The sequence below is a fragment of the Chamaea fasciata genome, unplaced genomic scaffold (assembly GCF_029207755.1).
Source record: "Chamaea fasciata isolate MVZ Bird 193981 ecotype frontalis unplaced genomic scaffold, bChaFas1.0.hap1 SCAF_11, whole genome shotgun sequence".
NCBI lineage: Eukaryota > Metazoa > Chordata > Aves > Passeriformes > Sylviidae > Chamaea > Chamaea fasciata.
This window is the reverse complement of record NW_027094096.1, coordinates 9,880,959-10,169,316: the sequence shown is the minus strand read 5'-3', so window position 1 is coordinate 10,169,316 and position 288,358 is coordinate 9,880,959. Positions and strand designations below refer to the sequence as shown.

Below are 288,358 nucleotides of genomic sequence, written 5' to 3'. Positions count from 1 at the left end.
GAAGACCTCTGCAGGAGGCTCCTTTGTCCAGGGCACGACAAGTCCTTTTAACCTCAGTGACAGGTTGAGGATTTGCAAGGCCTGAAGACTTCAGGCAGCACAGAGACAAAGAGCTTTCAAGAGGAAGAGAACACTAATTTAAGATGCTAACAGACCACTTAGTGGCTGAGAAAGACAGTCTGCCTGTCCCTGAAGTAAGGGAAGCTTGAGGACAAATGGATTAGAGTCAGTTCCAGTGACTAAGTCTCTGCTTGGCTGGTGAATGGAGGAGGAAGGATCTCCAAGAAAAGAAAATCCCATGTTTCCAGGCTTGAACCTGGTAACATGTGAGTTGATACAGAGACTGTTATGTAATTATTTACATTTACGAGGGTAAAAAAGGACAGGTTTCTTTTCTTTGAATACACCACTCCCAGGTTACCTGCAGCTTCTCCAGAGAAGGCAGTTCCATGACAGTTTTTTATATCTGACCAACAGACCACATATGAAGAGGGTTTTTAGAACCAAAAGTTCTAAAAAAAAATCTGAAATAAAAAACAGAAACTGAGGACTTAAACCTAGAAATTCCTGACACCTAACCTAGGGGACCATGACAGGAATATTCATCCCTGTACCCAAACCCTACATGCCACTAAATGGGAAGAAAGAGGCTATTGAACAAGACCTGTCCATGCAGCAATCAAATGAGATAGGGCTCCTATCAGGTTTTGCCAAGACTAGATGGTGAGCAAGGCTGAATCCTCACAGCAGAAGCTAAGCATTGCCAGCTTACCCACACTTACAAATACAATGTCATCAAGGTGCTGGCTTTGGCTATTTAACAAATTCTTTGGCTAAGCTAACTTGGTTTTATTCTTTCTTCTTTACAATGCCTCCTTAGCTTCAATTGCTTTTCCGTCTCCTGTGCACTTGGTCCTGACCCTTAGGTTTTATTGCTGCCAGTCTGTAGTTGCTCTAACCACTTCATGACCCTTCAAGTATGGATTCCTTGCCTGATCCTGGGCCACATTTCTTAACCCAGACCTTGCTGCTATCCTTGACTTTTCCAGCAGTGACCTTTAGCTTTTCTTGCTTCCAACACCCAGCATCAGGTTCTAATCAGTCCCAAGTATTGAGTGTCTTCATTTCCCAATAAAACCAGTTTCCTTACAGCTACTATCTTGCCCATGTGTGAGGCAAGTGAAATTTTCAATGAAAGTCTTCCCTATGCTTCATTCTAAGTCTCAGTTTAGCAATGACTGTGATGGGCCATTAGCACCAATTGAAAAAAAGCGGCTTAGATTTTTATTTGGATTTAAACCTGAGTTAATAAATAGTTTTTTAATAGAAGTGGGTTAATTTGAGGAAAATGCATAGAAAACAAACTACATCCAAACCCAAGCACAGTGCTTACCATAACTTTGAGCTTAAACAGCCATCTCTTTTGTTTCTTCATGCTCTTAGTACCCACCTAACATCATGCTAAGCAAAGGGAAAACTAAAAGTTCTATTTGCAATTAATGTTCAACCTGACATGCTGAAATACCAAATTGAGCCTTCAAGGCTGCTTTTCCCAAATTATTTCATTCAATACCCCAGATAAGCTTTAACATTCATGCTTTTCGCCCTCAAGCATTCTTATAAACTCTTGAAGTTCTGTAGTTGCTCCCTCTTCCATCCTTTTGCCCCTCTCTCACTCTTCACACACACTCTGCTGCCAAGACAAGTAAAACTACTCACATGATGAGAGTAAAGGAAGATCTCAGTGCTCCATTTTGGCATTTGTTTCAGCTATTTCACATCCCTCTGTAGCATTCTTTCACTTCCCTGGAGCACACTGGCTCTATCCCTCCCAGCAACACACCATCCACCACTGTCACGCACATTTCTCTCTTCGGAGTTCTGAGGAGGATTCTTCTAAAGGTAAAACAGTAGAGGGGTCCCTACTCATGTAAAAAGCCAATTAAAGTTAAATGCTTAACTGCCATCTGAGCCTTTAAGAAAAATCTCTTAATTTTCCCCAGTGATCAGTTTTTTTTCTCTTGGGACCAATTTCACTGTTATTGCTTAAGCAAAATTCCTATTGAAGTCCACAGGGAACTTTGCCTGAATACAAAATATGGAGCAAAACCTTGTGCTTATTTGCATAGACCACAAATCACAAAAATCACATCCTGATGCAAGTGATTTATCCTACATGACAGCTAGTGAAACTAGGCTATTTTTAACCATGATTTTTTGTAAAATATTTCATTATATTTACCATTCAAAAAAGAGTCAATTGATACCTTTTTTCTTAAACTGGATTAGATGGAAAGATTCTGGCTGCTTTCCAAACTCATTAATTACTAAATGGTACATTTTCCACAGAAATGTTAAGCTATAAGTAGTTCTTCTGGAGCCAGTTAGCTCCTAGCTAAAATCAATTAAAGCTGGTAAAGATATATTCCATGGTCAGGTCCCAAATACCGAGATCTGTATTTATAGCACAGTGGATGCTGGTAAAATCCCTCAACAGAGATACAACTGCACTGGCAAAGCTGTGCTTTCACTGTTCAGCTCATACAGGGGGCAGTAGGTGGGTTTATTGCTCCAGGATAATCCCAGCTGTGTCAGTAGAGCTGCATTCACACAATGCTCTATTCCTGCTCTGGTAGCCTCAGTTTTCTAGCCCCAAAGAAGCATTCTTTTTCCTATGGAGTACAAAGGCCAGGCAGTTTAAGCTGGTTTGTCACCTCCCCACCCTGCTGCTCATTCCCTCTTGTGAGGGCTTGCAGGGAACTGGGTCATGGAAATGATCCAGAGCAGAAATAATTTTGGGTAAGAATGAGGGAGAATCCAAAAAAACAAAGAGGATGGTGTTCCTTTCAACCAAATCACTTCCTTGCACCACACAATGCAGAGGGCACTTCACAGCGTGAGAATGGTACCCCTGCCAAGGTGGTCCGTGACTTTGGCTGGAGTGAAAATTCCCCATGCCACAAGCACTACTTCACTGGGAATGAGTCCAGTGCCCAGGCAGCTCACATGCCAGAGCTGGTGCACTGGGACTCAGCCCGCTGAAGATTCCATGAACAAAGAAAATCGTGGAGGCAGTCAGGGAGCTGACAGGCAGTGCTCCTTGTTCCAGAAACTCCAAAACTCTGGCAAGTACATGCAACCACCCAGCTGCCTTAAGGTGGAAAAGGGTTTGTACACAGCACACAACTGTGACCATGCATGGAAGTTTCAAAGTGCTTTAGCAGGCACTTGACAATCTCCAGGGATTCCAAATTTGTGTAAGCCAGCACTGCAGCTTAGAAAACAGAACCAAGAATGCAGCTCTGCTTCCCTCCCACCCTTGGCTCTTCCTTTGGCCTTATTCTGGCACAAATGTCATTTGGCCGTGTGGCGAAGCAGATTGGGAAGCTGATCAAGCTGAGAACTAGCCTAGGATTTTGGCACCACGTGGATATTGTTAGTTGTGAGAGGACCACCCTGCCTATGCAACCAGTGGGCAGCAGAGATCCAGTGCAGGCCAGCAGATGGAAGGCAGGCCAGTTGGGTCTCATTCAGGAACATCCAAATTCTTGCTTTCATCCACACTGGTGAGAGACGCAGCTGTGAACAAGGAGCTGTAGTGAGCCCCACAGCATCTCTGAACTCTGAAACAAGCATGCCTGCAATCCCTCAGAGCAAAAATCTGTAAAAGCAGCTGATGGTGAAGTCTAGAATAAGAGGTCTTGGAATGAGAGATAAGAAATTCTCCAGAAACTTGAAGTCTCCTACCTGCACTTATTGATATAATCTGCAATTTTTCCCCAGTACTACAGAAAAAGCAGTCCCATAAATCCATTAGGAAATGGGCAAAGATGGGGAAAGTGACCTTTATTCACTTTCACACAAAAAAATCTGGACCACTAAATAGAAGCACAGTAAGGGAGACTGGGGACTGGAGAGACTCAGAGAAGAAATTGCAGTTTGTACTGTAGGACTGACAAATTGGCAAAATCCTCAACTAAAACATAGCTGTGCTATGTACATTAAGATGGTATTTATGAGTAAATTGCTGCTGTTTGTTAAATTCTTTAAGGCATTAACTTTGCAAAGAAACTAAAAGATGCCATTTGTTCAATGAAATATACTTAACACCTATAAGTCATACAACTACATCATGTATTTTTTAAATGTGTTTTCTTTCAGTATTCAGTAAAAATCCACATGAAAGGTTTCTTGCTACATACTTCAGAACAAGAGAGGAGGGCAAGTGAAATAGGAATGAAGAAGCTGTTAGACCTCTAGAGAAAATGTGCACAGCTCAGTGAATGCTGGGGGAAAACAGAATTGAGGACAAATAATAAAAATTTAAAAAAAAAAAAAAAAAAAAAAAAAAAAAAAAAAAGAGAGAGAGAGAAATTAGAGAACACTGCGAAGATGACTTCAAGCCAAAGAAGAGATGGCCACAGCAGAAGAGACAGAGGGCATGCGTATGTGCTTGTTTCTTTGTTTGTTTTTCCTAATGAGACAAAGATGGTCTTATTAACTCCTGAGATGAAGAAAATGACCTCAAAGAGGTTCTCAGGCAGGAAGGCTTCATACAGGGGCTGTAAGTGGTGAGGAAGGCTGAGTACCTCACCCTGCTCACATTACCTAAACCAGCAAGTCCCACTTGGACAGGCAGCAACACTGTAAGGGCCTGGGTAGGCTGAGAGCTCCCTGATGGTGTGTGGGCAGCCGGGGTGGGGAGATGCTCAGCCCCTGGAGCCCAACCCAAGCATGGAGAGCTGCAGGCAGGTGATGGAGGCTGGCTGTTGTGCAGGCAGAAGGCACTGCTGGCAGTTTGCCCTGGTGGCTGGTGGCCAGGCACGCCCAGCCCTCCTTAGCTGCTCCCGAGCTAAACCCTGCACAATGATCCAAGCTTAACCAGCACCAGGGGAAGGTCTTGTTGTCAGAACAGGCTGGTGACAAGGTGACAGTCAACAGGGCTGCCTGTTGTCATCAGCTGACCAGTGCCTCTGGTCATGGACCAGCCAAGATCCTATGAGGGCAACAGGGAGCAAAAGCCCAATTTGTTACCATCAGCTTAGGGAGATAAAGGCTCATTTTAGGTGTCAGAGTGACTTGACATGGGCTATGTTAACAGTAGCTAGTCTCTTACATTCAGAAAATCTTACCTCCACAGAGAAAAGGGTTGAGGTTTGCAAAAGTCACAGTAAACACTTTGACCAATGTGAGCTATATTTTCATTCTCAGATACAAAACAAAATTTAAAAAATCAAATTCTTCTAATTACTAAGGAAACAGTAATTTCCTGCAGGTACTCCCTTAATAAATTCTTAGGAAAGTCAGTTTTCTCCTCAGCTATAGCTGGATAATCATCATATGTCAGTTAATATATTTCTGGTTTCCCTCCTGCATATTTTCTTAGAGAAAATATTATGATCCTTCATATTCTCTTAGTATAAAAACCATTCCTATCACTGGATGAGCTCAAATTGCTACCACTCAGGAGGAAAGCAATGCAAATGAGGAATACCAATTAACCCCTTTACAATTAAAAATCTCTCTCTCTATTATATCACCCATTAGTGATACTCTACTTAATGGTCTGTCGACATTTCCATTAGACCTTTTCCCCCTGCTCCCACACAGAACTAAATCCTGGCTAATCACCTTGAATATACCTCGATGGATTTACACAATACATAGACACAGCTCCAATGAGGCAAAATAAAGATTTCTCTGTTATCTTGAGCCATTAGATTCTCTAAAGTACCTGTTTTCTAATGTATCATGCTAAATACTCTTTGCTCCAAATACACTGAATAATTTTGAGAGATTTTTTTTTCCAATGTTCCAAATACTCCGTGTACAAAAACCTCAAAGTGATTGCACAGACCTGTCCTAAATATACACCATGAAAATTGTGGACAGAAGCTCAGTTCACAGCGGACTACTTTTGCCCAATATACTTCACATTATACCATGCTTTTTTTACACTAGATGTGAGACAGTGTGTTACATTTGGTGCCACACACTGTAATACCTAGAAATGACAGGGTGAATTAAGGACAAATCTCCAGCCTTAATAGCTTAAGATCCCCTGGCATCCTTATGGTCAAACCACGTTCTCCACACTTCTGTAATGTATTTGTGTGTGTGTGTGTCAAATTAATTACAAATGTATCACATTCATATATATTGCATTTGTTAGTCCTTTCAACTCTCAAAATACACTGAAGCATTTTATAGTGTGCTTGTGATCAACCATATTCAGTTCAAGAGCTGGCATAGTGGAGACAATAAGAACTCTGTGCCTGATAGGCAGATGGAAGGAGGGAGAGGTATACAGCATGAATCCAAAGCTAGAGTTTAACCCTTGTTTACACATGAGATTTCTCAATAAATTTATGATGGTATTGTTTGGTGTCTATATGCATCTTGGCACTATTTTTAGTCATGAGCTTGCACACAGCAATTCAGCTCTGCCAGATTTTCCTGGCTTGTTTTTAATCCCCAAATAGAGGATCCATAGCTCTGATGAAAACTAATTAAATACCTCTTGTACACAGACTACCCTTCAGAAACAAAACCTGCACTCTTGCTCACCACAGTTAAGTGTTTAATACAGTGTGACTGGTTTTGTTTGGAATTACTGTTTGCAAACTCCAATTAGACTAAATGAAAATGACTCATATTTTATATATTACAGCTGATAAAAAATACTGGTTGGAAAAACTGTGTATGTAAGCATGCAAACCAATGCCACCACACACAAATGCCAGAAATACTGCTCCCTGGCAGCCAGGGAAAGATGTCCTTCATTTTAGAGACTATTTGAATTTACAATACCCTGGATTCATGAGGCTACTTAAGATCAGACCATTTGTACATATGTAATACCAATTTTGTTCAGTCTATATTTAAAAATCCATTACTTGCAACAAATATTGAACATTAAATTGTTTATCATCTAAACTGGACCAAGTATTTGCTAAACTAATCTCATCCAGAAAACAATAAGCAAACGTGCAATGGAAGTTGCAGTTCACATCTTCCAATGTAAAACAATGCCCTCAGATTCCTGGAAAATGGACCTGCCACTGTTAAAGGCCAAGTACAGAATTACATCTTTCTGTGAAAAAGTTACCTGTCTATAGAACAGCCCTGAAACCAACTTTTTGGCCTGGTCATATTGATAAGGAAAAGAAATACTTTTTTCATGATTACTCAGCATTACACATAATATCAAGAATGGTGCATTCTGCATTGACACTCAGAAAATGAAACAAATAAGCAGGAATACTCTTGATAGCCTTAAGTTTATATGTTTAAGGGCCAGTTACTCTGTCATTTCTGTAAATATTTAGAAGTAAAAACCTACCAAACAACTAAAACACAGGCTGGGGAAGATGGAGGGACGGGCAGAAAAAATAAAAAAGAAATATATTTATCTTGGCGCCATCATGAACAGAGCTACCAATAAATTCTGAAGGCAACTGAGACTTTTTCCCCTGCTATCAGTGTCATTTTATTTTCTGTGAGAGTGGATGAATAAACCACAGGTGGTATTAGGAATAAAAGTTTGATGTACATGCTGTTACACACCCTGGGTACAAAAAAACTGCAACTCCACCTTACTGGTGAGAACAAGTCCAAGGGTAAATGAATGTTAAGGGGGCACCACCCAGAACCAATGAGAAATTCCATGTGAGAAAATTCTTCAGTGGAAAATGGCCTCACTCTTTCTTTGCAAACTAAATAAAGACCAAAACCAAAAAACCCCAAACAAACAAAAAAAGTTATCAAAAGACTATGATAGCAGGCAGAAAATGAAATTCAGGCTTAACTCATTTTCCTCACCTTTCTTGTTATTAAATTTATAAAAGGAAAGAGGAAATGAAGCTTCTGCCCTGAAGCGGAGAGGAGAGGGATGAGAAAACACAGTTGAGAGTATTTGTTGACTGGGAAAGAACAGATTCCATAGCAAAAGAGATCCTGTCACCTAAAGACAGTAGTGAGACATTTTAAAGAATACATATTAACTTTAAATAATTAATCCTTTCTGGATTAATCCCTGGGAAAGAGGATCAAAAGGAAACATTTAGAGTCAACTTGTGGCTTGCCTGAACTAATTTCAAGTTCCTAAGATCTAAAATAGAATCTTTTTTGAAAGCCAGACAGTCTCCACAATGAAAGAAATTAAAAATCAGCTCATTTCCCCAAAATGTTTTGGCTTCCACGAATCAACATTTTCTGATTGAAAAAGCATTTAATTAAAATCACAACCAGATCAAACTTAAATGAGGCATAGGAAGTCAGGAATATCTCTTGAGCATGAGATGTCTTGGTCTTGTCTGAGGGACATCTTTCACTACTAATAAAGCCAATTACTGTGGAGCAGTGGGCAGAAGTTAAAGGCATTTCTGAGCTTTTTATTCTTGGGAGCTATTAACCATTACAACTCAAAAATTAGACAGATATTTAGCATACAGAAATGAAATTAAACATTCCAAATAGCCTCAAATCAGATGGCATTGCATGTCTCTACCTGCAGATCAATTCTGATTCAACCTTCAGACAACTCTTTTCTGAAAGGAAATTTCCTCCTAACTTACACATTTTTCAGGAATGTAATGATAATGCATATTCCTTCATTATCAGAATTCTATATTACTACTATTTCATGGCTTTCTAGTGGCAAAAGCTTGAACAAAAGCTTTTTCTGCTAGAAGGAAGGAAGGAAGGAAGGAAGGAAGGAAGGAAGGAAGGAAGGAAGGAAGGAAGGAAGGAAGGAAGGAAGGAAGGAAGGAAGGAAGGAAGGAAGGAAGGAAGGAAGGAAGGAAGGAAGGAAGGAAGGAAGGAAGGAAGGAAGGAAGGAAGGAAGGAAGGAAGGAAGGAAGGAAGGAAGGAAGGAAGGAAGGAAGGAAGGAAGGAAGGAAGGAAGGAAGGAAGGAAGGAAGAAAGAAAGAAAGAAAGAAAGAAAGAAAGAAAGAAAGAAAGAAAGAAAGAAAGAAAGAAAGAAAGAAAGAAAGAAAGAAAGAAAGAAAGAAAGAAAGAAAGAAAGAAAGAAAGAAAGAAAGAAAGAAAGAAAGAAAGAAAGAAAGAAAGAAAGAAAGAAAGAAAGAAAGAAAGAAAGAAAGAAAGAAAGAAAGAAAGAAAGAAGATAGGAAATACAAAATTTGCTTCTACTCTAGGCCAGGAATGGCAGCAATGACATATCTCCTAAAAACATTCCATTACATAGGTGTCCTTCATTCCAGTTACTCAAACTGTAAAATGCAGGCACAATCAGCTATTGAGAAAAAGTGGCAGCAGGGACTAAATTTGCCTTTGTCTGAGTATCTTTGCCCTACCCAAGCTGACCTTAGTGTTGAGCAGACCTAATGCCTCCCTATTTCTCTCACTGCATCCCTGTCCATTGTGGCCTGCACAAACTTGCCCCTTCAGCACACCACACAGAAATATTCAATAGAACTTCTATTCCTGCCCTCCAGATTGTTAAAAGCAACGCTAAGTAAATAGCACAAAACTAAACATGTTTCATCTTCACATTGGCAATTCAGAATTGGCATATTAAGTATTGACAATATTTAGAAAATTTCAGCAACAAAAAGAAGAGTGACCCATATAAAAGAAGAGAAAGAGGTCCTCTGAGTTCCACAGCTCCAACATGATTTTTGCATGTGGAAAAATACACAAAGTAAGAAAGCTTCAAGGAAAGCCTTCACAACTCTGCAATCTCATGCTCATTGTTCACTGAGCTTTGCTTTTTGTATTTGTCACAATCATGCATTATCCATGAACACAGAATTGTCCCAGGCTAATATCTGGGAAGAAATAAAAAGAAGGCAGCTTATGATGTGTCAGCTCTGCTCACATACTGCTCAAAATGGGCACATCCAAGAAAAAAATCATGAGCATGAGTCTCCTCTTTCCTTTATCCACACACTGCTCTAAGCTGAAGTGCATTAGCAATATCAGTAGCTAATTCTTAATCTTTAGCAAAAGAGGCCTTGAAGTTTTTGATTTCCATAATTTAAACAAATCTGAGGACTCTTCTCTTGTATGATTTTTTTCCCCCTTAATCATTCCTATGACTTATAATTAGGTTACAAAAGTGTACAAGGTGATGTGAACTCTTTGCCAGAATAGGCACTCCAGAATGAAGTGGCATTACTGCTCCTTATCTTGTGTTTCTCATTATTCATCTGTTTCATGCTTCTTCACTGCCAAGATAGTCTAACATTTCTGGTGCTTCACATTTCACTGAGGTTTAATTGCAAATAGCTTTGAGGAGGAAGAAAGACAATAAAGACAGACATGGGCTAAGGGATTTTGGCTTAAAGAGTAAATGTTGTCACTGTTCAATTTAAGACAAATTAACTGGGAGGGTGACACAAAGGATTGAAAACAGACTTGACTGTAGGGATGCATGGAACAGACTGACTTTCACATTAAATAGGATAGAGTCACTGAATAAATTTCCATCTGCTAAGGTGGAAGGGTTTTACAAATATAAATGAGAATGTAAGAGGGCTCCTCAACAATGGTCTCAACAAATGAAGGAAGGAATGGAGTAAAAAGCTCTGCATCTAGACTAAACTTGAGCAGCGGGCATTATCTGGAAGTTCCATTATGGGTTCATACAGAAATTCTAACAGCCAACTCAGGAAAGTCCCTTCTTTGCTACCACTGGTCAATATGATGTACTCAAATACTACTCTTGGCCTCTTAAAAAGCAGTGCATGGGATGAGATACAGACAGTGGTGTTTCAGGTGAAGTTCCTGCCATGCTCTGCTCCATAAGCAGAGGAAGCAGTCTGCAATCTAACAGGACTGGCCCAAATCAGCTCATATGGGTCATGATAGCACTGGCTCACTGAAGAGCACAGAAATTCCTTCCCTGATATGGATTTCCCACTAAGCTTGCACCTCTCTGAACAATAGTGTCAAATTTGGACATCCATTAGAACCTATTAAACTCCCTTATAGGCATACAGGCTTATGAAAATCATCCCGCAAGCATCCTGATAGAGATGTGACATATCGCTGTTTTTTCACTCCAGCACACAGCAAAGAGTTTTCTATTATGTGTAAAATCGTGGCAGCCATATCTCAAGTGATTTTTGTTTCTGATCAGCCTGACCACCTTGCTCGGCTCTCAGGAAGACCCAATCACTGCCTTAACTGCATATTCCATGAGGAGAAGCACTGTGTATACTGGAATACAACTCTTTGTGTGACCCTCCACTGCTGATCTTCCAGGAAACCTCTTGAGTTTCTCATTTATATGCACAATAAACCAAAATCTAAGGAACAGTGGGACATCCCTAGCAATGACCAATTTCCTGGAGATTTCTCAACCTTGCTGTGGAACTGATTACAGAGTCTTAGAAGAAAAAAGAAAGCGAGGAGGGGACTGTTGTCTGCTGGACCCAGGTTTTAGTCAGGTTTCTTGTGAAGGGCTGTGTAGGAAGAACACAATCAAGGAAATTCTGGCATCAAAAAAGATGACGCTGCTGAACAAGGTGCTGCACCTTGTGCAGAATACAAACATTCACGGTGAAGGGTAGAATGATCCCTGCTAACATTAGGACTACAACAATTCCTGTGGGAGTTGATCTACTCTGAGTTTGTCTCACCAGGCAAATGCTTTTAGTGGATTCAAGAAAGGCCCTTCAGGACTGCAACTTACCATTGCAGAAACAAGACCTTAGCTGTGGGGCAAAATTACCCCAAATCACTGTCTTCACCCAAAGGGTTTTAGATTCCTTAGACAAACAGGATTTCATTATTTTGAGTAGGGTTTCTCAGAGGGCATCTGGTCTAATTATCTGTGAAACTTCAAGTATATGCAGCACAGTTTCCCTAACCTGTGATAACATCTGCAATGACAGCTTTTGTTTAAGTCATCTTCTGTTGTCTCAGCAGCAGAACCCAGTATTTTCCATTTCATTTTTATACATTCAAGAATTGTACATGGCTTCTGCAGCTGCAGTTTTCGAGTAACCAGAATAGAACAAGATGTTTGGTGGCTGAATTAATTTACAAATATTAAACACTACCAATATTTGAACAGTCAAAATATTTTGTGTCTATTCATCTATAATTCTGCTATTCATTAATATTTCAAACATTACTTAGGTTTTCTGTAGGTCAGATATCTGACTTTGTACTAAGTGTTTCTGTCAGTCAGGTGCCAGATACAAACTTAGACTGAACTTTTTATTCATTTATTGGGCAAGTAGCATCTGTGACTACAGAACAGGGTTGGAAATCTCTGCTGGCTATTGCTGCTGTGTGAGACAACTGATTAAGTTAAGAACTAAGAGCAAGTGAAAACTCGGCTTATTTAAAAGTTATTCCAAACTATTTTAAATAACCCTTTATCTACTTGAAGCATAAATCTAAAGCTGTTAGATGGGCCTATTTCTTTCCTAATATTTTCTCAGAGTGGTGAATCATCCCTGTACTGAAGAACAGGAATCAGATCTCGCATGTCTTCACACAGATTTAGAAATTTTACAATAAACCTTAATCCATTTTTCACTCTCCAAATCTTCCTTCAGAGCATCTGGCATTACTTTAATATATAACTGCTCTAAAAATACAGTGCTGTAGGCAGCAACTTTGACAGTGAAGACCTGATGGAACGCCACCAGTGCAGCCCCCACCACGTCTCATTTCTGCTCATGCCTTCTTTGCTCCCTACAGCAATGAGAGTAAGGTAGATGGAGCTGCACCCACCCACAGCCTTCCCTAGATACACAGGGACTTGCCAAAATGGTATTTACAGTCTCATATGCCACAAAAGTTCATAGCACTCCTGGGCAAATGGGCCAAGACATGAAGGTTGTAAAAAAGCCTGAAAGGGACTTCACAGGGAGACACACAACAGTAATCCATGGCAATTTTAATTTACACCATGGAGTTTTCTTGCCACATTTTGAATCTCAAACACCAGCAGTCTGGTTCTTCAAATTCAGTCATTAGTCTCAAGACAGGAAGGAGTGACAAGTTTCTGACGGTAGTGAAGTAGCCCTGAAAGCAAGTCCAGGCTAGGAACACACAAAAAAAAAAACCAGTTCAGCTTCATCTCCAAACAGAGACAGAGTTAGGAAAAAAGGAAACAGGCCCAACTGGAGTAAACTTTAACCTCTTCAGCTTTCTCACATAACTGAGAGAAACCAAACATGCCCATTTCCATCAAGGGTCTTTTGAACCAAGATGGTAGAAAGAAAACAGCAGGTTCCATTTAGGCACTATCCACATCACTGGATACCTGATGGACACATTCTCCAAAGTTGCATTGTCAGTGGCACTAATTGATACTACCCTAGTCTTCAACCACTGTCTTCAAATATGTGTCCTGACTATTAAAACTAGAAAGTACAGCAAATATTAAAAGGAAATTTTTCCACCAGAGCAGGAGGGTGTCAATGCAGCAACAATACAATGGTTCCTCTTTTATGTATCAGATGAAAAATGCTGAATACCTGCAGGGAAATTCTTAGATTGCTCCAGGAGTTGGCTGGGCTTCTGTAGAAGAACTGGATTTTCATATATCTCCACCATACTTTTCAGTTATTGGTGATATCTGCTTATCTACACACAAGCTTTCCTGAACTATTGCTCATTTTTCACAACAGGGATCCAGGCAACAAGGACATCATCACTACAGACAAAGTTTAAACACTTTCAGTATCAGCGAAATTTCATACGACAGCAGTGTTATCAGGAAAAGCTGAGACATGTTCAAAAGGTTGCTAATAATATCCCTGTCCATGGGCAGAGCTTCAAAAAACCCAAACAACCCTGCCAGACTTCAGGTTAGGACATCTGGAAAAAACCTGACCTTGTATCTTTGATTTCGGTCTAGAACCAATAAGCACTAAAATTTCCTTAACCACATTTTTGCTCAACTTTGATCTACTAAAAAATATGCAAAGCAAGTTCAAATTTACCAGTGCAAAAGCAATAGAGATGAGAGTCTGGCTAACAAACAAAGGACTACAGCTAAGTGTATTTAAGACACATATGTATAGCTGAATATCTTATTTTTATTTCAAATGCCAATATTCAGCCATCTGGCTTTCCTCGAGGCTTTTCATTTGTGCCTTTTTTTTAATAGCCAATTTTCAGTAGTGAGGCATTAAAAATAGAAAAGAAAACCAAGTTCTTTAGTGTGAACCACTGCAGGCTACCAATCACCACTCCATTGTTAAATCTACATGAAACATAATATCAAGAAAGTGTCTATTTTCTAAAACAGTCCTTTATTATCTAAGATATTCATTCTCTCTATATCCTACTACGTGTTAGTTTTAATGGCCATATGGCTGGTCATTTATAATTAACAGCTTTTATCTAAATAAGTACAGTGCTTTGAATATTTAAAAGATTTGTTCATTAAGAACCCTCAACAAAAGGTGAAAAAGGCTCTTTCCACAAAGAATGGAAGGATATGAACTCCATGAGGTGCCTGCAGGCAGGAAACAGCACATCAAGTGTGGTACTGACCATGTGCACTGAACAAGCACCACATGCCTGCACAGAAACTTCAGTGTAAAGCAGATAAAACACCAGCTGAATTAAAAGGATTTCCAGGGGACAAAAAAAATCACAAATACACAGCCTGTATATGCAGAGCAGAGGGTCTGATGGCTTGAATTAGCCTTGGAGACACCTGCACCAGAACTTTCCTCTACAGCACAGCACTCAGAGACCTCAGTTTTTATCTGACTTTACAACCTAACCATGTGCTTTCTGGTTTTGCTGTAAAAAGTGAAAAAAGGCAAAGAAATGTATTCATCTTATCCTGGCGCAGCACTGTGGCTGTTTCCAGTGGGACAGTGCGTGCTAGCTCTGCCTCATCATGGCAGGGGCTCTCAGTTTTTTCTATCCATACTGCCACAATGTTTTGTGCTGTACTAACAACCAAATTCTTGTTAGACTTCCACATCCACTCATTATTTCCTTTCCTTGTTTATATAAATTACCATGGCTTGTTATTTGTCAGGATTCATATCTGTGAATTTAATGGAACTGCATTTCTCAAAATCACCCACACTGTCAACAGTTCTAATTTGTTTATGTCAAATCAGTTTCCACCCCCCCCTCCCCATTCACCTTTCTGTTTCATACCATTTATATTAGCTTGTCAGCTGGGATTTTATTTATTTATTTGCTTTGGAAGGTTTGCTTTTGTGAAACCCTGATGGCAGAAGAACCACTCAACTCAAGGGACAAGTAATGAGATATAAATGCTTTCCAAACCAAGATGTTACTTCCAATTCAAGTTCTGGTCAACTGCAAAAGAAGTTCAAGACAGTTTTTTTGCATTTTCTAAAAAAAAAAGGATATGAAATAGTTTGGGGTTTTTTTCAGTTTCTGTCCTTTTTTAAACTTATTGTTGTTATTATAATTTTGATATTTTAGCTCTGCAGATTGCCCTTTCTGACTCTTTCACTAGCCAACACCTCATAAAATTACCAAGAAATTACTATTAAGTGAAAATGTAGACACTTAAAGATTTAATGAACTCTTTCAAACACCAGCATTGTAATAACAGAGAAGTCTTAGAAGGCACCTGATCTCTCACAGCAATTTAAGCACTAGGACTGCACCTTTTCTACAAAGAAAACAGAAAGATTCTTTCAGTGGATACTTTCATGTAGAACTTTACAATGATGTTACGACTACAATATTAAATCATGTATAAATTTTAATATGTACTGAGAAGAAATTAAAAATACTAGTGTGGTATAATATACAGTGCCTGCATGGTGCTTGGTGCTGCAGAAACCCAAAGTCACAGTTGACCTTGATTGTTTAAAAAGGACCAAAGTCATCTGCAACATAGCAGGAAAAAACTCACTGCATGAAAAACTAGATGAGTACTCAAAAAGGATTTATTTTTGTTTAGATTTAACATGAGTTTCTGGAAATATCCAAGGCTTTGACGTTTTAGAAGAGATCGGGATGCAAGGAAAGAACTCCAGTATTTTGCTCAGCTGGATCCTTGATCCTTAAAAACAAAGTCATTGACCCAGAAGGTGTTCTGCTGGTTGTGCAGTGTTCAGTATCTCCAAGGGGAAAATCCATCCAAGTCAAGCCATGCTTTAGAAGGGGCTTGATTCATCACACCTCCTCCTACTCCATGGAGCAGCACAAGCTGCAACACTCCTGTGGCCTCGCCCCATCTCCTGCCTGTACAAAAATGTGCTGGCAGCACTCTGTGACAAAGGCACGGAGCATCTGGGCTCTGCAGGCAGCCACAAAAACCTGCTCTCTCCTCTCCACCCATTTTTGTGCTGCACCAGTTTAATCAAGCAGTAAGCTACTTCTGTCAGGGCTCTTAGCAGCAGCCTGGCAGACCACCTCATTTGCTGGCCAATCTGCTTTTTAGACCTTTAACAATAGCTCAGCATTGTGAATGCTCAGCACATCATATATAGCTACTGTGGTGTTTCTGATTTCCGTTTTATTTTGGGTACTAACTGTTTCCAGTTGTGGCATGATTAACATGCTGGCAAACCCTGAAAAAATTATTAATAGGAAGTATTTCTGAATATTATGGCAGAGTTGTGTTTAAAATGGGAACAAAAGTTCTGTATTTCAGTTATTATGCTGACAACAACCAACTCCTTTTATTTCTATTTAAACATTTATTGGAATCTGTATTTTTGCTTTCTGTAAATTTTATCCTAAAAAAACCCCTTAGACTTCACAGCAACAATATTAGTGCAACTACTGTGTCAGATACCAAAAGAAGTTTCTATTTTAGGAGCTCATAGATCTATTTTCAGCTTGAAAAAAATAAAAAAATGCCTTGGGCTAAATTTAGCTCTCAATATTTCAGCATTTGTGAAGGGAAAGGGACTTTGAAATTCTGGAACATCTGAAGTCAGCATCCTGACTTTCCAGATTACAGCAGGACAGGGTTCATGCTCACATTTGCTAAGTTGAAAAAACCTGCCATAATGATAACAACAAATATGTAGGATCAACAACATGCTTTCAACTGCACATAAGGCCAACATGCACTAATTTTACAAACAATTTGAAACTCATTTAAGCTCTGAATTAGAAATATTCTGAGTACCTCAACAAGAGTTGCAATCATCATTACTCTCCTTGCAGAACACAGAGATGGGACTGATTCCATCTGCTCAGTCAATGAAGCCAGAAATCAAAGTTGAAATAATGCAAAACCTGAACTGGCTTTTTTCTGCTTGTGTCAAGGATCCAAACTTTGGGACAAAACCCTGAATGGTTCTTGATCTTAAAATCTTCTTTAATAAAGTTATAGCTAAGATTTGAAAACCTGCATGAACAATTCAGCTAGACATTGATATCATCACTTTAAAAGATTCCATTTGCTACATGATTCACTGAAAATTAACTTAGAAAAGCTGTCATCCACTGCCCTGCTCCAAGTGAAGAGAGATACATAATCCAACCCACACAGGTGGTGTTAACCTATCAATAAAAGCTTCCAGTGATGGAAAACAGATCATCTTCTTGTGAAACCCTTTCCAGCCTGAAAATGCAGCTAACAACCCCTTACTCTGCTCTCAGTGGGAGACAGAGAATATCAGTTCACCTTTCTGCTCACAAACTTTAACACACTCTAAATTATTCATCTCGAAGTCTCCTCGTAGCTTGTGTTATCTAAGAGAACAAGGATAAAGCAGAGAGCTACAGGTTTTGTCTATATCTTTCTTGAAACATGGCTCCTAAAAGAGAACCTCCAGGACTGTAATAATGTCTTACATAAGATGAGTCTATTCATTCACCCAAGAGCAATTTTGTTGCCTTTTTCAAGCAGCAGCGTGGTACTGAAGCTTTATGTTCAGTTTGTCTTCTAGCAAGTATTTTCAGTGGTACTGCTGCCTACCCACTTTTTCCTCATTTTATATTTGATGATTAATCTGCCTTTTCCTTCTTACACACAGCATCACCTGGGTGAACTTGGAGGAATCTGGAGGATGTGTCATCATTACTCACTAGTTCCCTTTAAGTGTAGTGTGGGAAATTGCCATTCTTGTAAATAGGTCTTTTACACAAATTGTCTACCTTATGTCAGAAGCCAATGCTCCAGACAAGTAAACAGCAATAATAGCTGTTGCCACAGTATCTTTACTACTAATTCGCTTTAGCCTAAGTAATGACTTTTCCTTTGTTATCACTGTTCAATTAATATTAAGCACCAATTAAGCCTCAGTTCTTCACCAACAGAACCCTGAGCAGATGGTGAGGACACATTACAGTGGTAAGGCCAGAGCTGGCAGTTCTAAGACTACAAACCATCTCCTGGGATAATCACTAAAAGGAAATACTGCATTCATTTTCTATCACTTCTGCTCATCAGAGGGAAGTAACCCTGGGTAGACATTGTTCCAGCTGAGACAGAAGCCCTCTGGAGTCAATCAGTTATATTTGTGCATATACACAAGCTAGTTAAATCAACAAACTGGCATCCATGCAGAAGCCTCAAACATAGCAAGGACTTTTATTTTCCCACTGGGCAAGACCCAGAAGCATTATACAAGATTTACTAAAAAAAAAAACTTGCCTCATTCACACTGCCTTGATACTAGCTTGATACTGCTGCAGTGGAGTCCTGAAGACCATGAACTGCAAGGGAGTGAAAGTAACAGGCCAGAGATGAGAGCTCAAACCTTGCACTGAAAACATTCCTGTTCAACCCATGAAATGACTTTCAGGACAGAAATTCAGAAGTGACTGGAAATGATGCTTCACACACTTCTGCCAATTACAGACCCTGGCTGACTTTAACCAAGAAAAGACATGGGCACAACATCAGCCACTTCTGGCCAAAGCCCTAAAGCAGTGTAGCTTCCGCCTCTTCCCCTCCCTCATCAAATACAGAAGAATAAACCAGTACTCTGGAGTTGCATTTTAATCTCAAGAAAATTGATGGTGACACAGGTTGTTGAAATTTGACAGCTTCATAGTGCCTTCTTAAAAAGAAGACACGGGGAGGCATCTCCAGCATATTCAAATCAGGAAATGAGATTTAGAGCTCTCTGAACAGAATAGGCAAGAATGCCTTTCACACTTGACTGTAGCTAGTTTTACATCCTTGCAGCATCATAACAGATTTGGAAAGACCCCGTATATTGCATTTCCCATTATGTTGTCAGCTTACCTAGAGTCAAAATAGGACCATAAAACAGGATGATCTGGCTCTTCATAGCAGAGAAAAGACAGTAGAGGTAGAAACATTTTTGTTGCCTGTAATATTGCACTTCAATTCACAGTGACCAACTGAAGGTATGTAGCACAACTGGCAGACAACATTTCTGTCCAACAGCCCATTCTTGCTATATATCCCTGCACCTGCAGTTAAGACTGCTTCTAAATTGTGTATCTAATTGTTTGTTTTACAAGAACACGTTCACCCAAAATACTCAAGTTCATTTCTATTTTCACAAACTCCACCAGGACAGCGACAGACAGTAGTCTGGTTTTTGGTTATCTTGCTGCTCTGTGAACTTTTATAACTAGATTTACAATCATGGTTTAGATTCCAACACCCTCCACAGATGTCCCAGGAACTTTACGGGTTTGTGGTGTAGGATCATTGAGAAGGGGGGCTTTTCAAATACTCTAACAATAAAAGAAATCAGGGGCAGAACAGTACTTTTGTGTATTTATCTTTAAAAGTAAAAAGAATTTGTAAATGGTAACAAGTTGTATAATTTGAAAAACTATTTCTTCTTCATTTAGCGGACAAAGCACTTGCCTGAAACATCTAAGAGTTACATCTTGGTTCCAGCCAAGATCATTGCTTTCACTCACTAAAAGCCTGCAATGTACTCCATTAGGCAATTGCTTGCCCGTCAGCGTACAGTCTAACTGTACTATATTTGATAACCATCATAAGGATTGATTAAACTGCCTCAGATAAGAGTATCTGCTTCCATCAGGTTAGTTAGTTATGCTAACACCATGTGGCAGTACTTACTAAGCAGATGAATTTGTGGAAAGTTCTACAGATATTTTGAGGCTATAATAGGTATTTCATTTTGACTTGAGATTAGCACACTTCTCCCCCAACTGCTAAAAAGCATAGATGTATAAATACATTAAAGGCAACAATTTCTAGCTCCCTTTTCTATTTAAAACTTGCTTAATTAAGGCATTTATATTTCCACAAATTACTGCAAAGTGACTGACCTAGAGGTTGCTCTGAACCTCACAGATGAAAGACTTTACTGGAAATTCTTCTCAGCATCTGTTTTCCAACTTCATTTCATTTGAAAATCTTTTAAAAACACTTTAAAAAAAAAATCATTATTGCTAAGTGGAACTTCTTTAGTTGGCCAGAATGAGAAAACATTTTACTATCTCACAGTCAGTCAGTTCCTGAAACCTGATTAGCTTCTACTTCATAATGGCTCTAAAGCATTCAGTTATCAGCAGTGACTCCCAAATAATCATGCTGGACACTTACGATGAAGCAAAATTTACTTTAAAGCAAACAATTGCAAATGCAGCATGCTTTGGATCTCCTAATGTCAGTTTAAGTATTATTGCCTATTAGGAACAACAACAGCACAGCTGAAGCGGTTAATAGAAATGAGCACAAGTCACAGTTTTAATTGCAGCCTTAGAGCCATATTCATTAGAGATGAACACATTCCCTCCACGTTGCAAGCAGAATGCCTGCATACATGATTTCAAAAGCACTGCACATCTGCTCAGAATGTGACTCCTGTCTTCCCACACCTACCTGATGACTCTGATGAGGACAAGAATGCTTCTCCCCTAAACTTACCAGCTATATAATATAGAACAGTGAGCACCATAAAAAGTTACACTTTGATATGTCCTTAAACAAGGCTTTAGAACAAGATGTCATTTTAAGTAATGTACACAGATACATGGAAATGTACTGACTTGATATTCTTGCTATATCTCTCCTATTTTAAGAAATTGTATTTCCAGTGTTAGATTTAAGAAAATTACACCTGTCAAGCAAAAACAGTCTCAATCTCTAAATACTATCCCTTGGAAATACAAGAAGACACTACATGATGTTATTTCCTGCACTGGTAGAGGTCAGCCATTGCACAGGAGTCATTTACATCTCTGGAGGAAACACAGTGCTTGTAGAGCTCCTAACACCACGCTGTTGATGCCAGTTCACACAGCCTTCAAGAATACAACATCTTGTAGTTTTCCTAAGAAGTCCCAAAGCAGAGTTTGGGAGCTGCAGCTGGGAACTGAGAGGTTAACTGGGCAGCGAAACCCCACGGAAGGCTATAAAAGCTTGAAAAGGATCCAGAAAAGGATCCAGAAAAGGATCCAAAAAAAGGAATCAGAGTGAATGAAGGGGGGAATGATGATTTGGCTGTTTTGAAACTAAATGTATCAGTACATGACACCTATCTAACAAGGAAAAGGTTAAAAATGCAGATCTAGAATGCTACACTCCTTACTGTGACCTGCTATGTGTCCACAAATTCCAACCTTCCAGTCACTAAAATTTAGGGAGGATCACAAACAATGGATGCAGGGAAAATAACATTCTCTTCAAATGAGAAGAGATCAAACTCTGAGAATGCCAATCTACAGAAAAAAGGCAGAGAAAAAGATTGAAAGTAGCACAGGGCAGAGAGATTCATTCCAATCCTCCAGATTTAAAAAAAACAGGATGAAACTCAGTGTCCAAGAGATTCTTGAGTTTCATTTCACCATTTTTCACCACTCGACAGGAACCAAGTGTTTCAAACAATGAGGGAGCTATGAGAGAGTCCAACATAAAACAAGTATGTTGTTTGAAAGCAAGTATTATACAAAGAAAAAACAATTAAGCATTGCAAGGCTTTTTAAATGAATATATATAATCATGGAATCATTAAAGTTGGGAAAGACTCATAGAATCATCGCATATGACCATTAACCTGACACTGCCAAGCCCACAAATAAACCATGTCCCCACGTGCCACATCTACATGTGTTTTAAATATTTCCAGGATGGTGTTTCCCATCCTTGACAACACTTTCTATGAATTTTTTTTCTAGTATCAGTTCTAAACCATGCCTGGTGCAACTATATAACCATACAGCATATTCTACACTTGAACTCTGAAAAAGAGTTCCTCTTGATGATTTATTTTTAATTTTCTGCCAAAAGAAATGGGTAGATATCTTGTTAGGGTCAGTACAGTCTGATGAATCCATATATTAACAATTACAGTACATTGCATTAGCATGTCAACCAGATAAAGTATACTTTAAGGTTAATAGAGTATGGTTTTTCATTTATTAATTAGATGACATGTTGAATATTTTTATTCCTTCAGAATGAACTCTACTTTTCTCGTTTGAAACTCAAAACAAACACGAAAGGAAAATAAAACTGCAGAAGAATTATGCAACATATGCTGAAATTAAATTTGGCTGCGCTACCAAAACATTTCAGTGACATGCAATTTACTGGAGACAACAACTGCCAATTTTACCTAGTGAAAATAATTCTCTTCCTGTTCCTGCATCAGCTGACAGCTGTATTGGCTTCTCAGCTCCTGCCTATGTCTTGCCTTTGGCTCCAGCCTCATCACCCTTTAAATGACGGTCTCTGAGGAAACAAAGATGTTTTCAATTCTGAGCTCCAGCTCTTCATCTACATTCATTCATAATGCATATCAACCTGAACTGCTGAACAAGGAAATTATGCCAACAGTAATGTCACCATGCACAAAATGGCAGAAATAGCCTTCAGCCCAACAGCCAAACCTTGCTCCCTTTGCCTGTTTGGGTTCCAATAGCAAACACACAGTCACACACACGCAAAAAAAGAGAAAGCTGAACTTTGGCTATCAAGACCCTACTTGAAGCTTAGATTTGAATTTTAGGCTCATTCTTTCTCAGCTGGGAAAACAAAACCAAAACCAAAACCAAAACCAAAACAAAACAAAAAAGAAACAAAAAAAAAAGTTTAAAAACCCACCTTAAACTAATATGGTGATTTTTCTTTCCATGTCACATGCCATACCTCAAGAGCACTAATCTATAGATCCTCTGTTATACATGTAATATTCTGGAAAGCCAGGGAACAATCCTGCCAACCCCTCTCTTTTTCTCCTGATGTTTTTCCAATAATTAACAGTGTCCAGTTTATCCATAATTTATGTTTTTGGAGTTTTTTAGGCATAATTAAAATTGATTCAAGAGCAACATCAACTGAGAAGGTTCCTGGTGCTCAGCTCCAGAAAGTACGTCACAGATATCAAGCTTACACAGCCACTGCATGGGAACAGCCTCCTCTGGGAAGTCAGGATTCCTTTTTCTCCACTGCAAAACTTCAGTCTCACTCCCACACAAAGCCTGCCCACCTCCTGCTAAGATATAAAGAAACCTAAGGATGTGGTCATGATCACAAAGGTGACACAACTGAACCAACCACAGGAGAAACCTCTCATGTTCTCACCCTTTGCAGCTTTTCACCTTCTCTTCACACTCATTTTTGATGTAGCCTCCCAACCCTGAGACTTTGGCCTCGACATGAAGGATCTGACATTAAGTCTCTGACACAGCATGAAAAGCAGCAACAGAAATTTCCAAATAGTGAAGTCAGAGAAAAGGCAAGAAAAAGGAATTCACACAGTGAGAATCTGCTCTCCAAGATGCTCCTGCGTCAGCTTCCAGAGGGAGCTCTGCATCTAGAGAGATGGGGTGGCTGGGCCCCCTGCTGCTCCCCAAATAGCTCATTTAGGCATTTCCCTCCTGCTCCCATTGAAATGTGATGCACAAATGCATGCTCGCCAGCATGGCACTCTCCAGATGGCACATGTCTGCTCTAACTTTTTGTATTGGAAAGACAATTTCCTCATTAAACCTGCATGACCCACAGCGTGGTGTCTTACTGTAGTCTGGATTTCTGCTCCCTTTCCATCAAGGTTTACCTGGTATTTCAGCCAAAAACCTCTACTGTGTTTTGGGGTTTTTCTCCAATAAAATGTAGTAACACATAGAAGCACAGTCTTTGAGAAATACAGGAAAGAAGGGTAGGGCATCAGAAGGAGAAAAAACTATCATTAAAAATGGTGTTTACAGTGGGTAATTCATAGACCTGAGGCAAGGGAGACACAGCATGGTGTTCACAACTACTGAAAAAGAAGCAATCTTTTCACTATGCATCTCCATGATGGCCTCAGGTCAGTATGATAAATACAGGATTAGAAGCAGTTTGTTTAAGTGCTTAGCTGAATTAGAGCATAGGAACAGCTATCTTGGATCCTTCCCAGGCCAGTCGCCATCAGGGATGTTGTTGCAGTGCAAGATTTTGTGCTTGTAAGAGGCTGGGGATACATGTTCCCTTACAGAGACCTTTGCGTAAGGAAATCAATTCCAAATCAGGAGATGTATGTATTGTGTTCTTCTACTATGTTATTTCTAAGAATGTCAAACTCCTAATTCTAGTCGAAACTCACATTAAAGCTTGATTATTTGGCTTCATTCACATGATGAAAGAAATTCTCTTTGAAGTCAATAGTCTGCCCATCAGAATCACAGATAAAGAGAAAAAAAAACCCAACAAAACAAAACAAAAAAATCCACAAAAACAAAACAAACAAAAAAGAACAAAGACAAACAAAGAAACAAAACCCACCCCACCCCCCCACCCCCCCGGCATAACCTACTCCCTCTCACAAGTTTTGGAGGGTTTTTTTAATTTTTAATTTTTTAAAACTTGCTGGTTTCATGTCCTTGCAGACAAAAACAGAGATGGACACTTGAAGAAAAAATTGAAAGGGCAGTAATATCACAGACTTCCCACTCTTTCTCAGGACAATGGGAGAAGAGCAGTATGCCATGAGATTGCCCAAAATGCCCAGGTCCTCTGGGGTCTTCCAAGGAAAACCAACAAATTGCAAACCCCACAGTTAAAACCAGCAGAGATGCTCATTCTCAACAGCTTCTGATACCTTATGCCAGGGTCCCCTGCTGTAAGCCACTGCTGTCCCTCAGATGCAAGACTCTGGGCAGCCCACATATCTTGGTTTCCATCACACACCTCAGCCTCCACCTCCTGCCCACTCCAGGACTGCTGCTTGCTCCTCACAAGACATACTGAACAGCAGAGGGAATAGCAAGATGCTCTGGGCAAAAGGTAGCAGGAAGAGCAGCACATGAAAAAAAAGACAATAATATGATAGTGTTGACAGTAGAAAGGTTGTACTTGCACAAAATGCTTTCTTGTGAAAGAGGGTGGAATCTTTTCCAATTAAAAAAAAAAATATATGATGTCTAAACTGACTCTTAGATCTTAAACACTACCAAAAACCACAGTCCAAAATGGGTTAGAATCTGGACCAGCAAAAGCATATCCTTGTAAGGCAGCAACTGTTCTTACATGTTTCAGCAGCCCTCTTGCTAGAGGGTAGAAGTGAGCTGAGACACAGACTTCTTGTTTATCACATCACGAAAAGGGTCCTGATTTATTCCTCTTTACAGCTCAGCCATCCTGACTCCAACTATTCACTGACTCTGGCTGCAGCAAGCTCCTACCATAGGTTTGCCTTGTGTTGAGCTCTGTCTCAGCCTGGATGGGCCTGTTTGAGCCTGGGTTGGGGAGGTTTTGGCTGCTGCAGTGTGGGGCATAGACTATGGGGTGGCTGCTGTCCTTTGTGGCCCTGTAACAGTTGTCTGTTCACAACCAGGGCCACATCCAGCATGAGCTCTCGCTGAGAAGTAGAAAGCACATGGAGGAATTGGGGAGACAAGGTTTGTGGAGCTGTTGTGACCCGTATTAAACTAAGCAGCCTGAAAGAAATGTGGAATCTTTGGGGTATGTAGACCATTCCTCCCAGTTCAATGTCCCTGCCTCTATGGCATGAGTGTGGAACAGGAAACACAGGAGCTGGAAGTACAGGCGCTTAGCAATGAAGAGCAGGCCCTGGGAAACATGGAAAGGCCACACCTTGAGTATTGTGTCCAGTTCTGGCCCCTCAGTTTAGGAAGGACATTGAGACACTTGAGCCCGTGCAGAGGAGGCAACGAGGCTGGTCAGGGGCTTGGAACACAAACCCTGTGAGGAATGGCTGAGGGAGGTGGGGCTGTTGAGCCTGGACAAAAGGAGACTCAGAGGTGACCTTATCACTCTCTACAGCTCCCTGAAAGGTGGCTGTGATCAGATGGGGGTTGGTCTCTTTCTCCAGGTAGCAACTGACAGAACAAGAGAACACAGTCTCAAGACGCACCAAGGGAAATATAGGTTGGGTATTAGAAAAAAAATTTTTATGGAAACAGTGATAAAGTACTGGAATGGTCTGCCTGGGAGGTGGTGGAGCCACCATCCCTGGATGTGTTTAAAAGAAGACTGGATGTGGCACTTGGTGCCATGATCTAGTTGAGATGTTAGGGCATGGGTTGGACTCGATGATCTTGAAGGTCTCTTCCAACCTAGAAATTCTGTGATTCTGTGACTCAGTGAAAGCAATCGATACCTGAAAATCTGAAAGCGATTCAGACGATACCTGAAAAACTGGGATTGCTGCAGCCGATTTGTGAGGTGTTCATTTGTGTGGGGCCTGGTCAGGCTGCACAAAGGTGCCAGGGAGGCGCTGGCTGGCCATGGCCTGCTCTGTGGGGGTGGCTGGGGCTGTTGTGGGGTACCCAGCCCCGAGGCCTGGGGTTGTATTTCTCTTCCACAGTGTCAGAGTCACCAGGGACTCCCTGGCCAGGCCTGCCCATACTGCGACCCAGCCCGGCCCCACACCCCCTGTTCATGGCTTCACAGCTGGAGCTGCTGGGCTGCAGGCTGTGACATGGGCTGGCTGCTGCTCTTTGAGTGGCTCCAAGCCTTCCTCTGGCTCCAAGGAGGGGGGAATGAACAGGTGGCGAATGTCCCAAGAGGGAATGCAAAGAACAATTCGCTTGTGACAGCCCCTCTTCACTCGCTGCTGAAAATTGAGTTGCTTAATGAGGGTTATTCCGCTAAGGGTTTTTTTCTGCTTCATTTCTTGGGACCATTTGAGGATAATCATTGACAAAAGAATGTGGATTAGGGTTGTGCAATTGTTTTCATGGTTTCCTCTGCCTGGTATTACAATAACTGCTCTTTTATGTATTTTTATACATTTTTGGTGGCATAATGGATGATTCTGACCTCCTTTTTTTGAGAACCCTACTTGCCTCTGGCTTCACCACAGAGGTTAAAATGGAGAAGATTAGCCTTGTTTTCTGCTTCAGAGGTAACGCTATTTTCCTCTAAGCAGCTGTGGGCTGGACTGGAGAGTCAGTATTTCAATGTGTTTAAAAATGCAGAACCTTCAATAAATGCAGCTTAAAGGTTTGGTAGCCATGAATGAAAAGGAACAAGGTTTTTTACTGAGTCGCGCTTCCTCAGGGAAACTGAAAATGTGGAGCACAAGTGTAAGTACCAAATGTAGGGGGGGTTATGGCTCAGGAGCATGTATTAATAAGAAATTGTAGCAGAAATTATTAAGTGTAAATAACAAATGTAGCATAACAGGAAGCCTAAGAACAGTGTTTTCAATGTGATGACGAAAATAAAGCCAACAACACCACCGCCCCCGCCCCCCCCTATTATTGTGGACAACAGGAATTACTGCTGATCCAAAAGGGGTTTGGGCAGCCTAAGATGCAATGGTCAAGACTCTCTCCTAGGGTTAAAGACAAGTTTGGAAAGTTGACTTCCTTTCTCTTGACAAAGTGTGAGTTTCTTTGACTGGAGTTACCAAGAGTATAAATTTACTATTCCTCTAATGACCGCAGCAATAGACTTGTCAAAGCATTTGCTACATAGTAAGTTACCTGAAGAGTTTGGATACTCATGTAGTCAGTAACTTTCTTTTACAATTACATAAATGCATAGCACTTACGTGGAATGTCTTAAGCTGTTATTTATATAGGAAGGCCTCTTAGAGAAAACATGGTGAAAAAGAGCACCCTCATGCTCCATACAGACAGGATAAATTATTTTGTTAGACTTGCAATTCATTCTCTTGAACTGTAACTTTACCTTTGTTAAAGGACAAAATTATCATGGCCATCTCAGTCTGTAAAATCCCTTCCTCAGCATCCTATTCAATGATCTTGCTGTAAGGCAGGTTCTTGGAAAAAGACTTTTTTGTGAAGGGGTCTTGGGGTGGAGTAATTAATCTCAGAAAAGTGTGAAACTGCAGTAGAACACTTTAATGAGACATTTTGGCTCATGTCTGTCCATGATGCTTAAAAATTGGCTGATTGGGTTTTATGACATCTGGGGACATATTGCTGCCTGTCTTGTGGGAACATTCTTTGTATTTCTTTTTCTTTTTAAAGTGAATTTACTACTTAAAATGTGACAAGTTTATAGCTACAAACAGTGGTATTTTCAAGTCACTGAGGGAAATATGACACCGAGAAATGCATGAAGCAGGTCTGATTTTATTCTTATAAAGGACTGAGAGTAAAAATTGTGTTTTCTTTAGAGTACTTCAGATTGTTTTTCAATATCCATTTCTTTTTCCATGAAACAAATTCAGAGACTGATAAACACTGTTTTCAATATTGTTGTTTTAAAAAGTCTGTTTAGCCAAGACCTCTTTTGACTTTTAGAGGCATAGAAGATTGAGCTCTGTGTGATTCATGATGAGTCAGGCTGTCAAGGGTCTTAAAGATCTAGAACAAGTCTCCAAAAGGCTGGCATATGTGAAAATTTTTCTCTTTCCTGACAGCATTCTGAACAGCATGGCTTGAAAAGAGCAGTGTGTTCTGACCTGCTCTAGTCTGTAACAGCTTAATCATACTTTCCCTCTCTGTGTATTTTCTTACAATTGACATTCCTTTCCTGTCTTTGGCCTTTTTGCTGTGGCTTGGAGCAGGAGGACTGCTTGTGCATAGTGCATCTTTGTTTTACTACAGGCCTGGTCAAAGCCTTTCAGGAAATCATTTGATGCCTTTAGCTCTGTTTCCTGTTCTGCAAAAGGGTGAAAGTGCTATTGTAAAAACTTATACAGTCTACTCGTGAGAAGCCACTAAATGCCTTTTGATTTCTAAAAAATCATCATTGTGATACCACCAATCTGGTTTGTGTAATGCAGGTCACTAATTACTTGTATAGGTAAACATGGTGTTGATTTGAGCTCCTGAGGGTTTATGTAATATTGTATTTTTTCTCAATATACATAATTGTAATTTATATTGTATGTATCTTTAAAGAGATTGAGACACTTTAATCTTTTGTCACATAGGGAGTATTATAGCTGCAGCTGATGCTGTTATGACCGGACAATGCATTAAAAATGCTCTTTTCATGATTGGGAGCATAAGAAACTATTAAATTTTTTTCCTCATAACAGGAATTGAAATCCATTTTAAAAGTGATTCTTTTTCTTTGTGCTTCATGCACAAGTTCTGGACTTTTAGGTTGGGGTCTTTTGTAATTTTGTTTCATGAATGCAAAGTGCAGCAGGCTTGGGGTGGTATAGGAAGGGAAGCTCTCCTGAATGCCTTGTAAGAGCATTACTTTGCTAGTGTGTGATACTGAGAGCTCTTCTCAGCCTAGTTCAGTAAAACTGAAATGACTGTATTTTAGCTGCTTCCCTAGAAACCATATTTTTAGTGGCTCCTAAATTTTACCTGCTATTTCAAATGTGTTTGTTCTCATTCCATTAGTGCTATTTATGTTCAATTGTTTTTTTTTTTTTCCATGGTGGAGTTTATTTTAAATAATCCATTAAGGCAGTCTTGTTCCTCTTTAGCCTTCACTTGATCAAGCTGTATATGTTTATTGTATTTATTGCATTTTATCTTTCTTCATTGGAGTGAGGTGTGATTTTTTACACAGGGGAATATCCACGCCTTTCAGTTGCCTGTCAGAGTTCCCCTAGCACAGCATAAGTTTTCTGAGTTCTTTGAGAGGCTGAGGCTCTTAAGTTCCACAGAGCTGAGCTGCATTATGCCTGTAGACATCATCTCCTAGCTGCTTAGTAAATTTATTTTATTTGGCAAGTTTTAGTTCCTGTTGTGTGTCATATCCACACAAAGGGAAATTAACCCTTCATTCGTTTCTCTTGTAAATTCTAGGAAAGCTTTCTCTGACTGTTGTGTTGGGGAAGCGGTGGCTGTGATGATGTGACATTGTCAGTCTTGTCAGATCTGGGTCATGTGGAGCAGGGTTTCTGTGCTTGCCTGGTGGTAGTTACTGGGTTTTGCCTGTGCAGCCCAAAATCATGCCTGCCTTTGCTGGTATGAAATATTCCTGCATGTTCTTGATTAATTCACAGCCTGTGTCTGCACTCAGCCCTTGTTCAGTCTTATTATCAGTAAATACTTCAAATCTGTGTCCCACTTTTACACCACAGGCAGGTTTTCAAGTGGAATAGTAGTTTTTTGTCCCAGGGATTCCCAGCATGATATTTTTCTGCACAAACGTAACATTTCCTTTTCACATCCCTTTTCTCCCCTACTCCCTTTACTGCTGAATGATTTTCAGGTCTTGTGTGCTCTCCAAGTACAACTTCCAGAATTCTTTTTTGAAAGTTTCTCAGAGGCTGAAAAAAGAACAATGAGTTATTTTCATATCTGTATTTTCCCCTGTAGATATTCTCTAAGCAGTGGATTCAAGACAAAGCAGTAACTGTGGGAATGGACAATTCAGGCAGGCACTGACATGAAAGGCAGAAATAAATGGGGGAGGAGGAAGTGCCCTACCACCCACTTTTTGCTATAATATTCCTGTTCACATGTCCTGTGTTTGTCAAAGATTGCATCTCTTCCATAGTGAATACCAACAGTTTTTTCAAAAGTCATATCTTCTATATATTTTTTTGACTTTTGTGTTTGGTGTCTATTTTGGTTTTGTGCAATAGGATTTTTTTTTAAAGCAGGCATTAACAATTTACCTCTCAAGCAAAGAGTTACGCTTGCAAAAAGACATGGGCACAATAGGTCTGCTGCATTGTCCTCTCTGAGTATCATCTTCTATTCTTCTAAGGATATTTAGAATCTTTTGAACCCAGTGATTTTGGAAAAGCTGCCCAGGTTACAGAGCTAAAGGAACTGTATATTTCATAGAAATTTTTAGTTCATTTATTTTCACTGCTCTGATCTTTTCAGTAACTGGAGCATAAAGAATCATACTCTACCTTAATGCATCAGAGGGAATACTTTTAATTTATCTTCAGTTTGTCGAAAGGCAGCGATGAAAAATTGAAAGCCATTACTTTTTCTGGGGAATAAATCCTCACAAAATATTGTGCAGAAATCATTTGGGGTTCAGCTAGTCAAAATATTATTAAATGAAGGCAGAACACCCTTCACCAGAAACTTTTTTCTGGTTAAGGATCATGTATCCCCTTTTTTTCCTTGTATTTTTTAAGATTCTTAATCAGCTTGAACTTAGAAGTCCTAACAATCACAAAGTTTTTTTGGAGACAGCTGTGAATGAAATATCACATCTACTCATGCTGTAGTAACAGCACAATGTGATCAGTAATCTTTTTCCTCCAGCTAGTTTTGAGTAATCCATCATTGTAAGTAATTTTTAAGTTTCACTTTCTTCCTTTCAGACAGCGAAGAAAAAAAAAAGCAGCAATTGTTGAATCATTAAGTGATTTTTAGAGATATTTAAATTTCAGGACAGAGATATGTTTTAATTAAAAGATCCTGGGACTTTCAAACTATTTAAATCTTTGTCCCATGACTGCAGTGTCCATATATGTGTCATGATTACTGCTGGAGACATGCTTGTCTCCAACCAGTATGAGTTTTTTAGAAGCCTTGGCAAGAAAAAAAAGACTAGAAAGCCTTCCCCAGTTTTAGTATAATCTCAGCAATCCCCAGCACAGTAAATATTCATGCTGCATGGATTTGGGATGTACTTTTCCTTTAATTTCACTGTATGCTGTTGTATTTAGGCTTTAGAGTATTTTCAGGCATGTTCATGGTGAATGGAGGCTCCTGTCCAGCTGAAAACGATCCACTGGAAGGTTCCAAATTTTGCACAACCAGTTACAATGTAAAACTGCCCCTAGAGACAAGTTTGCATAATTTTGTACATTTGAACATCCCTGGAATTATGGATTTCACCACCAAACCCACAGTTCGGAAAATGGCACTGGTTTGATGGCTCACTCATCTCCAGGAAGCAGGAGTTAGTTGCCTATAACCCTTTACAGACTGTTCGGGCAGCAGCAAACTGCCTGCATCCCTCTCAATTTTCTGCCTGGGGAATTAAGATGAGTTAAGATGTGTTTCCAGCAAGTTTTTCCTTTGAAATCCCATTATGGCCATTAAGCAGGTTGGGATTTAATCATTAAACAGAGTATTGTCATTATGGTGTTTCTGAAGCACAGCAGTGTGTGCTTGTCAAGCATTCGTGATCCATCCTCATGAAGAAGAATTTCGGGCACAATGATTAATGATGTGTTAGGATGAAACTGGACAGAAAGATTAAGTGTTTAGAAAATAACTAAACAGTGACAAGGGAAACTCTCTGACTGTTGATTAAAGGTATTTACAAGTTCAGGGGAGGATAAAAGAGAATTAGTGGTTTAAAATATCAAGATGTTTCACTGTGTGTTAGGAAGATGACTGTGGAAATGGAATCAGCCCTCTATGAACCTTTATGCAGAAACAAATACTTTCCTCTTGGTGTATATCCTTAGTGTTTCAGCAGAAATGCTGTTGTTCTTTAGGGAAACTTTTATCTTTCCTCATTTTTTCATCTAAAATAAGCCATTTTGGAGTTTGATCATTTTGCATCCAGGATATAACACTTTGTCTTTCTGCCTTTTGAGGTGGAAAGACCGACAGAGTAGATTTAGCAGCAATGTATTATGATGATGTTTACCACACTACCATAATTTTTCCCTTCCATAGGTGAGAGGAAGGGTAACATATCATGGGCTTTGGTATATTCTAAAAAACAGAATCAGTGCAGAGACAGCCATGCACAGGGAAATGGAGCAATTCTGCTGTGAGTTCTGTGATATCTGAGTCAAAGTCAAGCAGTGATTGAGTGAGTGATAGTTCAGCAAAATCTTGAAATTTTACAGGTAGAGCACACCAAAATTAATCACTCTGGAACAATTGTTTGTAATTTAAACATTTGGGGTTTTGAATTTTTCATCTCATTCGAGGCAAAACATTTATGATTGACGAAAATGGAAATATCCCTTCATTGTCTTCATTACTACTGTCCCTGTGGAAGGTTTATGTCTTTTGGGCCTCTCTGCAAATTGGTGTTTGAGCAGTTAAAACTCAAAGCGGTAACCGGCAGAATCTGATTCGTCTGCTCTAGTTTTTTCCTGTTTACAATTTTGCAAGGCAGCCAGAGAGTTTCATGCAGCACTGCATATAACTGCAGAGCTCCCTCCCTGATTGCTTGTTACATTCTCCCGAGGGTGATGGAAATCAGCAAAGGGAGGGATAGGGCTCTCTGCTTGTTCCAAGAGGTGGAATCAGTGTCCTTGATGAAAAGCAGGGATGGGAACACCATGAGCTCTCCTCTGTCAAACTGGAACTCAAGAAAAACAAAGACCAGCTTTAAGAGAGGGTAGAGGCGGTTTCTTTTATTTGTTAGTGTGGAGGTGTCCAGTTCAAAACATATGTTTCCTGACTTCCCCACCATCTGTTCTAACCTTTGTGAGTACTTCTTGTGTCTGTAGGGAATAGAAGTGCTAACTTCCAATCTAGGTACCTAGCAGCTCTGCATATGGTGTCAAACCGACACCTTTCCACTTGAAACCTGGTAAGAGGAAATGAGGAGCCTTGGTGACAAATGTTCCACCCTATTATAAGGGAAATGCTTTTGTTTTCATGGTTGGGAAGTTTTCCAGGCCTTCACCATGAGCTTTTGGCAGGGTCGATAATGAGTAATTACTTACTGATTTTCTTCAGTAAACTGCTGAGCTCACAAAAAAAAAAAAAAAAAAAAAAAAAAAAAAAGGTTTTGGGGATTTGAAGAAGGTGCACCTCAGTGTAAAGGTTGGGACATCAGAGTCTAAGGTGCAACAGTGATCCTGAAAGATCTGAAACCATGAACTAAATTTCCTGGATTAGCAAAACTGACATACATGTGAAAGTTCTTTCAGGCCAGAACACGACATTTTGCATCATCTTCAAGTTATGTTTAGATTCAGTGACTACTCATAAGGTCTGAAGAGCTGATGCTTTGGAAACTAAAGAATTGCAGGGGGAAATAGGTGAATTACGAGGTACTAAAACCTAACTGAGAGGTTAGAGTATTTACATGATTTTAAATGGTCCAAAGTATGATCTAGTTCTGTTATTTCAAAGGCAGAACACAAATTTTTCCGCAAATTTTTTTTGTGCATTGAAACTTACAGCAGAAGTTGGAGATGTGTTTGGCTCCTTTGGAAGACTGGAAGTTTCTTTATCATGAAGGATTGATTGCTTTGCATGGAACACCAGTCATAACAGGTAGCAAGCCCAACCTGAATTTGCCTCCACCCCCTTCAATGATCAGATCATTTGATTCCTTAAAATATATGAGAAAGCCTGGGCACAGTTTATCAATAGTTCTTACGAAACGAAATTCTCTTTTTCATTACTCAGAGCAATTATGACATTTACCTTTATTGTCATAGCTGTATTGCTTGAATACTATACATATACACTCAAAATCATTTTTATGTACTTTATAGAAATAAATCGTTTGTAAATGAAATGTTGACTATATCTATCTTCCATGACAGCTGAGTCATTTGCAGCTGTTCAAAATGAGAATTGATACTAAAAGCCAAGGATGATTTAAGGGAAATGACAAACACTCCTGCAACAGTAAAGTACTGTGTATTTTAAGATGTGGGTAACCCAGACAAGTGCTTAGTTGCACAATTTTGATTTAACATAAGGAACTTAAAGGCATCTTTACAAAGTCTGTACCTGAAAGAAGTTATTTTGTATCTTGAATTCCACCAAGCCTCACTTTTTTACTACTTATAAATAGTCATGCTTTGTATGAGTATGAAATATCCATAATCCATATAAAAATTTATGAACTCAAGAGAAGAACAGATGAGTCTGAAAATGGAGCTTGAGCCCAGGAGTGCCAGTCTGGTGCCTACAATTGGGGTCACAATGGTGGGATGGGAGGAGTCAGTCGTGGAGGATTCAGAATGGGTAATCTCCAAGTTCTCAGTTGGTGGATTCTTCTCCTCAGTGTGTTTGGCTTCCAGAAAACACCTTTCTGGTAATGCTGCATAATGGGGAATAAAACACATCCCTTTGTTCTAAAGGCAAGCAGCGAGTTTGGGTTGCTTTCCTCCTTACTTTTGTGGATGTTTATTTTTGCAGCTGGTCATCTGCTTATTAGGTGAATTCAGGTGTTTCTTTGGGTTCCTCATACTTAAGTTCTCTCATTGGGTGTCGAACCTTGTGTTCTTTTAGGGGACTGGCTACATCACGTCCTCTGAGGTGTGCTCAGGATTCAAGTGGGAGTCCAGTGCCTCTGATAGGGAAGGACAGGAGGAAAGAAAATCTGCCTTTGCAGTCTTTGTGTACTAAAAGCAGCACAGCTGTTGTTGTTGGGTTGCTTGGATACTATACATAGAAAATGCTGTTGTACCTGAGCAGCTCATCTATCTTTGCTGGTTGGAACTTGGCAGTGCCTAAAGGATTCACTTCTTTTTTGTACCAGTGTAAATACAGGGTAACTCCTCTGAGGACAGGGGTGTTACCTGCTAGGAGAATCAAGACAACGATGCCCTGCTGCATTCCCAGGTCCTCTCTCTCCTTTTGGAGCTCCTCCATCCACTGTAACCTATTTCTGTCTGTAATCTCAGTGCCCGACTTTATCTCAGAACAAGGTTCTCTGCAGTTGTGAACTCAGTCCTGGTTTTTTATTTGTTCTCAAGTTCATGACTTGTTTGTGCACTGCTTACAGAGAAAGATCTGACCTTGAGAAACAAGAGGGAGGAGGGGCAGCAGGACAAGGAATCAAGGAATCAAGGAATCAAAGAGCTTGATTTTCAAATCAAGGAACCAGAGCAAACTCTTCAACTTAATCATTACAGCAAGAGTTTTGAGGATGGGTTACCAAGGAAAGCTGAAGAAAGGTTTGGTTTCTCAGGAGGCTGCTTTGTAGCTCACTGTAAAAATTACCCTCCGCCTGCGTCAGGGGGCTTGAGCTAACTCAGTTATAAGGAGGCTTTGGAGGGAATTTTACCAAGGACGAGATAAAGATATCAGAAGAAGCCCTTTCCCCTGGACCTTTGTCCCAGGCGTTTATTCTTTGAAATTCCAGGGTGGAAAGAGAGAGAACAAGGAAGGGCGAGGCATTATGTAGCCCCCTGCTCAGGGAAAAGATAGTTGGACCATAGCCAGTGGGGGCAGAGAAGGAAGGAAGGGTCATTCTATGTGGTAAGGAAACTCCAGGGGGTCAGAAGGGAGAAACCATTCCCCTAGAGAATTACAACAGCTCACAAGGTATTAAAGTTACGGTTAAAAACCAGTCTTTGAGTCTGAAAACAGGACAGTCAAGCAAATGTTCGCTTTGTATTTCCCTGCAGTTTAGAGTGAGAATGACTAACCTACAGCCTGTGGGCCAAAGTTGGCCACCAGCCCAAATAATCTTGTGGAACATTTGCCACCCTTTTCCCACAGGTTTATAGATGTGAACATGAAATTGCTCCAGGATGTGATTCCTGCTGCCTTCTTTTTTGAGTCTTTCTGGACCCTTCCTTATTGCTTGACTCCAAGAACTCCTGGGATGATGTGACCCCTGATCTACAGTTCCTGGAGACTTTTCCAGGCTTGGCCCCTGGAAAGAGCATTTCTGAAGTATAACTTTACTTTTTCTTGCTTTATTTTTGATGTAGGTGATAGCATTTTGACAAGCATTATTGAAATTGTTGCTTGTTAGGTAAAGATTTTGCCCATGCATTTGTTTGAATTCCATTTTGTTTCTGGTTCCAATGTTTATGCCAGCCTAATTAAATGCTGTTTTCCTGCTGGAATGTTGCATCATTAGAGCCAAATAATTAGATTGGCTGATGACCTGTGACATACAGTCTGCTTGGTTTTGCATTTGTAGCTTGCGTTTGGGATGCAAAACTTCATTCCAGGTCTGTCAACAGATGAAAACTTAAGTGCAGTCAGTGACAACTCCTGCATGGATGTGGGAGATGGTGGGAATGAGTCCTGAGGGTCTAGAGCCCTTTGTGGCTAGGGCTTTGAAAAACATTGAGCTGCTATTGTCTCTTTGATTTTATCTTTGCAAAAACAGCCGGTGTTTCTTTCTTCCCACATTTCTATTCTTTTCCCTTCAAAATTAAACACTAATATTTTATTAAAGGAAATCTAATTACTCTGGCTGAATGCATACCCTTTATTTTATTGAAAAGAAGAAAAACTATGTAAGAAAAGTAATTATGTGGGTAATGTAATTATGTGCCTTGTGAATGGTGCTGCTTCTTTCAAAGCCTCAGTGCTCTTCCTATTGTATTTTTCTTTCCTCTAATTCTTCTTTCTGTCTGAGCTGGACTTGAGTCAAGACTGAAGGTAAAGGGAAAGGTCTGAGCAGATTCTGGGGCTGGGTTCTCAAGGTGCACAATAACCAGTGCAACTCAAATCTTCCTGCAGTCCCAAGGAGGAAGCCTAAAGGGCTCACGTGCACCGCAGTGAAGCCGTAGTGCAAAGCAGATGCTCTGGCCCATCTGCTGTGTTTTTCTGGTGGCACAACACATTTGGCAGGGGCTACCTTGCACCATGTGAAAGGCTCTCTCCTGTCCAGCCTGCAGTGAGGCAGCTGCAGTGCAGGGAGGGGATCATCGATCATGTGCCATGTGCTGCTGCCTGTGTTCACCATGTGAGGGGAGGTGGGTCAGCCCCTGTGCTAACAGGAGATTTGCTAAGGGCCAAACATTGATTCTCCTTTCTACCTTCTGCTTTCTCCATTAGCTGACACCTGGCTCTTGCTATCCCAGGCCTAGGCTTTTTGTAGCAGGTGCACACTCCAGAAGTGCCAGGTGGGTTCTGTGCATGGGCTCCTGTCTTGTTGGATTTGTAAAAAGAAGGCCTGAAGGAAAGCAGGTTTCTCCTATCCTAATCTGTGCTTACATCCATTCTGAAGAGTGCTTGTTGACAATTTTGACAGCATTTATTGCTTTTTATTCCATCTTAATGTGCAGTATTATCAAATCCTGCTTTTCACTGCTCAAATTCCTTTTCAGACTGGGAGAAAGGGGACCAGTGGTTTCAGTCAGGCATTTTGCAGCAGAAACACATGGGTAGTGGGGTATCTTACCTGGTAGGACCTTCAGTCTGAGAGAAATCTGGACATCAGTTTCAGTATACAAGTTTATAATATACTTTTATTTTTAAGTAAGACTTTCTTGCATAAAAATGAATGTGTCATACACAGGCTTCCCTGCTGTTTTTTCAGTAGCATTAAGATGATACAAGTTGATAACTCGGCTTATGTAGGAATACTGTTCAGCAAGGGATTATTCATATTTGTTACTGGCACCAATGTCTCAGAATATGTACCAGTGTCAGGATTTTCACCTGTCTTAAAAAGTGTTCTCATTCTAGCAGGGATGTGATACTCCACTGGAAGGCTCTGCCTTAATCATTGGCATTGGTGAATCATTTCACTGGTTTTTAAGAGGATTCAGATGAGATCCTATCTTTACCTGTTTCAGATGCAATACCTTAACTCAAGGGATGGAGAAATCACTTTCCAGTCCATCATTTTGTGCCTTAGAATTGAGAATGGATCAAAAAAATGTCTAAGCTTACAGTGCATGATGACCAGTCCTATATTATGTAGTCTTTAGTATAATGTACTGTGACTAGGGAACTCAAGTATAGACAAGAGAATTTTTTTTTTTAATTTCTTGTTTGTCTTCATTACAAATAAACAATATGCAGTTACATTCTTTTAACTATTATGGACTTTTAAAAGGAAACATAGCACTGCTGATTTTAATTTTATTTTACCTAACATTCTTTTTAGAAACTAAATAATCTTTAATCAAACTTTTACTCGAGTAGGTAAGTGGTCACTTCAGATAAAGCAAAGAAATCAGCTAGTAAAAGGAACAGAAGTGGATTACTTTGGAGGTTTTTTTCCTTAAAGTACCATTTACAAAAATTACATATTCAAAAGCTTTCTAAGAATCATTAAATATTTAAACTTAGTTCATTAGGGGTAAAAAAATTAAGAATTTAAGTCTTTGAATCCTTTGATCTCCTCTCATGTGAAGTTGAGTGTTTAATCATAGAAACTCTTAGATGCTTGTTGCTGATGCACCTGTCAGCTTTCTTTACCAGTGTAGAAAGCACAGTAAATAAGGCTAATCTTTCTTTTTAGGTTCTAGGGGGAAAAGCTAAAACAGAAGAGAGGACTAGAGGAAAGGAGGGGAGGGCCAGCTCCACAAGGAATGTAAAGTCTTGTAAAATAGAGGGTTTGAAGGCATCAGGAAGTCATAACCCACCAGCACGGATTGTGCTCGGGGTGGGCAAACGGGGGTCAAACACTGGCTGGTATTTTGACGTGAAAGACCCAAATGGTGCAAGGCTCTGTTGTAGGAAAGCTGTAACTCTCAGAGGCCTGCTGATGTGTAATCCTTACCAATGCACGGCTCCCACCGGCCTCAGCAAGCCCCACACACCGGGCAGTCCCAAGCTGGGTGGCTGCAGTGGTGCAGAAATCCCCTCACCACGTCTGGGTGGGCCCTCCACGCCTTTGCTGGCACCGTGTTTGAGCCCTGCAGCTCTCAGCAGGACCTGCTTTGTGCCGTGCTGAGCCAGCCTGGTGATTAACTCGCTTACTCCACAGTGTCACAGTGGATAGTTTTCCAATTAAGAACTGACTGTTAAACAGTAAGTTAAATTGCTGCTCTGACCTTGCTGTGAAAAGCCACAGGGGTAGCCCTGACACAGCTTGGTGTGTCAGGATTTGTCTCTTCACAGTGAAAGGTATCAACACCAGTCTGTCGGAAGGGTAGTAACCAGGACCCGGCTACACAGAATCCCTTTGCCTTTTCTCCTGAAAGAATCCTAGTTTCTCCCCAGCATGCTGGGGAGAGTAAAAAGCAAATTTAAAAGACAACTGAAACAATTCCTTCCCCAGACACCGGTTTTCTCCTTGTCTCCTCCCTAGCAGAGACAGTTGAACAGAGCATGTTATCTGCTTTCAAGCCTTCCCAGAAGTACAGCAATGTGTTTTATTTAGCCTCTCTGTTTCCCCACGTGAGGGTGGGGAGTTTTTTTGTCTTGTTTTTATTTCCCATGCTAATTTTTTTAAAATCAGAAATACCTCTTCTATTTTTGGATGTTTTTTAAATATATAGGTATATGATATGTAAAATATAGTTAAATCATAGTGACAGCTAAGAAAAAAATTATCCTAGAGGGTTTTGCTAGGTACTGAGGATAAAATCACAGTGAAGTGAGCATTCGGGTGAAAGCTGACATAAAAGGGAGCCACAATCAAGAACGGCAGTAAGAAAACAGTATGCAATTCAGAAAATTTTTATTTGGAAATTTTTCAAATTTCAAATGTTTTAATTCGGGAAGATTTCTGTCTGTGTATGTTCCTGCAGCAGTGCCATAGGGCAGTGACTAGAAAGATATGTACTGTTTGAAGAGAAATTTATTTAATCATTCTTCCAGTCAGACAACCTGGCTTCTGTAGAGATTTCCAGGAATCCTGAGTACAATTGCCTTTCATTTTCAGTGGATAACACATTCAAGCAGTTCCTTGGAGCAGTCATTTCACAATGAGTCCTGTCAAGCCTAACACACACCTTATTTTCCTGAAGCAGAAGTATACAGTCACATGTGTCTAAACTTTGCTGCTCAGAACACCTTGATATGTGCAATACAGGCTGGGGGAAGGGCAATGAACAACAGCAAGAAAAGGGAAAAAAAAAAAAAAAAAACAGGCCTAAAACTGCTTTGACTACACAAACTGCAGGAGAAAAGCTGGCATATGAAAAGATTTCCCCATTGCTGCTTGCTGAAGTAAACAGAGCACTGGTGACAGAAACTGTATAGATTTGTGTTCTTTCCTCATTATCTGCTCTTATGTCTGACGAAAACATCTTCAAACTGCATCGTAGGCAAAACCCCTGTTGTGTGCCAGGCACTTGGAGCTGCTAATGAATGCTGATATAGGAGAAGTGCTCCAGTAATTTTTTTCATGTAAATGGGATCGACAGTAGGTCAGAGACAAACATGAAAAGGAAGGCAGACATTTAAAGAGAATAATTTAGTGAGATAATTTGTATATTTCATTCCTTTCATACACTAAAAGAAAAGCCTATGAAAAATATAAATGAGAGAAGAGACTGCAACAGTCTGTCTGGGAAAGCTACAAGGCTCTGTATAAGAAGGTGACATTTGCATCTATTAGATAACAATCACATGAGATAGTCAGGCTTTCAGCTCAGTTTCTGTGGACAAGAGCACTGCTTTGTCTGCCCCTTTCCTTCCCCTGCCCTTCAATACAGCATGTGAAAGGGAGGAAAATAAGGTTTGGGGCATGTCACTTTCACTCAAGCTTGCCACAGGAAGGTGATATGAATTGTGTACTGTGAGCCCTGTCTTAAGTCAATAACTACTCAGATTCTCGTCTGGTACAGATTACTTAACCCCAGGGAGGTCATTGTACCATCAGTGAGTGTGGGCAGCTTTGACCGGTCCAATGTTCACTGATGGGTAGAACAGGTTTTTAACCTCTGGTTTGTTATTCACTAGGTGATTTCTGAGATCACCTTTTGCACTGTAGCTTTGTTCCCCAGTGTGCAGCATCTGTAGGTGCTTGCTCTGAACCAACCCAAAGGGTCGGTCCCAGTACCAAAGGAAGGATGTAGTTGGATAAATCAGTTTTAAAGACAAGTTTTTCTTTCTCTCTTGTATTATTTATGTTGAAAAAATGGGGGGTTTTTTCTAAGAATATGCAACATTTTGTGTTGCTATGTGTTAGTGCACCTTTTTTTTCTAAACAAAACCTGTGTGCTTTAAGCATTGCACGAAGTAGCTAATGGTTAGTATTTAGTGCTTCAAAATATATGTCTCCTTGAAAATGGGAAGGTGACTAGTTCTCTGATTGTGTCTCTACAAAAATTCAAAGTTATTCTGATTAGATTTTTTTAATGATCAGAATAATTGCCTTTAGCTGTCTTATACTTAATGTCTATGTTCTGCATCAATATGCAGGTGAACTGAGTGCATAACTCCCTGATGCTTTGAAATGATTGCAGCCCTTAATGTTTAAGAGCCTGTTTCTGAGAGATACTGAGTGCCTTTGCTTTTGTTGAAGTGCATGTTCAAAGAGCTTGGGGATTCTCAAGGAACTGCCTTGGAATCTCACTGAACCAGAACCTGAAAACATTCAGAATAAGCCACAGAAGAAAGCAGTCAGGACATGACCTGTGCAAGTCCTGCAGGGGCCAGTTTGTTATGGGTTCTGTGAAGTAAGTGCCTGGACAGAAAACTGAAATCAAATCAAACTGTGAACATTTCTAATTCTAGAGCCCCTGAGGAACGTGGCATTACCCCCAGGAGAATGTTCTTTCTTCCCTTCTTCACAAACTTCCTCTCTCACTAAATGTTCCCTGACACCAGTTCCCTTTTTATCCTCATCCTGCCTCAGTTTCTATGGAGACAGCCTTGAGGGGCAGGTCAGTCCCTTGGGATCACAGAGACATCAAACCCTTGTTTGACCTGGTTACACTGATGCTTTAGCCCTGGGTTGCCAAAGTCCAAGATGCAGGGCTGAGATCCCAAGGCTTTTTCAGCTAGCCAGTGGATATCATATTGACTTTCCTGGTGGGTAAAAATGAGCCTTCACTGAGTATGGAGCTAAAGCTCAGTGTCCCATCTTGAGCTGCATCTGGAGATGTTCTGTCTCTGGGTTGATATTTATTTGTGTAAAGTAGTAGTGTCCTGCCGGAAGAGAGAGTAAGCCATGCAAGAGTAGTTAACATTGAGTGGATAATTAGTGGGATATGCAAAACAGGTCTAGTTTTCCAGTCAGACTCAGCCAGAGCAATGTGGGTTAATTAAAAACTCCATGATGCTCTAGTGGTTAGATGTATTGGTGGTCCTGGATTTAAAACCCTATCAGGGCTAAGGAGCTATTTCCCCTAAAAATTTTCAGTAAAATCAATACCTTCGTGAAATGCTTTCATTTCAGCTCATCAGCTTTTTCTCATGGGAAAAAATGCTCTGTCAGACCACTGACCATTAGTTCTGCTCATCAAGCTGAATTTCTAAGGCTTGTTCTGGGTTTGGAGCTTAATGAAGGTGATGGCTGGGTTGCTTAGGTTTTCACACAACCAGCAGATTTTTTTTTCTATACTTGATGGTTCTGATGCTGAAACAGTCAGGGTACTATAATAAACCAATGGTTTCTTTTCATTTTGTGCAACTCATGATTCCTTTCTCCTTATCCAAATGAAAAACTCTAGGTGTTTTTATGGGTTCACTCATGACCAGTTAAAGTGATATTCACAGTGGGGTATGAATGCCATTCTCTTCTCCTATCTGTATCAGAAAACCCCTTCCTTATGCTGCTATAAATGTGTGCAGGCTGAATAGCTGCCTTGACCACACAGTTAAAGGCTGTGCCTGAGCTGAGTGTCTGCTGCATCTCTAAATGAATTGAAAGCTGGGAGAACATTTCAGGTAAAAATTCCATATATATATCTGCTATTTGTGTTGTGTTCACTTTTGGCTACTTCTGAAGCCTGGACCTTGACCTAGATGAACTGAGGCAGTTTTACATTCTGATATTTTGGGGGTGACCATGTCAGCCAGTTCTCAAGAACAAGGTCCAGAAAGTCAGTTGTGGGATGAACATGGACTGAGAAACTGAAGACAGAAACTCCCAATGCTTATGGAGACCTAAATACTGCAGACTCTATTTTGCAGCATGAGCAGAATCACCAAACCATGTATTTTTCACAATTCCTCAGTGCACATGCTGGAGAAGACCTAAAATCAGCTGTCTTTATTACGGTGTCGCCTACTGAGCGTCTCAAATGATCCTGTAAAACCAAAATGCCCCAAGTTGTGAAAGGGCACAGCTTTAGTGATATCAAGAGATTTCTAGTGATTTATGAGGGCTGCAATCTGGTACTCCCTTAAAAAAAAAAAAAAAGTGGGAAAAAATCCTCTATGGCAGATAGCAGCTTGTTCTGTCCTCTAATAAATTACACAGTGTACAAGACAGATGATTTGCCAACACTTAGTTATTGTTGAAATTTCAATTCTTATAACTGAGACAGGCATGGTGCTAACAGAGGCCCAATTTCATAGAGTCTTTTTCTAATGTTGGAGTATAGATTAATGCAAAAGAAAACCAAAACAGACCACAAACCTATGAACATCTTTATGTATTTGCAATTATGAAAAGTAGCATTTTCAGAGCATTAAAAGTCTTGAACAGAAATCTAAAATTGTTGTTCCTGAATTAGGGGGGTTTGGGTTGGTGGGTTTTTTCACAAAAAAGCTGAAGAAGGTTGTGCAGAAGTGAATAAGAAACTTCTCATAAATAACTGAGTTCTATCTGTTAATAATGAATGACAGCTGAAACTAGGTTGTATCTGTGTTATGGAGATGGGATGCTTTAGCCATTTTTATTAAAAGTCAAAACATGTGAATTACAAATATATGCAGAGACAATCTCACAGAGGATATTAAAAATCCTTGTGAATGTTTCTGGTGTAAGAAAACTTTTTAAAAATCCTGTTTTCTCCCTGAGTTATAATGACAGTTGAACTTTAGAGTAATGGATATCTGAGTGAATGATCTGGTATTGCATTCAGAGAAAGTGAATAGGAGAATAAGAGGTGAATAGGAGAGGGTGATAATTTACTATTTCTCACAAAATTGAAGACAAAGTAATGAACAATGATCCGACTCAGTATCAGATTTAACTGCTCAAGGAAAGTGCTTCTTGTGCACACCAGGTAATTAAATCTTGGAGCTTGTCGCCATAGTAGAGACAAGACATAATGAGTTTAAAAGAAAAAAAAAATTATCAGTTGGTAGCCTTCAGTCATAATGTGCAGAGCAGAAGACTCCTTTCCACTGGATGGCAAAACCTCCCAAAAGAGGAAAAGACCACACTTAGATTGTTCTGGGTTCTTATGCTCTATTTGTAGTCTACACCGGGCAGCTCCAGGAGGTAGGATGTTGAATTTGAAGAACCTTCAGTCTTATACTCCATAAGCACTTGTTTAAAGTATCCTGGGGACACATGAGTGAATTTTTTTCAGTCTGTGTTTAAGAATGATCCTGTATTTGTCTGTACAATGTGTGTGGAGATAGAAGGTTCCCATGAACAGGTGCTGAGCCAACAGAAAGATAAAAAGGTCTTTCAGTGCTTGCACCTCATGCAGTCCCTGAGGGCACCTGGGCTGTGTCTCAGCTTTTTGATGGGAGCAGAACAAGTGATGGTTTTTCTGTGCACCTGTATTTTCTACTGCAGAGAAATAGGCAGAATTGGTGGTGGTGCCCTCTTAGTTTCCAAATATTCAGAGGACAAGAATGCCCTCTCTGCAGTATGAAACAGCCTGGCCACATGTCCAGGAGCCAGGACTGTTAAACTACTGTGAAGTGCTTCTGCTCAATGTTGTTTTAATCTCACTGTACAGCAGTGGAAGCTTGGCACAGAGAAGACAAAGACTGACTCTGTTTGTGACTGCTGCTCCCTTGCTGAATGAATTTGAGTAACTCAGCTTGGCACTTCCAATTTTTTCCCTTGCTTTTCCTGCTTTGGCTGTTCAGGGTAAGCAAGATTTGTCAATTCCCTGTCTAGAAGACACAAGCTTGAATTAAGAAGGCTCTTTTCTTTTTAACTTTCAACACAGTTCACTAACTTGGGCTTGGTACAATGGCCAGTGTGCTGGGGGACCTGTGTTCAATAACTTCCATCTGAAAAACACCACCTGGGTGTCCACTTATACGGGAGACTCTTTAGGACAGAGTCACTTTTTCCTCTACATTTCTGTGTGGAAGCTCATGGCTGCATCCTGCATGCACTACTATTTATGTGTAATACGTAACAAAAATTAAGAATAATTGATATTGTTAAAGGGAAATCAGTGTCTCGTCTTACTATCCAGTTTTTTTTTATTCCCAGCCCAGTCAGCAGCTGTACTACAATACATTAAATTCATCATCTTCTTTCTGCTGGGCTTTGTGAAAGCTTTACTAAATTTCCATTCCCAGAATTAGACTAATTGCAAATGCAGAGCTCTCTGTGGAACTGTAATATATTTATCCTTAACAGATAATGCAAAAGATAGCAATGCTATAGATGCTATTTTTAGACACATAGCCTGAAGTTCTATAAATTTTTAGAGATGTTATCGAACAGAAGTGGAATTTTACAAGTGACACTAGTGGGTTTGTTCATTTCCCAGCATATTTGTGGGACTCAGTCTGACAACTGCTCAAAGCATTTGGCTTCAGAAGCCATTTAATTTTTCTCCTGTATCACCCTGGCTTTTCCTGATTTTGAGGATGTCTTCAGGGATTTCAGTTTCTCTGTATTATCATTTCTACTTCACTAACAGTGGGAAACTTATCATTTTGCCTACTTTAATAATGGAAAATAAAACTTCAGACTGTAATTCATGAGTCATGTTCACATCCTATTAGTTCCCTGAATATAACTGATTTACAGATTTAAAGTTTCTCCCATTTTCCATTTAATTACATGAGAGGCCAGAAAGTTTAGTTGTGGAAAAGCCAATAACTTTATGCTACATTAAGTGAAAAATATACTCTACCCTGTTGCATAATCCCATAGATTTGAATTAATCCCAGCTATGGGAAATGAAATGGGGGGGGAGGGGGGTCTACCTTGATAATTTTGAATACTAACAATTAGAAAATTTTGTAGAAATTCTTTTGAGGTGATAAGGATTTGGTTGAAGCCACTTTGTTAAGAATGAACATATAAAACGATTACAGGATATCTCCTAAGACATCCTAATGCTCCCTTTTTCCTTGTGGAAGACCATAATATCCTGCTCCTGTGTCAGCATAACAAAACTTCTGTATTCTGAGATATCCTCTAAAGTGATTATGGTATAATAGAAGTTCTTGGCCCATGTCCCACTTCACTGACATTTCACCTGTCCTATTAGAGGTCAGGATTTTCAGGTGGCTCACAAAATCAAAACAAAGCAAACCCGGAAGAATTTTCAAAAATGTTTGTGTAGCTTGTTTGCTGCAGGTTTGAGAGGGGGAATGAGCAGCTGGAAGCACAGAAATGCCCGAGGTGGCTTTTCAACTGGATAATGACAAATTGGGACCACGCCCTCATGGCACTGTGATGGTCAGCGAGTGAGATGAAGCTGTTAACATTCATGGTACCTTCAAAGCAATGGCAAACTCCTTTGATGTGTTTTGTTTGAGAGTCTGATTGGACAAACTTTGGAGCCTTTGCCTCTAGATCTGTTTACATATTCAAAATGCAGCTGCTATCCACTACTGATGTCAGTGAATTTAACCTCAGTTATTTTATTTACTGGATGGTAATAAAAATTCCTTCCATGTAGGGTAACTGTAACATTATTTAAGCTAAATTTGTCATGAACATATGATGACAACTGAAAGAAAAAAAGCCAAAGGAGCATTGTGTAAATGCAACACATGGAACATGAAAATGCTGGTATTTTGAGAGTCGTAATTGGGTTAAAGTGAAAGGAAATGCGCTTCATCCTTTTGGGTGTCACTATGTTTGAACATAGAGGGATTCATATTTTATGTTGCTAGATTATGCACAGTCTTCTATAAGCATTTTTGCACCACTCGATCATTTTGATGATGAACATGCGTGCCTGTGACTTCATTCTGTGCTGTATTGTTTGCTGGTAGAAAATGTCACATTGATTAATGGTGCTTTTTAACAAAAAGGAATATTACAGCAAGTCTGACTATCTTCTTTAAATGACTGCATAACATATTTTGCCCCTTTATCCAGCTTATTGTAATTATTATTTTTGTGGGCACAGAATGCCTTTTAGAAATACTTAAAGATCTCAAGAGATGGGAAGCAACAGTGCATCCTTGGATAAGTGATCCATAAATTTAGCCTACCTCACTGTCCTGCTTTGAAATGGCTTTTCATTTTATTTGCCTTATCTTTGTTAGATCAAATGATAAACAGCAGAGTTTTGCTGGGTTTTTTCAGTTTTAAAACATTTTCAGTAAAAACAATTTGAATTTCAAAAATATCCAAATGGAAAGAAAAAAATGAAAGTTGTAAACTCTTCTTCAATGGATGTTTGTTTAACCCAATGGAGAATTACTACAATTCCCAAATTTTCCATTATTTGTTTTCATTTCCTGCTTCACTTATATGGCAATATTCATGGAAGCTGTTAGATACCTAGTAACTCAGTGATAATGAGATTTTCATGTTTCTCTGGTGACAACTGATTTGTGCTTGGGACCATAAAAATATCTCTTATGAGGGCATAGATGGATCAGACATATGGCACTGGTAAAAAAATCATAGCCAGGGTTGCCAGAGATTTTTTTTTTTTCTTTTTTCCTATGTTCCACAGAAAAAGTTGCTTTCCTCAAACAATGGATGTGGAACTGTATGAAATGAGGAAATACACAAATCTCTGTATTTTGTGTTTCTGTTTTGCAGCACTGGTTCTGCCTAGAGTCATTCCTAAGCAATCTTAGCTTGCTTCCGTCTGCTGATTTGCTACGTTTGTGCATTGTGTCAAATATCCTGATCTCACTGAAGACTTTTCCATTTATTTAATGAAATTTTCATGGGTAGACCAAAAGAAGTTTATTGTAATTATTAGTGCAAAGTACATACATGGTCAGAATCAGGGAATCCAAGTCACAGTAACTGACCAGGAGCAAGCAATCATTCCCTTCTGGTCAATACAATTCCTGCAGGGGTCAACCATTTGCTCAAGCTCTGAACTGGGAAACTTGTGTCTTTGAATATAACTGTGGTTAAGTTCCTTGATGGGAAAAGCGATCACCTCTAAAAGCTAGGATCGCTTCTGCCAGTCTGTATTATCAAACAAGTATTTGGGGAAGGAAAAAAAGCTTTGGCTGCTTTGAAAAGTCACAAAGCAAAAAATGTCAAAACAGCGTGGCTGAAGTGCACTTTAATGAATGTGAATAATACAAAACCTATTTCTGTAGACAGGCTTTTCAACTGAATAGTCTCTTCAGTCTACTGTGTTTCATTTTGTTAGCTTATCACTGACATTTTAACCAATCCTTCCCAGGGTCCATCTGGTGGTCCATCTGTCTTCAGCATCTACAGTTCACTGTGTGACAAATGACGTATACACTATTAAAGAATAACAATTAGCTACAACATTAAACATAAAGGTTACACAAATTGCATACTTCTGTTAACAAACAGTGTCACGCTAAGGCATGAAGAATTTGGCAAGTCAGACAGTAAAAGTATACTTTATATCACAGAGCAAAACATATTTAGGTCAAATGATTTGCTGTGATTTTTTTTTTCTACCCCTCGGGTCTTCTGAATAACAGATGTTGGCTGTACAGTGTTTTGATTATGCAGAACCTTTTTAATGCAGTAATGTTCACTATAAAGGTCAGATTTACATGCAAAGCAAAATAGTCAAATTATTCATCAACCAAATATTTGTCATTCACCATGCATTACTTCAGGATAATCACCTTGAAGCACAGAAATTATAGGACCCTTCTCATTTAAAAAAGCATAGCAAATTTCCAGTACAGCTGCAGTGCGAGCTTAATGCTGGTTCTACCTGCTCTGGTTCAAAATAATCTCTCCCCTGTAACGGGGGGGTTGTGTATGGAGTGTGTCAAATTACCTGAGACCAAAAGAGGAAAGAGTTAACAAATGAAATGCATTCATTTGACTCCTGAACCTTTCTGCAGAGTATGACTATACACTTATGCACAGAGAGGAAGTCTGCAGTATTCCATGTATCAGCCAAGTGTTGGAAAAATTGCCCAGGCTTCCAGCAAAAGGTAGTGCTGAAAGAATGGTGACATAAGGTTAAAAAGGAAAACTGGTGAAAGTGGCAGGGCAACCTTTTAACACAGTAGTGTCCTTGCATCTGCATGGTTCAGTAATTCAGCAAGTCTCTTTCAGTCATTTCATGCCAAAAAGTGGCAAACATCCAAATTTTTTGCATGCTAATGTTGCATTCTGGTAGGTGCTGCTTTCCCACCTGTTGGCTCCCTTTAAAGAACCTTGAATGCTTAATGAGTACTTCTGACCTCGTAACATGTGACTGGACTTTGCAAGTATAGCCACACAGTGAAAGATCTTGGGATGCAGGTGGAGAGAACAAATCAAAACCATACTCTTGCAGAGTTTGGGAATTTTTTTTATATATATTTTTTAAGCCTTTTTTTTAAATTAATTAATTCAGGACCCCACAATGAATTGGAAAAGAGAAGTGGTCTTAAAATATGAGATTTTCTTTTCTCTCCTGAGTCATAAATTCTGGCCCCTTTCTCTTCTGGAGACACAAAGGCTCAGCTACTGCCCCCTTTGTTACTTTTTTCCCCTCTCCTGTAGCTCAACTCATCACCATCTTCTTTGTTCAACTTCATCTGGGTGCATATGCTGATGACAGGTAGAAAGAGTGCATGGTGCTCCTTATATTTATGTACTCACTTCTCTGTTCCTAAAATTATTTTCTGATGGGAAAGAAGGCTGCATCCCACCCTAAATCCTAGGCAGAAAAAAGTATTAATCTGAGCTTTCAGAGATTGAATTGTTGATGTTGTTACTCAGAAGAAATATATTTAAAGTCCCTATTCTTTTCTGATTTATCCTATGCTCTGTAAGAGGGACTGTTTGTGCCCTGCTAAATGCATGAAGAGTTTGTCAGTGGAACTGTGTATTACCAGTGTATCACACAGGGTTTTTGCCCTTTCAGGGCATGGCAAACTACCTTGGAATATGTGGCTATTGCTTTCCCCAGCTGTTGTAGGGAATTAATATTCTCTAGGGGACGCACAGATATGACCCTACAGAGATATGGAGAATATCCAAGATTTCTGGGGTGTGGTGAGAAGCGCAAAGTCATAAATATTAGGGGAAGGACTGTGGAGGACAGAATTTAGGAAGAATGTGGAGGAGGATTACAATTAATACATTTAGTCCACGTCAGAGTGGTACCAGCCCCTTCTGGGCTGGACCCTCAACTTGGTGACTGTTCACCTGCAGACCAAAGCTCTGGGTTGGAGTCAAGGAATGAAGGATGTCCTTGGCTCTGACAAGGGATGGATGGTCAATTTGAAGGGCAGAAGCTAGCTATGGGGTGAGCTATGATTTTGTGTGTGGAGTGACAAGGTTTTATTGATAATGAGGGAAAGTAGATGAGCAGAAGGGTGAAAAAATTTCCTAGTGATGCAAAGTTAGGTTAATCAAATGTAGGGATTGAGGGAACCTTAAAGAAAGTTAATGGCTCTGCCAGGGTGATAGTGATTGAAAATCAGCACCGATAGACACAAAACTACACAAATTATCGACAAATTTCACACTGTCTTCATGGTAGAAGCTTACCAAAACATCTTTATGCTGCAAAATGTCCAACAATGGCAATACCTGTTGTTCATGGGGTAAAAATGTCAAGGAGCATCTGCTCCATAGTAAATGCTGTTAAGACATTTGCCAGATGACAGCTATGCCAGTAGTGAACTTCATTATGTGCAAATTTTTCCATTCTCTTTCCTGTCCTACAGTACTGGAGGAAAGTGAAATTGACACTCTCCTTCAGAGATGGCCTCACCTGGTGCGTGAAATGATCTTAGATGCTTTCTGCATCTTAAAATGTGTAAGTACTTTTGAATTCTTCAGAAAGAAAGACCTTCTCCAAAGGCAAGGTAAAGGAGTAATATAGTCCTCCAGACTGTGGCAAAACATCATATTTATGTTTAATAATTCTTTAAGGTAATAATAGTTATAATACAGTTATTTTAAAAACCAAGTTGAAATACTAAAAGAACAGGTGTAGCTTTTAGGATTTACCAAGGCCAAATATTTTTATCCAAAAAATGTCAAGCTGATTTCTAGTTCCAAGAAAATTATTAAAAGCTGCATACTTTTTAGCATGTAGTGAATTACATGGCTGTACATGTTCTGGAAAAATTCTTATTTATTTCGTTTTTACAGTCAATAGTTGACATAGCATTTGTTTTCCCTTTGTTGATTTTTTTTTAACAACGTAATGCAGAGTGCCTAAATGTTGCACTTAATTTATTTTTCTGCTTGAATGGCGAATGCCAATTTGTCTGGAGGCAACAATTTCACTTACTATCAGCTAGTATTCCTCTCTCAGCAACAAAGGCAGAATATTTTTGAAAGAAAATATGTAGTAGCATTAAGAAAAATTACCATCCTTAGGAAAGAAATTTTAGAATAAAACTTGAAAGCATCAAAATTGCTGTAATAACTTCTGTATCTATTTGAGAAAATGATTATCTGACCTAAAATTTATGAATGAGGTTTTTTGTTCTTTCAGAACAGAGAGGGCATCCTCTAGCATTGTTTTCAGTCTTCAATACTAAAAGGAAAACAAACTAATACTTCGTAAGGGTGCTGTTGGTGAGGAATATAGCTCAGGTGCAGAATGGCCACACTGGCTGTGCTGGTCAGCCCAATGAGCTTTTTGTGGTTCAGCCAGCACAAGAAACAAGTGTCACTGTGACTGCACATCAGCCCTCTCCATTGCCACACAAAATCCAAACCAAGTCTGCTTGCCCGTGTCTGGGCTGGAAATTCGGGTGCTGTGGGGTCCTGAAACTGCACTGCATGGTCTGAGGGCAGGGCTGGAGCAGGGCAGCTTCAGCTCCTCCTCCCCAGCCCCACTGCTTCAGGTAGTGCTGGACTGTAAAAAGATGTTCAGAATTTGCATCAAATTCCCATAAGTCTAAGTTACCCAAGCCTGCTTCAAACCTAACCAGTGCAGAGCTGTCAGGCTTTTGTTTCACTTTACGAATGCCCTTGATAAGAAGGTAGGGCTGTGTGATTGGGTTTTGTTTTTCCTTTGTTGCCTGTAGAGGTGCCCAACTGATAATCTTGGAGAAAAAAATCCTCTTCTCAGTCACAAAGCGGATAACTGCCTGTGAAGTGACAGTGCAGGTCTCAGTTCTGACCTGTGAGGAGATGAAGGAATATGAAAGACTGTAACATTTTCAGTTCATACTTATTCAGACCTGACTGGCATCCAAGATATTAAGTGCATCTGGCAACAGTGTCACGTTACAGACAACCTGCCCTTCCTGAGATAGACTGAAATTTCCGTGTATGTTTTTGCAGCTGACAGAACATCTCTGGAATATCCTGAAAGTTTTAAATTTGCACTTGTTTTTCATTTGATCATAGGCTTTTTTTTCCCCATGGAAAGAATATGATTTATTTAATAAAAAGTATGATTTTAGAGCAATATAATAATTTTTAATAGCTTGAAATGCATCTCTATATGGTTGAATGCTTCAAATTAATAATGTCAGAATATAAAGGTATGGAACTTCCAACAAGACTGTATTTTCTAAGGAGGAAAATGGAAGCACTTTTGGTTTGTGGGCTATTTTTGCTACAAATATTTACTTTAAAAACTCTTCAGTATTTAGGGATGTTCACAGGATCAGTGTTCTGGTGCTGAGTAGAGAGGCAACTCCAGACTGGTGTTAAAGAAGTAACTGTTCCTGGCAATTGCTGCTCTGAGATAGCTGCAAACTGACGAAATAAAGATAAAATGCAATGAGTTGTGGTGTTGCATGGTATTGTCCACTGAATTGCAAGCTGGGCAACAGAGTACTAATATTCCTTCCAATTCCTAGTCATTCCTATTTCAATGTTCTGCTCCATCCAGATGATACCTGTTCCTCCTATTTAGGAAGATGCTAATTTCTCTTAAGGGTTTAAAACAGGTTCTGTACTGTTGTAGACAGAGTGTGGCCAATATTTTCCCATATTTTATGTGATCTTATGGTTCAGGTTTTCTTACTAAACTCAGATGTTTGATGCAGATTCAACACTTCATTTTCACAGACCTTGTTGCCACAGAAGAGTTTCTTTGAGGCAGGTGTTATATGCTGTAGTGAAATAGAAATATTGACTGTCTCTGTGGTTGCAGCAAAGGCCTTGGGTAACAAGCAGCCATGGAACATGAAATATATTTAATAATCTTATTTAAACCAAAAAAAAAGATCTCTCACTGAAGGGCTCTGTATCCTAGGGGTATTTTTACCAGTCTAGATACAAGTATTACTGTTTAAAACAGTCCTGAACAGAGTTCATTTATTCTATTCCTAAATACTTCCAGTCATTTGAAAGCTTTTTACTTGCTGTAAGTTGATCTTGTCACTTAGCCAATTTCAGGAGTGCTCAAGACAGTCTTCTCCTGGATCAGCTTTGACAACATGTCCAAGGAATTTTTCAAAGTAACAATACTGAATAAATAGTGTGGGGATCAGTCATTCTTTCGTGCTCAGCTCTACCTGCATCTCATTTCTAATCACATCAAAATGTTGTCTAGGTGTCTTGCATTGTAGAATTGCCAACAGTAAGCTTGGGACTCCAGAAGTGAATATGAAGCTCCCACTAGGATGTGCATGGCATTGCATTTGGCAGAGCTGACTGCCTGCAGTGCACAGTGACTCGTGAACAAAGCCGCCAGGTCACATTATTTGTTTCCTGCAAGTATTCAGCACAAGCCTGATACTTGAGGAGGTGCTCAGAAATCCCTTTCAGTCCATAAGCAGGAAAGCCATCTCACTTCTTTTTCCTTGCATGCATTCTGTCTTTGACCTTACCACAGCTCTCATTTGCTCCTTTTCTTAGTAAAAACAGCTAGAGGATCTGACCTCAATTTCCCAGGATTCTGTGTCTGTCAGCAGGGAGTGACCATCAATATAAGAGGGAAAAGCTGTGTTTATCTGTTTGCTTCAAGCTCAGTAGCCAGGCTCCATTGCAACAAGGGCACTGGTCTTTGCTATGTGTTTGTGTATGGGGTAACAGTGGGGTCCCCATCAAGGGCTGCAGCTCTTAGATGCTATTGTAACACAAATAATGTGAGAAATAATAGCTGTGCTGGCAGGGAGGAAAATTGGAGCTTGGCAGGGAATTTTCCCTCAGCCCAGGTCCCTTTCTGAATGTGCAGGTGAGCTAGCTGTGCAAATTAGCTTGTCTAGCTTCTTGTACCCAGGGAACAAGACAGAGTTAGCCTGGTTTTGCTGGTGAATGTTTCTGTGTGGTGGGATGTTTCCTGTGGCCTTCACAAACACTGACCAAGGTGCTGTGTGTGTGGGAGAGCCACATTTGGGAGTGAATTCAGAACAAAGTTGAGCTGTAATGGCTTTACAAATCTGTCCTGATGATGTCAACAGTGCTGAGGTATTGAGAATGTCATCCTAGCTGAATTGTATGTAGAACAGAGAATGCTGCACATTTGAGAAAAAAGCTTAAATGCAAAAATATTCCCTTGAAAGACTATATTCCAGCAGCAGTCTATGTCCAAAGGCAGAGCAAATAGACACCCCAGACCTCATAGATGCTTTGATATTTTCTGTCCTGGCAGAAGGGACGGGTGTTTGAAGACCACAGTTTCTACTTAGAGACTTCTCAAACAAATGGTTTCCTATTGCCTTGTTGTTGCAGAGTAGATAGATAGCCAGATGATCACCTTTTCATGATTTTACATGCTTTCTCATATGATGAAAGATCTTGGAGTGTTGAGATTTCCATGTACAAAGAGAAAACCAAAAATATTTCTGCATCAAAGTGAAACTTAATTTCCTTCAAACAGACATTGTCATCTAGGGGGTGCAGAATAGAAGTGTCTAAAATCAATTGTGCAGCTTCAATTTGCACCTCAGAGCTTTGGCTGTTTGTCTGATGGGCTAAGAAGAAGCTCGGAGTTCGACAGATTTGGATGAAACTGATTCAGCCACAGCTTCTAAGGCTTGGGAACTTCTCAGCCTGTGAGAAGCTGAACTAGCAAGAAATCGAGGTTTGAAGAGTCAACAAAATTACACTGCTCCTCAAAACTTTTCAGTTTTGACAAACCTCTTTTCAAAAGAAGGATGTTCCATCAGAAAACTCACAAGTATGCTTTGGGGAAGGGGAGGAGGGATAAGAAGTTTGCTCTTTTCCTTCTGCCTTCAAAAGCAACAGGCCAGAAAGATGTTCTCATTGTGTGAGCAGGGACTGAGTCATGTGGAATTGGATCAAGAAAATTAGTTTAAAAGGAAGTGGTGGAGGTTGTCAGTGGGGTGAACTCTACAGATGGGATTTGTCTCTTCCATGTGACTGCCTGTTTTTGGGTTGAGATGGAAAAGTCTCTGGAGCACAGGGTTCTTTTCTTCTGTGAATGTCCAGCCCTCAGGAGTACAGAGTCCTGCGTTGACAGGAGGCTCAGGGAAGGCTCTGCCAGCACCCAGCTGAGCCCCTCCAAGAGCCTGGAGGAATCCTAGTGGAAGTGGGCTCAGGATGAAAACTACCAGTTACAGTCCTGGCTGTGGTAGTAGATTTATTTGCTGCTTGGAAATTTGTGCATTAGGCTTGGATATAGGGATTTTTTAAAACTGCGTGGAAGTGGTTTTCTTTAAGCAATTGAGTGATTTAGAGCCCCAGTGGTTTTTGAGTTACAATTATAACCCATGCGATGTAATGCGAAGGGCTGTAACTAAATTCAGCATGCTAGTGTTGCTGTTGACAAGTTGATACAAATAGGAGAGACATATGGCCATCATCTGGTCCAGCTGCTTGGTGAGAGCAGGCCAGTGTCACCCAAGTCACAAAGAACCAGCAACTTCACGAGGCAACTCTCTAAACGAGGTACATGTTCAGAATTCTTGACACGAGCCGAAGCTGAAATTGAATGTGAAATGTTATCATACTTTCATTTCTGAGTGATTTAACTTTCTATAATAATAACCACAGTATTTGTACAATAAGTGCAAAATTATCAATGGAATTGAAGCTAGCAACAGGATGATTCATAGCAAAATACTGTCACTACTAAATGCTTACTTGAAGTTTTGGCAGGGTTTTGTTATAAAGGACAAATGCACTGTCTCTTGCACGATTTTGCAAATCTCACAGTTAGCTTTATTTTTCCATTTAGCTTAAATTTTCAGGAACTTTAGATTATTATAGCTGCACTGTAACAAAGCAGATTATAAACTAGGCACAGAACTAAACTTAAGCTGCAAAAGCATATGGTTAATATGGGGTTCAGGCATAGTGGGTGTGAAAGAGAAATGAATTTCAGCCAGCATGTGTTTATCAAGCATTGTCATTGCCAGCTATTTGAAATTCATTTTTTGCCATTTGGAAATGTTAACATTGTAATTCTTATGTTTTTCCAGACACAAAGAGCAAACAGACACTTTCTATGCGAATTAGGTTTCTTTGATTAAGAGAACAACAAACCAAACAAAAAAGTCCCCTTGAAACAATGCCCTGGTGTGGTTTTCCTCTGACAGCCTGCACTGCAGTTTGCTCTGCTCCACAAATAAAGGTCATCCAGAAACAAAAAGGAGAAGTGCACAAGAAAATTATTTTTCCTACTGTGTTTCTGCCTGTCACTGTGCCCTGAAGAGCAGGCAAAATGCAATGGGTGAACATCAGTGGTTGTTTTTCCCACTAGTTCCGAGGATTAAGCCCAGGGTATGCTGCCTGCAGTCTGTTTACCATGAGGGAATTCTTAAAGGACAGCCCTGAGAATGGATTAGCAGGCAGGGAGAGCCACAGAGGGTGCCAGGCAGTGATTTTGGGGCAGTGAGGTGGCTGATTGGAGGGACTTGTAAATTCAGTAGTGCTCAGGGGTGGCTCCAAGAGGGACAGGGGCTCACCTGGCAGTAGTGGAGGTGCCAGGCAAGCATGAGGTTCTCCCAAGGGCAACTGCATCTTATCTGGGAAAAAATAAGGTGAATTCTGCAGCATGTTGTCTTTGTAACACAGACACAGGATTATTTAATAATAAAAATATAATATATTTGAACATTCTCTTTATATCTTATTTGTTAATATTATTTGCTGCAGAAACCTCACAAGAGTAGTCTAGCAGAAGTGGAATTCTGCATCATATTTGCATAACAAACCCCAATCATTTTCATATTTCAACTGAAAACATGATACACCTAATTCTTCTTATCACATATCAAATTAATACTTTGTTTATCTAAATATTGTTTATATTGAAGCTTTTTCTGTAAAGAGCATCATATAATTTTAATCATTATGCAAATTATTAACAGAAACTGCTGGGCTTTGTGCTTTATTTTTAAATCGCAGTTCCTTAAACTTTGAATTGCAGCCACTAGGGTCCCTTTTGGTTCGTGAAGATGAGCAACAGGGTGCAATTTCCAGTGCTGGTAGTATTTTTTGGGATATGGGTCAAACCCAAGGGAGAGGTGAGTCAGCTGGGAGAGGACAGAGGTGGGTGGGTGGGCAGGAGCAATGGGGATGCGAGGCCCTAACAGGAGGGTTAAACAAATCTCTGCTTTGGTTAGGAAGGCAGACTGGAAGAAGGTGCTTCCCAGACTGACAGGTGTTGGTGCTGCAGCTGTTGGTGGCTTCCCAGCGCAGCCTTGTGTTCCGTACAGGCCGGAGGTGTACGCAGCCTGATTCCAATTCTCCTGGAGCGGCTTGGTGATGCCGACGGAGCGGTGGTCGCCATGTCCCTCTCTGCGCTCACAAATGTGTTCCAGCAGAAAGCCACCGTGATAGGCAGGACCACTGCCCTGAAGCTAGCCGACCTCCTCCTGTCGCTCTTCGGAAACGTAAGGCTCTGTGTGCCACGGGCATTAGCTGCTGCCCAGAAACTTTGTGCCCTGGGGATTTTTAGGCTTTTGCCCGGTTGGGCTGGAGAAATTGGTGCTGAGGCCTCTTCCGCTTCCTTTCCTTCAGGACAACAGCCACGTGCAGCTGCTCTCCATTCAGCTTTTCCAAAAGGTGATGGGCTCGGTAGTGGATGCGGGCAAAGAGTCACTGAAGACAATTGTGAGCCAGAGCCTGCTCCCATTCTTGCACTGCCACGAGGTGAACGAGCGCGTGGCCAAGGTGAGGTGTTGTGTGATGCTGGTGCATCCCTGACAGGGGGCTCGGCTGCCTCCTGCCTGGGCACCTCTCCCGGCTTGCGCAGAACACAGAGAGATTTCAGGGACGCGGGGCGATTCGTGTTTAGCACCTTGCGGCAAATCCCGTTGGCCCCTCTCTCCTCTCTTGTGGTGGCCATGGCAAGAGCTGGCTTGGATAGCCCTTGGCAGGAGGGTCTCCTTGGATTCCTGCACATCCGGGCTCTGACTGTGGCTCTTCCAGCTGTGCCTGTCTCTTCCAGCTCTTCAGGCCCTGAGAGACGACGGTCAAAGAATTGAGGGGCACCAATGCAAAGCAGCCCCTCCCAGTGGCATGAACACACAGCCTCCTGAAGAGGCTGACTGGCACATTTTTGCCTTGTGCTCTGTGGGTTTTTTGCTCTGTTTCGTGGGCTGAGTGGTTTGCAGCAGAGGAATTGGACGTGGCCACGTGTCATTTCAGGTGTTCGAGGTGCTTGTTTGATTTACGTGTATTTTTGTGTAATGCTGGCGTTTCCCGAGGAGCTTTTTCATTTCACTTGTTGCCTTGAAAATTCATGTGAATTAGGCAATTAAATAAGTTACTATTTTGACCAGAGGGAGAAAGAAACCTGATAGGACAGAGCAGTACAGAAAACCAGGGGTTAAAAGTGTTCTCAGGCATATGAATGTCTTAACCCTTCAAATGCTCTCATAACTCTTCCTGAAGTGACAGAGGCATCCGCAGCTTCAATATAAAATACACGGGAGAAAGAAATTCAAGTGCTTCAAATCCTCCTTGCTCCCACTTGCCAGTCATGGCTCATTTTCAGGATTATTGAGAGAAAAAAAGAAATTCTTCTCTCCCGTATTTTTTTTTCCCCTCACAAAGCTGCTGCATTGTGGGGCTTGTAGGAGAGCTCACTCGACAGTGCAGCAGGCAGAGCCAAAATCTGACTTTATTAAGATGAAATCATTGTCCGTAGGCAAAGCAAAGCCATGTGATATCTCCATCAGCGAGGCTTTCATATGCAGCTACTCAAAACCCTGGAATAAATGGAGCTGCATTGTAGCATTCATCTGCGTCTGAAAAATTAAGATTCACTTACCTTCTTTTCTAATAAAAAATGAAATTTTTGAGTATCTGAATGACAACTTAGCCAAAAGCAGAAATGCAAGGTGTACTGGAGTGTCTGACTGATGTATGTCCTTTAGAATATTCCTCCTCCCATTTATCAAATTCCCATTTCCTTACACATGAGTTTCTGTTTCTTCCCCCCACCACCCCCCCCCAAAAAAAAAAAAAAACCAACAACAAAAGACCCTCCCCAAAATAGAAAAAGCAGTGAAAGCAAAACAAAGAGGTCTGTGGAAAAAGTTCAATGGTTTATGTCTGCCTGGTTTTATTTTTAGATCCGTAAAGCATTTCTCAACTTTCTGCCTTGTGTCAATGTCAGCAAGCTTCTCTGATGTGCCCCAGCTTTAGCTCCTGTTATTAGAATTGAGATAGGAGAATTAGAAAGAATTTGGGTAGCAATGCTGTGTCTGTGGTACTGTATTTCAGAAGTCTGAGGGAGTCAGAGATCTTACAAATACATCTCCTATTAGTCTTACAAAACTATCCTCGTGTGCCAGGCAGATTAATGCTAATACTTTTGCAGTGAGAAGAGTAAATCTCTGAGACCACACATTCAGCTTCTGTCTGCCAGTTCTTATTATGTCTTGCCTTATTATGTCAACTGCAAGGCTTTCACCAGGTCTGCAAAGAAGTAATAAGAAAACTGGAGAGGATCCTGGAGGTGAGGAAGTTTCTCTCCCAGTCACCACAGGCTCCTGTCGCTGCTTCCTAGGAGCTCAGCAAGGGAGGGGGTCTGCTGTGCCTGTAGGGAGGTTGTTACTCACAAAAAGTCATTCCTTTGGTTAAAAACCTTCTGTTGACATCCAGTTTTCAGTTTATTTAGGGAAAGCTCACGCTGCTTTATTCTTGTGCCAGCATCCTCTATTTTCACACAAAGAGATCTTTCCTCTTCCTGGCATTTATCCCTGTGATGTATTTATAGACACTAATGGGCTTCTATCCATTCTCTGCTTTCATTTTTTAGTAGAAGTAAGTCAGGCTTCACCAGTCCCTTCCATTTCCAGCCAATACTGTAGTCAAAGCTGTTTAATATTGTGTATTCTTCCCTCAAGCATTGCCTGCTTTTAATGAAGTGCATGATGTCTCCGTTACTTTCACAGGTGTCACTGTGGCAGCTTGTTGTCATCTTACATTCAGATTGCATGTCCATATTTTTCTCAGTCACTTCTACACTAAAGAACTCCTATTTTATATCATGAGTTGTGGGTTTGTTGTTTGGTTGTTTTTGTTTTGGTTTTTAATTAGGCCATTAAGACCTGACGTTTTATGAAACCAAATTCATTCTGTTTCTAATACTCTTTTTCTGTCTAGCCTTGCAATCTTCTTCTGTTGCTGATATAGCCTACATTATCATCTATTAACCCATTTCCCCTGCTCTCTTACATTTAGTTTTTCAGTCCTCACCTTCTTCATCTCAGCTCATGGACTCTTACATGCTGCTCTCCTAGACTCCAGCTAGTCTAGATCCTTTTGGGTTAGAAAACCAATGTTTGTAAGATGCGTAAGTTTAAAAACAAAACCAACCAAACAAAAAAAATCACCAAAATCTTATTCCTGATGAAATTGTCCTTTCTTAGCACATACTTTATTCTAGGCATGGTACCAACAGATTTTGCTGTCATGGAAGGCCCCATCCAGGACCCCCAGCTCAGGGACTGACAGGGTCTGCTCAGCAGTGTGTGCACAGCTCCTGTGGCATCTGTGATGAGCAGCACTTGAGCTGTTTACAAACCAAGCACAGCACAGGGCCAGCTGCTTGTCTCCTCTCTTTTGTCCTTGGGTTAGAGCAGTATTAGAGCAAAGGAGGCATTGTTTTTGTCTGTAACTCTAGAGATAATTACAAATCTAAACTATAAATGTTAATGCTTCCCATATTCAAGGAATTATTTATGAATATGGATTAGCCCAGCCAGTGAATATTAACAATGATAAATATCTTATGTTCTTCAGCATTGTTTATCAACAGGTATTCCAAAATTCATTGCAGTTTTAACCTTGATTTATACAAACTCTGCAATATGCACAGAAGTCACTCTGCAACAAATCACAGGCAAAACAAAGAAGTAAATTAAGTTTAGCAATTAATGTAATCAAGCATAGTAACAAGGTCATCTGAAAGTAATGGGCTTTAGCAAGAAGAGCTGCCCAGGTCAGAATTCAGCATCTCTGGACTACCAACTTTTTGTAGCAAGTAAACAATGATAAGCATATTCTGATGTTTTAATGGCTACAAATTGTCCAGCAATGTTGGTTTCCAATCCCATGGAAGGACAACTACCTCACTACAGCAACACGCAGAACTCAGGTGTGAGCTTGGCCTGCCCCTCAGTCAGATTTTGTGCGGCTGGCGGTCTTTTGAGGACATGCTCTGTCTGCTGACCTGCATGACCCAATCGAACCTACACAACACAAAGGAGCCCAGTGCAGCCCCTGGGAAGAGTCACCCCTTGCTTTAGCAGTGTAACTTTTACTTGTACTGCTCTTAGAGCCCTGCCACTCAACTACAGGCCCACTTCTCTTATAAGTTCTGACAAGATAACAGCTGGAGACAGTATGGCTGTAGGCATTATGCATTTTCATGCACTTTGAGTACTCCTTCAGGATGAAAGCAGTTAGAAATTTTGACATATTGAGGGAAAAATGAGGAAGTCACATGGACCGCAACTTTAAAATACAAAATAAAAAATAGGAAGTCATGTGGACTACAATTTAAAAATACAAAATATTAAAAAACAGTAATAGTGAGTGTAGAACATTTTGCACACCTTAAGCCTTTGAAACAACTATATTAAGTAAAGTAATAGGGCTTCTGTTTGAAGTGACACAATTATTGTATATTTTTGCCAAAATTCTTCAATTTCAGAACTATCAAAAGTGTCTTCTCAGATTCATTTATATAATGCAAAATAGATATTTAAAGGTGAGGAGATAGACTGTGTTTGTTATAATAATGATTAACTCTATCATTAGTATTTTATTTTAATAACTTCCAAGTATAAACACATGCTTAAATCAAAATAAAGGGCATGTCAGGATAAAGAGACAAGTAAAAAGGTATGATGCACAACAACAACAACAGAACAAGTGAATGGAGCTGCAGAATACATTACATTTTCCAGAGTGACAGCTGATTTGTATGGTTATGTTGGTAAGAGAGACAACGTGCTCATATTGATCTCAAAAACAGAAATGAAAGGAAACATAAGGCAAAGATTTGTAAAGGGACAAGTCAGCTTGTGTTTGCATGCCATTTATAATGTTTCCATAGCCCTAGTGAGGCATTCTGAGACATTCTGGACACAAGTAAATTAATCCATTTAGCACTAAACTGCGTAGATATAGGACTCAGGTCTCAGGACTTGCTCTGGATTTCCTAAAGTACATCCTATTTCTTTAGTGTACACATGCCTTAAAATGATTTCTTGGCTAGGTCTTCCATTAGCTGTGAGCAGCAAGGGGTTGGGGAAAGGAGGTTTAGTAGCGTTACATCACACAGAAGTGCTTACTGTGGTATTATATAAAATACGGAAGTTTGGGAGGGTGAGGGTTACAGCTAGAGGAGACAAAGTAGGTTATTTTGCTTTAAAATCAGAGGAAAAAGAAATTTCTTACCATGTTGATAGTTCAAGGTTGAGGTGGGAATTGTGGTTACTGCACATTAAGTGTAATGTTATGTGTAGGGTTGGGACTAGGAGACTCTCTAAATTGGTATATTACAAATTTCTGTGTAAGAACAAATGAGGTCATAAATTAGAAGCAACTGGCAAAATCCAGCTAATTAGAAGTTATGATGGTAGAAAAGGTCCTTTGTGCTACTAACAAGTATCAGACTACCTTGTGATAGGTACAGGCAGTATATTTAATTGAGGTCCAGCATCTTGGTCCAATCGTTTCTCCTTGGTGCAGGGTTACAAGTCGGTGTTATTTCATGTTTCTCTGTATTCCTGTAACGGCAGTTGATTTGTTCTTTTACTGTGTCATGTCCTGCTCAGTACATTGATAGTTCAGTAATACTGTTAAAGGGATAGGTGAGCTTGCAAGCATTTGTTCTCCAGTTCTGAGCAGAACCTGTGATAAGAACAGACAGTCCACGCTTCTCTTTCTGATAAATTTTCACATGGAGATGTTATAAATAGGGAGATTTCCTAAGAGATATTCCAAATGTCTTGACCTCTCTTTTTCTTGCTAGAAGATACTGAAGGTAAAACTCATTCGTTCAGAGCAGTGCTTTAAAAGATCCAACTCTACAGGAAATGAAAGTTTGAGCCAAGTTCTGAATGCTCGGGTACTCCTGCTCCAGTCTATTCTCTGGTGCCAGCCCAGTGACTCAGTGTTCTGAGAAATTCTTGCCTGTTTCTTACATTCCTTTCATTCAGATCATTTATGTTTGGGGTCCCTGGTTTTACAGGGACATACAGGTTTCTTTTCTGCGCTGGGAGGATTGCTGACCGGTATGCAAGGAGTACAGCAATGGGGTTGGGGATTTTTTTTTTTCAGAAGTCTCTTTACTACTGTCACTACTGTCTCAACATTCCCTCTGCTCTGAGGCTGATAGAAAGAACCAGTGATGAAAGTGTTTGCAGGTCCAAGTCATTCCTAATGTTTCCTCCACTTAGGTTTCTGATCCATTTGTGTGGGATATGTTGTTGTCATGCATGTTGAGGACATGCATCCACTGGCAGTCCCTGCTTGGGCAGTAACTGACTTGAGTCAGAACTGACAGAAAAACAGCTTTGGTTTAACTTTGTCAACCTTTATTGAATCTCCTCCAGATCCTTTTTTAAAATGGTCTTCAATAATTTCATTAGTGGAGGCAAACTTGATTAAAAAATTTTCCCAAACTAATTGCCCTGTAAATGACTTCTAGAAATTTTGGTAAGGTGTTTTATCTGAAACTGCTCTCATTAACATATACAAGGTATTGTCCATCTGTCAAAGGTCACAAAACCCTCAGACTCCACAGGTTGAAGCCTCAGATCCTTCTGGAAAAATTTCCAGTGTTAATCTTACTGGATTTGGGCACTGAAGTGGTAGAGGCATGAATTTTGATACAGAAGTCATAACACTTCATATCTGCCTCTCATCCAGCAAGGTTGGCACAAGCAGAGGAGGTTCTGGATTGTTCTTAAAAGTCCATGTGTATTATTTGGGAAAGGTTTTGGTACCAAGACTATTCTGAGTGGAAGTTGACTGAATTCTTGTAAATGACTGAAGAAATGGTGGTGAATTTTTCAATTTTAACATTAATTTTCTTAATTTTACCTGTTTTTTCTAATTTTAAAAGGATTGGTGATATACACTGGCACCTGAAGGGAAAGGAAAATTTGAGAAAAGGAAAACTAAGATATGAATGAATTTATGTCTGACCAGATTAAAACACATCACGAATTTCAAAATTTCCATGGTATTTTTCTTACCTTGAAGTTATTTTTCATTATTGAGCTAAACAATTTAGTATCACCATTACTGTCTTCCTTGAACTAAAGCACTGCAGTCTTTTGCTTTGGTGCTGGAGGCTAATCCTCCTGCAGCCAGGGACAATAAAGAAACAAAAATAGTGAAATGTGGTTTTCAAGTCCACTGGCTGCTTTCCAGCTGTATTAAGCTGAAGTGAAGACTGTATAGAACACCACTGAGTCTCTCAACAAGAGAATTCTAATGGAGTCTGAGATTGTGAGATTTCTGTTCAGGCAGAGCAGAGCAACTTTTCAAAGGTTGTCAAGGATGAAACTTAATTGAGTGCTGCAAGAGACCAGGAAATAATCAGTCAAACTGCCTGACAACTAAATCCTAGAAATATAAAGGCATTAAAAGCCAGATGTCATGCGTATAGTCATAAAACATTGAGAAAATTTGTATGGGGTCTAGACCAAGAAGAAAATCTGGATGTTGTAACATTTTCTGCCTGCATGGTTCTAGTGATCTTGGAGGTGAATGACTCTGGAGTAAGAGCCAGAAAAGGGAAACCAAAACACTTAAATCCCCAAATATCAAAAGACAGCTAAAGGACCATGCTTAGACATACAAAAAAACCCAATGAGAACTTCAGTGAGTTTCCAGAGAGACTTTTATACCACGGCAGTAAGTATCAGGTAGACAAATTAATTATGCTGGTACTGCAAGATTTAATGCACAGAAATACAGGACACTGATACCATTTTTACAGAAGCAGATAAAGTTTATCTCTTGTCATTACAAACATCTGCTAGATTTTTCTTACAAAGAAAAATAAATTGAATGAAAAAAGCAAGAACACAGACTTGTTTCCCAATATCAGATGGGATTTTCTCATCTGTGAAAAATTCAAGAACCAAATCTTTTTTTCCTCACTTACTGCTCCAGCTGATTTCCTCCCACATGTCATCAAATCTATTTATGGATTTCATTAGCCAGTGTCTCTTTCTTTAACAATGTCAGACTCTTTTCTGAGCTAAATAAAAACAAATGAATATTAATGCTTTCTTCTTTTGTTTGGCTCTTCTAACAGGGCAATAGCAGACGCAAATTTGTTCACTGTGATGGTATTCCCTTGGATGGCAAAGGGCATTTTTTTTTCATAGACTTTAATAATCATAATTTCAAAACACAGATTAGGTAAGGTGTGTTTCTTGGTGTACATGTGTAGCAGTTCTATGTCTGCAAATATAAGATGATCCTAAACAAAAGCTCTCAATGTAATATACAGATAAATGTGATTCTTCTATACACCAGATGTTAAATCTGCAAGGAATCCTGTTGATAGATAACTGGATGGCATGCTAGTTCTTTTCCTATACAAGAAACAAAAAGAAAATCCTCAGATAACACTATGTCATGCAATTTCCTTAAGGCTTTCTTTTTTTCAAAGCAATATGCAAAATATTGCAATGCATCACAGACATAATTTTGCCTTAACTAAGGCAGAAAAAAAATCCATCAAACAAGTCAATCACTCCAAGCAGGAAAAGCATCCTACAGTTGTATTCTGTGTTGTTCAGTAATTTTTAATTTATTTTATTTACAAATGAAAGGACCCCCTTGTTAATTTATGTAGCATTTTTGGTATGATGTGGTTGCAAATATGAAGATGGGTTTTATCATTTGTCCTTTTGTAAAAAGAGAAATGGAAAAAGGTTACTGTGCTCTGAGACATTATTTTACACAGCCTTCCCAGTCGATCTAGACATGAGCTAGTAGGCCATTTAAAGCACTGGGGAGAAGTGAAAGACAAAGGAGAAAGGAGCATATTGTAACTCAGTCGTGGAAAAAAGGGATCTGTTAAACTTTGTGGTTCATTCTTTTTCATATTTTGATCAAAAGAGAAAAACAAGAGAGACTGAATTGCCTTCCACCTTTCTCCTCAGCCCCATCCTTGAGGACAGGCTTGTGTGTTCTATTTTCATCTGATTTACACCATATCCCTTTGGAGTCCTCTGCTCCTGCCATCCCCTTTTCCATTCTGCCACAGCAATTGCTGCCTGGTGTGACCAGGTATTTCATTCCCATACCTCCAGCTTAGTGTGACTGTTCACAGCCTGATTTATTCTTTAATGGTCTACCCCAAAGTAATGTTTCTTTAGGAAATTAACTTGGTGGTGGGAAAATTCTGCCCACAGGTGTAGAAAGCTTATCTTAGGATCAGTTGTCAGTTATTAACAGTGTTGCAACTTTGAAAAGGTTATACTGAAGACTTTTCTGTCTGTTGTTTTAAGTATCAGGTGACATTTGTCATAAATTTATGCTTCAAGTCTGTATACACTTCACTTAAATTTGGATTTCACTTTGGTTGGGCTTACATTAATTAGGGAGAGCATTAGGCTAGAAATATCCATTAACTTGGTTAATTAACAATTAGAGCATTTCAACTGGGTTTGGTTTTTTGTTGTTGTTGTGGTTTTTTTGGGTTTTTTTTGTCTAATGCTCAACATATAGTCCACAGTTCTACCAGCAGATCAGAACATGGGAGCATTAATTAATTCATTCCAGCATGAAGGGCAGAGGCTTAATTCAAGGTCTGCACAGATCTACTGCAGGTTTTGGTTTTTGCTGTAGGTTTTTTTGTCTCACATTACATAATTGCTGAATTTAGATTGAATGACAATTTATTCTGTCATCACTAAGTATATGAAGATAGGTAGAATAGGAATTTGATTTGTTTCTAATAATTGTTCTTGAATTCAGCCTGGAGTTTATACTACTGACTCAAAATAAGAGGGTTTTTTTTTTTAATAACCACATTTATGGCCTCCACAAAGTGCTTATTGAGTGACATATTTGGCAGGTTTTACATTAGTTTTGTTCAGGAAAGCTGAACATTATTTTATACTATTAGATTACTTTAAAAGCATCCTTCCAAGAAAATATGTGGCAAGTTCATTCAGTTAGTCTGATTAAAAACATTCGCAGATGTCATTTAAAACTTGTACATAAAAGCCATTTCTTTTTTTACCATTTCTGTAGCTGGAACTTTCTTCTCTCTTCTCTTCTCTTCTCTTCTCTTCTCTTCTCTTCTCTTCTCTTCTCTTCTCTTCTCTTCTCTTCTCTTCTCTTCTCTTCTCTTCTCTTCTCTTCTCTTCTCTTCTCTTCTCTGCTCTGCTCTGCTCTGCTCTGCTCTGCCCGTCTCTGTACATGTGCACATCCATGGACAACTGAAGGTCTGCAGCCAGACTGGGATTTCCCGGTTGGGCTGGAGTGAGAGCTGACACCTCACTGCAGGTCAGCAGCCGGTGAGGTGTGTGGGGTCAGAGCAGCAGCCTGGGGCTGTCTCAGGGTGCCCCAGAGATCTCAGTTTCCCAGCTCACAGCCTTGCCTGTGGTTGTTGCTGCCTGATCTCTCCTGCCATCTCTGGCTCCCGATGGAGCCTGGGGGTCCTCTCCCGTGCTGGCTGTGACCATGAGCATTAAGGTGTTGTGTCCTGTAGCTTCAGCTGAAGCCAGAGCTGATTTCAAAAAATCTGTGTGTAAAAATGATAGTAGGATATCATCTGCTATAGCAACTTCACCAAGAAAACTACAATCGAACAAGCAATAACCATTTAATTAATTTAAAATAAAATAATTCTTTCCACCACATGAGAAACTAGTACAATTCTTCATCCTTACTGACATGCATATTAACAATGGGATCCCAGTGAAAATGGGAAACTGGCCCTTACTACAGAATATGCTTTACTAAAACAAAACCTGCCTTTAATCTGGGATACAGCAATCTGCACCCAAATTTATAATCCCTACCTCTCTCTTTAGAGAGAGTTAAACCTAGCCTTACATACAGATCACACATAAATTTTATTTTTTATTGACTTAGAACAACAAATGGTTCCAGGACTCTGTCTCTCATATTTTTTAATCCTTTCTGTTTGTGCCTCCTCATTTGGGAGTGGCAAGTTCCACCAAAGATACGTCACTGTATTCCAGGGATGAATTAACTTTCCTCTCACTTAATTTAAGATACAGTAAATCGTTCAATTTACTCAGAGAATTTATGCTTCTTTCCTTTAGATTTGATTAAAGACTCAGATCTGAGAAGAAATTTTAAGAACCTTTATGTAAATACTAAATAAGAATCCTGGTTAATCAGCTATTAGGGTCTTGCCAGAGGTCTAGTTTGCAGCAGACAGGAACCTCAGTCTTAGAGTTCTTCTTCTAAAGATTTGAAAATGGTCGAGGTTTCTCTAGCACACCTGATTTCAGGAAGGGTACAGCACTTTTTGCATTTGTGAGTCTAAAATTAGAACAGTAGATTTCAGGGAGATATGTAAATTATTGGTCCTGGGAGCTTTCCACCTTTTCAGATTACCTGAGTGTTCAAATACAGAATGAATAATCAACTTAGTCACCATTTTTGAAAATGTAAATTGTGCTTTAGGTAGTTGTAATAATAATTTTTAATTTTTTGTACTTTTACTCTTAGGAGTTGTTAATTGTACTGTCAGATTTCAAAAATAAAGAAATCAGCTTAGCATAAAATTGTCATCATTCTCCCTGAGATGTCTCTGAGTGCACTGCTATCCTGCATTCTAATTCTAAAAGGAATTTGTTAAAAAGGGAAAAGAACACTGGGTAGACGCATTTCATTAAATGTCCAATTATATTCATAGCTGGAGCTGTAGTGGTTCTTCCCTGATCTTTTAATAGAGACACTGGTCTCCCAATAATTATAATTGCTTGTTAAACCAACCTGATAGTGCAGTGCTAGCCTGTAAAGAGTTGTTTAAACTTGAGATTCAGGTAGCTCTTTCTAATTCTAGGCACCTATTTTGTTAAAGCTAATTGAATTATAGAGGTTATTCCACTGTCCTCTAAGAGGGAGAATTCATCATTCACACAAATCTTACAAAACAGTAATGCAGCAACATCTTTAGCTGAGCTGTCATTTTAGCAATTTGCAACAAATGTCCTAAAGTTTAAGAACTGAAATCATGGGATAAACAAAAAAACCCTTAAAATATGAGTCTTAATATTGGTTTGGAATATTCCCTATTATCTCTGTGAAAGCTTTTCAGACTATGCTGCCATTCAGTTGTTCATTTTATTTCCTAAATGTTTTTAAGTACTCCTTCTCCCCATTGATTTCAAAACAGTCTAACAAGTTCAATTTTCCAATCACTCTGGCTGACCTGAATCTGTATCATTCAGTAAATTCATCGTTTTCTCAAAGAACTTCTTCAACCCACAATTCAAGGTGAAGCACTGACTCTCCTGTGTAGGCTGAATGAAGACCTATAGCCATACTTGTACCGAACTACAGTTAAAAGTAAGTTCACAAATGATCTGTTCAAAAAAGACAAAGAGGCTGCACCAAGTCAAATGAGGAGTAAACTTTTCAACAGCTCAAAGTCATTTATCTGGAAAGCTCTACAAAGGCCTCCCTTTGTGTATGAGCACCCCCCATACCTGAAAAAATAAGGGAAAACAGAGATTTGTTCAGAAGGTGGTGCCTCAGGGAATGGTGAAATGAGCATCCTGCTTGAGGGAGGATGTGGTTTGCAGGTGGCAAAGAGAAGCTGGAGATTTGCCAGTGTGAGTACCAGTATGGCATTCTAGTTAACTCCATCAACCTCCCAGCCAACTCAAAGTAACACATGCTGCATGCTAATAAACATCATATGGCTTTTCAGTCTGTGGTGGAAGGGCCAAACCTGCAATTTTTAAAAGTAGTTTTTGGGATTGAGATGATTTAATTAAAAAGATTCAGTATAAAGGCACTGCATGGATAAAAGAAAAAAATTCAGAATCCCAGCAGTGTCAGATGTTAAAGTTTGGGTCGGATGGGGGTGAAGGGGCTCATCAACTTTTGTCAAGAGGAGATTCAGGATAATGGAAATGTCAGCAGAGGGCCCTGGAATGTTTAGATGCCTCTTCTGCCATGTCTTCTGACAGCTGGCAACAGAGTAGTAGTGAAATGCAGGAAAAGGTTAAAATAGCTTGTCAGTAAGATGCTGTCTGTATGACGGTGTCTTGGTTTGTGTTGTTTCTTATAATTTTTTACTTCAAGGCACAGCAGCCAGCAGATTACATAAAATTCCTAAAATAAGATTAAAAATTATGTAATTTTAGTGTGCTATTATATCTGTCAGCTTCACTTGATGATGTCAGTAGAGGAGACATAGAAGAAGATTTATGTCTAGAGAGGTTTGATTGTGTTTGTCAGTGAGTCTTTTCCCTTTTTGGATTTTAATTGTCTGATTACAATGTGTTGCCTAGTATAAATATTAACTAAGTACTTGGAAAGGTTTAAATATTTGCCAGGAGTGCTATCAATGGGGTCTAGTGTCACAAATGAGTGGTTTAGGTCGCTTAAAGCATCATCATCAAAGCTATTAGCAAAAGCGGGTTTAGTAGAAATTTGTGAAAATGTAACTTAATGAAGTTTGACAGCACAGTTCACTCTATTACTTACTGCATAGATGAAGCATGCAAAGGAAATTCAGATTAGAATGTGTTTAGAATGATTTACAGAGACAGGGAACACAACAGGGTAAGGATGCAGAGGGGTAGGGACACAAAGCTTGAAGATGCAATCAGGTGAGGGAGACCCTTCCATTGGGTCATGAGGTTCAGAATAGTCCCCCTTGCTTTCTTTGCTCCTGATGGAGCCTAAGCGAGGCTGACTTCCCCAAATTTAGCCTCCAACTTGGTCAACAGTGTACATCAAAAGCACTTAACAGCTTTTAATTGATGACTGAAGCAATAGGATTTCTTATAAGCACAGCAGTAACTCAAGATCTGAGATGTCAATGTTCATGCTATGTGTGCTATGGAGCATTGCAGTCAATTCACACCTGCACACACACCAACACAGGGATGTACACGTGCATGTGTGCAGATGTACAGAGGTACCTGCTAAAATTCCCCTCACATTCAGTGGGACACTTTGGATGCCTTTGCATTTCCCAGCAGCCAAGGGGTGAGCCTTAATCATGGGGGTCACAGCTCAGGCCCTTGGGCAGATTTCGGGGTGGCCCTCGAGTATTGCAAAGGTGACAGCTGGTGAGCTGAGCTGTCCCACTCAGGGAGATGCTGCCACAGCCCCCTGTGACCCCAGGGAGCTCCAAGGGCCACACTTAGCACCACTGCTTATGAGGTTGCAGGATGATTGGCATTAGTCATCAGTCAATGTCCATCCCAGCCATAATCCAATACAGTAATTATTGGAATTTTTCAAAACCCTAGTCAATAATATTGTTTCACAAGTCCAGAACAATAGTATTGTTCTTCTTGGGCTATAATTCAGTCAAGTAATGTTCCAAGGCTGCCCAGGGATGAGTGATTATGTCTTGTCCCCTTCCTTGCTTAGGCAACAGAAGTTCCTGCTGCAGTGTTTCTGATAAGCCAAAGGGGTGTTTAAGTGCCATGGGACCATTAGTCAAGGCCAAGCCTAGGGAGAAATCCTGAGGTCACAGAGCAGCCTGAGGGAGGAGGATGGGGGAATGCACCACCACACCCAGTTAGACAAGAAAGGGCACAAAACAAGTATTCAAGATGAAATCACAAATCTCCTTTACTAATCTCTCTAATTATACATTTTCTAGCTTTCATAGCTGCAATGTATGATCCAGGTGTACCAGGCAATGTACAGGAAATTAAAGTAGAATCTTATTGTTGGAAGAAATATGTCAATGTAGATTGTAAATGGCAGATACAAAAAGCAAGGGAATGATAGTAGGAACATATCAGTCCTTCTGCAGGACCTCATCTGATGACTGTTAATCAGAGAAGGAAACCTTGGTCTGGATTCTTAGGCAGCCTAAACTGAATTGTCTAGACTGGGGTGAAAAGAAGGGATTTATATTGGCTGAGATCTTGCCCCAGAAGTTTGAAAACTCAGATTCAATTTTATAACATGTCAGAAAGCCCTAATTTTTTTCTGAAAGAATATTCTACTGGTTGTATCTGCAGAAAATTAAGCTTGTCCAAGGTCATCAGCAGCTTGTTAAAAATGTAAAGACCTTACAGTGACTGCACTTTTAGAGGTACACATTTAAGATGAACTGTGACTATTTAGCACCTAGCTCTGTAGCTATGAAAAAATATTTTTGTAGAAAATTTTAGCAAATATCAAGAAACAGAAGCATCTTTGCTTTAGTTACCTGGGGGGAATGTGAATCTTCCAGGTTGGAAACCTTAACGTGTACAGCACAAGAAGAGCACTCAAAATTCAGGCAAACAGGTTACGACAGGGGAATAGAAACCACAGGGTGATGTGATCATAAAGCTCAGGACACAGCCAGGTCGTGGCTACAGCAGTCCAGACTTAAATATCTTTGCACAAGGTACTCAGAAATTACCCATTATATGTAATTGAATAAAACTTTTTTACTTTTTTTTTTCTTTTTTTTTTTTCTTTTTTTTGCAACTAATAGCAATTCTAGGCAGCTCTCTAGACCTTTCTCTTCAGGAATTATCCTGGAGGAAGGAAACTATACAGAAGCTAAAGCTTAGTCAGCTAAGGAATGGTTTAGTATGAAATTCTTACAAACTTTATTTTCCACAGACCCTTCCAATGGCAGTAGAAGGAATCCAGCAGCTGCAGCAGAACCAGACTGTTCCAGGACACATGCCCTATGTTTTTCTAGTAACTTTAATACACTGAGGCATGTCAGTCCAGGTAGAAAACTCGGCTTTCTGAAATTAGCCTATTTAGGTCAATGTGTCGAAGAAATTAAATTATTTTCAGCTGCATTTATTTTTGTTGAAGACCTGTTACATACAAAAAAAAATTGAATTGTTGAAATTGAGGTATGTGTTTATTTGAATCTGAGATTCTACTGGAATGGATTTTTTTTAACTTATTAAAAAACAAAAAATATGAATACGGAAAACTATTTTCATTCCACTGTTTGACTGAGGACAAACACAGCTGTATGGAAATTTAGTGTGGTGGTTCCCACAGCAACTGTAGTCCCACAAAAAACACACAACAATATTCTTAATTTTCTTCTAAAACTGAAAATCTACCATTGTCTGAAAAAAATAAATCTGAGTAATTTCACATGCATAGTGAGAGATATATTTTTGAAGAAATGGCACTATTGAATGTTGAGCTTCAGTAGCCTTTCATTTCTCATCTGTAATTTCCCATTAGGACAGGATTTTGTACCAGTGTATTTCTATAGAACATGACAACAATTCCTTTTACAGGCACTTATTTTTGTAGTATTTCAAATGTGGAGATCAAAGTGATTAATGGATTCCATTTCACCATAAAAGTACTAAGAGAATACTTCCTTCGATGACTTCTGTAATCAGGTTTAATTAAAATAATTTTTTGCACTTCAGAAAATGAGATTCAGATATTTATTTGAATGTAACTATAGTCATTTAATTAAATCATTAGCAATCATAGAGATGACATTATTAGTTGAAGCTCAGTGTGTACTTTAGCTTGAGGCAAAGCCATGGGCTGAAATCAAGACAGGCAAGTAATTTTTTTTTTCCATTTGATTAACATAAAACCTTGTGAACGTAGTGTATTATTATTGTAGTCTGAGTTAGAGCAAGCTCTATCAAATTGCACCAAGACAGGAATCCAGTGTGCTGGGCCTTAGAGCTTCCTGCAGGAGAGAGCTCCTGACAGGCCCAGCTTGTAGTTTAAGTAGAAAATAGAAATAAAGTCTATAAAGGAGAACAGGCAGCTGCAGCTCCCAAACCTGGTCACAGCATAGCTTCAGAAGATCAGGTATTATGCAGGAGCTGGTGTTCTATCCCCCAATTCCACAGGAGCTGGGAACCCTCCGTCTTAATTGCAAATCAACAGTTTTACAGCCATTCGTTGTTCCCTGTATTTTGTTAAACTCAAAGGTTTGGCGTTATTACTAATGTGTAAAACTTGAGAGTGAACATCTGTCAGTATAAAATTGTTCCTTTGTCGTCTTCCCTTTACTCTGTCCTTATGCCACTGAAAAACTCACTGCATTCTTGCACTATTTCCCTTGGTTTTGGTGCAACGAGACATAAAAAACCTGGAGGTGAATTGGATGCAAATGTTACTTCTAATGAGGAGAAGAAACCTTTTTTCCATTAAATGAGCATAAGAGAAAAGAAGATCTTTTAGTGAAAGACACTGTAGAGAGACAAAATTGTCTCCAGTAGGGCTTTTCAGGACCATTGTACAGACACTGTTGCCTCACAGTATCTCAGTTCAGAGCCCCAGCCCCAACCAAGGCCACGTGTTCCTGCTGGGCAGTCAAAATCTACCAAACAAATGGTTATTAGGGCATAGAAGAGCTCCTAGAGGAGATGCAATTTTTTGTATTGCTACAGTCCAGTCCTAATTAGTGTTACGAAATGTGCTGTCTTTGAGGTGGGCAAGCAGACAAAGACATCTGAGAGTCAGCAATGGGAGCCAGAAGCCAAATTGCAAAGTATTAGTGGGCTAGTGTGGGAATTATACTAAGAGGGTTTTCCTAAAAGCTGGAAAGACCCATGGGGAGAAGTGGAATTCTTGGCTGTGGAGGTCTTGGACATGAGTGTAATATACTGACAGTTTCAGTTCTCTCATTTGCAATTTAAGAATAGATGAAAAGAGCAACTAAAAACAAAATAAAAGTGCAATTGCCTTTTTCAGTCTTCATTAGCATTCTTTTCTTGAACAGATGGGCCCTCACTAGATATTCTTATGTTAAGTTTTGTTCTGTTCTGAGCAATATTATGTTATTTGAATTATTTAATATACTTAAAGTTATAGAGTCAGTATATGAATTGTCATGAACAAAAGGCTTAGAGCTTGGAGAAAAACATCTTTTTCCTGTCAGCTTAACAATCACCTGAAATTTATGTTGTTTCTGAAACCAAGGACAAATCTGGAAAAATCTTCGCTGTGATTTGCAGACCACATCTGTTTTGAGATCATCACCCCTATTTCCTTATCAGTTTAAAATTCAGGTCATGTTTTCAAGGTGGTTGCTGAGATTTATAGACATAGAACATGTCTGCAAACTCTACACCATCTTTACTGTCTTCAGGTGCATTACTGCTGCTTTTTATATTTTGCTGTTTGATTGATCTGTAAGAAGGAAGAAAACTCAAGGATTGAGATAAATGAGCAGTAAATTTAAACTCTTTCTTTTATCCTGCTTTCTTTTGCTTGTCTGATTATAGATATTCACATTTACGTGATATGATGAAAAATTGTTTATTTTGTCATACCAGGTCTAACTTTTAACTAAATAGTTAGAAATCTGAAAAATTCTGGGAAATCAAAACTAAATTTGTTAAATTTGGCAAATATTTTCTTTAAGAAAAGGAAATGGGAATGCTAAAATGTTAGCCTTAATGTTTCATTCTGGAGCTGACAAAAGATTTGATTTTAACATTTGAAATGTCATTTGAATGTGTGATTTAAGTAATATCAGCAGGTAAATGAGACTTCAAACTTATAAGTAAAACATCTTATTTTGAGTCAAATTAACTGTTTTAACTTCCTTTATTGGAATCCAAAATAATGTTGTCATCTAAAGTGTTTAACATTGAATCAAGTTTCTTTCAGAGGTTTTTTTCTTTCAGCTGTCAAGGCAAAAAACAATTTTCTGTCAGAGAGCAGGGAGATGTAAGAACCATAGACTTCCTGCTGTTGGGAAGACAGGATGGGAAATAAAAAATGCGCCAGTACCTGGGTAAGAAGCTATCTGTTGTTGTTCTGATTTATTTCAGTGTTCCAGAGTCCAAATGGTGTCATGGAATATTTAAATCCCTGTTCTACTTCTCTTCAAGCTTGATTTGAAATATATATTTCAATGGAAGCCTTAGACCTGCAAGAGGAAAACAACAACAGGGAATCCAAGGTGTGCCTTGGCTGTCCAAAGATTGGGTCTTTGGGATGTTTGAACTGTCTGGTTCTTGAGGGAGAACACCTCACTCCAGGGGAGCTCAGGGAGCAGTGATTTAGATTACACTGATCCTGCCTGGGACAGAGAAGGGATTTGGTGCCAGACAAAGGAGCATCTGTTGATCTTTTTGAACCTGGAGGGAGCCTGCTGCAGTAAGTTCTAGTTCAGCCTTCTGTAAATGCACACAAAGCTGCATATACATGGAAGAAGTGTAGCTTAACTCATTGCCATTTTTTTTTTTACTCTAAACACAAAACAATTCTGCTCACAGGAATGCAGGCAAAGGGAAGAAAGCCCTTGGTTTGGCTCAGGAAACTTGAACTCCAGTGGCAGAAACTCGTCCCATGTGTAAGGTAAAGCTCTTCTGTGTCTCAGATTGTACTTTACCCATTCTGAAAGCAGCTACAGTGACATTACTGTGCGCTGTAGAGCACCCTAAGGCAGCTATTGCTATTACTGGGAGCAAACTGCCAGGGTAAATGGAGTGAACTGCTGGAACCACAAATGATTCCGGGAGCTAAGAGTGAAATGTGGTTCACTGGTTTTCACTCCCTTTTTCCTACCTGGTATTTTAATGCCAAATATCTGGCTGATGTTTCTGGAACGTCCCTTCTGACCTACACTGTTGTGAATCTGACTCTCCTCTTCCCTTTTTTCTTCCTGCCAACATGCAGGATTTCCTCTGGAGCTACTGCCCTGTGCCTCTCTGAGAGGCCTGTGGCCAGCACAGGCCCCCAGACAAAGCTGTCTTCCTTCTAACATTAATTTCGTGTATTTATAAACATCAAGGAATGCAAGTTTCTCGAGGATCTATGTAGGTACTGAGAAGCCTTTGAGGAATTACCACTGTCTCTACTGCCTACTTATTTGTTCTCAGCATGATGCTATGGGAGAGCTGTTTTAATTCTGGATGAAAGGTCTTTTCTGCTGGAAATCTGGAATTGGCTGCCAATAAATAAGATAGAAATCAGGAATTCCCAGACTGTTTCTACCATATTACAAATCTGGCCTCTTCAGTTGTATTCTTGGCATACTTCCTTACCATAAAAAGTGTGTGAACATCTTGTCATACTATACCAGGACTTCGAGAAACATCCTGGAATATTCATCAAGGGAAACAATGTGATTTGAAAATATGCACATCTTGAACAAAGCGTTTATTTTTGAAAGAGATGGAATAAAGTTTTTTCATCTCTTATAGTCAGTTTATTAATATTTTTATTTTTTGCCCTTTGTAATGAAAAGGAGTGGGTTTTCTTAGCTTTACATTGTATTCAAATTACCCTGTGGACTGGGGACAATTCTATTCTTAGTTTGAAATGTTTTGTAGGGAGCATTCACAATGAAGTCATGTTAATAAGTATAGCTTTGTTAAAGACTTATATAGAATAAAAGAGAAGCTAGCTGATCCTTCTCTGTCTACCTTAAGTCCAGAAAAATAATGTAGATACCGCTATGGTAACCAGAACTGAGTATTGTACCAAGACTAAATTTATACTGCTCTTCTTGTTTCTTTACCTTGTTTGTGGCTATTGAGTTTCAAGAATGCAAATCTTTCAGATGAGGACCTCAGAGCCAGGCTAATCCTTTGGTTTAAAAAAAAAATTAAATACTCTCAAATTTTTTTTGTGGAAGTGAAACTGACTCCTTTAACATGTTTTTTTTGAAATGAGTTTTTCTGCCTTGGTTTTCCTGCTCACAACTCTCTCTCTCTTTGTAGTCCTCTTTGGCTCAATGAATACTTAATTATCTACCCAAAATGAAACAGTTCCAGCATGAGAGAGGCAGACTCTATAAAGTCTACTGTTAATATTATGGCTTCCTTTTACAAAAATACAATGAAGTTAAAATTCTGGTAACCAGATGCGCTTGACCATGACTCACAAAGGTCTGATATTTCCCTCTCAAATGCATTTTCTGTCCCTGCCAGCTTTCACCACTAAAAACCTTCCACAGAGGAGAGTAGTTCTTGCTCCTGTTCCTCTATGGAAATGAAACATTTAATCTGACCTTGAATTTAATCGTGTTATGCTGCCAAGTACCACACCATGGATAAAAGGGCGTCTATATGGTAAAAGAAATTGTGTGAATTCACGTTCAGGTCACTGACACAAATACAAAGGGGTATGAACCTTTCTTTCCTATGTTCCCCCCAACGAGGATATTATTTCAAGGTGAAACTTCTAATTTTGGAGAGCTTGCATTTTCCAAGGGAAAAACATTCAATCAGGAACAGAAATTACACATTAGTCTTTGTAACAGTTAGCACAGAAGGCTTAATGAAAGTATTTTCTGGGTTTAAAGAGGAGTGGTTAGATATTTCCCTCAAGATATATTTAGTTGCTAGCTTACTTTTGTGGGCAGAAACTTTTCCTTACTGGTGCTTTCCAGGCAACCACTATTCTAAACCTCTTTGGACAAGAGTATATACCTATATAGCTAATGAAGCTTCCAGAGAGGTATGTTACTTTGGAGGGATTTTATATTCTCTACTCTGGCTGTCCAGGCTCTTTTCCAACTCCTGTTATGCACAATTGAAATGACTCCAAGTGGAGGACAGTAACACACTACTGTCTAAATGTAGCTGCCTTATTTAAAGGGTTTGTTCCTCGTGTTCCCCATGTTGCCTCAGTATTTAATAAGCACAGAGTGTTTCCTGGCCAGTGCTGTCCTCTGCCAAATCCATAACTAGAAACCAGAAGGTATTAACTTCAGATTCTCTACTTCCTTACACAAAGATCCAGCTTGAGCTACTGGGGTTGGTCTGTGCAAATACGCTGCAGTTATGGGCCTCCTGCTGCTCCACAGAACAGCCCCCACTCAGCCCCAGAACATGCATTAGGGGAATGCACCAGCCCCCTGACCGTTCTGGTGGCCCTCCACAGAGGTGACTTCATCTCGTCAGTGTCCTCAGCTTGCTGTGCTGGCACCCCAAAGAGGCAGCCAGCTGCAGGTATCAAGCGTAGGTAACCATGGTGTGTGTGCCCTCTGTGCCACAGCACAAATGTGCACTAATATTGTCATTTGGGCGTTGGGAACTGAGGGCTGAGTCTGGCAGCTGCTCCCTGGGGTGGCTGGAAGAAGGGCAGACACCAGCTCTGCCTTCACTCCTTTGGTGTGCTCTCGTCCCAGGTTCTGTTGGGAGATGACAATACTGGCAGTGGGCAGCAATAATTCATCTGCTCAGAGGAACTTCAATCTTTCTGTATTTGCCCTGCTTTGAGGCAAGTGTCAGTGCTGTAACACTGCTGTGTAAACTCTTGAATAACATAGTACATGTCCCTCTGGACACCATTTGTTTATTAGGACAGCGAATGCACCAAGGTTACTATAAATGATGTTAGCCAGAGTCTGCATGAAGCATGAGTCACTAAGTGTTAAGTATTTCCCCTGCAAGTAGAATAACTGGCTTAATTGGTAGCACAACAGTACAGAAATGGTGTGTTTAGTGTACGATATGATGCAAACAAAGAAGAAATTGTGAAAAGGAAGATGCTGTTGTCAGTACCACATGGTTATGTTTATTTTTTCAGGTAGCTGGTTAGCTAAAAATAGAAAGAGAAGGGGAAGTTTTATCACCTGAAATTTCTTTGTATAGAGAAGCATCCTTTGACCAGTTGCACAGGACCATTTCTGGCAATTGTATTGCTTTCAGTCTGCAAGAAATCTCTGTTACTCATTGAAGTGTGATACTTCGGAAAGCGAGTAACTCAATACCTTTAGAGGAAGGGTAACATTCTCTGAGTATTCCTGTTGTGGAATACAAATGAAGGTTTACAGCTGGTCATTCAGTAAAGCTTATTAGAGTGAGCTTCATTAGCTCTTTTGTATGATTTTGCTAAAGGCTAAGCAGCGTTCTTTATGTCTTTGTTACTTTTTGCGCATGCTTGGACATAGGCTAAATATAGGAACCTAGAGAGATGGAATTGGTTACAGACGACACAGCTGTGGAGTTATTATTTACAATCAAATTATAGAAAAAGAACAATTGAAGGGAACAGAGACCCCACTAATAACTGCTGGGAGCCTTGATTGAAGTACTCTTTTATTCCTATATCCAAATGTATCATTGAGAGACAAACAATTCTGTATGGTGGTTTTATTATTGGAGTACTAGATTGTGTTGTTTTTTCTTTGCCAAAATTTACTTTTTGTACAACTACTGTATCATATTAATCTGTCGCTTTGATTTTTCTTATTTTCTTTCCCCCTTAAATTGCTGGGTTTCACTGTAGTATTCTATGGAGAAAAGTATCTAAAGGCATCATTCCCCTTCCCGAATCCAAACCAAACTGCAGAGCTGGTACCACAGAAATGAAACTTCCCTTTCCCAAATCAGTGTCCATCATGTCACTGCCTGATGACAAGGCTCCAAGACTAACACTGGCATCCTAAGAAAACACAAGCTCTGGCTGTATGGTAATGTAAAGCCCACCTTCTCAAGGTTCAAATTTGTTCAGCAAAATTCTCCCACATATCTCCAAAGACATCGCTGCGTTGGCTTCAGGCAGATTTTGTGACAGCAGTGTCCTGTGGTGCTCCTGCCCTTTCAACACCCTCGTCCCAGGTTGTACTTAACACTCTGCTGCAACCTACTGATGCTCCGAGGAACTACAGATTGGGCAATCCCTCCTCAGCCCCACTCAAGCAGAAGGTTTAAAATAATTTAAACAGTCCATTTTCAGCACTCGTGGCATCATTGTTTGGAGGGGAATGCTCTTCTATTTTGGCGTTTCTATATTGGAAAGTTTCCTGTAATGCAAACTTAAAATGAGTTGCTGTCAAGTTTGATGAGCACAGCAGGATGAACAGATTGCAGAGTCACTAACATGAGGAATTATTTCCTTCACACTGTTACATTCTTTCTAGAACTTCAGTAATTTGTCTGCATTTATGCAGAACGATTAATGAAATCGGCTTTGACAACAGTTAGTAAGCACTTGCTGTGCAGGAGCAACTTGCTCTATTAAGCTGCTGAGAATGATAGTATATATAGAAGGTGTAAGAGCTTTTCTCTAAGGTGCCTCAATTTCAAGGTGCTGGGATTTTTCCTTGTTCTAGCATGACAGTTACTATGTGCCCTGTTATTGTTTTGTCTTCATAAACCATGCTGGAATTCTCAAAGGCACATAGAAGCTGCAAAGTCTTATTAATTTTAGTAGAAATTGAGAGCCCAGCACTGAGCTGGTATGAGAGAGAAGAAGATAATTGCTCTGGTTGTACAGATGAAACGTTGGTCGCTTAAGAATACAGCGGTATTAGGATAAGACTAACAATCTGGATGTCTGGCCAAGATCTACCACAGATACCTCTACAAAGATCATAGGGAGATGAGGAAATATCCAAATTCAAATTATGCTATCTGCGCTGATAGGTGATGATGAGAGATAGAGCTTATGGTTATAAGAAAAATGTGTATTAAGAAGGGTGGCTAAATAAGTGGAAAAGGTAACTACAGACACCATGGGAGCTGTACTTTATGGTGTGCTTTGGAATGACCAGAGCAGCAGTGCCCTGTGTCTTTCTTTGCAAACCTGAGTGGAGTCTCTCCTGCACCAAGGCTCTCCCAAGCAGACAGAGAAGCAGTGGATGAGGGCAGGTCTGGAGCAGTGGTTGTTAACAGGCTGTGGCTTGTGGATTATGGCCATGCTCAGAAAGACCTTGGGAGCACACCTGGCTCAGTGGGAGAGGCAGGGTCTGGCAGGAAGCAGTGACTCACTGATGGTGTTCCTGCAAATCTCATGGGATGCCAGTCTGCATCACCAAGATGGTCACCTCCTTGCTGGTGCAGGGTGATCACATGTTCTGAGGAACAGCCTAGAACACCAGTTACTGCTCAAAATTAAATCAGTATTAGTCAAAGCACCAGGGGAGATTCACGGTCTCCCAGAAGCTGCCCTAGCGTACTTCTTTAGGATTTTTAGCATTTAAAACAGTTCCCAAATTACACACTATGAAAATTATTTCAGAGGATGTCATGCTTTCTATTCTAGTGTACTTGAAGAGGAGCTGAGGAAAAAAAAAAAAAAAAAAACAAACCAAACTTGCATAAAAAAAGCCTGGAAAGAGAAATGTTCCTCCCATGTTCTGACTTCACCAGCCTACTGAGCCACCTTCAGGTTCAAGACCTCAAGAGGGAGCTCATAAGTACTCCACTGGCTTACTTTGTCCTTCACATTTGAACTAAAAATATTTCTCATTTTAGGGCCACACATCACTAATCTTAATTGTAGTTCTTTCCCTCATGTCTAATTTTCACATGTTAAATCCACCACAGTGCTACCGAGTAACGCCTGCCATTGAGTGAAGAGCTTTGGGAAAGCAGAGCCTGATCTGGAGCTGATTTATGTTCCTACACACTCAGAATTAGTCAGAGAATGAGAACATACTTCTGTAGTTCTTAAACACCAGAAAAGAAAGAAGGGAGAAGCATTTTGAAGTTTAGTCTGAAAGGACAGCTCAGCAGACAGAGAACAGGGGCACTTCCTTCCAGTGATCCTTACCTGTGCTAGTTTTCCCTGACTCTTGGGTGTGTCAAGATGAGGGTGCTCAGCATTTCATTCAGTCCCACCTCACCAGCTCAAGAGCTAATGCTGACACCCTGTGACTTCCCAGTTACCTGGCATGGATCAGACCTTGCTGCCAGCCCAGCAGTGATTTCCCAGGGAGAGCCTGATGTGATAGATTTTCTATTAATTTGTGTTTGGCTTAGCCCACACACTGACACCTCTCAAGATACATCACACAACCTTATTCCATTTCTGAAGACTGCCTTCAAGGAACCAAAGCCAGCAGCCTGTACCTGTCTGAGGGGCTGTATTAAGAAGCCTGTCTGGAATTATGTTAAGTGTGGAAAGCAGATAAATTGTACAGAAACACAGAGGAAATGGTTCAGGGACCATGTGCTCCGAGGGGAGAGCTCCTGCACCTATAGCTGCAGAATTGCTGGGGGTCAGGAAGGCAGCCAAGAGGTGGCAGGACATGCTTGAAGTGTCCTGTTCTTCCTACATTACTTCCATGTTCTGCCACCTGCTTCTGTCTGAGCCTGAGCTGTCCTTTGCTAGTTTTGGTCCCAATAACCAAATCAGAGCAAATGAGTTATTTCCCTGTTTGGACCTTCAGGGGCCTGTTCTGCACAGAATGGTCTGGGGGATGAAAAGCTCCTGAAGGAAAACAATGTGGGAGCAGAAGTTCATTAGGCTGTGGATGGCTTGGGTAAGGACACCTAGGAGAGAGAGTTATGAAATACTGTATTAGTTCTGGGGAGTGGGAACCTCTCCATGATATTCTCTAAAGGAAAGACTGTGCTTTAATTTAACACTGGCAGAAGAAGATGGATTATCTGAATACTTGGAGGAAATTGTGTGAGGAGATGAGTTAAGAGCTATTAATCAACAAGGACTGCTAAATTGAAACAAATGCAATCCAATATACTTCAGACTGTCCTGGGCATCAGAATACTTACACAGATTGGGATCACAAGAAAATAATTTATGCTGGAGAAGTTTCAACCCAGGAGGAAATTATAAGCATATGGTTTGGGGCAGCTGTAACCTAGAGCATTGTGGAATATGATTCTTAGTAATTAATATTGCAAAAGCAAGGACAGCAGCATCTGAAGTGCTACCTATGGTATATTACCAAATTACTCTTAGTAATAGGAGTACTCCTAGATAACAGAGGAGTTTCAGCCTTATGCTGGCAAATTAGTTATTGGATCAGAGAGAGTGTCCTGCTGATTAGACAAAATGGCTGAATAGAAATGGAATAGACAATGCATTATATAGATGGAAAATACACTGGAAGAATGTTAAACATATGGAAAGCATTTAAGACTCTGAAGGGAGAAAATGGCTGGATCAAATCTGAAGAAATGTACTCTGTGAGACACAGGGGTTTTGAAGCTAAAGAGAAACCTTAAAGATTGTGGTTTATGCTTTTGTTCATCCTTTCTTCACTTCCTTATAAAATGCCTACCCTTATGGGAACCCACAGATCACAGCCAGGCACAGAGCAGTGCCAGCCCACAGTTGCAATCCCTCCCTTCCCATTTCTGAAGCAGTACTACTTCTCCTTCCCTCCCTGTGCCTCCCAGCCCCCAGCTCTGCTTTCCCAGTCAGTGTGATTTGCATGTTTTGCTAGCACAATTGTACAGTACTTTGACTTCTACTGAAGAGCTGAGAGAGGGATAGAATTTATGTTTGGAAGTAAGTAGAACTTTAAGTCTGTGACAGAAAGAATGCCTACAAATGGCTCATGGGAGGCAAAATGTCCTGGAAATGCAGAACTTGTGGGTAGACTGTTGTTAATGGCTTACACCTTCCTTAAGAACATGCAGAAAATCTGGCACAGAAGACGATGTAGGCATTTTTCTAGGCCACTGACTCTAGATGGGTGTTCGAATGTTTGCCTCTCTAAAAAAGCAGTTGTGATACTGCAGACCACTATTTCTTTCCCATTTTATCTCTTGAAAACAGCATGTCAAAGAGTTTAGAATCTCTGTCTGTTTGGGGGCTGCTCTGAGCTGGTGGGCTTTCCTGGAGAGTCTCCTAACCATCAGCTGTGCCTGAACACTGCAGCAGTTTTAAACTGGATTTGCCACCCAACATGAAGCCAGGTGGAATTCAGGTGATTTAGGTGCAAATCTGTAATCCTGCAAACTCCAGCAAACTGCCTCCACAGCATTTGAGCCACACAGTTCAGTAATGGGTCTGATAATAAATTGTTCAGAGCACATGGAGTGCATAGGAGGAGGCTCAGTTGTGGTTCTTTGTTTCAATACACATTTCTTATGCAAAAGGTGTTCAAGAATTCCTTGCCCTAAATTGTTCTCTTTAAACCATTTTGGTATTTTGAATTGAGATTGGTTGTGTAGAAAACAGTAGATTGGAAAAGTTTTTCTCTTTTTTGAGAGATTTCAAACCCATGTTTCCCATTCCTTTGGCTATGCTGTCAGCAGCAGGAACGGCTCTGTGTCTGGCTGAAGCAACACCTTTGTAGAAAACCAGTTCAGCTCTCTGGAAATACACAAAGCCAACAGGCACCAAAAAGAACGAACTTATCTTTGCATTTTGGCATTATGCAAGAATGTTGAAGTATTGCATGTCAAATAGTACAGCTACTTTTTTTAACTGGAATTCTGATCCAGTCCAAAGTAATTCACTATTGTTTTTGCAATAAAAATCCATGCCAGAGCTAAAACCCCAAAGAAAGTTTCCTGCCTTCAAGTCTTCCCTTAGTACCTGAAAGTGCTGGATTCTGATATTGACCTTTTTGGAAAGTTATTTCCTGCTTCTCTTTTCATATAAATCTATGTTAAGAGGAGATGCCCCACTGAAGAATGAGATGCATTTGTTTTTTACCTTGTTACGGTTATTTTCTCACTTAAATACTGGTGTTTCTGTTGCATGTGTGCATGTGACATTCATGCTTATGTCCATGTAGCTTCATAACTTCAGAGAAAGTTTGAAAACATCAGATGAAAAGCTGAGAAGGTAATTTGTTATATCCACAGTTTTGGCAACAAGTTTGAATATGATAATAATAATACAGAGGGTTAAATATAGACTAAATAAAGTCAGTTACAACTGTAAGCAAGCAAAGACTGGGAGGAAGTTGGATACTGTATTAATATCTGGTATTTCATATATAATCAGACATGTCACCTTCTGACCAGGAAGATAATATCAACAGGACGAATTTACCCAACAATATGCTGATTTGAATGAGAAATAAAGAATTGCAGAACATTCTAAATTCTAGTCCGTCTGAATTTTTCCTTCTGATATTAAACAAAAAAGTTGTAAAGTTTTAAATCTATGATACTTCTATTTGAAAAGCTTTCACTGGGAAAAGCTCCTAAACTTTTATTTATTTATGTACTGAATTTATTTTATTTGTATATTACTTTAATCTCCAATGTTCGTGTTGCCTGCAGGACAGCTCTAGAGTATTGCTGTCCTATATACACACAAAGACAATGTGTGTGGGAGGGGTTATTTTTTTACACTGACTTAAATTCCCTGATCTCCCAGAAGTCACGTACAGGAACAGCTAAATGTTGCAGCACTGGAACATTCTAGATAATTGTTTTAGTGCCATAACACATGTACAAACACTGATCTCTACCTCTGCACACTGAGTGCAGCATTCTGACACAGTAATAGTGCAGGTAAATAGAATAATATGGCAGAAAATATTTGGGAAACAGACCCCATTCTCTTGGTGGTGCAGTGCAGGATCTCATACCTGCATTAAAATTTTGTATTTTATATCGTTCCATCATCATTCTGAATTTTCTGTTAAGAGAAGTTGTCTTACTCCAGGCCTTTTGGTGTCCCATTGCACTCATCTCCCAACAGAATCTTTTTTCTTTTATAAATCTTGGAAATATTCAACTGGCATATTAAGTCCCACTGTTTTCCAGACAGAGAAATATAAAATCTCTAGAAATCTGAATAACTGTAGACTTAAAGCATTGTTATGGTCTGTGCTTTAGCTCTTGAGTGACTGGGTTGTGCTATTCCCACTCATGGACAAATATCTTGATAGCTACAAACTGGAAAAAAGTGCATGCTGTGCTCTCGGTAGCTGACATGCCTAATATTCCTTGCAAAATAGAAAGACTTTGACCTTAACAACTTGTGTTGCCTGTTCCTTGATTCTATTCCTTAAAAGAGTTCTACAGAAATTGTTTTGTATGTTGCTGCATCTCCTTATTTAACTGCTTGGGACAGGTACATCCCTGATTAGTTGTTTCTGACTTTTACTGCCTTGAACCTGTGCCTAACTCTCTTCTCCCCACCAGGCCTCTGCTTCCACTCTGGATCTTTACCCTGTATTTTTACTCAGCAAACAACAAAATGCAGCACAGCATAAAAAACAGTCACTGACCAACTATGGGATTTAATACCATTCAAAGTTGAAATACCTGACTGCTACTTCATTAAAAATTCAAAATTCAGAAGACTTTGACACTGCTAGTCTCCTGTTTCTGTCTAAACTTTTACCAGTGTCCCAAGTCATCATATTTTGGCTTCTTGAAATCCCCCACAGCGTCCCACTTGAGTACTAGTACAAAAAAGTAATTCTTGGCCCTTTTTAGGATTCACAGTCTGCATCTTTCTGACTTACTCATCTTCAGAGCACAGTCTGATACTTTCCAGGTCTGCCTGACAGGTTGGGGCAGGGATCTTGTGGAGAACATCCCACAGCAGTGAAAAGAAATAGCATGCCTTATCCAGCAGCTCCAAGGCTGGGGCACGCATCTGAAATGCTGGAAATCCCAGATCAGCTTTCTATTTAGGTGAGTTAATCTGAATCCCTCTCTCCCAGGATAAAGGCCTAATCAACCTCTATGGGGTTGAGGTATTCAGCCTACAGCCCAGAGTGTCTGCAGTGCAGAAAGACACCACAGACACTCTACAGCACCTTTCCAGTTTTCCTGAGGATTCTTCAGTCCCTTACTGCTGTGTGACCATGTGTCTGTCTCTTAAAAGCAGCAGGGTACTGGACTTACACTTGGACATGGTCGCAGGCTGGCCAGAGCACATGGAAAAGCTGGAATTAAATGGCCTCACATCTCTCTATTTCCCTGCTGCAACAAAAAGCTTGAATACTGTTGCCTTTTAGGTGTGCACAGCAATCAAATAAGGATTGAGACAGAGAGGGCATGAAAAACTAGAAGTACTGGCAATTACCCAGAAGAGGAGAGGCATATAAATCTGTGAGGGGATTTGCATCTTGTTTATTCTCAGTGGACTGTGTAGCCCAAATTGCCTTAGCAATAGACATGTTAAAGCATTTGCATTCAGGCAGTAAAATTTTATTCTTTGACAGACCAGCTGACCTTCCAGAGCAGCGTTGTGCTATACTAGATATGTGGCACACTGAGAACACATCCTCACATGGCGTTCTCATAAACAGACTAAGGCAACAGAATCTAGATGAAATCATCTTTAGCTGAGTACACGACCAGCTGAAAACTGTCCAAAGGTCAGGTGTCAATTGGTTTGCTAAAACAGAAGGAAATTTCAAGAGAAAGCTGTCCTCAGCTGAACTGTAATATATCTCTTTGCTACTGACATAAGAATAGAACAAAGGTGGTCTATTAACATTTGTAGATTATGCTGTGCAGGGAAGGGTTGCAGTACTTTGATGTAGAAAACCAGAATATTCAGTCATTTAATAAATGGTCTGAAATTCACCACTTGACATTCAGTCCAGATTCAAAACACTGCATTTCAGAGAAATTGGGTACTCAAATATGAAACAGGGGAGTAACCAGCCAAGCAGCAGAAAGATGCAGGAGTGTCTGACATCTCAATGGGAGCACCAAGATGGTGATGTTACTGTTAAGGCAGATCTCTCCGTGATGAGAAAAACTAGAGTTTAGTCCAGGAAGACTGGACTAAAGACAAAGAGTATGTGGAGGAAACAGACATAACACCAAGCCTTGGTGATATCTTGGCCCTGCCTCCAAAAAAAGATGTAAACTCTATGACCTTACATGTCTTCTCTACATAAAAGCTTCCTTACCTAATCTGAGGCAAGTTGAGGTAAAAAGAGAGAATGCAAAATGGGATAAATAATGACAATGAATTGGGCTTTTAGGATTAATGGATTAATAATATTCTTTCTTGTTTAATCATCTAATTGTAATTTTCACTATAGGTGGGAAACCATTTACAGGGACAGAGCTTATCTCCCACCTGTGACTAATCAGCTGGCAGAAACTCAAGTGTCACCCCCCCAAGTGAAATCTGGGTAGGGATAGAGCTTTAAAGAGAGACTTTACACTGTGCATCTATGGGGAGGGACTGACTGTAATAGCCCCACTTTTGTTTATGGCATGTGTTATGTCTGATTTGCATGCATCATTCCCCTTCTGTGTAAATGTAAGGTGATGAGAAGGTGGGCCTAGAAATTTTCAATTGTTGGGGTCCACACAAAACAACATTTAAGAACATAGTCAGGGACTCCCTGCATGTTAAACTGGGAATTCAGGGAACTATAATTATTATTGTGCCATTAGTCATAAATAAATATTAAATAGTCATAAAAGCAATCCTGATGTTAGCCCCTGATGTTTTTGTTATTATCTCTCAAAAGAGCTATTAAGTATCACAAATCTGGCTGAGCAGGGAAGAAATGTCTTACTCCAAAGTTGAAGAGATGGCCTTAAGGAAGATGAAGCGGCTCAGAAAAGAGAGAAGTAGTCTAATTGTGATGGACCCAGAGCTGCAGCCAAACTCCCCTGGACAGTTTATCACGTAGGCAGATGCTGAGGCTAGAGACTGATTTTTAGGTCTTGATATCTGGCTACTGAGCCTACTGCTCTAGGAGAAATACACACACAGTAAATGCCTTTGTGAATCTGCAGTATCAAGTCCCAAGCAGTGCACTAAGGCAGCCTGTAATACTTGTATTTTCTGGTGTTTTCAGTTATGTTTTATGTGTGACACATTTCGAGTTGCATCTTTTTCAGCTTTCTGAATGTCGTTTTCTTTTAAGAGCCATTGCTTATGAAAATGGCACCTGCTCTGAACTGTACCTGCTGCTCATAGTGCCAAAGCATTTCCAGTTTTCTTGTCCCACCAAGTCTCCAAATGTTTGCTTGTCTCTGTTCCCCCCATGAGTCATTCCCAGTAGTTTGTTGTCTTATAAACTAATGAGAGACAGTGGGTCTGTAGTGGAACCTCATTTGGCCCTGGATACTGCATAATGGTAGCAGTAAGAAAGTTTAAAAATCCAGGTGGTTTACTATCATGGCGTGTTGAAGGCAAAAGGTGGACCAAGAATATTCTACATGACTGTTTCCACTGTAGGAGGTAGTAGAGAGGGGAGGCCTTCTTTTAAACTTAATTTTGTGCAACTGAGGAAATCAGCGGCTCTGTGCTCTGCTGCACAGATGGTAAAGTTAACGGTATCATATAGAAAAAAAGAGGGTGGTAATTGCAGTAAAAAATCTTCCCTTAAATGTAATATATACATATTTCCCCTCTGCCACATTAAGTAATCTGTGGAAGTTGAATGAGAATATGTGTGCACACTTCAGGAGAGAGTTTTTCTCCCATGTTAAAGATGTACTTCAGTAGTAAATTAGTTGGAATCCTCTTGCTTATGCAGGGGAGAATATCAGAATGTCCAGTAAAATTAGTGGATTTAGTCCCATGAACTTTAATGAGATTTGGTGAGTCTCAATAACATGATGTACTGTTATTGATGTATCAAGTAAAAGCCAGACTCTGATAACAGCTTCAGAGTACAGGTGCAGGCCAATTTTTAACACCCTTCTCTAGTTACATTAAGTATATAGAATTACCCTAAGCAGAGTAACTTATTATTCCATCTTGTTTAATGTGTTTATTTATGAGTACAGAAAGAGGAGAGATGTCTTGGCACCTGTCATTGTAACAGACAGAGGGGCAGAATTATTTTACATTGACTGATGCTGGCAGAAGTTCCTGTTCACATTTTCAGTTGGTCTCCATGGGTGGCTCTCTCCACTGGATATTATGTAGTTATGGTGCCCATCTGTGCTCTCATTTTATAACAAATCACTTTCTATTATTTTATTAGTATTTGTGTACTCTGTTACTGTATTAGAACTGCTATTTATAGATTTTGTGGTACACTCCAAAGATTCAAGAAATCCATCAGAAAGAAGACATTTGATTCTCCAGTGTGGAATATGCACATACAACCTGCTGCTTTCATCTACATCATATGAGTTTCAATCTGAGCTTGACCTCAAATTGGCCTTGTTGCTGGATAGGTGAAAAGGATTTTTGTTTAAAATACAATTCTTTTTAATTTATTAAGTTTCTAAATTTATATTAAAAGTAAACCTATTGCCATTCTAGTATTGGTGTTTGTAAATACCAAGTGATTGCTCGAGGGCAAACAAACTTTATGTGGTGCAAGCACCATTGGACCCAGCAGCAGCTCTTACAGTCACAGGAATTAGATGAAACTCTAAATTTTCACTTACATAAATTGGTTACAAACAGCTCCTAAGCAAAGAGTTTATACTTCAGGGATGACATTTTCCCCTCTTTCTTCTGCCAATGCATCCCTGTGAATTGTTGAGGACTTTTTGTATTTTACCTGTTTGTGACTGAATAGGGCAGAGGGAAGATAATTTGACTATCTCCTTTTTCCTATTCCACAAGTTCCCTTGTAAGTGAAGAAGCAAGCAGAAAATTTTAGCAGAACTAAACCTCTAGAGAGTAAATTTCAAAATGCCTGTTTACATTTTTTTTCTGACACATGTTTATGGTGCAGCACTTTGTTCAACCCTTCTGACTCAGAAACGGGAGTGGGCCCAAGAGTCTTCTAACTTGGAAAATTCAAGTCCCTGGATGTTTTATAGAGAGCCAGATTACATCAATCTGAGTGTTTTCCACAACTAAATCAGCCCTGGCAATAGTGTTCTTGCAGTGTCCAGACAAGGTTTCAGAGGGGTTGTGGGAGACATCTTAAATCTTTATGCATTTTAGTGGCAAAGAGACTGAGAAGATTCCATCTCACCATGAGTGTTTGTGCATGAAGTGAAACCAAAAGTGATTTCAACCACTTTGTGTGAGAGGCAAGAGTAGAAATAAAGAACAGAACTTACCCCAAAGCCACATGGTGTGACCACGTTTCCATTTCAAAGAGTAGGCTTCACGAGCCAGCGTGTGAGCGTTTGTGGTAGGAACAGGGTTTCACACGGCTGCTGGTGTGGCTCCGACTCCTTTTCCAGCACAGCAGTAGAACAAGAGTCTAAGAGGGAGCAGAGGAAAGGCCTTTGCTTCTTCTGTGACATTTGAGGACAATTCCTCCCCCTGTGGAGGCAGAGGGGTGGGAGGAAGGCAATGATAAGGGCAGAGGCCACTCACTGATATTCCTGGCTGTATTTAGAGATGTGCAAGCTGGTGGATGCATTTCCTGAACCTCTTCCACAAGCTGAATGCTCTGACTACGAACTCCAGCATCTATTCTTTTCTTTTTTTCTTTTTTTTTTTTTCCCTCAAATGGAGCAAGAAAGAAAAAAAAAAAAAGAAAAAAGAAAAAGAAAAAAAAATGCTTTCCTCCCAAAGGAAAGTACTGAAAAACGTCCTGTACATTTATTCTTTTCATTCCCATTTGGTCATGCAGAATTTCCAGTCTCCAGCAGCTGCTTCCCACCCTGGCAGAGGTACATTGCTATAGGCATGTTGAGGCAGCCCAACAAACCACCAAAACAAAGGGGCAGTAGTAGGTCCACCTTTACTTCCTCTTGCTTTAAACTGGACCTGTACCCTACTGAAACCCATGTCTACCTTTATAAAAATGACTGAAATATATAATGGGCTTTCTGATTTATTTCTGTTGCCTGCTTTGTTCTTGGTTATGGTTATGTCTTCCTTTTCTAAAGAGTTGACTGTGTATATGCAGTGCCCAAGAGTTTTGGCAGAAGTCAAGTCAGGTTGGCTGGTTTTGCTGTTTATTGTTTTATACCATAGATCTTATTGTCCATGTGCTCTGCGTTTTCATGAAGGAAAAAAACATTCGTGCAACATCTGCTTTTAAAAAAGGAAAATATGACAAAGCATCCAGATTTCACCCAAGAGGATTACCCATTAAATTACAGTTGCATTCAGTTCTCACCCCAGTTCTTTTCCATTGGGAATTTTTACCTGTGAGGTAGCAGGCCAAATGCATTTTAAAATTAAATTTAGAGGTCACAAGACCCATCCTATTAATCATTTCAAGCAGTAGAAAATCAAGAAGACTATGTGTTTAGAAAAGAAAAAAGAGGCTCCTGGAATGCAATCCTCAATGCCAAGTACACTTTGTATAGAGAATCATGGAAAAACAGCATTTAAAAATGGAAAGGTCAGGATCTTGACCTGGTTGACTTCCACAAATGGTAAAATATGCTTACTGTGAAAGAAGAGTATGTGCTATGGAGGTATGGGACATGAAAGTGAGAATTAAAAGCATGAAGACAATTAATCTTGCCTTTAGTATCATCTATAAGTACAGTGAAAAATGTGCAGGTGGAGCACTTACTAGGTTTCAAGCTGCTCTGAATATTCCTAAATTAACACTGTGATCACAGAGAATTACCTTAAGCCTCTGCTATTTTATATTTAAATTTTCTGCCAATTTTTCATACTAAAGAGGTGATTCTAATGATGCACACTTGTCAAGTGCTACATGGAATAGAGAATTTCTGCTATAAAAGGGAAGAGATTGCTTGAGCTGTAGTTTAATTTGTGTGATTATGTGCACTTTCACCACTGCAAAACATGACAGAGATCTGTTTTTTTGTGACAATGGACCTCCCTCTATTTACAAGAGAGCTGGTGTCACAATTAAATCGTGCATGACATTGCATCAGTCATACCAAATGGAGCCTCTCAGCAATGTATGTTTAATGGAATTGATAATGGAGTCATATTTTGAAATTGAGAACCTATCAATCATCCAGTGATTAAGATAAACTTGAAATTGATTTGATGTGATTTTCCTTGCAGCTTCCATGTTGGAATTTTAGGAGAATTTCCAAAATGAATCTGATGACTCGGTAGAGAGGGGATGTGAAGGCTGAGTCTTAGAAGGGCTGCAGTGCTCAGTGCTGCCATGCTTGAGAATTCTTAACAGCTTTGCAGAGAGAAAGGTTTAAACACCAAACTTGTTATTTTTCTGCACACTTAAGAAAAGCACTCTGTATTTAATGATGTCTGTAGTCCTGTGAGTGCCTGAGCACTTATAGGATGAGTGTCTTGTGAATCACTGAGTGATGCCTCTACTCCATAAAGGTGCTTAAACCCATGTGTGAATCTTCTCCTAAGAGGCTAATACAGCTGACACAAATTCAAGGGTTTGCATTTGCACAGTTGAAGTGAAAAGAACGTGGTTTTTTGTTTTGTTTTATGTTCCAGTTAGGTATTTATATTTAGGTCTGAATGCAGAGTTTGAATGCTTTATGAACAGCATTGCTCCTGCACCTATGTATTGCCAAACCAGCACACATAGTCAAGGGGAAAGTATTGGAACTGTTTATTGGGAGAATGATTACTGTGAATTACATAGCTGACCAGAAAATGGAATACACTATTTAGATAGTATTTTTTGTGAAATTCCAGCTATGAATGAGACTAAAATACAGCTTTAAATTACCACTGTTAAATCGGTATTAATTATTTTTCTTCTTAAAAATATTTATGTATAGCCATTGATAGCCTTGTTACTCACTTGGAACCTTGTGACCTAAACATTTGAACCCCTTTATACCACACCCATGGTGAGGATATAGTTTTTCCCATCTTCTAGAGGAAAATCAGATAGAGAAGATAAATTCTGCAGAATAGGAATCAATGCAAGTGTCCAGGTTATTGCCTTAAACATGAGGTAGTGCCCTCTCAAGTTTAAAACCATGCTAATATCACCACATAAAAACTGGCAGTAAATTTTATGCCTATTCATGATAAAAAGACACATTACCCTAAAGAAACTGGTTTGGATGAGTAAGTGCTTCTTGTAGCATTAAATGTAAAGGTGTCAGGTTGGGAGAGGAGCTTATCTCTAGAGCTCAAAGCATGAATGAATTCAGATCCACAAGACATACTGGATTTTTCTGGCTGCTTATGTTATTGCATGCCCTGGTCAGAGGTAACGTTAAATATGCACACATACTTTCTTTTCATTTAAATTCTGTACTTGAAAACTTTGGTGGCTTTTAAAGATAGAGGGGTTTGGGGGGGGGTTGTTTTGGTTTGTTTTGTTGTTTGTTTTTTTTAACCCTGCAGTGTTCTATTCTTCTCAACTTCTTACACTTAACTCTCTAAAAGGACTGGAATTCTGCCCTGGCATTGTAACTAAATACGAGGTTAGATTTGGTATTCAGTAATTAAGGAAAGACATTCTGACCTTGCTGAACATGTAAAATAATGGCATAGTCTGTCTTCTACAATCAGTGCGTTTTCTAGTGATGAGAATTTATAAAAAGGATAAGGGTACAGTTTGCCTAGTGTTTTACACTTAACTACCAACGTGATTGTTGGGGGTTAAGTTTGTTCCTTCTTTCTCTAAAGAATTTTTTCCCCATAAGTTACCAAGAAAATCAAGTGTTGGATACTTGAGAGTACTTAACCGAAACAAAGAGGTGGACAAAGGTGGAAGGGGGAGATAACGCAGGTAAAAGACAAAGCTTGAGGCAGCTGCGGGCTTTTCTTTTTCCGGTGTTCGGGGTGGGGGAGAACGGCTGTTGCTGGCTGGAAGAGTTTCACTGTGGCCAAAGGGATCCAGTCCTGGGAAATCTACTATCACCGGTTTGGCCTGAATCCTGAGTTTTCCCTGCCACCTGCGGGAGCTGGGCCGGCTCTGCCTCGCCTTCAGCTTCTTCGGCGCTGCTCCTCTTGCTACAGCGTGACCCTGCACCCCCTGCGCTGCCGGGACATCCTGCCCCTGCCCTCCGAGACACCCTGCCATCCCAGCTACCAGCCCGGGACTTTTCCACTGTTTACAGCTTGGTGCTCTGAGGATCCTGCAGGGACACCGAAACCAAACCGCCCTGGGTTTTGTGAAACAAAGCCCTCAAGGTTCTTGGTACTGTTTTCATTTGTTATTAATGCTGTAGTTGTTTGGTGGGGGGGTTTTTGTGTTTGTTCGCTTTGTAATACATACTAGTAAAGAACTGCTATTCCTATTTCCCAAATCTTTGCCTAAGAGCCTCTGATTGTAATCTATAATTGAAAAAGAAAAAAAAGAGGGTGGAGGGAAGGGTTTATACTCTCCATTCCAAAAGAAACTGCAGTTGTTTTGTTTGTTTGTTTGTTTTTTATTACCTGGCAGATACCTGTCTTCCCAAACCAAGACAGTGATCCTGATTCATTAAAGACATACATGTGTTGACTGATTAAAGAAAACAGTTCCACTGCAATCCGTCAGTTGTAGCTCCTCAATGATGAGCTTACATCCTCCCAAATCTAGCAGAAACAGTTAAATCTATATGCACTCACAGCGTAGGTCATAGTGTGAAGCCTGAAATATTTAGAGCCACCCTGTGACCCTCTAACTTGCCTTGCTAAAATAGCCCTGCTGATGCCAATGGTGCTTCTACTCAGACACACACCCAACCTAGTCCCTTAGAGAAAGGGTGAATGAAGGGCTGGAAACTCATTTCTCTTAATATCCTTTATGCTATAAGCCTGTTTTTGCAGAGTGTAACCTTTGCAGCAAAGTGAGCCTATATGTGTAGATATTAAAGGCATGTGCAAGAGTATTACTTTTGCAGTTTTTAATTAAGGTGTTGAAAGAGATATTTTGTGTTTGCAGCTTTTCATTTCCTCCTGTTGCTATCTTCTGTTATGACACATTAAACTTCAAAGAGATCTATCACCTCGAATTTGGTGAGTTCATCCACTGTGAGATGAAGCAATGCAGAGCCAGTGCAGGTATCAGCTGTGGAGGGAGAAAGCTCTCCTCATTGCTGTGGGGTGTGCTGTGCCTGGGCAGGCTGAACTGTGCACCAGAGCAACCACAGTCATCCTGTGAAGGGCAGGTGCCTGTGAGCAGGCTGGATGTCACGTTCTGCAGGTGGCAGAAAAATTACAGATTGTGCAATGCTGTCATTTGTAACAAATCAGGGGGAGTGGGAATTTCCTGGGGAGTGAAGACTAAAAGAGTTTCTGAATTATTGGACCAGTGTAAAAGGCACTTGCATTAGAATCATGTTAAAGGAATCAACCTTGTTCTATTAGTAGTGAGGGAGATTCCTAAATTCCACTCAGCAAACATCTGCATCAGCATTTAATGATAACTCAAAACTGTACTAGAAGCTAAGGAAAGTCTCATGGACAGGAAGATTCTTTACTTTGCACACAGGAAAATGTTCAAAGCCCAAGAGAGAATGAAGTTACATTTTACAGTATGTTTTGGGGGGGTTGCATCTCAGGTGATAAAAAAACACAGCAGCTAGTTTCACTTTCCAGTTAGTGTGTGCTGATAACAGGCATAACAATGCATCTGTGGTCTGGGGCAGAAGAGGCAGAGATGGGGGAAGGTGTTATCTCAATGAAAAAACGTTTCGTCTTGAATGTTTGTGTGCACCAGCTTAATGATATAAGAAATACAGGAACTTTTTCACTAATCAAATTAATGACCATTTCAGAGACAAAGAAAACTTAGGTAAAATGTTTAAATACTCACACTCTTGAGAAACCTGTTGGTATGAACTATCCCCAGATAACGAAGTTGGATGTCTGTGTTAGAAAACTAATGCACATTGGGTTAAGTTGTGCCAGTACAGATATATAGAATGACAGATTTCTGTGATTTTCTTCAAAAGACAATTCTAGAAATGTTAGATTACCAAACGTGCTAAAGAAACAAACCTAAACAGAGTGTCACTATCTTTTGTTTTGCTGTAAGCCTGGGGGAAAGGGCCACTGGGGGAAAGGGGGCCAATTCTTTGATGCATTTGGGAGAAAGTGGAACTATTGTCTATTCAAGCTCACACACAGTTGTGAAAGAAAATAGTTTTCATGGTCTTGCTAAACAAAGAAAAGACTCACATGGCCTTGCTATTTAATGCGACTGAAAATTGAAGGGTTTTGCTTCTGATTAGCAGTGGTATTGAAAAAAAAATTTCCAAACATTCTTGAAATTTGAGAAAAAAGTGTTCCAGATCCAAAGCTGACTTTGAGAGTGAAACCCAGTCCAAACAGTTACTGCCAGCCATTTTATGCTTTGCTGAAATTGCTTTCCATCAGTGATGCTATAATCATCCATCTCTCAGGGGCAGCCTCAAGTAGTCGTAGGAATAGACTTCAAACTCATGTTTTAAGATTGACTTGTTTCTGTAAACCCAAATCTCTAGTCCAAGATCAATTGAATATCCAAAGTTACAACTCTGCCGTTGCTGCTAATTTACCAATGCTGAATATGTGTTTATCCAGGTAGCAATTTTTTAAAGGTAGAGAATTAACAGCATATAGCAGAACCTTTTTAGCAGAACCACACTATGGAGTACCCAAAATCAAATGAAAAGCCTCTTAGGGAGTACAGTGACCTTGTGTAACAGCTGACTGAAAGCTGAAAACCAAAGAACTTCTGAAACACAGAAGAACTGTGAAACAAACCCAAAGAATTACTGTTGCATAATAGTTTTTTGGTTGACAACCACATGCCTGCAAAATCCTGGACACTTGGGCTTTGCACTGTGTGTGACAATTTGAGAGACTCAGCTTGTCTTTGACAGAGGTCCTTTCTTAGACTATCATTGAAGGTTTACTTAGAAGGATGGTAATGAAAAATGTGTTATATTTAATCCTACTGCTTTTTTTACTCATTATTTGAGTATTTGTGGATATTTCTTGCTTCCCTGCAGGCTTGGAATTGTTTGTGCTGTAGAAACAGCTGACTCTTTTACTTCCTGATGTCTACTAATAGATTTCAGCAGCCATATGCTCACTGACAAATATCTGCATATTCACTCAACCCCAGCTTGCCCATGTGCAGTTGTGGAGGGAAAAGTATTGTGGAGCACAGGCTGCTATTGACTGACCACAGGGCTGACCACATCTGAGCAGGAGCAACATCACTGTGCCCAAAGACAGGGATGGCTGGACATTTCTGGCTTGCTTTAGGGTGATGATTTTCTTAAAACCATTTTCCAGAATGTACGTGCACATACTGAATGGAAGAAAGCATTAATTTTCTTTGTCCTTTCTCACACATGCAGTGTGTGTTTTCTTTGCTATCTGCAATAAATTGTAGTCAAGTTTATCCTAAATTACATCCTTGTGTTTCTGCTGTGTTGAGGCAGAATGCTTCCCTAGTCTCTGAGGCTCCTTACTCTTCTTTTTTGTTTCTTTGCAACACCAGGCTGCATTCCTAAAATGAGCTTTATATGGATTGCTTGCAAAATGAATTGAGTCTCCTTTTCCATTTCACAGTAGGTTTTTGTGTCAAATTTCTTAGGAAATATTTTCCAACCCAGTAGTATTTTCTTACTGAGCTTTAGCTTCAAACAAATGTCATCTCCAAGATATTACAATGTAGCACCTGTTGCTTGGAAGAAGTGGCTGGAATAGAGTACTTAATTGTTTAAAACCAACGCTGAAGCTCACTTCAGCTAATTCACTTTGTGGGGAAACGTTTCCTTTGCAGAGCAATACTTAAACTCAGTTATCACTTTGGTATCTTCACTAAGCTTGGAGGAGGGAACTAGGAGCCACGAGGAGGCTGCAGTGAATTTGTACCACACGCGACCTGCCATGTCTTACAGCCAGCTCCCTCAGAACACACATGGTTCTTCTCAGGGAGGACATAATGCAGGACTTCTTGCAACACTTAATTCCCTAATACAAAGTCTAGCTAAATGTTAACTGACTCTGTTGGTGTCTGTGTTTTAGCACCTTTGCAGCTTCAGCTGTTGCCCTCACACGTGTACAGCAGCATTGCCCTCCAGGGACTACACCTCAAGTTCCTCGGGTTTTATTCCAACCTTCTAAGAGAAGATTGCCATGCACTTAGATGTGCTATCTCTCATGGTTACCTCCTTTCCCACGCCCACAAGTTTAACTGAAGAAGGAAAACTTTGCATTACAGAGGAGAATGTAAGTATGTAAGAAATTAAGATATAGCTCTCACAGCAATCCTTTATTCCCCACATTTGCAGCTTTCGTGTTAAGGCACAAAGATGTATTCCTACTAACAGAAGGTACGATCGCTCTGCTGGGGGCTGGGAGAGCTGTGTCTATTGTGTAACTTCTGTGGGCTTAAATAGCTAAACTTAATTGTGGATCGGCTGAGTTTTCCGTGGTGAAGAGAGAGGGATGCCATTCCAGCTGGCAGAAGGACTGGGAGACATCCAGCCTTGATCTGTGCAGGGTCTCCGTGCTGCTTGGAGGATGCTTTCTAGCAGTTTAGTGGACGGTGGTGATGACCAGAGAGTTGATTTCTTGTGAAACCTGGAGACCGCTTCGGTTTCATCCCGTCAACCGGGGTTCCCACCTTAGCAGGTGGTTAATACCAAGAGTAGCTCTTACTGTGCCGAACGCACCCGGAGCCTCGCCGGAGAGCATCCTTTGGTGACCACACGCACGGAAAGCGGTGTGGCTGCGCTGGCCCGGCTCGGGCTCCCTCCCAGAGCCCCCGTATCCCCCCGGGTCTCGCAGCAGCCGGGGCGGGCTCGGGGCCGCGCTCCCGGCGCCTCTGGGCCCGGCGCTGCCCCGGTGCGCACATGGCCAGAGCGGGCGGCGGGGGCGCGACGCCGGCCCGGGGAGGGTCTGCGGGCCCGGCGGCTGCGGGCGGCCCCCGCCCCGCACACCTCCCCCGCGCGGGGGGAGCGGGAGGGAAACCCCCAGTTCCGCTTCCTGACGGCGCCGCGGCCCGGGCGGGGAGCGGCGGCCGGAGCGCGGGGCTGCCGGCGCCCATGGCCGGCGAGCGGACGCGGCGCTTCACGCGGAGCCTGCTGCGGCCGGGGCAGGCGGCGGAGCTGCGGCACAGCGCGGCCGCCGCGGCCGCCGGCGGGCGGCTGCAGCCGCGGGTGAGTGCGGCGGGGCAGCGCCCGGCGGGGCGGCGGGCGGCGGGCGGCGGGCGGCGGGCGGCGGGCGGCGGGCGGCGGGCAGCGGGCACCGGCCCAGGTGCGAAGCGCGCTCGGGTCCCGGGGAGGGCGCGGCGGCGGCGCCGGGCCGGGGGCGCAGCGCTGGGAGCCCCGGGCCGCCCGGCCCCGAGCGGAGCAGCCCGCGGGCAGCGCTGGCCCGCTCGGCTGTCGCTCCGCGCCTCCCCGTGCTACGGCCGACGGCTGACAGCCCTTTCTGACAGCCCTCGCTGACAGCCCCCGGCGGCGGGCCGGCATCCCCCCTTCGCTTTCGCCGGTTTTCTTTCCCTTTGGCTGAGCTCCCCGGTGGCGGGTTAGGTGAGAGCCGGGGAGCGCCCGGGCGGTGCGGGACAGGCGCGGGGCTCGGGGCCGGAACAGGCGCGGGCTCCCCGGTGTGGGACGGTCAGGTGAGTATCGGTCCTGCACAGCCCGGGTGTCACCATCGCTACCGAGAGGCGTGTGCGCTCCCGGTGATTTCCACTGGAAACCCCGCGCAAGAAGCCCGAAATGCCACGGAAACACAGACCGTGTTCTTCCTACTTGCGTTCTCTTTTAAAATGCACTGCATGAGGCTCCAGGCCCCGTGTCTCTCCATCAGTGGAGTTTTCTCCTCCGTTACACAGTTGTACCTAAGTCCTTAGCTGATAAACATAGATGGCGAATTGTTAGGGTTCACAATGAAATATCCACTAGCCTTTTCTCTAGGCATTTATGAGTCTTTTATTAGCCATTTTGATATTAACATTCCTTTGGACTTAAAGCTATGTGTTATGAGACTTATGTGACTCTTTAGATGATTAAGCATATCATTTCTGTGAATCATTAAATTCAGATAAATATTTTTCTTTTCTAGTTTTAAAGGCAACACAGCTCATGAAGTAAGGGAAAGTTGTAATGAAAGGTCATCACTCATCAAAGTTTACCCCACAGCAGTGCCTAGCTGTAATACATTCTGCCTGCATAAAACAGAAAGCAATTCTGCAGCTGTGTTCCCATAAAGTTAGTCGGCATTTTCCATCTTCTGAGGGGCCTTGCCCAGTACAAATGGATAGCTGTGCTTAGAGACAGCAGCCAGTTCACAGTTCCTAGTTACCTGTACACCAAATGTGAGTTGTTTTCTTAACGTCACTATATTTGAAGTGCTTTTACAATCAGCTTTGAAGGTCTTCATAATGCAATCCCAAACTTCTGACTTTTGAAAGCTTAGAAGAAGTTACATGTCTCTCCTGACTTTCCACGAATGTTGTACGTGCTATCAGCCCTTGTCAAATCTCAAAGCATCCCTACAGCTTCACTACTAGCAGATTTATGTGGTCCTGCTTGCTGGACAGAGAGATCAGAATTTGGCTCATTATCAAACAAGATGCACTACACTGATGGAGTTTTGGTGGAAACCCTCAAGGAACTTTCATGGTTGGTTTGGGATCTGACCCCAAGAGATCCACTAAGAGTGTATGTTTCAGTTCAGGTACCAGCTAAACTATTGTATTGTCTCATTGCATCCTGGAGTATCATAAATGAAGTTCTGTTAGCAATATATTTTACTCTGCTGTGTCTTTGCTGCAAGAATGCAGAAACAAAACAGAATGAAATTGATGAAGCAGATCTGAAATTGATGGTCTGTTTCCTTAGAGGAGAGTGGTGTTATTAATGTGTTGCTAACAAATCTTATACTGCTATCTTAATATAATTACTTTTCATGTATTCACATTTTATTTTATTCAATCTCTCTTTAAAACATCGACACTCCAATTGTAGGGTGACAAAAATCATCTGCCACTTCTGTGAGTCTTCTGTGAGACTTCCTGTTGACTGATGAAATACACTGGCACTGGATTTCATCAGGGCTTTTGATGCAATATCTGGGGCAAATACAGTCAGATCTGAAAGGATGATCTTTGGAAGATACTGAAGTTAAATTTGAAGATGCCAGACCAAATTCTGGTTTCAGTTATACCGCTCAGTGGGATCACTTAGGGACTTCCAGATGTGTTTTATTCACCAGCAGGCACAATGGTTCTGAAGTCTGAGTTGCTTGCTGTGTTGAATATGTATGACTCTGGGGAACTTAATGAAGTTACCATCTTTTTACCATACTTTTTTTTGGGTTGCCAGTAATGTTGCCTCTGAAAGGCAAAGTTTTAGAAAATGCCTTATGCTGAGGTCTCATGAAGGAGTATAAAGCTGCTCCCTTCAGGGTTAAATCTTTTCTACCCAGATCAGCTAGACTGAGTAGAATTAACCATTGTATCTTGGCTAACAGCCAGATCTCTTGGCAGATGTTCCAGGGTTGCAGTTTTGGGGCTGCCAGGTGGAGCTGTGGTGTTCTGTCCTGGGCAGTGATTGCTGCCTCTGGATCTGTAACAGAGAGCCAGGGTGGCAGGTCTGCTGAGGTGTGCTAGGGTTCCCTCCAGCCTCTGTGCCTTGCACTCAGGGATTCTGGGATGGCACAGCCATTGCATTGTATAAAAGAACCTGAAATTTATGGCTGAATTTCAACTGACGTTTTGTACCAGAAATGAATATTCTCACAGAAGAGAAAAATTCGGTCTATTCAGTGAGGTCTGTTGGTTCTCGTCACATCTTGCTCTGGATGTATCAGCCCCTTATATTCCAGTTATACTAAATCTGGCTTGTATTGGAGTGCCCTGGAAGTTGGCTCAGCTGCTGTCGAGTCTGCACGAAACTGGCAGCTACAAAGGAGGGAAAGCATAAATGTGTAACATGTAAAGAATTATGTCTAATTAAGCCTTCTGGTGCTGCTTTTGTCTATGTCCTGTATTGAGTTGCAGCTGGACTTCTGCTGGTAACGTTTGGACTGCACCTGCTCTATGTGCAACCCTTCAGTTCAGTAGGAGCATAGGGATCAAATGTCTAAACCATCTTAGAGAAAAGCGAAGTGTTGTGTCTTATAACTCTTTACTGTCTTCATAGAGATTGCTTCTTCTTTGGTGTCCTTCACCTTTACTTTTGCTCATTTAATAGTTGCTAGTGTTCAGCACACAAATCTGTTTATTAAAAAAAAAAAAAAAAGAAAAAAGGTGCCATAATAATCAGGAGAAATGAGTTGGCAGAAGTAAGGATGTTTGTCATTTGGTGTTGTATCGGAGAGGAACTTCTGCAGTGCCCTGCAAGATAAAAAGTGGAAATAGAGATTGAAGGTGGAATATATGTGTGTATATTGCTGGTAGGGGGTAGTAACTGCAGTGTTTTGGCAGATGTAACACACTGTACGTTAATTACCCAACTCTTCAGCAGGTGGGAGGAGTGGTGCTATCAGATATTAATGGTGTATGGCTGTACTTCAGGTTGTTTCCATTGCCTCCTTAGGCTTTCAAGTAGTAATGGCAATTCACCAGACTGTCTGGTGAAATAGATCAGCATCATCTAGAAGGTAAATAATTTATTGTATTTTGAAACTTTCATGTGAAATTCTTTGTCTCTTCTAATAGAAAGCACTTGTTCGAAAGTTGCTTCATGAACATTCGCTGCCACTTCCCAGGAGAGCTGAATAGCTGTGCACAAGAAAGGGACATTAATATGTCTGTTGCTTCATTTGTGTCTGTCACAGCAACAGTATTTTACCGGAAGTTTTTAAAATGGGGATGGGCCAGTCAGTGTTTCAAGAAACCAGCTTGCTAACTGCTTAGCTAATACTAAACTTCATGTTATACTATTATTTCCAGATCTCAATTAATTTGGCTAGGTACTGCTGGCTGCAGTCCTCATCTACAGAAAGTGTTGTGACATTGCTTTTATAAAAGAGCTGTGGCAGGTCTTGCTCCTCATCTCTCTTCCATCATTAAACAAGTTAATAGCAGTCTGGATTTGGGCTGTTGCTCCACGTGTCTTTTCTTTGGCAGGGGTTTCTTTCCATCCCACTGCAGCCAAGCACAGAGAGTCGTGGTGTCCGATCCCTGAGTACTGGCTGTCTCTCTCACGTGGAAGGCTGGATTACTTGGCTCTTTCTTCTGCACAAATATGAGTTCCTCTCCTTTTTAGCTTACCTGGGGCCACCATAATTCCTCCCTGAAAGAACAGATCCTCTTAGTTTCCCGTGTCTATTTCATGTGGTATGTACTTTACAAATAATAACATCTCTGTTTATATTGTGGTTGTATGTTTCTACTTTTGGGTGGGTAATGAACTGGTTTGTGTCTCCAGTGGTGTGTTGTAGTCCCTCAAGAAGAGTGATTTGTGTGGTTTCCAGCCTCACAGGGAGCACCCACTGGCTTGGTGAATAATGATACCATAGCTTTGACTGTGCCTACTTTGTATGGCCCGTTCTCATATGTGATTCCATGTTGTGAATAAAATAACACCGAAAAACTCATCTGTTGAGAAGGTACAGTGTTACCTGAGCTACTTCAAAGACAGAAACTGGACTGTGAAAGACTCCTTTCTGCTGAGGATGTTCTGATGTCTCCTGTTAGTCCAGGGTGAACCCACGTTACACATTTATTAAGGCAGTGAGTCTATCATGGTGTTGTACCCAAAACAGACTCTGTGTGCTTGTACATAGCACTGTACATGCACTGCCTTCACACACCAGCCGCTAGATTTTTTGTCTATTTCCCTGTGAAAAAAAACCCAAACTGGTGCAGTAATCTTCAGAGCATGTGCATACAGAGAGGGCCTCGCCCTTTTTTAGTGGTTAAGAGAGTTTGTTCATGACACCAGCATGAGGTAGTATCACCTGCAGGTCTGGAGCTGGTAGTTCTGTTATGGCAGGCCTTGGCATTTGAGATGAGTTAGGGTTTGCTCAGGGCAGACAACTTGACAGGCGTATTTAGAACGTTAACAACCTTGTGCAATGTTGAAATATTAAATAACTTGTTTGTATTTGTAATTTCCCTGTGAACCTTGTTCATGAATCTACACTCAAAAACTTACCTTTCCTTTTTAGCCTGTGTGACATCCCTTGCTCAAGCACAAGACTCACATTATTTGTGTAGTCTCCTTTATTAGTAATTTTTTGTTGTTTTGAAGTGTCTAACGAATAATTCTATAGATTTTTTTTTAGCTGGAGTATCCCAAGAACACTCGGTTTGGCCTGGGTAAGGATCTGACTGCTTTCAGCTGGCTGCTGGAGCCCAGATGGAAGGGCAAATCAAGCAAAGGGTACAGGCAAGAATGCACTACTTGCACATTCTCCAGCTGCAAGGCTCCCTCCTCTGCAGGCAGACAAAAGGGGCAAAGTCTACTTCTGAGCAATTCTAGGAACTTCATCTGGCACCAGGGGTGAAATTGATGCAGAAATGAGGAAAAGGAGATAAGAGAACAGAGCCTCAGAGAGGGTGGGGACAGAGGAGGGAAGAAAATGGTTTAGAAAGAAAAGCATTGGAGAAAATGGGGGAAAAAAGAAAAGACTTTGTGGGTAAGGAGAGGCTGAAGAAGATAATAAAACGCAGGAAAGAAACGAAGAGAGCTGCAAGAAAGCTTCGTCAGGTTGGTGAATAACTTGTGCAGATAAGCCATTGATGTGCACCCCTGGGCAGTCATTTAGGAGGTGGGGAGACCCAGGCACTTGGATTTAAATGCAGGGTTTTTACTGTTGTCTTGCGTTTGTCACCTGACTAACACTTTCTTTTACATTAATGGAAGGTGAGTCTGCTTAAGTAACTCAGAATGCTCTCAGTTTATAGAAGTTGCATTAACTTTTTTTCTTTTGCCTGCAAGGTTAAATAAGTGGTCTTGAGAGGGAGAGAATGAACATCAATAGCAAAGAGAAGCTGGAAAATTAAGCCTTGTGTTGGCTTTGGAAGAGGATGGATGGATACACAGAGACAGTTTAATATTGTTGTGGTTTATAACAGGCAGTTCAGCAGTGCATGTGTCACTTCCAGAAGACAAAACATGTTTGTAACTTTTCGAGCATAAGGTCAAAAGCCTATGGAGTAGTGACACCGATATGATTATTACACAAAAACTTGTTTGTTGTGTATAATGTTTCCAGTTTAGGATTCCCTGCATTTCACAGAACTCAACAATAATTTTCTGGATCTAAATTGTACTTGCTGTCTGTTTTATAAAAACTGTATATTATTATTTTAGCAAAAGCTGACTTTATCTCTGGTTTTTGGGGGGTTTTTTTATAAGAAAAACAGAACACCAGGAGCTGACTGCCCAAGTTCATGCAATAAATCCATAGTAAAAGCTGTAGAATGATTGTCTCCAAGTTTATCCCCCTCACAGGTTGTCCTGCCCCACGTGGATGAATAATTTGTCTGGCTTCATAGTGCTCCCTACTCCTCTCATTTCTGACATGGGCAAATTTTTCCCTCTCTTGTAAAATGTAAGAAGACTGAAGGCTGCCTGTCCTTTGTGTGCTTGCTTAGTGTTAATGACTTCTGCTCACGTTGTCCCTTTCTGGGCAGAGCACAGGCTCCAAATAGCCGTGTAATAGGAGGGCACTGAGCTGCATTAGTGTTAAATGGTGATGTGTGTCGGTGAAACCTTCCAGAGCTGGGAAGCTTTTTCTACTTTTCTTCCTTTTTTCTTCCTTTTTATTTTTTTTTTTTTTTAATTTCCCAATTTAATTTCCCAAAACTCCTTACTCCTTCTCTATTTTTCAGTTTGGGTGCTCAAGGAAGTAGTTTATTATTGTTTCTTCTTCATGTCAGTGATGCATAATCACAATCTAAAAGCATTGCTTAAATGCATTTTTTGTAGATTACTTGTCATTTCTGGTACTACTTTTTTCTTCATGATACAGACAGGAAGAGGTCAATGTTGCATTTTTGTTCCTAAATTTAACACAGGAAGAGAGTTCCCTTGGAGCACGGGGGTAGGTGGTGCTGCCCATCCTCTCCTTCCCAGCTTTACTCTGGGAGTCAACATCCAGCCTCTTTCCTTGGGTTCTGTAAAGTTACTTTTCAGCTGGAACCCAAATACTGCATGTTTTGGAACACAGTGTAATGATTTGAGATGACAGAATATGGATGTTCTTAAACTTGTATAAAAATACATCCGATGTGGAAATCTGGATATGTTTGTGATGTGTGTGGGTTCATACTGTGCAGACAGCAGTGTGAACTGCAGCTACTGTCATTGGGATCCCAGGAAATTATGGAGAAATGGACAGGGATACCTCCCTGCAACAAGAGTCTTCTGCTGCCTCTGAAACAAGGTTTTATCTCTGAAGGCTCAAAGAAAAAAAAAAAAAGGAAACCTCAAAATTTGAAAGATACACTGTATTACATTTTAAATTGTGTATTAATTTAATAATGACTGCAGTCATTAATAAATAACAATTAACTTACTGCTAGACTTTCTTCCCCTTATTGCTGTTGTGCAATATTTGTATAATATTCATTGTACAGAAGCTTAGTATGCTGTCAGCATTGCAGTGATTTTTTTAATTGCAGTGTAATTCCCTGCTTTTCCTTCATGGAGTGTGGAGGAAGTGGAGGGCAAATCTGTCACTGAGTCTGAAATGGGCTGTTCAGGTAGGAGAATAATGCTGGCTGACTTAAAGCAAACATGATCCTAGGTTACTGTGACATGTTGACCTAAATTAAATGATGTAGAGATAATGAAATTTAATGAATGCAATTGAATTGGATATGATAGAGGGGGGAAAAAGGTTTCCTTTTTTAATGTGTTACTGTTTATCAACAAGAGTAATAGAGAAATATTCTCTCTGACAGTGGAGTGACTACGAATGTTTAGAATTGCAAAAAGAAAATCTATTATCTTTAGATTATAGTTTTTAAACTGTCGTTGTCTAAATGTATTGCTTGCCTATGCTAGATGTACCTGCTTTGGTAACCATGTTTAAGTTGATAATTTTAAGGAGTGCACTTCTAATTTATAGGCAGAAATGAAATTCTGGACTCTTAATTGTCTTGTCCTTTTCTAGGGCTAAATTAAAACCACATGGGGAGCACAATGGCTCTGCAGTCAAGGCCTAGAAGCATCTTTTATCCAAAAGCTGCCTGGAACATTTTCACTGAGGGTTAATGTGACTGTCTTTTGATGCAAATCCCTCAATGATCTTTGTTCTGCATTAGGATTTTCTCGTGGTTTAGGGGTAGAGGTTGACATGGTTTGAAGAAAATGTATTTTTAAAGTGTGAGAAGATTCTCCTGTGATCTGAGGTTTTGCCAGGCTCTGGGACAGAAGATGTGCATGGCAGAGGGACATGTGGAGAGGGAGGGGGGAGGCTGCTGTAGTATCCTCTGGCCACAGTGGTGTGTAACGATGCCTTAAACTACTTTTTCCATCTCTTCCTTCTGCTGTGAGGTGCTTGTTGCAGCTTTCTTCTTGCCCGTTCTCTACTCCCTGCCTTCTTTCCCTTCTAGTCCTGTGCAAGCTCTGGCAGCCCTGGGGGGAGCCTGAGCCAAAAAGTCAACAGAATAGAGGAAGGAAAAGCTGCCTATACCCAGGCACTGTCCAAAATGTATGTTCAGTTTGAGGGAGGGCAGGATGCCAGTCCTCCACATCCCCCTTCTCTCCCCTTTGGAACAAACACAGTGCTCCTTTCCATGCTATGAGTAGGTGCAGGAGAAAGGATTCAGAGCTTGTTGAGTCGGAGTGAAAGTGGTGGGCTGAAGTCAGCCTGGGGGCTATTGATTGGACTGTGCTTGTTTAGATAATAAGTCATCTTTGGAGCCTGTCCTGTGAAAGAGCTTTCTCCATTGCTGTGTGAGTACCATGGCACAGGCCAGGCTTGATGTCTTTTGTTAGGAATGCCTCTTGCATTTCACACGCCATAAATAACTTGTGGTATTTGCAGCAATCTCAGTCTCTCTTTGAAGATACAAGTGTACAGCCTTGTTCCTGGCTTCTCTTTTTTTCTTCTTTTTTTTTTTTTTTGTTACTTAGCCTCAAGTGGTCTCAAAAGTGGTTCAGGGGCCTGAATTTGGCCATCCTTGGGATAGAACTGTTTTGTGGCTTTGAACTTTAAGCTATATGGAACAAAATACATGAAAGTTTGTTCTGCTGAGCAGCGGTGCGTTGACAGGGAGAGACCTTGGGAAAACAAGTGCTGGGTCACACCTCTGATTCTGTGTGCAGAGAGAAAGGGAGTGATGAGTAAGTATTAAAACCAGTAATGAGCAGACTTTGATATTTATTCTAGAATAGCATGTGGTGTGTGAATACCTTTTGTATTCACATATTTGCAATGCATAGTAAAATATGTGCTGAGCCATCATGTTTCTATTGTCAGTGTATAGGCACACGTTTTCCCCTTCAATTCATGGGGAGCAGGTGGACTTCCAGCAGTGGATAGAGAGCAATTACAGAAGCGATGCAGACGTTAAATATGCACAGCTCTCCTCTGAAAGCAAGTTACTAAAAAGCATCTGCCTGTTCCAAAGCTGCGTCTCACTTTAGGCAACAGTTGCCTTTTGCATGAGTAACAGTTGTTTTTTTCTTTGAGCTGTGTGATTGCACAGTGCCTCTGTTCTGCTGACACCCTTCCATTAAACAGCTAAAATCACGAACACTGATGGAAATGAAGTCGTACAACATTAAGTAGGGTTGAATTATACTGGTGTCTTTAGTGCTGCATGAATTTATCCTCATAGCTTCCCCTGAACCAATGAAAACTGGTTTGGATGTTTTGTAAGAGAACCTACAAAACAGAAATTCAGGAGATCCATTAACAGAAATTTGGCTTCCCTGGTGAAATAATAACCTGTGATTTAACAGTAATGCTAGGAAATCCCTAATATAAACAAAAAAAAACGTAGTCAAGGTAGATGATTACTTTTCGAAAGGTATCTTTCAGAAACCTCCTGGTCCTTCTTGTATTTCAAATGCATACCCAGTTGTTTCCAAGTTCCTGTATACTTTCTAAAAGAAATGGAGCTCATGTAACACACCAATTCCAAGCAGTTTAACTCTGATTGGTTTGGAAATGGAAGAAGATGGAATGGTAGTTTTGGGGTGTTGTTATATAGTGATGGTAGTTCCAGCAGGCTGGGGATGTTGGCAATGAAATGCTTTTTGCCGTCTAGGTATTCTTTCCTCAGGAAGGGTGAGGAGAAAACTGTTTGCAGAGAGGTTTCAGGTGAATGTTACAAGTTCCTTGTGTTGCTATAAGGATGAGCAGTAGTACAGTGGGACACAATGTCTAACATGCCTTAATATGAAGTTTATCTCCTTTTATTTCCTTGAATTTTTCTTACAATGTGAACCCTTCAAAACCACTAGCCATGGCTTGTATGTGGCAGTTAAATATTATCTTTCTCTAGTTTCTTCATTCTCACATCTGCCCACTCCCTACTTTGCCGCCCTCACCCTTTCCAGTCGTGGATCCTTGTTGTTCTTTGTGTCCCTCTCCCACTTGTCTTGGAGCCTCTGTTAATGCCTCTCTGTGCAGGGAACAGTGTGTCAGTTGTGTCAGGCGCCCTATCTTTGCCTGCCATCCATGCCACATTAAAACCCACTTCTTCCAGGAATGCTCCTTGCCAGTTCTGGGACTGGATGATCTCTGTGCTCCTCCCCTGGCTGAGCAGCTGCCCTGGTTTGCTCTGCCCAGCTGCCCCTCTCTCCCCCAAACTGGCAATGGAAAGCCTTTGGCTTTGGTAATAGGCCTCTCTTCTGGCTTTGCTGGGAGGTTTTGCATTGAACACCTGGGTTTGTATTGATAGTTGCTGTTTGAATGACTGTTCACCAGATAAAATATAGTTCAAATAATACTGAGTGACTCTTCTTGAAAGAAGAACTTTTCCAGTGTCTGTTTCTTTAAGGGAAGCAGTGGTTCCCTGTTTAGTGTAGTGCAGAAGGCAAGTCCGTGTCGTGACGTGAATATATCAATGGATTTATACATATTTTAAAATGGACTCAAGTGAATAGACCTACAATCAGTTTCCTTGGAAAAATGTGGCATGCCTGGTTTGTGGGGTTTTAAGAAAAGAACTTTGCATTTAAATTCCATTGTGATGGCTACTGAGATGTGCTAGAATAAGGCATAAGGGCTGCTCTGCTTGATCTTTGTGTCCCAAGGCTCCTGGATTTCTGTTTCTACCACTGTTTCTCAGTGTGTATTTCAGAAGATCTCTATTCCTAATCCTAAAGGATCTGTCAGGGATTCAGATAAGAAATAATAAAAATAAAATAAATTTTAAAAAATATTTTGGGGGAAGATTTTGTGTGATCAAGAATGGGAGTCAGCAAATGAATTGTAATTAAAGCTTGAAAACTGAGGTGTGAAAGCTCTGTGATGCACAATGAGGAGTTGCTGCTCAGTGTGTGACTGGGTCTGTCATCACCCCAGCAGCACGTCCTGAACCCACCTTGCATGGTTTGCAATGCAGCTGGTTGTTGTTAACATCTATGAGGTAAAAAAGATAATGTGAGAGAGTTGTCTGACTTTTTTTTGTCAGTGTCAGAGCTCCAGACATGCCCCAGAGCCAGTATGCCAAACGCATCCTGCTATCGTTAGCTAACAAGGTCAATTTAACAAATACTTTTTTCTGTCATAAGGGTGCAAAAAGAAACGAAAATTGAGCCATGACTAAGGAATAATACATTCTAGTTGCTGTTATCCTGGGCTCAGCTTAGCAGATTTTTTAGCTTTTTCGTGTCTGTCTGTAAGATAACAGGAATAAAAGCCAGCAAAGTGCACTGCTAACGGTATGACTGCTTTTAGACAGTTTGGCAGGAAGTGCTGTTTCCTGTTCTCTTTGATGTTCTGTTGACTTTCTCATAAATATTAACCCATCTGGGGCTTCAACATTTGTTGTTACGGTGGGATAGACAATGTCAGTGACAGCCAAATTTAAATGTAGTTGTTCCTTTAAGCAGATTGAACAGGTTCTGGTTTGAAAATACAGAATTATGCTGTAGTTCTTCTGACTGCAATGTAGTATCTTCAGATTTCTCTCTGCATAGTCAAGTTTGAAAGTGGGATTAGATTTGCCTTTAAAGTAAGGGTTCACACTGGTGTGGTTTGCTCTTCTCGATCAGATTAAAGCTTCCAGAAGTCTTGTGTCATAGGCAGATGCCAAGTTCCTCAGCACTCCAAAGTCAAGTAATAATTGTAGTGCCATTTGATGTGCTTCCCAGATCCCCAGATAAATTTATATTTGGAATAGGATGATAGATCCATCTTCTCCATTACTTTCTTGAGAGGAATTGTGTCCTTATCTCTTGAGACCCCAAGCAAGTGCTGTCCACAGGGGTGTCAAGGTCCCTTCCAACCCAAACTTGTGTGATGGAGGTGAACGTCTCTTAACCTTTCCCCCTGCCTGTTCCTCTTGGCTGGCAGTCATGTGAGCACTGGTTCAGCAGGATGTTTTGGTTAGGGTAGTACCTCCTATCAGGGTGCACCAGTCTTTTGGCTTTTACACTTGTGGGTTTTTTCAAATCAGATGCTGATAGATGTGATTTGAAAGCCAGAGGGTGCTGCTTCCCAGAGAGCTGAGATGTGTAGACACGTTTGTGCTGGGTGGAGGACACCTCGAGGTGTCTCCCTGGAAATGCAGGAGCTTCCGTTCCCGGTGTTTGTGCATGCCAGTGACACTGTGCCCCAGCAGTGTCCTCAGTAAATTGCCGGCCTGATCTTTTGTGAAGAGCAGTCGTGTTGAATTTAGAGTTACTACATCAAGAGTGATGCACTGATACTGAAAGTGAGTAATCGTAACCAAGTCTGCCCTTATGCCTGACAGTGTGTGTTTGGTATTTAGCTGTAACTGTTCCTAATTTGCTCAGCTGCTTGACAAAAGCATAAATGACATCGAGGTGAGAGCTCTTCTGTTGGCTGCAACTCTGTGTTACCATGACATAATTGTAACATTACACAGAAAGTGATAAATGATTGTTAACTTTAATTAGAGCACTGATAATATATTGGAGTGAATTTCAGCAGAAATGAACAATTGCTATCTCTGCATTTCAATTTCCATTTGAATTGTAAGAGAAAGCTGAGAATAATTTTCCTTGGTGTGAAAAAGGAGTGTGTTTAAAGGGAATCTGCGTGTTCCATCATATTTTCACTTGGATATCACATGTTCTAATGAAAGCTTTGGTAGCATAGACAACCAGACTGTTGGCTTCCTTAAAAAACAACTTTAAACAGTCTTTTGGGGTAAAGTTCCCATGTGTACTCTGTAAGATTTAAATAATTTACTTATGCATTTGCACTTTTTCTGTTGGAACTACTTAAGAATGTAACCCTGTTGAATGCCCAGCTGTCAGCAGAAGGATGAGGGGGTGGTCTAGGAAGTTGGTCATCTATTTAAAAACCTAATTGCATGTTGCACAGAGGGAACTGCTTGATGCCCTGAAGTAAATCAATACCTTTGTGAGTGTAAATAATTGTAATTTCATGAAAAACACTCTCCAGCTGGTCTCTATTTCCTGTTTGACTGAGAAGTCCTGAAAGACTAAAAAGAGATCAGGTCAACATTTGGGTACTAGCTAAAATTACTAGGATCCTTTGGAAGTTCATTTGAGATGTGTCATAATAATCTAGAGAATGACATCACTTCTGTTATATACTAGGTAATTTTTTTTAAGTTATGTTCTAAAGTGGTTCTGTAAGAACAGGATATTTTCATAAATATCAGTTAATTTTACAAAAAGTCAATAGCATAGGCTATTAGGACTTTAATAATAAAAACAAATTACTTGTAACCAGACATTTCAGTCAGTGAGAATGAAAGCTCTTTGCACATATGTGTATTTAGCTCATAGTTTCTACTCAAATTTTAATCTCCCTTGGAGTTCAGTATTATTCTTTCAAAACACACATGTTACTAATCAAAATATTATTCTTCTAAGGATTTCTTCCTGAAATACCAACCAGAAGACATATGTTTATAAAGACTGTGTTAGAACTTAACAAATACAGGCCAAACAACTTACAATTGGCCCGGTTTTGCTTATTTTGTATTTTCTTAAATCAACAGCCTTGTGGATGTGAATGTTAATGGATACCAGAAACCTAAGATTCGTTAGTTTTAGATTTTGTATGATTTTATTATCTTCTGGAGGTCAAATAAAAGAAAGGGAGAGAAATCCTGACAAGAGACAGAAAATGAAAACCACATGTTGTACAGAAAAGCTGTCCAGGGGACAGTGTCACTCATTAGCTGCTACAATAGCTGTTACTTGGTTTGATATAGTGAGCACATTGTTGTGCTGTGACAAAAGCCCTGCAATATTATTTCTAAAAGGGGCAGGGTGCTTTTTGATTGCGTTGGTGTGTTTTGTTTTTGCCCTTTGGGGTGCTTTTTCTTTTCCATAGTGATAAGGGCAAAACTGTGGGTTTCAGGCACTTCCTTGGGTGTGGTGTGAGGAGATGTGTTCGAGTTGCTCCTTTCTGAGAGGGCGACAACATCCCAGTGAGCAGTGTGGGTCTGAGGGACCTTGTCTCTTTTCCATGCTGTTGTCTGGGTGGTCTCGCTGTTCCATTGTGCAGCTTGGGCTTCCTGGCTGGGGTAAAGCAGGAGGAATGTGAGCCTCCCTGAGCTTCTAGATGTGCTAAGAAAGGAAAGGTTTTAGGGCTAATCAGCCCCACATTGTAATCAAGAGGGCAAATTCTCTTATATAGTATCTGGCGCTATATACACACAGATCCCTTTCCTTGTCTTGTGAAGGCTGATGTTTGTGCCAGTGGGATTCTCTGTAGGTGGATTTCTCTGTAGAAATTAATAATTTGCCCTGTGTGCTTTAGCCCAAGAAGTGTCCTGGTTAGGTGATACTTGACATGATCAAACAGGGAAAAGGTGCTTGGCTGGCTGCCCCTGGACCTGTCAGATTTGGGTAGGGTTTTTTGAGTAATATGTAAACAAACAAAAATATCAAGACGGCTCTGTAATATTTATAGCCTTAAAAACTTTCAGAGTCCTAGCTCTTAGCTTTTTTATTTTGGATTCTTGGCACTGATTAAAAAAAAAAAAGTATCTGAAGCCTTATACTGCTAGTGGAAACAATCGATATTCTTCTTGTGGGATCTTTTCTGACAGATACAAGGTTACATCTGCAGCTGCTGTATTTGGGGGAGTGGGGTGATGGGAGAGCAGCACCTGAGACAACACAGTTTTTGCTAGCCCCATATGTACAGATTTTACTTTGCATTTCTTTTTTTTTACTTTGTCCACATTTTGTGCCTAATTTTCCCTTTTGCAGCTGTAGAAGCTTATGCTCGGAAATTGAATGAGATTGTTCCTTTTGGTTCCTTGCTTCTGGCTGAACTCTTTGCATATGTCTCAAAGTGAAATTGCCTTGAAATAATAAGCAGGGATTGTACAACCGATTGAGAGTTGAAAGAAGCCTGATTGGGAGCCTCTTTTGTTCATTTTTGTTCATCTGGGTTAGGTTAGAAACAGCCTTGTGAGAAGAGAAATTGTGTGGCCTAAATGGCCAGTTCATCACCTCTAACCTTTGGTTAAAGCTTCTGCTTTGACTGTGTTTGGGGCTGTCCCAAAGAGGGCACAAATTCGGGCTCTGCTCTGTTAGGCTGAATAAGCCATGTTCTTACACGTTCATGGAATAACAGTGTGGAAAGAACTTCTGGAAGTTGTCAAGTCCAGCTCCGTGTTCAAAGCAGTTCCAGAGAGATAAGGTTACTCAGGACCTTGTCCACTCTCCAAGGATGCCCTGTTCCTGTGTTTGACCACCCTTCATGGTTAAAAGTTTATTGGAAGGCTGTGACTGAGGGGAAGATGCCATCCAAGCTGCCACTGAGTTCCACACTCCATTTCTCAAAATGTTTTTACCATGTCTACATTTCCAGTCGATACAGTCCTGCTTCTCTAGCTTACCTGGTATGATCTGAATTTAGACCTGTCCTGTGTAATCTGTGGCATTTGTGTATGAAGCCTGACCTGTTCATTTAATACCTGATTCCACTGTTTCTTGGTTGTAAACCATTAGTTTTTCTTTGTTAAAGAGTACGAAAAACATTAAATAAAAGAATTAATTTATGTTATTTAAGTTCCCACCTCAAATGTTAAGACGTGCTTTTTTTCCTACTCAAGTGAATTGTTTGAAAACAAAAGGAGTGTATGAGTAGATTGGAGTGTGCCAAGAAATACCTTCCTTTGCAGGCTCTCTTGTGACCTGAAAAAGAGGTATCTTTTCAAAGAGTTAGAGGCTGACAGTGCTCTGGTTATGGAGCCGTTCTGGATTTTGTTATTGTTGTTTGCTGTGTTGTAAATACAAAGATGTCATTGGCTTGGAGTGGAGGCAAATTAGAATAAGAAATGCATTTTCTACCAGAATATCAGTCTAAAATTCTGCTTTAGTCCAGATTTGAGTGGTCTTTTTGAAAGTAGCTCCAGACTCTCTTTGTCTCTGTTTGTGTTTGCTCTGTATTTCTAGCCTGTATTGGAACAGAAATACTAGTTTTGGATTATGGCAAGCTATGGCTGTTACAGAAATAGAGAATGGGTTGCACATCCTGAAGATGAGATGTCAGCAATAAAGGTTTCTGTGGCTCTTGTCCCAGGTTTGTGGATGTGGGTGAGAGGTTTTGCAGTGGTTTTTTCAGGCCTTTGATCATATTTTAGAGAAGAAGTGGTAGTTTACTAAACCACGGTGCTGTTCAGGCCACTCGGCATAGAGAACATTGCTGTACAAATGACACCTCATCCAAACCCACATCTTGCTCTTAAAATCTCGTTAGTGGCCGCTGACATCTCTGCACTGGGAGGGCTGGCTGGGGGATGTTCCTGCCTGCTCTCCCCACTTGCTTGGTTTGCTTTCCAGTGTTTCCATAAGTGTCAGGGCTGGTGCCAGGGTAGCGAATGGAGAATGCATTTGCTCTTCTGTGGGAAAAGCATCTTCCCATGTAGCTGGGTGTGTTTTGTTCTTTAAAATTTATTTGTGAAACATCCAGACAAAAAGCTTTGGAAGTTACGCATGTCATGGAGATCTTGTACTGTGACAGGTAACAGACGAGTAGCGCTCTGTTTCAGCTGTAAGCAATGTCACAAACCCAACATGTTAGAGTGAAAACAGGCACTGTGGTCTATTTTGGTCTTTTTCCTCTATGCCAGTTTTGGTTTTCAGACCCTCTCCCACTGGGCTAGTGAAATGGAAGTCACCTAGAAACAGGATCAGCTGTTGATAACGCAGTTTGAGGGGCTGTGTGGAAGTTTATGTGTATCTTTCTGAAAGAGGATAATAATTTGCTACCAGTTCTTTTTGGAAACCAGTGAGGTGGAGGCTGCTTTTTTTTCCTGTTGTGACTTATCTGTAAAATCTTTGCTTTAGAAGTGTGAGCTCAGCCAGGGTCATAACTTCTGGTGAAAACTCTTCACAGAGTTTATCTTAATGCATTGTGTTTTTATTTAACTCTGTGCCAAAGAAAAGATGAGTTTTGGTAGCTCCAACTCATTCCCCAACAGTTTTATGGGATAATAAAAGTTCTTTTTAAAAACAAACAAACATTTGCTTTGTAGGTTAAGTAGTTATTTTTTCTGGTTCGGAGTCAAAGATTTCTTTTCCTGTTACATGTTAAGGAAGCCACAACAATGCTCTTAGCTGCTTTTTGGAATATTCTGTGCTAGATCCAGAAACCACTCAAGTGCTTTGAAATAAGGAGGTTTTCATCACTGCCTATGGGTTGCAGTTCTCTATTTTACTTGATCTAAGAATAATCCCATTGATCTCACAAAGGCTGTAATTGTGGAAAACTACCTGTCAAAGTAAGGAATTTCTTGAAAATCAGCAGGGCCCTTCACCTGAGTTGAAAATAAGAACGTGGAAACCACTTGCATGCAGATTACAGATTTATTTCACTTTTTGTGTAAAGAGACTATTCTGAGAAACCTCTTTAGAGGTTAGAAGCTCAGAGATTCGGGATTCTAGACCAGCTTCTGTCATCAGCCTGTTGGAAATCCTTACACCAGTCTTTTATCGCTTTGTTTTCTTATTTGTCAGGTGGTTGCGATTTGTTGATGCCATCTGCTGTAAGATCTAGTGGGGGAAACCTGTATTTTGGCCATGTACAGTGTGATAGTAATTGAGGGTCTTCCACACAACGTGTGTTTAACACTTTGCAAGAGACATCAGCATGAAAGAACAAAGGAATATTGAGAAGAGCAAGGCAGCACTAGCACAGGCAGTCATGAGAAGCCTATGTCCGTGCTTGTGTGGATTTTTTTCTTTCCTCCCGTGCCTGTGGCGATTGTTTCCTCTTGCAGCAGGTGAAGTCGGGAGGCAGCGGCTGTGAATTGGCCTTTCATGTTCTACTCCCTAGAGGGTGCCAGACGGCCGCGCTGTGCAGCGCTGCGCGCTCGGCGGCGCGGTGACATCGCAGCCTTGCGGCGCTCGCTGCCGGCTGCCCCTGACCGCGGCGCCGGGAGCATCCCTGCTGCTCGGAGGGGCGGTGGGCAGAAAAGGGCTGGCTGAGGGATTCAAGCACCTCACACACCGTCATAACCATGTGCTCTCATTCGTGGGTTTTTTACTCACTGTAACTTGCATGTTATGAGTACGTGTGAAATGTGTGTATGTTCGTGTTGGTCAGGGATGACTTTGTGGGAAGGAAATAAGTTCAAGATGAAAAAGCTGCAAATCGTTCAGGGGTTGTGCTGGCCAGTTACTGTAGTAAATGCCTGCTTTCCTGGGTCACTAGGGAGAAGCTGGTGGAAACTAAAGAATTACAAAGCCTGTGTATTCTGACTTTAAGTCACCCCCTCTGCTCAGTGAGACCTCAGTGTTTCTGATATTTAACCAATTTTGCAGCAACACTTGGAGATACAGTGCTTGAATGTTTTGAAATGAGTGTAAGAGGGTATGTTCTGAGTGGAAGACAGATGCTATTTATGGCTTGTAGCACCTCTGACTGCATAAGCTTTGGTTGAAGTAAATGTGGCATCCTTTAAAGCAATATTTTCTTCTCCTCCCTTAAAAAGTACGGCAGCAGTGGGTCGGCCTAGCCCTGCACAACATCCTGTCAGCCTCTAGGCTGGATGTGAAAGGTTTGGGACATAACTTCTGGAAAGAGAAGAGAGGGCAGCTCCTTGAAGGTGGATTCTTGTAGTCCCCCAGACCTCCACTGAGAGCAGACAGAGAGCAGGAGGTGTGTTGGAAATGCTGCCTCTGTGGCAGTGAGAGCTGCCACTCTAACACGGTATCCTCCACGCTGCTTTAAGGCCGTGGTCATAAGAACAAAGTGCATAGAAGGACCTGAGCTTATACTCAGGTATATGCACTTATAACTTCTCCTCATGCATAAAATATGCAAGGAAAATTAATGAGGGTTTGTCTCATTAAGCTGCCTGCCATGAACACCATCTCTTGGAGTACTGCACCTGTCTGATCTGGGTCTCGATGCTGATTCCTTGGGGACTGGTTAGTGTTTGTTTTGAACTAACAGAGCATAAGAGTCTTCCAAACTTGGGTGTGTTTTTTCCCTTCTGCTTTCTTTGCAAGTCCCTCCAAGCCTTTATGAAAACAAATACCAGAGACAAAGAGCTTTGCTAAGAAAACGTGTATCAGCTCTTTTTGTTTTGAAAGGGTGGGTGATAAATATTTAAGTGTTGAGAAATGAGATATTAGCTTTCCAAAATGTGAGTGATCCTCATTTGCATCAAGGCAGAGACTGTAATTTTGTTGCCATATCTTGCTTCAAATGTTTACCTGCTACTTGTATGGACTAACTAAAGAGAAGTTTTACTATAAACTGTGGGTCTGTGTGGGGAGCTGTGAGTGACAGCCACTGGCCACTTACGTTATTCATGTGCTGCTGGGGGGCTGCTCATCATCTGTAGCAGGATGTGATGTATGTGGAATGGTAATTTGTATGGAATTGGTAATTTGCAATGGTGGCATGAGCCTTATCATTTGTAATAGCAAGTTCTTGTTGTTTGTACTGCTATGCTGTCTTTAGTTCCTGCTAATGGCTTGTGGCTTCTGTGGGCCAGACTAAACACACTGCTGTAAGCAGTTCCAGGAGTGTTCCTATTCCTTTTGATGGCTCCTGTGCTCACCTGCCGCTGCTGCTTTCGGATTGTCACATTACAAGAGCTTCTGTGGAGCTTCTCAGTATATGTCCTACAAAAATACCATGGAGAGGCAGGTGTGTTTTCCAGATTAAAAAAAAAAAAAAAAAACAAAAAAAAACACAACCAAGCCAAATGGTGCATGTCATGCTGCCAGAAGAGGTCTCATGGCAAATGAGGGTTCTAACCTGAAGCCATCCTCCTTGCTTGAGAAGAATGCAGCCTCCTGTGGAGGTGGAAGGAGGATCAGTGTTGAATTTGACAATTAATCCTCACACTAAAGGATCTTCTCCAACACCTGCCTTTCTGCCTTCCTCTTTAAAGCCCTCAGCTGAAGAACCAAAATACCAAGTTGTATCCTGTTATTGTGATCACAGGAATTCAAATGCCACAAAGAGAAAGGAAAATTAATGGAATAAAGTAAGCTGTGGGAAGGAAAACGGCTTTTAATGTGGTGTGCTAATGAGGTATGAAATAGATGCATAACAAAATGTTTGGTAGCATCTCTAGAAAGTCTTGCAGCATGCAGAAAGAGAAATACAGGAATATTGTGGAAGAGAAATAACCCAGTGCTGGGAGGAGAAGGAGTTTACTGTCTGCTACAGATTTAGTGTGAGAGAGAGTTTGTCTCTTCAGGCCCTGGCTGCCCTTTTGCAGAGCTGGCATCTCTTTCATGTGGAAGATGAGGCTGGAATGGCTGTAAGCTCGAGGATACAGATGCCTTTGAACTCTGCTTTCTTATCATGGACTTTATAAGACATGGCAAGTGTGACTCACTTCTGTTCCTGCACAGCTCTGCTGCTACACAGACCCAGCCCCTGAGTTGCTGAGTTGCTGAGGACTGGGTCACTGAAGTCCTCTGGGTTAAAACAATTGTCTTGCCTATCCAATTTTTTTTTTTTTTCCTTCATTGAGTTGCCTTTAGTGGTTTCCTTCCCAGCCTGTCCCCATAAACCATCATGTTGGTGTTACATGTCTACATAGCATAGCTAAAACGAGTGGTGGATAAGACTGGAGTGAGAGTGGGCAGTGGAAGGCTTCCAGTGTGCATATTCCTTAGCCCAGGATTGCTGCCAAAGTCTCCGTAGTGGGGAATTAAGGAGTTGCTTGCACAAAGAAGTATTTTGCTTCCCAGGGGGTTTCACTGAATTTTGTTTCTGGATTAAAGTGCTAATTAACACAAAATAGTGCTGAATGCTTCACTGTAAGAGTAACTAACACTGTTGATAACTGGTATATAAACATAATATATGCTAATGAGATCCCTACCTTTGTAAAACAAAGCTGTTGATACTTTGTGTGTGTCCAGGCATTTTTAGTGGGCTGGGAGGTTTCCTTTCCAATGATAGATCATGCCTCCGTGAGATTTCCTTAAAACAGAAGGGATTTTTTTTAGCTCCTCAGTGGTTTCTTTTCCCCTGTGCATTAGCTGTTTTTCAGTTCTTGAATTTTGATCAAGAGCTGGAGGCTACTTTTAGCTGGCCTTGGCTTGTTAGTTTACTTGCTTTCAGACTAAGTGTCATTTTTCTCTCCAAAGAGCTGCAATGCCAAGACTGTGTCATTTCTACTTGTATCTAATAATAGCTTAATCCACTAATAATTGTAATGAAGTAACTAAGGCTACTGGCAAGAATAGTGTGATCCAAAGACCCCTGGAATGAATGGGATTCTGCACTGAGAACAAAGTGAAGCTTTGGGTGGAGCCCTAGGGTGCTGTTCTATACACACGTGCATGCACATGTGCAACAGGGTTGGGCTGCGCTATGGAAACCAAATTTCAAAAAAAAGGCTGCCAACTCTCCCAGCTGAGCACTGGTGAGTGAAGGAGGATGCTGAACAGACAGGCAGGAGATGTGTTAGCAGCCCCCAAGGTAGCAGAGCAGTTGCCATAACAGCCAGCAACAGATGTTACTCAGGCCCTTATTGCTGCTGCTGGAATATGAGCAGGAATGGAGGTCTCCCAGCTGCCAAGTGCATCGTTTGTGGGGCCAAGGTGTCAGTTGCAGCTCTGGAGTAGGCAGGGGGCTGATGAAAACATAAACAACAGCAGCAGCAGGATTGCTGAATTGATGCAGGAATTACTCAGCTGTGCCACTGTGCCCGTGTAATCCCATTAGGAAAGTCAGACGAACAAGCAGGATAGGAGGTCCCCTCTGCAGGGTTTGCTGCTGGGGAGGCAGGGGCATCTCACCAGCCCGTGGAGGGGATGCCACGAGGATCCAAGGGGGAAGAGCAGGGTGGGTGCATTGGCAGGGCTGGGCTCAGGCTGTCCAATGCCTGCCAGTGCTGCTGACTGTTTTCCACATGCACTAAAAGCTGTTTGCTCTAAAGAAATAAGGGCAAGATATAATGGTGATGAGTTTGTTGCTACTAAAGGACAGGTCTAAAGGATTTACCTTTTCTGGAACTGCTTTAATTTGAATTATGGTGTCTTTTGCCAGATTGCTGAGCAATTAAACTCTACTTAAGCCCAGAAAAAGTACTTCCATGGAAAGTTTTCAGTGCAGTTCCTGGCTGAGATTGTGAGGAGGATATTATTTACAAATATATCATTAACAGACATTATAAAGTTGATTATACCCCCACGGGAATTGATGACAAAACTTTCATGGCCTTCATTAGAAACGAAAACCTTTTGATGCAAGGTAAATATGGTTTTGGGTGCACATATAATAAAGTTATACATATTAGCTTAAAAGCAGCTGCTCTGGAAACCCTATTGGAAATTCTTAGTTTTCCTAATGTGTAGGAGAAATCCATTTTCTGTAGGTATTTTTAGTGCTAACTTCCTCTCCTGTGCTATTATCTTACACACTCTCCCATTAGTGCTTGCTGTGTTTCCAGGTCAGCCATGTGATTGCCGAGCATCCCTGCCTGCTTTTTGAATGACTTGCCAGGCAGGAGCCGGGGAGGCAAGTTGTTAGTGCTGGCTGCCAGCAGCAGCTTCTCCTGGCCCACTGATAACACACAGAAACCCTCCCCTCTCACCCTGCTGGGAAGGTCAGCTCTGTGTGGTTCAGGGTGAGACCCTGCTCCTGTGTAGGTGTAAAGATGTTTCTCTGTGGAGGCAGAAGGTTGTGTGTAGGGACACGAAACAGCCCCACTGCTGAGAGGCATTTCAGAGCTACTGCTTTGCCTTGAGCCACAGTTATTTTAGCATGAGCTGGATGAAGCACACAGATTTCTGCCTTTTTGCCACTTGTTACGTTTACAACTCCACTGAACTTGCTGTGCTTCAGAAAACTGCAAGCATTGTAGCCCAAATCCCTCTGTGAGCTTTTTTTTTGTGTGTGTGTGTGTGTGGTAAAAAACCCTTAGGCAAAGTGTTTTAAACCCAGCAGTGCTGATAATGAGAGTTAATAACTTTCCAGATATTGGGTTTTTTGCTATGTATGACTTTTTTAAAAAGGTATTTAAACTGATCCAGCCAGTTGCTGTGGATGCCTCTGTGTGTGTTTAATGAACAGCTGGCTCTTTTGAACTGGGAATTTTAATACTTTCAGTTCCGTGAAACTGGAATCGGAGGAGGCGGATAATTGTACAAGAGAGGGAGCACATTTTCTCATGCGAATTCAGGAGTAGGGAGGGAGGGAGGGAGAGCAAAGCATCGTAATATTGCGTGTGTTTCTGTTTCAGTGGATCAAATCTTTCCTCTGTCTGCATTCAAGCTATTTGGTTGTGATCAGATGATCAGAGCTCAAGGAAGCGATTGGAGAGCGAGCTGGCTGCAGCTGCACTGTAGGCTGTTTTCAGGGACAAGGAGCCACTGTTTTTCAAACATAGCATAAACATAGAAGTTATTTTGTAGGCTTCAGGATGCAGATATGGGTTGTGCTGCCAGCATTGTTCTGCTCCAAGCCTTTCGTTCTGTGGTACAGAGGAACTGTCCACATATCTGCAGGCGCCGACGACGAGAGGAGTTGTCACATGAAATTCTGCCGCTGGATAGTGATGATGAAATGAGCAGACCCAGGACTCTCATCATAATGGTATGGTATACTTTCATCAAGAGAGAGGTGACAGAATTACAGATGTTACGTGATTTTTTTTTTTCCTTTGACTATACATTTGTAGAGAGCATTGACAGGCAGTTTGTCAGTTCGGGTAGTTTGCTGGTAGATTTGCTCTATCTATAATGTTCCTTTATAGGTGAAGCTGTAAGCTGCACATAAGTTCTGTGTAAAGTAAATGTTCTGTTATTTAATTGTTGGTGGGTTTTGTTTGTGAGATAGGCAGCACAGGAGCCGGTGGCGTGGTTATGTTTTATCTCAGACTTGAAATTCCAAACAGCAGACAGCTTAGGAAATGTTTGCAAAGTCTGTTCATCATAAAAACAAAAACAAACTCAAAAGCCAAGCCAAACAAAAAACAAAACAAAAAAAATCTTTACTTGCACCCAGGATGCAGCTGGAATTCATATTAAGTTATATGCAATTAAACTCCCATATATCTTTGCTCCAAACAATTTGCTGCAGCAAAATGTTTGCTGGATCACTGCTTTCTGGTGTACTGAGTTGCCTCTGTTCTTTAATGAAGGGGGGCTTGAAAGGCTCTTGGCCTTTGAGGAGTCATTTTCTTCCTGAATTAAATTTTTATTTTGTGATGGGAATATAATAAGCACTGCAGGTTTATTAGAAATAAGTGACAGGGTTGTTCCTGATTGTAAATCACTCTTTCAGTATGAGGAATACACTTACTGCCTAGTTACTGCTCTTCTTTGCCAAATACACATATGGTGAGCATTTCCAGAACCCTGGAGTGGTTTGCATCTGAGGTGGCAATGATTTGTTACTCTGTGGCTCTCACTTGGTAAAAATTACCAAGGCACTGAAAATAGTATTTTTGTCACTTTGTCAGGGGACTCGTTTGTATCATTTAAGCGGTAGAGATTTGATGAAGTTCAAAGTGCATTCCCATGATACTCTGATCCCACACAGGGCTGTAACTTAGTGGTAAAGGGTAACATTAGATAATTTAATAGCTGTCCTGAGCAGCTGTTTTGAATAGAGCCTTGCTGCCCATGGAGAGGTGTGTGGTGCAGTCATGGCAACAATAGTAGCAAGGACCCGGTCTCAGCTGTGCTTGATGTATCAGCTGAGGGTATTATCCAGTGCAGGGGGGAGTTGCATGGTCATAAGGAGGAAGGAAATTGATTTCATCATTGTGGATCTGATGTTAAAGTTTCTTTTGCTCTAAAAGTACCTATACAATAAACATTTTTTCTTCCACTTAATGGTTAAATAAATGACCTCAACAGCATTTAAATGAATGAATGTCTCCTTCCTGGTAGTAATTTCAAGCATGATGAAGTGAGAAATGTCTGGACGCACATCCGACTATGGGTCATCTATGTAACTTGCTTCAGTCCTTGGAAGAAAAGGCTAGTCTTGGGTGTTGCAGCAGCAAGCACTGTGCCAACCTTGCCAAACCCAGAAATACTCATCAGCAGCTTGAGTTGTGCTGCTTTGTGGGAAGTCCTGTGAGATCAGGGCTCCAAGAGCAAAGGTCCCTGGGCTCTCAGAGGGGTGAGGCTTTACCCTGCAGTGTAGAGGGAGCTGTGGAAGGAGAGGCATTCTGGTCAAGATGGTCTGTTACCTGATGCTGGATGTGGGCTCTCAGATCCCTTCAAATGCATCCCCCAGTTGTACCAACAGGGGCTTAGGTTTTCTGTGTCAGTGGTCAGTACACTGCTTTTTGTCCTGCCAAAAGGCTGCCCTTCCCCAGGAGCTTTGTGGGACCATTTTCTCCCTCTCAGCCCCTTTGAGAAGAGGAGGAGGAGTGGTCCAGCCCTATCCTGAGTCAGGGGTAGGTGCAGGCAGGCTTTCTTCTTTTTGGAAGAAAGCTGCTGGGCAGAGGTTGACTTTGGACACATCTTTCTCTTCAGGATGTGTATTATTACCACGCTTTTGTTTTGAAGTAGTTAATTATGTAAATATCTAAATTAATTTGCCATTAAACTTTACAGTTAAGCTTAGGAATGATGTGGAGGCCTGGGAAACTGAGGAAAAAGTGCTGCTTCAGAGCACTTTGTGGCAGAATGGATGGTCCTGTTTCCACCAGAATTCATGTTACCTGAAAGAGCAGCATGATAAAGAGAGCTGGAGGCTATTGGGCCTTAATCAAACATGTTAAGGGCCTAACAAATTAGTTTTTCCCCTGGGTCTGTTGTAGATCATTGAGGATTATGTCTGGATAATACACTGGAGGCAACTATGTAGATGAGCAAGAGTGTTTGGTTCCCAATGTCATCAGGCACATTGTGCAGGTGTCAGGAGCTAAACTGATCCAAACAAGATTCCTGAGTGTTCATGTCTGAGGGCAGTGAGTAATTGGAGTGCCTGAAAAGAGAGGCCAGGAAATCTCAAAATGCAGAATACCAGAAGTACGCTGATGGGCCTGGGTGTGATCATGTGGCTCCTGTCAGCTGAAGATCTGGCATTTTGTCTCTTCATGCCTTCAGATGAAATGGTCTTCCTCTCTGTAGCTTATGTGCGACTGCCTGGATGTGCCCTACTGGAAAGTGGGAGCCTTTGGTATTGATTTCAGGAGATAAACTATGCCTTCTGTTTGAACAGCTTTTTGAAGACACCAGGCTCTGCTGTCTGTTCTGGCAAGTTTGCCTATCCTGTGTGTAGCAAAAGTAACATCTTGGTGTTGCCTTGATACAGAAAGTAACCCTGAATCAGAGAGAACAGCAGTCTACCCTAAAATGCTTCAAGTAAACAGCTCTAGGGATGTGCCCCATTTTCCTTTGCTAGTCACTGAAGAGCAACATCCTGGTAGAGTATTCTTCTAGGAATTGTTTTTGCCAGTGGCACTCCAACCAGGGTGATGCTCTATGAGAAAAGAAAGGAAGAAGTCCCAAGCACAGCCTCCAGCTATTGCTTAATGGCTACCTACTAATCACGGCATGAAGCCTTTAGGCATCGCAGCAAGTATTTCTAACATTCCGGTCCTTGCAGAAAGTGAGGATTGATGTCTTTATTCAGAGAAAATTTTTTTCTTCAGTTTTTTAGTTTGGAAATCTGGCTTTACCCTTAGGCAAGGCAGATAAATCATTAGTTTTAGATCTTGACTGGATCCACAGAGCTGGGAGAGATGTCAGAAAGGGAAAACTGTACATTTTCTGTCAATTACTATTGTGTGTCATCTTCTCTTAGATGAAATCCTGAAATTTGCCAGAGACATGCAAAGTGTCCAAACAATCTCTAATACGGTGTACAAGTTGAATCAATTTGTTCAGTAACAGTGATTTAATAGACCCTTGTTTTTTGTACCTTTAAGGGCATGTCTGCAAGAACTGGCTTTCAAAATAAGTCTATGAGATGGTGAGGTTTGAGGTACTAAAAACCTTTCTAGAGTGAATGCAAATGGCTGTACATGCTGTTTCCACAACAAAAAGAAGAGGAAGATGCCTGAAGGAAGAAAATGAAGTACATGGATTATGTAGAGCTGTTTGGTGTTTTAAGGGGGGCACTAACATTCCAGATGATGGTTTGCATTTGGAACTTGTGACTTGAAGTTGAGCTTTATCTAGTAGGTCATTCTCTGGGTGTTTTCATGCAGTATATTACAAATTGTGGCAGCTGAGATTTGTGTGATAAGAGCAAAGCGTATTTGAGGATATGATCCTACTTTCCACCACCCCCAGCTTTCCTGCCCTTGGTAATAAACTACATGAAAATGTAAAAATTGTTTTGCATTTTGAATAAAATAGTGTAACTTGACTTACTAGCTTGAACACAGCAATATTCACTTCACTAGCTTGAACACAGAAATATTCACTTCATTAATGCTGCCTAAGCTGCTTCTCAGGCCACTTAGTTTGTAAATTGATTTTTACTCTTCTAAAAGCAGTAGAGAGAACAGAAGCATGGCTCTGAGAATTTTCCATTATCTACTATTGAAGTTTACCTTCAGAACTGTGTTCCTGAAGTTTTTTTGTTTGGTCTGTGTTAATTTTCTACTTTTAGTTGAAATAATTTAGTGCACTCATCTCATTTGTATGCATTTCTCTCCTGAAGGTCTGTACAATCTAAGTGCTATCAATGGGTGGCAACTCTAGGAATTACAGGATCTCTGACTCATAACTTACTGTTTTTGAATGTGGGAATGTGTCTGTGCATACCCAAATAGTGGGGAATTGCAGTGCCTTTTGGAAGCTCAACCCAGGGTGCAGAAGGGTGTTCCCTTACTGGAGTGTCCAGGAGGAGGGATTGTCTTTGCAAAGCAAGATTACCAGAGCTGTAAAATGAAAAAAAACCTCAAAATTTTCATGACTTCTTAGCTCAAGTCTGAAGTTTCAGTGTGTAATACGTTTTTAAGCAACAATAAGCATGTGGAGCTTTATTTGACCTTAACTTCCACATCAGCACTTGACCTCAGCAGGAACAGAAACAGGCCTAGGTTTGAATAAATGAATAACAATTTGAGTGTAAAGAGGAGAAGTAGTAAGTGATGCACAAAATGCAGTTCTGCTTCAGAGTCATTTTGGCTACTCTTCTTGTTACCTTTGAAGCTTCTTTGTGTGCTGTGCCCAGTGCCCCTCAGACCTGTGAGTGACTGCAGTGACTGCCAGCCCTTCCTTCCCCTGGGCACCAGGGACAGTGTCCCTTGCTGCTCCTCAGAAGGATGTTGGGTTTGTTTTTATGTTTATCCATTCAGACAGCAGCTGTGGCTCTGGGTAGAGTTTCTTCTATACAGAGAGGAGAAAATATGGGTTGGTTGTCATTCTTCAGTGTTGCAGTACCATGTAGTGTATGCATATGGTTCAAAAAAAGCTGGTGTTAAAAATGGCCCTTTACCGCTGAGCAAATCTTCTCCATCTGATGTAGGTACTCTGAGCAATGTTTTATATTGCTTTCACTTCTTATTAGTGTTGCAGCGATGTGTAGAGTATGACAGCGTGTGAAATGTAGTTATAATGAATATGTTAACCAAATTTTTTATGACAGCTTGTGAAGAGTGTGGGCTTGAAACAATAAAGTGATGAAAACATTCTCCTAATGTGAGGAATCTATTCTCTTTTTCTAGGGAAAAAAGAGAGAACCAAGCTATTTATTTGTAATGCCTACCTGAAAGAGTAGGATATAGATTAAAGAGGTACAGAAAGTCTCTGTAAGTCTCAGTCCTTGGGAGTGCTTTGGGAAGGTGATTTATGCATTTGACAAAAATCCCAATTTAGGATGTGTGTTCAAAATGCTACTTGAGAGAGAAGAAAATTGACCTATAGAAAGGCAGAGGAACTTGATTAAAGCCAAGAATAGAAAGAGAGAAACAAACCCACACAAAAGCGCAGGAAAAAAACAAGCCAGGTTTTTCAGGCTTTGGCCATCTGCAGGCACAGTGCTGTGTCACAGGCACATATACAGACAGAGCTACGGATGCACTTGCTTGATTTGTCACAGTTTTGTCTGTGATGCTCTGCAGTTCTAGAGGGCTCCAGCACTCATGGGGCTTTAGCAAATGCAAGCATGTATTTCCCTTCTTCATTTTGCTCTTTGGGTCATCATACAGAGGAAGGTAGGAGAGTTAAGAAGAAGATGCCAGTGGTCTATCTAGTCTGGGATTTTGGAGCTGGAGGAGCTGTGGTTGTAGTAACCTGAAGCTCTATACGTGGTATGGTGTGCTCATACACCAAGTCAGCCATGAGCACAGATTTTGCATTTGTTTGTGTCTCTCCTGTGTTTATTACAATATTAAATACTTGAATGAATTATAATGAAAAGATAAACTGAATGATAATTAAGATACTAACATAGATTTAAATGCCATGTGCTAGACACAGGGTGAACCACCTAAAATAACCACAGTAATACCTTTCAAGTTCTGGAGACTTGATTTGAATTGCATTTCACACAGAATTTAGTAGAGGTGTTTTCTTTCATGCTGTCAGTAGACAGTATAGTGTTGGATAGAAATATAAAACATGCATGTGTGCATTTGGAACCAGCAGCCTTTAAGTATAATTTCAGAATAGTTCTCTGGGGTTTTTTATGCACGTCTTGGGCTGCACAAGGAGTTCCAGACTCATGACTTTGTTCAAATAATTTGGTCTTTTGCTTCCCCCAGTGAGGTTTTGGTACTGGGATGTGTGGCTGCTGCTGGCACTATACTGACCTGGCTGTGGGCGTGGATTAGGCTGATAGTTAATATCTACAGAAATTAAGTGATAACAGTGATGCAACCTGCTGCAGTGTCTTGGCTGAGAAGAAGGTGGTCCTATGCTCCATTACAAGGACCCCATCTCCATTGGGCAGGATTCACAGAATCACAGCATACTGAGTTTAGCAGCACTGTCACTGCCTGTAGCTCACGGGAGGCAGGCTGGGGCAGCACAGGCAGTCTGTCCAGCCAGAGGAGTGCAGAAATCCCACTGTGAAGCTCCATTCACACTCCCAGCACAGCACAGGTGTTGGCACTGCATCACCAGTGAGAGCATTCCCTTGGGGATCTGCAGCTGGAGCACTGGCCTGCCATGGGCAGGGCAGCTGGAGAGCCTCTGGCTGGCAGGGATGGTGGCAGCAGGGACAGTGGCAGCATGGTGGCAGCAGCACTTGCATCTGAACGTGCGCTCGCTGTCCTTGGCCCAGGCTCTGGCAGCCTGGGTCTCTCCGGCTGAATTAGGGGGAGTTGCAGCGGGTTCCAGCAGAGCACAAAGGAACAGTATATTAAGCTCATGCTTTCAGAAAACGATATTAGTGCCAGCCCTCAGCCCTTGCCTCTTACTGGCCTTAACTCACTGCTGGCTGTCTTCCTGAGAGCTGGGCTGGGCTTTATTTTTCCCACTGTTGTCAATACAGAATCCTCTGAGTAGCACTGAACTGGATTTAAATGCATATAGCTGAGTCCAGAGTCCATTTCAGGCCTTTGGCCACAAATATGGGGATATTGATTTAGCTTGGAAACAGCTGTGCCCTGGAAGAGATATGCTGAGTGTAGAAGGGAGCCATGAAGACACCGGGGCCCTCAGAGAACACCGGCCAACCAAAAGTACTGCCAAAGTAAAAGCTGCTGGGAGGGAGAGCTGTCGAGGCAAAGACAGTGTGTAAGAGAGGAAGAGTTAAGGGATGAGAGAGAAGCCAAGTGGGAAATGCCATTTCTTCTCATCTGAAATTAAATAGGCACACTGCTCTTAAACTTCAGTCAGATATTTGATTTTAGAGGGCTACCCACCATTGCTCTGTTGATCTATCATATTCTAATGCTGCTTTTTGCCTCCCACCTTGTTTTCTTTCAAAAAGCTTTGGTTTCACTTCAGAGTGAGTATGCCTCTTCCTCACTGATATTAAATTCTCTTCCCTTGCCCTTCTTCCATCTCCTCCTTCCCTTCTGCTTTGGCTTCAGCATAAGTACACTCCATTCCCCTCCCCTGTGTGGATTGGAAAACTGAATGGAGTGCAACAGAACTGTTCCTGATATTTCTCACTTTCATGAAATTCCTCCTTTACAACATCATTCTTAATACACTTGTTTTAAACATACTTTAAATAAACCAGAATGTAGTTTATCACATTTCAGGCAAAAGCATTATGCAAAGTTTCATTGCTCTTGAGAGACAGAGATATATCTCTATATCTCCATGCTTCATACTCTTCCATCCACCAGAACTATTTGGTTTTGATGCATGTGGGAAGTCTCAGTTGCTCTGTAACCTCTCCAGTAATCTCTGGGCAGCAAAGCAAGATCGTGTGGTAACAGGAGTCACTTCTCTTCATAGCAGCTGCTCAACCATTCTACCATCAGCTGTGGCAGAAAGTTGAATGGATGAGTAGATACTGTGAGTGCACCTGCAGTGTAAAATTAGGTGTGATCAACTGCGTGCTGCAAAACCTAGTGTGGGTAGCTTTATTCTTGATTTTTTTTCTGTGTATCTCAGGGGGATTCCCACCTAATTTCACAAAATCTCTCAAGAGATTCTGACTTCTAGATTACATTTCCTGAGTCAGGCAGGGTTTTGATGAAAGGCAGCAGTGCTTCATGACTGTCAGATGACTGCTGTCCTTGTGGGGGTGAATACAGACCAGCTCCAGCTTGCAATAGCTCCTGTAGTGGAAGGGGAACTGGACAAATGCAGGCAAATGGTTTTCATGTTCCTTTGACCAAAGAAAGGTTTGTAAAGGCAAAACACAGAATTTAATTTCTAGGTCTAAGCAGCGTTTCAGCCCATTTGAGGCTGTCAGCTAGTACTGGCAGCTCTACTTTTATGAATAAAACAAAAACTAAGTTACCTGCTGAAGTACTGAACTGAAACTCTTGTTCCCTCAAGTAACACTGTTCAGGAATATAGGAACAGGTTTGTTATCTTCAGAGTGTTTGGAGCCAAGGAAGATGAAGGAAAACGGACTGTCGAGGGAATATGGGAACCATTCCTGGGCTTTCAGCTTTCAAGTCACTTCCTTGAATAATTAAGGCTTCCAACTTGACTTAGAGATTGGACGAATATTGAGGAATATTTCACAATAGTGAAAGGATTCAGCATCAAAAAGCAAGTCACATGAATACTTGAGGATCTTTTGGGTGGCAAGGGTTTGACATCGTCTCAAGGCACTATTCTAAGTCTAGTCCAGCTGAAGCTGGCTCAGACCATGGGCCATGATCTCCTGTGCCAAGGTGTGGTAGCTGTACATGTGTACACACATTTCGAGTCAGCATTGTTCTGGGGCTCAATTATTTCTCTTATTTTAAACTCTGTAAGTAAATATATTCTATAAAAATGTACTTTTATTATCCTGTTAATGTGGTGCCTCTTCAGAACAAAGTGTTATTTTCTGTCTAAACAGGAAGAAACTGTGTGCAATATCTTACTTTACAATTGCTGTCTGTTAATAATTATTGCCAATTTGTGGTTAGCTTAAAAATAATAGATTCTCTGTGTGTGGTTTTCAATGAAAAATAGCCATTGTGATGTTTGTTGGACTTTCCTGCCTCAGGGATCACTCTGAGTACAGTGTATGGAGCCAATTGAATTGAATACTTCATGCCTTTGGTGTTTGTTTTTCCTCACTTCTCATCTGTCAACTGCTGTGCTCATTTTCTTTTCATTAGTATTGATACTTGCATGAAGATGAGTCAGCCAGATCCAGTTGTCAGTTAAATGTGTGCAAATCCAGCAGAATAAGGTTTTGACTTAAAGCAGTAAACCAGATCAGAGGTTTAATTCTGTGCTGCTTGCATGTTTCTCTCCCCCAAAAAAGAAATCATGAAGTTAGAGTGGAAAATGTGTGTGGCCTTGCTGGATCAGTCAGTGGTTGGCTCTGAGAAGAGGATGCTGAGAGTTGAACATCATGCCACCAATCACTCATGACTTTCTTTGGTGTTTCAAGTAAGGGTTTGGTGTTATTACCTTGATGTTTTCCACAGGTTGTGACTTATATGCTAAAATTAGCTTGTGCAGCGTATAAGCCTTAGCAGTAAGGAGATTAATTACTGAAATGTAGATTCCTGGAACCAGATGCTCCCCCATCGTCTGAGACGTTTCTGCCATTAGTAAATTATGTGCAAACATGCATTGCAGCCATCACTATAGGAGATCTGATCTTAATGAGATTACAGGGAAGTTCTTGAGAGAAACTGCTCTTGGAATTGGGCCTATTCTTTCTCATTTTTGGATCCTTCTCTTTTATGGCTTGAAGTTAAAAAATAAAAAGTGCTCACACAGCTGATCTACTTCTTTCTTTTCAGTGCCTTAGCCTTTTCCCTGTCTTTAACCCATTCTCCCATGAGCTTGAGGAGACTCTTCTCATCTCCCTAGAACTCCCCAGAAAATACATCCAGCTGCCTGTTTGGTCTCTCCACCTGCCTGGTGGTGCTTGAGCCTGACTTTGCTCGTTGCAGCTGTGACTCTGGTTGGCTTTTGCAGTGCTCCAGTTCCTCCAGCTATTGTCCACTGTCAGCCCTTTGGTTTTAAGGAAGGGCACAGCCCTTGAGGAGGTGCAGTGATCTAAGCAGTTACCTAATAGCTTGTTTGTTGCCAGGAATGTCCAGTTCCTTTGGCCTTTCAACCTTGCAGTTGTCTCTCCTTTAATCTAACTGGGCTGTTAGGAAAGAAACCAAGCCCCTTGTTTGCTGTCTGCTCCCAGGGGTTGGACATGTGCTCCCTAAGACATCCTCCAGATGAATGTGAGCATCACATGTGTCAAAGATAAAGGGAAAGCAATCCTAACCTTTGATCTGGTGCATCCAGCAGGAAAAAATTCACTGTTGCTTTGCACTTTCCAGTATTTCAGATGCACAATGTATTTTGTTGTTCATGATGCATCTGGTTCTTCATGATGACCGTTTGCCTCTTGTAGCACCTGATTTTGTTTGTGCTGACAGTGCAGCAAAGATGTCACCTGGGGAAGGACTCATGACTGGAGTGTTTGTGCATCTGTCACCCGCTTTTGTTCAGAAACCGTCTGACCAAGCAGCTCTGACAGACAGCATGCTCATTCCTCAAACTCATCTGCAAAGGCAAAATATTTTAGGAGAATGTACGGAAGTATACAGAATACTCATAAACACAGTTTGAACTGAAAACTGTTTGTAAATAATAGAAGTGTTAACTAGCAGGTCCTTCATTCTGCTTTTTATATAAAAGATAAAAGTGAATCCAAGCCTGGAATTATACCAATATATTTTAGCCTGTCCTCTCTGAATCTAAATGAAACTGTAAGTATCAGTTTATAAAATGTAATTCTGAAATGCTTTACTGTATAAAAAAGCCAGTTCTTGAAGAATGCGCCAAAACAGACCTGCCCAGATGAAATGTTTGTGATGAGTTGACACAAAAGTTTGTACCAACGACCACTGAGAAGTTTCTTTACACAGTATTTTTAAGCTGCCAAAAGCTTTTGTACGTGCTAAGTGCTTGCCAATTTTTCCTTTTTAAACAAACTCAGAGGCAATTTTAAGTTACATGAGCCTGCAGAAAGAATCTGAATTGGTGGCTAAACTTTGTATTTTCTAAAAGGCATTCAAAAGACAACTGTATTTCTTGGAAATATTTTCAAAAAAGGTTTTGTTCCTTGAATCAAGATGTGTCTGCAGTGTTTTCACGCAGAACAAGGAGCTGAGTGAGGAGGAACTGCAGCAAACTCTGCTTTATTTCCCATACACATCCTTTTCTGGCACTTGTTTATTCCTGGCTGTAGTGTGTATTTGTAGGAAATCAGAAGTTAACCTTTTAGTTTCTGATTTCCTGACCAATTCTTTTGTTCCCAGCTCAAGTGGCACTTAATAGAACCAAGGATCATGATGTTCCCACAATTTCCCAGTAAAAGGGAATTTTCTGGACTTTCCAGAATTTCCATTTTAGAAAACCCCCCAGAATTTCCAAATTACAAAAAGACCTCTTGGTACAGAGTCAGTAGTCAGTGACCAGTTTAGGGTTGATATAAGGCAAGAGTGAAGGTGCAAACAATTGTGTCTGTGTGTTGGATACAAAGAGCAAGACATGGGAGTGGGGAGAAACACAAGGGGAGGAATACTGGCTTGTATTCATCCCTTTGGAGAAAATCATCCAGAAAGGGTGAAGGAAGAGGAATCACTATGATTCAGCTCTCTGCCTTGCAGGGGCTGGGACCTGACAGCTTACAGCAGCTTTACTGTGTTAAGAATGACATAGTTTTGGTCCTGTTTTCCAGTTCACTGAGAAATTGTCAATAAATTTTGCTTTTCGGTCTATCCTTGGATCGAAGACTTCTATAGCAACTTCTTGGGAGGCCTTTAATACCTCACAGAGTTCAGACAGACTTACTGGAACTGGAAAACTACAGAGAAGGGTGAGGAGGATCAGCAAAATTAGTCCACGACTACATTTGTACATAAAGGCTGGGCCTGGACTGGCCTGGAAAATAAATATCAGGGGGTATGATGAAAGTCATGTAAATCAAGAATGGTCAGAGGCATGTAGACTTTGCTTGCAGTTTTTTCTCAGAAAAGTGAGAGAAGATGAACTAGGGATCATCAAATTAAACTTATGGGGGACAAGTTTTTGGGGAAAAAATATACAAAATTAACATTAAAACTGAATTTCCCTGCCACAAAATATGTAGGTTTGAAGAATGACTGAAAAAAATGCGTGAGAGAGAAGTAGTAAATATGAGAACCAGTAAATATGTCAATGCTGTCTCAGGCTGGGAACCTGCATGAGTGCATTTTGAAAGGTTATTCAGCAGAAATACTGTTACAGTGACCATGTTCTGTACTTCTACCTGAGCACCTGCAGACACAGGTGCAGAAATGTGGTTTAAATCCTACATGTTGTGACTGTGCTTGCAAAAACTGAAATTTGGTGTGGGATAGCTGAAGGAGTAGGATTTGATGGATTACATTATATCTCTTTTTTTGGTCAAGGTTGGGTTACATGTCATTTTAATGACTTTACATGGGCTCACTCAGGGACCTTAAGCACTGCCACTTGGGTATTTTCCTTGTGGTTTTTGCCTTCTTATTTTGGTAATACTGAAGATTTTTTTTATGTCTCAGTTAGGATAAGTAGTTTTTAATTAAGAAATTAAACACAAAGGCCTGGAAAGGTGAAACAATTCTCTGGGTTTACAGAAATCTCTGTCAGAGTGAGAAATACCATATCAGATGTTGGCACACTTTGATGATGCTGTTCTGTTTTTTGTGTTCCAGGAGAACAGAGAGAGAAGGGCAATGTCAAAAGGGTGCAAATTGTCTTTGTCTCTTTTCCACACACCAAATTTAATTAATGTAAATACGACTTGCAGAGTTTTCTATTTTACACTTTTTTTTTCTGAAATGAGAAAATAATCTTGCTTATTTGCTTTTGAAATTTGTGTGCTTTTTGACTTTTCCAAAATGCCATTATTTAGCTTTCAATTATAGGATCCAGATGATGAATTATTACATGCAGTTGCTTTCTCAATTGCTTAAGATACCCACAGGCACTAGAAGAGGGTACACAGGAATTCGTGACATTGAATGTAAGTTACAAATATATGATATCAAACATAATAAAGATTGTAGAGTCAGCTTGCACATGTATGGAGGAGAGAGTGTTTTAGAGTTAAAAAAAAAAAGGAAAAAAAAAAGAGGATTCTTGGATATTTTATATCAATATTATAGCATTGTAGATATTGATTGTGACCTTGAGTAAATGAGTGAGTTTCCCAGCTTCCTTTTGCTTCAGTTATTCCAGCTGGAAAATTGGGTGAAAGTGTGGATTCTCTTTATAAACCAGATGTCTGATCTGAGGTTTTTCTTGGTAAAGAAAAAATCATTTTTGCAGCATAGTATAGACCTGAATAAAAAGGATTAAAATTGCAGTCAGAAAACCAAGCAACAGGAGCCAAAGTCACAGCTGCATTTTCATGTCTGGAGATAGTGTAAATTCAGACGATTAAATTATTTAATCACCTTTCTTGTCCCTTCATCGCTGCATGTGTTGTTATCAAGGGCTGATTCCAGTCCAAGCAGATGAAAACAAAAGGGGTAATGTCTGTTTGAAATTTCCCAATGGATCAAGCTAAAGAAGAAATTAAAGTAATTGCATATTTTGCTTTTGTACACATCAGCAGAACGACATTGCTAATGGGAGGTTTATTCTTCCAACCCGACTGCTGGTGTAAAAAGCAGCATTTTGTTTGCCTAAAGAGAGTAAGTGCAGCCCAGTTTGTCCCCAAGCTGGGGCAGCAGCCTGGGGCGTGCTTAGCTGTGCTCTGGGGAGGCTGCAGCACCCTGGGCAGCCTGGCACTGGCACTGGCACAGGGGAGCAGCTGGCAGCACCGTGGCACACAACCAGTGCCCTGCTCCCTGTGCTGCGCCCGGGGCTCTGCCCACAGGGCTGGTGGGGAGGAGAGGAGCAGCAGCAGACACAAGAGCTGAGGCGATGGTGTCTGGAAATGAGACCATCGTTAGGTTCTCCAAGGTCCTTTTCATTTTCGTTCTTCAGCCTTGTGGCAAAGGAATGGATTATGTTTGTGCCAGCCGCAGGTGGGTTTCCAGCTTGGAAAGCCGCTGAAATGATGCTGCTGTTCCATCAGTGTTCTTGCAAGGTGAGCTGATAGAAACGTTGTGGTGGCAAATTGAGAGCAGGATGGTGTGTGCAGGGGAAGCAGCATTCTCAGGCTGTGGGACAGGGAGGGACTGCCTCTGGCTCAGCTGAAGCTGCTTCCCAAACAGAAGCACAGCAGGATGTTCTTTAGGAGCTGTAAACTCAGCAAAGGGGGGTGTGGATGTTACCAGCCAGCCCTTGTGTTCACATGGGCAGGCTGAGGTGATAAAATGGCCATCGGGTGCTGTGTGGGCAGTCAGGCTGGGAGCTGCCCGATTCTCTCCCAAGGCCTTTTCCTCAGCCTGTCAGGGACCCCTCTGGCCACAGGTGAATCCTCTGGTAAGGCACAGACAACCTGTGGATGGCTCCTGTCACCACCAGTTCAGCTGGAGGGGCTGTTTCAGCCTTGCATGCAGGGCAGAGTGACACAGCAGCCTCTCCCAAACGTGTTGTGTGTGAGCACACTGATAGCTGGGGCACAAAGAGAAGGTGATGGCACAGAGGGAGGAATCGCTGAGATCAGCACACTGATCTGCCTGGGAAGAACAGAGATGGATTGACACAGCTGGAGTCTCTGACATCAGGGAGTGCTATCTGGAAAGATCTATTAGCAGAGCTCTGACAGATAGAAGGGCTGCTTTTCATGGATATTTATGCAGGGGCACCGTCCCCCTGCCTTGGAGAGCTCACCTTGTGTGCTGATGCCATTTTAACTGTGATGGATTCCCAGCCCTTTGCCTGGTCAGAGCAGCGGTGTGGATGCGTGGGCAAAATGCAAGCACCAGCTGCTCTAAAGGCTTTGTGGAGTGTTTGTATGCAAGGCTTGATGTAGCTGTTAGACCAGAGGTGGAGTCATATTTCTCAAAAATACAATGTCATTCAATTTCAGTTGATTCAATACCAGAAGGGCTTTGCAAAAGGTTGTTTAAGATGTAGTTTTTCTAACTCAGTTGTTTTACCTCTCTGTTTACATTGTTTTGGTTTCATATTTTTCCTTTTTTTTTTCCTTAGGACATATTCAAATGTTCATGGATCCATAGTGAGCATTGAATTCCAAAATATGATTTCTTGGTTTGATTTGGGAGTTTTTTGATGGGGGGAGGAGGAGAAGAGAGAATGTTCAGTCTGACAAAGGGATTGGGATGGAGGCCACTAGTGCTTTCTGTTGTCTTTGTTAGGTGCTAGTAAAAAGCACCTATCTGTCCCTGGCCCCAGGGTGTAATGATCTGCTTTACCTATCCAACATGAAGCTTCTGGGAAGTGCAGATTTTAGGTGCAGTCACAAACCACTCCAGAGCACCTGCTCCTCCTGATGCCTGGATGATGCAGGTAAGATGGGTGTGTGGTGTCCAGCCCCTGTCACCTCAGCTTGTGTCTCACAGTCCCATTAGGAGATTTTTCAGAGTCATAGCTGAAAACAGCACATCCAGTGTGTGGCCGCTCCATGCAGTCAGTGTCCTAGAGAGGATTCTGACCACAGAAAGGACAGTGTGTAATATCTGATCCTTCTGATTTTGTCCAAACACAAAACTGGCTTCTGGCTGCTAGCACTGCCCTGTTCAGGGTGTCACAGACTGTGCTGGGGGACTTGCTGGGAGATTAACAATGAAGGCATGAGAAGCAGCATCAGCCTGTATACCTGCACTGCCTGGATGCTGTGGGATATTAACTGTGTAAATCTCCTCATTGGCCTCAGAAGATGAGCACACCACCTACATCTCCGAATTCTGAAGAAAATTATGTGAAAATAGAAAACATTAAAATTTAAAAAGGAAAATTTAAAAAGGAAAATATAAAGAGCACTTTGTGACCCTCTCCAGGAACTATGATTTTTCTTTTTCTCCCCAGTACCTGAGCTAATAGCTGCCTGTTCCCCAAGTGCCAACCTGTAACCGTGGTCACAGAGGGCAGGATGTTTCTGGTTCAGCCCTAGGGGCTGGGTGTTGGGCAGGGCTGGCATCCTCTGGTTTTCCTTCTACGACTTTATTGTAGTGGTTCTACCAGGAACTCTGACGTGCTAGAAGTGCCACAAGCCATTCAAGGGAGGCAGGGAGGTTCTTATCTGCACTCTGCCAAGTTAAGAAACATTAAGTGCGTCAGAAGATGTCTCAGTACTGGTCTAGGCTGCACAGACTTTCTGAATGGCAGTGTCACTGTCATCACAGGGGTTTTAGTATATAAATGAAACAAGTTTTTTATGAAAAGCTTGTGTTTCATTTCAGAATTTAAGCTTTGCATAGGCATAATGTGGAGTTGGTGCAGCTTGTTCCAGCAAAAGGAATTTTCTTACTTGTTAATGAAACTTTTTCTCAAATCTATAAAACAAAAGGCCTGAGTCAGGACTATGCAATTATTTGTATATTCACTGGCATAAGTCAAGATTGTGTTTTTGACTTGCACTCTGTTTGTTCAGGTCAGGGTTGCTCCCAGACAGAAGTCCTGAGCTGAAGGGAAGCATTCATTCCCTGAAATTTGCTATGAATTTGATGTTTGCATGAGATATTTTTTTTCTTCTCTAAATCTGGGTGGAAAAAAATGCCAGCGTGACAAACAAGAGTATCAGTCCTCAATCCTTCTTGGTTGGAGCTGGTAGATTGTATTATTGTAGAAGGACAGTATGGTGAATTGATTATTTGTTACACAGCAGCCCAAATACTCAGCCTGTTTTGGGGTGTCTTTTATGTTGAAGATACACACTTTAGGAACTGAATTTTTGCATCACTATGGCTCCTAGCAAAGCGCTATTGAAATGCCCTTTCCAATGATCACATGATGTACTGTAACAGTGAATTAGTTTTGTTCAGTAGTATTTTTTTACGTATTGCTGTATATCACAATTCAAACTGAAGGGAAATGAGCAACTCTAGAAGAAATGGAGGAAAAGGGAATTAAAAAGTTACTAAAGAACTTGTGACCCCCGTTGGAAAATTAAATGCTAGTTGTTGTGCAGCAAAAGGAATGCATAGTTTTTCCTTAACTGGAGTAGAGATATCAAATATCATTGTTCTTCCCTTCTGGATAATCATACATTTCTGAAAACTGTGGGGAGCGGATGAACATGTCCCACAAAGCAGAGCAGAAGGCAATCAAACACTTAATTGACTACTTTACATAACAGATTGCTTTTTGAAGGGCATCAGCATCCTTATTTTGACTCTATGAATTGGACACAGCAGTTCACAAATGTAATCCAAGGCTTGTGGTTTTCCTGAGACCAAATACCTCTCTTCTTGGAATACCTTGAGGTATGCCTAATACTTCTCACTTTATACATTGCAGTTCTGAATTTCAAAGCAGCATGGGAGCTTTATTCATATTAACGTAACATGACCAATTTTATCATCATCTAAAATTGTCTTGAGGAAAAATTAGGAAATCTTTTACAGTCACACTGATGCTAATGAAGTTTGCCTTGTACTTTGCTACAGGACAAAGCATTATTAGACATTTGAATGGTTTTGTTATTCCCCATTGCAAGAGGGATTTGCATCCAAAACAGATCTAAGAAAGTGGAGTCTTTATTTGCAGTTGTTTACTATTATTTTGGTTCATATCTCTGTGTGAATCCTGTAGCTTATTTGTTATTTCAGTGCTTCAACCTTTTAATGCCTTGGTGTTGAGAAAATACAGTGATTTTAGTATTGTTCCTGAAAACCTATCTGCCAGAGATATGGCAATAAATGAGGATTAATAATAATATTAGGAATGAAAATCATTTGGACAAAGGACACTCAGTGGAGTAAACTGGATGAGGACCAGCTGGAAACTTGAACCTAAGTTCATCTTTTGTATTATTTTGGAGTAATACAAGTTCATTAAAGTTTCAGGAAGTGCTAGTGACCCTTATGTCAGTGAAAAGGGCACCCTGGAAAGGCTCCTCTGTGCTGTGGGAGGCAGGAAGCTGAGGAGAGCCTTCCCAGGGAAATGAAGGATGGAACTCTGCTGCTTCTGGGTGACACTTGAGTTAAGGAGTGGATCAGCCAAGGAGCCTCTGAGAGGAGCTGATACCTGCCCAAAGTTAAGCCAGCAGAGCTGGTGATTCCAGCATTAAATTTAACTTCTGGCAAGGACCTCTGGTCTTGGCAGCCTCATTCCCTGTGTTGCAGGAGAGGCACCAGGGACTCCAGAGATAGTGTGGTAGCTTGAGAGAAAACAAGGGTGATTCCAGCTTGGTTAATGCTGGGCTTCTATATTGGTAGCTACTTGAAATGTCTGCATACCCTGGCAAAGGGTTTCTGTTGTCTTTTTTGTTTCCTAGTGCCAGACAGATGCCTTTCATCACTAAGTAGGAGTACATTGAAATCTGTTTTAGCAGGCTGGTAGCATCAGTTTAAAGGAGGTGATCTTCTCAAAGGCAAAGCTGAGTGACAAAGAAAATGATGAGATGGAGGGTTAATTCAAGAGTAGCACCATGTTTTAACTTAGGAAGAGGGAAGCAACTGATCAGACGGATGTGGTTTTGTGGCGTTCAGGTCAGACGTGCTAGGCTCAGTGTCTCTGCTGTCCTGAAATGGAAACCTAGCATATGGAACAACCCTTGGAGCTCCTGCAGAGGTCTGTTACTTTGGATCAAATGTTACCAATCTGGAAAAAGATGTGAAAGGGTTCCTAGAGTTTGTGGAACTCAGATTTATTTGTTGGAAAGGAAAAAAAATGGCACTCAGGATAAAGTTGCAAATCTCAAACAGAGTAATTAATTAATTCAAACAAGTTGTGAGAATGATGCTTATTGTCCAGTTGGCAAAAAATACAGAATGAGAAAGCAGAAAAACCATCCCTTTGTCCTAGCTATGCACACAGATATTCAACAAAAATAAAAACCTAATACATGCCTCATAAGGGCTGTATGCATAGGGGAGTGCAGCATTGCTGCTGTAGCAGGATGAATCCTCAGCTGGACCAAAGAAGAAAAGGGTCTGTGTGTGTGCCTGCACATGTGTGGGCACTGAGGGGGTTTGTTCAGTTTTAAAAGACCTTTGTGCCCTGCCAGCCTTCAGGCAGCTGAGCACAGGGTGAGTCTCCTACCTTAATTAAGAATAGTTTGACAGTCACTGCTGCTGTAGCCACTGCAGTTCTGAGGCACTGAGTGAGGGCTTCTAACTTGTCAGGGTGCTGATGGGATTTCCCCTGTGTGGGACAGTGGGCAAGGGGCGCTGCTGGCATTTTCCATGTGTGGGGCATCTGGGGAGCAGGCTCAGGCTGGCAGCTTTACTTCTCCTGAGGTGTGGGGGCAGGGTGTGAAACAAGCAGGTTCTTAGCTGGCAGGTTACAAGCACTTCTAAAATCTGATTTTTACAAGCCAAAAATTTTGTATTTTGGGCATTAGCATATGAATTTCTCTATTTTTCCCCTTTTTGTTACTGTCTGCAAATTAAGGAATTTACAGAGTTCTTCCTCTTATTGGTGTTTCATGCCACTTTGAAAGGGGAACAGCTACCTTGGTCCAAAAGCAGAGATGGCCCTGGGCCCTGGCAGCACAAACCTGTCACTGCATGCTCTGTGGTCCAAGCTGGCTACCAAGGGGCTCTGTAGGAGATGGCTGTTGTGTGAATGACTTTTTTTATCTTGTGCACACACACGCACATGAAGTAAGAGTGCAGCTGTTTCGGCTTTCGAATCAGGCAGGGTGGTGAGGAGAAAGGATGTAATGGTGTTTGAGACAAAGATAGATGTTCACTTGCAGCGTTTTTTCTACAACTTCCTATTTCGATTTGCATTAGAGGTGGGGACTGGGTGAATTTATGGTTTAATGAGACGCTCTTGCCTTAATAGCAGAATGTTGTTCACAGGAAGAAATGAGTTATTGCGGTTTTCTTCTTCTTTCTGTTCAGTTACTGTGGATACAGCGCGTAACTTTTAGACCTACTTCCCCCTTGAACAGCATATGCAGCTTCCAGTTGTTGTGCTGAAGCTGCTGAAGGAAGGAGGTTAAAGGAGCACAGTTTTTAAAGAGATATTTGTTGGCTGCTTAATTCCTACGGATACAATGAGCTTTCGTGGGAGATTCAGAAGGGAGCCCAGTGAACTGCGGAGGAAGAGAAAGACCGTTAGGAGAGTGAATCAAGGAGAAATTCAGAGATTAAGCTGTGTGAGTATCCACTCTTCTTTCACCTCTTCTGACAAATGGCTAAGAAATTGCAGGTCACTCTTAGAACTTTGGAAAGAGTAGGATTTATTGCTTGTTGTTTGTGTAGGATTCACCAAGCCTCATTCAGTCTGTGACTGGGGGCTGAGCACTGGAGAATCAGCCTGAAGCACAGGGAGTTCAGGAGTTTACAGAACTCAGGAGCATTAGGGAAACTTTTATCGTCTCACATTGCTGACCAGAAACATACTGAGAGCAGCAGTGTTTGATAGTCTCTCTGGCACCTATAGCAAGTTCCATGAAAATTCATAGTGCTGCTTGTGGAGTGGAAAGTTTTTCTGTGCTATTCCAGAGTTTATAATCTGTGATGGGCACCTCTCAAGGCCAGGAAGAGGAGGAAGACAGTGCAGGGAGCCACTGGAGAAAGCTGCAGAGCCTTTGATGGAAAGCTAGGGTGAGGTTCTGTCCCATGGGCTACACAGCAGCTTTGCCACTGATGGCTTTGGGACAGGACTGAGCCTCCTGAAAGTGCGCTGTGGGGCACTGAGAAGTTCACATTAACTTGTTGTGCCTAACCTTTCCTGACTGAAATTGAAACTGCAGACAGCAAGAGGTAAAACAGAGTCTGCTGTTGAGGAGTCTTGGGCAAGTACTGGTTTTCAGTGTACTTTAGCTCATAAAACATTTAATGGCTTCCCCAAGAAGAGACAATGAATCCTTTTCCTCAAGGCAAGAGGTGTTTGGTTTTCTTCCATAGTTTCATCATTTTCTTTCATAGTTCCATCCAATTACTCTGTTTGCATGTGTGTGCAAAGGGCTCTTTTGAGGCTTTTCTGCATGTTCAGTGTAACAGAATCAGTGGTAATACAACCAAGAAGAGTATTCTCATTAACTTTTTTAAGTAGGAAGGAAAAGAACTTTGCAGTTGTAACACTTGGTTACCAGTTAAGATGGTTTGTGGTTCATCTAGTAGTGTTTGGGTTTTGCTTACGACTAGCTGCCTCTTTGGATAGGTACTTTACATGGGAATAGATCTTTTTGACAAGGCTATTTTATGGTGTAGGTTCTGCTGCCCTGAACTACTGGCATGCAGACAAAGATGGCATATTTGAGCTCCATGGTCAAGGGTCCCAGGAATCAGCTGCTTTAATCTGCTGGTGCTGCTGAAGGCATCTCACCCTGGCAGTTCGCAAGGCTTTGGTAGGAAGTAGGCATTGCTTACTTGACTTACCCTCTTAAATCCTGGTGAGGAGGGATTTTTGTCATTATTGTACAAATCCTGAGTGTACTTTATTAGTGCAGCCTTACAGGAAAGGATGGCTGGAAATAAAGTCCAACTGGTAACAATAAGCCAGCAGCCTGCCTGCAGATAAAGAGGAATATGTTTGTTCCTTTTCACGTGTATGCTCAGATAACAGAAACTGAGCATTCAATTTTGTGGAGCCAAATGGAAGTATGCATTGTAGCTAGACCTAAAACATAGAGCTCTTGTAACCCTGTGCCTGTTACCTGTAATTGAAAATAGGAAACGAGCCTGCTCCATCAGAGGCTTGTCAGTCATGCTGCATTTCCCCTGACGTGGATGGCTGTTGTATGTCAGCAACATAGCTCAGCTTTGCAGGGGAATCTGTGCTGATTTCTGTTCTTTTCAAATATAAGATAGACTAAGATGGGTCACTGTGTCATATTACTCTGTAGATGTATTTCTCAGTAGTGTGTTTAGCCCCTAGGAAATGCAGGCACACTTGGCTTTACTTTTGTGCCTTGCAATCTGAGTCTTTCTGCCCAATATTTCATAATTGGAGCATGTTAAATCTTTGGCCTACAGGCACTTTTTGCTATCAACCAGCAGCCAATCTCTCCTTCATGCATCAGCCCTCTGCACCTCCACACAGATTTCAAAGCGATGTCAGCTGCCACTGCAGCTGTAAAGGCTTTTGTGTATGGGGACCTTACTCAAAGAGTGCATTTCTTCATATACTATTCTTAGACCTGTGTTTTCTGTAGATGGAGTTGCATTATTTGCTGGAAACTCCTTTTTTTGTAAGACTGATTTTTATTGGATTAGCTTTAATTGATAGTAGGTTGTTGATTGAGCTCAGTGTGGTTGACCAGATTTTGCTCTCATTTACATCCTGTGTAAATGCATTGATGGCCAGATAATTGACTGGGAGGGGAGTTGATGTAAAGGAAACAATTGCAAGTTTAACATCACTGTGAGAGCTGAGTTTATGGTGGTCATGTTCTGATGATGTTAATTTTACACATAAAGCCTCTATGGAAAGATTTACAATCATTTACTCAGATACGTAGCAGGAGAAATACCTATTACTTGTGAAGCGGTAAGTAACCATAGTGTAGATAGAGAAAGAAGGTTATTCACTAAGTAAAATGAAGCAGAACACCATACATGAGTTTTTCCCTATGGGACAGTGACTTATTACTAAGTACTCTGAAGTTAAATGATATCTTTGAAAAGTTTATTTAGAGCTAATGCAAACATTTTTGTTAGTTGTTTTTGCTTCTGAAGTGGTTGAGTCCTTTTCAAAACAGTTGCTTGCTCAGTTGACATGTCTAGTTTTCATACATCTAAATTTTAGGTTTTAATAGAAAATGAAGAATGGATGTTTGCCTTTGCACTGCTTTGCAACTTCATCAGACATACAATAGTGATCAAAGTCTTTTGCATCAGAGTGTGATCTAATGAACACACGAGAGCTTTCCCTTCAGTCTCTGAAGAACAAACTCTTCTATGTACTCTAAAACCAAAGTCTGCCAGAAAGAAATCTTAAGTTTCAAAGCAATTAAAACTATTTTAAAGACAATCCTGTGCTGCACATGATGTTATGTAAAATCTACGCCATTTTGGCAGCAGGTTTGTGCTGGATGAACCTGGTGGAGGGGTGGCTGAGGTAGGAATGCCAGGCACATCCTTCTTTTTGTACTTTTTCTGAACCTGTGCACAGATAACCATGGGTAGATCCCTCTGTCTCCCTAATTTATCCAGTTTGCACAAATGGAGGGGACCAGTTTGCCTGTTGCTCCATCCACTTGTATTATTGCTGGGTAGGTACTATAGGTGTCAGAGCTGGGGTTCTACCTCTGCTGGGAGTGCTGCTTAAGGGCAAAAATGGGGAACATCTTTTCTTTAAATGTAGATTTTCCTGAGCCTACAAAGACTGTGTGAAGTTATGCATACATACGTGTGTGTGTGTGTGTGTGTGTGTGTGTGTGTGTGTGTGTGTGTGTCTGCACCCATGCACCCACAGGCTCAGAAGTGCTGTTTACATAAACTTTATACTAGAAGATGACAAGCTTTGGTCAAATCCACTGCTTGCAAGCTTGCAGGCTGGTTTTGTTAACATTTCTGCTTGGAGCTGTGGCTCTGCCCACTTGAGACTGTGTTAGAAGAAGCAGACATGGAGCAAAACATATTTCCAGAACAGCTGAACTAGACCCACTTCAACATCCCCTTTGTGGTGCACAGGGCAGGACAATGCCCTTTTCCTTCCTACCCTGGACTGAAGTAATCACTGACGAGGCAAGTGCCTGAGCAGAACTCTCCAGCTCTGTTGGCAGCTCCTCTGCTCCCCCACAGTTCCCATCCCTCCTGCCCAGTCCCCTTCCACCACATCCTACCTGTCTCCTCAGATGTCTGCATGAAGAGGAGTGGATTGTGTCTTTGGCTTTCGCTTGCTTTCTTCATGAATAGGTTCTGTGTGGTAGATTCAAAGAAAGCCTTTTGTTGCTAAAACTGCACTTTTTTTCCAGGTTTAGGTCAGGTAAGGGGAGAAAAAGTGGCTGAGTGTTGCTAGGTTCGATGTCTATGTAAATTATTTTAAAAAAAACACCTTATGATGCTTTACAAAACTTTCTTGTTTTTTCCCTGAGGTGACCTATGGGCAAATATTTAGTCTAGGCTTCTGAAATCCTCACTATTTAGAAGCTGTTATTCTTGACATTTTGAAAAACCAACCAGTTAAATCCAAATTTAAAACTTAGCACTTTCTTGTCAGTGGCTGATTTTAGTAGTTTTATGATTAAATGAATTTTTTTAATCTCCTTCCTAAGGAGAGTTTCAAGATACTGCATAAGCAGAGAGGATGAGTAAGTTGTTGCCTTGTTATCCTGAATGATTTTTGCAGATTATACTGATAATTTTATCAACTGTTTAAAAGGACGAGTGCTAGTCCATGAAGATGGAGGTGCCCATGCACTGACATTCCAGAGCTGAAGGCACTGCACAAGGCTGCAATGCCAGGTGCACAGTCATGGCTGGGAAACAGAATTCAGGAAATGCATGTGTTGAACATAGCACAAAGCATCTCCTCTCTCCCCCCAGCTGGATGCTTTGCTGAACCAACAGTCCTCTGTGGCTTCCACAGTTTACCCGTGAGGGAGGTCGTTTGATGAGGGCTGGAGTTGTCAAAATTCATAGTGAAAGGAATGATAAATTCTATCTTGAGAAAGAAGAGGTATTAGAAGGAGTAAGTCACACCCAGGTGCCTGAGAACAGATCTCTGTGGTTTGAGCAGGCGTGGCCCTGGCCGCTCGTCCGTCGCCGTGCTGGAGCAGCTTCCTGTGCCACAGAGGGCTCCAGCTGGACCATCACTTGACATGAAAGTTTTGAGTTAGCTCATCCACATGAGAAGTGTTTCTATTTTTGAAGACATGCTGAATTCTCTTAGGGTAATTTTTAAAGCTGGAACGTAATTCAAAGTAGACTTACACAGATTGTGATCCACAAAACAATGTAAGCAGAATTAATCCTATCCCAGCTTCTATTTGCACAAAGTAAGTCTCATTTAGTCAATAAGGTCACTTACTGGTATCAATCAAAATTTTCTTTGAATAAAGAGGCTTTAAAGAATGAAAATTACTTTTTACTTTTGTTATTCCCAGAAGGGTCTTCAACACGTTTCTTTTCTTTTGCTCTGCTCGAGCTGATGGGTACTACAGTGTTTTGGCAAGTAATTGCTGAATCACTAGGAACTGGGGGTTGGATTCTTCATAGTTCTTTGTGATTTTCTCTGTAGCAGAATCGTGTGGGAACTGGCAATCTCCTTAATGAAATTTATTGGCACATTGGCTTCAGTGCTGATACTGAAGAGTATATTAGTTGTGCCGTGCAGCCCTGACTGGATTCTTTCCAAGTGCAATTCTCCAAGGTTTACTCAGAAAGTCATGACAAATTAAACATTTTGGACCTGACAAGTGAGTGTATATTAGGGTGGGAGGGAGTGTGTCAAAGAAAATTTTCTTTGTACCACTAATTTTAATAAATTTGTTGACTGTGGATCACATACTGAGCCAAAAGAAGCTTTTATAATGTGGCCAGAGAGTTTGTTGACTGTAAATAGATTCAGAACAGGCCAAGCAGTCATAAAAAGGAGGAGATCTGAATCAGGAGAGACCGTCTGCCTGCTGGTTCTGGCTGTGCTTCCCAATCTGTACCCCTGATACCTTTTGGAGACCTTGAATTGCCTGCCCTGTGCTTGAAATGCAAAACTTATTTTCCTTAGAGGAAATCATGATGCAGAGTGTGTTGGGAGCAGGGGGAGGGCAGGCCTGTGGGGTGAAGCATTTTGAGTGGGTGATTCCTGTCACTGCCAGCTGAGGTGCTTGAAGGTGTTGGGGACGCCTTAATCCCAGAGTGGCTGTACTGTCTGTGCTCCTGGATACAAATGCTGCCCTGGGACTCCCTGCCAGGAGTACACAGGTCTTGGGCTGCTCACCCATGATCTGGTGGGGGAAAAGGTGCACCCAATGGAGATATCCTTCCCATGGAATTCACCCCATGCACCAAACTGGCCTGCTGCCCTGTGAATAGAGACATACATTGGTCCTACAGAAATGCAAAAGTTTTGGTGACTCTGCGAAACCCAAATTGTTTTATAGCCTCAGCTTCAGCTCCTTGAGTGTTCAGGCAGCTGGAGGTAGCACATCTCAGAACTGCTGGGCATGCTGGATCTCTGGCATATCTGAGACAGGCTTAAATTCAACCTTTATACTACTTTTTCTCCAAAAGTCATGGAGTCCTGACTGCTCTTTAGCTTCAGTTTAGACAAGCTTGGAAAAGAAATACTCAATCAAAGTTGACCTGCCCTGGTGGAATATCATTAGCTACGTATATTAACCATGTGAAAACACAGAAAGACGTGTTGTGTCAGAGACACAGTGTTTAACTGGGGAAAGGAAAAGAAGAACAAAGGAGTGTGAGAAGCACTTCATGTTGGTGTCATCCTAGCAAGCAGTTTGATTTGCTGTTGTGAGTTTTGGTGGGATTTGCTTTGGTTCACAATATCATTAAGTCTAAAATAATGAAGGAAGGTGAGGCTGTTGTTTTAGTAAGTGGTCCTTTCTCTTTCGAGGGCCCATTTCAGTATTTCAAATGTATACTAGAATGAATTATCATTTTTGGATGAAATATAAAATCTGAGTCTTGCTTGATCTTGGCCAATCTGGCTATCACAATAGTTTTGACTCTCTTTATGAACAAGTATCCTCCTGGCACAGAGATAGGGTTGGGGTAACTGAAGTCCATCAATTTAACTTCTTTCTGTTTATCTGTTTCCTTATTTTTTTTTATTCCTGTGTGTGGAAGAGAAGAAATTAATTTAAACATCTCTATTAAATTCAATAAATTTTAGATATTCAGGATTTGGTGTCAGAATAATGTGACATTAAAGCATTAGAAAATCACAGCAGTTAGTCTAGCTTATTTTTAGAATGAGGAAGTTCTTGGGATAACTGTTCAGGGACTATTGGTCTCTGTTACATCATTTCCTCCTTCAGGAAGTGTTCACAGAAATACAGCTTTAGGAGGGTGAGATACAATTTTGAAGAAAAGATGGGTACTAGCCTCAGTGCATGATATCTGTGCATCTGGAGGCAAGTCAAGTACCATATTTGGTTCTGTAATATCATTTATGTGGATATTTTGGGTAATTACTACTGGGAAATATAATCCTTTTTTACCTAGACCAGAAGATGGTGGCAATGAAGCCATATATCACTGTTGGAATCTGGCCGGTTTCACCCCTGTGAAACTCTATTGTCCTCCTGTGGTGTTGGCTCTGATTTAACATCTCTTCAGTGTTCCAAAAGAGAGTGGAAAAGCTGGTTCAACAATGTATAAAGTTACATTACACTGTCAGGGTGTGAAGTAAATGGTACTGCTGAGAATGTTGTAGCAGGTGAGGAGTCTGAGAGTGCCTTTTTACTAGATGTATTCACAACGATTTCAGCACAGCTAAATTCATTACTCACTTGAGATGGAGAATATAAAAAGCATTACAGAAATCCAAGCCAGCGTAATTCAATTTTGGCACAGATTGCCAGGTTGGCCTGTTGCCCAAAAGAACAGACAAGTTAAATTGAGAAGAGGCAGTGCTGTGGTTATTAAATTAGCTTTAAATCAGCCCCACTCATTTACAGATCTCTGCTAGTGCTTACAGGGAGAAATTTGCTAATCCTAACATCGTTGCTTCTGTCTGCTTGGGAGGAAAAAACCGAGCAGCCACCCCACACCAGCAGAGATAAGCTGCTAACTAACCAGCTGCCACTTCCCATCACAACTGCAACACGAGCATTGCACTGCTGAGCTTTGCCAAGTCCAAAGCACTGGCTCTGCAAAGGCTGGAGTCAGTGTCCACAGAGCAGTCTTATGGTCTGTAAGAACATGCAGAATTGATGAAGAGAGGCATCACGTTTATTATACTATCATGCTTGATGCTGGCAGGGAATGGACTACATTATCTCTGCAGCCAGTGTATTGACAAGGATGGGCTATTACTTGCTTCTCTGATTTATGGGAGCTGGCATAATACAGTATTGCATTTTACACAGGATTTTGCTGTGCTGACGTGGAAGGAAGAATGTAATTTTTATTGCATCAGTAGAAAAACATCACCATAAATATTGAAGTGCTTCACTGAAAAGTTTTGCAGTAGGTTTGATAATGTCATATCTACTTGTATTTAGTTCAGATGTGTAATGTTTCTCCAAATGCTTCTCTGTTAACATCTGTTAAAATGCTTCCATCAGATCATGCCCTTTGCAGCACTGAGAGCAGGAGAATTAGTGCTGTGGGAACTGTGATGTTCATACGCTTTCTGTGTTCCTCTGCTTCAGGGTTTTCTCGAATTGTATTTTTGTCTCATGTAAATGACCTTGCAGCTGCCAAGGAGAAGTTTTCCCCTGGAGTGTTTGAGCAGCTTTCACCAGTGGCTTTCTGAGCATTGCCAGTTTCTGAAGAGCAAAGAGAGGGCAATGTGACACAGCTTACCCTGCCTCCACTTGCACCTCAGTGTCTGCAGAATATTAATTTTGAAGGGGATGTAGCTGTGTATGCCCCAACCTTACTGGGATTTCCAGGGGGAAGAAGGGATACCTCTTTCTTCTGCCAGCCCCAGCAAAAAGGGCAGTTTCCACAGGCATAGAAAACCTGCAAATGCTACACATTTTTGTGGGATTTCCCCATATTTCCAGAGAAGTTCCAAGATTTCTGGGGTTTCCCAGCTCTTCCCTAGTCTACAGCTTCAATAGGAAGGTGACTACTTATGTCATTTCTTCGCTTAATGTTTTTTTAGGAGATTTTGATAACTGACATTCACAATGTTTCCAAGGAGCATCTGACCAAGACTAAGATTGTGTTGACACATGTTTTATTTTGGAGAGCAGACATTTTATGATTTCAGTGGCATATCTGTCTTAGTAAGAGTTGAGACTGTGGCAGAATCATTAGCCTGCCAGCATGAGCTTAGGGAAGGGAGGATTATCAGTGTAGTCAATGTCACAGATTTTCTGCAGAAAATGTTCATGTTTTAGTGAAACCACTACACAGGAAAAATGCCTGTGTGAAGCACTGGTACCTTATAAATATCAGTGCGTGTATTTCTTTCACTTTTTTTTTTTTTTTTTTTTTTTTTTTTTTTTTTTTTTTTGAGTTTTCTGGGAAATGTTGCTGTAAGGTTTCCTACTGAAGATAACAGGTGAACTACTACAAGTTTGCCTTCTGCTGAACTTGAACTGGGTGAACGTTGTTCAGGCCTAGGTATCATTACCAGAATCAGTGGTACAGCATAGATGGGACACTCAGTGTGCACTCATGTTTTCTCTTCATGGATTTAAATCCTTGAAACGTATGTTTATAAAGTAATATTTAATAAATAGATGCAATGACAGATTTAGTGGCAGACAGTCTGAAACTCCTGTCAAAAAGATACTGCAGTGGCTTAACACAGTTTGGAAGGGAATGAGAGCAAGCTGTGTATGGTGATGTGGCCAAGTGACCCCGTTAAGTTCCTGTGGGGAACTGCTGTCAGCAAAAGACAGAGAGACCTCACTGAGGGATATGGCTGATACTCAGCCCAAGAGCTCCTTGAGCAGGACTGGACCATTGTGTGTCAACTGGGGCACGCCAGGGCTAAGTACTGCCTTGGGACAGCTGAAGGTTATGTGGCTGGGTTCATATGAAGTCTTATGTCCTAGCAGGGCTCCTTGTCTTAACTGGACACCACAAAACCAGAATCCAGTCCTGTCACAGAATCTAAGTCAAACACTAAAGTGGTTTTCTTCAGTTTGTTGCTGTTATGTGTTATTCATGCCTGTCTTTTACAATTCTTTAACTTCTCAGCATCAGTAGATAGAGCTTAAGACCTGTGAATGCTAAATAGTAATGATTTTTTAGAAGTTTATTACTCTGAAGTGTGCAAATGGGAGTGTGAGAGTTAATAGATTGAGAAGAGAGGTAATAGACTGAACTGCTGAAGGAGCAGTTCTAACTTTTTTATTGCCTTGCCAGACTTTGGTGGAGCTTTGATGCTTTAAGCAGGGAGTTGGAGTAGATGACCTGCAGCAGTCCAGAGTTATTTTGATTCTTGTTCAGCAATTGAATAACTTCATAAGAACATGTGTATTCCTGTGCTTTAATCTGTGTAGCTGCGTTACTGATACTTACTTAAACTCTTCATAGATGCATTTGATGCCAAGGGAAGTCTTGGGCTCAATATAGAAGGGAAAAGATGTTCATAAGAAATCTTGAGATGACTGTGATTACTGAATAAACAAGAACTTTCTAGGGCAAAGTCAAAAGGGAGATGGACTATCACATTTGAATCATTATATAATAATGGACCATACGTGAATGAGATAGGAACATATATGATGGACAATCTCATTGGAGAAATTTGTTTTATGGAGATGTCAAAGCTTTCTTTTTCAATACTCCTTGGTTTTGATTTAGGGAAGACAGAGGGAAGTTTTTTATAATTCTGTATACCCCAATGAAAGAACAATGGATAAAATACTACTTGTCTAATGTCCACTTTTGAATCAGAATAAGAGAGTAAATGTTTCTGCATTTGCTTTCCCTAGTGTCCTTTATCTGTCTCATTACTTTCTCTTCCATCCCTTCTGGCAGTTCTCTTGCCCTTTCTCATTCACTCTCCCTGATGCTTACATCTTTGAATTGAGCAAATGTTCTCACTCTAGTACATGACTCTTCATTTGTTTAATGTATTCTAGCATGTCAGGCAGGCTTCTCTTTTTCTATTTTTGGGTTGTATTTCAAGACAATGTGACTTTAGTTTTTCCTGTGGTGGTTTCTTACTTCACTGCTGTTTTGGGCAATAGTAGTACTGCTGTGATGACACTAGTCCTGCTTTCTGACAAGAGAAGCCATGGAGGTGGATGCCAGATAGTTTATCTCGGGAGAATAACCTTGGATTATTACCAAATAAAACAATATGGTGGCTTTCACAAGCTGCCAGCACTTCAAAAGATGAATTGTGTAAGACAGTGAAGAAATAAGTAGGTTTCTTATTCTGAAACATACTAGCTCAAAGTCCTATCTATGTTCAGTTCAAACTGTGTCCATCAATTTTCTTGATGTGTTTGTGGAGAAAGAGAATTCCTGAGACTTACAGATAAATTGATATGGTGGTTTCAGTCTCTGTAATGAGCTGACAAATTGCTTTGGAGTTTTGAGGTGGAGAGTGGCTGTTACAAGTGGCCCAACTTCCTCACTTCACTCTCATGCATGAGCTCAGATGCAACAAGCTGAGCAGAATGGAATGAAAGGAGAAGTTATTCATGCTTTGGTGTACAAAATCAAAAATGCCACAGATCTCAGTTTATGAAGGGGGAGGAAAGCAAATTTGTGTGTAGAGAGATACCTGATCTTTTCTTTCTTTCCACAGCAAGAAAAACCCAAATTCTTCGAGCCTTTGGATTATGAAGCTGTTATTACAGAGATCGAAAAAAATATTGGGGACAGCCCATTTAAGGATCTGATATTATTCCCTGATGATGACTTTTCAGTAAGTACAAGGCAAATATGTGTTATTCCTTTGCTTGTGTTTGTTCTGTTCATTGATTTAATCTCCACTGCTAGAGGGAGAGCCAGAAGTTGTCAAAGGGCTCTCTAAGATTTTCTTAACTCATGCATAATGCCATACCTCCCTCCCACCAAATTCACTTGGCTTTTGGGTTTTTTTCTTCTGACATTTATATATTCATGACTTTACTGCTCAGGATTAGATAAAGCTTGAAACCCTGGTTGTTCCCAGATACATTTCAGGAACTCACTGAACATGTTATTCTATAATGTCTGTTTGCAGCACAGTGTTAGTTTGGCCAGTCCTAGAATCTCTCCCTACTGTTATAGTCTGATTTAATCTGTGACTTCTGATCCTGTTCTGTTTGATGTATTTGGGCACTAGATAGTCTCTGGTACTGAGGAGAGCTCTCATAGTGGAACACTGGCTGGGGAGTTGTTTTGCCAGGCAAGTGCATGGGCAGATTGCCTGCATTAAACAGCAACTTCTGCAAATTCACCCCATCTTTGTATAACATTTAGGTTTTGATGAATAGGCATTCTCTAATGGAAAGATATTTCAATTTGTGACCAATTGTGCTTGCTCTGTGAGGGCCCTTCCCATCAGCTCATGGCACTGCTACTGTCCTAGGAGGGCAGCTTAATCTAATCGACTGCTTTGTTTTACTAAATGGCTCTATTTCCTTGGTGGCATTAACTGAGTTAATGTGCTCATGGGATTGAGAGAAGCTAAATAGAATAGATTTCCTCATTATTGTTAATTCCTTTATCCATTTTGCACATTTGTCGATTTATGAAATTGAAACTTAGCATTACAAAGCTGCCTAGACATACTGTCACAAGGGCCTTGAGCCCTTTGATTTAGAGTAACTGAGCTCAAGTCCATGGAGCAAATCTTTTCAGTGAAAGAAGGATCTTCTCCTACTGCTGAAGACCTCTGTCTGTCAAGCATATTTTCATATCCTTATTTTCATTTTACTTCTAGCAGTTGTTGCCTGGACTTTAGTAGCTAGTTCTATTTTGTTTCCTCTGTGTTATGCTTTGCAACTATTTGGCATAATCTATTTAAATTCAAAAAAATAATAAGAAAAATAGATCAAGACACATGAGAGAGGTAGTTGCATGGTAGAAGTGGTCTGTACTCACAGGAGAGCAAAGGCCATGGTAGGCAGGGTCCATATCCTTGCAATAAACCTCTCTCGTCTTTGTTTTCTCCTATTGAAGTCAGGATCAATGGCAAGAGCCTATGTCACCAGACAGGACTGCAGGGCTTTTGCACCAGGCAAGTTTTCCAGTTGTAGAGTATCTATTTACATTGCTGCTCCCTCCTCATGAAATACTACCTGAGCACAAAAGTCTGGGTCAGCCATTTGAGTAGAAAGATCCACATCTGACTGAATTAGGAGGTGCCCAGGCTGGGTCTGGGATTTAATGTGATAATGCCCAAGGAAATGGTGGCCAGCTCTGTTTAACTCCTAATGATTACACATGCTGCAGACTTTGGATTACAGTTGCTGTAGACTTAGTGTATCAGTGTTGATACAGCCCCAGTTTGGGCCCGTGGCTCAGCACATCCTATGAGCAAAAGTCTCTTCAGAGTGAAACTCCAACCAAAAGAGTTGGCTGAAGTAGTGAACATAGGAGAAAATCCTGCCTTTAATAATGATTTCCTATTTTTGGATCTCTCGTGTTCACCACATGTGTCAGTTTTGGGTGAATTATTGTAGCTGTTTTTCAATTTCAGATTTGTTTCTCTTTTTGACTTGCATTCACAGAGAATGCTGTTGTTCTCACAAGACTTCCATTGGTCGTTTCCATCATCTTATGTGAAGTCTGTGGAACACCAGAGAATTCTTTATATCAATTTGACCATATTCCTTCATTCCCTGCATCTCCACAGAAGAGTACAAGATGTATACATTATGGATGCCTTCTCTGGTTTTATTCCAGTGGGGGAAAATATATTTCACTTCTTTTGTAACCATGTTTAATAATGCCTTTAAAAAAAAAAAAAAAAAAAGGTTCACATCAGTTCCACTTCTTGTGTTCCTAGCAATTCCTTCCTTATAACTCGTTTGCCTGCCTAAAGTCCATTTTCCATTTAAGAAAAAGCGTGTCAGCTCAGCTTCATTTTTCACCTATTCCTGGGTCCCGTGAACAAATTTCCCTTCTCTTGCTGTGCTGTGAAATAATGGCCAGTGGAAATTTCTGCAGCCATTCATCAGTACAGAGCTTACACTGTACTTCTTGGTGATAGTAGGAGGGAGTTGATGGGCTTCCTGTTGTACTTATAAAAAGCTTGGTGATGATCCTGGTAGTTTTGCATCCCCATCATTGGGTTTCTGTGCTTCCTTCACCTTCCTTCTGTTCCCCAAACCTGGCCACACTCTCCTTGTCAACTGGAACTGCTGCTGTCTGGGATTCCTATTTCTCACTTTTCTGCTGTGTGTTTGCCAGAAAGGAAGCCATGAAGGAAGTGTTACACCTTCCTTCCAGTTGGTCTCACTCCCACCTTTAACTTTTGACATCTTAGTGTTACCTGTATTTGTTGTCATACATCTGTACTTCTGCTCCTAAGCACTGTCATAGATCCAAACAAAATATTTGCTGTATCCTTTCATAGGTATTTTTTTATCTTTTCTTCCATCCTTTGGAAATTTACCAAACACACAGCTGTCTCTCTTCAAATCTCCAGGATCTGAAGTCTTGCTTAAAATCACTGCTGCTCTTCCTTAGCGGCAACAGGCTCAGCACTCCTTTGCTAATAGCTTTTCTTGTGTGGAGGTTTAGTTACTAAATATGTCAATGGTATGTTTGAAAATATAAGTTAATTGTTTTAAAAAAGTAGATGAAAATATTTAATAGTCACTTAAATTTGTATAGTATAAAAGCATGTTAAACTCTTTGGGCTGTGAAAATTTGTTCCTCCTTCTCACGTATGACTTTCCTAAATCTGTTTGAAAAGCGGAACTCAAACTTTTTTAAACTACTTGTATAAATATGGCTGAATGCCTGATTTTCAACCTGCAATAGAAACAATAATTCATTGCCTAAATTTAGGACAAGTGTAAGACGGCAAAACTTGCCTGCATAATGCAAAAGCTATTGAAGTTCAGTCTGCTGTGCTCCTGACTCTTTGGGCTTCTGAAAGCCCACCTGGGAGCCCTGTTCTCTCCAAGCATCACAGAGGCCTTAGAAGAAGAGGGGCTGAGTTGTGAAATTGCTGTACTTGCCATCACTGCAGGCATGATTGTTTCCAGGCTTCTTTTTTTTGGCTCTGAGCAAAAGCCAAAATCTCCCTATTTTTCAAGTTGTGAAACCTCTGCTTTCTAGATGCTGTGCAGGGACAAAAGTTGTTCATTTGGAGACAGAAGTTCATAACAGAATCAGATGCATCTCTAAGAGGAGGCAGCAAGAGTCATCAAGGACTCTTAACATGAAACGTTTGTGCCATAGGGGCAGCTGGAAGTGCAGGCCTTGGAGCCTCCTTGGAAAAACCCCTGGAAACCTGACTGTTATTTCTAAGATCAGCAGAGTTAGTGGTGAAATCATGAGTTATTTCAAACAGCACATGATTTAGCTCCCACTTTCCATGTGAGTATCTGCTCATTCCTAGAGGAGCAGAAATTGAGTCCATTACTGTCATGATTAATGGGCTTATGGGTGTCCTTGACATGCAAGTTTGCATGGGCTGGCAGGAGCAGGACAGTGAGAGGTATCTGGACTCCCAGGGAAGCACTCCAACTGTTTAAGTAGGAGAGAGCTAATACAGTCAGCAAAGCAAGCTATGGGCAAAGCATAGCCACTCACTGACTGTGATTCAGGGAGTGAGGAGGCAAAATCTGTCCTTTAGATGTGCTCTGTTCCTGCTTTCCTTTCTCTTTGCCCCTGCACAGGTGGTGAGGTCTGTGCTGGGACTGCAGCCTGTCAGGGAGCCCTGTACCAGCGCAGCCTCTGCACCGTGGTATTGGTACAGCACAGCTGCATCTTGGCCTTCTTTTTTATTTCGATGGACTATGTCATTGCGTGTTTTGGTAACGTTACGTAAATCTGTTTACTTGGATGGAAGTGGGGCTGAGCAGCTTTTCTTTAGAGAGCCCGAACTTCAGTGTTAGCAGGGAGGAACATGTGAGCCCGTGTGTGGTTAGGCCTCTCCGAAGGGCAGCCTTTGCAGGAAGTAAATATCATTGTTGTCAATGCGTCCCTCTAAAGATTCAACCACTGCTAAAGTGCTCTCGGACTAAAAGCTCTTCGGAATAGATTCAGACTGAAAATGTTTGTAATGGCTAATGGAGTTTGAACTCCATTTTCAAATGCTAAATTCACCGTGTCACTGGGAAGTAGTGACTGCCTGAAAACATTATTCCTAATCCGTGCTTGAGAAGGAGCAGTATTAACTTCTGTTTCACTGTAGAAGGTGAATGTGGCAAGAGAAGGTGCTTAGTGAAATTGTACCTTATAACTCATCCAACACCTGGGGCCAACAGCTTATGCAAATGAGACAGCCTGGCAGTGCCAGAAATCATGGTTAGATATAGGATATTTACATAAAATAAATTAAAAATAATTCTGAAGAATTATAGACTTGAATGCTTTAGGCCGATACCTGCATTATTTGATTACCACAGTTTGCATGCACAGATGAGAGGGTAATTGGTCTCTGGCTTGAACAAACAATTGCCATGATTGCCTAAACATTAGAAAATTAGGCTGAATTCACAGCACATTTAGAAATACTGAATTCTCTAAATAAAATCTCTAATTTTTTGGATGACTGTTTCAGAAACATATATTGTTGAAATTTAGTTCTTATCTGAATAAAGGAGTTTTGGTGAACACTGCCATGCCTGATCAGCCTTTAAGAGCATTCAACTTTGGAAAGAATCAACTATGAACAGGAAGAGCCTTTGTGGCCAAGCTTTTGCAGCTAAGTGGTTAAACATAACCAATTCTCAGAAGGGAAGTGCTTTGAGTTTTTAACACAAGTTTAAATATAACAATATGCAACATTTTCCACATCCCAGTTCTTTGTAAATAAGCCTGTGATATTCTTTGTCAAAGTCTACAAAGGCAAGAAGGCCAGTGTTACCTGATTTCTCAGGTTTGCGGGGCTGTGTTTCTTGACTTTCTTTCAGGTGCAGTCTTGTTGGGAAGGACAGTGGGGGAACAGTGGGCTTGGGTTACCTGTCGTGTTCAGCTACAGTATTTTTAACAGGCTGAGTAAGGAGAGGGAGGCACAATGGCCCCACTAAGACAAATATTAGCTCTCTCAGTCAGTGTGTCCATATCAGTTGACAAGAAGTGTTGTATTAGGTAAAAAAATTGACTTGCTCTATGTCTTGCCTATAAAAAAAAACATACACTGGAAACTTTGCAGATTCTGTGCAATACGTGGAGCAGGCAAGTTTTGCTGGGCAAGCAGAACAGGTCTCTCTGGAGCTTATTCACCGTCATTCCAGCGTCAGTGTGAGGTACAGGGTGCATTATATCTCTTCTGTGGCCTCCCACTCTGCCTCAGTCTGGGAGGAGCAGTGGATCTTCAGCAGTGCTGTGTGTGCTGGGAGGACAGTGCTTTGGGGCTGCAGGGCCCAGCCCTGGGAAAAGCTCCCTATCATGGGCCGCAGGGGCACCCCAGGCTTTCCCTGTGCTCAGGAATTGTGTCTTGTCATGACTGCTTAAAAAATGTTAGTTTAAAATGTCACGTATGTGTGAAGTAGAAGGAATAAGGTGCATTTCAGAGACTGTGGGTACTGCTGGGAAGTCCCTAAGCAACCAAGAATTCAGACATCTATTACTAAGCATGGCTTCAAAATTCATACTTCTGTCTCCTTTACTCATAGACTCAAAGATTGTGTAAATCACTTAGTGCAGGCATTGGTAACACAGCTGGGTAGAGCCCAGGAACCCACATTTAGGAAGCTGTGCTCAGTTTGTCAGAACAATGAGATTTTTTTTTTCACTTTCTGGTGTCTATGAGGCCACCATCACTTTTTGTGAGGGCCATGGTTTAATCATATTGTATCCTGAGCTCTCTGGATGAAACAGCAAAAGTTTGGGGAATCCCATGATTCTGCCTGATTGATAGGTGCCTTTCTTTCACAACTACTCATGTGGAAAGTGATGGGGGGAAATCAGAGTGGTTCGTGTAAACTCTGAGGAAAAATGCAGTCAATAATATCTAGGCACTCGTTGTGTAGGTTTTGGGGGCTTCAATTTATGGAGAGAAAACATCACCTTTTAGTCTGAGGGTGAGGATATGGAGCCAGGGATGCAGCAGGTACTGCAAGCTGCTTCATGGTATTAGTACATAGTGATACTTCATACTAAACCAGTTGTATGCCACAGGCCTTCCTCTGGAAATCATGGGTATTTCTGTAAGGGAAGAGAAAATGTGTTTGGGAGGCCAGATTTGTCTGGCTTTCAGTCCTTTGCTGTCTTGAATGACAGTTACTCCGTTGTAACTGAGAGTGTATCTGGGCTGCTAGGTATTGATTTTGGTTGTTTTCTTCTCTTATGGCAGACAAGATGAGGGGGACAGATCTGTAGGTTAATTGAAAATACCCCAAAAGTTCTTCCTGTGAGCCCTCTGCAAAGTGGCTGCCTTGGCCAGCCCCAGCACAGGGGCCCTGGGTCACACAGCACCGCTGGTGGCCCTGGCCTCCTGCTGGTCTGCTGGGAACTAAGAGAAGCTTGGCTCCTTGTGGAGAACTTCAGGAGATCCACTTCTCTCTGTGGTTTCCTGCTCTGGAGCCTGACAAGATTGCTCAGCCAGTAGCTGCTTTCAGAAAAAGGGCTTAATTTGTGCAGGCTGCGGAGGCTGGAAGAGGCTGCAGGCAGTGCCAGGAGTCCCTTGTCAGCCCTGTCCTCTGCCTGTGCTCACAGGTGGGAGTGTGAAGAAGCTGCTGCCTGCTTCTCCTTACTTTCCAGCCATTGAGCTGTCCTGTGGCACTCCTTTTGCAGCTCCTGGGGCGACTCTGCTCCTCTCTTCTCCTTTCAAAAGAGTCAAAGCTTTTAGTTCTGTCTCCACATTCCTGGCCAAAAAGGCATGAGGTGGAGAAGGGAAGTGGAGGAAGCAAGTATCACTGTTGGATTTGGCATGTATTTCTGGGGGAGGATGTAAGGAAGACTTGACTTTTTTTTTAATCACAAACCTCAGAGACTGAATGAACTTTGCTTGGAACAGTTTTATTCCCAGAAATCTGCTTGAACACTGTTCTTGCTTGTAATTAATGCCTTAGCTGATAGTATTGAATAGTGTGTGTGGGCAGAAGCTGGGTTGCAGTTGCTGGTATGCATGTGTGTTGGCTGCAGGACAAAGTGAAAAATGCAAGCCATGATAACAAGGTTCTTAACCTCTTCCTGAGACAAAACTGCTGTTCTGTTTGGCTTTGACTAAATTGCATGTTTTTTTGTTTATTGTCAGATAGACACAATTTCACTGGAAATCAGAACACTGTATCCTTCTGTACCTGAAGATGCAGAACAAAAAGCAGAAAATTTATTTGTTAGAGAGGTGAGTATCTAATTTTAAATGAAACCAAGAGTTTGGGGGAGGTTTGCTATGTTTATAATTAACATCTTTTTTCTTTTAATATGTTTTAGGTGATTTGAATAAGGTTTGAATTTTGAAGGCCAGTAGGAGGGGGGAGGGTTAACAGCATGTCTGCAGATGCCTATTGTGAGATGTTTTTATCTAGATAAATTGTAAATGCACTGAATTAGCCTGCCATTGTACTGTTTTCCAGCTGCATTTCCTGTCACCACTGGTCCATTGATATTGATGTTGGTATTTTTACATCACTGCTAATGATCCGTGATCTGCATGTGCTTTGAGCTTTGAGAATATTGATATCTTTCCAAAAATAGATAACCAATTGGCACTGGTTTAGACTCGTAGGTGTTATTACAAGGTATGAATCTCATTTGGAGTTGTGCATATGAGGAGTTGGTTCACTGTGAAGGGTGTGTAGGTGTTTATATTTATTGTCAGTATTTAGAGTCTGTCTAACTGCACCATAATAGAAAATTCAGCAAGTTCTTTCACGACAGGTAGAGGCCCACAAGGAGTGAATAATTGCTCTACATTTTAAAAAAACCCTATGGTTGTATTGTTTCCATACCTGAACTCAGATTGTAGGAGAAGATTTCTCATCTTGCTGCCTCAGGAATATTTCGTGCTGTCACTGGTTTTATCATTTTGAAGGACTTCGGAGGAGTTGGTTGCACTGTTCAAAGAAATTTACTTTAGATGGCCCCCTGAACATTCCCATCTTTCATTATAGATGTGCAATATAGCTCACCATTTGCATTAACAAAACAGGATTATGAAACCAAATTTTCAGCCAGCTTCTAGGAGTTTAATTCTGAGCACTTATAATTAGCCCATTAATGTGATGGTTCTTGACCTTTTTTTCACAGATTGGGATTTTTCACACGTTGCTTCTGGTCTGAAAAAGTATTTCATATGCAGTATAATTGGAAGAGGAAACTGGAGGGAAAGTCAGCCACAGACAAACCCAGGGATTAGAAATCACGAAGTTCAAAATTAGGCAGAAATGAAGCTGTTGAATTGTATACAATGTGACATTTTACAGGCTGGCCATATTTCTTTTCAGCAGGTCTAAAAAGAGCAATAATAATTTACTGCCAGCTCAGATTGCCTGAACTTTGCCGTCTTTGTTAATCTGGCAGCACTGTTAAAGGATAACGTAGCTTGTGGAGTTATCTACCTTCCCAGAAGCCTCACTGCCCTTTCAGCACTTTGGGGTCTGTTTTTTATTGTAAGGTTCCACAAGTTGCAAGGCCAGCACTGCGCTCATGGCTTTACAGAGAACGTGGTGGATCTAAAAATGGAACACGGTGCACAGTGCCTGGGAATCATTACAGCTGAATACACCAAGGGGATGCTTATGGCAACCTGGTAAAGCACATATTGAGGATATCTATTAGCTTTCTCTGCAGTACCAGTGACGCAAGGGGAGGGGGAGAGAGGAGCAAAGCAGTGGAAAAAAAACAGTACTATAGGACTAAGCCTGTGCATGGAAGAGTAGCAGGGTAAAGACCCTGTTTAAAGTAGTAATGCATATGTTCCAATTTGCCACAAAGCCAAAAGCTATATATATATATATATATATACACACACACACACACACACACACACACACACACAATAAATTAAACTCCATGGAGAGGATATTTTCCAGTCTAGAATTAGACTAAGCACAGAGTTCTGTGAAGATCTGTGACTGTAGTCCCCTGCAGCAATTGCAGAGATGTGTACTGCCCTAGCAGCAGCCTATTTTCTTCATGGGCGGTGTTCAGCACTTTGGGATAGATGTACAGGAGTGAAGTTAGTGGCCTTCACTTCTGTCTTGGAACTGTGGAAAAGCCAAGACATCACTCACTGAAGGAGTCTTTCTTCAAATATGGCATGATATCATGAACACTGAGGGTGTGCACCTTGGGCACACCTGACTGACTTGGTCACCTGGACTTGTGGCAACCCAGGGTCAAAATGCTAATTCCTGATGAGACTCTGGGGAATGTACAGCTCCATATGCTGAAGCCGTTTTGGTATCAGCTGTGTCTGACTGCTCACTATCTCAGCACTTCAGCAAGTTGAGACAAAGACATGGAACAAGTTTGTGAGCTGCAAAAGAAAGGTCTGCTCTTGGATGGGAAACTAATTTCCTCTGTATGATGCAGTGTGAGAATGTGGTATTGAAACTGTTTCAAGACCTCAGATCCGTGATCTCTTGTCTCATTCTTCTGAGTGCTTGGTGGTGTTCAGATGGTCTTGTCTACAAGACAAGGTCATTTGTAAAGGCTTGTTCTGTGATAATGCATTAACATCCTGTCTGTTCCTTCCTGGCTGTGTGTTTCCCACTGGTGACAGTAGGAAAGCTTTTCCTCCATCTCTAGCCCTTTCATTGCTATAGCCCCTCAAGGATGCATTTTTTTTTCCCCCAGCTCTTACCAAAATCCATACAAAGGCAGCTTGGGGATTTAATCAGGTTTCCCTTCCTCAAGCAACCATAAACAGTACTTGGAGGTACACCAGGGGGACTCAAATTGCCTGGGCAGGATCAGTTTATAGATCCAAAAGAGCTGGCAAGAGATGGAGAAAGATGAGGCAGATGTTGCTGAGGAAAACTTTGAGTATTGATGGCATTTGATGCTGTCCACCTGCAGTGGAAGGTTTCTGCCCCTGGTTGTCTATTCAATTCTCTTAATACTGCTTTTCTCTTTTTACTCTTAATAGATGCTTTTGGATACCTCAGGAACTCGAAACTTTCCCTGTTGGGGGGATATTGAAATGTTATTGTAATGGGTGAGGCAGAAGAATTGACTTTAAATAAGATGTCTGACCATCTGTGTTTTGCTGAATCTGTAAAATGAAAATCTAAATGAAAATAAAATTAAGGTGATGAGTAAATAATCCCTTAATAAGTATTTTATGCCTGCAAAGAGAATAAATATTTTACATTTTATGATTGCTTAATATCTGAGTCCCCTTATTAATTTATACCAAAGTATTAGCTATATTTAAAAGTTAATACTTTGTGAATTGATTATTCCTATACCTGTAGTTGTATTGGGATAATTTCATTATGGATTTTTCCACCTTACTTTTTCTTAGGCAGGACCAGCCTGAGGACCTAAATGAGGTTCCAAGAAAGGAGAAGTTTCCATAAACTTTTAGAGCCAGAATAAAATTGTCTTCAGTGGTTTGTTGTTTTAAATATTCCTAACTTCCTTTATTATGCTGTTTCCTTCCAAATTCTGAATTTTCTCACTCGTCACAGAATCTGCTGCACGTCTGCTGCATTTATGCCAGTCAGCATTGTCCTCATGGTCCATAATATTGGCAAAAAGAAACATTCACTTCACTAGGAACAAAATAAAATTCTTCCTTTTAGACAATAAAAACATCCCTAATATCACCTTTCCTAAGTCTGTATCCTGAATATGCAGATCAAATGGGAATTCTTGGGATCTTCTCCACGTTTCCTTTGGAAATATAGGGGGATAGTGCCCTTTGCTATTCAAAATTTCATTTAGTTTGAGGAACTTAAACTACCTAACTGCAACGTATTTAATCCCATATTAGTTTGCATCAAGTCAGTATTTTCACGAAGAATGCAGGCAGGGGCACACAAATGCATGCTGTTTGTGTCTGTGTGTCTATAGGAGTAAAATTTTAGGCATATGGGACAAAAATGCAGAAAGTAAATATTAGTTGTCAACTCTCATTTAAGAAATGAGTTTAAGCCAGGTGATCCTTCAAAGAAAAAAGATGCTACTTGGATAAGCTTTAGGGAAACATGTTTGCAGAGGGGCTGTCCCCATGAACGAGGAGGTGTAGGAGCTGTGCGGGGGCAGGAGTGGTTTTCGTGGGTGAAAAACAAATCAAAATGAAATAAGTGTGTAGGAATATTGCAGTTTCATTCAGGGAATGATGTAGTTAATTTTGTCTATGATAATACAGTGTTAATGTGGGTGTCTCTGAACTTTCCTGTTGAGGTTTTCTAGATACACAAGAGGGAGTTGTCACTTGTAGTACACTTGCAAAGGCCTTGCCACTCATCTGAGGGAGTTTTTATCTGAGATTTTGCGGGTTGGGTCTACAGGATCTGTAGTAATTATGAAGCATGAGTTTTATTAATCACAATGTAAAAAAGCCCCAGCCTCTCCTGTATAACTTCTGAAAGTGGTGGTGTGCCCATAGTGTTGATTTTGGAGGCTTTTTGATTTGCAGGCTAACCTGCACTGTTCTTACCTCTTTCAAAATCAGACTAAAATGGGAACTCCTGTTGACAATGGCACCCAGAAAATTTTGTTGTTGCTTATCACAGTGTGAATTTCCCCATCTTCAAAATCTAAGTTTTTCCAGTGCTTGAAAGAGCTGTAGTGTCAGGGCTAGACATAGATTGTTAAAAGACAGTGAGTCTTTTCAGAAAGCCCAGAAGATAAATACTTATTAAAATGTTTGATACTTTAAAATAATAGTGTGTTTCAATGTTATTTTTGGCTTGTTACTTGCCTGTGTCACTGGACTTTACTATACATGTGAACTGTTATTTTGGGAACAGTTTTGAGAGCCCCAAAATGCAGGTCCTGGTTGGCAGCGGCCACTGGTGATGCTGCCATGCTCATTGTGGGTGTGAGGAGTCTGGGGCAGGCCTGGGTGGAGGGCTGGATTTCCAGCCAGCGTGATCACTGCACCTCCCCAAATCCCTGCACACCTCCTTCCTTTGGTTGTTGCAGCCGAGGTCAGAGGAGAGAGGGAAGGCTCTGTGAGCAGGGCTGTGCACGTCATGGGCAGAGCACAGAGCCACCTCTGCAGCTTCCTCTCCAGCACTGTGGCCACATCCAGCTCTGGAACATCTTTGCTTTCTGTTTCCATGCTCCTGCATACGCTTGCCCTGCCCTGTTCCACCTCAGGAACAGCCACTGTGCCAGGGTGAGGGGCAGAGTTTCTCTGTGCATGCAGTTCCTCTGCAAGGAGCCCACTTGTTCCACGAACGACTTGTATTGTATGTGCATCTCTGCTTCTGAAGACCACATTCTAGCACTCGAGTGCTGTCTTAGAGAGGATATAAGGAGGGAAATTGTTTCCTATGTGTTTCCCTCACTTCTCCTCTTTTTTTTTGTTTGTTTATTTCTGTTTGGTTTTTTTGTGGATTTTTGTTTATTTGGGGTTTCTCTTGGGGTTGTTTTTTTTTTGTTGTTAGTTGGTTGTTTTGTTCTTCTTTCCCTCCAAAAGGTTCCTTTCCATTGCTGGGTAAGTTTTTCTTAAGTGCCTTTTTCACGATGGTAGCCATCATGCTGTCATCACCAGAACCAGAGATAAGAAGTTACACGTGGAAAAAGCCTGCAGGATTGTCTGTCCCTGTAAGGAAAAATTAGGCCATCCGGAAAAAAAAAAACCAAAAACGAGAAACAAAAATAAGGAAAGACCTTAGTTTGATAGGGCCCCTGGGAATGGGCTGTGCTGCCTGCCTGGTTAACAGAGCAACAGAAAGTTCATACAAACATGTGCCAACCCTCCCACATCCCAAAACTTCCATTTCTCTGTCTATATTTTTCCTCCCCCACAGTTCACTTGAGCTCAACAGCCCCTGCATTGGTGCCTCTGTTCTTTGCCAGGAACAGTAGTATCCAGCTCTAGCCTCTTCATTCTCTGCCTCTAGGAGGTTTTACTTGCTCCTCAAATCAGGTTTGCAAATATTGTTCCTCTTTGCTAAAACTTAATTTCCGATAATAATTTCCAGTTTTAAAAGAATCATTCTAAGTCAGTACTGTTAGCAGAAGTATTTTTTTTAGTTGGGATATTCTGAAGAGAAAGTCTGCATCCTTTTCTTGGTGTTACTTTTTAGGTTAGCTCTGGTTCCCCCACAGAAGCTAGTTCAAGAACAGTGGTAGCTGTTGCACTGGGTTGGCTTGTCTTTTGTGAATTTACTGAGTGATACTTGAATGTGCTGCTTTGTCCCCTTTGATTTTTATTTTGATTAGCTTTTTCTTGGAGGAGCACAATAAACCTTTATAGTTACAAGCTAAAATACTGTGGCCTGCTCTATATTCACAACTGCTTTTTTGAACACACCAGCCTATAATGTTTGCAATAAAAGCCCGCATTGAGAGTTCTCTGTGGGCTTTAATTGCATCTGTTAAATAAAATACTTAGTAATGAAAGTACCACAGGGGAAAAGTGGTCCTTTCTGTATAAGGTTCACTTGGTTTGCATTTGCCAAGGAGAAGGGGAATGATGTGTGAATTGGAGATTCCGGGCTCACCCTCACAATGCTCTGTGAGATTTTCATTGGCTGATGTAGAACAGAGTATATGTTACTCTTGTAAGAGTATTCTTTTGGCCTAGGTGACTGTCACACACATTTAACCCAAAGACAAGAGTGACCAAGTTGTTTTATGAAGAATCATAAAATAAAGTTTGGTGTGAAGTGGGTTTTTTGTTACTATCTCTACATTCAGAGGCCAAGTGCAAACAATGCTGGAGTGGTTTTCAGGGATAACTGTGAACCTGACCCTGGCAAGCGTAGTCAGTTATAATGTTATAATATTATCTTCATTCTTGGACAATATGTGATTATATTGTCTAATGGTCCCACTTTATTCTGCATCCTGTAAAATAATGAGGTTTTGTGTTAGACGAGAAGGTAAATACTGGATCTACATGGAATGTGTTACTGCCTTTGGTCGTGCTGAACTGCCATGGGGAGAAGTGCCTATAAATGTGCACCCACTTCCTTGCCACCTTTTCCACACTCTGAACCAATTAAAGCTGTCACAGAAGACTCTGAATACAAAGAAGATGACTTCCTAAAATAATTTGTGGCTACATACTCTGCATATTTTGCACACGATCTAAAAAAAGAGATCTGTTAAGCCAGTGCTGAGTAATTTAGACAGCCCATCTCAGGTTTGCTTCAGCAGCCTGATAATCCCCTTTCTGTCCCTCTGAGGCAGAGACCCCTGTGCAAGCAGTGACTCCCATGGGCACTTCAGAAGAAGCTGGGATTGAAGAGAGGGAATATTCTCAACTGAAGCAGTCAACCTTTTTATATTAGTTTATAATTGTCCTTTTATTCTCTTTCCTTCTACTTTCTCTGCACAGCTTTAGACACCTTTGGTATTTCGACACCTTTGATCTATCCATTATTCCATTCTGTTTGACTCCTGGTGTCTCATGCCTTTCTGTGAGACTGTCTTTACTGCTCCCACCTCCGATTCCTTTCCATCATGCTGCTGCTTTCTCTCCTGTAGGTCTCCACCCTTTTCCTTCCTGATGTGCCTCCTTTTCCCTATGGCCTTGGGCAGCAACTTCTACTGTTGGGTTCTAGGCTTGATCCCTCTCTTTCTTCCTTTCCATCTCAGGTGGGCTGGTGCAAATTTTCAGGTGGAGTGTGTGGAGAAAATAATACAGTACTGGGGTAAAGTCTTCAGCATACAGTACAAATACCAGTTTGCAATTTACACGCTGTATGAAGAATCACTGGAAATTCTGACATTGTGTCATTTTCCTTGTAGATGTGTAGATGTGCACCTCAGCAATAGCTGCACGTGTTTCATGCATCTTGTTGCCTTTCAAAATGTCATGTTGTATTTAACTGCATTGATAAAAGTTCTGCATCAAATAATTTCCTCAGATATTCTGGTCTATTTGACAGTACAGCCAAGCCCTTCTGTTTAGTTCAGGTTTGGCTTCCTTATTTGAGGGAGATTGATGTACTAAGAACAATTTCCAAAGGCAAATGCAAAACCAGCAAGACAATTTTTAGATAGCAAAAAATACATGATTACATGACTAAGCAAATTCAGTGTGGAAGGGAAAACGAGACTGGTGAAAAATTATAGTCCTATTAATATATTCCTGAATGCTATTAAGAGGTTAAAGATCAATCCTTAAGGGCAGAATAAGAAGTAGAGAGCTTGTGATGCAACAAGGGGGAGTAAAAAGAGTAAGGCAAACGTAGTTACAGTGGAAGGTTTAGGTAATGAAACAGGATGCAAACGAAAAATGTGTAATCAATGTCCATGGAGGAAGTCAGGCTTAAACTGGATCATGTCTTTTGAGGCAGTAACTATAATTTAATGATGTTTCTTAGAAAGCAGATGAGAACCAGTAAAGCATGTTAAATTGCTATCAGCTCCCTCCTCCATCTTGCGTGATTTAGTGCATTTGATTTTAAAGGGAAATTGTACTTCAAAATATGGAAACGTATGACTCTGGCTTTCCTTTGAGAACTAAGCACCCAGCTTTAAAAAAGAATTTCTTCTCTAGCACATGGGCTCCCTCAGAACTTTATCAGTTCTCTAGCTTTCTTGAGTCTAAACCCTTGTAGTAATTCTGTTGTTGTTTGTGTTTCTTCTGTTTAGGCTTGTAAATACTACAGTTCCCACTGGCATGTTGTGAACTACAAATATGAATCCTATTCAGAAGACTTTCGACACTTACCACAGTAAGAACTCACATAAGTTCCCTTTTTATTATTTTTTTTCCCTTTAGGCTTGTGTTATTTGCTAAGCTTTGTCCATATTTGCTCTTTCCTTTGTCTTCTACACTGTGCTTGTTTTACCGTATTTGTAGTGCCTTGCATTTTTAAAAAGGGGAAGCAAAGGTCCTTCAGAAAAGTTCAAGACTCTGCAGAATTCATTGGTATCAACAAACTCCATTAGTGCTGATTCAAATCCTTACGGGCGTATTTGCGTTTTCAAAGCACAGTTGATACAGGAGAGGTGGCTTTTCGTTTTCCTTAATAATGCATAAATGTCACTCACCTTTCACTGGGATTCTTTCTCCTTTTAGTTACCCTGTGGAGCAGGATTTCAGTGCTTTATAGCTGCATTGTACAGGAGAACTGGGTACTGGAGGTGTGCCAGTGTCAGGGTAAGGGGCATCTCTCCTGTGTTTGGAGGCACATGAACATGAAAATCACTGTAAAAGTGCCTTAAGGAGGAGGAACAAGTTCTTTGACTTGAGTGGAAAGAAATTAAGAATCTGGTGCTCATTCCAACATGTATGAGTTTCTACCCATACTCTTGTTTCTGGAAGGTTTGTGTCCTGCCTCTGAGGAAGGTTTTAGAGAGTAGTTACCAAAATCACCAAGGGCCAGAATGAGCTGTGTTACTGCCTCCTTTCCTGGACTTTGAGTCATTAAAATTACAATACAGGATGAAAAAGGTTTTTACCTGCACATAAGACAGGAAGGAATGGGCGCCCAAAGTTTGGGTAGGATAGAAAGTAGTACTAACTTCATTGCTCCAGGAACTGATAGAACTCATAAAACGAGTCATATGACCCAGTTAGATGCTGTGTTCAGAGGGTTTTGCACTGCAAACCTTCCTTTAGACCTGCATTTGCTCTTGTAGGTGGGTATTTTTATGAACAGCGTACGTGGTAGTACAAAAAGCCATTAAGAGCAGTTTTGCTAATCAGAGATTATAAACACACCCTGTCTTAAGTACCCAGCCTGCTGATTGGTTTAGAAAAATAATGCATTTAGTGCTCAAGAAAAATGGTTGTAGCGCAGCCATTTTCCATTTAACCTTAAATGTCTTCACTCTTATGAAATATGCATTGGACAGATGTGGGTGCATTACTATGCACAAAAGTACGTTTTAGCTGATTACATACATCCTCTTCTGCAAAGGATATTTTAGTGTGGTGCTTAATGGGATTTGCTTTCATGGGTTCATGCTCCAGGGCTCCCAGAGTGTCTAGCATCTTACTTTTTCCCCCCTCCTAACGCATACATTGTACTGAGGATTATACTGACACGAGATCTTGTGTCTTGTATCTTTTAGGGAAGGTTTGGGTGCTGCACTTGTTGATATTTCAGACACAGAGTTTTAGCAGGAGCTGTCTGCATTTTGTTTGCTGGAAACTCCCATGGCTTTGGAGCTTAACATACCTTTAACAGATCTGGTTTGAAATCCACCTCATTTCATATTGTTTCCAGCCTCTTCAACCTTCATTTGCGTGTGCATGTTGCAAAATTTGGTGTTTTAGACTAAATCTTCTCAAGGAAAATAAGGATGCTTGATATGTCCTGATCATTATACTGTATTTCACTGTTGATAGCTCTGGATGCCCACTTTTTACCAGTTTTTGTTTGATTTGAAGAAACCTGCTGTCATACTTCCAGAAATCTGAACATATTCTTGTATCAATCCTTTTATAGGAAGTCATTGTATTGGCGAGCACTGGATGAGTGTTAAGTGTTTAACTTTACATAGTGGGAAAGGAATATCATTTACAATGCCAGATCTAACTGCGACTCAAGTAATTCCATTCACTGAGGGTGTGCTGAACTTCCCTGTGGGCTTTTCCATGTAGAAACAAGCATATTGGGACTCAGCAGCTTTCAGCAGTGCTGAAGGACTTCATGCTTGGGTGTGCTTGAGGCACATGTGCTGTGTGACCCATGCTGTGCTGGGTCACACAGTCATACAACACCTCAAGTAATGGCTGCATGGTGTAGCAGATTTTTGTCTGAGTCACTCTTTCTGCATGCTGACCCTTTCTGATTGGAAACCAGTTGCTGAGTGATGCTGAGCACCGGGGCAGGCAGTGAGTACTCAACACGTCCACTGCAGTAGTGCTGCGGCACCAGGGCAGAGCTCAGCGCCACATGCGTGACAGCATCAAAGTATTTACCAGTTGCTCTGGTTTTTCTCTGAGTGTGTTCCTCCTCAGAGGTTTTTCTCAGCTCTTTCTAACCCTTTAAATTCCGCTCTGTGAGCTCTCACTACCTCTTTTACACCATGTTTTATGCTTTGTGTCAGCGTGTCCTTGCTTTTTTAGCAAGTGGCCGGGTGGGAAAAGATCAGGCTGCTTAGTGTGTGCTGTGCTGACTGTCTGGGAACAGAATGAGTTGTTAGCAAAATTTTTGCTGCTGTTTATAGGAAACCTGGAACACTTTCATAGATATTTCAGGTCTGCCTCTTTTTTGTAAACGGTGGGATTTGGCTTGAGATTTTTGGTTTGGAGTCCTTTCAGGTGGGAGTGTTTGTGTAAGGATTTTTAACAGATGCCCTTGGTTGGATTGGAAAATTTGCAATGGTTTTCCATCACACATATTCTGATTATTAAAGCTTTACAGATGTCATAAATGTCAGTAGATTGTAAATGTTCCTTTTATTCAAGACACTGATCAGTTGTTTGAGGTAAATAAACTGCAAAACTGGAACAAACCAAAGAGGGAATGAAACACTCTTATGTTCTCTGTGCATTTGTGGTAGCATGGGCACATCATGGGAACACTGGTTTTGAAATGGGGAAAACGAAGAAGAGACAGGTATTGCTCATTATTCTGATCTTCTTATCTGTAATTTATGTATGAATGAATAAAAAATGGAAAGGGTCAAAGTTTTGGGTTTTTTTTAAATTCTGGAGAAATCAGTCTCCCTAATAAATAATAGCTTTTAGCATGAAAATTTTTTTAGGCTTTCATATCATAACTAAAGGTTTTCAAGATGAGATTTGTAATCTTTAGGAAATTGAAAACAGTACTGGAATTTCTCAGGGCACTGAAAAATCTTATTTTTTTCATTTAAAAATACCCTTGAACTTTTATTGTGTGTATTTGGCTGTTACCTGCTGTTTAATTCTGCAACATGAGAAGTACTCTGGGCCTAAGTACAGTTATTTATGTGCTTAAAATTAAGCAAATGCTTAAGTGTTTGCTTTTTTGTATTCGGTTGTGGGTTTGGGTATACAGTATACAGTTTGAGTATACATATATGGAGAACATAAATGGCATCACATCAAAAAGACATCTGTGTGTTTTGAAAAATTGCTTGAAGGCTGTGCTCATCATACTGAATAGAAAAAGTACCTTGAAATCATGAAGTGATGTAGAAGCTTTAAGATTAAAATTCTAATGTTCTTAGTTAAGAAATCTACTGAAGAGCTCAGTCTCTTTCCTTTGACAGCCTTTAGTGGGATATCTCTTTGGAAATTGTTTTGGGTTTGTTGCCCATTGTGGTGGAAGAGCAGCGAAGAGACCCAGAATTGGTATTTTATCATTTGTATAGAACTGTTACAGCTTCAATGCCTTGGGGGGAAAAAAGATACATATGGCTTAGGACAAAAGTATTTTTAAAAGTATAGTGATCTTAAAGGAGACAATAGGATCAAAGCAAAAGGTGTACTGACATTGCCGGGGGGCTCAGTATGGCTACCTCCCTGAAATAGCAGGTACATAATTTTTTTTAATAAATAAATATATTTTTCCCCCCTCCCAGAAGTGAATGTAGACCAGAGAAACTGCCATCACATTCCTTTGAAATCGATCATGAAGATGTGGATAAGGATGAAGTATGTATTCTGGTCACGGTGTGGGCTGGTTTTTTTCTACTGGGGAAATTATTTCTTGCTTTAATATCAAATAAAGAATGATAGTGGAGGTTCATTATCTCCTGTAAAATATTTGATGTTTTAAATAGCTCTGAAATTAGTAGAACAGCTTGGTCTCACGTCATCCCATGCATGGGAGGGCTATTAATAATGTCTTATTTTAAAAGGAATGAAGGGGTGATTATTTGTTATCAAGCAGATATTCACACATTAATAGTTTCTGTCTTGGAATTCAAAAAACAAGTCTGTGCAATTTTAACCCTGTCTTCCATACAGGACACAACATCCCACTCATCTTCTAAAGGTGGTGGTGGTGGAGGAGGAGGAGGAGGGTTAGCAGCAGGAGTTTACAAGTCTGGATGGCTTTATAAAGGGAATTTCAACAGCACTGTAAACAACAGCATCACTGTTCGGGTAAGGAAACAACATTATTCTTTCTTTATTCCATTTGCATTTATTTTCCCCACAGAGGCACACTTTTTGCCATTGTCACTTAACTGTTTATATCTCAGCTTTGATTACATTGCTTTAAATGATAATAAAGTAGTATATCATTTGTCTGCAAAATAGAGATTGAAATACAGTCATGAGTTACCTGTTATTTAAACCCTGTGAATAAACTGTCAGAGAAAATAATTTGCAGTACAACAATTTTCATACTTCTCTTTTCACCCCACTTCAGTCATTCAAAAAGCGCTACTTCCAGCTGACGCAGTTGTCGGATAACTCGTATATTATGAATTTTTATAAAGATGAAAAAATATCAAAGGAGCCAAAGGGATGTATTTTTTTGGATTCTTGTACAGGAGTCGTACAGGTAAGTTCCAGTTTATTTCATTGTAGTGTTTTGGGTGTAGGATGCATTTAAAAAGGCAAGTGGAAAGACACATTAGTTAGCAAAATAATGGTCTCATTAGCAGTTTCAGAAAATGAAAGCACCAGTGGTTTTGCTCTTTAATTTGGTGCAGATTCTCAGACTGACAAATTACAAAAAATCCACAGCTGAATTATGGTAGCAGACTATGCTCACACTCTTTGTCCAGGGCAAACATGAGAAAAAAATATTGTGAAATGTTTGGGAGGGGTTTCACTGAAATTATTTTCTGAGATGTTATATTTTACCTCATGCTTACTAAGAGCATGCTTGCTTGTTGTGGGGTAAAGAGATTCCGGTTACACACCTTTGCCTGTTGGGGAAGTGTGAAATTAATCTTTTATCTTGAGCCTCCTTGAAGGTCATCACTTTTGGAGACGTTAGAGAGTCTTAATGGCATCAGGTAGGACAGAACCTTCTTGTTTGTTTGCCAGAAATATCTAAACCAACCTTTTTTTCTTATTGTTACCTTTAGACTGTGTTCTTAGCTTTTTTCTCCCATCTTGTTCTTCCTTTCCTCTCATTCTAATAATATATTTCCCTTTTTTCTTTTGTTTCATTCTAAACAAGATGTTACCTTGAATGGTATGTGACTATTGATTGATCTAGCCCAATGTGTCACTGACTAAGGAAATGCCTTTTATTTAATCCATACTTCACTACTTAACCCATAAAGATTGGTAACAGTGCTAGGCAGCCTGATTTGAGGATTGCTTTGAAAGAAACCTTTCAGGTAACACAAGGGAAGACCCCTGATAAACAAGAAATTTTCTTCGTTGTGATGTCTCTCCTTTATATTTGCAGCAAGAAAAATGATCATTTCCCGGTGATTCACCCTGGGAAGAAGTATTTGTTAACAGTCCCCTGCTCTGAGGGCAATGGCCATTATCCCAGTGCTGTTCAGAAGGGTGTTTCCTTTTCCAAGCAGGGAGAGAAGAGGATGGAGATAAGCATGTAGGACAGTGAGATTTGCCAGTGTGAATCCATTGGCTTGAGAGACCCTCACAGGTAGCTTGGAAGTGTAGCAGAAGCCATGGAGGAAGTTCTTATGGAGAGATCCTGGTTAAAAATTGCTGCTTGCTCCTGCCTGCTGGCAGCAAGGGTAACAAGAGTCAGCTGGGTCTCAGCCAGAGCTCCAGTCCAGTCCTGTGGGGTGTGGTTATGTACATATTTCATGCCACCCCAGAGGGTGCCCTTTCTACTGTGTTGTTTCTCATGATACTCCAGGGTAGCAGAAATGTCTTGACTGCAAGATTTCTGCCCTTTTTGACTAACTTCTGACAAAAAAACCTCAAGAAACCTTTGAAATCCTCCTCCCCCTGAACCTTTGACAGCTGCTTTCTAAACCTACAGTGTTCCTCCAGATTGTCCCTCACTGGTTGAATGGTGGGTTCTCCTCTTGCCTACCCCCAGATACAAGTTTCTGTGATAGTTTTTGATTAACATTTAGTATGGGACTCACAAATTTAAGCTATCTTCACTAGCAAGAAGTTAGAATCTTAGCCAAAGGTGTACTAGGGTGAGTACCATTAGCTGTCAAAGTCTGTGATGGACTTGGAATCATGGGGCTGAAAAAAAAACCAGGCTTAGAGTTGCCATAAACAGGGAGACCAGAGAATGTGGAGAAAGAGTTGGGTAAAACTGAATTTTTCGTGAAAAAATATGGTATGTACATTGTGATTGAATATGTTTTAATACCACTATAAATTCTTTAAATCTCTATGAATGACTTTGAGCTCCTGTTTGATTGAGATAGAAAATCAAAATTATAGTAAATATCCCAGAGAAATCATCTCCAGATAAAATAGAAAATGCTTCCAAAACAATTCTGTTAGTTTGGAAGAATGACCCTGCAGGCATTAGACTCAGCCTGATGTTTCATTTATACCTCATTCATAGTCTCTTTTTTGAATCTTGTATTATTTCTTTCTGGAAGAAAATTTTGGACTTGAAATTAAGTGTTTTAAGTGTTGAAGATTAGAAGTCAAGGTCCATACACCATATGGAAGGAGGTTTATGGAGGAGCAAACTGAGAAAGGGTACTTCGGGGTTTTTTTCCTGTTAACTGATCAGGAAGGTAAAATAGTTGGCCTTAGATTTGAAACCAAGACTTTGCTGTAGATCTCATCTGCTTGCCAGAAGTCTGAAGGGCAGATGGAAAAGTGGATATTGAAGTTTTCCTGCCCCGCCTGATGTTTTTAAAGTTCAGCATGCAAGATATATTGCTGTATTAGATAATGTCTGATGGTCTTTCAGTACCTGATTGAAAGATCTTGGCCATGTCTGTAAGGTGAAGTACATAATATAGACAATAAATGCATTCATCTTGTGTTTCAGTACAGATTAAAAGATCTTGGCCATGTCATAAGGGAAAATACATAAACCAGAAAATAAATCCATTAATTTTAAATGCTTTTTTCTTATCTGAAGTAAAATCGAAACATAGCATTCTTTTTTATAGATTTTACATAAGCTGGTGTACATAATCCACTTTACAAATAATCTGGCTTTAAAACTTTTTAATGGCCACTACCTAAGACTCTTGGCATAGTTTTGTTCAACTTCTAGCTCTTGGTCAAGCCCTTATATAATTTTATAAATACGTAACAGGTTTTAGTCCTTGTTTTACATTACTTTGAATGTATGATTGGAGGAAAGGAGTGATATCAGGATCAGGATAAATACTGGACACCCAAGAACCAATTGCCATAAAACCCAAGCCTATTCTTACTCTGCCTTTGATGAACTAAAATTTATAACCCTGAAAGAATATTCACCTCCATAAAGCACTTGAGAGGAAAATTATATCCTATCAAGAGAATTTCCAGTAGCAGAACTAAAAAATAGCACACATGCACATATATACACACAGACAACCCCAAGTCAGCTTGAAAAGCCAAGATCTGTCTGACCCTTTTGACCCAAGTAGCTACAGAAGAAGTAGTTCAGTCTTAAGTGATTCCTGATCTGGGTCATGACATGTAATACAAGAACTGGAGCAAGTGATTAGCAACAGATTGGGTAGGAATCTTCTAAATCATCTCTGCTGCTGGAAGAAAATGTTCATGGAACTTGCTTCTCAGTGTCCTGGGCTCTCATCCTCCTCTGCTAATCAGTATCAGATTTTGCCTCTGTTCCTCTTAAAGTGTCACTATCATCTCACCATCTGGATTAGAAACCTCTTAAATAACTTGTTCATATAGAACTGTGCAGAAAAATATTTACATTATGCAGAACTTCAGGAGACCGCTGTGATGTTATTTGAGACTGTTAAGGAGGAAAAAATGGAGTGAAATGACCATTTATGGGGTGGATGTTTTTTGGGGTTTTTTTTCATTTGTCAGCATCACTGCAAGGTTAAATCTGTCAACAAAGTGATGGCAGTCTTCTGGAATATTGAAATCAAAGTGGTGGCACTGATGTCCATCATCAGTCAACTTTAAAAGTTCAGTGAAACAGTAGGTGATAGAATGCATTACTGTTCTCTCAGATATAAGCAAGGAGTAGAGAATATTGATGCAACTGCTTCCTTAAAACTAAGAGATATGTGTCTCACTAATAGGGTAAATTTGAGAAATTAAGCCCATTATGTTAGATCCCATCACTTTGTTTAATACAATTGAGCTGGTTCAGTAGCTAATTAATTCTTATGACAGAAGTTGATAGAGTTATCATCTCCTGCAAGGTAAAATCTGATGACAGAGAACAGCTCTCAGAACTCAGTCTATTCCCAGTATTCTGGGCATTTGTTATTTTGTGCTTGAAAAGGATAGCATTGCAATGACTGACCAGCACTACACCTCACCTTTGCTTTTTGTGAAAAATTGTTGAAATCCCCTAAGTTGTTTTTAAAATCCTTCTAAGACAAAATTAGATGTGGGAAGTACCCATTGTAATAGTTAGTGTGCAGGAATTTGTCCTGTTGCAATCTTCTGGAAAGTCTTGTTCCCAAATATTTATATATTTATATGACTTAGCAATACTTTGATTTATCTTTTCAGATGTGCTGGTAAAGTGTAAGAGGCTTGTTTTTCATACTTGTTCTCACCAGACCACTCCAACTCGTGTAGCAGTGCTGCACTTTGTGGCCAGAGGCCTTTTATAGTTCCACATGGGAGGTATTCCCCTCTGAACTATCATCCATCTTAGACTTCTGTGGCTAAATATAGGACATATGTTTGGCCACAGAATCTCTTAAATGCACAAATTGACAGAAATTTTTGTTAATAGCATACTAATTGAATTTTCTTTAAAGCCACTGAAGTTCGCTTAAATGTAATTTTTAAGGAGTGGCCATATACAAGTCCATCTTATGGATGCCTTTTTCAGTACCTTTTTGTATTAGCGCTAGTGTTTATTTTTATTTTCCTTTTGTTCCAACAGAATAACAGGCTTAGGAAACATGCCTTTGAATTGAAAATGAATGACCTCACATACTTTGTGCTGGCAGCTGAAAATGAGCAGGATATGGATGACTGGATTTTTACGCTCAACAAAATCCTGCAAATAAATCCAGAGGGAACCATTCAGGAGAGGAAGAGTGCAGATCTCACTGATCTGAGACTTGGTAAGAGTAAAAAATCTCTTGTATTGCTGGGGGGTTTTTAAACAAGTGAAAAAAGTGGAACCTTCATCTCAGTATTTAATCATTCTAACTGCCTGAGTCTGTAATGGATTCTGTACCTATTGATTTTTAAGGAAGCAGCACCAGTCCTGGCAATCCCTGCACAGTGTCAGCTAACTCTCCTCAGATCATTTTCAAATGGCTGGAGGGGAGGTAAAACTGTTCCCACAAAGTCAGCAGGAGCAACGTGGCTCCACTTTGCATATGCAGCTCTTTTTTAAATTTAGTCCTCTCTGTCAGTGATCTTGCTGGTACTTTGTGTTTTACTGTCCTGGAACTCTGAAGGTTTAAAAAAGTTTTGTGTTGGTGAGTGGTTTGATCAGTACTTTTCCCAACATTTTGCTTTCTTTAAAAATCTGGAGCTAATAATTAAAAAGAAACAGCTGTGGTATATGGCTCTTTCTCTGAAAGCTTATTGACTTTTACTTCTTGCTTTTTTGAGCTTGCATATTATGCTCTCTCACTGTGGAAGAAAGAATTGGATGCTCTGTTATACTGCAGTCTTCATGTGGCAGTAACTCATTCCTCCACATAATAAATCCACATACAGTTTGGATGAACTCCAGCTGAAATTCTAAGGCTGAAAACACTTGAAACCTTAATACAGATGTAAAATGCATGTGCTCTGAGCTGAGTCAAAGCTTTGAATTCACATGCATCTGAATCTTAGGGATGTTCGGAGCTAATGAACTCTTTAGCCTGATGTTTATATTAAGTTCTAATTTTGGAAGGACAGGATACTCTTCATATAGGCAAGGATGTTTTTAGAACTTGGAGACACAAGAGATTTGCACTTCAGGATCAGAGGAGTACTTTTGAAAATCCCACCCATAAAGGATATTAATGAAACAGGAAGAAAAGTGTGCATAAAAGGTCAAAAACACGGGATAAAAGAAAACAGAAGTCTACTGGTAAAAAAGTTGATAACAAGCAACAGGAATGTGCTATAGAGCTGACTTGTCAAAAGACATGAGGCTTTCTTGGCAAGAAGAGCCCTAAGTGGCTGTAAAGCATGTGAACTTTTTGCACATGGGGCTGAATTACCCCGTGAGAACAGAGCACTGCCTGGTGAGCTGAGTCAAGCACAGGGCTTATGTTCAGTGCTGCTCTCTGGATTCATGGGTTTGCAGCTCAGGGAGTCCAGCCTGCATCCCAAAGAGTGGCCCAGGTCCTGCCTGCCTCGCTCAGGCTCCCTTTACTGGGAATCCAAAATCTTCGGTTGACATAAACCCTTGGTGTTGCATCAGAGGGGACTGAGACAAGAAGGTGTCTTTGTCGTGGGTGTGAATATTTGTCTTGGGCAAATGTGTGGGATGCTTCACTGAGCAGTCAGGCCTGTTGTTTGGAAGCCTAAATATAGACTGAGATACAGTGAGCAGCAGTGAGAGATGAGGTTGAGGAGGACAGAGGTTAACATGAGCATCACTTCCATTTGGAGAGATGACAAGTCTGAAGGGAATAAAAAGAAATAACATGGAAATGTGGGGTTTTATCTTTTAAACCTGGTGGTAATAGCAAGAATAATAAAACCACTTTGTGGGTTTTTTTCTTCTCTTCAAGACCCTGCAGAAGTTTCGGTGAACTATGATTGCTCTCAAGAAGAGGCAGATTCTTCAGAGAACACCTTGCACCCAGACTTTGCAAAAGTAATGCATGTTACATTTTTCTTTACATGTCTAGTGGAAAGAATGTCCTAGGTGAAAAATGCCTGCCAATAGCTGATCATTAATATTCTGAAAGGTTGAAAAATATAGCACAGTCTATTACAATTGTTAGAGACACAACATGTGGCAGGAATTATCTTCTTTCTGAACAACCCATCCTTTTGTTTAAGTGAGAAAATCTCCACCAGACGCAAAGAGTAGGTGCTCCACTGAGTATTTTGATTCAGACCTGTGAAGTCAGTAAGGTTCAGGTCGCCTCAGTTAGGTGTGAAATATTTGCTTGTCTGAACTGCATTTCAGTAGAATTTGGCCCTTGGAGAGCCAAGATCTCCTGTGTGACTGGCAGGGAAGTGAGCCCTGAACTGCTCATTGCCTCCTGTAACTTCATTGAAAGATACATGTGCTACCAAGGGAGGCATTTTGTCCTCTGGAGCTCATAAACTGCTTCATGTGGATGAGATAATTGTATATGGTGCTAAGAAGCTTTTTAATGAAAAGCTAGATTGGAAATGCTTCACTGCTTTCATTTAAATGAATCTGTTTGTAGCCTTCTGCCAGTGAGCTGCTGTAGATGCTGTGTGTCTACAGAGCCAAATGCTGTTTGAGGATGTTACACAGATTTGAACTGAAAGCTGTCTATGCAGTTGAGGACAGAATTTTACTGTAGGTCATATTCATATATGTGAAGTGGTCACCTAGAATGCCAAAAAGGCAAAAAAAATCAAAACACCATAAAATAAAAATAAAACAAAATGAAAACAGAAGAGCCAACCAAAGAGAATTTGTCTGTGTTTATGTATTAAGGGCAGCAAAAGTGTCAGATCATCTTGTCTGTGGATAGATGCTTTCTAATGGTTTAGTTGATGCAGATATCTCAGAGGTATCTTGCAGATATCTCAAAGACCACTGATGCCTGCAAGGCTATAGGAGATGGTAAGCTTGTTTTGTGATGCTGTTTTTGCCCTTTATATGGATAATTCCTGTTCCCCCACACTGGCTCCACAGGCCTGGCTGCATCAATGTTCTGTGACCTTTCCCTGGCCCATGGCAGATAAACATCCTGGTCCCATCTCTATCTAAACCAGTCTACCAGAGCCACAGCAGGACCTGCTTCTGCAGGTCAGGCCATGGGCAGTGCGTGTTAGGAACTGAACTTAGTGCTCTTGGTCTTGCTGGGCTGCTGCTGCTTGATACTTAATGTGTACTGGCAACATCATGATGTTGTGGGAGACAGGAAACGCTGAATGGGATCTGAACAAGAGAATATCCTGTGCTATGTCAGCTAAGGGTTGTACTCAGTCAACCAGAAAAGATGGACACTCTTTTTAATATTTCAGAGATTAAAAAAATTTTTTTAGAAGTTAGAGAAAAACAAAGTGCAAAGAAAGACTGAAGGAACTGAGCAATTGAAATATCCCACAGGATCTTTAAGGGGAAGGGAATGTGTAGAGTTTACTTTCCATATTGGATATATGAGCTTAACTAGTGAGGAACAAGGTTTATGCAGTTAGACGTAAGGATAGACTTTTAGAAGGTAGAGTAGGAAAGCACCAGATGGCTTCAGAAGGTGAAGTAGGTTTTGTCACAGAGCTTGCTATTAAGTAAAGCATGTGTCTGTCAGAAAGGAAATGGGTGTGTCTGATCCTCCCTGTGGCAGAGGGTGGGTGGGAGAGGACTCACCCTTCCCTGTGGGTGACACTGCAGTCTGTGTGTCTGCTCAGCCTGTGAGGCTGAGTGCCATTTGCTGCTCCCCTTTCTGCTCTCCTCTGGCACAGGTGTTTTTCTGTGGGGCTGTTTCGTTAAGGGTTTATTTCCCTCAGCTCGGGAATCTCTAAACTAATTTTGGTGCAGAGATCTGACATCTTCCTCAATGGATAGCATATGTGAACACACAAAAACTTCAATTACTTAATTGATCTATTTTGAGATTCCTTAGAAGTATGTCATGGCCTGAAAATCCCTTCTTCACAAGCAAAGAGTGCTTGGAGGTGCCTGGGGATAACTGCTGCAGAAGTGGTAAATGTTATGAGTTAAACATTGATCACTCATTTAGAAGTCTAACAACTCTATGGATTTCTGTTCTCGAGCAGAAAACTAATTTATTATCTGTCACCACAGTACATCACAGAAACAGAAGAAACAGTGAAAGCCTCTCGAAATACAGAGCGACTAAACCTGTTCTCTTTGGATCCTGATATAGCAGTAAGCAATTTTTTTTTTTTTTTTTTTTTTTAATTCTTAGAAGTTTTAAAATACAGGTGACACGAGGCAACTGGGTTAGCTGAGCCAGCAGAGTGGTTTGCACCTCAGCAAGCAGCTGGGTATACCCACGGCTTCAGCAGTGAAGTGGGAGGGGAGCTATCGCTGGAGTCCACAGATATTTCTGGACAGACTTTCACTGCAGAGTGGCTGAGGATGGCAGTGACCTCTGGAGGTCATCCAGCCCAGCTGAGCTAAGCTCTGAATTAGTTCAAAACAGGCATTGAAGCAAAGTTTAACATTTAATGTCAGGATTCAAAGAAAGTTATTTCTTGCACTGAATGTGATTTAAATGGAAATTTTATTTTAGTTAAAAAGAAGGCTTAAGTAACATTGGGATCAGTGTATATTTAAACTTAAGCCTGATGTCAATCAACTGTAATTCCTTTATTCAAAGTATTAAGCAAATTGAAATAGTGATGTGGTATATAAGTAATGGGAAAAGAGGGAAATGCCTGGAATCTCATTCTAAAATGTGCTGTTAATAGTCTGAAAATGTGAGAGATTTTAATCTATATGAGAAAATTATAAGATAAAGCTTTAGAAACAGTAAGTAAACAAGAAAAAAGTCGGTTCTGAAATTATAGGAAACCTAATTTGAATCCCTTATTCTGCCTCTGACATTAAACATGTCCTCAGGCAGTCTTTTGGGTTTGCTTCCTAATCTATAAATTAGGAATAACACTCATTTACTATAGTAATATGAAGATACCAACAGCGGCTTTTGAGGTTTTTCAGGTGTTTCGGTGGTTGCAAAGACCTTTAAAAAGCTTAGTTTTGGAATATGATGCTTTTTCTTATGTATAACAAATTGCCCTACTTATTTCAGGCATTGAATCCTCAGAAAAAGGAGTTTCCAGGGACAAACTCAGTGATAAAGCCATTTGAAGAAAAGCCTGCAAAGAGGATTCTGATTACCTGCAAATCTCTCAGTTTGAATCTCCAGGCCTGTGTTACTGAAAATGAAAATGATCCCGCAACCAATGTGAGCTGTGACCTTTTTTTTTTTTTTTTTTTGGTTGGTTGGTTGGTTTGTTGGTTGGTGGTTTGTTTTTTTTTTCCTTTCATACATGTGTTAGTTTGGAAAGAGAAGTGAAAGGAAAGCTGCATCACCCATGCATACTGGTGCCTTTGGACTGAATAACAAAACTGATTAACTTTTCAATAGATAGTTTGAAGCTGATTTACACTGCAGATGTTTCAGCTACAGTTCAGTGGAGGATTAAAAATGTTTCAAACCTTGAGAATTCTTAACAATTGCTATAGGAAGAACAAGTTTAAACTGCCAAGACCTATGTAAGGAGGCAATGAAATATCAGTTGCTGGTGAACTGGGGGGTTTTTGTAGTTTTTCAGGGAGAGATGAGGAACCAAGGAGATAAAGTTACAGGTGAGAAGGCAAAATATAAAGGACAGGATGTTTCATCTAGTGGAAAAATCCAACTAAAACCAGGACAAAACAGAAAATTTTGCTTACTCTTACTGTAAAAAAAAAAAAAGAGCTGGGAAAATTGAGATGTAGATGTCAGTCTATAGCTTTTAGTCAGTTCTGCTCTGAAGCAGGAAAGTTATGAGACGTCAGTGGCCCAGCAATTCCACATTCATATATTACATATGAGGCATTGATTTTGTTTGTTGATTTGTTTGTTTTTCATTTGAAGATGACCTCTACAGTGAGTGCAAATTCAGCATGATGTAATCAATATCTTTTTCTGGCAGGCTGGAATAACTGTTTAAATAAAGTCATGATAACTGCACCAAGGGCATGCAATATTCATTGCAGAGGCTGGAAAAGCAAAGGACATTGTACCTGCTATGCACTGCTCTTTATCTCCACAGTTTTAAGGTTCTGATTTCTGGACAGCTCAGGTGGTGTTATTCTGAGGCTGATTTATTCTATCAGAACTATGAATACTCTTGGGAGGTTACTTTCAGTCACAGGACTGAATTCCCTGGTTCTTTGCCATAGGATAAGTGGGCACTGTCAGAGTGGTTTGAATGCTCTTGGTTTCCCAGCAAAATGGAACATGTGTTTCCCACAGAATAATACACCCACGCTTTTGTGTTTGTACCAGTAAACATTTTCCATCCCCTTGCATTTGTCATCTTTGTGTTGCATTTCTGACGATCCCTGGAAAGCCCACACTCACTCTTCCCTCTTTTATAATGACTCTTAATCTACATTTTAAAAATCCTGCAGTGTGTTTTCTGGGGCTCTATTCATTTACTCTAATAATTAGTTATCTATTTGGTTTTGATTCTGTGAGTTTTTAAGTTGTCAATTCCTCTTCTGGCACCCTGTTAACAAGCGTTCTTTAAAAGCCCCTAAAATCACACGGTTGGAAATATGTTTGAAATGTATCCCATAATTTGTAAATAATATTTGTTTACTTTCTTTTTTTCTAGTTGCAGAAACCCATTAAAAGATAGATTTTACTCCCATTCTCTCAGTTACCACTGTATTTTGTTTCTGGTATTTTCTCCAGGTAGAGCCTTTCTTTGTGAGCGTGGCACTGTATGATGTCAGGGATGGCAGGAAGATCTCTGCTGATTTTCATGTGGATTTGAACCACACTCTGGTTAGGCAGATGATTTCAGGTTCCTCGAGTCCATTAGAAAATGGTGCGGTTGAAAATATTGACTCAAATGAAATGGAAGAACCACAGGTCAAAGGGTTCCCAGAAGAGTGGCTGAAGTACCCCAAACAGGTATTCCACATGTGACTTGCATGGCTTAGAGACTCGTGGGACTTATTTTAGTTTGGTAGTATTTATTTTTATTGGAGAACTTTTGCATGCTATGTTCTTGTTTTCAAGAAAATTCTCTTTTATGTGTCAGTTGTACAGAGCCACTTGCTTTCTGAGCTCCCTGTATAGACCATTTACAGTCAAAACTGATAAAAGTTAGTCTCTCTATTTAGAAAAAGCACCCGTATTTCCTGTGCCCTTTGGGTCCATTTGCTGACCTCTCCCAACCAAAATCACAACTCAAAGCAACACCCAGGTGCTGCAATAATCTCAAAGTGCTTCCACATTCTTGCTGTTGCCGTGAGCTGTGGGCTGAAACAGCATGTGTTCCCTTTTCTCCTCCTTTCATTCCCCTGAGGAATGACTGACTCAGGCCAGATTTTAGGTGCTGCCCAAGAGGAACAGTTAGGTTAGGCCATATTAAAATGATCACTACTGCTTTTGGACTTGAGTCAGTCTGTTTGCAAGGTGCTGCATGTGCACAAGCTGACTTCAGCACTATCACAAAGATTTTCTTTTCCATCTGGCTGTGTTGAATAAGCAGAGATAATAATCCTTAATAATCCTTTCTGGATTTGGTTTGTTACTGTTTCCATCACCAGAGAGCACTGGCAGTATTTCCTTTCTCCAGTATTGCTGTATACTTTTGAACTGTTCTCCCTTTTATCCACAGGCTCTTTTCTCCATAAGTAATCCTCACTCTGAGATTGTGCTGGTGGCAAAAATAGAAAAGGTACTCACGGGAAACATTGCCAGCAGTGCCGAGCCTTACATTAAGAATCCTGATTCTTTTAAGGTAATGTAACAGGAACATCATTTCCTGCTCTGTAAGCTTCAGCCTGCTGGAAGCTGAGGGCATTGCAGATCGTGCTGACAAATCTCAGCAGTCTGTGGTTGCTGAACAGGACAGGCTCCCTGGAGCCCCATGCTTCAGAAGGCAAATGTCCAAGTTCCACTGATTAATGATGCTCCATTTTGTCTGCAACCTGCAAATCCATCCTGTGCTGGTTATGCCTTAGTACAGGGATGTCCTCTTTCAGCAAGGTTTTAGAAATTATGAGCTACAGAACTTTGTACAGGAGCGAAGTTGGGGTAGGCACCTTGCTGTGTCTGAGCAGGCACTGCACCTGCATTGGGGAATTACAGAAAACTGGAATAACAACTTTAATGCAGTTCTGAATAAAGGAGTGCTGACAGGGTTTGATTTGTCAGCAGCATCATCTTCATCTTGTGATGTCTCTGCTGTCCACCCCAGAACCTTTTGTTATGAACAGTATCAGGCCAAATTATTGTAGGGACACTGTTGCCTGTTCAGCTTGGATGTACTTTGTGCAGCATTTAAGACGTTAGAATGTTACTGATTAAATAATTCACATTTCCTTTTTTGCAGTGTGCACAGAAAGTGTTAAAATCCAATAAACAGTTCTGCAGCAAGCTGGGAAAATACCGTATGCCATTTGCTTGGTCAGTGAGGTATGTATTTATTCTTTTCATGATTTTATAAGCATCTTATAGCTTATTCCCTTGGACTTCTATCCTTTTATTCTTTTCACTTCTTCTGCCTGAAGCTAAGCAAAGCTTTCTCTCTGGTCCAGGACCCCAGAATATCCTGCAGGTTTTTTGTTTCATTGCCCTATTTTTCTCACAGCTAAACGTCAGTTACTTGCTCATTAAATGTTCCTGTGGTGGACTCTTTTCTTCAGGTAGGTAGTGAAGTTGCCAGGGAGCAGCAAAGGTAGCTGACAGAATATCAATTTATTGTGAGCTCCACCATTCCTTGGGCACTAAAAATTACCAAAGAGATTTCAAAGTCACAGTTCTCATAAGAATTTCCTACAAAGGTAATTGTGGTCTGAAATAGAGTTGCAGTGACCACCGAGAAAGTACATGAACAGGTACCTGTTCTTGAGGCTTTGTTCTTGTTTTGATGTTTTAAGAAAAATCTAACCAAGTACTTGAAATGCTTTGGGGTTCATATTGAGGGATTATGGTTCAGGTACTCTTGCATTTTTCATGGTTAGTAGGTGATGGAGAACTTCTATTTTCTCACTTGGCAGGTCAGCTGGGTTTTATTGCCGCTCAGCGCTGTGGAAGTAATGGATTTTTTTTCTCTCTCTCCTCCTGTGTAATTTTTTGCTGGTCTCACCTCAAGACCGAGGCACCCCTGTGCCTTTTGATCCCCTTTTACCAAATATGGCTTTTTTTTCTGTTTGTTCTCCCTTCAAGTTTTGATGTAATTCCTTTCTCTGTCATCTCCTTTTCTTCTTTCTCAGTCTTGTGTAATTTCTTCAACTTACTGCTGCCCTGGGATGAGAGAGCTCCCTGATGGAGACCCTCCTGCGTGTCCCGGGAATAGCTCTCCCTTCCTTCTGCCATACGCAGAGCAGAGACTATAGGTTTTCGTATTCCCTACAAAAAGGAAAGCTGTCAAATGCCAAGTGAAAACATTCCCCCTCTTCTGTGGCTTCTGTTCTCACAGTAGCAGGCCAGGTGGAGAGCTGCCTGAAGCTCTCAGTAGGGAGAAAGGAAGAGCAAGTGCTGGGTGAAAAAGTTGTGTTGTAGCATTGCCTGTGGTTATGAGAGGTGGCTCAGTATGTGTGAGTCTGACGTGGAGCATGGAGCACCAGGAGGGCACAGTTTCCCGTGGCACCTGCAGGGGAAAAACTTCTGATTTTAGAATATGGTGCTTAGATGGCGAAGAAGAAAACATGCAGTGAGGTATGGCCATTTGAAGGGTTCATTTATATTTCATTTACATACTTTTTTGTCAATATCCAGTCAGAACAGGAGAGGTGAGTGCTCAAGAAAAGGGCAAATAATGTGTTTTGATCTGTCATTGTAATCTCAAGGATACTCATAAATATTTGCTACTTCTGTGTAGCCAGAGGACTATTCATCAAAATCATATTGATGGGTTGATAGACTTTTAGCATGTAACAGACTGTGCAATGGCAGGAGGTGCAGGCTTGGCACCAGACTGACCTGAAGCTTCCTATTAACTCTGCCTCTGCCTGTTCTCTGTGGAAATACCAGCAGTGACATGTTCTGCAACTCAGCCCTTGCTGTGGTAGCTACCTTTGGGTGGCCTGATGATTTTAACTGGTTCAGGGTGATGATTTTAACTGGTTCAGGGTCTGGCTAGCCTAGAACGCCCTTCCACAGCTTGAGCAAATCCTGCCAGAAATAAAATGCAGAAAGATTTTCTTCTCATTCTGAAAGAAGTGCATTTTCTTTCCATAGCATTCTCCAAGTGGCAATCCCTTGTTGCCTCATGATGAGGAGTGGGTAGGAGCAGGATTTCTGTGCCCTTCTCCTCTGGTTCTCACTGCTGGGCTGTGTGTGCCACAGCTGTACTGCCCAAGTGCATCCCATGGTGTGTGCCTCAGCCCAGAGCTGTGGCTGCAGCTCTGTGCTTGCTCTGCCTGAGGGAAGTCTTCAGAGACATGAGTGAAGTTTTGCTGCTATCCCTGAGAGGCAGAGAGCCCCCTAAATACCTGTCAAGCTAGGGTGCATTGAGAAAATTCAAATTCCACACTCTTTTACGCCTGCTTGTGTATTAACCTTGCTCAGGTCTGACTTTGGTAAAAGCAAAGTATAAAATCTATTTCTGTTTTCACAGCTTGAAAATAGAAGTTTCCACATGAGGTTATCGCACTACAGGGGGAAAGAAATGGTTTGGCTATGATCAATAGCCAAACCCTGGGTTTGGAAATGTGTTTTCCAGTTAGTTCATTCTGGCATTAACCACACTCCTGTTTTTGTGTGGAAATTTTCCCTCCTTAAAGCAGTTACAGATGGCCACAGTGCGATCTTTACATATGCATTCAGCAAGCCAAACTCTTGACAGTTGAGTATTGCACATGACTGAAACTCTTAATTAGCTCCTGTGGCACCAGTTTGTTAGCATTGCTCAAAAGCATGACTCAGGGTTCTTCCCTGAGTTCCTGCTGGGAAATCTGGTGTCTGTGTGCTCTCGCAGGTATAATTACGGTATGTTAGAATTACGGTGTGTCAGAGTCTCATATTCCTGCCAGAACTGCCAAAGTTTGCAAATATCTGCCTCAGCTAAATCCTGTAGATGTGGCGGGAAACTTTATTCACAGAGATTAGTTTTTACACTGCTACTCCTTCAAACCTTCTCCACCCCCGTAAACATCATGTTTTAGAGCCTAATACTCAAATCCTTTAGCAGCTTGTGCTGATTTGGTTCAGCTGCCCTAGGTTGAAGTAGCTGAAGACAGTGAGACTGAACTGATTTCCAGTAGCTGCAGATCTTCCACTGACTGTGAAACCCTGGAGGTGAGCAATTTTCCCACAAATCATAAACCACTGCTTCAAAAGTAACCTTTTTCAAAGTTAAATGATGAACAGTGTGTAGGTTTTCTGTGCTCTACAGGTTTTTAGGATTGTGGGCCATCAGCTAAAAATGTCAGAAGAGCAGAATCATATAAACACTTAAGTACTGAAATGATGTTTCAGTTTTATTAGTGTGATCTATTGCTTTCCCCTAAATTACCGCTTTTAAAATCTCTTCAGGATTTTAGTTCAGTGAAATTTTTCTTACTAAATTATCACCATAAATAGGTACCCAGCACTAAGGTACATTGCTAATGTGTTAGACAAATATTGAACTCCTGGACTGCAGAGGTTTTTAAAGCATTTCTTTGTTTTGATGTGACAATTGTCATTCTCAAGTGCCTTCAGTGTGTTCCCTGTGACAAGGAGCACGCTTGTTCCACCTGCAAGGATATAGCAAAACATGGGATTGCAGTTACTTAACTGCAGCTGTAACAAATTCAGTTCTTGCTGCTCTGGCAATTCTTCAGCTTTAATGAACCTGGGCAATGGAGACACCGGTACAATTTGGCCAGTGCATAAAACATACCTTTTTAAGAAGGGTTATCTTGTTTTCAATGGACTTCTAAATGACTCATGTGGTTGTAAGAACTTTATATAAATGGAGTACTGTGTGTGAGCTGGAGAGATAAAAATACTTCCTCATTTTGTAGTGTTTTCATGCCTTTAATTTTGTCCTGGGTGCATTATTTAGGCAGGGATATGCTGCTGAACCAGTCCTAGAGGCAGAGCCTGTGATAGGCAGGGAGCACTGATGCTCTGGAGCAGTGGTTGTAGGCAGGATGACTTTGTAAAGCCCTTCTGACTCCAAACCAGAGGGCAGGAGTGGGCAATCATGGAATCTTTGGGGTTTGAAGATACCTTGAGGATCATGATGCTGTGTCCCTGAGCCTCCTGGAAGGCGATGCTGAAGATCACTGAGCCAGAGTGAGCCACTTCTATCTTCATTTCCACCTACATCCACAGCCCTCCTTGGTGAGTGCCCCTACACCCCTGCACTGAGCAGGGCTCTGCTTGGTGTCAGAGCCTGCTCTGCACTCAGTTAATAGTTTCCAGCAGAGCCTGGGTTTGCTCAACGGCACATTGCAGAGCCCAGTGGCACAGAGGAAATCACTCACCCAGTGTTTTGCTCCTCTCTGTTACTCTGGAGGAGGAGGCAGTGCCGAGTCCAAGAAATATCATAATGTCACCAATACTGTAATAATTATTAAATCTTTCTTCTTTCCCTTTTTCTTTTTTCAGACAGCAGTTCAGTAGGATTTGTAGAGTAAGTTGTGGCTGCCAGAAATGAGGTCTGGTTTCTCCCTAGTAAGCTTTTTGACACGGTGTGTTGGTGTGGGCCTTATTCCCTCTAACAGCTGGAGGTAAAAATCTGATAGAAGAGGGTTGATCATTCTCGACAGTTGCAAAGAAATGAGATAGGGATGCTTCTCTCAGTTAATTAAGTTAAGATACAGTGCCTTTATACTTATTCTTGGGATCCTCTTCCAAAGGTTTCCTCTATTATTTTGCATCTGGCAACAATTTGTCCTGGCATCAATTCTTCTTCGCACTGGCAGTGGAACAGAGAAGTAAATTAAGGAAGCAAGATTGGCCAAATGATTCACAGAACAGCACTTAGTGTCAAGAACATTTTACTTTTGTTAAGCAATGTTTTTTCATAATACAGTTGAATCCAAGGTTCATTAATTTGGATAGCTGCTACATTATCCGGTCCAGCCAGCGAGTGTGACCCTTGAGGATATACAAAGGGCACTGGAATGTCTTAATTAAATCCTGCAAGTGTCAATGAGCAGGAATGGAAATGTCTGGAAATGTTTTCCTGTGCACACAACAGCTGATATTTATTGTTCTCAGTTATAGATGGTTATCCTTCTTCTCCAGTTCATAGGGCACTTTGTAGCTGATTCATCAAAAATTTAGTTGGTGTTCCACAAACTGGTTTTGTGAAGGAATGTTAAGCCACAGTGAGTTGGTGTCATGTTCCTGGAAGGCACGGGACAGATTCAAGGCACAGGAGCATTCATTGAGGTCTCTAACCTGGTTCTGTAAAAGCATGTGTTTCTTTATGTGGTAAGAGGTGGTGGTTGAGCTTTAACAGCTAGCTATGATTTTCATTATTTAAAATTATAATGATTTTCCTTGACTAATAACTTTTTGGATGAAATTACCTATGGATGAAACTACCTACTGATGCATTGAGTTCTTCAAATTGATTCACTGAAATAAGGAATCAGTCTCCTTGTTGAAGTGAGGAGTCATGTCCATGATGGGTGAGAAGCTCTCACTCAAACCAGGTCTGAGGTCTTTGCAGGACTGGGATGCACATGGGAAAAACTGAGGTTGCCTTTGTCCTGCAAGGCTTGGCAGGGCTCTCTTGGGTGAAAATCTGCAGAGAGGCCATGAATTTGTGTAAGAATTCCTATATATATACATACAAATATATATACACGCGTGAGTGTTTATAAATATATCATTTTTCTTTCTCTATAGGCCAGTGTTTAAAGATAATCAGGGAAATGTTGACAGAGACTCCCGATTCTCACCCTTATTCAGGCAAGAAAGCAATAAAATTTCCATGGAAGACTTGATTAAACTAATAGCAGAATACAGAAGGTAAGGAAAAGTTTCTAATTTGCTTTGAAGCTTTATAAAACTGTGCAGAATAATTGTAGCTGGGTTTTTTTCTTTGTTTAACACAGTGTGCCAAAGTGGCCATGTTAAATTATATTACATTAGTGTTTTTCACATTAGGTTATTACCTGCCAAAGAGTGCTTGAGATTGGACTTTCCAGGAAAATTGAAACGTCATTTGGCACATTAAAATAAATGTTATTATAACCTAAAAATAGTGATTGCTTAAATCACCTTTTCTCAGGGGAGATGCAGGTGAAGTACCCAACATTATCTCAAGGGGAAAAAAAAAAAAAAAAAAAAAAAAAAAAAGGGTGACAGAGATACAAAATCATTCTTTGTGGGTTTCCCAACTCCTTGCTTTTGTTTCTTTAAATCTCCGTGACAAACTCAAGAATGGGCATCAAAAGTAAAAACCTTCTCCAAGTGTTTTACAGCCTGTAAATCTCTGAACAGAGGTTTGGCTGGGTAGTTTCCATACAGGTATAAATCAGGTTAATCCTAGAGCAAGGTCTGTGTTTATACTGGATAAGTGACATGAGAATTGACCCATGTATTTCTCTTTGTCTCTTCTACTCTAAATGGCCCTAAAAATGAATTAATCTAAATACCTTGTGTTCCATTTATATAAAAAGAGATCATAGAAATATTGAATGTCAGCCACAGGGCTTAGATTAGGCCCTTAACTTCTTGTGCCACCTTACAGTTACTGGTCAGGACACTCTACTGACTATTCATTAGTGGCACCACTGCTGTGTTTGTATCCCTAAAACATCTAGACAGAAAAGATTTAACATCGTGGTTTTGGCACTGCTCAAGTTGCTCAGGCACAAGGAATATGTCTTGGTCCCATTTCAGCATGGCACTTGCAGAAGCCACAATGCTGTGAACTCCTCTCATCTCCGTGCTCACTGAATTCCTTTTTAGGGAATACTTCATTCAGATTTTAGAAAGTAAAAGTAGATAAGTTAATTCTCATAAATTTTGCTTCATCACTTCTTTCCTTTTTTACAAAATAATTCTGCTTGCAAAGAGAAGGCAGGAGTGAGACTAAGGAAAAAAAAAGAAACTACAAACCAAATCGTATCTTATTTCTGCTGTTACATTTTATTAGAGTTTAATAGCCAATAGGTATATGTTAAACGTGTTTAACGTATCTTAAATGTCTTAAATAAGGGTCTGTTTTTCATTTTCCATTAATTCCTGTGATGTTATGATCTCTGTTGTTCTAATTTTCTAAAATGTTTTCATTTATCTCATTGCAGAGCAGAGAAGATTAGCAAAATACAGACTATACCTGGCTGTTTGGACATTGCAGTTGATTGTGTTCCTCTGGAACATCCAAGTATGATTCTACTTTAATTATTCTAATTAAATAGGACATTGTCCTAGGCTTTCCATCCATAACTGCGCCTTGAGACAGTTCTGACAGAAGCGTCCACTGTGTAGGAAAGTGTCTGCAGGGGAGTGGTTTTGATCTGCTGTCATTTAATGGCACCACTCTTTGTTTCATCCTGTACCTGGCCAGATCCAGCCCAGTTTTCAGTGTCTTTGAGAGGAAAGGAACCTCACTGCTGCAGCTGGCCTGGAGCCACTTCTCCCCAGCCTGCCTGGGTTGCAGAGCACCTGCATTATTCTGAAACTGGCAATTTCCTCTTGTACGAGGTTAGAAGGAAGTAAATTTTGGCATGGTGTATGTGAGGGATCACAAGCTTCTTTCAGCTTCCTCACAACACATTGGTAGACTTTTCCTGGGGATTATTCTATGATCTGAGGAAGAAATTTGTAGGTAATGTCCAACGGCTTTTCCCAGAAATAGTTCTGGTTGCTCTGGACATCCTTAAGTTTCTGGCCCCTCTCAGCTTGAGTTCCCCATGAAGTTAAGGGCCTCACTGCTTTAATGGTATAGGAAGAGAAAGTATTCTCTGTCCAGTTTTGATCTCTCCCAGTCTCAGTGACGGAGGGCTTATTTTCATCTTCTGTTTCTTGATCTGATTTCAGTTATCCCAATTGCATCATATATTTGATCTAGTGCTGCACTGCTCATTTCTTCATTTTAGTTATTATGTTATTACATAACAGAAAAACTTAAATGAGCTGTTGAGCTGTAAAATTGATTAGAAGCAGCATCCCTCAGTACATTCTGTAGAAATTGTCCGTATACCAATGAGGCTGTTACACCATCAAATGTCACCAAATACTGTGGGTGTCAAAAGAGGTTACCAGTGCTGCCCAGTTTAATTCAAGTGAGAGAAATCATTTAAGGATGGTCTGATAGTGCCTGATATTGCCACTCTTCTAGGTACTGTGTGAATTTAAGGCATCTCAGCATTAGTCTTTTTTCATAAGTCAAGGCAGAGTTTTGTGTGTTCCATCTCAATAATACATTTTCTTAGTAGTAAGACAGTAAAAACAAACACAATATCTGATGGGACTCTTTTCTTTTCTTTTGAAGACTGTGTAACTTCATCCTTTATTCCAATCAAGCCATTCCATAATGTAAAGGAGTATCAACCTACAGTGGAAGTTGAGGAGTTTGTGCAGGAATCAACAAAATATTCCCGACCTTACAGGGTGTACAAGAACCAAATATACATTTATCCAAAACACCTGAAGTATGACAGCCAAAAGCACTTCAACAAGGTACAGTATGGGGCTGCTTCAGGACAACATAGGGTAGCAGTGGCCTGCATGAGCTCTTTTAGGAATCAAGAAGAACTTATAATGGAGAGGAAAATGGTGATGTTGTCACTGAGTTGGCTCTATCTTTTTCAGCTTTTGCAATCAGAAAACACTGGTACAATTATCTGTGGGCTGATTTTAAGTTGTAACAATGATTCAAAGAGAGATAATGTGGCAGTACTTCTTCACCATTTTCAGAAGGGCTTTATATTAATGACATAACGTGCGCAGATAAAATTAATCTAGATAGTGTTTGTATTATTAAATGAAACCTGGTACCACTTGTGTTTCCATGGTGATGGAAAATAATTAAGGACAAGATATAGGTAAGTCCTGGTCACTTAACAGTCTGCAGCTACACAGTCACTGGCTTGCATTTTGCCTTTTTCATGGAAATTTTATTTCTAGTGATATCACTGATACTTACAGGCATTTATAAATAGTACTACACCATCTGCATGTTTCTCTTGGATTCTGAAAAGGTCTTATTCCAGCTCTGTAGTTTACCTGAGTTCTTATGGGTACCCCATTTCTGATGTCAGCTTTAATATGCTTCTGTCTCTCCAGGCACGGAATATAACAGTGTGCATTGAGTTCAAAAGCTCTGATGAAGAAGGATCAAAGCCACTCAAGGTGAGCTGCAAGAGGCGAATGTTCTGAGGGTGCTGTTTCTGAGGACATTACGTATAAAGTCCAAGAGTAAGAGTGATGCTGAACCAGAGCCATTCAAGAGTGGATGTTGTCACACATGCCTCTAATTTTGCTCTGTGGTTCTCTTAGATCCCAGCTGGTCATAGTGATACCATTTTGCAGTGCCAGCCTTCTGACTGGTGGAGGGGAAAGGAGATAATAGTAGAGAACAGAGCCAATTTTACAGTTCAGGTTGCTTTTTCTAGAATTTATCACTTATCCTACATTTCTCATTGAGCTCAGGAGACTTGATTGAAAAGAGTGGGGCACAAAATTAGGACCTGAGACTTAATTTTTAACTTTGCTGTTGCCCAAGAGCTGTTGCACAGTCCAGTTGTGGTCTAGTTTTCCCAGCAATAAATAAAACTGCCATTACTCAGTAATCAAGAGTGCTCAGATAGGACACTGCCAGAAAAGAGACTGTTAACAGGGATAGCTCTTGCAACATTGGAAAGTCAGTAAAAGCACTGTATTGTGTATTGAACTGCATAAAAGTGAAATAGATTTTGTAAAGCTTTTTGCACAAAAATCTGAAATTAATAACAGCAAGGAAAAAGTCTAAGGAGTCTGCATTGCTTAATTGAGCATAGGGTAATTTTCACAGAATCAATGTACTTTTACTGGAAGGGTGTATAAAAAATCCAGGTTTGAGCACTTAAAACATTTCTTTTAATATTTGATAAAGTAATGATCAATTTTTCATGCTAATTGTTTTAAATGTACATACATATTGGATATAGCAATACTAGTATCTTCAGCAGAATTTCCCAATGTAATGAAAACATGTTACTTTTGTCAGTGTATTTATGGGAAGCCAGGTGGACCCTTATTTACAACCTCAGCCTACACTGCTGTGCTACATCATTCCCAGAATCCTGATTTCTATGATGAGGTCAGTCTGCTTTTTCTTTCATTAAATGTCTGCCAATCCCACATGTTTGCCAATGAGACAGAAAAATATCTGTACAGAATGCTTCTGTTGCCATTGCTTGTGTATCTGGAAGGGCTGTGCTGTGTAGATTGACATGCAGTCTCACGTTTTGTTTTCTCTTCTTAAATAAACTCAGTGGATTGTTCCTTTTGTAAGATGTTCTGAGTACAGTTAAGATGCTGTAGAATTAATTAGGAACAGTGCAGCTCTCTAAAATGCACGTCTGGATTACATTAAGGGTCCAGCTGCATCTCTGAATTTTATGGAAACAGTAAACATTATGATGAAGTGTGGAGCCAAGTGTCAGAACAAATCCCTCTCTGACATATAAGATCTGCATTGGGGCATTTTTGTTGATGCAGTGGTCTGAACAGAATGTACAGTGACGTGTGGTGGCTGCAGCAAGTCCTTCAGCTGGTGCTCTTGAGGATGGTGCATTAGAGGAGTTCGAATGATGGCCTTTGCCAAATGTTACTCACATGTGCCTCTTCATGTTCACCAACACCAAGTGTCGATTCCCCAGGCTTCCTGCAAGGGAACTTATTTTCACCCTCTCAGTGACTGATGTGTTTGATGGCTTGTGAATGTCAAGTGTCCTTTCTGGATTTTCCACTATTGCTTTATATGTAGTGATAAGACTGGCGAACGACATAGAGTTTATAGCCAGCATTTTCCAAACTGTTCTCCTAGTCAGTGAAATTTCCTTTTTTCAGTAAAAATTTACTTTGTTAAAATTGCTGAGGCAAGATCAACAGATAACATACAACTACATGTGAAGTATCAATTTTAAGATTCCTGTTTAGTAACTGAGGTGGAACTTAAAACATTACATTTTCAGAGATTTTGAATTCCTTGCTAATCCTTTACAAGATGTGTTCTGGGGTTTAACACATCTGAAAGTGTCCTTCATGTGATGCTAGTGAGCCACTTGGTGTGGGGAGATTATTTTCAACCTGAATGAGGAGCTGAATTCAGATGTGAATTGCCAATTTGGCTGGAAGAGGTGTGCACCTGTCCTCAATGTCCCTAGTAAAACAGGTGCAGATTTCAAAAGAATGTAGGATGTTAAGAAGAAAGTTGTCTCAAACCCTGTCTCTGGGTGCCCATTTAATATCTGTGTTTATGGTATTAGGTTATTACCCATAAGCTGATTTAACACTGGAAGCATTTATCAACGATTTCTAACCCTTACTTTAGCATAGAATTAGCCTGGATAAATTTCATCACAGCTCACAAGACCAAAGGGTCATTTTTATTAGCTCTTATCGTAACATGTTCTGATGAGTTTTTATTTTTATTCCAATAGGTTAATAATACCTGAAAACCAGTATGTAGGATTTCATGGATGGTATGATATGGGATTTAAGACTGAGAAGAAATTATAAGTAAAAGTTAATTTTCATGTGAGCCTTTATTACTTGGTCTTTGCCATGAAATGATGATGAAGCAGTAGCAGAGATGTCATTTTAGTTTTAGTTTGGTCATCCTGAAAATGTGAGCATGGGGCTGGCTATTTATGGCTGCTAAAGTGCAGGTGATCACTTCGAAGCAGAGTCCACCACTCTTTAGTTCTGTCCTCTTTCATCTTATGCTCTTTCATCGTTAGTGAAAATATTCCTTCACAAGACAAAGTGGAAAAAAGCTGTTTTAAGTAAAAGTGACAGATGATCATCATAAACAATTTCATTAAGAGAGCATTTCTTACCATGGGGCAAACATTACCCAGTAAAGGCAGGCTATACTTAGACCTCTGTGTAGAGAGATGTCACTCATTTAACCCATCTCTGATGCCTGGTTTAATTGATTTTTAAACTAAAGTGAGGTGTAACATTTTCCATTTCAGGTGAAAATTGAACTTCCCACTCAACTCCATAAGAAACACCACATTCTGTTTTCATTTTATCATGTCACCTGTGACATAAATGCAAAAGCTAATGCCAAAAAGAAAGAGGCTCTGGAAACACCAGGTACCTGTAGTAGAATTACTTTTAATTATAAATATACATTATATACTTCAAATAAGGATTTCAAAGTTTTTGGCTGGATGTTATTGTCTTCCTTTAAACTTTAGAAGCTTGTTTTTTCAAAGGGTCCCATTTATTTGTTCTTGTGCACAGTGGGCTTTGCCTGGCTCCCTTTGCTGAAAGATGCCCAGCTGGCTTCCCAGGAGCACCAGGTGCCAGTGGCCAGCAGCCTGCCCCCCAACTACCTGAGCCTTCAGGAGCCGGCCAGCACAAAGGTATCCATCCACACCTCCATGCTCCTCAAATGGCACACAGCATTCATCTGCTGGTGGTTTCCAGGAGATCAGATCTCTATTTGCATTTGCTGGGGGGTGTAAATGGTAAACAGGGTTTCTGGTTTAGGATATTCATTTGCATATTGCTGAATATGGGAACGAATGTATGCGGCACTGAACTGAGTGTCCTATGTTGCTGATTCACAGGTGTAAATGGAAAAAGTGTATTTTATGTATTTTACAGTGTTCTAGCTCCTCAAAATGTGAATCAGAGTGGTGAAAAAGAACTCTTTTCACAAACTCAGGCCATATGACATTCATTCTCCAGCTGATGTGATCCACAGTCATGATTCATTCTCCAGATTTGTGATGTGATATCATATTTTCCTGCTGATCCAGTCCAGCTTGGATTATTTCTGCCTGCTTGTGTTTGTTTTGCTATTGTCATGAGGACAGGGTGGGGCAGGATCTGGTCCCTTGAATGGTAGCATTGGTCTTGTGCTGAAAAGTGGGTTTGTACTGCAGTGATGGTGTTTGTGAAAGCACAGCAGCCAGTGCAGTTTGTGCACACTCCTGTGCAAAGCTGTGCACTGAAAATCTGATGCAAACTTGAATAAATAGGAAATAGGTGGGAAAATATTTTTGTTGTTTTTGTTTTAACAGCAGATTGGCAGTGATATAAAATGGGTAGACAGTGGGAAACCACTTTTCAAAGTCTCTACTTTCGTTGTATCAACAGTAAATACTCAGGTAAGCCAATGTTGCTCGTAGCTCTGTGACCTGCTTACACACACAAAGTGTCAGAGAATGTCTGGAAGGGGTTTTAAAATCATGCATGAATTTGTTCCTATAACATTTAAAGATTATTTCATCTCGGAAGGGCAAGATGCCAGTGATGGAACACATACTTTAAGGATACACAATGCAAGATAAAAGGAAAAGTTGTTTAAGATTATACCAATAGAAAAATTGTGGAATATCAGTTGAAACAGCAAGAAAATAAATTATAAGCACCAGGAAGAAAAAAGAATCTGGCCTTTACGTTGTGAAGAAAAAATTATTCACTCACAGTAGTGAAAAAGGATTTGTCAAAGCACCTGGAATTTAGAACTCTGTGCTGGCCAGTGGGTTGGACGCAATAAATTTATTTTCTTTCTATGACTCCAGTATAAGATGGTGGGGACCAAGTGTGTTCATGGGTGTCACAGGTGACAGCTGTAACCAGTTTCTGGTACTAAATTCTAATCATCTATAATAGACATTAATGTGAATGTTTCCTATTTTAGGATCCATACCTGAATAACTTTTTCCATCAGTGCCAGGAAAGGGAAAAGGATCTGTCTCAGACTCCTACCTCAGACTTTATCAATTCTTGTAAGGTAAAGTAACCTGCAACACAAATTCTAGTACACAAATGTACTAGGGCTTTCTCTCAGCTCATCCCCCACTGCAGAGTTCTAACCATGGCACAGGTCTACCAGGAGGCAGAGGGTCTGTGACAGCTCCAGTCAGATGGACTTGATGTGACAGACGCACTGCTGGTCACCAGCTGCCTCCCATCCCTTCTCATCCAGAGCAGGGCTGCCTCTGCCCCAGCAGCTCTGCTAATCCAGCCTGTGCCCAAGCTCAGATCCCCTTAGGGGATAAGGCAATGTCGCTCCACTAATATCTGGGGAAGGGAGCTGTAGCTTGTAGAGCTGCAGTATTCCTGATAATCCTCTCTTGCCTTAAATAACTTCTATCCTTACCTCCTCTGAAAGCCTGAATGCTATTCAAAGGGTTGCTCAGGGTATTTGGTGTGTATAAATCAAGGGTGCTTGTTGCCTGTCAAGTTCTGAAACCAGAAAGAACATCTGCAAAGATGAAGCAAGAGCTGCATTAAATGTGCCTCTGTTCAGTACAGGTCAAAAACTGTGAGAAGGGAGGGGTATGACAAGCAAATTAGAAGAGCAGCAGGTGAATGTAAGGTCCTAATTCTTTATCTGTTCATGAGTGCTGAAATCCAGAGTTCTTGCTGTGCACTGTGCTTGTGGAACATTAACAGCCAGATAAGCAAGAAAGCTGAAGTCAGATGTGACTCTGTTCCATCTCTGAACTGACTGAAACATCAAACATATGACATTTATTATATTTCCTTCTAGCACACTGTAAAATCCAGGTGTTTGGGGGTTTAGATGTTACCACCATGTCGGTGCTTTCACCCTTTCCATCACTGGCGATGTTTTCCTGTATGAGGGTACCTTAATCAGATACAAGCTGATTGGGAAGAGATTTTTTTCTTTAATGAGCAAAGAATAAGTCCCAATAAATCATGGTACTTCTCTGGATAAATCCATAAGGATGGCCACTACTTTTGTTTGCAGATGTAGGTCTACCTGCAGAACTGAAAATAGTGGCTTTGTTTTCAAATACTGTCTTGATTTAAAAAAAAAATTATTAAGGTGTGTGTTCACAAATCAAAAGTGTTATTTAGAAGTTATACCTCTACAGAATGAAGTCTTTAATTATTTTTTGGAAAGCCACTGAGCATATTGGGCAAAGTTTAGGAATCCATAAAAGCTTTACAACTTTCCAGACTTTACGCTGGTTGTCTAAACCACCAGAATTGCACCATTCTTTATGTGCTGTTTGTAGTTTACCTTTTCAAAATATTCCAGTGAGCTTATTAGAAAACAGAGACAATGCTGTATGCAACAAGGAATCAGCTGTGCAATATAACCAGAGACTAAGTGATCTTCCCCAGGGTATTTTGCTTTTATTTATAAATTGCTAGTATCTTTGTTAGAAGTTCTGGCATGATTTGGAAATACCTGAAATTAAAACCTAGGAGAAATTCAAAGGAGTTTGTTTGTTTTTTATTAAAAGCTCAATACCTTTCTTGATTAGAGAAGATAATAAAATGTCAGGTTACCATGTTACTACTAATTTTTACCACTGTGCTTTTAACAAAAGTATTTTAGCCACAACAAGTTGAGCTTATCAGATCTCTGCATTAAAAAAGAGATTTCCTAAAAATACTAGAAAATGCATATTTTGAAAATTATTGACTTCTGGTTTTGCTCTTAGATAGTAACCTTAGTGAAATATAAAAATTGGTTTGTGTTTGTCTCTCTTTTTTTTTTTTTCCTTAAGTCCGCATAGCACAAAATACTGGAATTCTGAAACTTGGACAATACCTACGGTTGTGTTGATGGTCATATTTAAAACAAGCTTCATGGGGAACCAGTTCTCTACTTAGCTGACCTGTTTTCCTCCTGTGGCTGTACTGCATTTTACCTGCTGAAGCAGCAGAGCTGCATAGCACCTGTCACCTTTCCTTGCTCATATTGAAAGTCTCTCACTTTCTTTCTTTCTTACCTCTTTCACAGAATTTATTGAGGATTGAGAAGATCCATGTGATTATGAATTTTCTTCCTGTAGTCCTGAACCAGCTCTTCAGGGTTTTGGTGCAAAACAGGGATGATGAAGTTACAACAGCTGTGACCAGGTATCTGGATAACTCCTGCGTGATGTACAGAATTCACTCAGGAGCACAAATGCAGATGTTAGTCCAGTTCTAGCTGCTCTTTGACATTTAGACTTCAGAAGGTGAGAATGCTGCTTCCCCTTAGCACTGGGCTCTGCCAATAACACATCCAAGAGTGGTGGTATCATGTGGCTGGAAATCATTGCCCGTGGTGGACATGTCTGTCTACCCTGAGACAATCCTAGGGAAAGGTCTCATTCCTGAGCAGCCAAGAGCTTCCTGACAAAGCTGGGTTTCAGCTTTGGTTTATGTTTGGTTCTGAGGATGTGGAGTTCAGCACAGGAAGAGCTCAGCATCTTGCTACATCCAGGGCAGAGTAAAACAACCAGGTCACACCGTTCAGGGGCATTTTTTAATTAGAATATATCAGCAATAACTGGAAAGCAATAGAAGCACTTTCCAGAGAGCAGGCAAACAACTGCAATGATTTGCTGAGTCTCTCACCCCTCACATAATGAAATTGTCTTTATTGATGCTTTTAATCAGGGTAGCAGGAAAAAATTGCTGGCGAGAATATTATTGTTGGTCTCTGCAGGAGGGCAGAAAGTTGTGCTGTGTTTACTTGTGGCCATAGTGGTGTTTTTGTTGTACTTCCTCCAGCAGTTAAACATGGGGACTACAATACTACTAGTAGGAAAAAATTACAGCTGTCCTCTGTAACCCTGTTAGACTGATCTGCTGTCAGTATTCTTTCTTTCCTTCCAGAGATTGTGCTTCAGAAGTCATTCCTGGAGAACAATTATTTAGGGAAACTTAAAGGAACAAGGAAGCAGAGTTCCCCATCTTAGCCTTGGAAAACTAGAGGTTCAATATGCTTTATCAAAGGTTCATGGCATTTTTTTAGGGTCAAGTCCGACTTTACCATAGCTAGGTACTAGGATTAAAAGATCCTTTCCTCGTAAGTGTGTGTGATTTCATCACTGCACACTGTTTTTAAAGGGGGAGAGGCCAGCAGACCTTTGGTGGGGACACCTTTGTGGCCAGCAAATCAGCTGATGTTAAGTCTAGAGAAAATGATGAATTGTGTCCCAGGGAAGAATTTCAGCATCAGTTAACTGACTGGAAAAACACTGTAGAAGAAGCAGCTGTTTAAAATACAGTTTTAATGATTAGATGGAAAAATGGGAGGATGTCATTTTTTTCCATGCTTCAAATTTTAACTATAAACGCACCAGCCCAGGGGAAAAAAAAAAAAAAAAAAAAAAAAAAAAAAAAAAAAAAAAAAAAAAAGATTCTCAGTATTTTTCTTGCATGTGTGGTGTCTTGTCTTTTGTGCTGGCAGAGCTGATGCCAAGGGGAATATGCATGTCTGCTGTGCGTGTGTCATTCATTGACGTGTCCTATAAATACACACTGTGTTTTGTTCTGAATAGCTTGGAGCAGCTTGTGTTGAACTTACTAAAAGCAATAACAACAGAATGAGAGCATGGATTGGCTTATGTGTTGTGGAGAAAACATTATTCCTTTTATACTCATCATTATTTACTTGTCTGGGGGCCCAGTCATGTCATCATTTCTCTGTCACGTTTTTGCCAGAACTTATTTCAGTTTCAAATGAGAATGAAGGTTAAAAGATCAGAATGGGCACAACTAATTCTTAGCTTTTGGGTTTTGCTACAAGTTTTACTTCTCCTACTAACAGCAAGAAATGAGATAAATTAAAAATACTTCAGGGACTTAAAAAGCTTGTGGATCCAATAATAAGAATTTCCAGAAGTCACTCAAATCACCGAGCTATTCAAAAGGAGTACTTGTATGGACCACAGTCAGGCATATTATTAATCTATTTTAGTCATACTGTTACTATGCCTCTCCCTGAATTCTTTAACATAAAAATAAGATTATAAAATTGCAGAGTCTTTTCTATATTAAGTATCCTGAAAAAATGAGCTCCTAATAATCAAAAGGAAAGAATATGGTCAAGTTGAAGACTTCTTGCCTAGATTTGTGTTTTCTGGAACAGAATGATCTCAAAGATGGTCCACGTACAAACTGAAGAGAAAACTTCGCTCCAATTCTCAGTATCACATAATTAAACTCTCAGTTTCCTGCTGATTGTAGGAGCTTAGGTTTTGAAAGTGAGTGCTGGTGTGATCCAGGCAATTTTCTTCCCTATTTGTGATGCCTAAGCTTGTCTGTGGTCTGTCCAAGTGTCCAGCCTCTTCCTTCTGTGCAGTGCTGGGGCTGAGTCCAAGGACATAAGCAGACAGAGCTGCACAGGGACTGCTCAGGCTGCAGCCCAGGCTTGTGCTTGTCTTTGATGAGCTGTGCCAGCATAAGCAAAGTATCAGGGGATTTGCACAATTACAAAGTCCTGAGAGAGCTTAGCAAGTAGCATTCCTGGACAAAAGTGCTCTTGCCTCTCTGCTTCATGAAATTATTATAATTTTTGTTATCCCAAAGTATCCAAGACCTACATAAAGTTCAGTTAGTTAATATTTTCTCTTGTTGTGGTGACAGGACAGTTATTATCCTTAGCACCGGGTGGAATGTTAAGCAAATGCGTATAACAGCACAATCCAAGCAAGTGGAATGCCCAAGAAATGACTGGCTTTTCCCAGTAGTCATCATTTGGGTCGCATCCCTCACGCACGGTTTTACATGAACTGACAAGAACAAGACAGTGTGAGTATCAGGTAGACTTTCTCTGCCTTATGACACAAAATAGCTCAATTTTTGTTCTTCTTTTATCTTGCAGAGTTCTTACCAACATTGTTGCCAAGTGCCATGAAGAACAACTAGACAATTGCATCAATTCTTACGTGACGGTATGGCCAGTGTTGGAATGTTAATATGTTGTGGAGATGGGTTGAGTTTGGTGTTTTGTGGGGTTTTTTCCTGTTTACTCTTAGTTGTACTTGTTTGTAGCTTTTTCTGCATTTGCATCATAACTTTCTGCCACTGAGAGACTGTAGTTGAGAAACTTTAAAGCTCTTCTGTTGAGGACAAGCAGCTGCTCAGGTCTCTGCTGCTGCAGCTTTATTTTCCATGGAGCACCAAGTTTAGCAAGCACAGGAGGGAGAAGCTGCAGTGCATTCAGCTGATAACTAGAACTTATAGTTTTGAACCAAAACCTGGTGGAAATGTACTACCACTGTAGGGTTACTGTCAGTCTTTGTGAAATTATGATAAACTGGGAATTTCCCATTGTGCAGGGTTTGAGAGAAGGGGAGGGGGAGATAACATGAAAGATCATGAAACTTCAACCAGATAGATACCAGTGAGAGGCATTTGATGCTGCTTGCAGTCTGCAGCACTCCTCTTGACTGTGATGAGATTTATCACTATAAAATATCTGGCCATCTGTGTTATACAGGTACAGGGTTGCCCTCGTAGGCTGATCCCTTTGAATCCCTTTCCTTTCAGTCCCTTGAAAAGGATCCACAAGTGGCAATTCTTATGAACAAGGTACTTCTGGGTGCTCTTCATGGTTGCCAGATGGCTTCATGTCTCTTAGAAAGCTATAGCTTTGTAACTAAACTTTTGATTACAAAATCATTATTTCAGTCTCAAGATCCCTTATTTTTGCATGTGCTGTTCTACATAAGTTCTTTTCTCATCTGTGGAATTCAGATTCTGTGACTTTTCCGTATTTCTTCGGCCTTTTTTAATCCTTTATTGTTTTGAAGACTGGAATATATATGGGTAGGTACTGTGTATGGAGTTTGGTTCTGGACAATCTGTAGTGTTACTTGAAAAACCAAAGGAGTGGCCTCTTTAAAGATGATCTCCTTGTCATCTCTATTAGCTGGACATCCATTAAATGAAAAGAATAATGCTGTTGGCCAGCAACTATCTCATCTTCAATACACTTGGGTAACAGCTTTATAAGCTGAGAGTTTTATGAAGCAGTGTTTTAAAGCAGAAGCTTAAAAAACAAATTAACTGCAGCTACTGGCATGGACAGAAAAATCCATAGACAAGTGAACCCCATTAAGGGTGTTATTATTCCCTTGCCTTTGTTATTTTCCCTCTCTTTTAATTGCAGTGGAGAGGGATGGTGAATTTTCTTCTAGTCATGCTCGATGAATCAGTAGTGAGAAGGTTGTAATACCTTTGAGTGTTACGTTTGCTGACTTATCTGTGCATTTCAAAGAGCAGAATAAGGGAGAATTGAAGGGTATTCAAAGAGTTGAAGGAGATACTGCCATCACTTTGTTTCTTGCCTTGCTCTGGTCAGTGGTGACAGAACTAATGGAGATCATGATAGCAGTGAGAGATCCCCCACAGTCATGGAAAGAAAATATGATAGACAAACAATTGTGTGGAGTGCTGTCTGTAATGACATCCTGCTTCACTGTGCAACAAGTGGCTTTTGTAAAGTACATTTCATTTGTGCATGATGAGTAGTACTTGTGACATGAGCCTGAGGGAGGTATTTCACTTTAGGAATAAAGTGAAAGCAAATACATTCCTGATGAACTGGAGACTTTAGCATGTTCATGGCTAGAAATATGAAAACATGACAGGAGTTAGGCTGCTAAATGGGAAAACATTTTAATTTCAGTGTTTACAACTGTTGATTGATATTTACATGGCATGGATTTACTTTCCTTCTTTATGAATGTATGTATTTACAGGTCATGCATCTCAGCCTCTGAGTAGTTCCATTACAGTCTCAAGTACCCCAATTTATGCATAGAAGAATTCTGCTGAGGTCCAGCAGACCTCTCCAGGCTCCAAAATAAATACCCTATGTAACATGTAAATGTAGATAATTGAATGGGTATTAAAACCTCTTCTACTCAGTAATTTTTCAAAATTGCAGTAGATATCTGCTACATGACCAGTTAATAATCTTTGAAACTACAGGTGATCATTAAGTCACACCATAAGTCCATTTGGTGTGTTTTCTCATTTCCAGCTGCAGTCAAAACCCAATAACTGGTAATCTCTTTGTTTTCCAGCTGTAAGGAAACAAATACCTACTTTAGAAATGCTGTTTAGGGAATAAGTAATTTGAGAATTGTGACTCACAATGCAGCAATAATATAAAATTACACTGACTTAAATAACTGGACCCAGAAGTGCCAAAATGCACAGGGAGAAGCTTATGGCATCTGCTGTGGAAACAAAGCTGAATATTAATAACATGTTTTCAAGAGATATTTGTTTCTTTTGCCAACCTGGTTGTATTGAAAAAAATTTTGATCCCAAGTGATGCACTGTCAAGGCTGTTGCTTTAGGGAAGGTGCAGTAGTGCCAAATTATTAGCTTAAATTGTTGAATATTCACGGCAGGTTTATGAGTCCCTAGCAAGTTGGTAGGTAAATTCCTCCCCTGAGGGCTCAGTTTGTACAAGGAGTGCAGTTTTGCCCATCAGTCAGCTGCAGTGGGTGCTCTACACCTTTCAGGATGAAGAGTTGTTACCAGCTCTGAGTAGCTGTTGCCACTGGAAGGAAGGAGCAGGTGAAAGGTGACTTGGACTAGGTGGGTGGAAAACCCTCCACACTTCCTCTGCTTGCTTTTTGTTTTCTTCCCAGGTGAAATGGCTCGAAAGGCAGTTGGAGGTGGCAGGATCCTATCAGCTATTGAAAAGTAGATCATAGCACTGATTTTAAGCAGAATTTCCTCTTGATTCACATTAAGCTGAAATCAACAGGAATCTGTGTTTAAAACTGAGGTTTTGTTGGGGAGCAGTGTTTGTGCCATTACTAGAAATTAAACTTTATGTGAATAAAGTTCAGTCAAGATCTTTTGGCAGCAAAGATTGTCAGCTGTTAGTGGTACACAAATAATTTATCATCTCCTACTGAGGCTTTTTTGTATTTGTTTTATTGTACATTTTGAAAATCGCCATTTTTTCTTTCTTCTTCAGTACGTGTTCAGGACCAAATCATTTGATGAAAGAACTGTCCATGAGGAGCTGTCCAGGAATGTGACTGATCTGCTGAAGTCAAATGAGCAAGTAACTGTGAAACAGGTTTTAAAGGTGAATGATAGCTTGAATTAGCACATTTGTAGTTTTGCTGCTGGTTTTCTGCCTGAAATTCACTTATCTCTTTCTCCTCTTCCTTTTCCCTGTATGACCTCTGTGCAAATCACATCCTGCAGTGTTTCAACAGTCAGACTTAGCAGAGCTGCTGCAGCTTCTCAGCATAACACGTTTATCAAGATACTGTGGTTTGCATAATAAAATTCCTCCTGTCTATTACAGCTCAGTCAGAACCTGAGACCTAATTCTGACACAGTATGATGTGGGCAATTACTTTTAGGATATTCTGATTTTTAGTTTTAACTTGGAAGATGCAGGGAAAGTATTGATCTGTATGAAATTCATGCATCTGTAAGGTCTGCCCCGAGCCTCTGGGTTATGGTACAAGAGCTACCCAGTCCAGCACAGGCCTTCCCAGAGGCAAGAAAGTGTTCACCTGTTTAAAATGAACCAGTTCTGATTTTCTTTATTGAGCCATTAGCAAAAAAAGTCTGAAAAAAAGCAGAAAACCTGCAGAAATCCTGGGCCACAAAAAAGTGCTTGTGGTTGGGTTTGTTGTGGGGTGGTTTGGAGTTTTTTCAATGTATAAGCTTTTGGAGAGTATTTGTTTCACACATATCCTGAGATATTAATCTGTATTGTACCTGTTCACTATCTCAAATCGTATTTGAAGAACCACTCTGTGCAAGTACCATCTTATTCTATGCCAAATTTCCCATCTGATGGAACTCACAAGGCATCAGGGAACTGGCAGAGGTTCTCTGCATCACACCTTTCTGCTAGTTCCCTGCAAGCAAGCCATGAAGACAGTGCTCAGTAGGGATGGGAAGTCTGTAGGAGTGGTGCTTGGAGGCTCCTTATTGCAAAAAGCCACAGTGACAAAATGCCTAAGATGGCTTCACCTCTCTTAAGGACATGATCCAGTGTTACTCAAATACATGGCACTTGGATTTGTAAATTGGTTTATCACATTGTGTTTAACACTGTGCATTACATGCAATCCATCTGTAAGGAATGGTAATACATCATAAGGTGTTTATCAGGTAACCATTATTCATTCACTCTTTTCCTTCTTTTGAACAGCATTCCTGGTTCTTCTTTGCAGTCATCTTAAAATCAATGGCTCAGCACTTGGTTGATACAAACAAAACGAAGGTAAGTTTATATACAAAATCTCTTAGGGAAAATATAAAATGCGGAATCCTGGCAAATACACTTGAATATACTTGAACTTTACTGCTTGACCGGCCAATAAAATAAATCCTGTGATACTTGGTAAAATATTTGGTTGACCTACAAAAACATTATATTACCTGCTAGGCTCAAACCTGCTCTTGATTGTACAAATATAGATTGAGGATAGGTTGAAGACATATTTCCCACTTTCCCTATGGACCAGTTTCTTCTGTTTGAGGTTTGTGCTCAGAATGGATCCATGGAACTCTAGGAATATTTTTCTTCTATGTTGAATGGCCTGTGGTTTATTCTTTATTCTTGGCCTGAATGTTTGATGTGCAACATCATGCACTCTAAAGTTGATGATCTGTTCCCTGCTTAGGTTTCTCGAACTCGAAGGTTTCCAGAATCATTTCAAACTGAGCTGGACATACTCGTGATGATTTTAGCAGACCATGTTGTTTGGAAGTACAAAGATGCTCTTGAGGAAACCAGGAATGCAAACTACAGCACTGCCAAATTTCTCAAGGTGAGCTGTTCTGTCATTGGAGCACATGCACTTATTTTCCCATATTTAATACAAAGTCCAAACTAGTCCAGTCTAGTCAAAGGGAGTAAAACCAATTCTGAGTGGATGATGGCTCAATTGCCGAGTTCAGTGGTGACTGATTGTTCAGTTTTCCATGGCCTTTGATCTTCAAGGATGCAAAATCTTCATGTAAATCTGCTCTAAAGCAATTTTAATTCATTTCTGTCTATGCTCTTAAAGAGTCAAAGTTTTCAAATTTTGCAGATTATTACATTATATGCAAGTCCCTGATATTCCTTGACCTGCCTAAGACTTACCTCATCTGTGCACATGATGCCAGTGTACAGGTGACACAAAGTGATCAGCCTGGTGGCTGAAGCCATGTATTGGGGTTTTTTTCTATAAAATAGTAATTTTTTTCCCCCTTTCTTAGCGCTGTTTTACATTTATGGATCGTGGATTTGTGTTCAGGATGGTCAACAATTATATAAGTATGTTTGGAGCTGGAGATTGCAAGGTATGGCTCTGATTTATTTGTTTGTGTCTGTTTTTTCTAAAGTGACTGGGTAGCAGAATATTTTTTATATTGAAACTATTTATGATTCCATGATTTCACCATGCTCAGAACTCAAGTCAGTGAAAACATTGAGAGTAAATATGGATTAAAACCTCCTGGGATTAATGTTCATGTTCAAACAACTACTAGCCACGTTCAAACAACTACTCAGTGAGACCTGCAAGAGCAGACTCTGCACAGACTGCTCATACCAAGGAATCCAAAAGACTGAATTTAAGCTTTAATTCTTTGAAAGTATCTATCTATATCAGCACCTATAAATATCAACAATTGGCAGTAATTTTCTTTGGGGAGAATAAAGTAAGAGCATATGAAAAATTATCATTGTGTAAACTCAAGTGAGCCTGTAACATCTTTACTTTGTGTGAATGCCATGCTCTTACCTCACTGATGATGCAAGAAGGCAAATCAGCTCCAAATTATTTTGTGCTGGCTATGAGGAAAATTCCATGCAGCCTTTATTCTTCTCTAATACCAGCAGTAGTCACTGATATGGTTTGAACAATAAATTTCAAACAGCAAGAGGTCCCCAAATTATTCAGTGTGACTCCTTTGCTCTTCATCCATCAGGATGAGTCACTGGCTTTTTCTCTCCCATGCCAGAGTTTGTGAGAATATATATAGTAATACAATGTAGTCAAGATACACACTTTGAATGATTCATCTTTCCCCAAAAAGCTCACAAAGCTTTTGTCCATTAACTTTACATAATTCTTTACCGGTAGTATGTGCATTTGTAGCTAAAGAATGAGATTACTCCAGGTCTGCTTTGCTTTTTACTAAAACCATCTTCATTCTGAACTCGGGTCTTTCACTTAATCTCTGCAACAGCTGTAGAATGGAGTGTCTCAGTTATCAATGTCATAGCCTGAAGTCTCTAATTCTGTAAATAATATTATGCAATCTGAAAACTGTTTCCATACTTCAAACTTCCTTAAATACATTCTACCACAGAAACAGATGTTTGATTTAAAAAGCCCATTAATGGTCAGTGGAAAAGCCTGAGATTAATCAGTGTGCAGAGCAGTACTTAGCACCTTCTTGGCACTAAGTGTGTGAACATTGCCAGCATCCCTCCAGGTCCATCTGCCAGGATGTGTGGGAGCGGATTCATGGTGGAGTTGTGACAGATGTGCCGCTGGAGCAGCCTTTGTGGCACATGGAAACAATAGTCACAAAATAAAATCAGAGATTTCTGACCTTGAGAGAGAGGCCTTGCATCATTTTCATTTCAGTCCAGTGCATAAGCGTCAATCTTCTAAATGTTCTGCAAGATTTCTTTTTGCGTAGTTTTTGCCTCTTTAACTGGATTATTTATGTATCAAAAAAAAGATACTGCAGTCTGACCTGTCTTTTCAGAAAATTTAACAGTGTAGATTGTTGCCTGAGTATTTTGTGGGCTTATCAGTCTGTAGCAGTGCAGTTTGAATTTATTGTAATTCTGGATGAAGCAACATAATTTCTGTTCCACAGAAATACCCCTTATGATATTCTGTATTTTGACATTTAAATATAGTTTTGAGAAACATTTATTCAAAAGTTGAAATACCTCATTAGAAATCAGTTCATTGCTATGCTCCCTCAAAATGTCACAGTTCCTCTTGGGAAACACATTTCAGATGCTTCACTTCTTCATTTGCTATTAGCATGTCCAGCTAACGTGTGTGTTCCTGAAGAGGTACTACAGTGCAATAAAACATTTTAGGGGGAAATTCCCTACCATCCCCTACTTGGTAGTCTCAGAAAAGTGCATGTTCTAGGTATCCCAGCCTGATGGTGGCAGCAGAAATGCTCCAATTCAATTTTAGTGCAAATTGAAATACTTTTACAAGTGCTTTCCAGTGTTAGGGCATTCAGAGTAACCCTGCTGCTGAACGACTGAGAATCACTGCTTTGGCCAGTGAGAACAGTGAGATGAGATGATGGAAATAAAAAATGTGTTGCTGGAAATGGTGTATTACCTTTATATCTCAATGTCACGTCATTACAGAAGGAATGATAAATTCTTGAGGTAGGTTCAAGGCTCCTAAAACTATCTGTATGGCTTCTTTGAAGGGAGATATTAAAGAAATAATAACAAAACTATATATTACCCAAATCTCTTGGAGGTGGAACTCATTGGCATCAACAGAGGAAGTTTTTACTACTGTCAGTAAGCTCTGGGTGTGACCTGTGTGGCTGAAACTTTATAAAAAATTTTTAAAAAGTCGTAATAACTATGATGGTTCAATATTTCTGTGGACTGGAAAAGATCCTTCACTATGATTCAGTGCTGTAGTGCATGTCATCAGAAGACCCACTGTAGCTTTAAGGATACCTTAAATATTTAGTTTGGATCAAGCTTAGGTTTATCACTACATCTTCAATGAAAAATCATAGTCTAAAAATTCAAAAAGCTTGTTTATCTGTGGCAAATTCTTTCAATAACAGAGATGAAAACCATGTGTTTACTGTTTGTGCTACTTGGCATAACAAGCTCTAAGGTTTCGTGGTTGGGTGTGAGTGTGAAGTTTGAGGTAGAGATAAGTAGTAATGGAGCTCTGTCTCACCATTTTCCCTGTTCTAATGTGAACTGAACCATTTCCTGTTGTGATTTTCAGACTTTACACCAGTTCAAATTCGACTTTCTCCAAGAAGTCTGTCACCATGAGCACTTTATCCCTCTATGCCTCCCCATACGGTCTTCACACATTCCTGGTAAGGCCCCACTCAGGAGGATTTCTATACAACAGGGAATTGGAAGGAGGTTCTAAGAGCAGAAAATAAATAACTCTCTCAAGAGCCATGTCTGTACATCAGGCTCAGAGGCCCCAAACAGCTTTTCAGGTGTGATACTTAAACAGTGTGATAAAAGTAACATCATTTCAGTATGCCTGTAAATAAATGTAACCTCTGGCAGCTCAGTTAGGGGGTGGGGGGTGAGAGATTCTCACTGGAAGTTTTAACTGGAATTCTTGTGCTGACTGATTTACTAAATCAGTAAGGCTACTGCAGTAGCCTTGGGAGGTGGTGAACTAGGAAAGGATTTCAACAGGTACAGCAGGAACAGGGAGAAGCTCGAACAATGAGCTCTTCTCTCCTTTTTACCTCCATTTTCAGCATCAAAAAATGAGTTCAGTTTTGACACTCAGGGCGTTTTTTAACAGTAGAAGCTGTTTAGTTCAAATTTGAGTCAAATTTTTTGAAAAGCAAGCAAATGTTTTTTACAAATAATTAAAAAGTGCATTATTTTTGCCCATTTTCTTATGTTTATGAAAAATGAAGACACTGTGACACCTTCAGAATCAGCACAGGAATATCGAACATCAGGTATGAGCAATATGACGGCATAAGCGAGCAGAATTCTATTTTGACCACTGCCACTATTGGCATGCAATGCTTTGTGACAAATCTTAGACAAAATTTATTTTTCATTTTCAGAAGTGGAATTGCTCTCAACCTCTGTGTTTTAGAGTTCTTCTGGCTTAGGATATGGGAACAAGAATTTGGACTTTGTGACTCCAAGAAGTCAATAGTCTAATGAGCAAACAGTTGAGATTCTTATGTGGAAACATGTATATAAATCATCTTTTATTTTTAAATAGTAAAAGCTGCCTGATTTCAAGAGATAATAATATTAAATTAGTTTATTCTGAGAACTGAAGGAGGAGAATGAGGCAAACAGACCAGGAAATCAAGGTTTAACAATGGATTGAACATTTGGAAAACTAAAGGGTGGGAGGGAGGGGAGATGTATGTAACCTATATATTAATTTAAATATTCTTGTCCATTCTGTTCCAAGACATTCCAGAGTACACTTTGACTAATGAATTTTGCCGTAAGCACTTCCTAATTGGAGTGCTGCTGCGGGAGGTTGGCTTTGCCCTGCAAGAAGACCAGGATATCAGGCACTTGGCTTTGGCTGTGCTTAAAAACCTGATGGCCAAGCATTCCTTTGATGATCGATACGCAGAGCCGGTAAAGAAACTGCTTGTTCTTTTTCATTTGCTTGTTCATGCAGTGCCCAAACATATGTGGAACTTCCTTAGCCACTGGTATGTATTTATTAGTTTCTTGAGGTTCATGTCTTTTATTTTTAGGCAAAACAAGCACAAATAGCAAACCTGTATATGCCACTCTATGGAATGCTTTTGGACAATATGCCAAGGATTTACATGAAAGATATGTTCCTCTTCAATATCAATACTTCCAATCAGGTAATCCATATGATTTTTTTTGGAGCACTGAAATGATCAAAGTGAGCCAGTCTGACCCAGTGGGAAGGGGTCCAAGTTTATGCTGGTCACCAATTAGGTAGCAGGATTCAGTTGTGAGATTGCTGATATATTTGCATCTGCAAAGTTTAATTTGGAAGGTCTCAATTTGCAGAGCATGTGCAGAGCCCTAGGAGTCTGTACAGTCAAGGAGCAAGGGGTCTGGAGCAGATCCAGGATGACACTGCTGTCCCAGAGCTGGAAATTCAGGGTTAGAGATTTGGAGTCCCAGACAATGTGTCCAGTACCTCTGCCACAGGCTTGGGTCTGAGGACGTGTCCTCAGGCAGGAGGCTGGGACACACTGGTGTGAAGAAAACCTCCCACTGCCCACAGAGTCTTTGCAGGATTACTTTCTTTACCCAAAGATGGTACAACTGAGGGACCATAAGCTATACCAGGAGGCAGAGGGAATGCATACAAGTAACTGAAGGAGGGAAGGGGTCCAGAAACATCATAAACCAGCTTTACTGCCATGGAAAATGTCTGTATAAACTGCACATCTGGAGGAATATGTTTGTTTCATAGAAGATACGTTATAACCATGCTGCTTTAAAAACTAGAAGCAGATTTCTGCAGGGGTGTTGTGTCTTTCAGTCCTTCCAGAAAATGAGCCCATTTCATGTGAGCATTGCTAATGGCAATTAATATTCCTTTCCCAGTGCTGTGTTAATGTTTCAGAAACAAACACTAGTTAGAATTGACCAGTCTTTTACAGCTTCCACTGTGAGAGAATCTCATATTGCAGGTAACTTTTCAGCATATTATGGCAAGCCGTGATCCTTAAAGGCTGGCATGTCCAAACAACTGAAAGTGGGTTCTCAAACTCAGAGTCTTAGAAAAGCCTCCTGGGTGTGCTGTCATTATCCAGGTTGTGAGTGATATCAGCTACTGGAGCTGGTTCTGTTTCTTTCAAATACAGGGATCCAGGGATGACTTGAGCACAGCTGGAGGATTTCAGAGCCAGACAGCAATGAAACATGCAAACTCTGTGGACACCTCCTTTTCCAAAGATGTTCTGAACTCTATTGCAGGTACAAATGAGAGATTGAACAGATACATAGGCAGATTTGTGTGTTTCTCAATCCATTGTGCTTTCTGCTTAGAATTCATGGAGGATATCATTAACTTTTTTATACCATATCCAGGGAAACATGGTATGCAATGTTTCTCTTTCGGATGTCTTTGGATTGACTTTCTCTTGTGAAGCTGTTCTACTTCCACTGCTTCACTTACTCTCCTTCTTTGGAATGATGCCAGTATTCAGGCTCTAAGAAATCCCTTTGTCTGAGTTCCTTCTTGTAGACCCTGCCTGACTTAAAAATAGTTCCAAGGTTTCTCCTCAAAACTCCTGATGTCTCATGGAGGCAAATATTCATAGTTTTTCCAGGCTTAATGGAAGAATAGCAACACAACTTACTTAGTTCACTGCCTCCAAATCCCATTTCAAAATTCAGGGAAATGAATTCAGGCATCTTTCCACTGATTTTTGTATCTTTAGGTCAGTTCTTACAGAATGCAACAGGCCATTTTAATGCCATGAAAAATGGCAAACTGAATCACTGTACTTCGACTTGTTGCATGTTTTCAGTACTAAACATACCCATCAATAGCTTTGCTATTGAAAGTTCAAAGCACTTGTCTCAATCCAGCATGTGACACATTTTAAGTTCTCCATTTTTTTGTTAGTTTTTGTATCCATAAATGTTTTAGTTTAGCATGTTTGCTATGACTTTCATTTACAGCCTTTTCATCAATAGCTATCTCTGCAGCAAACCATGCTGACTCCAGAGCTTCCTTAGCAAGTCTTGAATCTAACCCAAGTACCAATGAAAAAAACAGTGAAAGAACTGACACGTGTGAAAAGGTACATGTGCAAATGTTGAAAACGCTTGCTAAAGGTGGGAGCCCATCACTGCATTTAACAAGGCCCTTTGCTGTCACCTCAACAGATCATGAGACCTTTGTCTTTGATTGGGTCAACTCTTCGTTTTGACAAGCTGGATCAAGCTGAAACTAGAAGCCTTCTTATGTGCTTCCTTCACATTATGAAAACCATTTCAGAAGGTAAAAACTGTGCAGTCACTATTTGATTTGTGTTGCTGTAAAATGCTGTGAATGCTGAATCCAAGTGAGCATTAAATTAGAAAAATTATCAGTGTATATTACGGGCTTTGGGCTAAGTTTAATTCCCTGTAATGGATACATAATATATTTTAATATCTCCTCTTAGATGCACTGATTTCCTACTGGTTGCGAGCACCCTTCTCAGAAATAACAGACTTTTTCAGCATTTTAGAGTAAGTTTATTTTGTGGCTGTTTGATTTTTGTGTTGAATATTCTAAAGTGCTGGCTGCAAACAATTCCTCTTTGGGTTTGTCCACCTATTGGAATAGTCTGAGATAGCTCTTGTATCTTAAATTATTTTGCTATAGTCTTCCAAAGTCATAATGGGACATTATTAATAAGATACATATCCTCCAAGATGTTGTCATTTCCATGAACAGGGGTCATAATGCTTTGTGTCTTTCTCCTAAAAGAGATTTTCAAATTAGTTTCCCATTCGGTGTTGAGATTCTGTTCTTCCCTTGAGAAAAATGTTTAGCTCCTCAAAACTTCCCAACCATAAGAAAAGTCACATAGTGTAGGATGACCCACTTTTCACATCCCCAGGGTGGTTTGCTCAATCCAATCTATGCATGACTGCAGAATCCAGCAGGTTTTGGAATTTCTTCACCATCTTGTAGTTGAAATCTGAGTTATTTACCTTCAGCTGGTGAAGAAGCAATGCTTAGCAATGCTTTTGCAGCCAGGTTTTTGCCTTTGCCATCTCACTAGGCAGGAATCTTCAACCGTGGAGGAAAAGAACATGGTTGTGCAAAGTGCTGCCACATCTGATGTGTCCCTAGGCTGGGAACTGCTGCATTCTGTTCTTTTTGCCTACTAGCAGGCGGATATGCCATGGGTTTCATTGAGGCACTAAGATTCAGTATCTTTTTCATAAATACAAAGCCATTAATAGGTATAAAATGCATTGTTTTATCTTTCAGGGTTTGTCTGCAAAATTTCAGATATCTAGGAAAACGCAATATTGTCAGGTAATTCTGTTGTTACAGACTCTGTGTTGCAGTATTTACATATGAAAGAATTCTGGGGCCATTCTTGACCACATTTCTGTAGATATGCAAAATAAGAACTTTGAACACTGTATTTATACATGGAAAAAATAGTTTTAATGAACATGGATAATTGTTTCACAGAAAAAAAAAAAAAAAAAAAAACACAAAAAAACCCACTCCTTCCTCCCTGAAAAAATGTGAGATCACGTTCAGCTGTGAAATGTGGAATGCACACTTTGTCTCAGCTGATGTTTTGTTTTTAATTTTATATTACTGCTGTGAACTTGTCTATATGTCATGCAGTGTCAAAATTAAAGGTCACCAGATGAACCACTTCTTGCTCCACAGCAGGTTTTGTCAGGCCTGTATTTACTCTTCAGGGCCATGGCAAAATCTGTGTCACAGATCAACACTTATTTTGTCTTTCTCTTAACAGGAAAATTGCAGCTGCTTTTAAGTTTGTCCAGGCCACCCAGAATAATGGAACTCTTAAAGGTTCGAACTCCTCTGGCCAGGCATCAGGGCTGCTCTCACAATGGTAATGGCACATTGAATTCCTAATTCTATAAACCCTCAGCCTGGGTTTATTCTGGTTTAGCCTGGTTTATAAACGCATCCTCCACCCTCATACTCTGTCACAGCATTGATTGAAAAGAGGTTGACAAAATGTGTAACGAATTTCAGAGGCCTCAGAGCTTTAAACTGTAAAAAGTTGAGTCTCTTCATCTTGATTTACAAGATGTTGGTTAGAGTGTTATATTCAGAATACATGAATATGCACACATGTATTTTTACTGTCATTGTCATTTTGTCATCATTTCTTTCACCTCATAGAAACTGTATTATTTCTTTCTTGAACAGGATATATTTTTCCTGTGTTCTGAGCTAACAGAACTTACTTCAGTTTTTCTTCACCCAAAGACAGTTTTCTAAACATCAGCCAGTTATTTAAGCTGATGGTTTTTTTTCCGTGCTTAATGGAAGTTTTGTCCCCTGTGATTTCAAGAAACCACAGCACATGTTTGTTTTGTCCACCTCACTGACTTCCCTCATCTTTGTTTCTCTGAAGAATTTTGCATCATTTTGTTTAATTCAGCCATTGAGAAGTACTGCAGTAACTGACATAGAAAATTCTGAGTAGGCACAGTAATTTATTCCTTTTTTCTATTCTTAATGGTACCTTTCAATTGCAGGATGCATTCTACTTCAAGTCACGATGGCCACAAGCACCACAGATCTCAAACATTACCAATAATCCGTGGCAAAAATGCACTTTCTAACCCCAAACTCTTGCAGATGATAGACAGTAGCACTGCAAGTAAGTACAGAAATTATTTACTTCCCTCTGGAATTCTGTGGGATTTAGATCAGGCTCTATACAGACCTTTTCCTGACAGGAGGCTCTTAAAATTATGAGATTGGAGTCATCTATCCCACTTCCCAATTAGGTTTCTTTGCTCCTTTGAGAAAGAACAGAAACAGTGAAGGGATGTACTCACATCACTGGTGCAGTTGGTGAGAGTTGACTCAAACCTCCTCCTCTTTCATCTCCTATGAGCAGTTTTCTTCAAAAAACCACTTTGATTAAAAGTGCAGTTAGGACTGCATCTCTGCTGTGATGAGACTTAAGGACCAGATTGCAGAATTAAATCATCTTTAACGACACTCAGGAGATTGTTTTTCATCTTTCTTTTTTTTTATGCTGAAGGCACCTCCAATGAAACAGACATTGTACAGTATGTAGACACAGAGGCAAACATTGCTACAGAAGTTTCCCTCACAATCCTTGACCTGTTGTGTCTTTACACTCTGAATCACCAGGTATGTTTTGCTGGATTTCTTTTCTGCTTGAACTGGTGGGATCTGGGGTGAAAGGAAAGCCTGGAGGGGCAGGCACACAGAAAACTTGAAATGTCCGAGACAGCAGGATAGGAAATAAGATATGCCAGTCCTCAGTGAAGGTCTTGTAGAAGGGAATTGGTTCATAGTACCCAAAATGAATAGAAGGAGGTGGAAGAAGAACATCCTACATATCCAGGGCTATGTACAACCCTGCTCTGCTTGGAAGTGTCTTGGATCTAGTATTACATCACCTTTTCTGAATCATGCTTAGCCTACTAGATTTCAGAGATTGTCAACAACAGATTTCCAAATTGCTTATTATTTCTATCTCTGCAAGTCAGCAGATGAATCCTCTGCCTCTTCAAAAATTGCTCAGATTGCTTCAGCAAGCCCAGGTGACTTGATGAAGGTCTCACAGCCATAATACAGCAAGCAGCTCCTTTTACACTTGAGCGCTCCCTCTCTGTCACCCTAACCCTTAAATATAGTGTGTACAATCCATGAGTAGTACAGACATAGCAAAGGGCTTTTCTTGAAAAACTGCAAGAGTCTGCAGCAAACTGGGAAAACATCATCTGCAGAAATTTTAGGTTGAAAAAAGCATCTCTCTAGGAGCACTCCGAGGTAATGTCCTGCAGATCCTTCTCCTGTTCATTCATTTCAATAACCACAATGTCCTGTCTTGTCTGTGAACTTTTCAGAGGCAGCTCCAACAATCTGATTGCCAGAATGTGTTGATGAAGAAAGTCTTTGACACGCACATGCTCTTTCTGCAAATCAACCAGTCAGCAGCAGCTCTCAAACATGTCTTTGCTGCTCTACGGCTCTTTGTAGGCAAGGTAACTCTGGGTTTATTCTGTTACTCGTGCTTATCAATATGTTACAGCAAGTACAGCTTGGGGACAATTGGACACCTGGCAAGAGTTCTGAACTTACTCTTATAATACTCACTCCTCAAAAGGATGGTCTGATTTATTGCTAATTAAAAGTAAGATGTTCCCACTGTCTGAAAAAACAGTTGCTTTGAAATTGAAAAATTTACTAAGAAGGGGAAAGTTTTAATGTAAGTAGATAAGTGATGTCCAGCTCTGTGGTGTATCCATTGACTTCCCTGCTTTTACCACCTATGGAAGAAAACTTGAAACCCTAGACTTCCATGGTCTTCATGGCAGATACCTGGTTTGCAGAATCCAGCAGTGAATGATTACTGCTGTCCCCAGAGAAACTAGCAGGAGGGTATTCCACACACTTCACCAAAAGTTCATCCACACTAATACAGTTTTACAAACACCTGGTTTTAAACAGAGGAAACAATATAGTTATGTGTTAAACAGTTTCTGTGCTTGCATTGCACTTGTGTAAATTGTCATGGGCAATTAGGCACTTGGTGCCAGCTGCAAAAGCTGCACAATTTCCAAGTCACAGACTTAGATGAGATCCTCTGAAAACCAGCCAGTTTGTAGGACTCACATAACAATTGCTCTGGGGAAGTCAGAGTAAGCAAGGCTGGCCCTGGTTCCTGAATGTTTCTGTGAAACACAAGAGTGTAGCTGAGTTTGCAGCATGTGGCCTCCCTCTGGTTGTTGTCTCAGGGGAAAAGAGGAGGAAATCATGCTTGTCCCAGTAGTGCACCTTGAGGACATGGGGGAAATATGAAGTAAACCATCCACAGATGGCTTTAAATGACATACCTGGCAGCTAGGAGTGGAATAACTCTATGCAATGGGGAGAATGAATAAATATCCAGAATTGCCCTTCTCATTTATCCTGTAGCTTTTGGGATTGAATTCTCCCTTCATGGTTCTGTGGGAGCAGGGTTCTGTTGTGGTTCCTGCAGCAGAACCCTTAATTACTCAGGCAGTAATCAAGATCTATAGCTCATGTGTACATTTCCACCTCTCCTCCCTCAGTCTTCTATTACACTCGCCCTGCTGGTAACAGTGGGTATGGTTTGGAGAGCCCTTCTCTGTTGTCTCCTGCTTTCCACACCCTTGACCTCTGGAAGTTCATTGACCTTGCTCCTCAAAGTATTTTCCTTCTGCTGAACAGCTTTTATAACTGTGCAGAACTCCCCCTGCTTTTCCTGGTTAGCCATCATGCATTCCTTGCAGATTCCTTGCAGATTTCTTGCTGCTGGGCTTGCTGTGTGCCAGCTGCTGTCTGGGCTTCCTAGAGGTCAGTTTGATGGCATAAAGTGTTTGTATGAAAATCTGAATATAGTTCTTAATTAATGTTAATTTGCGTGTGGGATTATATTTCGTTTAACCCCTGGTATGTATAACTGTGGGAGAGTTACTGAAAGGTTAAGAAAAAATTGTTAACTCAGAATAACTGCACCAAGACCTGAGAGCAGTAGTGAACATAAATACACACATTTTTTTCAATAGTTCCCATCAGCATTCTTCCAAGGACAAGCAGATCTCTGTGGTTCCCTCTGCTATGAAATCCTGAAGTGCTGTAACCATAGATCACGTTCAACTCAGACAGAAGCATCTGCTCTTCTTTATTTTTTCATGAGGAAGAACTTTGAATTTAACAAGCAGAAATCAATAGTCAGATCCCATCTACAGGTAAGTGAAGTGTGAGATCATCAATATTTAACTGATGTGCATTACTTTTTATTATTATTTTTTTTATGCATTGAAGCAAGGCAATCCTTTTGCAGTCCTCAGACAGGCAATTCTCTGTGGCAGCTTGATTTTCCTGCCAAGTCTGAAGTTGGACTGGATTCTCTGCTGTTCTTGGGCTGCTCAGCTCTGTTCCAGGGAGAGACAACAGCTGTGAATGTATCTGCATTGCCAGATTTATGGCTATTCTTGACTCACGTGTTGCTTACAGCAGTTGGAGCACAGCTGATGAAGGAACTAAACAGAATCTGACAGTACAGGAACAGACATGTAAAGTCCAGTAATAACATATTTACACTGCAAAATGTGAACAGTTACAAAATTTTGAAAGATTACTCACAGTCCTGGCCTTTGTACATGTACATACACCCTCACAAGACAGGTATGAAATTCCACTAGCCTGCTACATCAAGTCATACAAAAATAGGAGTTAAAAACTCTTCTGAAACTCTGATTTCTTTGCTAATTGCATCCTGTGTTTGCTCCCCCTGTGCAGCTCATCAAGGCAGTGAGCCAGCTGATAGCGGATGCGGGGATTGGCGGATCTCGGTTTCAACACTCACTCGCAATTATAAATAATTTTGCTAATGGAGACAAGCAGATGAAAGTAAGAAACATTTTTTGTCAATCACTACCTCTTGCAAAAGGTCAACAATTTCACAGGAGCAAGTGTTTCAGTAAATAAAATTGGTGGCTCTATTAGCCAGTGATTTATGCATTCATACTGTGCCTTTCTCAGGCAATCTGAAGTTCATGAAGGTGTTTGTGACTCAGAAGCTTAATAACTGAAAATAATTTTTAAACAAAAAAAAATTTAGTTAAAAACAGTATTACTTGTTATTTATTGTTTATTTTCTTCATTTGCCTCATGTCAGAGGTCATGCATTGGGACCAATAGAACACAATTGCAGTTAACAAACAATTTTTAGTCTACAAGTGCACCCTTTCCTCTGTTCAATAAATGCATAGCAAAACCAGGCACAACAGTTGCGTTTGGTAAGACCTTGCTAACTCACTGAAGGTATACCTGGCTCTTAGATGAGCTACCACTGCTATTATAGTCATTGTCTATACTAAAATTCTTTTTTCAAAGATTCTGGCTTTTAATTTTTACAATTCTTGTCCAAACATGTGTCAATGTGCATTTTCAGTTTTATACTTTGGAGGTGTTGTCCTTCTCTGAAGGTGACTTTAGGGTATCTCCACTGAGATTAATAATAAAGTTAGCATAAACAAATTGGTAGATAGTCTGCAGAAGTAATTTGATTTGTTATCTAATAGGATGTCATTACAATTCTACTTGTTTTTGAAGTGCAGCTTTGATTTCACAGCACTGCAGTCGGTCGCACTGCTTCTGTGGCTTGCTCATCTCTGTGTGACATAGAGGAGAAAGTATTTAATTTCTTTCACTTTTTCTGAATGTTTCGCTTTTAAACAAAGCAAAGAATGGAAATAAGTCTGAAAAGAAATATATTTCACCGCTTATCTAAAAAACTGGAGAGCTGAGCTAAATATGTTGAGAACAGCTGGTGGGAGTAATATAAGGACTCTGTTTTAATCTTGCACAGTGTGAGAAGGTCAGGAGCCAGACTTGTGCTTTATTCCCATGGTGGAACATGCTGGGAGTGTAGTTAAGCAGGACTATCTATAGCACACGGTGCTGTTGCTCAGAGGACAGTGTGGAAGGATCCAGTTCTGGACCCAGTAAGCCATTGAGGAACACCTGTTCCAGTTCCCTGACTTCAGCAGAGCTGTGGGACATGGGCAGTGGAACAGGTGACTGACTTGGGCCATCTTGTAGTGTTTGACACATCAGGGAAAAACACCCAGAGCTTGTGTGCAATGTGTGCATGCTCTGCAACTGTGACTGCTCCGAAGCCTGCCCAGCTAGGGAAGGGGATGGAGGCCCTCTGTAAGCAGACCTTTAGCTTGTTCAGGGGTGCAGCATGTGGCTCTTTGGATGGTTTCAGTGATGCATTGCTTATCTTTCCCAAAGAACGTTAATTTCCCAGCAGAGGTGAAGGACCTAACCAAGCGCATCAGGACGGTTTTGATGGCCACAGCTCAGATGAAGGAGCATGAGAAGGACCCTGAGATGCTGGTGGACCTGCAGTACAGCCTGGCAAATTCCTATGCCAGCACACCTGAGCTACGCAGGACGTGGCTTGAAAGCATGGCCAAGATTCACGCAAGAAATGGAGATTTATCAGAGGTAATGTACATAAATGGACAGGAAATCCATTTGTCTTTAGGCTGAGTTGTTCTGATGAAAAGGGCTTTGGAAGACTGACAACAGTAGTGAGTTTAGAGAATCGTAGAGTCTCTCTCATGTATCTGAAATCAGAGGAGTGGAGGTTTGAAAACACCTGGGGATGTGATATGCTCATTCCAGCTTGCCTGCTCATGAGTACCTGATCCATCCTGGAGCAAGACTGGCAACTGTCTGACAGGGAAGCTGAGGGCATGGCACCTCTGCTGCCTACGCCTAACAGGCACAGTAGCTGTGGTGTCGAGGAGGTTATGAGCAGTGAGTAACTCACATAAAGGATTTTCTTCTCCCCCACTACGGCCTAGAAGAGGAGCTTTGTTTATAATGTGTTGTCATTTTCATCAAAGACTAAATGGGTGATGCAAAATTCCACTTCATAACGCAGGGATACCTTATTTGTTAAGTCATCTTAATGGTTCTCTTGAAAAAAATCTATGCATTTACATAAGACACCTCGTGAAATTAAACTTGAGGAGGATTTCATCATTTAGTCCTTTATTTTCTTAGATTACTTTTGTCTTCCCTTTTCTGCCTCATGATTTAGCAGTGCTGAAAGCACATGCTCCTCACCACGTGTATGCTGTAATTCAGGGTACTTTAACATATCCATGTATGCTGGTCTCTCGTTACAGGCTGCTATGTGCTATATTCATATTGCTGCTCTCATTGCAGAGTACCTGAAGAGAAAAGGTAAGATCAACACATTCAAAACCAACTGTGTATCTCAAAATATTATTGTTCAAAATCCTTTTCGGCTATTCTGCTTTCCTTCTTTATATGTATAGTATTCTTAAAGCAGCTTGAATTCTTCCCCAATCTTTTCTTTTTAAAATGTATCATAAATGCTAGTCTTAGACTGGAACAGTGAAAGTGTGTTTTGTGTAAAGAGGTTTAATTAAATGTTTAGCAAGCTAGTGCTAATAGAGAATGCCTCACTTGTTGGTCTGTTGTTATTAAATATGCATGTATTAACACATACCAGTAGCAGTATACTAATACCATCTTACAATATCATAGGTTACTGGAAAATGGAAAAGATTTGTACCTCACGTATGCTCCTGGAAGATGCTCAAGTCTCTGATAGTAATGTGTTACTAACAACTCACAATGGAGGAAGTGAGTGCTCTAACCGTGCCTGTTTGTGGGTCAAATAACATGATTAGGAGATCAAACCACTGTTTTCCAACTGATCTGGAAAAATATCCACCAAATCCAAACTGTTTCTAGTGCATGTTGAAGGCTGTTATAGAAAGCAATGTTGGAAACATCATGAGTTCCTTTCCTGATGCTCGTTGGCTGGTTTGATGGATTGCTCAGAATGTCTCTGGTTATGGGCTTTTGCAGCAGGAAAATCCCTCTTGGGTCAATTGGTGTTTAGCATGCAAATCCATGTCCAATTCCTTGGCTATCCAAAGCTGGGAGGGCAGGGGGATGGAATTAATATCTTGTTATCCATATGTAACTTAGTATAGATAAAGGGGTTTTTTTAAATCTATGATACTTATTTAAAAAATAAAGTGCAGGCTTATATTTTTTAATGCTTCTATGCCAATGGTTGTTTAGTTTATGAAATCTGTATTTCATAGTAATTCTCAGCCTGAGATATGTTAGCAATTTCCAGGGTCAAGGGCAAATATCTGGGGAAGAAAAAACAGTTTTGAAAAGACTATAGTCCTTCAATACATCTGGAAGTGTCTCTAGACAAGATGAAAAAATGCATCCTTTTAGAAGGAAGCTTTCTGTGATGAGCAGTAGTTGTGAGACAGTTCAGTAGTGGTAAAAGACTTTGCCTGAATAAAGATTATAGTAGCTGGAGTGAAGAACTTGGGTGATTTGAAACCTGTACTTAAACAGTTTTCAAACGTTGAGAGAGAGAATGGCAGTCCCCATCTCAGTGTATATGGGTTAGCTTCTTCAATTGAGCCATAGTAGCATTTTCCTACTTTTAAATTAAACATGGGCCTTGCCAGGAGTTTGTCACCTCCCCTGGCAGCTTTACTTTCTCCACTCCAGAGCAGTAGTAAAGCCCTTGCAGGGCAGACCGTTCCTGATCTGTAAAGCGTGATGCCTGTGCCAGTTGTTTCTGCTGCTACCACGGCACAAAGGCCTCAGCTTGGCAAATACTCAATTTAAGCTCAATTTTATTTCTTATGAGCCTTCCCATGTGCAGCTGCTGCCACCAGCCAGAGCTTTCTGCAAGGGAGTGCCTTGGCTGGGGCCCTGGAAGCACTGCTGCCCCAGGGCAGGACGAGAGAGCCACTGCCAGCATGGCCTGGAGCCTAGCATGGGCACAGCCTGCCCTGGAGCCACCAACCCTGGGCTGTGGCACTCCTGGGGGACTGTGCCCCTGGGACACCTGACAGGTGGGACACATGCAGGATCCCCAAGTGTGACTTGTGTCATCTCAGCCTGCAAGGGTCATTCCTCTGCACAAAGGAGCACTGCACGTGAAGCTTTGCAGGGACTGCCAGCACTTACAGCTCAGGAACCCAAGTGCCAAAGAGAGGAATAACACTGCATCAGGAAAATGTTATCGTTCCCCTTTGCCTGGAGAAGTGAATTTATATCATTGAGGAAAATGTGTAATAGTCTCACAAATTCAATCAGCTCCATTTGTGCTTCTCATTACTTGGGCTGTGAAAGAAATGAACTCATCAGCTCTGTTTTAATGGCATCTAGTAGCTTCTTGAAGTATCTGGCCATTAATCGCCTTTCTTATGACTTGCACTTCAAGGCTTATTTTCCATGGGATGGCCTGCTTTTCTGAGCATTACCCCCAACATTAAAGAAGAAGGTGCTATGAAGGAAGACTCTGGGATGCAAGATACTCCCTATAATGAGGTTAGCAACGTTAACATTTATATACCTGGTCTGTATTAACAGAGTGTTATTTCTAGTGCAATCCTGTGCAAGTTACAACAAATTATAGTGAGTGTACTCAGGCAATGTTAACAGGCACGCAGCTTTTGAGTGAAATGTCACAGCTGTTGCAGTGGTGTTTAGCTAAGGAGAACGTAAAGTACCAGAGCTGGAAGTCAGGGCAGGGGGAAGCACATGAAGCAAACGCATTCTTCTGCATGAGGTGACAACTATTCAAGTATTTTCGTGTTACTGTTATTTCGGGTTTTTTGTCTAAAGAAGAGCATTGTGTAATTGCAATAAACCTTAATATAGAAGTTCCAGAATAAAAATGAGGTAGTGGGTATGTGCTTTTGCTGCATTGCTATTAATTAAATGCCACCAGCTGTCAAGTCACTGAACTATTTGCATTTGTGAAATTGCAGAATATTCTCGTGGAACAGCTGGAGTTGTGTGTTGAGTACCTCTGGAAGTCTGAGAGATACGAGCTTATTGCTGAGGTTAACAAGCCTATCATTGCTGTTTTTGAAAAGCAGAGGGACTTTAAAGTAAGTGGGTGTTTGGTTTGGGTCTTTTTAATTATCCTGAGGCAACAGTAAAGATCAAAATTTTTAGGGGAAAAAAATGTGCTTTCGTTAAAGGGAATGTTTTCTTTCTTCCTGACTGTGATTTCTCCTTTTAATGTTTTGTGCTGTGAGAAAATAGAAAAACTTTGGTGTCTTCCCTGCCTCTTTTCAGCATCAATGCAACAGTAAATGTAAAAAAGATTTCAAGCAAACCTCTTGTCTTGCCAGTGGATATGACTTTTACATGGGTTTTAAACCAAAAGCACATTTGCACTGTATTTAAGTTTAGAAAATGCTGATAAATTGTATGATTTCTTTGCAGTTTCAGGGTTTCTTAGTTTCTTATTTACTTGGCAATTTCAATACATAATGGGTGGCCAGATGATAATCTCATTTACTGATTTTTCTGGGTTTAAATTGAAAGAGACACAAAGTGGTAGGTAGCAATAAGGTGCATGCTAAGGAGGCAGGTCCTCAGATTTTAACTTAGCTGAAATTTTGGTTCACTATCTTGAGAAAGTGCTGTTTGGTGGTAACTGTGGAAAGCGCATCTTTGTGCGGGGTTGGGAGCTGATTGGAGTCGTTGGCACCTTGTTCTCACCTGCGCAAACAACAGTGGGTTCTCTGACCCCTTACCAGATCAGCAGCACTGTCTGGTGGTGGGCTGAATCTCTGTGACCCTGTGCACAAAGGCTCCACTGCCACAAAACTCCTCAGAAGATGACAGAAACCTTGCAATGACTCTGTAGTGACTGCCAGCGAGGTTAAACTATTCCCTTAGCACATACAGCCGTCTTTGCAAAGGTGTGGGAACCCAGTTAAGGCAAGCCAGGGCTGCGCAGAGCTGTGGTGGCATTTCCCAAGGTGCTGGTGTGCCCTCACTCCCCTCCCTGTGCCTGTTTGCAGAGACTGTCTGACCTGTACTACGACATCCACCGCTCCTACCTGAAGGTGGCAGAAGTCGTGAACTCTGAGAAACGTCTCTTCGGGCGCTATTACCGGGTGGCGTTTTATGGGCAGGTAAGTGAGTTTGGGTTCTGCAGTCCCCACAGTCAGAGATTTCAGAGCTGTTCATGATACAGTTCAGGGAAGCGCCTGGTAGTGAAGCACAGGGTGAATGCTGCCTCATGGGTCAGACTCCCAGTAGGATTTTAGTCAGGACAGGGCACTCAGTTGCCTCTGTGTAAACCGCTGCTGTGGATTTAGTGGTGTGTTAGAGAACAGACTTCTGTGTCAGCTTTAGTTCTTGACTTCATAAAGCAAAGCTGAGACTGAGGCAGGGCAGGTTTTTTCAAACTGCAACATAAATAGAATCAGATAAGGCATCTTTGATATGTGGCACTCTCCTCTAACAGATCTTAAAGCAGAGCAGTATTCAGTAGATGCTTTGTTGTGTTTTTCACTGACTCTGCCTTCTGCTTCCAGGCCACCTCTGATTCTGTGCAATGTACTGTAGAATAGCATTATTCTCTCTGCTGTGCTTCAGCACCCTTGAAGCATTATTTTGTGCTTTCTTCCACCACAAACCAATGTAGCAATCCAGCATGTTCCTTTTAGTCCTGGTTTTGGCAAGCATAAAATTTCCTGTGATCGAAAATATAAAGTGTGTAAACAACAGATTGATGTGAATCATTCTGTTTGCTAATTAGATTTTAATGCAAAATTTGCTCTTTTCTCCTTTTGATCTTATTCAAGGCTGTGGTAAGTCTAGTTCTGTTGCATGTTTCGTTTAATTCTCCTCACACATCCTTCATCCTTCCCTCTACTGTTACTTAACATTAATTTCCCTGTGCTCTTGATTCTTTTGGTTCGTGGCAGATGAAATAACGTTGCTGCATTCATTGTTGCATCCTGCAAACTAACTTTTGTTTGTTCAGTTACCTGAATTACGGAGCTGTATCTGTCATCATGTTGTATGTGCACTGTGGGGCCCAATGCTGCTTCATCTCATCTCAGTGGAAGTTCCTCCCAGCTTCACTGGGAGTGGGATTGGACCCCCTCTAACTCTGTTGAAAGTCTTGGGGTAGCATTAATGCTGTTTGAATGCAAGCCTGCTTTCCTGGCCTGCACAGCAGCTCCCAGGTGGAGGGCTGTTGTGTCGGTCTGGGGTCTATGGCAGTGGTCACTGGAGCACTCTGGGCAGGCTGTGGCCGTGGCCATGGTCCTGGCAGTCCCTTGTTGGAGCAAGCAAATGGGAATTCAGAGGGGAATGGCAGGTCCTGGCTCTCTGGACAGATTAGCAAGGCCAAACTTGCCAAATGCAAGGAGGAAGTGAGCTGTACCTGAGGAAGGGCAGAGTTTTCCTTATGCCTGGCCTTCCTCAAAACAGGAGCAGCACAGAGCAAAGCAGGGTTCTCCTACTTGCAGCCTCTGGGCAGCACTGTCCCAGATCCAGTGGCTCTCCCACTGGGTGATTTAGCTGCAGCACTTCTGCTGCCCTGGGTTAGCACTTTGGTAACACTGCAATGACTTTCCAGGTGCCAGTGCCACAAGGGCAACTTCATTTAAACAGCTTTAGTGCTCTGAAGGGTGAGACTGTCACACTTGTCTTCCTCTTTTTGTTCCCCCCAGTCACTGGGCTCTAAAGGCTCTAAAGGCAACAAACACTGTTTTGTCCTTGCCCTCTGCAGGAGAGATGTGATGTGGCTGCTGTTCCTTAACTGAAACAAAAGCTGCAGAGAAAGCAGATTAAAGAACAAAAGAATAATGTTAATACTGGGAGGGAGAATTTTGGGGGTTCTTAGTGGAGAAAGATGATCTGCATCTGCACCTGAAAACTGTTCTTTATGCAAGGCAGGCTCAGTTTTTGGTTACTGCATTGCTGCAGGGACCCTGTGCAAGGATGGTTTGAATTAATGTGATCCTCAGGGAGGACACAGTCATCTGTTTTCACCAGCAGGATTTATTTGCCAGCTCAGGGAGCCGGATCTCATGGCAGCTGCTGTTTTAGAGTGCACATTCTGTTAAAGGCCTTTGGTGACAGTATCTCAGTGCACCCCCAAGTGACCACACTTGCCAGTGCATATGAGTTTATGCAGATAAGTGTTTGAGAAGTCAGTATCTTTCTTGAATTAAGAACCGAAAAAAAAAAAACAAACCCTGTTAAATATATTGAATAGCTGGGCACAAATATTGTGCTAATATGCGAAAATATTCAAGACCTGTTTTTCAGAGCAGTGCCAGGTAAAGGCAGAGCTGAGGGTTTGTTCTCCTGTGTGTACAAGAAGCTGGAGAAGTTGGAGGGTAGAGTTCCATAGTGATCTCAAGCACTCACTGTGGGAAGAGACAGGGAAAGAACCATTAGATGCCAATTCCTGGCAGGTCAAGCAGAAGGCTTTACCTCAGCACCTTTCCGCAAAGGGCAGAAAATGGTGTGATGTACTGTGAGCTCCAAGGCTGTGTCTGGAGGTGTGTGAGGATGAGGAAGGGCCTTATCAGAACTCCCACAGTGATAGGCCTCGGTCACAACCTGTCTCTCAGAACATCAGAGCTCAGTGGAAACCAGTAACCTGCTGTTCAGGAGGTCATCTGCCTTCCATCACCATCAGCTGCTCCCTGTAATCATTTTCCTCTCTGAGGCTGTGTTGTCCTTGCAGGACCAAGCCAGCCAGGATGAAAATAATCCAGGGATATGCATCGATAATGTAACCTTGGCTGCTTAATATTTTAAAATCCTGAAATTGGAGGATATTTGGCTTCTGAAAAGTATTTAATCTTACTTTTAATAGTCTTTGCCAGACATATAGCATATGGCAGACATGATTATTTATAGCTCACAGTTAGCTTCTGCTTGTCACTTGTCAGCTGAAATACTGTAGAGAATATGTACTTAAATGATGTCTCTTGCATTAGAGGTAAAACTAAATCTGTTAGTTGCTTTCAGGTATTTTTTTTTAAAGTAAAACGATTAACAGAGATATCATCTCAGTGTGCCATGCAGCATCAGCAGAGATTTGGCACTTACATATAAACACTGTGTTCCAGCATGCAAACATACACAGAATCAGGGTTTAAAAGCATAAACTATGTTCTAGCTTGCTGTGTGATTACTTTGGAAAACATGAGGGGTTTTGTTGAAAACACTGAATAGTAACAGAAAGCAGATGTCTTTTGACAGAAACAGTCCAGAGTTGTATGTTTAAGTATGATTGCAGTAAACTAATGAGGTTTTCCCACATAAAGCAGCTTTGCTTCAGTGGAAACAGGATCAGAAAGCAGATTATGATCCTGTAGATATTTTCTCAGTGTAATCAATAGGAAGTCAATTTCCTGCCTAGCTCAACAGATGTTTATAGGATGTCAGCTTTGGAGCTCTAGATTTTTTCTCTAATTACCTGTGAAGTTGTTCATATGCCCGTGGAATTTAATTGATAATGTTGTTTAAAATCATGCAATGTTAGAAAGTCACTGTGAGATGAAGAAGATGCTGTCAGATGAGCTGCTGTTGCAGCTATTAATTATTGGTTTCCAGTAATGCCCACAGTACTCCTGACACTTGCCAAATTAAAGAATTTTATTGCCCCTTGTCCTCACTGAAGGAGAAGCCAGAGATGCACATATTTGTTAATTCCCACTGAAATAAAGCTTGGGGAGGGTTTCCTAAAGAAGCAATGAAATTCATAGCTTACTTTATTTTAATTCTGTTTTGGTTTTGTTTTGTTTTGGGTTTTTTTTGGTGAAGATTTGTCTACTCAATCATTTTAGAGGGCAAAGTTGAAACACACTTCCAGATAAAAAAGCTGGATTTTGTATGAGTACCTTCTGAAGAGATTTTGGAGATATCTCTTGCCTTCATTAATTTCTGCTTCTCTGTTTTTCTACAGATGGCAGTTTGCTTAGGCATTTTGTAGAATTAGCCATCCAAGCCACATCATGGGAAGTTCAAAGGGCCTTGGGTCTGACATCATTAATGCTGTCTGCCTTTTCCCCTATCCCTGCAGCTTCAGGTGTTTTCCTCTGGGTCACTTTGCATTAAGGTGGAAGGAAGAGGCTTTGAGTGTAGCTGCAACTGCAGCATCACCAAATTGCATATGAAATCCTGGGAGGGGGGCTGATGCTGTTCATAGCATTGGGATAAATCCAGTCCCTGTTAATGGGGCACGCGCTGCCTTCTGCCCAGCTAGGAGAGCTTCTCCTGGAGCACTGATGTACTTGTTCATCTTGTAGCAGTTGAGTGTCTCACCTGCAGGTGCTGCAATGCTCTGTTGTTTTTTAGAGGTTGGCATTTCTTCTGAAGCCTGACAGACTGGTGTTCAGCTATTCAGTGGACCCTTTTATTAATTCTCTGCCAAATCCATCCATTGTATCAAATAATGGCCTTAACAAGACTGTACCTTTTTTGCAAAGGAACATGGTCCGTATGTCCTTTTTTGTTTTTCTTTTTCTTTTCAAATGTGAATGATTTGCTAATTGTCTCTGGAAGTGCTGCAATTCTATATGGCCTTTCAAGGTGCTCCCCAGAGTTTCTCTTCAGCTGCCCTGAGGAGATGCAGACTGGTTCCCAGGTGCTCTCCATGCCATGGCCATGGGCAGCAGTGCCTGTGCCTGCACACCTGGCTCCCAGAGGATACACTGGAGGTGACATGCTGCACACAACCCAGCTGGGCTCAGTGTCCAGCAAATAGCTGTTAATTGACCCAAATTATTAAGATTTCAAGAATTTTTAATGTCTATTTTTTAATCCATGAGGGTTTTTTCATCATTTTCACATATCAGCATTTTCAAGAAAGCCCTTTAACTCTTTAACCAGCTCGATCTCTTAAGTGAATGAATGTGTAGGGATCTTTTCCTGGGTAAGTTTGGAGATTGCAGACCAGTAAAAACACTGACCTGTAGGCACTTGTCTGCTAGGAGTGGACAGAGGTAAGCTTTTAACTTAGGTGCTGGAAGTGGCCTGTTGGATGCTCTGGTGGGTATACAGGCAACCTTGATTCCTGATGTAAGCACTTGTTTAGGTTTTGCCCTGCTTGCTATGTTCACTGTATCCTTTTGTTTCTTTCCAAACAGGGCTTTTTTGAAGAAGAGGAAGGTAAAGAGTATATCTATAAAGAGCCCAAATTGACTGGCTTGTCTGAGATCTCTCAAAGACTGATGAAACTTTATGCAGACAAGTTTGGAATAGATAACGTGAAGATCATCCAGGATTCCAACAAGGTATGAAAGACCTTGGTTGTGGTTTTGCACAAGGGAGAGAACCGAGTGCATGGTGCAGGATGAGCAGGCAGATGTTTGCCGCAGTGCAGAAGCAGGTTGTTTTCTGTCTCATTTAACTTTCATCTGTTTTTGCCAATGGCTGTAGACAAAGGTCCCACTCTTCTTAGGGAACTCTAGGTAAAATACCTTTGTATCCATCCACGATCTGAGCATTACATTTGGAAGTCTCAGTTTTTATCAATATGGCTATAAATAAACACATCAGAAGTGTAATGGATGCCTTGGAAACTTATCATAATTTCATCATGTTTGCCCCTGTTCCACAGGTGAACCCCAAAGACCTGGACCCCAAATACGCCTACATCCAGGTGACCTATGTGACACCTTTCTTTGAGGAGAAGGAGGCTGAGGAGCGCAGGACAGACTTTGAGATGCACCACAACATTAACCGCTTCGTGTTCGAGACGCCCTTCACGCTCTCGGGGAAGAAGCATGGCGGCGTGGAGGAGCAGTGCAAGAGGCGCACCATCCTCACCAGTACGTCTGCTCCCCTGCTCCCCAGCTCCCCTGCTCCCAGGCCACCTGCTCCCCTGATCCCAGGTCCCCTGCTCCCAGCTCACCTGCGCCCCTGCTCCCCAGCTCCTCTGCTCCCCTGTTCCCTGCTTCCAGCTCCCCTGCTCACCTGTCCCAGCTCAGGTCAAGTGCCAGGTGTCCATCAGTCAGTTGTGCAGCATGATAACTCATCTTTTCACTCTGTGTTGACCATGTGCTCCTTACAGACCTGCTGACCATCTTAGGGATAGTTCCTTTCATTCAGCTGCTTTATTTTTCCTTATAATTGGCATCTTAACTGTTCTTGCAGTGATGTAACTTGGGAGTCATTCTACTTGGAGGCAGCTTAGCACTCAGAACCATTCTCTTTTAATAATAAACAATTCAAAGAAAAAGCCAAGTAGGATATCTGTTCTGCTAAGAGTAAAACTTGCACATAGAAATTTTCATTCAAAATGGGAGTAAGATACATTATATAGATATTTTTTTTTTAAGCTAGAGGTAAGATTTCAATCAGTGTTTTAAGGCAGGAATGTCAGGAGCACTAGATACATCTTCTCTTAATGAGTCATATTAAACTGAAGTTTTTAGCTCCTTATAATGATTGAAATCTCTCCTTTAAAAAGCCTCCTTCGTGAAACTGCTGCTGAAACTTGACATGTCTGAATTTTGATGTATGAGGAGCTGAGATGGAGGCGTTCTCATGGGCAGCTGTGGGCAGGGAGGCTGATGTTCACAGCAAAGGCTCCCAAGTGACAGAAAACCCAATTCCCAACCAACTTCAGTGCATCTGCTTCGCCCAAAGGACAAAGTGAGAAAAACTGCTTACAGTGCAAGCATAGTCACCTAAAAGTTTTGTTCTGACAAGTCAGGAAAGAGGCACTGATGTCTGAGGGTGTCTTGTTACATGACACAGCTTTGTTTGTAACAAGAAGAAAGGAGGAATAGCTTGTGTGTGGGTTTTTTAAGTGCTGGGGCAGCAGTAGGTGTTTTGAGATCTGTACTGAAGCAGGTAGTTTCACTGACTTGAAAGTGCAGCTGTTATGGTCTGTCTGGCAAAAACAGAGAGGGCTGTTCTTCTGGCAAAATATTTTCCCTGGGTTATCACATGCTGTCATCAGCTACCACAGCTCTCAGCCCTGCTCCATCTTTGGTGTTAAGTGGGAATTTGATTGCCTCCTCTTCTCCCCTGCTTTTCCCTTTGGCACCTATCTCACCTCAGTGCTTTTCACTAAAGGAGACATTCTTTTCTTCTCTTCTTTTTTTTTTTTTTTTCCCCACTCCTGCTTTATAAAGTCATGTGTTTTCACTTGTTTCCTGTGTAAAGTTAAGCTGTTTTAGTTTGAGAGGAAAGCAAGGTTTCTGCTGTAACTGGAGGAGTGGTGAAGTCAATGGAGTGGCACCTGCACGGCATCTCTGCTCCAGAGCCTGCTGGGCAAAGGGCGAGTGCAGTCTGGCTGCAGTCCGTGGTTCACTGGCTCTCTGCCATGCCTGGCTTGTGCTTCCAGCTCTGGAAGTCCTGGCTTTCCTGCTCTCCAATGAGACAGACATGCTGTAAACTGTAGCTTATTTAGGTCTGAGCTGACTGGAAGCAGATGCTTAGTGTAGAAAGTCATGCATGGAGTTTGGGAGACCTTCCGAAGCACGGAGGGCAGTCAGAAAAGTGTTAGCTCAGATCAGACTTAACGCACCAGAACAGTACCTTTGCCAAACTCCCTGAGATCCATGAAAGGCCTTGACTGGAGGTAGAGTTTTAAAGGTGAATAATTCCTCTGTCAGCTCCCATAGCAGTATTTAGGTTGAATGTTAAAAGTACCTCTACTGTGGTTTAAGGATGATGTTTTAATAGTAAGTTCATCTGCAGGTGAGTGTCCTGGTTTAACCTCAGCTGATGGCTAAGCCCCATGCAGCCACTCACTGAGTGTCCTCTGGTGGGATGGGGAAAATCAGAAGTCTAAATGTGAAAAAACTCAGAAGTTGAGATAAAACCAGTTTAATAGGTAAAGGAAAGCTGCACAAACAAGCAAAGCAAAACCAGGGGTTCATTTGCTGGTTCCCTGGGCAGGCAGGTAAAAGTAACTCCAAGAAAGCAGGGCTCCATCACATGTAACAGTGTCTTGGGAAGACAATCACCACACTCTGAATGTCCCTCCCCTTTCCTCCTCCTTCTCCCAGCTCTATATGCTGAGCATTGACACCATATGGTTCGGAAAATCCCTTGGGTCAGCTGGGGTTAGCTGCTCTGGCTGTGTCCCCTCCCAGATCCTTGTACACCCCCAGCCTCCTCTCTGGTGTATGGGGTGAAGAGCAGAAAAGGCCTTGATGCTGTGTAAGTCCTGCCCAGCAATAACCAAAACATCCCTGTGCTATCAGTGCTGTTTCCAGCACAGATCCAGAGCCCTGTACCAGCCACTGTGAAGAAAATTGACTCTATCCCAGCCAACACCAGCACAGGGAATGATTCCCAGTTCAGCTAAGCTGGAGGCCCATGCCTATAATGTGAAATATGTTTGATGTGATGGTTTGAGCTGTCTGAACTTCAGTGTGGACTTATAATTTGGTGCCTTAACTCAGAAGAAGAAAATTGTGGATTCTAAAATCAGAGCACTGAGAGCTTTTTGCCACCTGCCTAGGGCAGAGCTCGGTAGCAAACACTGGTGAGTTCAAAAGGAAATGTTCTTCCTGTGCCAGGTGCATCAGAATTCAGTTTGGACCTGCTGTGTCGCTTCTAGTCATTCAGTGATCAAAACTTAATTTTTATGGATTCATAAAGAGACTGACAAAGTCAAAAGTTAATACTTTGACTTAATCGTTTTGCTTTCCTAAATGCTCTCTTGCTGGGTGAGTTCTCTGATCCATGTCTCTCTCTCGAGTAGCCAGTCACTTGTTCCCCTATGTGAAGAAGCGGATTCAGGTCATAAGCCAAACCAGCACAGAACTGAACCCCATCGAAGTGGCCATTGATGAGATGTCCAAAAAAGTCTCAGAGCTCAATCAGCTTTGCACAATGGAAGAAGTGGACATGATCCGACTGCAGCTCAAGCTCCAAGGAAGTGTCAGTGTCAAGGTAACGACAATTTGCTGCCTTTTTTCTCTTTTTTTCAATATATCTACCGAAATTTTTATTCTGATTTTCATCATTCAGGTCTTTTTTGTCTTTGGCATATCTTGTATTATAGTGCTGTTAGATCCCACTTTAAACACACCAAGGAATGGCAAGTTTTCCACTGGCATTGATGACTGCCGCTTTTCTATGCTAATTATTTCATTCAAGTCTACTCTAAATAACAGCTAAGACCTTTCCAACAAAACTGTCACGTATCACTTGAGAATATGGCCCATCACAAGCAGGCAGATTCTTTAAAGGGAATTTTGCTAGGATTGGCTTTGTCATTTCTTATTTAGGAAAGTTGGGATTGTGACAGGCATGTGTATTCCTGGTGCTCTAATGGAAATGTCTTCAAACTGAGACAAACAAACATGTAACTGTCTGGGTGGTCAGCTAGCTGGGGCCTTGGAAAGGCCAGCACAGATCTGCAGCTTGTATGAGGTTGTTTGAGCTCCTTGTATGAGCTCCTGTTTCCTCAATAAAACTCCTCAGCTTCCATCCTGGTGACAAAAGGAGCGAGGGGATGTTCTTCTCACAGCCTAGGTTGCCTGAGGCCAGTCTCCAAGCCTTGGAACACAAGAGAAACAACAAAGAATGGCTTGTTCTCTGTACCTAAGCTGTGTATTTTTCACCCAGGTAAACGCTGGACCGATGGCCTATGCTCGAGCTTTTCTTGAAGAGACAAATGCTAAGAGATATCCTGATAATCAAGTTAAGCTTCTGAAGGAAATCTTCAGGTAAACATTAATTTAAGGCTTTCCACCCCCCACATAGCACATAGGACACTCTGCATGGCACAGGCAGGTGAGACACAAAATCAGGCTGATTTGAGCCAGCCTAATTTACATCTTGTAGTGGTTTGAAAGCAAAACAAATGAGAGGCTCCAAGTCAGAGATACAATTTATTGGAAAAAAAGGAAAGAAAGTAAAATAAAATAGATGCAATAATACAAAAGACCACTGACAGAGTCAGAATACAACCTGAGCGTAGTGATGGAAGCAGTCCAGATGAGGTGGTCTTCCTGAAGCAGTGATCCTGTAGAAAGGTCTGGTAGCTCGGGTCCTCTGGGAATCCAGTGGGTAAGCGCCCCTCTGGTGTTCAGAGTCTCAGCTTATATCCAGGCTGGAATGCTTGGTTCCTCCCTCTGGGCGGAGCATCTCACAATGGGATGGTGAGTCATGTGATAAGGCCTGATGGGCCCATTAACAGGAGGTAGTCCAGGAGGGGGTTATCTGTGAGCTGTGTGGCAAAGGTGCTGATGGGCCCATTAACAGAAGATAAGCCAGAGTGGAGGAGGCAGGGAGCACTGCCTCACCTGGTTTCAACAGTTCATGAGGATGGTGATAGAATATACTTCAACCCAGGACACATCTGCATTTTCCCTGTCTTACAAGTCATTCCTAAGAAACATTTAACTGGAATTCTGGGCTACCCTAGTGGAATACATTCCTTTTAATCTGAGAATGAGTTCTGAAATTCGTTTCTAACAAGGTGCAATTTGCAAGGGGGAGAAGAGATACAGCATTGTGGGAGTATATGTAGGTTTTTTTCATTACTGCAGAACTTGTGTCATTGTTCTTTTGTGTTTCCTTGCCTGCAGGCAATTTGCTGAAGCCTGTGGACATGCCCTCGATGTCAATGAACGCCTTATTAAGGAGGACCAATTTGAGTATCAGGGAGAGATGAAGTCTCATTACAAGGATATGCTCAGCGAGCTCTCTGTAGTTATGAATGAACAGGTCAGAACATCTATTTCGGTGCTAGCTGGGCTCAATGAGGGTGGCTAATTGTGTCTTCTAGTGACAAATGAAGCTGTAGAGCAAAATACTAGAAGTAAAACCTTGCAATTTCATAGTGACTGAGAAAACAGTTTATTTTTTGTGGTTTTGGATTTTGTTTCTTCTGCCCTTTTTTTTTTTAAAGAAGTTTATTCTATATATATGCAGATTCTATAGCAAATCTGATCAACAAAGATCTATTTACTGCCTGCCTTGCTACATATTGAAAAGCTGAATGTTTGTGAGGCTAAATGCTGACTGGAGTTTAGAGGCATAGAAAGATAGTCTAAACGAGTGCTTTATGCTTTGCTTGCTTTGTCCTATAGCTGTGATGCATTTAATTAAAACAGTAAATTGCTATTAAGATGTTGCGTATAACCACAGGAGGTATCTTTATCGTTTCTATTTATATTCAGCTTTCAGAGAAAGTTATTTTTCAATTTCTTTTATACTTGAGTACACTGTCAGAATAGATGCTATGTATTTTAGCAGCTTCAGAAGGGTGAGCATGCATGGGTACATTATACTGCATCCCAAAACTCTGAATTGGACTCCAGTGCACACTTCCAGCTATTCTACTGCTGTGTCCAGGCAGATTTTTCATATATATATTTTCTGTTTCAATTAAATATTGAGGGATTTGCATACTGAAGTGCCAATTAAACCATTTTTAATTATATCTCTGCGTGCTTATGAGCAGGCTACCTTAGTTTGCATCTGATAAATAGCTCCTCTCTAGCAATTGTGCTGCACTTGCAGGTGCCTGTAGCATCCAAAAGCATTGTTGGTGTAGAGTTACTTGGTTTAACCACTGGTATCAGTGGTGGCATCTCACAGAAGTGCCTAATTGCCTCTCCATTCCCCCATGCTGTATTATTCATCTTCACATATGAGTATGAGGAGAAAAAGGATTGACCTGGATTTTTTGCCCATGGTTGTACTTACTGTGTAATTGAGTGAGTTTTTCCTTGGGTGTAAAGCTCCTGATTGCTTGGAGGCCTGGTGCCTGCCAGTGGGGGTCAAGCTCAGGGGTGGCTGTAGTTCTGGGAGTTGTGCTCCCCTCCTGTTTAGGTATATAAAGATTTGTGAACCTCAAGCATTCCAGTGGCTTTATCATAGCTAGTATTTATCACTGTTTTGTTAAGTTCATAAGTGTTACAGGTATTATTTGTTAATCAATATTCATGCATCTCACATGGAAGTTATTTTGGCCATCTAGTCAGCGTGCATAGGCAGCATCATATGTCTTGTGTGAACCACTGCTTCCCACAAGAATGGAAAATGGATGGTCAGCTCAAACGAGGCATGAGCAGCCCATGAGCTTCAGCACTCATAAAACATTTGGAGAGTTCTGTTAAATGCTCATACCTGCATTTTTATCTGTGAGCTCCAAGTTTTCTTCATACTAAATAATACAAAATTACTTTGACAAAGCAATGCTAATGTGTAAAGAGTTCATCCAACAAAAGTCAAAATTGTCATCTCTTCTACCAAAGTCATCTGAATTTTAAAGTCCACCCTGAAAACAGTCTCCCACTTGCCATCCTTTGGGGAAACCTAAAAAGTGACAGCCCCATTTTCCAGGCAGTGCGGGGTTTTGAGAAAACTCTACTCCTCTTGCAGTGAACTTATGAACTCCCTGCTTCTGAGCAGAGTATTTCCTCGGAGAAATCACATGCCATAAACTGTGGCTGAAATATTTATCTCACAGTTGGAAAGCTTGAGGCTCTCTTGCATCTGTGCTGTGTGCTTCACACCAGTAGGATTTGCCATCTTTCCCATTGTTGTATTCAAGAGAGTTTTGTTTCTCACCTACTGACAGTGACTTTTTCATCACCATATCTTTTTCTCTTTTTTGTTTTTCTCTTTTTTTGTTTTTCTTTTCTGACAGCTCTGTCATGGTCCTTGCTTATACAGCTTCTCTTCTTCCCTGTCTAACATTTCCCTCAATACTATAGCCAAAAGTGGTATGTTCATTTTTCTTACATCTATTTTTTTCTTTCAATGTCATGTACTTCCCTCACTTGCTGGTTTTTCTGCTCAGTATGTTTGTTTAATTTCATCTCTAATGACTCCCTTCTCAGGGAGTTTAAAAAAAAAAGATCCAAGGTATATGTGTGGTGTGTTGTCCTGTTCTTTAGGATCCCAGTTGTGAACTTTGGGGAGGCCAGTGAGGCAGATCCACAAGAGCCCCCTAATGCAAAAGCAAGTGCCAACAGTAGCAAAAAGTGACTGCCAGGTCATGCCCAAGTCCCAGTGCTCTTCCTGCAGCCCATGGTGTGAAAGCAGCTCCTTCCCAGTGCTGGCTGAGCTGCTGGCTCAGGCTCTGAAGCTGTCTGTGCTCATGTCTGCCCCAGTGACAGCTGAGGTGTGGCTGACCTGCAGCCCTGGCCAAGGACAGCTGGGGGTTGAAGGTGTAGGGTTCCCCCTGGAGCTTTGTCAAGGTTTCTCTTCCACTGCTGGTGCTGTGTGGTCAGTGGGGATGCCCGTCCCTGCTGTGAATGCTTCAACAAAACACCCATGGAAGAAGACAGGTTTTCAGTCTGCTTTTATAAAAGTAGGAAAAAAGAGCTATTACCAAGGCTAGAAAAGCTTCTTCAGGAAAATGACCTTCCTTCTTGCTAAAGGCTACCCATAGGACAGAGCAGAGCTTTTGGCACTGCTGCTTAACTGCAGCTGTGCCCACAGGCTCAGCCTGGCACTTGGTCCCAGCCCTGCTGCCCGCTGTGTGCAGCTCTGTGGGGCTGCTGCATCCCCAAATGGCAGCATGGGCAGAGCTGGGCTGTCTGTGCCAGGCTCAGGAGGTGCCAACGTGGGTGTCTGTGAGTCTGTAGAGTGTAGGGGACTTCTGTGAGATAGTGCAGTTCAAGGAACCCCATGGAGCTTGGCAGAAGCCAGCCCAGCCCCATTTTACCCCTGACTCAGAGGATGTCATCCCTGTAGCCTCCATTTACCAGGGAAAGGGCCCTTTCCTCTATCAGATCATTGGCATCATTGTGTAACAATTAAAAAATGGGAAACCCTTGGTTAGACAATGGACACTTCAGACACCAAATTATTCAGATCTCTCTCACTGTTGCTTTTTTTGTTTGTTTCTTTTTTTCCTGAAAAGATTGCGTACAAGGAGGACTCAGCAAAACACCCAGGGATGGAGCGCACGTATTCTCGAGTCATCCATAGAGCCAGCTCCTCCATGCCAGCAGCAAACACTCCAGCAAATCCTGATGCCTGACTGCAGCAAGGGGAACAACAATGGCCTCAGGAAGATCTGGTGTCTGGGGTGGGGTTTGTTCTTTGTTGTTTGGGGTATTTTTTCCTTTTGGATTAATAGTACTGAAAATTAAGTTGATGGACAATACCAGGAAAAGGATTTGAGGGTTAAGATTTTAATTTATTGGAAGTCTTCACAGTGCTACTTTTTAAAAAATGCAAGCTTGAGAATTTTTTTTTATTTTGCCTGCCCCAATATTTGCACATTCCCTCTTTTTTTTTGGTCAATTTTTGGTTTTGAGCAGCCTTTATTAAGCCAGGTTGATTACAAAATTCCCATTGAACAGATAGGTACACAGCAAACCCTAAGTTTGCTATAAATTATAATATATCTAATACTAAGTCCTAGTATACATATATTTTAAAGGTCAGAGTGGATGTTTTATAACATTTAAGCATATTGCAATTGTAAATAGAAGATGTGTAAAATATGTCATTTTTACAAAATTTTAAAAAATATCTTTTTAGTTAATTATGACAGTACTAAGAATATGGATAACATTTCAGTTACCATTATATTAAAATATTTGTGTATGTGTATAAAAGCGTCCATAAAACTTTCTCTTTGAAGGGCTGTGCATTGGTTTATTCCTATGACAGCACTCTTGGGAGTGGCGGAGATCAGGATGCCTCCTGCATCCCAGCTGTCATGTTGTGGCTGCTGATAGAGATATTTATGACCAGCAGAACATGGTTTTGGGTTCTCTCCATGGCCCCAGACTGAAGCAGCCTTGGTGTCGTTCTCCTGCTTGAGGCCAAGAAAACTCAGGTTTTCCTTTGAAGTTCATAGTCCCAGATTTTGTCCAGGACACATTGGGAAACCACGTGCCTTTAGTGAGATGTTTGTTTCAGTTTCTGCGTCATGTGGGGATAAGGTGGAGTGATTGTGCCGGTTGTTAGGAGCTCCCTTTAACCTCAGGAGTTCCCACACTCCTTTATGTTCATTCATGGAAAAGCCCTGCTTGCCAGAAGTCCCTGCTCATAGTACCTCTGTGTTGAGAGTTCTTCTTTCCTGTGCACGCAGTCCCCACAATTCTGCTAAGCTGGTTTTTCTCAGTTTCGCTCATTTTTCCTGGAGAAGCTCTGGTGATTCCCCTGAGGCCTCCACAGGTTTGTTCAGGGCAGAAGCCAGCGCTGGCTTTCTGCCTGGGGGTACCAGGAGGAATTTTCCAGTGTTTTGCCTCATTCTGCCCTCCTGTCTCTCCTAACAACACCCCAAGTTACACACAACTGGTGCCTCTCGGCTGGAGTGTAGCCTGGCCCTGCAGGCCAGAGTCAAGGGTGGGCTCTGAATTCACCCCACCTCTGTGTGCAAGAGCCATGTCCCAGCCTCTACCTGCTTGCAGGTGCTGCCAGCAGCTGCTGCTGTCTCACTCAGCAGATCAGGAGTTTTCCAGAATTCTTGGCAAAGGTTTGGAAACCCCACCAGTGTCCTTGCCAGGTGGGGGAAGGAGGGGAGTGGTTGGGACAGGCACACCATGGTTTGGGATGGCCCTGCTCCAGCATCAGATGGCAGTAACAGCGTGACCCTCACCTGGGGCTTGGAAAGAGCCCAACTTCTCACCTGGGCACTGCACAGCAGCATCAACCACACAGCTGGGCAGGAGCTGAGCCCTCCTCACCCTCACCTCGACAGGCCCAGCTCTGCTGCTCAGACACTGCGCTCTGCAGAACCAGTAGTCTGCTGAAAGAAATGATGTCTGGCCCAAATTTTAACTTGCTTTATGCTGTATATATTGTGGTCGGTGAAGTTATACCTGCTGTTTATATATATATATATATATATTTGGGAGGAACCCATGTATGATGTGTATATGTCATCAGTGGTAGCAGCAGGACTGTGCCATACAGAGAGGTGAGTGAGCCCCGAGTCCTCCTGCCCCTTGGTTTGTTTGTGTCACTGGACTCATTTTGTGTCTATGATGATTTGTGGATGGCTACTTCAGAAGCCATCAAGGTGATTTGGAGACAGACTGTTTCTAATTAATGTTCACAACAAATGAGCAACTACATCTGTTGGTGGCCATCTTTGGGAATAACTAGATTGCAAAAGCATGGTTTGCACTGAGGGAATGTTGCAGGCTGGGCTGAAGCCAAGCTGTGGTCTGTAAAGCAGAGGTAAGGAAATCCCAGGATTGTTTTCTCAATAGCTGGCACACAAAATGAGTTTCATCAGTAAGTCCAGGGGCTGTGGGATTTGGTTTATTTTAAGCAGCCAGCTCTGCAACCTCCTCTGGGGCTTGAGATCCAGCCCATATTCTGGGGTTGCCTTTTTGCTGGTGTTGGAGATGCTCAGGCTTGAGTGTAGCTGGGTCCTTGCTCCAGATGGCTCTTCCCCTCCTGCTGTGTTCACACACTTTAAACTTGGTCGGGTGAAAGCAATTAGCACAAACATTAGCTTTGAACCAAGGCTGCAGCAGGGAGAGAAAACAAAGCATTAAACCCTGGATGATCCCAGTGTTTGAGGGGAGAGAATGAAAGAAATCCAGGAGGCACTTGGGGCTGTAGGATGATTACAAGGACAGGATTTGGCCCTTTCCCATGATAAAATTCAGCAACCCAAACTGCAGAAGTCAGATGCATAGCACTGAATCCCACACCCACCCTATCTGTGATGCTGTAGGAAAAGGCTCTTCACACAATTGCTGCTTTTTTACATGAGGTCTGCACCTTTTTTTTTTTTTTTCCCTAGCAAAAACTCCCCTTTGAGACTCTTTTTGTCAAGGGCAGCCATAAGATTCATGTATGTTACTTAGTGGAAGCTATCTCAACACCCCAAAAGGAGTTAAGTGTTATACATATTTTATGTTTAATCACATCTTTAGTGACACCCAACCACAACCAAAGGCTTAAATTTCAATTAGAGGGAGGTGTATTAAATGTTTAAAAGGAATCATTCTTTACAGGGTTATTATATCTTAACTGGAGAGATGTTACCTTGGCAAAGTAATATTGATCTGAAGAGGAATAATTTTCTTTTTTAATTTTATTTTTGGATAATATCCAAATGAGAAATGGAAGGGGATGATCTATACCATTCATACTCCAGACACACCTCCCTTGTGCTGGCCATCCCTGGGTCTGGATATGGGAAGAAGTGAAATTGCATCTATACATAACTTTAAATGTGCCTTTCTTGATCTCAGCATGAAAACTGTTATCCCACATGTGCTGAGAAACTCCAGGCTGCAGATACCTTTTACATCAGTTTGAACATTTTTTTAAACTGGTAACTGTCTACTAAATATTTCAGCTGTAAGTAACATGGGATGATGAATCTTCAAGATAGATGATCTCACAAGGATATCTGCTATGGACTTGAATGTGTTTACCAATTTTTAACAAGTTTGGTATGTCTGCAAAAGATTTTCCTCTTAGTATTTAGATTATCACGAAAATAATCAGTGTTCACAGTCACTACAAATTAAAACCATGAAGTGAGCTCTTAACCTAGGCAGTTAAAATCAAGGGATGTTTAAATCAAATATCAAATGAGAATAAAGAAATGGGATTTGGAGGAAAGCATTCAAATCTGCAGAAAACGAAAGAAAATTTTAAAAACCAAACAAACTAGAATGCATTTCTCATTTAAGGGAATTGTTTTAAGAGAAATAAAAACTAATCCAAAAGGCAAAGAACAGCCAAGTCCATGTAGAACTATGACTATGACCAGGAAGGACCTTCAGCCTCACCATTGCTGCATCCCCTCTGCTTTCACACAAGCTGCTTGGAGAGGAACCACTTGGGACAAACCACCTGGCCCCACGCCAGTCTCCTGCTCCTTCTGCCATCACATTGCTGTCGGGAAACCACAGCATGGAGCAGGAAGGGGTTTTTTGTTATTTTGTTTGAGGTTCTTTTGCTTTTGCAGTGGCCCCAAATACACACATCCTAGAAAGAAAGGGCAGGGTCCTGTTCTGGTGAGCAAACACTGCAACAGTGGGGAGAAAACTTCCCTGGGGCTCGTTTGGGCTGTCAAGGGCCAAGCTCCCTGCAGGAAAGCACCTGCTTGGCTTGGGTTCCTAGGTGAGGCTGTGATAGGAACAACCACTGCCTGCTCAGGTGAGGCTGTGATGGGAACAACCACTGCCTGCTCAGGTGAGGCTGTGATGGGAACAGCCCTGCCTGCTCAGGTGAGGCTGTGATAGGAACAACCACTGCCTGCTCAGGTGAGGCTGTGATGGGAACAGCAGCTCTGCACCACAGCAGAACACGGCTCATGGGAGATCAAGTGAACACAGAACTGGGGACAGTGGGTTGGGACTCCCCCAAGATCAGAGGTCCTGGAGCAGTGCAGTGTCCCAGCTGCCAAGGCTGGGGCACTGGGGTCACAGGGTCTCGGGTTTGTAATCCCCTGCCTCGTTACAAACCCTGTGAAGTGGCCATTCACACAGCTCTGCTCCACTGCCTCCTGCAGGGCTGATCTCTCCTGTACTTCAAACACAGAATCCTTCTTACTGGGAAACACAACGGAAATTATTTGCTAATTCAAACTGAACAGAATAACCAATTTAGTTGGGGAAAACAGTTGGGAAATGCCAGATTGATGCTTTTGTTTCAGAATGACTTGAATCAGGGACGTGAAGAGTTTGTTCCAAACGAGGCTGGTCCTTCTGGCTGTGCCCTCCACACCAGGTCCCGCTGGGGCTGAGCCAGTCCCTGACAGCCCAGGGTGGGCTCATGGCCAGTGGCAGAGCATGCAGACCCCAGCCTGGGTGCCCACAGCTCTCCCTGCATGGGCCCTCCCAGCCTGTTTTTGTTTGCAGTCCACAGAGAGCAGCTCTGGGCAGCCCTCAGCTCGCTGGGCAGCTGGGGGAGGAAATGAGAACATTATTATTCTTTTCAAGAAAAGTCCAGCACTGTTCCTTGGTGAAATACTAGCTATGGAAAATATCAAGTAACTTTCCTACCTTCCAGGCATGTGTTGGAGCATTTGGAGATGGGAAAAAGTAAAAGTACAGTGAAACCAGCAGTGTTAGGGGAAAGCTGCCAGAGCATGTAGATTATCAGACCAAGGGAGTATTGAGCGGTTGTAAGGCAGGATGGTAAAGAGCTCATCTGGGAGAGCTTTCTAGTCAGTAAATGGTGTGTGTATTTCACACTATAGCCTCAAGATGCAAAAACACTGGCACCCAGGCAGTTCTGGCTCAAGGCACTGCAGGAGGAGGTGCTGCTGCCTCTCAGGGAAGCTGTACCCAAGAGATCAGCCCTGAACATGTCCCATGCCTTCAAGAGCATCTCTGTGAGGCACAGTCAGGTGGGAGTCAGAGTAATGAGTGCCCTTTAAGCTAGGAGTCATAGCCTACATGAGATATGTGCATGGTTTGTAATGTTTCGTTGCAGTGACAATGCACTTTTTAGAAAATTTTCAGTATTTTTAGAAAATTCTCAGTAATGCAAGAGTGCAATCATAATTACTGACATCTCTGTCCAGGCTGAGGTTTTTCACAACTCACTAGAGCATCTCGAAGTTCTCAGTATAAGCATCTCATTGGGAACAGCAGCATGTTTTGGTTTTTCCTATTAACTACACCCCATCTTACAGAAGCTGCATTTTCAGTGTGCTTTTTAAGCTGTGCTCCCCATGTGCTCCTTCAGTTAGCTATAGTCACTCACTTTGTGCTAGGGGCAGCTGTGAGGGCGTTACTTACACTGTGATGCATTTTTGTGACCTGCAAATGCCACGTGATGTTCCCTGTAGTTCTGAGTCATGGTTTAGATGTCATGATCATCACAGATTGCCTATGGTGAGACCCCTTATAACTACAGGGTTTCAAATATACTCATGTTTTGTATGGGGTGTTTTGCTTGAGAAAAGAAAACAGAGTAAGAAATTATTATTAATTATAATAATAATTTTGGGATGCATTTTGTGCTTGGGGCTGCTCTGTAATCGTGATGCTTTCTCCCATGAGTGAGAGCTTGTTTTAACTTGAAAGCTATCACAAGCTCTGTGCAGGTAACTTTGGGCCCAGTTGCGAGCTCCTCATTATGAAAATATCCAGCTGAGCATAAAGACTCTCTTGCATGAGGCATGGGTTTGTACTCTGTAGCATATGTTGTGCTTGCAGGGGGCTGGCATAAAAGAGACTAATTCTGATTATTCCACACTAACTTGAGGATTCATTTAAAGGGACAGAGATCTAGAGCCTTGGAAATTCAACACAGAGACCTGAAGTGCCCTCTTAGAAGTTTGAAATGTTTCTGTAGCCAAATTTCATGCTAGCCCAGTCCAAAATCATAGCTGAGGTTTTCGATGTGACTCATGTATCTTGGTGTTTCTATTTCGCATTTTCAGGTTAAGCCTTGTTTTTCAAAAGCATTGAGCATCCCCTGCTGGAATACAGACCCCTTTCAGAAACCCTGAAAGCTCAAAATCAAAGCTGCTTTTAATATGGGTCATGTGGGATTTTCTGCATACATGTGGGAGTTAAGGCACAGTCAGGCAAATGGTCCTTGCAAAAGGAAAAGGATGCTTAACAGACTTTAATAAGTTAAACGATTACCTTTTAACAGACTAATCAGATAACTCTGTGCCATCATTACCTAATGCGGTGTTGAAACCTGAGAGTGCTTTACACATATAATTGGGTTTTGCCATCTTGCTTTGTTTCTGGGAGGTTGTGGAGCTCACTCCCCACAACTGCCTCGCTGGACGCGCTGTGAGCAAGTCCTCACTCAGCCGTGGTTAAAAGGGAGCGTTTAATTAGTCATGAGAGGAAGGCAAGGTCTCCTTCAAGCGGAGAGAGCAGCCCGGTGTGCTCGCGTGGGGCTGGGGAGCGATTCCACGGGCTCTGCCCTCCCCGAGTGCTGCTGCTCGTGTCCGTGCCCGAAGGCAGCCCCTGTCCCCACGTACCCCTGTGCCATGTCGCCCTCCCACTCAGCTGGAGCACTTCCTCCTCCCACTTCAATGTCAAGGGCGGAGCATCCCCGCAGACTCGCCGCTGCCTTCCCGGCTTGTCCCACCGAGGCCCTGGGTAATTGCGCTCTGCCGGGAAGTGTCCGTCCGAGAGCGCTCAGACAAGAGCTCCGTGCAGAGGTGGCGTGTGCCGGGAGGTGATCCCCGTGTGTGACACTCGGGTGACACTCGAGGTGACAGCTCCGTGCGGGACAGCGGGGCCGGCTCAGCCGGGGCTGGGGTCATGGTGCTGGGGCAGGAGCACCGTGCCCGGCCTGGGGCAGCTCCCTGAGGGCTGCCCTGCGCTCCCACAGAGCTCTGCCTCCAGCACAGGCACCGCCTCAGCCCCGGGACACAGCCGAAAACCAGCCTAGGTGGCCTGTGGTTCTGGGGACACCTGCCTGGTAGCACTGGCACCCTCCCGCACGGGTGTCCCAGCATCAGCTCACCTTGTCCTTCACAAGGGGCCTCGGAACAGCAGGTTTCGGCTGTGCAGTGGGTAAGACCCAAAAGCCCGGCTTTTCAGAATAAGAATGGGTATTTTTCGGCATTTGTATCCGTGGGAATGTACCAAAATGGGCCCCCCGGGTCCCTCTGTTTGGCTGCAGAGTGGTGCCAGCTCAGGGGGGGGGGGGGAGGGTACTCCCTTAGCTAAAACTGGGGGGGCTCCAAAAAGCCCTGTAATGAATCTAGTCAGTGAATAATTAGCTGATTGCCCTGGGGAAAGCCTGGGGCACTGCTGCAGAAATTGGTTCAAGCTCCTGTACCTGCCTCTGCTGTGGCAGCTCAGCTCTGGCGAGGAGCCCAGACTGGGCCAAGGAAGGAGCAGTGGCCCTGCAGGGATGGACATTTTGGGTGGGTGAACACAGGCTGGGGGCTGGGGCTGAGAGCAGCACCTTCCCAGGGAGTACATGGCCAGGAAACTGTGTTAAACTCAGAGATGACCAGAAACTTGAGAGACAGGGCCATTTGTCCAATTACTAGGACATTTCCAATTTCTGCTGCAAAATCTACTTTGTCAAATCTGTTTCTCACAAGGATGCATTTCTTTACATGGATGTGCATTTGCAGATGAAATGCATCCAAAGCAAGATGTGACCTGGCCTGGCAGAGCAGCACCTGTGGGGACACTGGTGTGGCTGGGCTCAGGAGAGGAAGGGCCTTGCAGAATTGTACGTCCCACTGCTTTCAAGCTGTTATTTGGGTGCTCAGAAGAAAATACATTCAAGTCCAGCATCAATCTTAAACCTGCTGCTGAACCTCATGCAATGGGATAGGCCAAGTAAAGCATAGGGATCATTTAAATGCATAAAGGTCTAAATGTCTCAACTTTGAGAAAAATGAAAGGGGAGAAATGAAAATTGGGAAAAAATATAAGTTTGCTTCTTGAATTTACTGTTTACCTCTAGCTTTACCATTTAAATGGAGAAGCCACTGAGAGAAGGCCAATATAGGATCAAATTTGGACATTAAACCTATTCAGTCCTTTCAGATGTACAGAAGGAAAATGATCAGAAGTGTGTCAGCAAAACAGAATCAGCACACGCACAAAAAAAAATCTTGTTAATTTTTAAATCCAGTGAAATATTCTTTTTTACCTCCTTAAGCTGCACAGCCAGATTCAGAAGATAATCAGCCTCTTTTGCACCACAATGTAGCATAAAACATGTCAAAGTCAGAAATCAAGCAAGGACTCAGAGCACAGCCATGTTCTTGCACAGTGAGAATTGGAAGGGTTTGGCATTGGCCCCGACCAGAGCTGCTGTTATGCTTTCACCTGGTAATATTCTATAGGATGCATATGCCCAGTGCTGCTGACATTCAAAGCTGATTAATAACAAACCTTCCCAGAGACTCCAGCGCTGACAGAGATCTGGGCTTCATGTTTGCTGCTGGGATGATGGCCTAGTGAGCTGTTCTATTCCCCAAGATTTCCTGTTGGGGCAGGTGGGCTGCCCAGTACTTGTCCAGTGAGAATGGAGATGCAGTGCCAGTACTTGTGCTCTGTTGGTCGGGTTTAGCCCCAGGAAAGGGAGGCTCTGTCTTTTTGCACAGGGACTCCAGTGCCACTGGGAGGCAGGACACACCTCCAGCTGCAGCATGTCACAGAAAACATTCACACACCTGCTGCTGATGGATTTTCCAGAACTAAAGAAAAAAAATCATCATACTGGAGTAGCAATGAGTCCCTTTTTTTTTTTTTTTTAATCTCTCTAACCTCAGGGAAGCAACAGGGATTGGGCAAGTGAGACAGATACAAAAGCTGTTCAGCAGTGGTGGTGGCTGTGCAGGTGCTGTTTCCTGCTGGTGGCAGTTTTGACACTGTCCCTTCCCAGCTCTCAGTGCGGCCCTTCCCCGGGGAGCCCCTGCAGCAGCCCTGCACACACAGCTGCTGCTGCATGTCACCGTGCTGGGCTGGGGCAGAATTAAGAGCTGAGCTCCCCAGGGTTTGGAGGAAGATGTTCCACAAGGTCTCTGTGTCTTGTTTGCCGGTTTTTTGCTGCAGTACTGTTTGATATGCAGTTTGTAGAGTCCACTGAGATGGAGCACATCCACCAGCAGCCATGCAGAGGTATTGCTATGGGGCTCCTAGGAGAAAGCTTCAGATATGACTGAGGGTGAAAACAATTTTATCTGGGTCCTTATCCTACCAAGGACAACTTGCCAAAGCATCTCAGGTGTGAGAAATTGCCCTTTCTGTTAAAAGACTTAAAGCTGAAGTGTTTTATAGCAAAACCCACACAGTTATAGGTGTCTGCAGTAAGCTCAGGAAGGCACACTGAAGATCCACTTACCAAAATCTGCAGCCTGCACAAGTGTGTCTTGGCTGAGGCACCCAGCATGTTTCCCACCCATGGCACACAGAGCAGCAGCATGCAGGAGCTGGCAGGGTAAGCACACATCTTGGGCCCCACTGAATTTACAAACAACAAGGTTGGGTGCATGGAGCTCTTTCCGCTTTCAGGGAACACGCTGGTCAACCCAGTGTCAAAGGCAGATTTGCCAGGTTTTCATTGTCGAAAACTCCTGAGTCATCTGGCCCTTTCAGCAGGGGCAGCTGTACAAGGTTACAAGACACAAGTAATTTCCTCAGACGTTTCTGGTGCATCAAAAGGTCTATGCCGGCTCCAATCTGGTTCCAGAGGAGCAGCAGGCATGGGATGAGAGGAGCAGATGTCTTCAGCTACAGCTGGGGTAAGCTAATTGCTGAGCTGGTAAGTGTCCCCTGCCCAGCCAAACCTGCCAGCTGCAGGATCAGCAGCAATGTTATAATTACACATGGGTGCTGTCACTGCTCCAGTGCCTGATCTGCTTGCTGGAGAAATAGACCATAATGCTCCCTACACATAATCCCCAGCATAGGGCCACCTACACTGTTATTTAAGCCTGGGTCCAAGCCCAGGAAAAGTGCATACATGCTGTGGGCTTCATCCACAGCCTGAGAACTCACATCCTTTTACCTCTCTGCCTGCAGCCTGAACCATGCAGAACCCTCTGGAGAGGTCCCCAGGAGCTGACAGCAGGGCTGATGCTGGGCAGCAGCACCTCCCATTGACCCGATGGCTTCTCACAACAGCCCTTCTGACACCTCTGGAAAAACAAACACTGAGTCATCTCATGTTTGAAGCATCTCACAACAGTTTTCCTTTCTTCCTCCAGCCTCCAGCAGCAGAGTGGGGAAATGAACACTGATGAAATGCTTTCTTTTTTTCCTCTCTCAGTTATTTCTGAGTCACTGTTGAACTATTGGGAAGTGAAGGGCCTCAAAGCAAAAGGTATGTTAAATTATTTCCCTGTTGACTTTCTGGCATTCTAGTTCTGTATTTTGAAGTAGGTTTTGGGGAGCGGGAAGACCGCTCCACGGGTTTTTGCACCTTACTGCCAGAAGAAAGATGGCTTTAGGGACTGGATGATGAGAGAAATGCAGGGGATTGTGTTTCTCTTGCTAACACAAGAATCCTGCCTGGTCTGTCTCTCGTTACACTCCTGAGTGCTGTGCCAGCGCTCCTCTCCAGTGAGCCTCCCTGGGCGCCCAGAGGGGGCCCAGGCTCTGCTGCAGCCTTCCAGGAGAGCTCTGGTGTACCTGCTTGCCCCTCACACCTGCTGGCATGTGTTGCTAATAGCAAGGTTATCAGCTTTCATTTAGAAATTTCATTTTCCTGAGACAAATTACTAATTCTGGAATTGAAATTCCAGATACGCAGAGCAAAAAAATCACCCTGTGTTGGGGAAGAGATGAATTGCTGCCCAGCAAAGGGTGACCCTCTCTCTGTGCCATGGAGATGATCACTGGCCTTTTTGGGCAAACCAAAGGAAATGGGCTCTGTGCTCCTCAGCCGTGCGGAGAAAACCGAGAGGAAGCGAGGGGCGGGCGGGTTTCTTGTGGGGCAGCGCTCCCGTGCTGACAGTGATTTGTGCGGTGGGGAGAGGCCAGCTCTGCTCTGAAACGCGAGCCCCCGAATGAATAAATCATGGCCCTCTCTCGGCAACCTGACAGCCCTGTCCATCCCTCCCAGGGCCGGGATCTGGCCCGTGCTGGGCGTCCGGGGAGGGACTCCCACCGTGCAGGGGCTTTAAAGGGCAGGGTCGGAGCAGCCGCTCCGCAGGACAGGGGCCATGGAGGGGAACCCGCACCTCCTGCAGCTCATCCGCAAGATGCGCTCCCAAATCAACCAGCTGGAGAGGGAAAACAGGGCCCTGAAGGGAGAGCTGCGGGGCTGCGGGCAGAGGGCTGTGCCGGCACCGGGAGATGGGGACGGCGCTGCCGGGAGCTTCGCCTTTGCCGGGGAGGGACCGGCCGCGGCCCCGCAGGGCAGCGCTGCAGCGCCCAGGGAGCGGACAGGTACGGACCGGGGCGGCTCTCTGTCTGTCTGGCTGGCTGGCTGGCTGGCTGTCCGGGGCTGTCCGGGGCACTCCGGCACTGCCCATCCATGATGTGCCAGCCCGGCTGGGCCATCCTGCCCGCAGGGAATGGGGATGAGCCGCTGACCGGCTGGTTAACTCCATGGAAGCGCCCTGGCCTCATTCAGTGCCCCCACCAAACCCACCAGCCCTGCTTGTCTTGCTTTGTGGGATTTTCATGGTGTATCCCCCCACAGCGAAGCTTAGTGGAGTATGTTGCTGCTGCTCAAACAAAGGATTCAACTCAAAGAGTTCAGTTTGCTTAGGCAGAATTTGACTTTCTGCTTTGGGTTTTCACAGGCATGGACTCTCATCCACATGCCTGTCCCCTCTCTGTTCCAGGCAGGAAAGGGCCAACACTCTTAACCATGCCATAACCCATCCTGCCTTAGTCAAAGATGAGAAAAATAATAACAAAGAATGATGGGTTGGCTGCATCCATCATGCCAGATGTGCAGTTTACTTTTGCAGTTAGCGCAGTTTGTTCTTGCGGAGGCAGAGAGGGGTCAATGTATAAGAATACACTCTCTTCGCAGTTTTATCAGAGGATAAAAATGGAAATATTCCTCAGTTATAGAAGTCTGGTTGGGACTTCTGGAGGAATTAATGAAGCAGGAATCAGAGCAAAATGTTGCTGGGTGAGAAGTATTGGAGAAACGGCCCCACAAGTTTTCATGGAGGCAAGCCTGTGTGAAGGAATAAGATGAGAGGCTGACCAGCACGAGTGGATTTTTGTGAAGCCAGAGGGCTGCTGTGAAGGAACAGTGGTTGTTGCCAATCCCTCTGACCCAGTAGCCAGGTTACCAGCCTGAAGGCCTTGGACAGGGGCTGCTGGTGGCTAGGGATGTCATCAGTTTGGGAACAGCTCCGTGGTCTTTTGGCAAGGGGAAAAGCTGTGGAAAGTGCTTTCTAACCCTGTGGCTCTTCTCCAGCTGCCTTCTAGGGCAAAGGGTGGGACCTAAAGGGGCTGTCTGACCTCCTCTGCCTCTCAGCTTTACCACATACAAAATGGTTTTAAGCCCCAAAAAAGTGATTAAAACTAGAATGGCAGATCATTTGGGGTTGGAATAGACCTTAAACATCATCGAGTTCCAACACCCCTGCTATGGACAGGGACACCTTCCACTAGACCAGGCTGCTCAAAGACTCATCCATCCTGGCCTTGAACACTTCCAGGGATGGGGCATCCACAACTTCCCTGTGTCAGTGTCTCACCTCCTAAAATCTCATGTCCACTCTTCTAGCTTAAAACTCTTCCTCCTTGTTCTATAACTATCTGCCCATGTAAAAAGTCACTCTCCAAAAATACTTTGAGGATATGTGAATTGTCATTATTATTAATAGTAGTATCATTAGTATTAGCATTGTTTTTATCTCTGCTTTTTTCTCTGCTCCTCAGATACTGCCATGACTGTGAGATGCTACCCCACCGTGTCCCCAGCTCCTGCTCCTTCCAGCACAAGGTCCCACTGGGCTGGCAGGAAGCCTGCAAGCAATGGGCTCCCAGAGGTGCCAGGCAGTGCCCAGCCACCAGCCCCTCCTGCTGCAGCACAGCTCAGCAGGGAAGAGGAGAAAGGGCTTGAAAAACCACCAGCCACTTGTCTCTCCTACAGCCACTCCAGCAACATGAAACTGTTTCAGGAGCACGTCTATAAGTGCCAGTAGGTTTGGTTTGCCTTCACAGCACCACCTCCCTGGGCTGGTCACAGGTTTCACCTAATAAGATATATGGAGTTTGCTTGGGCTTTTACTGTGTTACCAGCAAAATTACTATTTGGATATATATGGGCCCTGAGCAGACTGGAGACCCCTCTTGAGGAAGTTGTGCTTCTTCCTGCACTGCATGAGGTTTGGCAGTGGTAGCAGGTTAAATTTGTTATAGAAAGGAGAGGCTGAGGGAGAGAAAAAAGGGTTGAAATCTTTGCTCTGTTAAAGCCAGGCAGAGTTTTGCAGACTGATGTGATGTTCTGACAAGCTAAGGTTGAAAGGGATTTTTAAAGTTTGAACAAAAAGACACTGAAATATGCACTATGCCTTTAGGAGTGTGATTACTGTGGCTCATGGAATCAGATATACTGTATCATATTTCCCCTTTAACTGAAGCATTACAAGTTAATGCTTTCAGCCTTGAAAAAAGTAGTCTCAGGACAGCTTCTAAATTAAGTGAAATGGCTGCTGGATCAGCCCCGAGTGTCTCTGCTCATTGATGAGAAGCTTTCCAGCACAGGACAATCACCACAGGTAGAACCAGCAGTGATGAGACTGTGATACATGATAGCCCAGCCACATCCTGTTGCTGATATATCCACCTTAGGAACTCATGCTGATTCCTGGGTTTAGCCCAATCATGCTGTGCTCAAAAGGAAAATAATCCAAATGGCCTCAAAGCATGTGTTTGAGCAGGGAGAAGTCCAAGGCTCTGCCTGCTTGCCCATGCACGTCCTGGGACAGGACTCCGGTGGCCACCCCGGGGGCAGACACCTGCTGTGGGCTGTGTCACCTGTGTGGAGGTGCCTGTGCATGGCACACCACAGCAGCTTTTATTCTGTCCCCCTAAATCCTCAGAGCAGACCTGTGCCCAGCACCTTGCATTCCCTGTGCAAAGCTGTTTTGGGGCCCAGCTCCTCTCTGGGAGGCTGCAGGAGACAACAAGGTCAAGCTTTCAGAGGCACCTGGGTTTTCTTGTAAGGACATTTCAGGGTCATATGTTTTACAGACACCTAAATTTAGTCCCTGGCAGGGAACTCGTCTTGTTTTCCAGAGCACCCTGCCTCTGTAACTCTGGATTTGTGCACATGCTGCAATGGCTGCAGGGACACTCCAGACTCCGGGTGCACATGAACCCTTCAGGGGTTTGCCCTGGAGCCAGCTCACATGGAAGGTGTGCGTGGTGGAAACACCATGGGCATGGCAATGGCAAATGCTGCCGCCTGCTCTGGAGGGGAAAGAGCTTTCAAGGCAATCAAAACATCAGCACAGATCTGTTACATCGAATGCCTGGGGACCTGGCGGGTGCCCCGTGGCCAAACGACAGCGCTGATTTTATCGCTGTCATTAGAGCTGCCTTGTCAAGCTGAACAGTGACTCATGTGCACTCACTGCTGGCTGCTCCCGGAGGAGAAGTGGCTGTGGAAAGAGCTTTTCACCTAACCCCCTCGGCAGGCTGGTTGATATACTGAAGCACAAAGCTTCTTCTTTGTTTTGTATTTCTTGCACCAAAAAACATTTGGTATCTTTTATGGTCTGAATGGTGGATGCTTCCATTTTATACTGGAATGTCTGACACAGTCACCAATCTTAGTCAGCTTTTCACTAGTAAGGTATTTTCTGGCAATTAGTTCAGCAAGCTTATTAAGCCTAATTTTTTTCCAAGGATGACATTTTTACTTTCCAGCATGCTGCTTCATGTCAGGTTTTCCTATTCTTTGTTTATTGTAGCTTCCTCATATTTTGCTCCAAAGCTACAATCCTGTATGTGATATGAATATTTTTGCTTTAAAATTAACTCTGTAGAAGTATCACCTTGAATTTATATAGAGTGCAGTTGCATCCAAGTAATAAAAACCAGCACTGCTAACAAATCATCTCTAATTTGCATGTCTAAAATATTTTAATTCATATGTGCTAAAGTATTATTTCTACCAAGGGATTCCCACTGTGTTTGTTAAATGAAAAAAAAAAAAAAAAAAAAAAACCAAACAAAACAAAACCCAAAACCAAAACCATTAAATATTTAAATACAGGATAAAAGAGGCTAAGAAGTCTTTTCAGGGCCATTATACTGAAATTACTGAGGGGTCTCTGTGGGTGCACATGCACCCCCAGGGCTCTGTGCACACACAGCTTTGTACACACAGGTCAGGCACTGATCGGGAAATGTGAGGCTCAATGGAAAAAGGCAGATGCTTCCAGCAGAGAGGACCATGCTTGCTCCTTTGGGATGACCATGTGAATGGCATGAAATCCTGCCTGCAGTAGCGTGCAAGGGTTGAAAAGAAAGCATTTACTTTTTGCTTCCTGGGTTGGGTTGGTGTTTTTTGTTTTTTCTTTCCTTTCTCTGGATGTTTTATGCATTTGTAATCCTCATAATGATTTCTCTTTTTTTTTTTTTTTCTCCAGGAGTAAAGTGAAGGCTGTGAGTTTTCTCTTACCAATGGATATATCATCATTTGCTGAGAAGCAAGGTTCTCTCAAAAGCCCACAAAACCAGAGCACAAAACATCTACTGACCATCACTGAAAAGGATATGTGAGCTGGTGAATTTTTAAAAGGCCCATTGATTCCCGAGATAAATTGGCCTTAAATGATAGCTGTGTGTCAGGTTCCTCTCCTGCAAAACGTTTTGGCAGAATGCCCACAGAGCATCACCCAGCCGTGTTTCGGGTCACTGGCCTGGTGTTCAGCATGGAAAAGGAAGCCACAACAAAACCAGCTGCACTGTGATGAAACCACACAAAGCAAAGGTGCCTCCACAAAGTGCTTCTGTGCACTGTGTCTCAAGGACCTCTTACCTCAGGACTGCTGTGAACAGGATGTTGAAGCTGGGTTTGGTGTGTTTTTCACAAAAAGCAGAAACCACATGACCACTTGTGTTTGCTGAGTACCCCGACAGAAAGGCGTCTGATGCAAATGACAAAATAAGATCAAAGAGGTTTTCTCTGTAGGTAAAACTTGCAAGCTTCACTAATACAACAAAGTTAGGGAGATGTTACAGAGTTAATGTTGCCCTGAATTTCTGCAAAGCTTAGCAATGAGTTTATGTCCATTTGGGGTTCACTTCTAACAGAGCACAGGGCAGAATGCTTATTGGTATGAAAATGTGACTACAAATCTGCTTCTCACTTGGTGTGCTCATCCAGCTTGAGACTAAAGGCTGGACACCAAGTCACAATAGCAAGAATTGTGAATATCAGAATTTTTTGGGAATGGCTTTTCAGCACAGCTTGGAGAAAAAATCATTAGCAGAAATTCAGCAAGCAAGTGCAACACAACTGTGAGAACTAGAGACAGCTTGTAAAAAATGAGCAGTGCTTGTTAGTCTAATCATATAAGTGAAGAAAACGTTTCATGTGTTTATTTTGATTACAACTATTTATGGAATCAAAATACTGCACACTGCTATTTCTTTCTGTACAGGAAGCACTGATGATTGAATATTGCATAAAGAATACATGAATAGTAAATGTTTGTACAGATAACTTTAGGGAAGATTTTTGTCTCATTGTCTACTCTAAAAGTCCTGAGTTTTCTAAGGTGGAAGCAGACAGTAGAAAAAATTCCCTCTGGATTTTCCATGATGTTGTATACTTCTGTGAAATTGTGTGTTCCTTTTTCCTTTTTGAATTTCACCATAGTTTTTTATATTCAAGTGTAGTTTTAATATATTCTCACCATTTAATTAATGATTTCAATTTCACTGCTATTTTATTTGTTTCTGTTCAGTTTGGATCCATACAGAGTTACATTGTAATGTCAGAAGTAATGAATTAATGCAAATGAAGTTCCAGTTTGGGAAGTTTACTAAACAGCCCATTTTAGAAGGCTTTACAGGGAAATGCTTTATAAATGTTTTAAGGAAAGGATCATTTGTGGGAATTAAACACTGCATGTGTGTTCAATTAAGCACCTAAATCCAGTTGTTCTCACTTAGGAAAGTAGCAAAAGTCTTTGAAAAATCGGGCCCCTGGAACTTAAAGTTAATTTTTACAGTTAAGGTTTCAACACCAGATTTAATGGGATTTGGGAATCCATATGCTTTAGAAAGCTTTCAAAAGTTTCAACTTTTAATTTTTCTAAGCCTCAGCTTCCATTAAACAGTGGTGGGAGTTCTCTTCTCCCACCCTTTTTTGTGTCAATTCACTGTAGATATGTGACTGACACTGAGCACTTTTGTAGGCCTAGAGGAAAAGAGAATAGAAACGGTGGAAGGGAAAAGAGGAACAGGGATCAAAGCAGTCACTGACAAATGGCAATCGGTGCATGAATGAAAAGATTTATTTCTGAATTATATTTTTGCAGTCTTTAGCAGTGCCTACAGATTTAAGAACACATGATGATGCACAGGCGCACTGATTTTTAGAAGCAGTTGTGCAGATTTGACCCAGCTCTGCCCCTCCAGGAGAACCAGATTGTAGCAGATGCCACAGAGAAACCACTGAGCACACCATTTTTACCACAATACAGCGTGAATTAACTTACCATGGAGCAGTTACTGGCAATTAAAACATTCCAATATTAAACACCCACAGCTTGTTCAGTGCAAGAAGTGCAGGTTTAAGCAAAGCAAGTGTTAAAGGACAGAGAGATGCTGGCAGCAATTAAGTCATGGTTCTTTTCTTTCTTCTTCCCAAGATGATCCATACATGTTCAGAGGAGTTCTGGGCTTCTGCCTATAACTCTGTAGTATATCTATATTAAACCTCAGATTATATACCAGACCCTATTCACTGGTGGCCAGACTGGTCGGACCATTTCCAACTGGAAATTCTTTTTTTCAGAGAAGTGGTCAGTGATGTTCAGCCACACAGGTGTGGGACTGCAAAAGCACCAGAGTCAGCAAGAGCTTCCCTGCTGCATTCACACAGGCCACTGAGAGGTGTCAACTCCTGTGTCACACTTGTGCTTGGGACTAAAGTGGCTTTAGATGTCCACAGCAAATGCCAATAATGACAGAGTCCTCACTGCCATTTGTTATTTGAAGTGTTCTCCACTCCATCAGCAAGATTAGTCAAGAGTACTGAAACATCCCTAGGCTGGAGACACAAAAGTCTTGCCAGAGCTCCTTCCTAACTTCAATCACTGGGATAGTGCTGATTCAACTGTTACTTCACTTTCACATCATTGTGATTGAGAGAAATTGGGTATTCTCATTCTTCAGGAAAGTCTTTTTAAAGCCACAGTTGTACTGCAGAAGCACAAAGCCATGAGCACTGGGACGTTGGGGAGGAGCTACCAAGAGTGAAGGTGATATTTATATTGTGTGTCTGAGGGTAGCAGAGTCCAGGGTTTGAGATCTTGATACCCAACTTAACAATTACAACCTTTAGACACAGCATCAACATACAGCAGATCTTTCCCTTGCCAAAATAATGAACAATACTTAGATAACAAAATCCAAATAAATAAGTAAAGCTTTCCATTCATAAAATTGGCCTCCCTGAATGGTGCTGCTCAGCTGTATGGTGGAAGGTCTTATTGTTACAGGGTGTGCCTGCAACAGCATTTCAGTCAGTCAGGAGTACACTCCTGAGGGAATTTCCTGCTCAAACCCACTTACCATACTTTGTTTCTCTCAGTAGAGTGGTCTCACAGCACACAAATGGATCTCTTCTGGACGAAGCTAAGGCAGAGGATGTGCTAATGAGGTGCTCCAAAAGCTAACAGGTATTCATTACATGGGACCACACCTAGCAACCCCCCTGGAACACTTCTTGCATGGAGAGCAGCACCGATGGTTTCACTGTCTGCATCCTCCTCTGCTGCTCTAATTGCACTAATTGTTCCTGTAGACTCAGCTGCTGAGCTCCTGGACCATGGAGCTCCTGTCTCAGAGATTTGGAAAAAAAAAAATCTAACCAGGTGAAATTTCATCTGGCTGTACTATAGAGAGGAGGAGATGTCTTTCATCAGTCTTAGCTCTCTCTCTGGTGTCTAAAGAGCCTCACTCTTGCTGCAGACACAGAGGTGGAAATGTGATGCTCCAGACTGTTAGAGAGGAGTAACATTATCACCTTCTCCAGTGAGTTCTTGCCCAGAGTTCACATTGGTCTCATGCCTGCATCCTTAGTCGATGAATCCACACCCAGGGGTAATAAATCAGTGTGCAGGGCACATCCTCTGTCAAAGTCAGCCACCTATTGCAAGCTCCATTTATAGGAGTGAGAGCACAATTTATGATGCACCAAATTGTCTACAACCTTTATATCCATTGTATTTTTGCTCCTCTCTCTGAAATCCCTGACAAACGAACTTCAATTTTTCTCTCCCATCTGTGATCAGGCATAATGTAAGAATATATCAGCATGGAAATATTTCAGTTGAACAGCTTCTGATACCAGGTAACGTTGGTCTCTAATGCTGTTGTTTTCAATAATGCTAGCAACATTAATTCCAGCACTGACAGTCTCCTCCTGCAGTCCTGAATCTTTTTCTGTTTAGCTGGGGTGAAAAAATGAGACATAAACTTGAAACTCATGTGAAGGTCTCAAATAGGCTGCAGGCCTTGAACAGTCCTTCAGTGACAAATCAGTCGGGACAAATCTGATGCTTTGTAGCTCCACCATTTCCATGTCCTTCTATGCACAAGTATGTATGGCTGGTTCAGAGATCACAGATGCTCTCGTTTACTGTTGGCTACGATCAAGTACATATTATTCTCTCTTCAGGCAAAAAATACAGGCTGTTATATATCTATTCTGCACTTCTACTTCATAATGCCTTTACCCAACAAATGATGTGTTCAGAAATTAAGCTGTTATTGCAGTTAAAACATAGGTGGAGTGCTGTTAACCTCACATGGGGAAGTTGCTGGCTGTGCTGGAGTCAAGACAGATGGTCACTTCAGGGAATGTTTCTTTTATGGCAAGTGCTCATTTGAGTAGGAATATTTCTAGCTGGATGAGTCACCTCTTTCTCGATTGCTGCATCAGATACCAACACATGACTTATACACAAGGATATTCAAAGATGTGGCACAGGCTGAAAATGCATCTTCAAAGTATCCTGCAAGGGTTTCTTTCTCCACTGGGAGTATTATATGGCCCACAGAGATGGATTTAAAAAATGTCCTCCGCTGTTTTATTTTTACTGAAAACTGTGATGAAATGTCTTTTTTCTTTTTTTCTTTTTTTTTTTTTTTACAAAATCATGAGGTACTCATATACAAAATCAGTCCCATAACAGCAAAATGCACAAAATCATAATAATTTTTCTCTGTTTAATGTAAAAATAAGAAACTTAGAGTAAAGTGCAAAAATTAGAGCGAACATTTCTGTTCTGTGGCTCTTCAGCAGTAGGTCTGACTCTTCCCTGGTTTGGAGGATGAGGACCATCATCTGCATGCTGGTTGCCATGGAGACTCCCATCGCTTTTGGAATCACAAGTTTTGCCTGAAAGGAAACACTCCTTCAGTGTGAGTTTTTAAGGACCAGAGAGGTTTCTGTTTGTCAGCACACCACATACTAGCTTAACCACCACATCTAGAGCAGGTGGGAGGGAAGGCAGTAAAATATTTTCTAGTAATTAGTGACAACATATTTAGTCTGTATAAAATCCACAAAACACATAAATAGAACTACAAGACTTGCTGCATTAGATTAGGTTGTTATGGCATCAAATCTGTTATCTCCCAGTATCAGTTACTTCAAAGGAGAATGAACTTTGGTCACACAACATGAGCATGGCAATAAATCCTTCTGACTCCTGCAGAAGACAGGACTGAGGTCACTCTTGAGCTGGTAAGGCTCCCCCATAACTAGATCTTTTCTAGGAAAAGATGTGTACATGAACAGTTCATGGGTCTGTGCCTGTGAAGAGCTGTCTAATGTTTATCCATCCTATTTGCACTCCCAGAAGGGCTCTGAGGCTTGACAGCTCTGTCAGCTTCTTTCTAACTAGTGCACAATCAACACCTGGGATTGCTCCAAAGGTGAAATTTGTCTGGCCCTAAAGAATGTGCAGACGGGTAATGTGTATATGTTGGCATGAATTTCTGGCTTGAGTAAAACTATGGTTATTCAGAAGATGAATATAAAGAACTTGCAAGATTAAGCCTCAGTTGCTTCCTAGTTCTGTGGTCTTTGTGAGATGGGAACTAAATAACTACCTGGTACATCTCCAACTTTGATCTGATTTCTTCTTTTGAGGCTGTTTTGTGCATCCATGGGGCCATCAACATACTTCATTGCAATAGTTGGGGTCTGGTCCTTCTTTTGCTGAGTCTGAGTAGCTGGAAGAAGAACACAGAAGGACATTCAATTGGATTGTTTTTACGTTCATTTGTTCAAGGACAAAAATATGTGTTGAGTTGACTCTACCTGGCTGATGAGAACTTGGTATGGTTTCAGTCTTGCCTTCTGGAAAGGACTGAGCAGATTCAGGGCCAGAATCTAAATCTTTCATTGGCCTTCCCATAATCTCATTCTCAGTTGCAGATTTATTTCTAATGAGGAAGTATGTGTGCATTTTCCCTTTGCCTTTTACTTCTATTTCTCCTCTTTCAGTAATCTCAAAATTCTTGTATTTTAGGCACCTAAAATATCAGAAGCAAAATGACACATGAAAATTCAAGACAAGTAAAAATTACATTGATGTTTTAAAAGATCTGAATGATCAAATCACAACAGTCTGGGAAAAAGAGTCTCAATTTGTGAACAACTGAGGATTTGTTTCAACTGTTTATTCAAGCTTGCTGCGCTTTCATAGCTTTACACATACAGCCTGATCAAAAATTAATGCATCACACAGTCAAATACTTCAGTAGGGTGGAGGGTTCTTATTTACCAGTAAATAGAAATTACGAATTGAGGCAGCCAATATCAGCTAGACAGAATTATCCCCAGTCATTTAATCAGAGAAGGCAATCAGGTCTGTCAAGCATGATTGACTAATTTATTTTACATCCACACTTGCTATTCCCAATTGCCTTTTTTGTGTGTCCAAAAATGGTCATTTGATTTTCTCTGGGACTGACATAAGGCTGATCAGCCTTCAGTTTCACAGTGTCCCCCTTGCCTTTTTTCCATACAGCTGTAGCTTTCTTCACCTGCTATGGTGCTGACAGTCATGGCCTGACAGCCAGCAGGTCTGCAGTGCCATCACCCAGCTCTCATTACCTCAGGTCCCTCCTGCTCCCATGCATTATTTCTGCAGATTGAGATGTCTCAAAAAGACCTCTGCTCTGACGCTTCCAGTACTCACAGTTCACTACTCCTTGAACCCTGACTCGTGGTGCAGGGCCTTGAAAATTTCAGCAGTGAAGTCCAAAGAAAGGGAGGCCTTGAGTAACTCAGCCTTTCTTCAGGGCACTGTCACTAAATCACCTGCCACAGCAGGTCCATGTTTCTATTTATATTCTAACACTGCAGAAGCTCCTCTGACTGTCTTTGAACTTTGTTGCCCCTTTCAATGCCAGCTAAGTTCTCATTTTCCCAACATCATTCCTATGTGCCCAATGTTGTTGTACTCCTTCCTTTGTAGTTTGTCTTTGCTTCCACTCTTGCATACAGATTTTATGCAAACATAAAGTTCTTGAAAATGCAGCATTAATTTTTTACGAACATGAGTTTCTGGAAAGTAAATCACAGCATGAAGAGGACAGCTGTTTATGCAGTTAATCCTTAGTAAGTGTAAATAAAACAGTTTCACTACAAATTATGGTGCTCAATCAGAAAGATTTTAAACCTCTTGTTATTCAATGTTCTAAATGTTCTGTCTTTCTACACCTACATCAATTTATCAGTATTTCCAAATAAGCTATCACAATTTTTTTTTTTTTTTAGTATTTCGCTCTCTAGGATGGAGACTCTCAAACCTCTGCTTCTATATATAAGCACATTTGGAATAATTTACAACATTTACAGTAAGTACATTTGGAATAATAAGCCTGTGTGACCCAGAGGTGTATACCTGTATTTAACTGGTTGTCAGTTTCAAAGTCAATCACTAATTAGTTTTTACCATCCCTGCTAAACCAACACAATTACCAAAAAAACCCCACCAAACTTCTTTACAAGCAGTGACTCTCCTTTACAAGGTGCCTAAATGAGTGACTAAACACCATCTACACTGAGAGGTGCAGCTGCCAGGGCAGTGTGTTTTATCACAGATTTGAGGAGGTGAAGTTTCCATGCCAGTTACTCACTGGTAGGCACTGGAGCTGAGGTGGATTTTGCTGGGCACGCCGTGGCTCTCCATGCGGGAGGCGATGTTCACTGTGTCTCCAAACAGGCAGTAACGAGGCATCTTCTCCCCAACAACCCCTGCCAGGACAGGACCTGTATGGATCCCAACTCGAATCTTTACAGAGACATAAAACACCCCCCAAAAATGTCACTTGTTATTTAGCATCTTTCTTAACGCTATCCAGCCACCAAAAAGTTTATCTCAACGCAACACTGGACACCAGTATGAGATCAAATATCCACAGGGAGAGGCTCTTCATGAAAATGTGCCCAAGTGGGCCTTGCCCAAAGTCAAAGAGGAGCCAGAAGCAGCTCTTTGAGCTGCTGCTGCAACACATGAAGCAGAAGCTCAGCACAAGAAGCAGACAGACACACATGCACCTTTGTGTTAACTTACTTGGATAGGATTTCCAGACACTGGGTTCTGTACTCCTTTGGCTGCCATTATCATGCCCAAGGCAAAATTAGCAACTCGCTCCGCATGAGTGGGCACAGGCACAGGGACCCCTCCTACCACCATGTAGGCATCTCCAATGGTCTCCACCTTTAATTGAGAGAGACAAGCACATGAGCACGCCAAGTTTATCTCACTCAGGTTAGTGTTTTGCCGTTCAGGGCTCTTCTTATCTGCACCAACTGCCCCTTTCTCTTAAAAAATGCTTCCAATCACAGAAAAGCTTTAGCACACGTGCGTTTCCTTAAGATGGAGATGCTTTCCTTCACTCCACACTAAAAATTTCATCTCATTCTGTCTCTGCTCACTTGACCCACTTTAGATGTCAGTGTGAGAGACCCTAAGGAGAAAGGGCTGCTGTGTAAATGTCAGTGTTTGCCTTCCTCTTACCCAGGGCAGAGCTATATGCAAAGAGCTAGCCCGAGGCACAGCTCCTGAGCCAGGAGCTTACCTGATAGATGAGTGCTGTTAATTAGCTCTAATTCACAACTGGTGCCAAAAGCATATTTCTTATTTCAGAGAGATTTATTTTTTTAAAAGTCAAAATAAAGCAAGGGAGCCCATTCACTGCTGATTATGATTAAGGGGTTCACACAAAATTAAGGAGCTTCCAGTCTCCAGGATGTTACAGAACACAGTGTGAGCTAAACACCTGGGGAGCATCCTTCCCTACAACCAGCTGTTTTCCCACAGCAGCTGCACCCTGTGAGGCAAATGCTGAATGGTTCATCCTCCTTCAGGCATCCAGTCTCCTTGAAATACATGCTAAAGTACCTGAGAAATACTTTGGATTTTGTTCCTGTACCAGAAATTTTGCTGGGAATAGAACAGACCTGTTTGAAACAGAGAATTCTTCAATGTTTAAAAGCCACTGTAAAAGCCTGTTACACAGTAATGAAATTTTCTAAACTGCTCTTATGAGGCTTCACTGGCCCATTTATCATCAGTAAACAAGAGATCTTTTAGATTAGACTAATTGGCTTTCTTTAAAATTAACACCAATAGGAGAATGGAAACATAATTTAGTATTTGGGTTTGTCCATTAGCACAATGACTTAAAACAGTTCAGCACACCAATCTCAAAGAATGTGTTCCTGTCCATGCCTTCTATCAGACAGGCAAACCCACAGTGATGCCAGTAATTTTCAGTAACAAATTAAAAACTACTGTAAAAAGCTACTAATGCAAATAGATACTCTAATTATTTTTCAGCCATAGTAGAAGATTTAATTTAACAAGATTTATTCATAACTTCAGATGTTTATAAGCTTGGGCCAAGTTTCTTTGATCAATGTCACTATTTCATTTCTTTCCCAATTCCCTGCAATAGTAATCTCATCCTTGCTCTCTGTACCCCAGTAACTTCCCTCAATATTAATAGGAGTTATATACAGGCTTCAAAAGGAGATTATTATAGTGACAGATCATTTACTGATGATGGATGGTTTAGATAGAATATGATGCTAATTTATCCTGAAATCTGTGGGCCACATCCTGGATGCTTCAATTATTGAACACAGATTCCTTGCCAAGGAAGAAATGCTTCTGATTTCCCAGTACAATTTATTGTGGGATGAACTGTAAGCCTTGTCTGAGCAAGGAATGAATGAGATTTGGATTTCACCCTTTACTATTTCTGCCTTCCTAAATATTTAATGAGCTGGGGACAGACAGAAACTTAGGAACTGCTCTTCAGCACATCAAATCTGGTACCTCTGGAACTGTTAATAACACTATTATTATAGGCCAGTCAGGGCTCTGATCTTTCCAGCACAATTTGGAGACCACATGTTCAGTCTAGGTCTAATTGATGCTCCATGGGGGTTAGCAGGACACAATACCATTGCTGAAAATCTCCATGAAATAGAAGTCTAGCTATTGCCTGGATATTGTTTATAATGCTGTTTCCCGTCCAAACATACAATGACATACTGACCTATTTAGAAGAGGTCCAAATAAAAGAACTAGGCAAATTATTCATGTTGGATAGGCATTTGAGAAAGGAGGGAGAGACAGATATAAGAAAGAAGAGTCATTCTGGTATTAGCATTGTGGAAAGACTTTAGCCTATGACAGAAGTTGCGTTCCTGTCCAGTAATTTCCACTTCTCCCTGTTTTACAGTTTGTGCAGCCACTACAAATAGGTAATACTTTATGGTTTAATCAACAATCATGCTGTGGTGAAGAGGATTTAAGTACATTCAAAAACAAAACAAGCAAACAAACAAAACCAAAACAACAGAAACAAAAACAAACAAAACCAAAAAAGGCAAAAAATTTCTGCAGCCTTTTTTGAACAGTACCTACCTTGTACACATCATGCACTGTGGTCAGTCTGTCAAATCTCAGGTACATTGAATTTAACATGAGAACTATCTGAATAGGCTCACACTGGGCACAAATGTTGGTAAAGGTCACCACATCACTGAACAATATAGTGCACTCCTTGAACTCTCCTGTGGGCAGAAAGAGCAGTGGTGTTTGTAATGGATGGACAATCATGGTATCTATTTGAGACTTATTTGAAAAGATCATTCTATAGCCTCTCAGCTGTAATAATCATACACGGGTGCTGAGATGAAGGAGAGGGGTAAGAGTGTATCAAATATAAGAATAATTGCACATCCCAAACAACCCAAATATCTGAATACACCATATGCAGGATACATGTAGCTCGTTGTCCCTAATTTCATATATGTGCTTACTAAAGGGATTTGAGTGTATTATTGCTACCCTTAACAACAGTGGGAATCATCATGAGCCTAAATGTATAGATAGCATAGAGGTACTAAGAGAATTTTCTAGCAATGACCACTTTCTTTATTCCCTTCACTTCTGAACCCATATTTTCCTGTATACCCATGTCAAAACAAAAATCTCAGATTACTGCTGAAACACTGAATTTTATACACTGAATGGGCAGCTACTACCACCTTTCACCACCTAAGGAACCATTTTGGCAAAGAGCTTCCAAAGCTTTCTTTGAAAGAATAGCCTAATTTTTATTATCCTCCTAAGCATGGATGTCACCAAATGGGCCCCAGAGAAGTGGCAAAGGGGCTGTGCCTGCACTGCAACCTCTCCATCACCATCTCCTGTTGCACAAATCACACATCCCAAATGCATCCTGTTCATTCACCTGCCTCAACTCGCTTCCCCTCTTTCAGCTGGTTGGCCACGTGCTGGGGAAGCATGGCATAGAGCAGAGCTTCAGTCTTCTTCTTCTCTTCCTCCAGGTGCTTCGACAGGATCCTCAGCTCCTCCTTCTTCCTCTCCAGCTGGTTTGAGAGCTCCATCTCTGCCAGCCTCTGCTGGTTGAGGAGAATCAGGTCCCTGGTGACGTCGTGAGGGGCGATGTCTGCAATGTGCATCTGCCGCTCCTCCAGCTCGTGCAGAGTGCGCAGCAAGGGCGAGCACAGGTACAGCATGCACTGCAGGGACTCCATCCACATCATCTGCCCTGCGTGGAACAAGGGTTGGCAGGGGTTTTCAGCAGTGTGGCCTTTCACGGGCTGCTCAGCATTACTGGTGTTAATTTGAGGGGAAGAGTTCTAAGTCTGTAGGGTCTGGATGATCACAGGAATTTACTTCCTAGGAATTTGAGGTGAACTTGCTCAGAGGAGCCACACTAGGCAAATAACAAAATTTTGGAACCAGGAAGCAGTCACTTCCTCACTGCAGGTGCTGGGCAGAGCCCAGCTATGATTCAAGTCTCTCCTCCTCATGAGGAACCCCAGTGCTCACATCTCTCCTTTCTGGACCTCTCTGCATTTTGCCCTCCTCTCCTCCTAGGTCTTGAGCTGTTCCTGAAGCCAGTCAGTCAGAATCATGCACAGGGGAACTGAAACTCACAGTGATTAAGCGAAACATTTGAAGTTTCATTTCACAGTGCATATTTGGTGTGCCAGTAGAGTCAATGGCACCTTCCTCCCTGGAAACTGGAGCTTTCAGTTCCTATCATAATCTAAATAAGCAGTTACAAAAATGCCTGAAAGGTAAAAGGGATTTTTGGTGGGAGATCCAGTTTTTTGAGTTTTGGTTGAGGTTTGATTCTAACTCTGATTGTGATTGTTATTATTATTTCTATTTTTTTATTAGTAGTAGTAACTTGCTTCATAAGTATCATAGGTTTCTAAATAGCAATCTAGGAACTCCTGTTTCTTTCTTTCTCCCTCACCTCATCCCCAGGGCTACTGGATGAACAACTTTAAAACTAAGAGGATTGAAACATCAGAAATACATGTGAATCAACCCCTAGAGCATAAGAGAAAGTACAATTGTACCCATGACTAGTCAAAGTTCCTTGTTTTGGTAGCATTACCTTTTTCAAGGTGTCCCTAAACTCTCAATTTTCTTCTGAATCTCAGGAAAACAAGATTTGACATTACATAAAGATGAAAGGAGACAAGAGGAAATTAGTTCACACTACATAGTTCAGAAAAGAAAAACTGAAGTCACAGAACAATTAAACCAAATGTCATTTTAGTTAATGACACCAAGCAGAGTATCATCCCATATTCGGTCCTCTCAGTAAAAATAAAGCAAATACAATATTGTTTTTCGCTGAGATAATTTTAAATGGTAAACTCTTACGTGGCTTTAGGGGGGTGTCTGAAGACAGAAATTAGAACCTGAAAATGTGCTATAGAAAATAAAAACACAGAGAACTAATCTATTTTTAATCACATTTGAAACCCAGCCAGGAGCAAATAATTCCCCTCAAAGGCATAAATTAAGAACAAATCATGTATTCACAAGTGGATTTTGCAGCATCAGAAAACCACCACATTTCTAAGCCTTTCAAATAGGAGCAGAGTTGTTGTTTCTGACTAAAAACCTTGAAAATCTGGTGAGGTGATAGCAGAATTTGTGTCCAAGCATCTACTGTTTCTCTAAACAGAACCATGTAATCTCCTCACAGCCCAAGGGCTATTTATAGGACTTGAGTGAGGTCAGGAGTGCACCTCAGTGTAACTCCTGATTTAATATGAGCACTTATGCTGTTGAAAACAGTGAAGTACCTCTCAGCTCTAGCATTGGCCGCTCTTTCCACGACTCAGGCATCATCTCTCTTCTAGTCTGGAAAACAAATTGGCTGTTGATGAATTTCTGAATGCTGGAGATGGTGAAGGGTACTTCTGGGTGAATGATCCTGAAGTACTGATCCAAGCGGATGCCCATGGTCTGAATGCCAGGTACAATCTTTTGAATGCTCACCCCAGCTTGCTTCACTTTGAGCTTTAAAAGAAAATATGGAACAATATTACAATTCATGTCCCTTTGGGTTCAGACCAAGCAACAGCTGATCACTGTTTACATATTTCCACACACTTAGCTTTTCTAGAGCACATGGCTTATTTCTGAGCAAAGTTTTACCTTGCCAGTGTAGCACTACACAGATCTGAATGCCTGCTCTTCACAGCAAGACAAAGCCCCAAGAAAGGAATGTTGTTATTAAAATGTTCCTTCCTGTCAATTGTGAAAACCCCCCCAAACTACCGGCTATTATCCCTGCTTGCATTTGTATTTGCCTCACAAACTGCCTTACAGGTAGCTGCAGGAGAAAATTAGAGATACCAGAGTGTCTTGTATTCCAAAATGAAAATTACTGTGGCATAAAACGTCTTGACAAATATTAATTTTCTAATAGATGCCAGGGATTACTTTCTCTTAACAAAGTGTAAAGGTTTAGTAATTTTCCTTTATTCTGCTGGCCGTACCTGAGCTCTTAAATTCTGCAGGAATGTTCTTCTCGGCTTGTCATCAGTTATTGAAGCTCTGACCTGGCTACCAGTAATAGGTGTAGGACTTCACTTCTTTGCACACTAGTAATTTTATTAAATTATGCATACTAGCCTTCTTGAAAAGTTTAAGACTCTGTACTTTGGCTGACGTGGGCAGTGGCAAGAAGCAGATTATATGCTCTGGAATCTCAGTCAGCACAATGCCAAAACAGGTTCCCAGAGGGGAAAGTATTCAGCCTTCTTCTGCTGCCCCATCCTCAGCTTCTCCTTTCTTTGCTCCTGTCTTAAGCCAATATTCTCTGCACAGAGCTCAGAGCCAAGAGGACCTGTAGCTTGGTGGGAACCCAGGTGAGCTGGAGCCAGCCAGAGGGCAGCCAAGGGGGCTGCAGAGTCTGTGTGCACAGGAGAGGAGACTCAGTCCTGCCCTAGAAGGTAAAGAGAGTTTGGGTTCCCAGTGGGGTTGCATGCTGCCTGATTCAGTAGCTAGCTGGGCTCTCCCAGCAGAAGCATGTAGGAATAGGCTCAGGAAGCACAAAGAGCCTCAGCTGCCAGCAAAGCCCTCAGAGCCTCAGGACAGGTGAGTAACTGGGAGGAGAGGGGGAAACTGTAAGTGCAAAACCAGTTTAAAGGATGGGACCTGTCTCTGGTATATCCAGGGACAGGAAGGTGACCAGAAACCTCAAAAAATTCTGCTCACTATTTGGTAACAGATAAACTGCTGCAATAAACCTTGCTGGCATGTCGGCAGCTGTTTCAGACACTGCAAACTCAATAAATGCAAAGGAGATTCCTGTTTCTGTACAGAGTATTTCTGCAAATCCTGTGAGTGTACACTGCACACAGAGCACACACAGCAGGGAACTGTAGGACAGTCAAAACAGAGGGAAATTACTTTGAGGTTTATGCAAACTAAGGGCCCTGACCACATGCTTGTCCTACCTCTTTGTCAAAAACCATATGGAAAGGAAGTCCATTGCAAAATGTTTTTGTGTCAATCCAGAGGCTCTTGGGATAAACAGGATCAAATCCTCTCAGGAGCTTACCTGTGGCGAGATAAATGTGTAGTTCTAAAATCAGGCTGCACCTCGTAAAACCAATCAGCATCACTTTTTATCACTCAGTGAGACAGGACCCTATATCATAGTGAGTGAAGACAAAGCAAACAGTGTGTGGGCCCAGAAATGTGCACACATCTGTACCAAATGCTCTGCAGCGTAATCCACAGCTGATTAGCAACTAACCTGAGTCCGCTAAGTGTTTAAAACTTAAGCAAACAAAAACCACAGAGCACTTAGATGCATGAAATTATGTGGAAAAAATAACAATAGATGAACAACTGTAGATGTTACTTCTCTATGAATCTGCAGATGCCACAGCAATATATCCCACAAAAAATGTGCACAGAGGTGGATTTAATACATTTTGCCCGCTACCAAGAACACTTACAGAAGAAAAAAAAACAGTGTAATCTGGGATTTTTACAAGAAATCACATATAAAATGTCCACAGCACAGAGACAGAATTACTGTTTGGTTTCTATTTTACTTACCCTGAGATTTTTTACAAAATGGTCACAGACCTACAGAGTAGTTTGTGCTTACTCGCAGATACTTTTGTAAAAGGAATACAATGGGTAAAATATCAAAAGAGTTCATCTTTTGAATGAAGCACCCAAACCCTTTCATCTTCATGGTATAAACTTAGATTCCCAGTAACCCACCAGAATCAAAATGATGATTACTTCCAGTGATCCCTTTCCCCCTGAAGGCTATGACAGTTACTCAGTAAGTTCTGCTGAGAGCAAATGTTCAAGTCACTCTGGTGAAAAATATCACAAACTTAGAACCTAGCTTTTAGACTTCTTACTGCTTCAGGGGAAGTCAGTGTGGGTTTTTAATTTATCACAGTCTGGCTCTTGGTAACTCACACTTACAGCTAATGAATTTATTTTTCTTTAGTAATAATGCTAGTCTAAAATTTTACTTTAAATATATATTAATTGCTTACTTAGTCTATCTGCCCTTGTAATGCATGTGACACTGCACCAGGTGATACCAGGTTCAATTTTTCACTCATACCAGAATGCAGACATCTTGGCAATACTGAGCTAGATTCTCATGCCTTTTGGGGAATCAGAAGATCCTAACAGAAAAATTCCTTCCATTTTATAAACATATATAAACATCTAATACATATAGGCAAGAACAGAGGTTATTAGATTAGCAGAAGACTTTTGCTAGTGGAGGATGTAAATTGGCTTTCAAAATTTACTACAGTTGATAATTTTGGAAAGGAGTAGTAGTATCTACCAAGTTAAAAATACACTTTTAAATTCAGCATCTTAAACCAAGTGACATGAGAATGAAGAATCAAATTCACCACAGAATGGCATTTTATAGAAGAACAATTTTCAGATGAAAGCCCTGTTTAGGAGACAAAAGTGACAGGTCATATTCCATTTAAGTATCTGTCATTACTAAGCATGCTTATTATCTGCAATTTTTCTTTGATCATCAATGTCAAACTGAAAGAAACTCAACCAGAAACATTTTGAAAAGTTGCAGAGGAAATATAAATGCTAAGTTCAAAATGGATGGGTGGGTGGGGATAGGGAAGCTTACTGACTTTCTAACTGAAGAGACTCAGAAATGGTGATGAGCTCCCTCTGAATGATCTCTCACCTTTTCCTAATGTGATTATTCCTCTTAATGTTTTCCAGTGACTTTTCTTAACAGGACAAACAGAGTTTCCTCTGTCCCCAATTGCATTCTTGGCTTTTTCAAGGTCCTGTTGAAATAAATCCAAAGAGAAATACAAGGGTGTTTTTATTTCAAATACATTTCAGTAATATGGTGATTATGAATATTAAAATACCTCTTTATTCAGTTGGTTCTCAATTTGTTTTTCGGAGTCAACAAGACATTGAGATGAGGAAGAAAGTTCATTTCTTTCCTTGCATGGAAATAGAGGGGTTTGAGTGACAAGAAAAACAATATGTTCTTTTTTCCCAGTTCTTTCTTCTTCTTCTGTTTGATTGACTATTTTCATTGAAATCTCAATGTTAAAAAAATCCAGGGCTGCTGCACCGATGATTCCTGAAGGGGAAACAAAAGATAAGGTACTGCCAAGAACAAAACCTTTTCAATTCCCCTTTCAGAGGGCCCACAGTGGAATTTCACTGTTTCAGAAATCACTTTTCCAAAGGACTCTGGAAGAAGAAAGCAAGGCATGTCATTCCTGCTACCATTGCCATGATGAGAATATGCACATAGGAGGTCAGCTTTAAAGTTACTGCTGCTTTTGCCTTGGCTGAGGACAAATGCTGATTTTCACTAGGAGCAGCTCAGCAGGATATCTGAAGAATGTGTTCAAGTAGCCATCGAGCAGTGATATGAATTCCCATCAACCCAAAGTGTGCAGGGAGTCTAAAGAGATTCTGCTATACAATCTATTTCAGTCATTGAAGAATGTTATATTTTGAAAGGAAGGAAATATCTTTCATGCAGATGCACAATCAGTTCTCTCATTTCTGGTTAGGTATTGGGCAAAATACTGGACATCAAAATGACAACAAAAGCTCTGTCTGAAACTCCAAATAATTCTGTGCCTTCAATATCAAATAAGTTTTGACAAAGGGGGACGTTTTGATGAACTTCTAAATTCAGCATCATTTATGAAAGAAAGGAACATGATTGTCTCTTACAGACCTACAGCTCTCTAATGGTTGCCCAAGTACAGCTCTGGAGATTCTGGTAAATGCTGGTAAAAGATTCAGTCTGGAGCAGGGTTCAGTAGGAGTTTTACAGATTGGATGTTCTACAGGGTGGATGAATGTCTTCAACTCAACTCTGAAGTAGAATTTCTACTTCACTGTAATTTAAAAAGCACGAGTCGCTGAGAATTAATAAACAGTTAGACACAATACACATCATGAACTTATTTTTTCTTCCAGGGAGGAAATATAGCAAGAATGGACATTTATGGCCTGCGTTGCCATACAATAAATTTTGATGAAAGCTACTGGGAGCTAGGAGTGATCAGGCAGTAGGGAAATGAGGAGTTCGGGTGTCTGGACACTGAACTCTGCCAGGCTTCAATTCCATGGCCAGGCCTCATCTGAAAAAAGATACTGAACTCTGAGTGCATCTGCAAATATATGATTACTCTGTATATCTATGGCATTGATCTGTACTGTGCATTTAGTCTCATTACCTGGTACAATATGGCACAGACCTCTTCTGTCTGAATAGTAATGTAAATGCATTGATCCATCTTCATTCTTTTCTACTCTAAAAGATGGTGCATTCATCTCCTGAGGAAAAAAACCAAACACAACTAAAACCAAAACCTCAATATCTTTTTTTCTGAAAAAGTCTACCGATTAATTCCAGTAGTACGAAAGCATCTCATACCTTAATAACATAAACTGTAATATAAATAAGCTGAAAAACAGAAAACTAAATATTTTCACCTGTGAATAAAAATCTGCTATGCATTAGAGCCAACGTAGTAAATAATGCCTAATGTTGAGGACTAGTCAAACCCAGTCATTTTTAGAAATTGCCCTAACATTTGGAGCAATTTTTCAGAACATAGCAGATGAGAACATGCTTTGGTGATTTTTTCATTATTTATTCACACCTCTGAGATGCTGTTCCTTGTGTTATGAACTCTGGCAGAGTCCATCCATACCTGCTCAGCAGTTACTATTCAGACTTGCCTGATAAGAAAGGGACAGGTAGCTGTGCAATGCATCCAGGTTCTCTATGAACTCATAGAGATTTCCACCCAGTGTCCTCAGCATGTGGTCATAGCCTGAGCGCTTACAGAATTCAAAGAAATACTTTCCAAACTCCCTCAGAACAATGTCAGCAGGAACACCTGGCAAAATAAAGATATCTTAAAGAATAAGAAAGGTTTGGAAGGTCTTGCAATGCTGTCAGGTGGATTAAGATTGAAGGTAGAAAATTTGCAAGATAGGGAAAGCATTCCCAAGGGCACAAGAGACAAAACCTGGGCTGCAGTCTCAGGCTTGACCCAGGATGATCCATTTTTGAGGCCTGCTAACACATACCTAATACTTTGCAGGCTTTGTCGACAAGCTGCATTGTGATCTCATCTTTGTAAACCTCAAAAGTCAAGAAGGAATCCTGGACTCCAGCCTGCAGCCTACAACAGAGAAGACAATATTCTTGTCTCAGCAGCGCTGTACATACAACATGCTTGGGTGACCTAACCGGCATTTCTTAAGTACTGTTTGCAGTGAATGCACTCCTCAACCTCCCTCAAGCATTATATTGAAACATACTACCTCACCTAATGATGTAATTAGATTAAACTGCTTTCATTAAATTGCTTTAACATGGCTGAATGGTGGTGTCCACCTTACAATTTCTGCTATTTCACATTATGGTATTACAGTAAACTCTTTCAAGGATTAAGACATCATACTGTAGGGTGCTACAGCAAGTGGAGTCTTAGTTTGTTCTCAGCTCTACTGGTGTGCTGTTCAATGTGTCCACAATATCAAGTTCTTGGGGCTCCCCAAACATGCTGATTTTTTTTTTATATTGGCTTCAATGGATGATAATATTTGGTGGATGGATTATATGGCATCTAAGTATTATTTATGTATCTTGGAAATTCCATATAGCTCATAAAAACAAGACAAAACCAGAGATGATACAAGGCCGGATTGAATGGGACTTTGAGAAGCCTAGTCTAGTGGAAGAATCCCTACTCATGGCAGGGGGGTTGGAACCAGATGATCTGTGATTCTGTGACTAGGTGCTTTTCTGAGTACTGGAATTAAACTGACTTTAATAAGGATGACATCTTTTCTGTGTAATTACTTCTCAATATTGTCACAGTGAGCCAGTGAGTCTATTGCAAAATTGTCCATGAGACTAAATGTCATCTTTAATTATCTGATATGACAAGTTAATTGGGACAAATTAGTATCAGAGGATGAGGTGTTACAAGGCAAGAACCTATTGCTTTTGCCCTGTTAGTTACTCCTAGTAATTACTTGAGATACACATCAGCTACCATCTACCAATAAGAAATTATATCCCCTTCTGCTGAATTCCTGAGCACTTTCTTGCAATGCACTACATTTATTGGGAACACATTACCTTAATTTTTCCCATGTTTCTTCACCATACTTTTCAACCACCAAAGACTTCAGGCAAGTGTTTATAAATCCATACTGCAAAAGCAAATATATGAACATGGAAAAGATGTACTGGTTTTTCAAACATTGCCCCAACCCGCCACCTTTTTGTATTTCAGACTCCTCTGCTAATTTTACATTGCAGGAGAAAAAGTAATAACGCTTGACGGCCTAACGAGAAAGTAATAATGTTGGACAGCCATTACATCTTTTCGGTAAACAGCGCAGCGTTTTCCTCAGCGTTTCACGAGCGCTCAGCAGGAGAGAGCATCAGGCAGCGGCGTTTTGCGGAGGGGCCGAGGCACGGCCGGCCGGGGGTGCGGTGTGCCGGCGCTGCAGCGCGGGCAGAGCAGCCCCGGCCCCGCTCGCCTGCGGCACCGCGGGGACCCGGCCGTGCCCGGCCGCTGCGGCAGCGCCGGCACACCGCGCTGGGACCGGGGGCACGCCGAAAGAGCGGCCCGAGCAGCGCTGCCACTGCGCTACAGCCCCGGCACGGTGCGGTCCGAACGCCCCAGAGCCTGCGGGGCAGCACCCGGTCCCGGCACGGCGCTCGGGCTGGGAGCCAGCGACACGGGCTGCCCGTCTGTCTGTCCGTCCGTCCCCGGCAGGGGCTGTCTGTCTATCTGTCGGTCCCCGGCAGGAGCCGTCTGTCCGTCTGTGTGTCTGTGTGTGTGTCTGTCTGTCTGTCCCGGCCCGCCCCGCCGCCCCGCTCACCATCCTGCCGCTGCCGCCGGTCCCGCCGCGCCGCCCGCTGCCGGCCCGGGGGGGCGGCGGCCCGGCCAGGCCCGGCCCCGCGGCGCTCGCCCGCGGCGGTGGCACCCGCTGGCACCCGCTGGCACCCGCTGGCACTCGGTGGCACCCGCTGGCACTCGGTGGCACCCGCTGGCCGCGGGCACGGACGCGCCGCCGGCGCTGGGAGCGGCCCCGAGCGGTGCGGTCCCGGGTCCCCCCGCGCCCCCCACGGGCTCGGCTGTTTCCGCAGAAGAGGCGCGTTTCCCGCAGCTGCGGCTGTGTCGGGAATTCCGAGTGCTGCCGAGGAGCATCCCGGGGCCACGGCATCGCAGGCACGACGGCAGCTCACGGCAGGTCCCCTGTCCCTGGCAGTGTCCCCGGTGCGGTCAGCCCGGCCGGACGCTGCCGGGCACGGCCGGGATCATCGGCTCCCAACCTCCGGAGGGCAAGGAGCCGGGAGAGTGACAAGAGCGGAGGAGGTTCCTCGCCAGAGGTTTTTTAGAACTGACCTTATCAGAACAGGAGCAGAAATGGTGGAGGCAATGGCCGCCCTTAACCCAAGGACAGGAGGTTTGTAGGGAGAAGCAGCACCTTCCATTCGACTGCTACTGAGCTGGGAGTTGCTGCCCGAGGCCTGACAAGAAGCAGGAGGTGAAGCTCCCTGCATGTGGCTGCCATCATCCAGGCTGTGTCTGCAGCCACCCAGCCTTCTGAGAGGAAAGGACAGCAACAGGGATGTCAACAGGAACGCAGTGATTGGTGTTAAGTGCAATGGATTCATGGGGTTTGGTGCTTGGCAGAGTTATCTCATTTCCTAAGTTTATTTTTTAAATAATTATTTGTAGAGTGAGAGATTTGAGTGATTCGAGAGTCCCGAGGGAACGCAATGAAGAACTATTTGGGGAAAACCCCTCTCCCCTTGATAAAGATGTGGCTGCTGAAAGCCCTGTGCCACCACCTCACTGCTGCTGCTTGGTGCAGGGGTTGTGGGACACTGTAGGGAACTGTGTATCGAGCCAGCTCTGTGCCTGTCTGGCAAGGAGAGTTTTTCTCCTGGTGAGGTGATTCTAAGGCACTGTGCTCGTGGCTCTTTCTCTGATCCTTAGCCCTCCAGTGCTGCCTGTGTTCAGCAGGCACATCAAAGTCTGGGCCAAACCTCTGCAACAGGCTACGGAAGTGCTGAATTTCTGGCAGTCACAGCCCTCCCACCAGCCCTGTGCTCTCTCTGCCCTCCCACAGACTCCTCTAAACTCCCCACAGCCTTTCTGTCCCACATCACCAGTGGCTCTCCTGTGACCTCAAGGATAATAAACCAGGTCTTTTCTCAAAAGCCGCCTTGTGAGCCAAAGCCTGGTCGGAGCCAGGCCCAGGGGAGGAGAACAAAAGCCTGTGCCCTGCTGTATTCCCACTGCTGTGCATAGAGCACTAGTTTAGCACAGAAACATGTACACAAACCCCTCTGTATTTCCTGGACAATATCAAATATTTGTACAAACACGCACCTGTTGGAGCTAGTATTGGCCAGCACAACAGATGGCCTATCTCCTGGTTTTCTCTCTGTGCTGTGATTCCAAGGAGCACCCACGCCTGCTGCAGGGCAAGAGGTGATCCTGGACCCACAGACTCATCCCCACAGCTCAGCCAGCCAGCAGCACCTGAGGGGAATAAACACCATATCATCTAAGAATTGTATAGGTATGCTTACTGCCTTGCATTTATAAATGAATTTCTATTATACAGAAATGAAACTCATTTTAAGGCTTATTAAACCTGAGTCACTGGTGGGATTTGCAATTACAGTAAGAACTTTAGTATCCTCTCTTCTAGTACTTTAGTATCTTATCTTTTTCTCATTGTATGACACCTAAATAAGCAATACCATGATTTTAGTAGCAAAGCAACTATCAAAAAGATTTGGAGATGCAAGTCAGGTAATTTATCCAAAACTCACATTAGTACCTATATACTACATCTGTATTGTACAAGGTAAATCATACTGGAATTGAATTTATTATTGCTTTAGCCCTTCTTTGGTTAGTGAATTGATTCTACTGGGGGTTTTTTTCTGGTCCTTATGTGATTATGAGAGAAATTTGGATAAAGAAACTTCAAGTCAGGATTGGTTTTTGTGGGTCATTAGGCTGCTCATCCTTCACAGCCCCTGCCTCATAATGTGTCCTCAGTCACCTCTGTCATCTCAAGCTGGATAGCTGAAACCTTCCAAGTAAAAGAATATAAATCAAGATATTAAAAAAAAAAAATTACAATACCCTTCTGGTGTGACATGGGATTCTTTATTTCTTTGGCACAGTGTAATCAATACTTCCTAGAATTTTGAAATCAGCAGCTATTTCTGTGTATAACCACCAGTCTTTAATCAAAGACAACATCCAACATGTTTCTGTATCTCAGCCCACTCTGTGTAAAATGAAGAAAACAATACTCCCCTTTCCAATCTGTTGCTGTGCTCTGGTGATGGTGATTCAGGTCTCTCTTGGCACAGCACATTCAGGTCTCCCAAACAATACTGGACCTCACAGCAGAGATCTGGCATTGGCCCAGCCTACCACTTGCTACAACAGAGCAGGTATATTTGGGTATGTAGAGGGGAAGCTGGAGCAGGATGGCTTTGGTTTCAGAGGGTTTCCTGCTTCCTAGAACACACAGGGTGGAGAGGGATAGGCTCAGACAGAACTGCACACTGGAATTCCACTGAGAGGCTGAGCCGCTTGCTGAGGGCACAGGACAACTTCAGGTGAAATGTGTCTGGAAGGTCCTCCATGGGCTGCACCTGCACACAGCGTTTCCTTCCTCCTGTAGCCCACTCAGCATCCAGTGCTGATATCCAAACAGCAGACTGAGGACTGTGCTGCTGTAAAATTCTGTAAAATTCTGCAACATTTCTGGCAGTTTGTAAGTGTGCCTTATATTTTTTCTGCCTTTGTGGCAAAAGGTTCGTTAATTCAGAAGGGAGGTGCTGTGGCCTTGCAAAAGAGGCCTGACAATTGATTTTATCAAGAGCCAATTTCCCCTGTCCTCTGTTGTGCCTGTACCCAGTTAGTTCTAAACAGCATCCTTGAGCCCTAGGTAGTTCAGCAAAATAAATGGGCCATCTGCAAGGCTGTATACACTGTTTCTTCAATTAGATGAGAGGTGAAAATATGCAATGCAGCAATTTATAACTCCTGGCTACAGCCTTGAAGAATGCACTCATAGACCGTCATGGTCTGTGTATGCAAGGCCATCCTCCTTTTTCTTCTTTTTCTCTCTGTTGTGTGATCATTACCAACAATGCAAAGTCATATGTGAGTTGCCATGGTGGAGGGGCTCCTGCCATGGCCGTCTGAGCAGAGCACATTCTAAATGTTGCACTCTGGAGCCCAAAATACCACAGCAGAAACAGAATCCTTTCTCCAAGTGGTTGCCAGCACTGTCTCCTACCAAAGACCCCTAAGGATGCAGGCCTTTTCAGCACACGTCCTTCAAACACAGCCACACATCCGTTGTTCAGATATCATGTGTTCACATTTGTCTTAAATTAGCCTGCACAGTGACTTTTTGGTGACTCAAAGTGAAAAAGAATCTCTCCTTCTACTGATGCAAACCAAAAAGGAAGTTTTATATATATATATATACGCATTGGGAGGCTTCCAGTACTTCACACTACCAAACCATGAAGACAGCTGATGCAGAGTCTAGATCAGGAATAAAAATAAACACAGGAGATGTGCTGTCCTGCATAGTTTGGATGGCTCCAATTTTCAAAACACATATTTTTAACTCCCAGCAGTTATATTTGAATTCTTATTAAAACCCTGGGCAAAATTTAAATTACATTAATGTAGACTAACTCAACAACAGTGAAACTGCATGACTGCAAGCTTTGTCCTCAAGAAAGCTTTCAAAACTCCAGCTCCTCTGGTCATCTGTTAAGCTGAGCTGGAGATAGGAGGCCATCAATAATATTTTAAATGGGAATTAAGTTGGAAAGTCAGCTCCAAAACCTATTCACAGGTGCCCTTGAGCTCACAGATGGGGAGGGAACTGAAGAAATTAATGATTCCTCCAGGAGTTGGACAGTCACTGGCATCGCTCCCTCTCCCCTGGCTTTCCATGTCTGCTGCCATGGAGGTCTGCTCTCCCTGTGTGTGTGATCCCCCTGACACTTCCCTTCCTCAGCACTCCTCCCATCTGTGAGAGTCAGGGCTGCATCCCTGGAAATGTCTCATGCAAAAGAGAAACAGGCCCTGGAGGAACATTTACATGAAACTTTCTGCTTAAGGTCTTTGTGCATGCTCCTCTGACACCTTAAGTTTTAGCTTTCATATTTTTTTTTAGATTCTGTGCTGCCTTGGTGTGTAACTCTGAACTTCATATTAGGTGTTAGTAAGGTCTCTTCATAGGGTAGTTACACAAAGCAATCCTTTTCCAACCCATGAACCAAGGACAACTGTTACATCCTCAGCCCCAAAAAGTGTAAGCAACAGCGAATT

The 288,358-nt window shown here is 41.4% G+C and overlaps 3 protein-coding genes across 9 annotated transcripts; 2 read left to right on the top strand and 1 right to left on the bottom strand.

Annotated features, from left to right (window-relative positions):
* Nucleotides 1–106,978: 106,978 nt before the first annotated feature.
* On the top strand, nucleotides 106,979–247,637 carry DOCK10 (dedicator of cytokinesis 10). Of its 5 annotated transcripts, none has more exons than XM_066193184.1 (56): nucleotides 106,979–107,457; nucleotides 157,207–157,326; nucleotides 164,767–164,856; nucleotides 173,241–173,323; nucleotides 177,111–177,183; nucleotides 177,499–177,636; nucleotides 177,905–178,039; nucleotides 182,480–182,663; nucleotides 184,281–184,366; nucleotides 186,503–186,586; nucleotides 187,473–187,628; nucleotides 189,129–189,350; nucleotides 190,063–190,185; nucleotides 190,780–190,862; nucleotides 196,239–196,361; nucleotides 197,645–197,724; nucleotides 198,835–199,022; nucleotides 199,629–199,694; nucleotides 200,551–200,643; nucleotides 202,526–202,649; nucleotides 202,800–202,921; nucleotides 203,585–203,671; nucleotides 204,208–204,300; nucleotides 206,290–206,408; nucleotides 209,146–209,215; nucleotides 212,266–212,379; nucleotides 213,466–213,537; nucleotides 213,941–214,087; nucleotides 214,521–214,604; nucleotides 217,265–217,361; nucleotides 217,929–217,973; nucleotides 218,447–218,622; nucleotides 218,745–218,861; nucleotides 219,840–219,951; nucleotides 220,663–220,784; nucleotides 220,870–220,984; nucleotides 221,151–221,217; nucleotides 221,969–222,016; nucleotides 222,474–222,575; nucleotides 223,231–223,355; nucleotides 223,746–223,858; nucleotides 224,581–224,718; nucleotides 226,267–226,449; nucleotides 227,003–227,113; nucleotides 228,503–228,718; nucleotides 229,408–229,465; nucleotides 229,793–229,891; nucleotides 231,510–231,616; nucleotides 232,060–232,182; nucleotides 233,107–233,220; nucleotides 238,207–238,353; nucleotides 238,680–238,890; nucleotides 241,782–241,972; nucleotides 242,651–242,751; nucleotides 243,616–243,754; nucleotides 246,906–247,637. In XM_066193184.1, the coding sequence occupies exons 1-56, from the start codon at nucleotides 107,359–107,361 to the stop codon at nucleotides 247,023–247,025; spliced, it is 6,555 nt and encodes a 2,184-aa protein (XP_066049281.1). In that variant the 5' UTR covers nucleotides 106,979–107,358; the 3' UTR covers nucleotides 247,026–247,637. The 5 variants fall into 5 exon arrangements, with proteins under 5 accessions (XP_066049281.1, XP_066049280.1, XP_066049279.1 ...); XM_066193183.1 differs by lacking the exon at nucleotides 106,979–107,457 and adding an exon at nucleotides 125,741–125,905 and having other exon boundaries at nucleotides 220,690–220,784; XM_066193182.1 differs by lacking the exon at nucleotides 106,979–107,457 and adding an exon at nucleotides 125,741–125,905 and having other exon boundaries at nucleotides 220,678–220,784.
* A 6,601-nt stretch (nucleotides 247,638–254,238) lies between these two features.
* Nucleotides 254,239–264,773, top strand: CCDC195 (coiled-coil domain containing 195). 3 transcript variants are annotated; one of them, XM_066193180.1, is made up of 5 exons: nucleotides 254,239–254,460; nucleotides 257,011–257,156; nucleotides 257,684–257,737; nucleotides 260,263–260,524; nucleotides 262,983–264,773. In XM_066193180.1, exons 2-5 carry the CDS (start codon nucleotides 257,081–257,083, stop codon nucleotides 263,113–263,115), a joined length of 525 nt encoding a protein of 174 aa, XP_066049277.1. In that variant the 5' UTR covers nucleotides 254,239–254,460; nucleotides 257,011–257,080; the 3' UTR covers nucleotides 263,116–264,773. The 3 variants fall into 3 exon arrangements, with proteins under 3 accessions (XP_066049277.1, XP_066049275.1, XP_066049276.1); XM_066193178.1 differs by lacking the exon at nucleotides 254,239–254,460 and adding an exon at nucleotides 256,748–256,852; XM_066193179.1 differs by lacking the exons at nucleotides 254,239–254,460; nucleotides 257,011–257,156; nucleotides 257,684–257,737 and adding an exon at nucleotides 258,579–258,804.
* Nucleotides 264,774–264,834: 61 nt separating this feature from the next.
* LOC136295343 (guanylate cyclase soluble subunit beta-2-like) lies at nucleotides 264,835–284,192 on the bottom strand. The gene is made up of 16 exons (XM_066193841.1): nucleotides 283,503–284,192; nucleotides 283,096–283,304; nucleotides 282,036–282,130; nucleotides 281,682–281,842; nucleotides 281,174–281,273; nucleotides 279,836–280,056; nucleotides 279,643–279,748; nucleotides 277,901–278,004; nucleotides 276,239–276,455; nucleotides 274,357–274,677; nucleotides 273,525–273,673; nucleotides 271,161–271,307; nucleotides 270,724–270,878; nucleotides 268,898–269,112; nucleotides 268,687–268,809; nucleotides 264,835–267,970 (listed from the first exon to the last, which is right to left on the bottom strand). The coding sequence occupies exons 1-16, from the start codon at nucleotides 284,190–284,192 to the stop codon at nucleotides 267,819–267,821; spliced, it is 3,165 nt and encodes a 1,054-aa protein (XP_066049938.1). The 3' UTR covers nucleotides 264,835–267,818.
* Between the last annotated feature and the right edge of the window lie 4,166 nt (nucleotides 284,193–288,358).

Bases quoted from the DNA above. Each gene is read 5' to 3' on its own strand.
- DOCK10 (XM_066193181.1), top strand. From the start codon at position 125,741: ATGGGTTGTGCTGCCAGCATTGTTCTGCTCCAAGCCTTTCGTTCTGTG. The intron at 157,327-164,766 runs GTAAGTACAAGG...GTTTATTGTCAG, and splicing joins TCCCTGATGATGACTTTTCA to ATAGACACAATTTCACTGGA. The intron at 184,367-186,502 runs GTAATGCATGTT...CTGTCACCACAG, and splicing joins TGCACCCAGACTTTGCAAAA to TACATCACAGAAACAGAAGA.
- CCDC195 (XM_066193178.1), top strand. From the start codon at position 256,803: ATGTTTCCCACCCATGGCACACAGAGCAGCAGCATGCAGGAGCTGGCA. The intron at 257,157-257,683 runs GTAAGCTAATTG...TTCCTCTCTCAG, and splicing joins TGTCTTCAGCTACAGCTGGG to TTATTTCTGAGTCACTGTTG. The intron at 260,525-262,982 runs GTAGGTTTGGTT...TTTTTTCTCCAG, and splicing joins GAGCACGTCTATAAGTGCCA to GAGTAAAGTGAAGGCTGTGA.
- LOC136295343 (XM_066193841.1), bottom strand. From the start codon at position 284,192: ATGCCGTGGCCCCGGGATGCTCCTCGGCAGCACTCGGAATTCCCGACA. The intron at 282,131-283,095 runs GTAATGTGTTCC...TCTCTGTTGTAG, and splicing joins GAAACATGGGAAAAATTAAG to GCTGCAGGCTGGAGTCCAGG. The intron at 278,005-279,642 runs GTGAGAGATCAT...ATCTCGCCACAG, and splicing joins AATAATCACATTAGGAAAAG to GTAAGCTCCTGAGAGGATTT.